This window comes from Oncorhynchus kisutch, linkage group LG25, assembly GCF_002021735.2.
Source record: "Oncorhynchus kisutch isolate 150728-3 linkage group LG25, Okis_V2, whole genome shotgun sequence".
Classification (NCBI taxonomy): Eukaryota; Metazoa; Chordata; class Actinopteri; order Salmoniformes; family Salmonidae; genus Oncorhynchus; species Oncorhynchus kisutch.
In genome coordinates this window covers 19912241-20182823 of record NC_034198.2, presented here as the reverse complement: position 1 = coordinate 20182823, position 270583 = coordinate 19912241, and the positions used below count along the sequence as shown (strand labels likewise).

The following is a 270583-nucleotide window of genomic DNA, read 5'->3' as shown; positions in this document are numbered from 1 at the left end:
ATTCAGAACATAAAGTACCTTTCTTCGCCACATTTTTTTGGTGTTTTACTTTAATGCCTTTTTGCAAACAGGATGCATGTTTTGGAATATTTTTTATTTTGTACAGACTTCTGTCTTTTCACTCTGACAATTAGGTTAGTATTGTGGAGCAACTACAATGTTGTTGATCCATCCCCAGCCCTCACCTATCAAAGCCATTAAACTATGTAACTTTCCTCTTCGGAAACTGAGTTAGGAAGGATGCCTGTATCTTTGTAGTGACTGGGTGTATTGATACACTGTCCAAAGTGTAATTGATAACTTCATCATGCTCAAAGGGATATTAACTGGCTGATTTTTATTTGTTTTCCCCATCTACTAATAGGTGCCCTTCTTTGCTAGGCATTGGAAAACCTCCCTGGTCTTTGTGGTTGAATCTGGGTTGGAGATGCACTGCTCGACTGAGGGACGTTACAGATCATTTTATGTGGGGTACAGAGATGAGATAGTCATAAAATAATGTTAAACACTATTATAGCACAGAGTGAGTCCATGCCATGTATTATGTGACTTGTTAAGCACATTTTTTCTCCTGAACTTATTTTGGCTTGGCAATACAAAGGGGTGGAATACTTATTGACTCAAGACATTTCCATTTTTAATTAATTTGTAAAAATGTAGAAAAACATAATTCCACTTTGACATTATGTGGGGTATTGTGTGTAGGCCAGTGAAACAAAATCTCAATTTAATCCATTTTAAATTAAGGCTGCAACACAACAAAATGTGGAAAAAGTCAAGGAGTGGGAATACTTTTTGAAGGCATTGTAGGCGACAAATATGCATAGCCGCGTGAAGTAGGGATCCTGAGGGTGCTGCAGAACCCCCCGATAAATCACACAAAAATATATATATATAAAAAATATTTGTAAAAGTATTATATATATATATATATATATATACATATACATATATATATACATATACATATACATATATATATACATATACATATACATATATATATACATATACATATATATATACATATACATATACATATATATATACATATACATATATATACATATACATATATATATACATATACATATACATATATATATACATATACATATACATATATATATACATATACATATACATATATATATACATATACATATATATATATACATATACATATACATATATATATACATATACATATATATATACATATACATAATACATATACTATACATATATATATATATATACATACACACACACAGTGGAGAACAAGTATTTGATACACTGCCGATTTTGCAGGTTTTCATACTTACAAAGCATGTAGAGGTCTGTAATTTTTATCATAGGTACACTTCAACTGTGAGAGACGGAATCTAAAACAAAAATCCAGAAAATCACATTGTATGATTTTTAAGTAATTAATTTTGCAAACTCAGTGCCTCTTTGTCTGGTTCATCCTTGGGAGCAATTTCCAAACGCCTGGAGGTACCACGTTCATCTGTACAAACAATAGTATGCAAGTATAAACACCATGGGACCACGCAGCCGTCATACCGCTCAGGAAGGAGACACGTTCTGTCTCCTAGAGATGAATGTACTTTGGTGCGAAAAGTGCGAATCAATCCCAGAACAACAGCAAAGGACCTTGTGAAGATGCTGGAGGAAACAGGTACAAAAGTATCTATAGCCACAGTAAAAAGAGTTCTATATCGAAATAACCTGAAAGGCCGCTCAGCATGGAAGAAGCCACTGCTCCAAAACCGCCATAAATAGCCAGACTACGGTTTGCAACTGCACATGGGGAAAAATGTCGTACTTTTTGGAGAAATGTCCTCTGGCCTGATGAAACAAAAATGGAACTGTTTGACCATAATGACCATCGTTATGTTTGGACAAAAAAAGCAGATGAATACCATCCCAACCATGAAGCACGGGGATATATATATGTATATCAGTTCTATATTTACCAAATCAGTGCACTAGGCCATTGTTACTCCTGTATGACTGGATAAAAAGACCACCCACCTGTCCACTGAACAATTTCCTCAGCATGTCCACCATCTTCCAGCAGCCATGCAAGTAGAGGATGGCTGACAGACAGGTTTGGAGAGTGAGAAAGAGCAAGGATGGAGGGATAGACAGAAACAACAAAGTAGTGATATTGGGAAGAAAGGATAAAGCAAACATCTGGAGGGTGAAATCCTTAGAAAAGAGCAGAGAGACAAAGTGTGTGTGTGTATGGGTGAGTACATGATTGTGTGCGCTTGCGTGTGTGTGATTAAATCCAGAGGTCGAACTCTGAAATCAGTGTTGCCATGTTCGTGTTTATTCTACTAATTGGGCTACTTCGCAAACGATGTAACGGGTGAAAATGCATTGATCGGGGGTGTCGGGATTTTTGAGCTACTTCTAAATTGCACCGCGGCCGCAATGGCATTTATCTTAAATATATATATTTCACTGTGACCTGGTGCTGGTGCAGTTGTTGGTAGGCTGTTTAGATTGTTCATTATGCAGACACCCTTTTCCATAAAACATATTAACGCGCTAGAACTGGAATAACGTCAACAAAGCATTGGAAAACGAATTTAGGCGCACTAGAGCTCTTTAGTAAAATTCGCGCAGAGGTGATTTAAAGTAAACTGCATTCTAATGTCAACTTTTCTTATGGATAACAGCATCGCGGGGGTTGGGGGTTGACTCGTGCTCAGTTCTAGGGTCTGGAGCACTGCGCGAGTGGACATTTGAAATTGAAGTTATGGAACTCCTTTATTAAGTGCTCGTGTCATGGGGGAAAAGTCCACAATGAAAATTACATTCAATGTGGAGAATAATAGGCTACATTGGCATCTGTTGGCCATCAAGTGTAGTGAACCATTTGATACAATACATATATTGAAATTATAATACCACTGGAGACATTGCAAATCAATTTGTGCCACTGGAGCTGGCAAACGGATTTAACAAAAAGCCTGTAACTGTTGTTGTAGCCTTGTGTTGTTATGAAAGTATTAAAGGCCATGTTTAGTTCATTCAATTGGAAGTTATCAATTGTGAACATGGTCATCTCTCTATCGCAAATGAATCATTCTCCACATTTAATGTCAGTTTCCTTGTGGACCTTTCCCTGAAATTAGATGTTGACATGTTGGCATATCAGGGCCTATAGGCTACCTGCATCTAGCTCAGCAAACCATGGCAAAGTTGAATTGCAATTATAAACCCAGATTTTAGTCAGTATCCTATGCCTATTGAAGTAACAAGTACATCTCGCAAATAGGCCATTTCTAAATGTTTGTAGCCTCAACATCTGGCACATAATAACAGCACATTCGTTTTTGGAAGTTCTTGCACAGAGATTTCGAGATCCTCTGTCCAACTTTCATCACTCAAACTCTCCTGTCGGATTTATCTATAGTTATGCACTTGCGCAAACACAACTTATTTAAAATGATAAACTGGGTGGTTCAAGCCCATAATGTTGATTATGAGGCCATATAACACGGGAATACACTCCGCATTGTTGTGCCTAAGAACAGCCCTTCGCCATGGTATATTGGCCATATACCCCACCCTTTGTGCCTTAATTCTTAAATACAAACGGGGTGGTTTGAGCCCTGAATGCTGATTGGTTGAAAGCCATGGTATATCAGACATGTACCACAGGAATGACAAATAGTTTTTACTGTTCTAATTATGTTGGTAACCAGTTTATAATAGCAATAAGGCACCTCAGGGGTGTGTGGTATATGGACAATTTCCCACGGCTAAGGGCTGTTATTTGTGGTATATCAAATCAAATCAAATTTTATTGGTCACATATACTTGGTTAGCAGATGTTATTGCGGGTGTAGTGAAATGCTTGTGTTTCTAGCTCTGACAGTGCAGTAATATCTAACACAGGCCTGGGCAACTCCAGTCCTCGGGGGCCTGATTGGTGTCACACTTTTGTCCCAGACCCAGCTAACACACCTGGCTCCAATAATCAACTAATCATGATCTTCAGTCAAAAATGCAATTCGTTTAAATCAGGTGTGTTTGCTGGGGATGGGGAAAAGTGTGACACCAATCAGGCTCCCGAGGACTGGAGTTTCCCAGACCTGATCTAACAAGTAATATCTAACAATTTCACAACATATACCCAATACACACAAATCTAAGTAAAGGAATGGAATTAAGAATATATAAATATATGGACGAGCAATGTCCGAGCGACATAGACTGATATACAGTAGAATAGAATACAGTATGTACAGTTGAAGTTGGAAGTTTACATACACCTTAGCCAAATACATTTCAACTCAGTTTTTCACAATTCCTGACATTTAATCCTAGTAAAAATTCCCTGTCTTAGGTCAGTTAGTTTATGGAGTGGTTGAAAAACTAGTTTTAATGACTCTAACCTAAGTGCATGTGAACTTCTGACTTCAACTGTACATATGAGAAGAGTAATGCAAAATATGTAAACATGATTAAAGTGCTTAGTGTTCCATTTATTAAAGTGGCCAGTGATTTCAATATAGGCAGCAGCCTCTAATGTGCTAGTGATGGCTGTTTAACAGTCTGATGGCCTTGAGATAGAAGCTGTTTTTTAGTCTCTTGTTCCATGCTTTGATGCACCTGTACTGACCTCGCCTTCTTGATGATAATGTGTTGAACAGGCAGTGGCTCGGGTGGTGGTTGTCCTTGACTATCTTTTTGGCCTCTGACATCGGGTGGTGTAGATGTCCTGGAGGGCAGGTAGTTTGCCCCCGGTGATGTGTTGGGCAGACCGCACCACCCTCTGGAGAGCCCTGCGGTTGTGGACGGTGCAGGTGCCGTACCAGGCGGTGATACAACCTGATAGGATGCACTCAATTGTGCATCTGTAAAAGTTTGTGCGGGTTTTCGGTGCCAAGCCAAATTTCTTCTGCCTCCTGAGCGTGAAGAGGCACTGTTGCGCCTTCGTCACTACACTGTCTGTGTGGGTGGACCATTTCAGTTTGTCAGTGATGTGTACGCCAAGGACCTTAAAGCTTCCCACCTTCCCCACAGTGGTCCCGTCGATTTTGGATAGGGAGGTGCTCCCTCTGCTGTTTCCTGAAGTCCACGATCATCTCCTTGGTTTTGTTGACATTGAGTGAGAGGTTATATTCCCAGAGCCCTCACCTCCTCCCTGTAGGCTGTCTCGTCATTGTTGGTAATCAAGCCTACTACTGTTGTGTCGTCTGCAAACTTGATGATTGAGTTGAAGGTGTGCGTGGCCACGCAGTCATGGATGAACAGGGAGTACAGGAGGGGCTGAGCACACACCCTTGTGGGTCCCCAGTGTTGAGAATCATCAAGGTGGAGGTGTTGTTTTCTATCTTCACTACCTGGGGGCGGCCCGTCAGGAAGTCCAGGACCCAGTTGCACAAGGCAGGGTTCAGACCCAGGGCTTTGAAGGTACTATGGTGTTGAATGCTGAGCTATAATCAATGAACAGCATTCTTACATAGGTATTCCTTTTGTCCAGATGGGATAGGGCAGTGTGCCGTGAGATGGCGATTGCATTGTCTGTGGATCGATTGGGGCGGTAAGCAAATTGAAGTGGGTCCAGGGTGACAGGTAAGGTAGAGGTGATACGATCCTTGACTAGTCTCTCAAAGTACTTCATGATGACAGAAGTGAGTGCTACGGGGCGAAAGTCATTTCGTTCAGTTACCTTTGCTTTCTTGGGTACAGGAACAATGGTGGCCAACTTGAAGCATGTGGGGACAGCAGACTGGGATAGGGAGATATTGAATATGTCTGTAAACACACCAGCCAGCTGGTCTGTGGATGCTCTGAGGATGCGGCGAGGAATGCTGTTTGGGCTGGCAGCCTTGCGAGGGTTAACACGCTTAAATGTCTTACTCACGTCGGCCACGGAGAAGGAGAGCCCACAGTCCTTGGTAGTGGGCCGTGTTGGTGGCACTGTGTTATCCTCAAAGCGGGCAAAGAAGGTGTTTAGCTTGTCCGGAAGCAAGACATCAGTGTCCGTGACGTGACTGGTTTTCCTTTTGTAGTCCGTGATTGTCTGTAGACCCTGCCACATACGTCTCGTGTCTGAGCCGTTGAATTTCGACTCCACTTTGTCTCTGTACTGACGTTTTGCCTGTTTGATTGCCTTACGGAGGGAATAAATACACTGTTTGTATTCTGCCATATTCCCAGTCACCTTGCCATGGTTAAATGCAGTGTTTCACGCTTTCAGTTTTGCGTGAATACTGCCATTTATCCACGGTTTCTGGTTAGGGTAGGTTTTAATAGGTTTTAATAGTCACAGTGGGTCCAAGAAATGGTCTGGAGAGTTTAATAGGAGTGATTTATCTTTTCTCTTGCGACATTCTTAAACTCGCAATAATTATTATTTTGATGGAAAACAGAATTGTGCTTCTTAGCCTACCTTTTTAAGAATGAAGTCGATATTCGTTCTTAATTTTCTCAATAAAGTTATGGAAAAAGGGTTTTTGGATAAATGTGGCAACTCTTCTCTTGCTGTGAAACATTTTTGGGGATAGTTTTGAGCCCTTGTGGGCGGATTTTCAGAGGTCATTGAGCTATACATTTTAGCTAGACCTGGCAAACCTGTCTGAAATCCTCCTTGTGTTTGGTTTGTTTCCAATTCTAACCTGTGCTGAGACCACAACGATACCCTCTGCCTGTCAGTCAAAACCACAGCAGCTGGAATCCAGCGACAAGAGCCTGGACGGCAGCTGATGCACTGGTGTTCCTCTCTGCATATTTGCACACACACTGACGCCAGCTCAGATTAGAACAATTTCTCCCCGTGTGGATTATAGAAAACCTAAATGGTTTGAAATTATAAACAGGTACAGATTGACAAGGGTTTTTGCTCTCCCTCAACCGTTGCTCTACTCTTCTTTACTCTCCTTTACTTTCCCTTTCACCATCCTCCCTTTCCTCTCCTTTCTCAACACTTTCACTTCCACCAAAGCAGTTCAGTGACTGTGTGTGTATGTTTACCTCTTCCTTTGAATGGTCTTTCTTGGTCAGAGAGAGATAAAGAGAGATAAAGAGAGAGAGAGAGAGAGAGAGAGAGAGAGAGAGAGAGAGAGAGAGAGAGAGGAGGGAATAGGGGACAACAGGGGTTGTATAGTAAGTACAACATGAGAGTGGGGGAGGAAAAGCAGGAGAAAATAGGACTGGAGACTTGAAAGTGAAAGAGAGAGAGATACTGGGCCAATGGGGAAAGCGAGAGAGAGAGGCAGCGGAATGACAGGGTTATGGAAGCAAGGGATTATGAACAAAGGAGAACAGAGGAATGAAGTTGTGAGGAAGACAGATAGGTGACAAGGGGAATGGAGTCACAGACAGGTTTGGAGGGAGAGAGAGAGAGAGAGAGAGAGGCAGCGGAATGACAGGGTTATGGAAGCAAGGGATTATGATCAAGGGAGAACAGAGGAATGAAGTTGTGGGGAAGACAGATAGGTGACAAGGGGGATGGAGTCACAGACAGGTTTGGAGGGAGAGAGAGAGAGAGAGAGAGAGAGAGACGACAAGGTAAGGATGGACGGATAGACAGATTACAGCAGGGGTTCCCAGACTTTTTCACTCTGGGCCCCATTTCCAGCATTGGAGAATTTCCAGCATTGGAGAATTATTTTATAGTATGAAGAATACAATTGAACATAGCTGAATAAAATAGAAAGGATATTTTCTGTGTTATGCGGTTAACAATGAAACAGGTACTCCTATATTCTTAATTTAGAGTTATTTATGTAACTTTAGTTGTAGTACACATTTTAGGCTATATGTTTTAATTTTTAATACATTCTAAGGCAGGCAACGATGTGACTCCAATGATTATTTTTTTAAAGTTGCACGATAGAAATGAGCTTTGCTTTGTTTTTTGCGCAGGCTGTTCACACTTTATCAGTCTCTCATTCACAATTTGACTAGCATTTCATAATGCCTCAAATTTCCCAGCTGCATCCCCTTTGTCTGGCCATAATGTCCCCTGAAAAAATCCATGTATTTTGCGTGGAAAGCTCCTTCTGTCCTCCTACAACCACTTCCTGTCCCATATTTATCTGGATTTTGTCACTGGGCTTCGTCAGATGGCAACACCACCATCTCCAAGGCCGCCCATTTCATCCCTCTTCCTAAGTTACTTTCAGCCAAGGAGACGGCCCAGCTTATGGTGCAGCACGTCTTCCATATCCATAGTCAGGTTTGTAGGCCTCCTTGCTCGCACACGCCTTTTCAGTTCTGCGCACACATTTGCTATAGGATTGAGGCCAGGGCTTTGTGATGGCCACTCCAATACCTTGACTTTGTTGTCCTTAAGCCATTTTGCCACAACTTTGGAAGTATGCTTGTGGTCATTGTCCATTTGGAAGACCCGTTTACGACAAAGCTTTAACTTCCTGACTGACTTCCTGCTTCAATATATCCACATAATTTTCTTTCCTCATGAACTAAAAACATTTCTCATAAGAAACTAGCTCCCTGGTACACAGAAAATACCCGAGCTCTGAAGGAAGCTTCCAGAAAATTGGAATGGAAATGGCGCCACACCAAACTGGAAGTCTTCCGACTAGCTTGGAAAGACAGTGCCGTGCAGTACCGAAGAGCCCTTACTGCTGCTCGATCATCCTATTTTTCTAACTTAATTGAGGAAAATAAGAACAATCCGAAATTCCTTTTTGATACTGTCGCAAAGCTAACTAAAAAGCAGCGTTCCCCAAGAGAGGATGACTTTCACTTTTGCAGTGATAAATTCATGAACTTCTTTGAGGAAAAGATTATGATTATTAGAAAGCAAATTACGGACTCCTCTTTAAATCTGCGTAGAAAAGGCTGTTGCGCAGCAACTTACTGCCTTCCTGAAGACAAACAATGTACACGAAATGCTTCAGTCTGGTTTTAGACCCCATCATAGCACTGAGACGGCACCTGTGAAGGTGTTAAATGACATTTTAATGGCATCGGACCGAGACTCTGCATCTGTCCTCGTGCTCCTAGACCTTAGTGCTGCTTTTGATACCATCGATCACCACATTCTTTTGGAGAGATTGGAAACCCAAATTGGTCTACACGGACAAGTTCCACTATTGTTTTCACTATATATTTTACCTCTTGGGGATGTTATTCGAAAACATAATGTTAACTTTCACTGCTATGCGGATGACACACAGCTGTACATTTCAATGAAACATGGTGAAGCCCCAAAATTGCCCTTGCTAGAAGCATGTGTTTCAGACATAAGGAAGTGGATGGCTGCAAACTTTCAACTTTTAAACTCGGACAAAACAGAGATGCTTGTTCTAGGTCCCAAGAAACAAAGAGTTCTTCTGTTGAATCTGACAATTAATCTTAATGGTTGTACAGTCGTCTCAAATAAAACTGTGAAGGACCTCGGCGTTACTCTGGACCCTGATCTCTGTTTTGAAGAACATATCAAGACCATTTCAAGGACAGCTTTTTTCCATCTACATAACATTGCAAAAATCTGAAACTTTCTGTCCAAAAATGATGCAGAAAAATTAATCCATGCTTTTGTCACTTCTAGGTTAGACTACTGCAATGCTCTACTTTCCGGCTACCCGGATAAAGCACTAAATAAACTTCAGTTAGTGCTAAATACGGCTGCTAGAATCCTGACTAGAACCCAAAAATTTGATCATATTACTCCGGGTGCTAGCCTCTCAACACTGGCTTCCTATCAAAGCAAGGGCTGCTTTCAAGGTTTTACTGCTAACCTACAAAGCATTACATGGGCTTGCTCCTACCTATCTCTCTGATTTGGTCCTGCCGTACATACCTACACGTACGCTACGGTCACAAGACGCAGGCCTCCTAATTGTCCCTAGAATTTCTAAGCAAACAGCTGGAGGCAGGGCTTTCTCCTATAGAGCTCCATTTTTATGGAACGGTCTGCCTACCCATGTCAGAGACGCAAACTCGGTCTCAACCTTTAAGTCTTTACTGAAGACTCATCTCTTCAGTGGGTCATATGGTTGAGTGTAGTCTGGCCCAGGAGTGGGAAGGTGAACGGAAAGGCTCTGGAGCAACGAACCGCCCTTGCTGTCTCTGCCTGGCCGGTTCCCCTCTTTGCACTGGGATTCTCTGCCTCTAACCCTATTACAGGGGCTGAGTCACTGGCTTACTGGGGCTCTCTCATGCTGTCCCTGGAAGGGGTGCGTCACCTGAGTGGGTTGATTCACTGATGTGGTCATCCTGTCTGGGTTGGCGCCCCCCCTTGGGTTGTGCCATGGCGGAGATCTTTGTGGGCTATACTCAGCCTTGTCTCAGGATGGTATGTTGGTGGTTGAAGATATCCCTCTAGTGGTGTGGGGGCTGTGCTTTGGCAAAGTGGGTGGGGTTATATCCTTCCTGTTTGGCCCTGTCCGGGGGTGTCCTCGGATGGGGCCACAGTGTCTCCTGACCCCTCCTGTCTCAGCCTCCAGTATTTATGCTGCAGTAGTTTATGTGTCGGGGGGCTAGGGTCAGTTTGTTATATCTGGAGTACTTCTCCTGTCCTATTCGGTGTCCTGTGTGAATCTAAGTGTGCGTTCTCTAATTCTCTCCTTCTCTCTTTCTTTCTCTCTCTCGAAGGACCTGAGCCCTAGGACCATGCCCCAGGACTACCTGACATGATGACTCCTTGCTGTCCCCAGTCCACCTGGCCGTGCTGCTGCTCCAGTTTCAACTGTTCTGCCTTATTATTATTCGACCATGCTGGTCATTTATGAACATTTGAACATCTTGGCCATGTTCTGTTATAATCTCCACCCGGCACAGCCAGAAGAGGACTGGCCACCCCACAAAGCCTGGTTCCTCTCTAGGTTTCTTCCTAGGTTTTGGCCTTTCTAGGGAGTTTTTCCTAGCCACCGTGCTTCTACACCTGCATTGCTTGCTGTTTGGGGTTTTAGGCTGGGTTTCTGTATAGCACTTTGAGATATCAGCTGATGTACGAAGGGCTATATAAATACATTTGATTTGATTTGATTTGATGATGCCATCTATTTTGTGAAGTGCACCAGTCCCTCCTGCAGCAAAGCACCCCCACAACATGATGCTGCCAACCCCATGTTTCACAGTTGGGATGTTGTTCTTTGTCTTGCAAGGCTCCCCCTTTTTCCTCCAAACATAACAATGGTCATTATGGCCAAACAGTTGTATTTTTGTTTTGTCAGACCAGAGGACATTTCTCCAAAAAGTGTCTGTCTGTAAACAATTGTTGGAAAAATTACTTGTGTCATGCACTGACTTGCCAAAACTATAGTTTGTTAACATGACATTTGTGGAGTGGTTGAAAAACAACCAACCTAAGTAACTTCCGACTCAACTGTATATATTTATTTTAATTGAGGGGGGACCCCCCCGCCGACCCCTCGCGCCCTCTACAGTTTGGGAACCACTGGATGACAGGAATAGGATTGAAGAAACATCAAAGTGACAGGAGGAAGCAAGAAAGAAGCAAACATCTGGAGGGTGAAACACTTAGAGAAGAGCAGAGAGACAAGGTGAGTGAGTGTGTGTCAGAGAGAGACAGAGATAATGAGCGTGTCTGTATGTGTGTGTGTCTGTGTGTGAAAGGAGGGGAGGGGGCTCTTGTAGTTGTTGTGAATTCTGAATAGTCCCATAGAATTAATGTTATGCTTGAACTAGATTCAGTAACAGAAATGCCAATGGAACGCACAAGCTGAATGCGCTCTCATCAGAATCCATGGCAAGGCTGTGAAGTGATGCTCCTGAATATTCTATCCTGTTTCTTATTCATAACCTAATGTCAATCTTTGAATATTCATTTTTTTGCTGCGTTTTCTTCTTAAGCATTTTGAAACAAAGATTGCATCCATTTTTTCCCTTTGTGTCTACCTCTGTCTGTCTTCTGTCTATCCTTTTATTTGTTCTATTTCACCTTATATCCCTCGTTCCTTTCTGTCATGATCCTTCTTTAGGACCCCCTCACCCGTCTTCTCATTCATGCTTAAAAGAGAACCTAGATACAAATAGTAGGAAAACGTGTCATCAGTTGCTAGGTCACCTACAAAGTTGGCGTAGTGTGAAATATTGTGTGTTCAGTAGGGTTAGAGAGGTATAATATACTCCACAAACCCAGATTAGGTTTAATATGAGAAAGGGAGCGAGGTCACAGTTTGATGAAAGAAGACAAGGCTATCGGAATGAGGTGGAAGAGGTGGAGAAGAACACAGTAATTCTCTCTATTATAATAGACATTCTGATGAGAGTTGGGGTGATACTGTCATATCATTATGAATAGGATCTATATGAATCAATATTTGATTAAACATAAATTACACCATAATATTCAAACAGTACTTTTCAGATCGCCTACATTACAGTACCTCCACCACTAGATTGTATTGTTGTACTAATCACATTGCAACTTACAACTTTTGCAAAGAGCTTAAACGTTCCTCTCTAGTACAGTATAGTAATACTCTGGGCAGGCTGGGGCAGGGTGGTTCAGTGTGGTGGGCTGTGATCATAGGATCACTCTTAATGCGTAGATTCAGGCTCTGCTTTGATGCACTGATGCTGCAAGTGGTTCTGGGAGACAATACATTACATTTGACCCCTCTGATATGGAGGTAAAGCCCAGTTCTCAAGTGCTACTTTTGGTCCCTTGTACTGCTGGCAGTAAACTGGTCCAGACGTTCATTGACAGTGGAGGACAGATAAGAGCAAACTCAGTAGTTTCCAGTTATGGGATTGTGTGTATGTGGCTGTAAGAAGCATAGATCGACTTTATTACAGTAATTTCTTTATTAATTTCTAGAATAACCACACAGACTTTCCTCAGAGGCGGCATCATACTTCGTTATTTCAACAAGCAGCCATAGGCCATTCTCAGACGTATGTGACTAGATGGCCATAGACATCACTGCTGCTAGCATGTCCTTAATGCTGTGAGTGAACACAACAAAGTCCTGGGAATGTGTTTATTTTCCTGTAAACCTGAAGGGATGGTAATTTCATGTACAGTCGTGGCCAAAAGTGTTGAAAATGACACAAATATTAATTTTCACAAAGTTTGCTGCTTCGGTGTCTTTAGATATTTTTGTCAGATGTTACTATGGAATAATGAAGTATAATTACAAGAATTTAAGTGTCAAATGCTTTTATTGACAATTACATGAAGTTGATGCAAAGAGTCAATATTTACAGTGTTGACCCTTCTTTTTCAAGACCTCTGCAATTCGCTCTGGCATGCTGTCAATTAACTTCTGGGCCACTGATGGCAGCATATTCTTGCATAGTCAATGCTTGGAGTTTGTCAGAATTTGTGGGTTTTTGTTTGTCCACCCGCCTCTTGAGGATTGACCACAAGTTCCCAATGGGATTAAAGGTCTGGGGAGTTTCCTGGCCATGAACCCAAAATATCTATGTTTTGTTCCCCAAGCCACTTAGTTATCCCTTTTGCCTTATGGCAAGGTGCTCCATCATGTTTGAAAAGGCATTGTTCGTCACCAAACTGTTCCTGGATGGTTGGAAGAAGTTGCTCTTGGAGGATGTGTTCATGGCTGTGTTCTTAGGCAAAATTATGAGTGAGCCCACTCTCTTGGCTGAGAAGCAACCCCACACATGAATGGCCTCAGGATGCTTTACTGTTGGCATGACAGGACTGATGGTATTGTTCACCTTGTCTTCTCCGGACAATCTTTTTTCCGGATGCCCCAAACAATCGGAAAGGGGATTCATCAGAGACGATGACTTTACCCCAGTCCTCAGCAGTCCAATCCCTGTACCTTTTGCAGAATATCAGTCTGTCCCTGATATTTTTCCTGGAGAGAAGTGGCTTCTTTGCTGCCCTTCTTGACACCAGGCCATCATCCAAAAGTCTTCACCTCACTGTGCGTGCAGATGCACTCACACCTGCCAGCTGCCATTCATGAGCAAGCTCTGTACTGGTGGTGCCCCGATCCTGCAGCAGAATCAACTTTAGGAGATGGTCCTGGCGCTTGCTGGACTTTCTTGGGCGCCCTGAAGCCTTCTTCACAACAATTGAACCGCTCTCCTTGACGTTCTTGATGATCCAATAAATGGTTGATTCAGGTTCAATCTTACTGGCAGCAATATCCTTGCCTGTGAAGCCCTTTTTGTGCAAAGCAATGATGATGGCACGTGTTTCCTTGCAGGTAACCATGGAAGAACAATGATTCCATGCACCACCCTCCTTTTGAAGCTTCCAGTCTGTTATTCGAACTCAATCAGCATGACAGAGTGATCTCCAGCCTTGTCCTCGTCAACACTCACACCTGTGTTAACGAAAGAATCACTGACATGATGTCCGCTGGTCCTTTTGTGGCAGGGCTGAAATGCAGTGGACATATTTTGGGGGGATTCAGTTCATTTGCATGGCAAAGAGGGACTTTGAAATTAATTGCAAATCATCTGATCACTCTTCATAACATTCTGGAGTATATGCAAATTGCCATCATACAAACTGAGGTAGTAGACATTGTGAAAATTAATATTTGTGTCATTCTCAAAACTTTTGGCCATGACTGTATCTGTAATAATATAGGTATGGTTCCCAGAATGTACACAGCCAAAATGTTATCCTGAGAGTTGGTCAATAAGGTGCCATGCTGTCTCGTAGTGATCACACACCACTGTTTGAAGCTTCAGGTCACAGCGTTATGAGGTCAAGTTCTTTGGGATCTACTCTCTCCCAGGAGAATCATGAGATCAAACCAAATCTAAGTGATCACATTGATCTCATCTAAGAGGGTGTGATGTCAACACAAATTTAGACCAAATACGAGATAATGGACCAATTAGGAGAGATTCCTGAAATGTGAAGGTCCAAGAATGAGAAATAGTTTCACTTCATTGCACTTAGATCTAAATGACTCACCAGCACTCACATTACATCCCTCCAAAAATGTGTCATTCATTTCAGTTCACAAATAAAAATGGTTCCAAACCAGATGTAGGATCTTCATTTGAGCCAGTTTTCTAAAGCAGAAAAATTATCCTCCAACAACAGGAAATGTGGAATTATTATGTGGATTATAATTAGGCTTGGGTGGTATACTGTATACCCTGTATTTGGGAAAAGCCTGGGGATGGTTTTTCAATAGTGTCAAAACTATTTATTTTACGTTTTTCAATAAATGGAATATTTGTGGCTACTTTTTAAGTTAGTACCCACAGTCAAATGAGATATTTCTGTATTTAATTTTCTATACATTTTCAAAAATGTCTAAACATGTTTTCACTTTCCCTTATGGGGTATTGTGTATGGATGGGTGAAAGAGAATGTCTAGTTTAATCCATTTTGAATTCAGGCTGTAACACAACAACATGTGGAATACCGCGATACTTTCAGAAGGCACTAAATTAGTGAACTTTGAGTCTTTAAACCTGTGAGGATAATCTCCGACAGTGACAGTGACAGACAAACACTACTGACACATCTGTTTGACTAACTGCAGTAAATAATGCAGCTGTTTTGACTGAGACATCAACAGAGATTTCACAGCACAGTTCTAGTATACGCAGAATTACGCAGAATTGATAGCAGATATATTACTCTGTTCTGTCTCTAACTTTCTTCTTCTCTGAATGTATCTTCTAAAGAGCTCTCAAGGTACGAATTTCACTGTACTGGTTTACACAAGCTTTGAAACTTGAACTGTTTATTTCATTTAACACTTGAATCCTTCTCTCTCATTCTCCCTCTCCGCCATCTCTGTCCTCTGTCCTTGCTTTCCGAACAGGAAACAAGTGCTAATGCACACATTGCAGTATTGATACAGGCAGTCATTCGTAATGTTTAAACCGGTGAAGCTTCTCTTCATCTCTATAGCCCTGTGTGTTAATGTGTGTTAATGTCAACCTATATAGTACAGTCAGGATGTCCCAATATACTGACCCTGCGTTGACCCAGCCTGTCACTCTGTCATCGATTATTGTTACCATAGAGATCCTATAGTTCAGTGAATCTCTATGGTTGTCACAGAGTAGTTGAGTGCCGTAGCGTCATAGGTGTATGGACTCAGAGGTCATATTCAGCACATGTATGGAGGGGAGGGAGAAGTAAGAGGAACGAGGGGAGGTAAGGACACAGAGAGGGAGAGAAAAAGGATGAGAGAGAGAGAGTCAAAGAGACAAAGAGAAGAACAGGGAGAAAGAAGGAGAGTGAGAAATCCTGATGGTGCGCAGTAAAGAGGTAGAGTGGAATGATTATGTGAAGGATTATTACCCAGCTATACCCGTTGCCTCTGCCCAATGTGATTAAAAGACACAAGTAGGATGATACACCGAATGAACACACCACCAAAACTCCTGCCCGCCATTAATTCACTGTGAATAGTAATCTTAAAGAGATTAAATAACGTTGCTAATATAATGATTTAATCTATTTTTCTAATGCAAATCAAGATCATGTGACAGAGGGAGGCAGATTTGTTTTAAAGGTGGAGGGTAGTACACAGTACATTAGGCCTAAAGGTGTTGTTGTTAATGTGGATATTACTTTGTCTTTTAAGTCTTTTTAATGAGGGTCATTCCAATTCATGACTTGGCAATTGGTTTGTGTTGGGGGAAACAATTAAAACCTTTCAGAGCCTCATTCGAGGATCAGAAGATACAAAGTGAAACGGAGATGAAACACTGACTTCCAAATGACACTCTATTTCCTCTAGTGCACTTCTGACCCCAGCCCGTACGCAAGGAACAGGGATAAATATCATCCCAGCTCCTGTATGGACCAGACCTTGGTTTGATTCTTGCAGTGTGTTTCAGTCCATTTTGTTGAGCTTGATGTCTCTTCTCTCTCACACAATGGGTTTACTCACTTCCTGGAGGATAATCCTGCTTCTCAGGACAGAACAACACACACCTGCTGACTGGCGGCAGAGAGAGAGAAAGAGAGAGAGAGAGGGAGGAGAGAGAGAGACAGAGAGAGAGAGAGGGAGGAGAGAGAGAGACAGAGAGAGAGAGGGAGGAGAGAGAGAGAGAGAGAGAGAGAGGGAGGAGAGAGAGAGAGAGAGAGAGAGAGAGAGAGAGAGAGAGAGGGGGAGGAGTGAGAGAGAGAGAGAGAGAGAGAGAGAGAGAGAGAGAGAGAGAGAGAGAGAGAGAGAGAGAGAGAGAGAGAGAGAGGGAGAGAGAGAGAGAGAGAGAGAGAGAGAGAGAGAGAGAGAGAGAGAGAGAGAGAGAGAGAGGGAGGAGTGAGAGAGACAGAGAGAGAGAGAGGGAGAGAGAGAGACAGAGAGAGAGAGAGAGAGAGGGAGGAGAGAGAGAGACAATGAGAGAGCGAGAAAGAGAGAGAAAAGGGAAGAGAGAGATGCACACACACACACAGAACCTGGCTGGTGGACGCACAGAGCCCCATTATGGAGGGAGAGAGAGATTAGGGGAGACGAACACGCAATATGGAGGAACAAAATTGTGATGCGATACAGCGAGAGAGGAGGAGAGGAACAAGACGAGATACAAACGGAGGAAAGGAGGACTCATTTAAAAAACAGTGTGACTGAAATATGTACAGACTAGTGGGAATAAAAGAAAGAGGGAGAGAAAACAGAATGCAAATATAGTAATAAAAACTACAAAGAAAGAAGAGAATGAGTCTGACAAAATAAGGAGCTGATTATCAAAGCAGTCAGTTTCTCCCCTGATTAGAAGAAAGACCCAAGATAGGCCTTCAGTGTGGCTAACACATACCACTAGGACTTACCACTAGGACTTACCACTAGGACTTACCACTAGAACTTACCACTAGGACTTACCACTAGGACTTACCACTAGGACTTACTACTAGAACTTACCACTAGGACTTACCACTAGGACTTACCACTAGGACTCACCACTAGGACTTACCACTAGGCAGAACAGGCAATTAGATCAGGCCTCACATAATCAAAGGGCTTCATGAGCTGGGCATAAAAAAATAATTGTAAAAAAAATATTCCGCTTCAGCCTCTTCAGTCTACACACAATAACCCATAATGACCAAGCAAAAAAGGTTTTTATACATTTTTGCAAGTGTATTATAAATACAAAACTGAAATATCACATTTACATAAATATTCAGACCCATTACTCAGTACTTTGTTGAAGCACCTTTTGGCAGTGATTACAGCCTAGAATCTTCTTGGGTATGACGCTACAAGCTTGGCACACCTGTATTTGTGGAGTTTCTCACATTCTTCTTTACAGATCCTCTCAAACTCTGTCAGGTTGGATGGGGAGTGTCGCTGCACAGCTATTTTCAGATCTCTCAAGAGATGTTAGATCGGGTTTGGGCTCTGACTGGGCCACTCAAGAACATTCAGAGACTTGTCCCGAAGCCACGCCTGCGTTGTCCTGGCTGTGTGTTTAGGGTCATGGTCCTGTTGGAAGGTGAACCTTCACCCCAGTCAGAGGTCCTGAGCGCTCTGGAGCAGGTTTTCATCAAGGATCTCACTGTACTTTGCTCCGTTCATCTTTCCTTCGATCCTGACTAGTCTCCCAGTCCCTGCTGCTGAAAAACATCCCCACAGCATGATGCTGCCACCACCATGCTTCACCGTAGGGATGGTGCCAGGTTTCCTCCAGACATGAAGCTTGGCATTCAGATCAAAGAGCACAATCTTGGTTTCATCTAACCAGAGAATCTTGTTTCTCATGGTCTGAGGGTCCTTTGGGTGCCTTTTGGCAAACTTCAAGCGGGCTGTCATGTGCCTTTTACTGAGGAGTGGCTTCCGTCTGGACACTCTACCATAAAGGCCTGATTGGTGGAGTGCTGCAGAGATGGTTGTCCTGACAGATTGACCATCGGGTTCTTGGTCACCTCTGGTATCGTTACCCAGTTCTTTCGTTCTCATGGCTTGGTTTTTGCTCTGACATATACTGTCAACTGTGGGACCTTATATAGATAAATGTGTGCCTTTCCAAATCATATCCAGTCAATTGAATTTGCCACATGTAGGCTCCAATCAAGTTGTAGAAACATCTCTAGGATGATCAATGGAAACAGGATGCACCTGAGCACAATTTCGAGTCTCAAAGCAAAGGGTCTGAAAAATAAACTAGCGTTCAAAAGTTTGGGGTCACTTAGAAATGTCCTTGTTTTTGAAAGAAAAGTATTTTTTTTGTACATTAAAATAACATCAAATTGATCAGAAACGCTGTGTACTACTACCTTCACAGAACAGCGCAAACTGGCTCTAACCAGAATAGAAAGAGTGGGAGGCCCTGGTGCACAACTGAGCAAGAGGACAAGTACATTAGTGTCTAGTTTGAGAAACAGACGCCTCACAAGTCCTCAACTGGCAACTTCATTAAATAGTACCCGCAAAACACCAGTCTCAACGTCAACAGTGAAGAGGTGATTCCGAGATGCTGGCCTTCTAGGCAGAGTTCCCCTGTACAGTGTCTGTGTTCTTTTGCCCCTCTTAATCTTCTCTTTTTATTGGACAGTCTGAGATATGGCTTTTCTTTGCAACTCTGCCTTTTTGGGGTCAAGTTTAAGGAGCTACTTTAGCACCTCTGACTCAGTGACTGCCTGCAGGGAGAAACTTTGTAGTGGGGCAAGGGAAAAAGTGATAAGCATCGAGGATAGTCACATTAGACGGGGTGGAGATGCGGAAATGTTGAACGGGCAAGGAGGCATGGCTGAGTCAAATAGGAATCCTGACTTAATGAAGTGGTGATTAAAGAGCTCAGTCATGTGCTTCTTGTCAGTAACAACCACATCATCAACATTAAGGGACATGGGCAGCTGTGAAGAGGAGGGTTTATTCTCCAGGTCTTTAACCATTTTCCAGAACTTCTTGGGGTTAGACTCACAGAGAGAGAACTGCTCCTTAATTAACCTCTGGGATATGTGGGACGCTAGCGTCCCACCTCGCCAACAGCCAGTGAAATTGCAGGGCGCCCAAATTCCAAACAACAGAAATCACATAATTAAAATTCCTCAAACATACAAGTATGTTACACCATTTTAAAGGTAAACTTGTTATAAATCCAGCCACAGTGTTTGATTTCAAAAAGGCTTTATGAAGAAAGCACACCAAACGATTATGTTAGGTCTGCACCTAGTCACAGAAAAACGCAGCCATTTTTCCAGGCAAAGAGAGGAGTCACAAAAAGCAGAAATAGAGATAAAATGAATCACTAAACTTTGATGATCTTCATCAGATGACACTCATAGGACTTCATGTTACACAATACATGTATGTTTTTTTCGATAAAGTTGAAATTTATATCCAAAAATCTGAGTTTACATTGGCGCGTTATGTTCAGTAGTTCCAAAACCTCCGGTGGTTGTGCAGAGAGCGACATCAATTTACAGAAATACTCATAATAAATATTGCTAAAAGATACAAGTGGAATTATAGATCCACTTCTCCTTAATGCAACCGCTGTGTCAGATTTTTTTAAAACTTTACGGAAAAAGCAAACCATGCAATAATCTGAGTATGGCGCTCAGACATAAAAACAAGCCATGCAGATACCCGCCATGTTGTGGAGTCAACAGAAGTCAGAAATAACATTATAAATATTCACTTACCTTTGATGATCTTCATCAGAATGCACTCCCAGGAGTCCCAGTTCCAAAATAAATGTTTGTTTTGTTCGATAAAGTTCATCATTTATGTCCAAATACCTCATTTTTGTTTGTGCGTTTAGTACACAAATCCAAACTCACGAGGCACGGGCAAGTCCAGGGGAAAGTTCAGACGAAAAGTCATATTAAAGTTCGTAGAAACATGTCAAACGAAGTATAGAATCAATCTTTAGGATGTTTTTTTCATAAATCTTCAATAATGTTTCAACCGGAGAATTCCTTTGTCTGTAGAAATGCAATGGAACGCAGCTAACTCTCACGGGAGCGTGCGAGACTGAGCTCATGGCACTCTGCCAGACACCTGACTCAATCAGCTCTCATCACCCCCTCCTTCACAGTAGAAGCCTCAAACAGGGTTCTAAAGACTGTTGACATCTAGTGGAAGCATTAGGAAGTGCAATATGACCCCATAGACACTGTATATTCGATAGGCAGTGACTTGAAAAACTACAAACCTCAGATTTCCAACTTCCTGGTTAGATTTTTTCTCAGGCTTTTACCTGCCATATGAGTTATGTTTTACCCACAGACATCATTCAAACAGTTTTAGAAACTTCAGAGAAAACACTCTGAAGTTTCTAAAACTGTTTGAATCGTGTCTGTGAGTATAACAGAACTTATGTAGCAGGCAAAACCCCGAGGACTAACCGTTCAGAGTTTTTTTTTTTTAGGTCTCTGTCTGTTCACTGAGTTCTCATTGGCAGACGATATTTCTTAGGAACTTGTTTTCAGTTCCTACCGCTTCCACTGGATGTCATCAGTCTTTGGAATTTGTTGAGGTTATTCATTTGTTCAATGAAGAAGTAGGGCTATCCTGGAAAAGGGTAACGCTGTTGAGATTTGGCCAAGACTTGAAAAGTAGCATTAGTTTCCTCTCGTTCTCTATTGAAAACAGATAGACCCGTCTTCAATTTGATCGATTATTAACGATTATTAATTCTTATTATTTTGGCAAAGTTTATTGGGAACTTTTGAAATATTTTGTAGTGACGTTGCGCATTTTGGAAGCTGTTTTTTTCTGGATCAAACGCGCCAAATAAATTGACATTTTGGATATATATGGACGGAATTAATCGAACAAAAGGACCAATTGAGATGTTTATGGGACATATTGGAGTGCCAACAAAAGAAGCTTGTCAAAGGTAAGGCATGTTTTATATTTTATTTCTGCGTTTTGTGTAGCGTCTGCAGGGTTGAAATATGCTACCCTCTTTGTTTACTGTTGTGCTGTCATCAGATAATAGCTTCTTATGCTTTCGCCGAAAAGCCTTTTTAAAATCTGACATGTTGGCTGGATTCACAACGAGTGTAGCTTTAATTGAGTATCTTACATGTGTGATTTAATGAAAGTTAGATTTTTACATCAATTTATTTGAATTTGCCGTGCTGCATTTTCCCAGGTTTTTGGCCAAGTGGGACGCAAGCGTCCCCTATACCATAAGAAGTTAATGGGCACACAAATGACATTTTCTGAAGTATCTATTGTCCGAATGTTGGTTGCACCCATGTAAATTCTCCTGATAAGAAAGGTTCTGAAAAACCCAATGTAAACCGGGTACGCAGAATAATGGAAATGTTTGACATTTTCTTAAATAAGTAGTCTGAAGTACAGGGAAAGAAAATATTTAATGGTGTTGAATGACCTTTGTCCTGACTTTCTGGTGAGGCCTGATCAACCTTACTAGAAAGGAAAGAGGCATTGGGTGAGATTTAAATATAATATGAAGAAGTGTATAGCTGTTATTGTTTTGATGCAAATCTCACCAGATTGGGTCTGCTCTATGGTCGGGATTTCTCCCTAAGGGTTAACTCTCTAACTCCCTGACCCTATAACTCTGCGATGAGGTCGATAGTATGATAAGGGAGTATAAGCCAATATGCAAAATGGTTTCAACATTGTGTTGTTATGCTCTGCGACATTTGTCTTAGAAATGTTAGGATTAAGACAATTTGGGAATGTAATAATTTGTCATATCGTGAATAGTTTGTCTGGATTTCCAGAATCAGAAATGTCTTAAACTGTTGTTTTGGCCTGTCCTCTCTCGAAGTTATGGCGATAGTGGCAACAGATGGTATCTAGATGCACGGAAGAAACAATTCGACCGAGAAAAGTGTGAGCTTCAGCCCCTCTAACCGGCTGAAGTAATGGCGACAAAGGCGTTCACTACAACCTTGTCTTTCACCACTTCTACTGAGACCTGAGTCCAAGACAGCAACCTGTGAACGAGAGACAGGAGTGTGGCATGGGTCCTGAGACTGTACATGGAGAGGGATCACGTTCAGACTCATCTCATGCTGCTGGTGCACTGGTGGGAAAATAGACAAGACAGAATGGATCATACAGAATGGTGGTGGAGGCTCAGTTGAGAGATTTGTTGCTTGGGAAAATCAGATTATTTTCCAGATTTTGAAATCGGGACATTATCAAGGGCCATCCATGCCATCCACTCAGGCATGAGTTACATGTGCCATTGTGAGGATGAACTGTAACGTTATCTGAAGAAGAAAATGCAGAGACGGCAGAAGAAGAGTGCCGGGGAGGAGGTGGGTGGTCAACTGTACCCGTAAATTGATTTAGGGTTGCCCTAAACTGTTTATTTGGGGTATCAGGTTGATTTTGGAGGTCTGCACACTGGGAAGTTTATTGTAATTTAGATTGAAATGCATTGAGATAGCGATCTATTGTTAATATGCCACTCGCAACAGTGTAAGACAGGGATAAACGAAGGCTATGAAGAGAACAGTTAATACTGGTAATAGAAGTATTACGTACTGTCTATATATTTTACCTGTCTGTAAATATACATTCAAACAGTGTTGGTGTGTGCTAAGTTGAGGGTCTTGAATTTGAGTGATCGACTCAATGTTATGCACTAAGGACTATTATTCTAAATGTGGGTTGTTTAAGTTATCTATAGTTCTAATGATGATTTGTAAAGAAGAGAGAGCGAGCACAAAGAGAGGGGATGGATGGTGCACTGCTTCAATCTATTGAGTCTAGGGAGGGTTTTCTTCTCAGGAAACCTTATCTTTTCGTGTGCTCCGGGAGGGAAGTTATTAAAGAACCCACTAGATGGTAGCTTGGGCTAACCATGATGGGTACATTGACATTGCATAACTTTACACATTATTAATACTTGTTATATTCTGTGTTTCTTTTTGCTTTTCAAGTCTTGTGCTAGCACCCTCTTAGGAACCCGAAGGAGGAAATGGAAAATGGAAAAAGCTCCAGCTGAAATGGAGGAAATCAAAAGTTCCAGCTGAAATGTCATTATCAGTTGTATGAGTGTGCATAGTGTGTTTATAGATCAGCATCGGAGGTGTAAATATCCAAATCAACTGTGAATGTTTATCATGTTTTATCTTTTGTTCATGTATAAGTCATTTCCAAGTTGATATTTATTTGGAACCAAATGAGGGATTGTTCCGATGGCATTGAGGAGTACACCACATCAGTCACTGGCTTTATCAATAAGTGCATCGAGGACGTCGTCCCCACAGTGACTGTACGTACATACCCTAATCAGAAGCCATGGATTACAGGAAACATTCGCACTGAGCTAAAGGGCAGAGCTGCCGCTTTCAAGATGCGGGACTCTAACCTGGAAGCTTACAAGAAATCCTGCTACACCTTCCGACGAACCATGAAACAGGCAAAGCGTCAATACAGGACTAAGATTGAATCATACTACACCAGCTCCGACGCTCGTCTTATATGGCAGGGCTTGCAAACTATTACAGACTACAAAGGGACTCACTCCAATTTGCATATTGCCCATACAGATCCACAGATGATGCAATCTCTAATGCACTCCACACTGCCCTTTCCCACCTGGACAAAAGGAACACTTATGTGAGAACGCTATTCATTGACTATAGCTCAGCGTTCAACACCATAGTACCCTCAAAGCTCATCACTAAGCTAAGGATCCTGGGACTAAACACCTCCATCTGCAACTGGATCCTGGACTTCCTGATGGGCCGCCCCCAGGTGGTGAGGGTAGGTAGCAACACATCTGCCACGCTGATCCTCAACACTGGAGCCCCCAAGGGGTGAGTTCTCACTCCCCTCCTGTACTCCCTGTTCACCCACGACTGCATGGCCAGGCACGACTCCAACACCGTCATTAAGTTTGCAGATGACACAACAGTGGTAGGCCTGATCACCGACAACGACGAGACAGCCTATAGGGAGGAGGTCAGAGACCTGGCCGGGTGGTGCCAGAATAACAACCTATCCCTCAACGTAACCAAGACTAAGGAGATGATTGTGGACTACAGGAAAAGGAGGACCGACTACGCCCACATTCTCATCGACGCGGCAGTAATCGAGCAGGTTGAGAGCTTCAAGTTCCTTGGTGTCCACATCACCAACAAACTATCATGGTCCAAATACACCAAGACAGTCGTGAAGAGGGCATGACAAAGCCTATTCCCCCTCAGGAAACTAAAAAGATTTGGCATGGGTCCTGATATCCTCAAAAGGTTCTACAGCTGCAACATCGAGAGCATCCTGGCAGGTTGCATCACTGCCTGGTACGGCAATTGCTCGGCCTCCGACCGCAAGGCACTACAGAAGGTTATGTGTACGGCCCAGTACATCACTGGGGCTAAGCTGCCTGCCATCCAGGACCTCAACACCAGGTGGTGTCAGAGGAAGGCCCTAAAAATTGTCAAAGACCCCAGCCACCCTAGTCATAGACTGTTCTCTCTACTATCGCATGGCAAGCGGTACCGGAGTGCCAAGTCTAGGCCATAAGCCATAAGACTCCTGAACAGGTAATCAAATGGCTACCTGGACTATTTGCATTGTGTGCCTCCCCCCACCCCTCTTTTACACTGCTGCTACTCTCTGTTTATCATATATGCACATTCACTTTAACTATACATTCATGTAGATATGTACATAATACCTCAATTGGCCCAACCAGCCAGTGCTCCCGCACATTGGCTAACCGGGCTATCTGCAGTGTGTCCTGCCACCATCCGCCAACCCCTCTTTACGTTACTGCTACTCTCTATTCATCATATATGCATAGTCACTTTAACCATACCTACATGTACATACTACCTCAATCAGCCTGACTAACCGGTGTCTGTATGTAGCCTCACTACTTTTATAGCCTCGCTACTGTATATAGCCTCGCTACTGTATATAGCCTCGCTACTGTATATAGCCTCGCTACTGTTATAGCCTCGCTACTGTATATAGCCTCGCTACTGTATATAACCTCGCTACTGTATATAGCCTCGCTACTGTATATAGCCTCGCTACTGTATATAGCCTCGCTACTGTTTTTCACTGTCTTTTTACTGTTGCTTTTATTTCTTTACATACCTATTGTCTACCTAATACCTTTTTGTACTATTGGTTAGAGCCTGTAAGTAAGCATTTCACTGTAAGGTCTACAGCTGTTCTATTCAGCGCACATGACAAATAAACTTTGATTTGATTTGATATATCATTTTCAACAGTATGGAGGTACTGTTCGAAGGGGGGGGGGACTGTTGGGTTCTAACATGAAATAACTTGAAATATCCTTATTCATGTTAACATATTAGCACTGGATGTATGGAAATACTGAGTGAGAAAGTGGAAAGCAGAACGTTTACATTCTGTCAGAACATGTTATTATTACATCATGTATCCTATGGAGAGGAGAAGGGCAACAGTCTGGTTTCAGTCACTGATAAAGTTTGGATAGCCGTGAGTTGGGGAGGAGTGAGGAATGCGGGCCGAGGTCAGGTCAGATGAAGTGAGAAGGAACAGTTGCCACGTTCCTGCCTCGCTACAGAGATGTATTGGCTGTCCAGATGTGCAAGGAGGACCATCCACCTAGAAAGAGGGTATAAATATATGTTTTTGTGTAAACATGCCTTTGTCTTATGCAGCTGTTTGACCCAGTGGGTGAATAACCTTGGTCTGAGCTTTTTCGTAGTTGTCCGTTTGAGTTTTTAGAACACTGTTTAATTAGCTTCTTGATATGCCACACCTGTCAGGTGGACGGATTATCTTGGCAAAGGAGAAATGCTCACTAACAGGGATGTCAACTAATTTGTGCACAAAATTTGAGAGAAATAATCTTTTTGTGCATATGGAAAATTTCTGGGTTCTTTTCTTTCAGCTCATGAAACATGGGACCAACACTTTACATTTATATTTTTATTCAGTATGCATGGTCTATATATAGTAAGATTGAAGGGTGCTGTTTCTCTCGATCAAATGTTTTCTCCGGTGAGATAGTTAGCAGGTGCACAGTGCACTGTTTGGATGCTGGGATTATTTTGGATGAACGTGTGGAGGTAACCTAATTTTAGAAGTGATTTGTTTGACAGTCAGATGAAAACATCATGACTGGTTGTGTTCATGGCACATTAAAATGTAATAATTAGGGCGGTGGCTGTCATGAAATTTTGTCAGCTGGTGATTGTCAAGCAAATAACTGCCGGGCTCACGGTAATTGACCATAACTTAACATAAACACATTTAGTGACTCCTGGCTTCCAAACATAGCTTACAAGCCACTGATGCAGACCTTTTGAACAACTACAATGTAGAAAGTCTAATAAATCCATGTAATATAGCCCACACTATCACAATAAATCCATTATTTATTTTAGACAGTTCTAAATATGAAGAAAAATATGAAGAAAATGTAGCCTAGAAGAAGAACAGAATAGAATACTCTGAGTTGTCCTTATGTTAGGCCCTGATCTGTCTATGCCATATGGCTGTGGGATACACTAGTTCATTAAGCAGACAAGGTTTCAAATCAAATCAAATGTATTTGTCACATACACATGGTTAGCAGATGTTAATGCAAGTGTAGTGAAATGCTTGTCCTTCTAGTTCCGACCATGCAGTAATATCTAACAAGTAATATAACCTGACAATTTCACAATAGCTACCTTATACACACAAGTGTAAAGGAATGAATACGAATATGTACATTAAAGTTACTAAATGAGTGATGGCTGAACGGCATAGGCAAGATGCAGTAGATGGTATCGAGTACAGTATATACATATGAGATGAGTAATGTAGGGTATGAAAACATTATATGAAGTGGCATTGTTTAAAGTGGCTAGTGATACATTACATCAAGATGGCAAGATGCAGTAGATTTGCTTATAATTCTGTGGCATTATTTTATATTATTTTATAGTATGAAGAATACAATTGAACATAGCTGAATAAAAGAGAAAATATGTTTTCTGAGGGAGTTTTGAGGGGTTAACAAAGAAACAGGTATTCCTGTTTGCTTCATTTAGAGTTATTGATGTAACTTTAGTTGTATATTAGGGCCATATGTTTTAGTGTTTAATGATGATTTGAAAAAAGTCTCATGAAAGGCATGAGCACTGCTTAGTTTTTTGGGCAGTACACACTTCATCAGTCTCTCATTCACAATTTTACAAGCACTTGATAATGCCTCAAATTTCCCAGCTGCATCCCTTTCTGAAGCCGTAATCCATGCCTTTTGCAGCCAGTGGCCATTGTGCCCTTGGGCTGAATATAATAATTATAATTCCCTTCTCCCGGCTGCATGCTGACGCACCTCTCACACATGGCTTTCTGTCATGTGATCAGGTCTTTCTCACAGGCTACAACTGAAGACAGACACATTGGGGATGCAACTGTGCACCTCCTTATCCAATTCCGAGGCGCATATTGACGATATTGGAATAACTGTCCACATTTACTTTTCATCAGTCAACAAGATGAGTAGGCTTAACAAACAGCAAAACCACTAGCCCCATAGTACAAACGTTGACCTATTCTATTCTGTGTGAGAAGTAAATATTCCAAACATAGTCTGGGACAGTTGTGGGATGCGATAGATCCTAAATTAGCACAACCACTAGCATCAAAAAAACAGTTTTTAGCAATGAGCCTGAAGCAACTGATGAAAACATTTAGCTTAAAATATTGATAAAGGATAAGGCTATTTCTTCACATTATGAGCGCAGCAATGCACACCCGGCAGTAGGCTATATGCGCAAATGTTCCATTAGCAGGAAAACGCCATTCTCAAAAGGGACCACAAATGCGATTATGCATGTAATGCTTTTATTATAAAGGTTCATTTTTACAGTGACAATGATCTTCCCCAATCTCTCGTGCTGCATATGTATGCCATTTAGGCTCGACGCTGTTGTAAACCAGATTAATTCATGTGCTTTATTTTAAGATGTTATATGGTCACTTTAGTTGTGATACAAACCTTATCAAAACACATAGGCCTTTGGGCTAGCTTACATGAGGTTTGTGACTATGATTTGGAAAAAAGTGGCAAAAAAAAGCATGTGCTACAGCTGGGCATCATTCACAAGTGATAATATATCATTCACAAGTGATAGGCTAATATTGTCACCCATCACACTATTCTTGATTTAATCTTGTCATTACATATACTAAATAATATATGTGTGAAATTTGTTTCGATTTAGAATGGAATATTATCATGCACCTGTCACGAAAAAGGGGCAGCGGAAAAAAATACGTGTTATCAATAAACGTAAATAACGAATGGAAGACGCTTTTACGATGGTTTATTTTCATGCCAGCCAGGTAGGCTTTACTCCTGTTATGAAGAGAAGCACTGTGCTTAATATTAGGAAAGTTGATAATTAAAAATAGTAGGTCTAGTCTAAAGAAAGCTGATGGGATACTCCTCTTTTTAATAGAGGCCATCATTCTGTTTTCTCACACAATTGCATAGCCGATAGAAATGTTGCTCAACATGAGCTCATGAGCTCTGATGAAGTGTTTGATTACATTTTCGATTACATTTCCATTGACGTCAGGGTTATTAGAGGGACAATAGAGTGCTGAGTACCAGGCAGTTAGCAGGTTTGGTAGGATACTAATGACCATCAGCAGCATCAGAGCTTGGAGAAGCTTAATTACCGTGACTCAACGGTCACGTGGAATTTGACTGCCATCATGACTCGTGACCGCCAGTGTGGCAGTAATATGGTCACCGTAACAGCCCTAGTAATAATACATTTTTACAGTTGAATTACATGTACACACACACATACACACACGTTACACTGCATGTCTGGTTCCTCTGTGGACCTCTTGTCAGACCTGACCTTTTGTAAATGAAAGATGCAAATAACCAGCTCATATTCTTCCATTTAACTGGACAGAATGATTTATAGAAGTGAATAAGCTTCACCAGGCTCCATTGAGAATACCTGTCACTCTCCTTAGCCGGGTTTGATTAGCAATTTATACAGCCGCCTTCCCCAATGCCTGAATCAACGGAACAGATACAAATCAACCATGACACTGTTCTTTTTTTTTTTTTTACTATTCAAATTTGGAAGAGATCCTGATGATAGATATGATGATTCTCCCTCCTCAATATCCCTTCCACCTCTCTCTCTCTCCCTCTTTCTCTCTCTCCCTCTCCCCCCTCTATCCTGTCTGTTAGGTGTGAAAACTGATGGGGGTTGGCTGGCCTCCAGCTGGGTAATGTTGTTTTAGGGATTGATCTGTAGCCTGGTGATTACATGGTGGTATAAAGGGACTGTGACCTACACTGTAGAACCTACAGCAGCCACAGTCACCATGGGATGGTTCAGACCAACAGGAGAGGGAAATGCATGCAGGGTCAAGGAATGATGCCTGACCTGAGCTAGGCTGGGCAGGACCCAACATAAACAAACATCAGATAAATGTTGGAGCTGTTAATGCTGACCTTTATGTGATGATTATGATGTTACGATATCAGGCTAAATCACATATTAAATAGTTGCATAGGACAAATCAAATCAAATTGTTAAATGCTTTGTAAACAACAGGTGTAGACTAACTGAAATGCGTACTTATGGGTCTCCTTTTCCAACAATACAAAGTTAAAGATACAAAATTAAAAGTAGAAATGGTGACATGAGAAATAAATACACAGTGAATAACACGAGTAAAAAATATGTATATACAGCTAGTACCAGTATCGAGGTGCAGGGTTACGAGGTAATTGAGTTAGCTACAGTGCCTTATGAAAGTATTCACACCCCTTGACCTTTTCCACATTTTGTTGTGTTACAGCCTATGATCTACACATATTTCCCCCCATGTCAAAGTGGTCGTTTTTTTATTTTTTTATCAACATCTTTGGTATGTCAAGCCTCTATATGTACATGAGTTAAAATGTGCTTAACAAGTCACATAATATGTTGCATGGACTCACTCTGTTTGCAATAATAGTGATTAACATGATTTTTGACTACCCCATCTCTGTACCACACACATACAATGATCTGTAAGCAGTGGCGTGTATTCATGCACGCCAAGCCAGGCTTCTCCCAAAAAATGTTCTCATCATTTTCCTTCATTTCGCATGAGGCTGAATGTATCTTACAGGAGAAAGCATCCGAGATAGTGAAACAGTGCCCCTCTGTCTCTCTACGTGTAGTCCATCTATCTGATGCTGTCTGTATGACATTGTTGCCGCCTGTAACATTGAAGTTAAGGGAAGCCAGCAAGCATCTGGCATCCCTTGACAAAAAAAGTGTAAACATTTTGCCAATCAGCGTTGAGCTAAACTGAGCGAGCTCAACTGTAAATGGTCCTAGCTAGCCAGCTAAAATGATCTCTTTCCCAAATTAAACATAGATGGAGATAGGGATTTGGTTTTACTTAATTCTCTGTACTGGCCATAACGATTATAACGCCTATTTTGATCCAAACATTAATTCATACATTGTTGTGCCCCTGGCCAGAGAGGATGGAAGTTCAATATGTAGCTAGATGTAAAGGCTAATGTTAACTAGCTAACGTTGCCCATGAATAGAAGTTAGGCTAGCGAAGAAGCATTTTAGCCAGGTAGTCTAGGACAACAAAAAATGTAAGCATGTACTGCATTACAGAGTGATAGACCGTTTCGTCAACATAAAAGAGAGGAGGATGGTATTGGCGTTTCTCTTCAAGTAGGCTAACATGCACACACACACACAGAAATCAGAACCATGGACAGCCATTTCATTAGCTTACGTTGATTGGACTAAAATGTTTTTGGTATCTTTTAGTTGTCACTATATTAGACTAAGCAGAGGGGATTTTATGATGTTGAACATTTGAAGTTGAAATGGTGCTGGAATAGTAGAGGCAGCTCCTGTTTTCTTTGCGACTTGCGGTAACTCTGTAACTCTCAGTTATTTAGTGGTCCAAAAAGGAGGGCTTGTAAACTTTCAAATATTTAATGGCTATGATTTGGCTCCCGAGTGGCGCAGCGGTCTAAAGCGCTGCACCTCAGTGCTTGAGACGTCACTCTAGACACCCTGGTTAGATTCCAGGCTGTATCACAACCGGCCGTGATTGGGAGTCCCATAGGACGGCGCACAATTGAGGACGGCGCACATCACTGAGTACCACTCTTCATATTTTCAAGCAAGGTGGTGGCTGCATCATGTTATGGGTATGCGTATTCAGACCTTTTGCTATGAGACTCTAAATTGAGCTCAGGTGCATCCTGTTTCCATTGATCATCCTTGAAATGTTTCTACAACTTGATTGGAGTACACCTGTGGTAAATTCAACTGATTGGACATGATTTGGAAAGGCACACACCTGTCTACATAACGGTCCCACGGCCAATCTGAGCAATCGGGGGAGAAGGGCCTTGGTCAGGGATGTGACCAAGAACCCAATAGTCACTCTGACAGAGCTCTAGAGTTCTTCTATGTATATGGGAGAACCTTCCAGAAGGACAACAATCTCTACAGCACTCCACCAATCAGTGGCATTATTTTATAGTATGAATACTACAAGTGAACATAGCTGAATAAAATAGAAAATATAATGGATTTGAGGGAGTACGCACATGCAGCTATTTTGTGTTGAGCAATTAACAAAGAAACAGGTATGCTTATATATTTCATTTAGAGTTATTTATGTAACTTTAGTTGTGATACAAATGTTGGGCTATATGTATTGATCATTAATAATCTCAGCAATAAAATAAATGTCCTCTTACTGTCAACTGCGTTTATTTTCAGCAAACTTAAAGTGTGTAAATATTTGTATGAACATAACAAGATTCAACAACTGAGACATAAACTTAACAAGTTCCACAGACATGTGACCAACAGAATTGGAATAATGTGTCCCTGAACAAAGGGGGGGGGGGTCAAAATCAAAAGTAACAGTCAGTATTCGGTGTGGCCACCAGCTGCATTTAGATCTGCAGTGGATCTCCTTCTCATGGACTGCACCAGATTTGCCAGTTCTTGCTGTGAGATGTTACCCCACTCTTCCACCAAGGCACCTGCAAGTTCCCGGACCTTTCTGGGGGAATGGCCCTAGCCCTCACCTTCCGATCCAACAGGTCCCAGACGTGCTCAATGGAATTGAGATCTGGGCTCTTCGCTGGCCATGGCAGAACACTGACATTCTTGTCTTGCAGGAAATCACGCACAGAATGAGCAGTATGGCTGGTGGCATTGTCATGCTGGAGGGTCATGTCAGGATGAGCCTGCAGGAAGGGTACCACATGAGGGAGGAGGATGTCTTTCCTGTAACGCACAGCGTGGAGATTGCCTGCAATGACAACAAGCTCAGTCCGATGATGCTGTGACACACCGCCCCAGACCATGATGGACCCTCCACCTCCAAAACGATCCCCCTCCGGAGTACAGGCCTCGGTGTAACGCTCATTCCTTTGACGATAAAAGCGAATCCGACCATCACCCCTGGTGAGACAAAACCGCAACTCGTCAGTGAAGAGCACTTTTTGCCAGTCCTGTCTGGTCCAGCAACAGTGGGTTTGTGCCCATAGGCAACGTTGTTGCCACTGATGTCTGATGAGGACCTGCCTTACAACAGGCCTACAAGCCCTCAGTCCAGCCTCTCAGCCTATTGCGGACAGTCTGAGCACTGCTGGAGGGATTGTGCGTTCCTGGTGTAACTCGGGCAGTTGTTGTTGCCATCCTGTACTTGTCCTGCAGGTGTGATGTTTGGATGTACCGATCCTGTGCAGGTGTTGTTACATGTGGTCTGCCAGTGCGAGGACAATCAGCTGTCCGTCCTGTCTCCCTGTAGCATTGTCTTAGGCGTCTCACAGTACGGACATTGCAATTTATTGCACTGGCCAAATCTGCAGTCCTCATGCCTCCTTGCAGCATGCCTAAGGCACATTCACACAGATGAGCAGGGACTCTGGGCATCTTTCTTTTGGTATTTTTCAGAGTCAGTAGAAAGTTTTCATAACTGTGACCTTAATTGCCTACCGACTGTAAGCTGTTAGTGTCTTAACAACCGTTCCACAGGTGCATGTGTAACGACCCTGGGTTTATAAGCGCGGAAATCGACCCTGCCACAACGAGCATGCTTTTGCGGCACAGTCGATAGCGCGCCGGAACTCGGGCTCTTAGGTTGAGGGTTCGAGACCTGCTCCCTGCTGTTTCATTACACATGTTCATTAATTGTTCATGGTTCATTGAACAAGCATGGGAGACAGTTCAGCAGAGTTCAAGTTAAGGTCAAGCAAATCATAGAGAAAGCAGACTGTATTGCAATGGGTGGATGGGTGGATGAATGTTCGTGGGCAAGGAATAATTAACTACATCATCTCCACCCCTCAACTAGTATTCTACAAGAGCACTGACACAAGGGACAACAGACACACCGGTCTCCACATTGCAGATAAGCTGAAGACAGTCATCAATGGCCTTGGACCACAGAAGGTATTTGCACTGGTGACAGACAATGCTGCGAACATGAAGGCTGCTTGGTCTAAAGTGGAGGACTCCAACCCTCACATCACACCCATTGGCTGTGCTGCTCATACATTGAATCTGCTCCTCAAGGACATCATGGCACTGAAAACAATGGATACACTCTACAAGAGAGCCAAGGAAACGGTTAGGTAGCTGAAGAGTCATCAAGTTATAGCAGCAATCTACCTCACCAAGCAGTGAGAAGAATAGGAGCACCACATTGAAGCTGCCCAGCAACACCTGTTGGGGTGTTGTCGTCATCATGTTTGACAGTTTCCTGAAGGGGAAGGAGTCTCCAAGAAATGGCCATATCACAGTCTGCCGATATGGACAGCCCCATCGAGAGGATCCTCCTGGATGACGTATTTTGGGAAAAAGTGGTAAGCAGCCTGAAACTCCTGAAACCTATAGCAGTAGCCATTGCACTGATTGAGGGAGACAATGCCACCCTGTCTGATGTTCAGACTGCTTGCAGATGTAAGAGAAGAAATCCGTACTGACCTGCCCACTTCACTGTTGCTCCAAGCAGAGGAAACTGCTGTTCTGAAATACATCAAAAAGCGTGAAGACTTCTGCCTGATGCCCATACATGCCACAGCGTACATGTTGGACACCAAGTATGCTGGCAAGAGCATCCTGTCTGGTGCACAGATCAACAAGGCCTATGGTGTCATCACTACCGTGTCTCGCCACCTTGGCCTGGATGAGGGCAAGGTTCTTGGCAGTCTGGTGAAGTACACATCCAAGCAAGGCTTTGGAATGGAGATGCAATATGGCAGCCGTGCCAACATATCTCATCAGCCACCTGGTGGAAGGGACTTTGTGGATCTGAGGCTCTTTCCCCTGTTGCCTCCATCATCCTCCAAATCCCACCAACATCAGCCGCCTCAGAGCGCAACTGGTCCTTGTTTGGGAACAGACACACCAAAGCACGCAACAGGCTGACCAATACAAGGGTTGAACAATTTGTGGCCATCTGGGCAAATTTTAGGCTTTTTGAGCATGACAACGAGCCATCCTCAACTAGGTTGGAAAGTGACAGTGAAGATGAGGCTTCATAGTCTGATGTTCAAGAGGTGGACATTGAGGAGATCCAGGGAGAAGACATGGAAGCCTGAGAGGAAGACAACCAAAGCTTTGGTTTCTAGACTATCATTTTACAGATGTATGTTGAATTTTTGGGGGGGAGATGCGATGGATCATTGGGGATCATTCAATATTCCCTTTCTTTTATTGTTCAGTGAAATCATCCCATGTGAAGTCAACTCATTTAATTAAATTTAAATTCGTAACTAAAAATATAATTATTTGTTATTATTTGTTATTATGTCTACTTATGGTAAGTTAAAAGGTTTATGTTTCTGTCTCCATATGATATGGTAAATATATCCAATGCAAAAAAACATCTACATTTAAATGGTATTAATATTAATTTGCATATATTTCCGTTAATTCCCATATATTCCTGTTAATTCCCACGGAAAATTTCCACCTCTGAATATTCCCTATTCCCCAAAATGTGCACCCATCACACTATTCTTGATTTAATCTTGTCTTTAAATATACTAAATAATATATGTGTGAAATTTGTTTTGATTTAGAATGGAATATTATCATGCACCTGTCACGAAAAAGGGGCAGCGGAAAAAAATCCATGTGCTTAATATTAGGAAAGTTGATAAATAAAAAGAGCAGGTCTAGTCTATAGAAAGCTGATGGGATACCCCTCTTTTTAATAGAGGCCATCACTCTGTTTTCTCACACAATTGCATAGCCGATAGAAATGTTGCTCAACATGAGCTCATGAGCTCTGAGGAAGTGTTTGATTCGAATTTCGATGACATTTACAATGTCAGAGTGATTAGAGGAACAATAGAGTGCTGAGTACCAGGCAGTTAGCAAGTATGGTAGGCTACTAATGACCATCAACAGCATCAGAGCTTGGAGAAGCCTAATTACCGTGACTCAACGGTCACGTGGAATTTGACTGCCATCATGACTCGTGACCGCCAGTGTGGCAGTAATATGGTCACCGTAACAGCCCTAGTAATAATACATTTTTACAGTTGAATTACATGTACACACACACATACACACACGTTACACTGCATGTCTGGTTCCTCTGTGGACCTCTTGTCAGACCTGACCTTTTGTAAATGAAAGAAGATGCAAATAACCAGCTCATATTCCTCCATTTAACTGGACAGAATGATTTATAGAAGTGAATAAGCTTCACCAGGCTCCATTGAGAATACCTGTCACTCTCCTTAGCCGGGTTTGATTAGCAATTTATACAGCCGCCTTCCCCAATGCCTGAATCAACGGAACAGATACAAATCAACCATGACACTGTTCTTTTTTTTTTTTACTATTCAAATTTGGAAGAGATCCTGATGATAGATATGATGATTCTCCCTCCTCAATATCCCTTCCACCTCTCTCTCTCTCTCACGCTTTCTCTCTCTCTCTCTCTCCTCCCCCCTCCCCCCTCTATCCTGTCCGTTAGATGTGAAAACCGATTTAGGGATTGAAAACCGATTCAGGGATTGTTTTAGGGATTGATCAGCCCACATCATTGTCACCATATTAGCTAAATTAACGTCATAGTCAGCATAACTAATAGAATTACTGCGTTGGTAAACCCACCACAATCATGCAGTAACGTTAGTGTACAGTCAGTAAGCAGTTGCACCGGCGGGCCCCAGTGTTGTGTTGGAAAGTCATAGCCAGCTTGCTAACATAGCATCCCTCTGTTTGAGCAGGGTGTTTAAATGGGCTAAACTAGATAGATGCATTTGATAGGTAAGTACTGTAAGTGAAAAATAATCTCTATTTCTCTCTGGCTTCTCCTTCATTTTGTAAGAAATTCATTTGTTCAAATCTGTTCAACTACTGTCTTTCTCTTTCTTCGAGTCAACTACTCAACACATTGTATACACTGCAGTGCTAGCTTGCAGTAGCTTGTGCTTTCAGTATTAGATTAATTCTCTGATCCTTTGATTTGGTGGACAACATGTCAGTTCATGCAGCAAGAGCTCTGATAAGCTGGAGGAAGTCTTCCGGAAGTTGTCATAATTACTGTATAAGTCTATGGAAAGGGGTGAGAACCATGAGCCTCCTTGGTTTTGTATTGAAGTCAATGTACCCAGAGGAGGACAGAAGCTAGCTGTACAACATGGTGCTACAACATTGTGATATTGAGGCTACTGTAGACCTTTGTAAAATAGTCTTTTAATCATTTATTTGGTGACATGTGGTTATATTTAGTATAGTTTTATCTAAAAAGTATAACTTTTTAAATGTTTTACGAAATTCACTAAGGAGGATGGTCCTCCCCTTACTCCTTTGACGAGCCTCCACTGTCATACCCAATGAAACTCAAGGCTGTAATCGCTGCCGAAGGTGCTTCAACAAAGTAGTGAGTAAAAAAAATCAGTTTTTGCTTTGTCATTATGGGTCATTGTGTGTAGATTGATGAGGGAAAAAAACGATTTAATCGTTTTTAGAATAAGGCTGTAATATAACACAATGTGGATAAAGTCAAGGGGTCTGAATACTTTCCGAATGCACTCCAGGTCCTCGTTCAGCCATGACTCTGAGGATACTACAGTTTTTCAGGTCCGGTTGATAGGATAGTCTTGAACTGAGCCCTTCCAGTTTGTTCTCCAGTGATTACACGTTCGCCAATAGAACAGAGGGCAATGGCGGTCTATTTGCTCGTGTCACGTCTGCTCCCGCTCTTCCCTCCCCCTGGCGCTTGAGGGTGCCAGATTACCCTGCATCAAGCACTCCTGCCATCCGTCACGCACACCTGCCTTCCCCCATCACTCGCATCAGCGTTATTGGACTCACCTGGACTCACTTATCACATGTTCTTTTCCTCCCCTATATTTGTCTGTTCCCTTGTTCTGTTCCCTTGCTCTGTTCCCTTGCTCTGTTCCCTTGTTCTGTTCCCTTGCTCTGTTCCCTTGCTCTGTTCCCTTGCTCTGTTCCCTTGTTCTGTTCCCTTGCTCTGTTCCCTTGCTCTGTTCCCTTGCTCTGTTCCCTTGCTCTGTTCCCTTGCTCTGTTCCCGTGCTCTGTTCCCTTGCTCTGTTCCCTTGCTCTGTTCGCTTGCTCTGTTCCCTTGTTCTGTTCCCTTGCTCTGTTCCCTTGCTCTGTTCCCTTGCTCTGTTCCCTTGCTCTGTTTCCGTGCTCTGTTCCCTTGCTCTGTTCCCTGCTGCTGCACTGATGGTTTTTTGTCTTAGTCTCTGTTCCCTTGTTCTGTTCCCTTGTTCTGTTCCCTTGCTCTGTTCCCTGCTGCTGCACTGATGGTTTTTTGTCTTAGTTTCTGTTTGCTGACGCTGTACTTGTCTCGTCTATGTCAGTTGTTTATTAAATGTTTACATCCCCGTACCTGCTTCGTCCCTCCAGCATCATTCCGCGGGACAGCTCGCCGACGTAGTCTTGTGAGGCTGCTGGCTCTCATGCCTATTTTTCACAGTGGCTTCCTCTTTCAAATCCCAGGGATTAGGGCCTGGTCCGGAGTAAGCAGAACCTCAAGTGCTGGCAACTCGTTGAAGTAGACATTTTTGTAAAACTTTGAGGTTAGTGATCGCTGTTCTGATGTCCAGAGGCTGTTTTCGGTCATAGGAAATGATGGAGGAGACATTATACACAAAAAAAGATAAGATAAGCTTAAAATAAAATCAAAATAGCAGAATTGGTCAGGAGCCCAGAAGACGTCTGCTATCCACTGCAGTGGAGTTTTATGTGTTCCAATAGCACTTTGAATAATGCAAATTAAATGTTTTTTTATTTGCATTACTTATCTGAATTGAGAAAGACTTAAAAATGGAAAATAATAATAAAATAAACATTGCAAGGCATAAAATCTATTTTAAATGAAGAGTGTATTTTCATGATATATTTCTTATTTTTTTCTTTCCGTTGCTCTTTGTCTTACTCTCCTTAACGTCTTTTCTACTTTCCTTTCCCCCTCCCCCTTTTTCTCTTTCACACCAGTGTTTGGAATGAAGTGTGACATTATTTTGTTGTTTGCGTCTAACTTTGTAACGATGAGAACTTGTTGGTAGTCTTTTTGACATTTGCCTAATGTGTGTGTGTGTGTCTGTCGCAGTCTCTCTGGTTCAAACGACTTCACACTACCACAGTTTGTTTATCCTGAGTGTGTGTGTGTGTGTGTGTGTTTGTGTGTGTGTGTAGCCTACTTATGTGTCTGTTTACTTGTCAGGTTCTTCCATCCTCTTCTCAGTTTCCTCACCGCTACTTAACCCATCTCTAAATAACCGGAATAAGCCTAAATCAAATCTTCCGTCCCTCTTCCTCCCCATTACATCCCTTCCCCCAAAATGAAATCCCTCCTTCCCCATCTAAAAATAATAAAGCCAGGCTTTTGTCTCAGTTGGTTTGATGTCCTAAGAATAATCAGAATAACAAGCATGAGATAGATAACTCAGCATGCAATACCACTTCAAATGTGGGCTGGGAGTAGATAGGAAATGGGAGTCATACTGCAATGAGAACACACAGAAAATCAGTGGTTACAACTCCACTGGCGAACACACACGCTCACTCTCACTCTCACTCTCTCTCACTCTCTCTCTCTCTCTCTCTCTCTGTCTCTGTCTCTGTCTCTGTCTCTGTCTCTCTGTCTCTCACACACTCTCTCTCTCTCACTCTCACTTTCTCTGTCTCTCTGCCTCTGTCTCGCTCTCTGTCTCTCTCACTCTCTCTCTCTCTCTCTCTCTCACTCTCTCTCCTCATTCCTCTTTTCTGCATCTGTTGCTTTAATACGCTTAGGTATAAAATTACACATCTACCACAACATGACATGCATAAGGTACAATTTCTATGAACTTCTCGAACTGTACCTCTAACTCACAAAATCAGTGTAGAGGATTTATACAGTTAAGTCATTGATGTCAAGCTTAACACTAATACGCACGCATACACACGCACGCACCACACACGCATATACCAGCGCACACACACACACACACACACACACACACACACACACACACACACATGGTGAGGAAGGCGGGGAGGCAGAAAAACAAGTGAGATGTTGAAAGGAGGAGATCATTCAGATACAGTATGAAGTCATTGACCACTAATGATTTGTGTGGGGTATTGACTCCTGCCTAAGCTGTACTGTTTAAGAGCTGTGTCATCATCAGAGAGGCTTTGTGTATTCAGGAGGTTTTACTCTAGAGATAGAGAGAGGCTTTGTGTATTCAGGAGGTTTTACTCTAGAGATAGAGAGAGGCTTTGTGAATTCAGGAGGTTTTACTCTAGAGGTAGAGAGAGGCTTTGTGTATTCAGGAGGTTTTACTCTAGAGGTAGAGAGAGGCTTTGTGTATTCAGGAGGTTTTACTCTAGAGGTAGAGAGAGGCTTTGTGAATTCAGGAGGTTTTACTCTAGAGATAGAGAGAGGCTTTGTGTATTCAGGAGGTTTTACTCTAGAGGTAGAGAGAGGCTTTGTGTATTCAGGAGGTTTTACTCTAGAGGTAGAGAGAAGCTTTGTGAATTCAGGAGGTTTTACTCTAGAGGTAGAGAGAGGCTTTGTGTATTCAGGAGGTTTTACTCTAGAGGTAGAGAGAGGCTTTGTGTATTCAGGAGGTTTTACTCTAGAGGTAGAGAGAGGCTTTGTGTATTCAGGAGGTTTTACTCTAGAGGTAGAGAGAAGCAAGAGCAGGGCACTGAGAGTGGTGATTGCGTTTGGTAGGAGACATTGTAGAAGACTGAATGTCATAATGAATTAGGAAGCTCTGTCTCTAGCTCTCTATGTCTTTAAAACACGCAAACAAATATGTTTAGTGTGTGTGTGTGTGTGTGTGTGTGTGTGTGCGCGCGTGTAAAGGTCAGTTGGTCTCTGGCAGTGTCAAGGCTTAATATGATATGTTTGGGTTGCTGTTTATCTTAGTTTGTGGCAAAAGTCACAGAGCAAATTATCAACACTGTGACTGCTGCTCTGTAAAGTGTACACTATAGTTTAGTTTATAAAGGGTTGAAAGTTGTTTAATGGTTAAATATTAGTTTAGGGCACTACTTTTGACCAAAGATACATTGTCTCCTGAATCTGCAATGGTAATCAGAAGTAGTAGACTGACAGTTGGACTGGTTGTTATTACTAGGGAGCATCTCTTTCCGTCAGTCCTGAAGCAATCCCTGTTTCCACAGATATAATCACTGTAAAAGAGTAGATTCCCACTGTCCTCTACTCAGGCTTCTCTAGGACCCCCTCTTCCTTTTCTTCATTTTCGCTCATCTTCCCACTCTATTTCCTTCTCTTTCTCCTGTCAATGATCTTCCATCTCTGAGGAACGCTGTTTGAATGTCATTAGCTGCTATTTTATGGTAATGCCCAATATCCATATCCCAAACCTCTCTGCTTACACGGTAACCATCTCTTTGTCTCTCTCAGGCTTTTGACGAGTGATGGTTAATGCGCAGTCTATAAAACACACATGCAGGCACGGAGACCTACACACACATACCAGTCTATAAAACACACATGCAGGCACGGAGACCTACACACAAATACACACACCAGTCTATAAAACACACATGCAGGCACGGAGACCTACACACACATACACACACCAGTCTATAAAACACAAATGCAGGCACGGAGACCTACATACACACACCAGTCTATAAAACACACATGCAGGCACGGAGACCTACATACACACACCAGTCTATAAAACACACATGCAGGCACGGAGACCTACACACACATACACACACCAGTCTATAAAACACACATGCAGGCACGGAGACCTACAGACACACACCAGTCTATAAAACACACATGCAGGCACGGAGACCTACACACACATACACACACCAGTCTATAAAACACACATGCAGGCACGGAGACCTACACACACACACCAGTCTATAAAACACACATGCAGGCACGGAGACCTACACACACATACACACACCAGTCTATAAAACACACATGCAGGCACGGAGACCTACACACACATACACACACCAGTCTATAAAACACACATGCAGGCACGGAGACCTACACACACATACACACACCAGTCTATAAAACACACATGCAGGCACGGAGACCTACATACACACACCAGTCTATAAAACACACATGCAGGCACGGAGACCTACACACACACACCAGTCTATAAAACACACATGCAGGCACGGAGACCTACACACACATACCAGTCTATAAAACACACATGCAGGCACGGAGACCTACACACACATACCAGTCTATAAAACACACATGCAGGCACGGAGACCTACACACACATACACACACCAGTCTATAAAACACACATGCAGGCACGGAGACCTACACACACATACACACACCAGTCTATAAAACACACATGCAGGCACGGAGACCTACATACACACACCAGTCTATAAAACACACATGCAGGCACGGAGACCTACATACACACACCAGTCTATAAAACACACATGCAGGCACAGAGACCTACACACACATACACACACCAGTCTATAAAACACACATGCAGGCACGGAGACCTACAGACACCAGTCTATAAAACACACATGCAGGCACGGAGACCTACACACACACACCAGTCTATAAAATACACATGCAGGCACGGAGACCTACACACACATACACACACCAGTCTATAAAACACACATGCAGGCACGGAGACCTACATACACACACCAGTCTATAAAACACACATGCAGGCACGGAGACCTACACACACATACACACACCAGTCTATAAAACACACATGCAGGCACGGAGACCTACACACACATACACACACCAGTCTATAAAACACACATGCAGGCACGGAGACCTACATACACACACCAGTCTACAAAACACACATGCAGGCACGGAGACCTACACACACACACCAGTCTATAAAACACACATGCAGGCACGGAGACCTACACACACATACCAGTCTATAAAACACACATGCAGGCACGGAGACCTACACACACATACCAGTCTATAAAACACACATGCAGGCACGGAGACCTACACACACATACACACACCAGTCTATAAAACACACATCCAGGCACGGAGACCTACACACACATACACACACCAGTCTATAAAACACACATGCATGCACGGAGACCCACACACACATACACACACCAGTCTATAAAACACACATGCAGGCACGGAGACCTACACACACATACACACACCGGGGTGACCGAGAAGCAAGGGATGATAGTCTGTGCCAGCAGGATGCCCTATCAGCACACACACACACACACACACACGCATGCACACACTCCTCTCTCCTCCCTCCCAGTTTAACATTGCACTGGAGTATGTGTGCCAGAATGAGCACTGAGCATTAGAACCCTTTTGACTGTCTCTCTCTCTCTCTCTCTCTCTCTCTCTCTCTCTCTCTCTCTCTCTGTCTCTGTCTCTGTCTCTATCACTCACTCACTCACTCACTCACTCACTCACTCACTCACTCACACACACAGGGAAAGTTAGTTTAATACCAGACAGCCACAGTGAGAGAAGGTAAACTCCGCTGATATGGGGATGAAGGTGCATAGAGAGAGAGAGAGAGAGAGAGAGAGAGAGAGAGAGAGAGAGAGAGACAGACAGAAATAGAGAAGAGGAGAGGTTGAACCCCTGCAGGAGCAGTAAGGACAGATGAAACCAGCAGGAGAACCTGGAGAAGAACACATCTATACTCATCTAAAGAGGACAGGAAGAAGAGCAGGAGGAGGAGGAGGAGGTGTAGGAGGAGAAGAGGACTAGGACAGGAAGAGGAGTAAGAGGAGAAGGAGGGGAGGAGGAGGGGAAGAGGAGGAGGCGGAGGATTAGGAGGAGAAGAAGAGTAGGACAGGAAGAGGAGTAGGAGGACCTGGAGAAGAACACCTCTATACTCATCTAAAGAGGACAGGAAGAGGAGGAGGGGAAGAGGAGAAGGGGAAGAGGAGAAGAATGGGAGGAGGAGTAGGGAGGGAAGAGTAGGAGGGGAAGAGGAGTAGGAGGGGAAAAGGAGTAGGGGGAGAAGAGGAGTAGGAGGGGAAGAGGAGTAGGAGGTGAAGTGGAGTAGGAGGAGAAGAGGAGTAGGAGGGGAAGACTAGGAGGGGAAGAGCAGTAGGTGGAGAAGAGGAGTAGGAGAGGAAGAGGAGTAGGAGGGGAAGACTAGGAGGGGAATAGAAGTAGAAGGGGAAGAGGAGTAGGAGGGGAAGAGGAGGAGGAGAAGAGGAGTAGGAGGGGAAGACTAGGAGGGGAATAGAAGTAGGAGGGGAAGAGGAGTAGGAGGAGAAGAGGAGTAGGAGGAGAAGAGGAGTAGGAGGGGAAGAGGAGTAGGAGGGGAAGAGGAGGAGGAGGAGAAGAGGAGAGGAGTAGGAGGGGAAGAGGAGAAGGGGAAGAGGACAAGGAGGGTAAGAGGAGTAGGAAGGGAAGAGTAGGAGGGGAAGAGGAGAAGGGGAAGAGGAGTAGGAAGGGAAGTGAAGTAGGAGGGAAAGAGGAGTAGGAGGTGAAGGGGAGTAGGACGAGAAGAGGAGTAGGAGGGGAAGACTAGGAGGAGAAGAGGAGTAGGAAGGGAAGACTGGGAAGACTAGGAGGGGAAGAGCAGTAGGAGGAGAAGAGGAGTAGGAGGGGAAGAGGAGTAGGAGGGGAAGACTAGGAGGGGAATAGGAGTAGGGGGGAAGAGGAGTAGGAGGAGAAGAGGAGTAGGAGGGGAAGAGGAGAAGGGGAAGTGGAGTAGGAAGGGAAGAGGAGAAGAGGAGAAGGAGGGGAAGAGGAGTAGGAAGGGAAGAGTACAAGGAGGAGAAGAGGAGTTGGAGGAGAAGAGGAGTAGGAGGGGAAGAGGAGAAGGGGAAGTGGAGTAGGAAGGGAAGAAGAGAAGGAGGGGAAGAGGAGGAGGAGGAGAAGAGGAGTAGGATGGGAAGAGTAGGATGGGAAGAGGAGTAGGAGGAGAAGAGGAGTAGGACGGGAAGAGGAGGAGGAGGAGAAGAGGAAGTGGAGTAGGAAGGGAAGAGGAGTCGGAGGAGAAGTAGAGAATGAAGGGAAGAGGAGGAGGAGGTGAAGAGGAGTAGGATGAGAAGACGAGTAGGAGGGGAAGACTAGGAGGGGAAGAGGAGTAGGAGGGGAAGACTAGGAGGAGAAGAGGAGTAGTAGGAGTAGAGGAGTAGGAGGGGAAGACTAGGAGGGGAAGAGCAGTAGGAGGAGAAGAGGAGAGGAGTAGGAGGAGAAGAGGATTAGGAGGGGAAGAGGAGAAGGGGAAGTGGAGTAGGCAGGGAAGACGAGAATGGGAGAAGGAGGGGAAGAGAGGTAGGAAGGGAAGAGTAGGAGGAGGAGAAGAGGAATAGGAGGGGAAGAGGAGAAGGAGGGGAAGAGGAGTAGGAGGAGAAGAGGAGTATGACGGGAAGAGGAATAGGAGGGGAAGAGGAGAAGGGGAAGTGGAGTAGGAAGGGAAGAGGAGAAGGAGGGGAAGAGGAGTAGGAAGGGAGGAGTAGGAGGGGAAGAGGAGTAGGAGGAGAAGAGGAGTGGGACGGGAAGAGGAGGAGGAGGGGAAGAGGAAGTGGAGTAGGAGGGGAAAAGGAGAAGGAGAAGGAGGGGAAGAGTAGTAGGAAGTGAAGAGTAGGAGGGGAAGAGGAGTAGGAGGGGAAGAGGAGTAGGAGGGGAAGAGGAGTAGGAGGAGAAGAGGAGTAGGAGGAGAAGAAGAGTAGGAGAGGAAGATGAGTAGGAGGAGAAGAGGAGTAGGAGGGGAAGAGGAGTAGGAGGGGAAGAGGAGTAGCAGGATAAGTGGAGTAGGAGGGGAAGACTAGGAGGAGAAGAAGAGTAGGAGGAGAAGAGGAGTAGGCGGGGAAGAGGGGGGGAAGAGGAGGAGGAGGAGGGGAAGAGGAGTAGGAGGAGAAGAGGAGAAGAGGAATAGCCCTGTAAGTACATCACCTTAAGTGTGCATTGGGAGTGGAGAGAGGAGCAAAGAAACATTATGTATGACCAAGAACATCATCTTAAGCTTCTCCCATCCAATCACCAACTCCCTCAGCCCCGCCAGACCTTAACATGCTTTGATAATGAGGACAATAACGAACGATCGCAGCTTTGAGAAAAACGTCAAAACCTTGGAGCAGAGGCAAAGCAAAGAAGAGACTCAGGGTTCGTGTTGTCTGTGCTGAAGTGGTGGGTGGTGATGGAGTTAGTTGTTAGTGGGGGATGGGAATTACTGTAACTATAGAGGAAAATACATTCACACATTCAGGTGTTGGAGATCAATGAATATGACCAGCAAAATGTAAAGACTCTGCCTCCTGCAGTCTTTACCCCCATGTGTGGTTTATTGGCAACAGTTCAACCCTACATATTGTTTAGCCACAGATTATTTCTCTCCTGGTTCAAGCCCATGGACATCGTTGTGATCCTGTAGGATCCCAATCAATTAATGGTTAGTAATTCCCATAATTGATTCACAAAATCTTCCCAATTACATCTCCACCTTGTCCCATTGTGTTAGGGTTGGAGCCCAGGAGCGTTATGCCAATGACACAAGAGTCAATTAACTGATATTAAAATCATGACACCTTCCTTCTTAACCCAACTCTCACCATGGCCTTTCTAAATGAAGATTCCAAATGATGCATTGATTCTAGATTAATTACCATGAGAGGGAATTACAATAATGAGAATTCACCGTAAGGGTGATACAATAATTTTGGGTTGTGGGTAGGGCTGTGTTTTGAATTGTGATTATGTAATTCGGTAATGAACGGATACTGCTTTTAACCCTAGCCTCGGCTTCCAGACGTTCTCGTTTGTTCTGAACCCTAACGCTAACTTCATGTCCACACCCCGGTTTAACCCTAACTTTAACCCTAACCCTAGTCATAACCCTAACTTTAACCCTAACCCTAGTCATAACCCTAACTTTAACCTTAACCCTAGTCATAACCCTAACTTTAACCCTAACCCTAGTCATAATCCTAACCCTAGTCATAACCCTAACTTTAACCCTAACCCTAGTCATAACCCTAACTTTAACCCTAACCCTAGTCATATTCCCTAACTTTAACCCTAACCCTAGTCATAACCCTAACTTGAACCCTAACCCTAGTCATAACCCTAACTTTAACCCTAAACCTAGTCATAACCCTAACTTTAACCCTAACCCTGGTCATAACCCTAACTTTAACCCTAACCCTAGTCATAACCCTAACTTGAACCCTAACCCTAGTCATAACCCTAACTTTAACCTTAACCCTAGTTATAACCCTAACTTTAACCCTAACTTTAACCCTAACCCTAGTCATAACCCTAACTTTAACCTTAACCCTAGTCATAACCCTAACTTTAACCTTAACCCTAGTTATAACCCTAACTTTAACCTTAACCCTAGTCATAACCCTAACTTTAACCTTAACCCTAGCCATAACCCTAACTTTAACCCTAACCCTAGTCATAACCCTAACTTTAACCTTAACCCTAGTCATAACCTTAACTTTACCCTAACCCTAGTCATAACCCTAACTTTAACCCTAACCCTAGTCATAACCCTAACTTTAACCCTAACCCTAGTCATAACCCTAACTTTAACCTTAACCCTAGTCATAACCCTAACTTTAACCTTAACCCTAGCCATAACCCTAACATTAACCCTAACCCTAGTCATAACCCTAACTTTAACCTTAACCCTAGTCATAACCCTAACTTTACCCTAACCCTAGTCATAACCCTAACTTTAACCCTAACCCTAGTCATAACCCTAACTTTAACCCTAACCCTAGTCATAACCCTAACTTTAACCCTAACCCTAGTCATATTCCCTAACTTTAACCCTAACCCTAGTCATAACCCTAACTTGAACCCTAACCCTAGTCATAACCCTAACTTTAACCCTAACCCTAGTCTTTAACTTTAACCCTAACCCTAGTCATAACCCTAACTTTAACCCTAACCCTAATCATAACCCTAACTTTAACCCTAACCCTAGTCATAACCCTAACCCTAGTCATAACCCTAACTTTAACCCTAACCCTAGTCATAACCCTAACTTTAACCCTAACCCTAGCTTCATGTCCACACCCGGATCAACCATAACCCTAGTCATAACCCTAACTCAGGTGACAGAGCAGCATACAGATAGATGTACACCAACAATGTGCAAACAGACAAAAACAGACAATTAACTGTGCAAGGGTGCCTATCTACCCTCTACATGTCTATACAGTATCGTAGACTATACCTAGCTGTCAGTCTATCTGCCGGTCAGTTTACTATCAGTCTCCCATATGCTCATGGATATTCATAGATGTACCATGGTGACGCTACAGTAGTGTAACTCTGCAGTCATTGTCAGCAGAATGCAACACACCACTCCCCTCTCATTCCATCACAGCAGCCCAGAATTACAATTTACCTCTGTGCGTATGTATGCGCAAGTGTCTCCTCACCCCCCTCACTCCCTCCCCACATTCTCTTCTCTCTCTCTCTCACACACACAGAGAACTAAATGAAAAGAATCTAAATCTGTCTTAAGTCAGAGCATTGCGTAACTCATACAGTTTAGCTGTCCAGAGGACACGTTGATAAAGACATACTTGCTTAACTGGTAATTTCTTGGCAGAGCCAACTCACTAAATTGACGACCGGGTTGGAGTACTTTTTGAACCTTTACAAACTCTGGTTTTAAGCTACACCATCCAAAACCTCAGTCAACACAGTGGAGGTGTTTGACGGATTAATCCTTTCAGGAAATGGATATCGTTTTTGTCATTACTAATCCATTCGATATGACACTAAAAGTACACCAATGCAGTATGTCCAAAATGCATAGCATTATATTAACTGCTGTGAATATGCAACTATCATACTGAATAAGATCATGAGAAAAATGTCAAGATTGGGCAGCCTGTGGGGAAGCCCCTGTCTATCTCCCTCCCCTTATTGTCAATTTTCAGCACATCCCAGGACTCAGGTGATTCAGACCAGACTCCCTGAGGCTTGATGAGCTAAAAAGCCCCAGGATCAAAACCCAGCGAGTGTGAGCTCAGAGGGAGGGGTGGTGTATGTTTTCAGGACTCAAAGCTGTCCCCTGAAACAGGGTTTCCCTAAGAGAGCGGAGAGCGTAAGTATGTGCAGAGGGAGAAATTGGGAGAATTCGTTGAAATTCAGCGATGTGGATAATACAGTATCTGCATGAAGTAATAGGGGGGTGGGGAAAATGTGTTCGTGTGTTGGGGAGGTGCTTAGACGTTGCTGACGCCTGACAGGCCTTACAACGCCTGGATAGGCATTTTAAGTATCAGCTAACCACGTTGGTCAGTCGATGACACACAACGCAACCATTGGTTGTTGTGTCACCTCTCTTTAGCTATGGAACCTACCCTTCATGTTTTAGCTATCGGACCAATTACATCCTGACCAGCTGATTCTGTTGCGGAGTAAAAGAAGTCTCTCTCTCAAGTGATTTAATATTTCTGGCAATTTGTCATGAATAAAATGCACATACAAAACAGATGGCTGATGGAATTTATCAGCAATGTTTGCACCATGTGTGTGTGTGTAGAAGAGGGTCTAGAATGCACGCTGAAACCCCATGATAAGCCCTGTAAAGGAGAAGAAAAAGGTTCAATGACAAAATGGTATGAGGTGCCCCCAAACTAACCGTCTGAAGAGATTAGAGGGAGATGTATTTAATTAGAAGCGAGTGAAGGACACTGGGTGAGACCTGGGCTGCATCTCAAATGGCACGAGGGTTGACAAATCCCGAGAATAAATCATTTTCCTCCCGGGTAACCCGGTATTCCCCGCCAAAGCCGTTAGTGTCATTCAAAAGCATTATACAGTATATCAATAGGCCTCAGTATGGATTTGAGTGCAGCTTTGATATGTACATATACAATGCATTAGCAAAGTATTCAGACCCCTTTTCCACTTTATGTTTCAGCTTTATTCTAAAATGGATGAAAATGTATTTAATACTAAAAACTGAAATATCACATTTACATAAGTATTCAGACCCTTTACTCAGTACTTTGTTGAAGCACCTTTGATAGCGTTTACAGCCTTGAATTTTCATCCAAACTGACATTACAAGCTTGGCAACCTTGTATTAGGGGAGTTTCTCCAATTCTTCTCAAGCTCTGTCAGGTTGGATAGGAAGCGTTGCTGCACAGCTATTTTAGGTTTCTCTAAAGATGTTCAATCGGGTTCAAGTCCGGGCTCTGGCTGGGACACTCAAGGACATTCAGACTTGTCCCGAAGCCACTCCTGCGTTATCTTGGCTGTGTGCTTAGGGTCATTGTACTGTTGAAAGGTGAACCTTTGCCCCAGTCTGAGATCCTGAGCAGGTATTCATCAAGGATCTCTCTGTACTTTGCTGAATCTTTCCCTTGATCCTGACTAGTCTCCCAGTCCCTGCTGCTGAAAAACATCCACACAGCATGATGCTGCCACCACCACGCTTCACCGTAGGGATGGTGCCAGGTTTCCTCCAGACATGGCGCTTGGCATTCCGGCCAAAGAGCTCAATCAAACCAAGGCCCTTCTCCGCCATTTGCTCAGTTTGGCCTGGCGACCAGCTCTAGGAAGAGTCTTGGTAGTTCCAAACTTCTTCCATTTAAGAATGATGGAGGCCACAGTCACGATCTGTGCCTCGACACATAACTGTCTCGGAGCTCTATGGGTATTCCTTCGATCTCATGGCTTGGTTTTGGCTCTGACATGCACTGTCAACTGTGGGACCATTATGTAGACAGGTGTGTGCCTTTCCAAATCATGTCCAATCAATTTAACTTACCACAGTTGGACACCAATCAAGTTGTAGAAACAGCTCAAGGATGATCAATTGAAATAAGGATGCAGCTGAGCTCAATTTCGTGTCTTGTAGAAAAAGGTCTGAATACTTCTGTAAATAAGGTATTTCAGTTTTTTTAAATTTGCTAACATTTCTAAAAACATGTTCGCTTTGTCATTATGGGGTATTGTGTGTAGATTGATGAGGACATTTATGTAATCCATTTTAGAATAAGGCTGTAATGTAACAAAATGTGGAAAAAGGGAAGGGGTCTGAATACTTTCCGAATGCTCTGTATAGGGCTATATATCAAACTAGAACAGTATTATCTATTTTGGATGCAGAGAGAAAGGCTGCAAGAGTGCTTGTGCACACACTGCTGTAAAGCAACGATATTAAAGTTACAGGCTGTTTTAAAACTCTGTACCTGAAAAAAAAAAACTTTACAACTAAAAGATACCAGGTTCAAATGATATTATATTACTGTAGCATAGACTATGCTGCAGCAAATGCAGGCCTACCCGTCACAAGAAAACAAATGATTAGATTAGTCTACATTGTGCATTGTGAACTGCGCTCCATACTGAGATGGGCTGTCGCCACCCTGAGCATTGATTGATCATGAAGAGAAGACAGATTTAGGCATTGTATATCATTTAAGTTCCATTTCACATCTTGCTGTGCTTAGAAATAATTTAGTTTTTTTTTATCCAGGGAAAGGGGAATGGTTTTGGGTGGTAAATCCTCATACATCTCAGTAACCAGGTTCCCACCATTTAAACCTAAAAGGCACCCTATTCCCTATATAGTGCATGACTTCTGACCTGGGCCTATTCGACTCTGGTCAATAGTGCACTGTATAGTGTTATGGAATATGTTAAGACTGCACACTACCACTTCCACTCAATTCACCCAGGGGGCAGCAGCAACCGTGTCCAAGTGCTGAGCCTGACTGATAGGCACACAAGAGCTGCCAATTAAGGTGATGGTCAGTCAGCTGATAAGCTGTGAGGCTGCTGGGTTAGTTTGGTGGCCATGATTTGCAATCTTGAGTTTAGGCCTGTTTGTAGTTTTCCTTTTTTTATCAGTTTGTTTCTGTCACCATCTGAACCTAATAATCAACTTGGGCTTGCCGACCCAATGTAATCAAGACAATACTGGACCTAAGGTAAGGTTGCCATCTCTCTGGGCACATCCAAAGCAGTCCTCAAATGCTGATTTCTCACATAAATGTACACATTAATTTAGGTTAAAGACCAGTTAACTTGGCCTAAAAACAAAAAGTGCAGTTGATCTGTGATGGGTACTCTCAAGCAGTATTTTGTCAATGATAATGTCGCCCTCCAGTGGCTATGTCCAGTGCCACAAAAACTGTACCAAGGTATAGACAGTCACCAAATCTGTGTGCATTTACAAAAGGTTATGTATTGTATAATAAAAACAACACACATATTTTCAAGTTTATTACATTTTTTATATATATTTTTTTCATATAAAATGACAAGGTCCAAGTTGTTTGGAAACCAAGCCATGACCACTTGATTTCCCACCTACAATTCTATGCAACTGGGAAGAAAAACATGGACAATCAATAATACCCCCCCCACATACAGAAATGCATAGTGGTCTAGCAAACACCTCCAGTAACTGCCTCCTCCAATGAGGTTCATTTCACCAATTGGGGTGCGTTCAATTCAGTACAACGTTTGCTACGTTGCGTGGCGGACACGCTTCCCCAAAATGGCATGTACCGTTCAACAGCCTTTGACGTACATTTGCTTCTGTTTGGATAGTGCAGCGAGGTGTGGTTGATCAATATTGGTGTAATCATTTGAAAATCGTATAAATTCGTGCAGCACGCACCATACACAACCTCCCTCTGGGCCACCATAATCAACCCGCTTTTCCACTGGTCGTTCAGTGCAGTGCAGTTTCCGTTGAGCTAAACATTAAATACCATTGTAAACGCTCCTCTGGTTTGCACTAATGAGGTTCGATTCATTATTTTCCACCAATGATGTTTGTTCATTACAGCTTTCCACCAATCAGTGCAGGCACCACTGACACTTTGGGTCTGCCCTCCACGTGTATTACCCTTTGTCACCATAAGGGTGTGTCATAGACCAAGCTCCACTAATGCAGTACCACCTCTCACCCACTGCCTCTGATCTAAAGTCAGTTTTGCTCTTCAGCCTGTCCAACTAGAGTGAATGCAGGGCAAGGCCCCCGGTCTCAGTGAATGTGGCTGGGCCATTGAACCTCCAGAGTGGTGGACCTGCTTATCGAGTAAGAGTGTTTGCGTGAGAGAGATAAGAGCGTGTACTCAGTATGCGTGAGCGTGTGTCTTTGTGTGTGAGTCTTTACCACTCCTCACTCCGTAGAAGCTACAAACAGGAGTCCCAGTGCAGAGTGAGGTCCGAGCTGTCCAGAAAGTCTACTGAGAACACACTGGGGAGCGTGTGGGGGCCCAGAGGGGCAAGACTCGTTCCCCCTCCACCTCCCATGGAGATGTCTAGCCAGTCCATGCTGTCCAGGGCTGGGTCCCCGAAGTCAAGCCCTGCTGGGTGGGGGGAGAAGCCCAGGTCACTGGTGTCCATGTCCATCGGGGAGGGGGGATGGTCCAGGATGCTGGAGGTGCTAAGCATTTGGCTGTGGAGGTCGTCAATCAAAGTCAGGCCACCGTCAGGCTCTACTCCCAGGAGGGGCGTGCCGGTGGTGCTCTCCAGGAAATCCTCCAGACGACTACTTCCTGGGCAGGGCAATGGCTGCTGGGAGGGCAGGGCGGGTAGGGAGGGCTCCGGAGGGGGTGTGGGGGGCGACAGGTGGAGAGGGGACGAGGGAGGGGTGGGGGGGTTGGAGTGGAGGAGGGCCAGGGAAGGGTCTGCTCGGAATCCAGAGATTTCTGGGTGGGGAAGAGAAAGAAAAAGCATAAATATTAACAATTATCAAACAAATGGGTTGGCGCTCATGTATTGGCAGTAACACCGTACCTAAACCGGCCACGCGCGGGTATCTGCTTCTATAAACCAAATGAGGAGATGGGAGAAGCAGGACTTGCACCGCGTTCAGCGTCACAAAGAGAACCGACTTCTATTTTAGGGCGAGCGGTGTGGTCAGCATGTAAGACATTATGAAGATATTTGTGTGAGTGTTGTGTGTACACTGCTCTGTTCGATTACCTCCACTCTTCAAGAGGATGTCAAACAGGTCGTCCATCTGTTGACTGCTCAGGCCGTTCTCCTGGGGGCAGAGAAGACATTTAGTACAGTTTAAAGTACTCATGGCTGTTTAACAACACCGGCAATCATGTACAGTACTATAAAAATCAACAACATACTGAGCAAATTTGAGATAAGACCAATGCTAACAGATGGACAGAGAAAATGAAAGATGGAAGAGAAAAATAATGAACAGGAAAGACATGGATAGACATGTGCAGAGGGACATGGCAGGAGTGAAGGACATGGATAGACATGTGCAGAGGGACATGGCAGGAGTGAAGGACATGGATAGACATGTGCAGAGGGACATGGCAGGAGTGAAGGACATGGATAGACATGTGCAGAGGGACATGGCAGGAGTGAAGGACATGGATAGACATGTGCAGAGGGACATGGCAGGAGTGAAGGACATGGATAGACATGTGCAGAGGGACATGGCAGGAGTGAAGGACATGGATAGACATGTGCAGAGGGACATGGCAGGAGTGAAGGACATGGATAGACATGTGCAGAGGGACATGGCAGGAGTGAAGGACATGGATAGACATGTGCAGAGGGACATGGCAGGAGTGAAGGACATACTTTGAGGCGTTGAGTGGAGGAGAAAGAGGTCTGTTTAGGAGAGGGAGGGGTGAACAATGTGTGCCGGTCAAAGGTCGCACACACTTCTCTCTGAAAGGGTGGAAGGAGAGAATAAGGAGAGGATGAGGGAAGGGGAAAGGAAATAGGCTACAAAGAAAGAATAAATGCAAGTAAAAAATATAGATGCAGATGAATGAAAAGCCAAATATGAGATGATAGTGGACATGCCATGAATGATCATTGCAGAATTGGTCTTACCTTGAGGAAGGGGGAAGCTGTGCTTGGGCTTTCAGACGAGTTGGACACCTCGTCAAAGAAAGGATGGAGATTGGGCGGAGCGGAGACAGACTGACTTGGCTCTGTTACTCCATTGGTCATGCCATTGGTCTCCAGATGTAGAACCGCCTTCTGTTCCTGAAGGAGAGAAAAAGGACAGTGATGATTTTAAGAGTATTGCCAGACAGTGATAGCTAAAATAGTGTGTGTGTGTGAGAGCAGACTTTGTATTTGCCTTGATTTGTTGTAATTCTCATACCTTTTTGATAGGCTGGTTGACAGGGCCTGGTTGTAACTGTTGTTTTGATTGAGTGTCAGAGCTGAGTATCTCAGCTGGGGATTGGCTGGGGAGTTTGCCTGGAGTTGACTGCAATCGCTAGAGGACAAAATGGGGAGATTGAATTCACCATTAAACATGGATGGATTCTGATTAAGCTGGCCCGGGTGAAAAATGATTGCATTTGTTTTGGACCGGGCTGGATCCCTGGTGTGAGTCCCGCTCTGGCCGACGTTGAAATCGGCAGAAAAAAACAAAGGTTAAGCATGTGGAGTAATGAGTAGGATTTCACATGCAAAAGTGATGGTTTTTGATAAAAACGCTTTCTGTGCCTTCCCAATGAAAAAAAAACATATTTTATGGAAAAGGGAAATGGTACGTTTTTGAACGATACATAAGGCTGCCTTGTTGACAATATGACTGGGAGAGTCAAAATCACGGAGTCAAAATCACGGAGTCAAAATCACAGAGTCAAAATCACAGAGTCAAAATCACAGAGTCAAAATCACAGAGTCAAAATAACAGAGTCAAAATAACAGAGTCAAAATAACAGAGTCAAAATAACAGAGTCAAAATGCAAGCAGAGATTAACCAATTAAAAATAGTTCTGTAGTAATGAGGTTTGTGCAGTAGGCTATAGGCCCAATACATTATCACTGCACATTGGCAATGCTTGAATTGCCCTTCCAATGTTGTTCTTCTCAGACCACTTTGAAATTATACCCCCCCCCCCAAAAAAAATGTTTTTGTATATGATCACACTGGTAATACAGTTGTGGCCAAAAATATTTGCACCCTTGCACCATTTCTTCCAGAAAACTGTTGAAAAAAATAAATAATAATGTAGGTATCCACATATGCATGTCTTTGGTTTACAGTTAAAAAACATATATATTTACTAAGAAATACTCAAATGTCACAGACAATATTATTGGCACCTTCTAGAAGTAGTTAGAAATAATTTGATTTCAAGCTGGTGACTCTCCTTTACTTTGCAGGTGCCTGCAATATAAAAGTCACTCATTCAACCAGTTTGAATAGAGAAAAGTACTAATTCTCCTGTTTTGTGTCACTGTGTGTACCGCAATGAGCATGGAGAAAAGAAAACCAGAGAATTATCTGAGGAGGTCAGACACAAGATTGTAGCCAAGCATGGACAATCTCAAGGCTACAAGTCCCATCTCCAGAGACGTTGATGTTCCTGTTTCCACCGTACATAATGTTATCAAGATGTTTAAAGGCCCATGCCACTGTAGCCAACCTCCCTGGACGTGGCTGCAAGACAAAACTTGATGGAAGATTGGTGCAGGAAGCTCATCGATGGCTATAGGAAGCGCTTTATTTCAGTTATTTTGACCAAAGTCTAGGTTGTCAATTTTGTTAATGCCATTTCTGTTAATTTTCTGATTTAAATGGATATATTGAGTTCTGAATCAAAAACAAAGGTTCTGTATTTGTTGAGTCTCTCTCTCTAGCCATGGTTTTCAAAGTTTTGAAATCTCACATGATCAACATTGCTGTGCGTACATAGCTTCTTTATTCAGTTTATGTTGCGAGGAAACCTAGGAGGACTATAGATGAGGAGGCCTATAGATGCACTTGATTTGCTCTCTGGGCCTGGTGGGTAGGCAGAGTTCTACCTTCAGACATGAAATGGTTCAAAATTGGAACACTTTGCCTTCCCGGCGCTAGGGCTGTTGAATCAAGTGCACTTTATCGTAGTTTTTTTTTTACAGAAATGTTTGGTGATCAACTACGAATGGCTTGGAGATTGACCAGTCAATCGAGTTGGTGACCACTGTACTAAGCTATTTGGAATTGTTTTAAGAAGGTCATTTAGCTATTTGATTTACTGCTATTAGCCCATACAAAAGCATCGAATAACGGATTCACTACATGGAACAACAGATAGTCCCCAAAACAAATCTAAAGGAAGTTTGTTCTGAAGTGTCAGTCCTATATCAGAGAGATAAACTATACATACAAAAGTATGTGGACACCCCTTCAAATGAGTGGATTTGGATATTTCAGCCACACTTGGTTGCTGAAAGGTGTATAAAATCGATGCAGAAGTGCAATTGGCGGATGTGGTGGATTGAGACGCATCTGATGCAAAAAAACATGTCTCTAGCTTAAACTGACAGAGTTTATTGTGGATTTTTGTATTATGCTAACTCGATTTCCACGAGGCCACAGACATCCAACCGAAGTGGTTTACTGCACTGTGCTACCATATTTCACAATAATTTTATCTCTTAAACTTCTTTGGGATAGGGGGCAGTACTTATCACGTCCGGATGAAAAGCGTGCCCAGAGTAAACTGCCTGCTACTCAGGCCCAGAAGCTAGGGTATGCATATTATTATTAGATTTGGATAGAAAACACTCTGAAGTTAACTGTTTGAATGATGTCTGTGAGTATAACATAACTCATTTGGCAGGCGAAAACCTGAGAAAAATCCAACCAGGAAGTGGAAAATCTGAGGTTTGTAGTTTTTCAAGTGATTGCCTATCCAATATACAGTGTAAATGGGGTCAGACTGCACTTCCTATGGCTTCCACTAGATGTCAACAGTCTTTAGAAAGTTGTTTCAGGCTTCTATTGTGAAAGGGGAGCGAATAAGACCACTCACAGTAGATGGCTCAGTTGAAAGCTATGAGTTGTTTATCACGCGCGGCCGTGAGCACAAGCTCCGTTCCCTTTCCTTTTTAATGACAAAGGAATTGTCCGGTTGGAATATTATTGAAGATTTAAGATAAAAACATCCTAAAGATTGATTATATACATCGTTTGACATGTTTCTACGAACTGTAATGGAACTTTTTTGACTTTTCGTCTGGACTTCGTGCCCGCCCCTTGTGCATTTGGGTTGGTGAACTAAGCGTGCGAACAAAAAGGAGGTATTTGGACATAAATATGGACTTTATCGAACAAAACCATAATTTATTGTGGAACTGGGATTCCTGGGAGTGCATTCCGATGAAGATCAAAGGTAAGTGAATATTTATAACGCTATTTCTGACTTCTGTTGACTCCACAACATGGCGGGTATCTGTATGGCTTGTTTGGGTGGCTCAGCACTGTCATCAGATAATTGCATGGTGTGCTTTCACCGTAAAGCTTTTTTGAAATCTGACACAGCGGTTGCATTAAGGAGAAGTTTATCTCGAAACCTATGTATAACACTTGTATCTTTCATCAACATTTATGATGAGTATTTCTGTAAATTGATGTGGCTCTCTGCAAAATCACCAGATGTTTTGGAAGCAAAACATTACTGAACATAACGCGCCAATGTAAACTGAGATTTTTGGATATAAATATGAACTTTATCGAACAAAACACACATGTATGGTGTAACATGAAGTCCTATGAGTGCCATCTGATGAAGATCAAAGGTTAGTGATTCATTCTCTCTCTATTTCTGCTTTTTGTGACTCCTCTCATTGGCTGGAAAATGGCTGTATGTTTTTTGTGACTAGGTGCTGTCCTCAGATAATCGCATGGTATGCTTTCACCGTGAAGCCTTTTTGATATCGGACACTGTGGTTGGATTAACAAGAAGTTGGTGTATAACAAAAAATGGTGTATAATAATTGTATGTTTGAGAAATTTTAATTATGAGATTTCTGTTATTTGAATTTGGCGCCCTGCACTTTCACTGAATGTTGGTCAGGTGGGACGGTAGCGTTACACCTAGCCTAGAGAGGTTTTAACATAGAAACCTGTAACACTTATTAGCAGATTTCCAGCGTAACTGTACCTGCAGTGTGATGCGTTGTGATCCACTAGTTTTGCCCAATGAGGTCATGCCGTTCTGGCCCTTTGCATTGTGATTGGTCAGTGCTATCAGGTAGTGGTTGCCGTTGCCGTCGGTGACAAGGGTGGGCGTGGTGCCCGACTTGAGGAGGTCCAATGAGAAGGTCTGGGCGGGGACCTGGGTGCCATTCTGTTGGCCGATGAAGACCGGAGTGACCTGGAGAGAATAGGAGTAGAGAACAGACATATTCAAACCAATGGCCCAACAGAGATGGGGAAGAGACAGACTTGGTTCCAAACCCAGGTCTTTGCCCGCTGAGGTCAAGAATAGTCTTCGGGTTTCAGACAAATGTATTAAATTAAAAATGCATGTATGGTTTCAGACAAGGTTTTTCTGTTAAATATTAAATATGTACCTGATGTGCGGTGACCGTCTGCAGTGTGTATACCTATACCGTAGATCTATAGACTGTACGATATAGATCTGTAATGACTGAATGTACCTGTTGTGTGGTGACGGTCTGACTCAGTTGTTTGTTCTGCTGCTGTCTCTGGGCTTGTCTTTGCTGCTTCCTCTGCTGGGCCTGCAGCTGTTTGTGCTGCAGCTGGAGCTGTTTCTGCTGGGTCTGCTGGATGATCAGCTGCTGCAGCTGCTGCTGTTGCTGGAGTAGCATCTGGGCTGATGTCTTCTGCTGCTGCATCTGCTGTGTCTGTTGTTGCTGTTTTTGTTGCTGGAGCTGTTGGGACTGCTGTTGTTGTGTCTGCTGTTGTTGTTGTTGTGTCTGAAGTAGTTGTTGTGTCTGTTGTTGAACCTGTATCCGGTGGATCTGCTGCAGTTTGAGCAGAGTCTGCTGGGAGCACTGTGTCGGCTGAGGCTGTCCCTTAGGCTGAGCTTCGTCCAACCCCTCCATCTCTTCTTGCGCCTCTACCTCCTTCTTGACCCTCACCATCTCTCCGTTGGTGAGAGTGGGATAGAGAATGGTTGAGGCTCTGATGGAGGTGGTTTTGGTTTGGGCCTCCTGGGCATAACCGTTTATCACCACACCCTGCATCTCTTTCAATCCTGTCTGTTTCCCGTGTTCCAGTTGCGAGCGCAGGGTCTCCACCAGCCTCTGTTTCTGCCTCAGCATGCGTGTCAGCTCCTCAATCTGCTTGTCCTTCTCCTGGAGCAAATGGTCCTTGTCCAAGGGGGAGGCCTCCATGGCTGCCCCAGGGGCTCCTGAGGGCTCCTGAGGTGGGGTGGCAGGCTGAGGCGCAGTGGGTGAAAGCCGAGACTGGGAGAGGCTGCAGGTGGGTAAGTGACCCTGGTTCTCCTCTTTGATGGAGGCTGGGGAAGGGTGCAGGCTGAGCTGGGTCAGGGGAGAGCTCACCATCTCCCCAAATAAGTCTCCATTACAGCTGGTCTCATCGGGGCTCATTACCGCCAGCGACCGTTCTGACGGGGTGGGAGACACAGGAGGGGAGGAGTTTGTACTCCCAAACCTCATAATACGGGCTGGAGCAGCACTCTGAGCCAATGAGAAAGCAGGTATCTTCCCGCCTGCCTCTCCTGATTGGTGGGTGAGGGTATTGGTCCCTGCATGGGGGGGGGCAGAGATGGTGAAGCCAGCAGGTTGGGTTGAGGCGTGCTGTGGGGTTGGTAGGCTGGGTTTAGGTGTTAGAGTCGCAGTAACACCAGCTCCACCTCCACCATTCTGCTCCTGGTAGTTCCTCAGCCTCTCGATAAGGTCCATCTTAGTGCCAGATACGGTCAGACTCCGCAGTTTCAGCTCCTGTTTCAGCTCAGCAACCTGCAGGGGAGAAGAAGAGTTATGATTCTGATTCCCCCTTGTTAAGTACACTATATATATATATATATATACAAAAGTATGTGCACACTCCATTCAAATTAGTGGACTTGGCTATTTCAGCAACACCCGTTAGTGACAGATGTATGAAATCGAGCACACAGCCATGCAATCTCCACAGAGAAACATTGACTGTAGAATGGCCGTACTGAAGAGCTCAGTGACTTTCAACGTGGCACCGTCATAAGATGCCACCTTTCCAAAAAGTCAGTTCGTCAAATTTCTGCCCTGCTAGAGCTGCCCTGGTCAACTGTAAGTGCTGTTATTGTGAAGTGGAAATGTCTAGGAGAGACAACGGCTCAGCCGCGAAGTGGTAGGTCACACAAGCTCACAGAACTGCACCGCTGAGTGCTGACTTTGTTTGCAACACTCACTACCAAGTTCCAAACTGCCTCTGGAAGCAAGGTCAGCACTAGAACTGCTCATTGGCAGCCACACGCAAGCCTAAGATCACAATGCGCAATGCCAAGCGCCCGTTTGAGTGGTGTAAAGCTTGCCGCCATTGGACTCTGGAGCAGTGGAAATGCATTCTCTCGAGTGATGAATCACGCTTCACCATCTGGCATCTACTCACTTTGAAGTCATCCAGGTTGGCTGGTAGCGTCAAAGGTTTGGCCCCTCCCACAGGGGTTTGGCTCTGACGACTTGGCCCATGCTGATTGGAAGGGGCCGGGGTCGTCGGGGGAACACTGCGTGAAGGGGAGGGGCCGGGGTTTGTTGAAGTTGGCTGCTCTGCAGGTGGTCTGAGGAGAAACAAGAAACAGAGAAGTGAGTCCACACGCACACAGGGAGGCACAGTCGCTTTAACACACAAAACCACATGCCATTAAACAGCATGGAGTGAATTTTGTGATGCCTCTTATTTTCAAACACACATGGCCAATTCCAATTCCAATCCCAACACACACACACACACCTTTCCCTCACACACTCACTTGGGTGGTGCTGGGAGGATGGTGTGGTAGTTGTAGTGCTGCTGCTGCTGTTGGTTGAGGATCTGCAGCTGGAGGAAGAGTTGCTGCTGGTGGAGGATCTTGGCGTAGGTGGAGTCCAGCTGAGGGGGTGGCTCCCGGTCAGCCTTCTGGTCTGGAGGGATGTACTGGTGGTACTTCAGCTTCTTCACCTTGGGCTTCACGTCTTTTGATTTCTTAGGCCTCTGGGAGAGGCGCTCCAAGCTGGGCTTGGACTGGAACAGAGTTACAGGGAGAGAGGGAGGGATCGATAGAGTGAGCGAGCGAGATCAAGGGAGGGAGGGTAAGAGTAAGTAAGATATGATTGTATACAGAAAGTATTACATTCCAACCTTCATAGCAAGATATTCAGACTAACAACAGGGGATGTCCCTCACCTTGGTTTGACCACTGACAGGGCGGGAAGCAACTGGCGTCACTGTCCCATTGGTCAGCTTCTGTCGTTGCAAGGAGTCATGGTCATTCAGCAACAGCGGAGGAGGGGGAGGAGGGACCTGGGTAAAGAACTAAGAAAACATCTAATTGGTCAGTTGAAGCGCCAATAATGGGACAACTCACGTGATTACTCGTCTATAATCTCCATTCTGTGGCTATAAGTAGTGTACAAAAATAAAAACGATTTTTAGAATGATCTGTACCTGTGAGGGGGACATGTCCCCGTTCTGAGTGAGCATGTCAGAGGGTGACAGCTGGGAGACAGCACCCAGTGGAGAGTCGTGATTGGCTAGAGTGTCCGGAGAAAACGCATCACTGCTGTCCTCGTCCAATGAGGACTCTCCTGCACCCTTTGGAGAATCTGTGTGTGGTAGAGAGTAGAGGTCGACCGATTAATCAGAATGGCCGATTTCAGGTTTTCATAACAATCGGAAATCGTTATTTTTGGGTGCAGAGTTGCCGATTTGGTAAAATATATTTTTTTTTATACCTTTATTTAACTAGGCAAGTCAGTTAAGAACACATTCTTATTTTCAATGACGGCCTAGGAACGGTGGGTTAACTGCCTTATTCAGGGGCAGAACGACATTCACCTTGTCAATCTTGCAACCTTACAGTTAACTAGTCCAACCCAATAACGACCTGTCTCTCTCTCGTTGCACTCCACAAGGAGACTGCCTGTTACGGGAATGCAGTAAGCCAAGGTAAATTGCTAGCTAGCATTAAACTTATCTTATAAAAAACAATCAATCATAATCACTAGTTAACTACACATGGTTGATGATATTACTAGATATTATCTAGCGTGTCCTGCGTTGCATAAAATCTGACTGAGCATACAAGCATACAAGTATCTAAGTATCTGATTGAGTGGTGGTAGGCAGAAGCAGGCGCGTAAACATTCATTCAAACAGCACTTTTGTGCGTTTTGCCAGCAGCTCTTCGTTGTGCGTCAACTATTGTGCTGTTTATGATTTCAAGCCTATCAACTCCCGAGATGAGGCTGGTGTAACCGATGTGAAATGGCTAGCTAGTTAGAGCGCGCTAATAGCGTTTCAAACGGCACTCGCTCTGCGCCTTCTAGTAGTTGTTCCCCTTGCTCTGCATGGGTAACGCTGCTTCAATGGTGGCTGTTGTCGTTGTGTTGCTGGTTCGAGCCCAGGTAGGAGCGAGGAGAGGGACGGAAGCTATACTGTTACACTGGCAATACTAAAGTGCCTATAAGAACATCCAATAGTCAAAGGTTAATGAAATACAAATGGTATAGAGGGAAATAGTCCTATAATTCCTATAATAACTACAACCTAAAACTTCTTACCTGGGTATGTTGAAGACTCATGTTAAAAGGAACCACCAGCTTTCACATGTTCTCATTTTCTGAGCAAGGAACTGAAACGTTAGCTTTTCTGACAGAGCACATATTGCACTTTTACTTTCATCTCCAACACTTTGTTTTTGCATTATTTAAACCAACAAATAAACATGTTTCATTATTTACTTGAGGCTAAATTGATTTGATTGATGTACTATATTAAGTGTTCATTCAGTATTGTTGTAATTGTCATTATTACAAATTAATTAATTAATAAAAAAATCGGCCGATTAATCGGCATCAGCGGTTTTGACCCCCCCCAATAATCGGTATCGGCGTTGAAAAATCATAAATCGGTCGACCTCTAGTAGAGAGATTAATTAAACCTATATTTCACCGTTCTTCTCACCAAACAAATGATGTTCTACAAAAACTAGTTGGTAAGTTGTAAGGTTCAGTATCACTACAACAAACATCTGTATTTCAAACTGTGAGATTAGTAATTGGCAATACACCAAGAGGAGATTGCCAAACCAGAATGACTAATGATGGTCTCACAGTCTCCACCATGAGGATTTTGCAATAACAATGTCCTGACACCAGTTCAGTACTGTGATATTGTAATGATAACATTTTGAGGAACATTTGAACTGTGTGTGTATTGCAGTAGACAGTGCGTGTCCATACCCAGTAGTGAGTGTTGCAGAGGACCGTCCAGGTCTACAGGCAGGATGTTCTTGTGGATGAGCTCTATAGGACCAGGTCTGTGGGAGATCTTATCATTGAGGTCATCAGCCAGCCTGGCCCTCTTCAGCTGCAGCTGCTTGGCCTGCAGAGACGGCTCTGCTGACGTCTCTGTGTGAAGAGAAAAACACATGTGGTTTCACAAGGATGTACAGACACCACTCAATTAGGTACACAAAATCCACAAACAAGTGCATAACAAAACATACTTATGTATATAGAGCAGCACAAACAGACGTGGTATAGTTGGCTCAATGTAACCATGTCGAGAAGTAGCGTGTGACGGTGTAGTTCTGTGGTGATCAGAGAGGGGGCGCTGTGACTCACCCTCCAGTATGTGCATCCTGACCAGCTCTGAGCGCTCAGGACGACTCCTGATCTTCCTCTTCAGATAGTCCTCAGTCTGGAAGGGAGGAGAGGGGGGTGGGAGAAGAGATGCGAAGGGAGAGATGAAATAAGTATGGGAGAGGAGAAGGGTAGAAAAGGAGAGAGAGAGAGAGAGAGAGAGAGAGAGAGAGAGAGAGAGAGAGAGAGAGAGAGATGAGTGTTGTCTCAGAGAGAGGACGCAGTTCAACAAAGAGTGCACATATTGAACTACAGAAAGAAAGACCGACGTGGAGAGACTCACCCTGGCTCTCTCCAGACTCCTCCGCTGCTCGTGGAAGGCTGCCGGACTCTTCAGTGCTGTGGACAGTGAGGGAAAGAGGGAGAAACGACGAAGGAAGACAGAATGAACGAAGGAGCACAGACTATGCTGTGAGCTCTTCACCACCAATGGAGATTGACAGTGTGAGAACACACACTCAAAGCAGAACTCTATATGAAAAGGTCAGAGGAGTTATAACCACCAAACAGTAAGAGAAAATAGAACAGTGTGTTTTTGTATTGACTGGTGCCTGACCTGTTTCAGCAGAACAGTGAAGGAGGAACAGCCTGCTATAGTATGAGAGAGGTGTACGTCTGAGAACAATCAATAAAGATCTGAATAACAGACCAGACAGGATCTTTAAGGAGGGGCGGACAGATGAGAGAGAGGAGTGATGGAAAGTCTTTCTGAGAGGGGGACTTTCTACATCCATCACTCTTCAACTGTATTGGTCCTCAGCATGTCCCTGTCTGTGTTTGTCTGTGTGTGTCACTAAGCATCTCACCCCAGCAGCCCCCGTCAAAACACAAATGTGGACATATACGTAAGCACACAAACATACACACCAAAACAAGTACAAGACACACACAGTGGAAAGTTGAAGAGGATGATGGAGGGACACTGGAGATTTCATCATCACATCACCTGTGTGTGTGTGTGTGTGTGTGTGTGTGTGTCCGTCCATTGTGGGACGTAGTGCTGGCTTACAGGAAGGGGTCAAGCCAGAGGTTAGGAGGTCAACCGGGGGGATGGGGTCACAGACTAGCAGGCCTAAATATTGGCCTAACCACTCATATCAAGTCAACATTTGTCTCCAAATACATGCAAATGGATCATGGAGGATCCTGTCTACTCTGTAATTCACTCTTTATATATCCAACTGTACCTTGACTGTAAATCCATGACATGAGCACTACCGTCAACAGACAACGGTTTTACCGTCAAGGCCCTGTATTCTGCTATAGCCTTGGGCCTTAGTCATAACAAGTGACTTATAAAGGTTGGGTTGTAATGCCTCCCCCACAGGAAGACAACCTGATCCTCAGTAATCTGGACTAATCTGGAATAAAGTCCTGTATGTATGTCTGTCTCTCTGTGCAGGGTAACTGTGTAGATACACAGTAGATACACAGTTCCCCTGACCTGTTGTTGTTGTGTAATAAGAGTGGGAGCACAGAGGAGAGGCCCATCTTAGGGCCAGGTTAGCCACTTTGTGACCCATCGTAACTAGCCTAGCACAACCATCCGGAGCTCTCGCAAGCTTACATACATACTGTTGAAGTGAAGCGAAACAAGAGTGACGCGGTCAGGATGGTCTTGGATCAGGCTAGGTCATAACAGAAGCAAATCCTGAATTGAAAATCGAACAGACCCCAACCGGGGTGCAGACTGAGTGCACTTGTCAAGGAGAGTCAGTGACAACGCTGTCACTGACAGTGACAATTGTGGCCTTGTTAGGGTCCTTCTGAAGGGTGCAGGTTAGGGAGTTAGTCAGCTTCTCTCTCCAGTAAGAACCGAGAGATAGCCCATGCACTTCCTCCTTCCTACAGCTGAACACTGAGTCTCTTCAGCTAATGAACAGAGAACAGAACAGGAAGTGGACACAGAAGGGGAAGCTGGCTGGCCCACTTGATAACACAACATCGCAAAACACAAGACAACACAATGCAAATGACAACGCTAACACAACACAACAGGAATGTCTGTCCAATGGAACCGGAACAGAAACTGTGCTGGTCAAGCATGCAGAGTGATATTCTATTATATTTGCTGCTCTAGACAATAGAGATAAGGATAAAGAGTTTGGGCACTACTTACGTGGCATGATCCCTTGGCTGACCAGTTCCTCCCGGGTGCGTCTCTGCTGTAGTTTGAGCTGGAGGACTGCATGAGGACAGTGAGAGAGAGGTAGAGGAGAGTCAGCAACTGCCAGCATGGAAACAACAACAACCTCTTCAAAACAAGAGTTTCAGGTCCAGACTGCCATCCTACACTGAAGAATCCATCTGCAGGGCAGAGAGGGTATCCTTATGTCAACAAACACACGAGCAGACGGATAGAGCAGGACTCAATGGACAGAACCCTCACTTTTTTTTACTTCCTCCCTCACTCTTTTTTTTGCTGTTGCAAAGGAGGGCGGAGTACAGTGACATTATTACACACTTCCTGTTTCTAAACTCAAAGTGCGCTTATAAAAACACAGAAGAATGTGTGTTTGAGACAGACTCCTTGTTGCATGTACGCCTGACACATCGTTATTTCAAAACAGGAAACATCTCTTACATAACCACTCAGAGATACAGTCAGTAATACAATCACACAGTCAGTCTTGTCTGTCAGCAGACTTTTCTCACTGTTTAACCACTTAGCATGACCTATTAATTCATTCCTCACAGTAGCCTGTATTATCAAGTCAGCTATGGTATACTTCCTTTAATTGTTGAAAGATTTGCAGTACAAACTATTATGTACTGAAAATCTTGCAACAATTAAAGGAAGTAAGTAGACCCTTATCAGTCTTCCAATCAGAACAACTGACCACCTAAATGACTGTGTTTATGAGTCACACTGGTGGCAGGTAGCTTAACAGTTAGAGCTTTGAGCCAGTAACCTAAAGGTCAGAATCCCCAAGCCGACAAAGTGAAAAATCTGTCAACGTGCCCTTGAGCAAGCCACTTAACCCTTTTCTCCAGGGTCGCCGTTGATAATGGCTGACCCTGGCCATGACCCCACTCTCTGAGGGTGTCTCTGTGGAGTTGGGATTAGCAAAAAGCACATTTCCAATTCATATAGGCCAAATATAAGCACCCACCTATTTATTATTATAATAGATTCACATCTCTCTGTCCTGCTACTGTGTCAGTAACTTGTTGTGACCTTTTTGTTAACCAGGCTTTCTGGGAAACTCACCCCTGGTTTAATTATTGTATGCACTCAGGAGAGTCCCAAGCCACTGCTGCATTTCTAGAAGTGGACTATTTCTTGGTCATCAGTTTCCGTCTCTATGTAGTAGGCTAGTCTCTGTGGAGCGGCCACATGCAGAGCGTATATATATATATGTGTGTGTGTGTGTCTTTCTCTCTCGCCAGGTCCTTTAAGGGCAGGAGAACCTGTTAGGGAGGGCTGATACCATGACATCATCAGAAGTGCCAGGCAGTCTGAGTCTAGTCAGCTGTTCTTTTTATTTTATTCCTTTTATTTCACCTTTATTTAACCAGGTAGGCCAGTTGAGGACAAGTTCTCATTTGCAACTGCGACCTGGCCAAGATAAAGCAAAGCAGTGCGACAAAAACAACAGAGTTACACATAAACAAACATATCGTCAATAACACAATATAAAAAAATCTATATACAGTGTGTGCAAATGTAGAATCGGGAGGAATGGCAATAAATAGGCCATAGAGGCGAAATAATTACAATTTAGCATTAACACTGGAGTGCTAGACGTGCAGATGATTTTAGAAAGAAAGGGTCCAGATTGTCTAGCCCAACGGATATGTGGGATCCAGATTTTGCAGCTCTTCCAGAACATCAGCTGTCCGGATTTTGGTGAAGGAGAAGCGAGGGGGGGGGGGGGGGGGGCTTGGGCAAGTTGCTGCAAGTGGTTGTTGGCCCGGGGTAGGGGTAGCCAGGTGAAATGATCGATTATCGTAGATTTATCGGTGGTGACAGTGTTTCCTAGCCTCAGTGCAGTGGGCAGCTGGGAGGATGTGCTCTTATTCTCCATGGACTTTACAGTGTCCCAAAACTTTTTAGAATTAAGTGTTTGAAAAAGCTAGCCTTAGCTTTCCTAAATGACTGAGTATATTGGTTCCGGACTTCCCTGAAAAGTTGCATATCGTGGGGGATATTTGATGCTAATGCAGAACGCCATAGGATGTTTTTGTGCTGGTCAAGGGCAGTCAAGTCTGGGGTGAACCAAGGGCTAGATCTGTTCTTAGTTCTACATTTTTTGAACGGGGCATGCTTATTTAAGATGGTGAGGAAAGCACTTTTAAAGAGCAACCAGGCATCCTCTACTGACGGGATGAGGTCAATATCCTTCCAGCATACCCGGGCCAGGTCGATTAGAAAGGCCTGGTTGCTGAAGTGTTTTATGGAGCGTTTGACAGTGATGAGGGGGTGGTCATTTGACCGCGGACCCATTACACATGCAGGCAATGAGGCAGTGATCGCTGAGATCCTGGTTGAAGACAGCAGAGGTGTCTTTAGAGGGCAAGTTGGTCAGGATGATATCTAAGTGGGTGCCCATGGTTACGGATTTAGGGTTGTACCTGGTAGGTTTCTTGATAATTTGTGTGAGATTGAGGGCATCTAGCTTAGATTGTAGGATGGCCGGGGTGTTAAGCATGTCCCAGTTTAGGTCACCTAACAGTACGAACTCTGAAGATAGATGGGGGGCAACCAATTCACATATGGTGTCCAGGGCACAGCTGGGGGCTGAATGGGAGCTGTAACAAGTGGCAACGGTGAGAGATTTGTTTCTGGAAAGGTGAATTTTTAAAAGTAGAAGCTCGAATTGTTTGGGCACAGACCTGTTCTGAGTCTGGTCTTCAATTCTCACAGCATATCAGGGATTCTGAGTCCCTGCTGTAAGCAACGGAATTCATTTCTCTCTCTGCTCTTGCTGACACACACACAAACGCACTCGAGACTCACGTGTATGTAACATAAACACACTGTTACACACATACACTTGACTCACGTGACTATGCAGGCAGACAAGCACACATACACAGACAATAACACAAACATGTGGAACGTGCCAGCCCAGGGCATGCCACCCCACTTGGCACCCACGGGAAGTAAAGAGAAGAGAAGGATCTATTCTGGGAGAGAGAATCCCCATCACTTCCTCACATCTCTCCCCCTTTACCCTCTCTCCTAAACTTGCTTCTTTCTTTCTTTCTTTCACAGGCTCCCTGAGGCAGGTCATTCTCAATTATTTCTCTCTTCCTCTTTCCCTGGGGAACTTCACATTTAGTATCTCACTATAACCTTACCTCATTCTCTCTCTCTCACTCGTCATTGCCTTGCCACCCACTCCAAGCCTCCCCCTGCACTATTTCTATCCACAGAACAAGAGATCAGAAACACTATCTGACTGATACCTCACACATCTTGATACTCACTGACAGTATTGGTGTTAAGATGACACTGTAAAACGACCCTTGTTTATGGTAAATGTACCTATAAAGCCCATGTGCCTATTAAGTCCACTTCCGTCTGGATTCAAACACAAAATAAATAAATGTAATGTTGCAACCAGTGAATCTGGTTGTTATATCCATAACAGTTTTTATTCTAAGCCAATCAAATGTTTTTATTATTCAGTTGACAGTTGTGTAAGTTCAAAGCTGCAAAAAAAAACATTGGTGTTGAGGCGACCCTCAGATCAACACATTTTCAATATTTTTAGTACCTTCTCAGATAAGTGATCATGCTTTATGTAAAATGACGAGACTAATGTGCTGATATATGCACACGATAGCATATTACTATTTCTTGCCATTTTAAAAATATGGATTTTTCATGCTAGCACTCATGCCTGCTTGTCACAGTCAAACAGTAGCAACATAACTTGGTGAACAACAAGATAGATAACAGGCATTCACAGCTTACATTTTTTTATTTCTTATTTTACTGTTAAATGAGCCTTGCATTGTTTTAGATAAGTCAAATTGATAAAAATGGCATTTTTGTTCCTGTTTCCAAGAAAGCTAACGTAACTGAGCTAAACGACTATCATCCCGTAGCACTCACTTCCATCATCATGAAGTGCTTTGAGAGACTAGTCAAGGACCATATCACCTCCACCCTACCTGACACCCTAGACCCACTCCAATTTGCTTACCACCCCAATAGGTCCACAGACGATGCAATCACAAGCACACTGCCCTATCCCTTCTGGACAAGAGGAATACCTATGTAAGAAGGTTGTTCATCGATTACAGCTCAGCATTTAACACCATAGTACCCTCCAAACTCGTCATTAAGCCCTGGGGTCTCGACCCTGCCCTGTGCAACTGGGTCCTGGACTTTGACGGGACGCCCCCAGGTGGTGAGGGTAGGAAACAACATCTCCACCCCGCTCATCCTCAACACCGGGGCCCCACAAGGATGCATTCTTCGCCCTCTCCTGTACTCCCTGTTCACCCATGACTGCGTGGCCATTCACGCCTCCAACTCAATCATCAAGTTGGCAGACGACACTACAGTGTGGTAGGCTTGATTACCAACAACGACGAGACGGCCTATAGGGAGGAGGTGAGGGCCCTCGAAGTGTGGTGTCAGGAAAATAACTTCACACTCAACGTCAACAAAACAAAGGAGATGATCGTGGACTTCAGGAAACAGCAGAGGGAGCACCTCCCTATCCACATTGATGGGACAGTCTTGGAGCAGGTGGAGAGATTTAAGTTCCTCTGCGTACACCTCACGGACAAGCTGAAATGGTCCACCCACACAGACAGCGTGGTGAAGGGGCAACAGCGCCTCTTCAACCTCAGGAAGCTGAATCTTCAACCTCAGGAAGCTGAAGAAATTTGGCTTGTCACCAAAAACACACAAACTTTTACAGATGCACAATCGAGAGCATCCTGTTGGGCTGTATCACCGCCTGGTACGGCAACTGCTCCGCCCACAACCGTAAGGCTCTCCAGAGGGTAGTGAGGTCTGCACAACGCATCAGTGGGGGCAAACTGCCTGCCCTCCAGGACACCTACACCACCCGATGTCACAGGAAGGCCAAAAAGATCATCAAGGACAACAACCACCCGAGCCACTGCCTGTTCACCCCGCTATCATCCAGAAGGCAAGGTCAGTACAGGTGCATCAAAGCTGGGACCGAGAGACAGAAGCTGTTTTTCAATCTCAAGGCCATCAGACTGTTAAACAGCCACCACTAACATTGAGTGGCTGCTGCCAACATACGGACTCATCTCTAGCCACATTAGTTATAAAAAAAATGTATGTAATAAATGTATGACTAGTAATTTTAAACAATGCCACTTTATATAATGTTAACATACCCTACATTACTCATCTCATATGTATATACTGTATTCTATACCATCTACTGCATCTTGCCTATGCAGTTCGGCCATCGCTCATCCATATATTTATATGTACATATTCTTATTCATTCCTTTACACTTGTGTGTAAGGTAGTTGTGAAATTGTTAGATTACTTGTTAGATATTACTGCATGGTCGGAACTAGAAGCACAAGCATTTCACTCGCATTAACATCTGCTAACCATGTGTATGTGACCAATAACATTTGATTTATCTCAGGTGGGCTTATAGGGTGAAGTAGCACAAAAAGCACTCCCTCTATATAGAATGGAATTGGAAATAAATAAAGTGGTCAATATGATTAATACTAACTTTGTATCTTTTTGAGTCTATAGTGAATATTTATACCCCAAAACCATTGGTTTCCAAATATTGTATGAGTAGATTTTGCTAGTTGGTCCATTTCAACATAAATCACTGTTGTTCCAATTCAGCCCAGTATGCTTTGAAACACATGGGATAGTGAGTTGATATCCCCAATAGTCAATGAACATGAGGAACTAATTAACAAATTAAGAAGAATAGCAGTACAGTGAATGTGAATCAGCTTTCAGATAATTGGTTCAAAGTTGTGTTATGTTATTTGTGCAAGGCTTCATATCAACAGAATGGCTGCAGTCGTTTTGTTCTTACCCAGCAACAACACACCTGATTCAACTAATCATGTCTTGATTGAAGTGTGATTCGTTGAAATAAAAGGTGTGTACTGGTTGACAAGAACAAAAGCCTAAGTCCACAGTGATCTCTGTAGATATGATTGGACCCCCCCCCCCCCCTCCCCGATTGTTATGAGTGCTACTTTCACGATGAATAGTAATTATCATTTTATGTTAATAACTTTGGGGGATATTAATATAATTTTACATAACAAAATGTCAGTTTGTACGTTTTGAAATTCATTCAAATGTATTATTTAATGTATTATTATTTGGAACACCCATGGGCTTAAAAAGGTACCCATTAAGCCCAGTCCGGAAACATTTGATCAAATATTGTTATGCCTTATTAATAAATGCTGTAAATAAAGTCATACAACTTCACAAGATTAAGCTTTCATTTTATCTCTACTCTTCTTACAAAAATTTGGGCAGTATATGTTAGAAAAGTCTAAACTTAGATTTGTGACAAACTGGCATAGATAACAGTACCCTTCAGTTCAGACCTACACCGATCCAAATACTAGCCCACATCTTTCCATGTCTTCATGACCACTGAAAGCAACAGACACAGTTACAACTTCCACCATGTAACCTTCACCAACAAGATCCCTCTGGATCTGCAGCGGTCATATAGGAAGTAGGGCTATTTGTTAGAATATTGGGACAAAGCCCAACTCTGGAGAGCGAGAGAAAAACAGAGTGCAGAGAGAAGATAGAACGCAGAGAGAGAAAAGAAGCGGGAGGTAGGCCAACTGCTGGCCAACTTGGGCTAATCCCAGTGTGCTCATGTGTCATTAGGTCTAATAAATATGTCTGCTGACTGCCACTGTCCCCAAAGGGCCCCAGACCTGGCACAGTACCGCCCACACCTGCTGTGCACACACACACACGTCAACCTACAAGTCTCCCTTATAAACTCGCAGGCGCACACAGCAGCCTAACACTTGGCATGGCCTTTGGAACACGTCTATTTGCAAAGCACGCGGTAATGATCCAGTGAGCTCATCATTTGGACGTTAGCTTAACCATTACATAATGCAACCAGGGAGTTTCAGACGAACAGACATGAGGAATGACCAATGAACAGCTTATTACAGTTCATCAAATGCATCAATAAGAAAGGAGCAGGAAGAGGACGTATCAAAAGCTTGACAGAAGTCCTGTCACCATACAGAATCAAACCCAAAGCTGGCTAGACCATAAACTAGTGAATTATAAAATCGAGGGCTAGGCTCCATCTAAAAAACAAATCAGATCAGTTTTTCCTCTCCCCACTGGGTGTCTTCTAACCCCACCCACCTTCTTTGAGGCTGTGATAGGCATGTCTCTCATAATCCATCAAGTCCTGCTTGTCCAGCTCTTCCCCCATTGGAGGAGAGTCCAAGGGGGCGAGATCAAAGGACAGGAAGTGGTTGGTGTCCAGCATGATCATTTAGACTTGCTATTAATTTTCTTTGTAAAAAAATATATTTTCATATAGAGGTGTCGTCGTTCAAGTCTTGAATAGATGCTGATATAGCGGTGGCCAAAGCTATGGAGTGGGAGGCAGTCGATGGGTCTCTAAAAAGAGGTCTCGCCTGCAATAGACGACATCCAAGAACGTATTGGTTTTCCTCTCACTAAGGTCGAGGCAGGGAGAAGATGTTAGTCTTATTCATTGCGTGTCCAGATGACTTCTGACTGTGCTTGTCAAAGGTTGATTAAGAAAAAGTAGCTTGAAATTCCTTTCAAAAGAGGGGATGTGATTTGACTCAAGAAAACTTGCCGTCTTCTGTCTTCCTGGTCAGAAAATTTATTTTCTTCTCTTTCTCTCTGTCCTTCCCTCGTTTTCTCTTGTCGTGACAGTCAGATAGGAACGATAGAGCTGCTCTACTAAGGTGTCCAATGAGACGGTGGAAATCCACAGGGTAAAGCCAAAGATGAAAAAGAGAGAGGGAGGAGAGAAAAAGGAGGGCAGCAGCAGGGACGAGAGCCCAGAGAGAGTGAGAGACTGCTCTGGTTGGAGCTCCACACACACACACACACACACACACACACGGTGGGGTTGGTGATAGAGTTCTCCTGCTCAGCTGTTGCCATTCATTCATGTCTCTGCCCACATACCTTCCCCCTCCACAGCTCAACCTACAGACCCAGCCTCCCCCCAGAGAAAAGGGATTTGTTGATAAACAACAACAAAAACATTTAACTCCACACATGTTATACTGATGACATACTTGAGACACATTTAAAGAAAACATTGGTAATTGTGTCAAAGGTTTTGATAAGTCATCATTCATGGTTAAATGCAAGAAATGTTAATCAGTGACGGCAATAACAATGACCTCGAAGTACAACAGGTTTTAGATTTCTCTCAGTACTGTACTTGTTATTCTTTGATGGAACATATTGATACACTGAGTATCTATGGCCCTTCAGGAGATTTGCAAACTTTATCTAGTAGAACAACTGCAATGGAATACATCATGCAACTCTAGTGAGCAGCGGCAGGCAACTCCTCTAGTGAGCAGTGGGCAGGCAACTCCTCTAGTGAGCAGCGGGCAGGCAACTCCTCTAGTGAGCAGCGGGCAGGCAACTCCTCTAGTGAGCAGCGGGCAGGCAACTCCTCTAGTGAGCAGCGGGCAGGCAACTCCTCTAGTGAGCAGCGGGCAGGCAACTCCTCTAGTGAGCAGCGGGCAGGCAACTCCTCTAGTGAGCAGCGGGCAGGCAACTCCTCTAGTGAGCAGCGGGCAGGCAACTCCTCTAGTGAGCAGCGGGCAGGCAACTCCTCTAGTGAGCAGCGGGCAGGCAACTCCTCTAGTGAGCAGCGGGCAGGCAACTCCTCTAGTGAGCAGCGGGCAGGCAACTCCTCTAGTGAGCAGTGGCAGGCAACTCCTCTAGTGAGCAGCGGGCAGGCAACCCCTCTAGTGAGCTGCGGGCAGGCAACCCCTCTAGTGAGCTGCGGCAGGCAACCCCTCTAGTGAGCTGCGGCAGGCAACCCCTCTAGTGAGCTGCGGCAGGCAACCCCTCTAGTGAGCTGCGGCAGGCAACTCCTCTAGTGAGCTGCGGCAGGCAACTCCTCTAGTGAGCTGCGGCAGGCAACTCCTCTAGTGAGCTGCGGCAGGCAACTCCTCTAGTGAGCTGCGGCAGGCAACCCCTACATCACATGCTGTAACACAGTGACAAAGATTATCGCAGAATCTACCTTTCAATCTTGACAATGCAGGTTACAGTCAAAGCTACTGCATTTGGGGCGACACGTTCTGTTCACAACCTGAACGCATGCAAAGCTTTTCTGTCCTGTCTGTGGCTGCTCCAGAATGTTGCCGAGGTCTCCCCAACACCCCCCCCCCCCCCCCCCGCTCTCTGTGTTTTAAATAGTAGGGACAGCTGGCCATAGGGGGCTATATTCAGCTCAGTATCACCTGTGTGGCTGCTGGGTAGAGTTACTTACAGACACCCACACACTAACACACAATCAATTCCAACTTTCACGGCCGGTGGGTTTATCCAGCGTGTAGCCATAGGTTCGCCCCTCGCTGACTAACAGTTCTCATTGAAATACATGGACAGACTTGGATTCATTTTTAGGCTGCTGACGTCTTTGTGTGTAGGTCTTATGATCAGGCCACGGTGGACAGACTGTCCATAGAGAACAGAGCTCCACCTTGACCAAACACACTTCACAGGAAGCAGTGTGAAAAACGGGACCAAAGTCAACCTAGCTTTAGCCTACAACTTCACAGTATGGAAGAGAAGAATTTTTTTTTTTTATAAATTATATATATATATATATAAATAATATATTTATTTAACCAGGCAAGTCATAAGAACAAATTTGTATTTACAATGATGGCCTACCTTCGAGAGATAGGACTGACAGACTCCTCCAAAGACACTGAGTAATACATGATCTGTCCTGACTATCGTTATCACCATTATCACTGTACTGTTATTATCACAGCTATCTCCTCAGAGACGAAAGGTAGTGTTGTAGTAAAGGTTTATGGTTTTAGGAGCAGCCCAGCCAAATGTGTGGGTGGTGACAGCAGGGCTGTTGCCCAAGGTTTTATGGTACCTGGGTTTGAGGGTTATGTTAGATTTTTAGGGTTAGATTGTCTGAGGCTTTCACAGTCATTCTACCATCAACTTCCATTCAGTTCATTAGAAGCCAACTGAGGTATAGTCTTGAGAGTCGTAGTTTGAAGCCTCACACTAGGGCCGATTGAAGAGATTCCATAAGGCCTAGTGTTTCCCACCTTCCCCTATCATAATATTAGGCAGGGCGGGGACCCCCGCTAAGCCAATGTATGTATGTATGTATGTATGTATATATATATATATATTAGCCATTAAGAATGTGATCTTATCCAGTGCATTCAACTAAGGCAGGCACATAACACCATCATCGCAAGTGAAACCCTTTTCCGTGTTGTTACAGCAGGATACAGTATTCTTATGGAGTTCTAATTCAATGCTCAGAGACATCCAGGGTAAGGCGGTCTACCCAGGCACTGACTCCTCCACACGAAGGTCACCTTGTTGGGTCTCCCTGCCCCAGTCCTGGAGAGAAGGCTGTAACGCCTGGGTAGACACACAGCCAGACTGATAACCTCCCACAACCCAGCCTCCTTTCCCTCCTTACACTTCTGTGTGTGTGTGTGTGTGTGTGTGTGTGTGTGTGTGTGTGTGTGTGTGTGTGTGTGTGTGTGTGTGTGTGTGTGTGTGTGTGTGTGTGTGTGTGTGTGTGTGTGTGTGTGTGTCAGCTCTAGTATGGGTGGGACTGTTAGAACCATGTCAGGCGGTACAGGCAAGTTAGCTGAAAACAAACTATAGGTCTCTCTGTTCACTCCCTCAGTCAGTCAGTCTCTTTATCCTTCACTAAACGGACTGGATCTCAAAAACCCTGTGGCTGAAGCACTGGAGACGATATCTACCAGGTGTATAGTAAAAATCCAGTCCCATGTGAGCAACAACAACACACATCTTAAATTGGGGTAGTAAACCAACCACAGAACGGCCCAAGTACAGAGGCACGCCCAGTCCCATTGATTTCAGTCCTAACAGATGAGGGGGATTGTATGTGGTTAGGCAGGCCTGACAGACTCAAACAAAGACCCTGGCTGTGGGTTCATTCCCTGTTAAGGGTGTAAGGTGGTATTATATCTGAGGAAGTCTGTTCACCCGAGTGGTAACAGAAACAGTGGGCTATTTCACAAGGTAGGCAAAGTATGTAAATAGAAGGGTTTGATTGTGTGATAGTAAGCAGACATTAAAAAAGTGTCAACACTGTTTACTCCTCAACACAACACGCCTCACTATTCAGCAGCGGGGTAGACAGACACACAGACACTCAGGCAGTGGGGTAGACAGACAGAGACAAACACTGAGGGGTAGACAAAGAAAGTCAGCAGGAAAAAAAAGAGGGAGAAGGACATTTTATTTAACGTTTATTGAACTAGGCAAGTCAGTTAAGAACAAATTCTTATTTACAATGACGGCCTACCCCGGCCAAACCCTAACGACGCTGGGCAAATTGTGCGCCGCCCTTTGGCACTCCCAATCCCGGCAGGATGTGATACAGCCTGGAATCGAACCAGGGTCTGTAGTGATGCCTCTAGCACTGAGATGCAGGGCATTAGACCGCTGCGCCACTCGGGAGCCCCCTAAACAGCTACAGGAGGTAAGGTTACCCAATTCAGGGCTGCTGTTAGCATTTGTTAATATGGTGCAGCAGAGCCCAAGGGAGGGAGGGAGGGGAGGCAAGAGAGAAAGAAAGGGAGAGTAGAGTGAGAGGGAGGGAGGGAGCGAAAGAAAGAAAGGAAAAGGGAGAGAGCGAGGGAGTTCCTTTTCCAGGCACTACATTTCTGGATGAACATCTGAGATGACTTTACTCTGCACCCCATAACTCCCTAGTTCACTTCACAGAAAACAGATTCCATATCCTTCCCCTCACGGAAACAGTCCACCCCCTAAAGCACCAGCAGGCGTGCAGTCTGGAACATGGAACTTGTTACATGTGGCGTAGAAGAGACAAGAATAGTTTGATTCATTCAGAAAGAAAAGGAGGATTCGTGTGAAAAGAAAATTGCTGTATCAAACAGAGAACAGCAAAGTGAGATTCATTTTGTGGTGGTTACTTAAAAATTTTGGATCAAATTACTCAACCGCAAGAGTTATTTATGTCTCTTTTAAGTCACGTCTTCCTCAAAATATGCCCATCCCCTCTGTGGTTAAACAGATGGATTCTTCCTCACCTCCTTTCCTTGTAGCAGAGGACCCTCTGTGTTGGTCCAGCAACAATGGGAAGACTTTACACACTGTGATTGATGTCAGTGGAGGCTGCTGAGGGAAGGATGGCTCATAATAATGGCTGAAACAGAGCGAACGGAATGGCATCCAACACAAGCCCGTTCTCCCCAACATATAAAGCTAAATTGACCTTAACCTATCAGTGCGATGGGGAAACAATCTAACTGATATACAGGAGACCTAACCTCATTCCTCCAATGTGTTCAGTGCCCCCAGACAAGGCAAAGTACCAACCTTACAGGCTCACTAACAATAGATCCCACTAACTATATAACAAGCTAACTAGAAAACACAACACATAAGAGCCTACAATAATAAACCAGTAAGTTAAACTTGTGGCAAAGGCCAAGTTATCATAAAGGTCTGTATCCAGTTACATCATCAGAACCAACCTGAAGTGCAAACAGGCGTGTCAGTCAGTTTTTAATGGTGAGAGATTGTGCACATTGATCATGTGAAAGCAGTGACAGACTAACTGATAAGATACAACTACTTTTTAGTAGAATGAAAGTCTACAGAGGACAGCCCTAGCCTGGTACGGTTTACACCTCTCGGTTATCAGCACAATTCATTTCCTTCAGGATGACTCATAATAACAAACCAATGTCCACAATGACCTCTTAGTCAGAGATTAATAAACTAGAACGTTTAGGACAGTGTTTACTATGAATCACTAGGTAAAGTCTATTCTATACAGACAGACACATCATTTGTGTAAAGATAATAGGAGCGAGAGAAATCAAAGAGTTTCCAAGTGAAAATAGACACTGCATTGTATGTGTGATATGTTTATAAATGTGTGAATATTTATGAATGTGTATGCTGAAAGTTGATCTACAGTACCAGTCAATGTGGGAAGTCCTTCAAGACTGTTGTAAAATCATTCCAGGTGAAGTTGGTTGAGAGAATGCCAACAGTTTTCAAAGCTGTCATCAAGGCAAAAGGTGGCTACTTTGAAGAATCAAGTATAAAATATTTTGATTTGTTTAACACTTTCTTGGTTACTACATGATTCCATGTGTTATCTTCACTATTATTCCACAATGTAGAAAATAGTAAAAATAAAGAAAACGCCTGGAATGAGTACTGTATGTATGTGTACATTGTAATGTGTGTGTTTGTGCATCTTTCCACTGTATTCATAGCAGCTGTTGCAAAGAGCATTGGCCTCCATTCTTAAATGGAAGAAGTTTGGAACCCCTAAGACTCTTCCTAGAGCTGGCCGCCCGGCCAAACTGAGCAATCGGGGGAGAAGGGCCTTGGTTAGGGAGGTGACTAAGAACCAGATGGTCACTCTGACAGAGTTCTAGAGGTCCTCTGTGGATATGGGCGAATCTTCCAGAAGGACAACCATCTCTGCAGCACTCCACCAATCAGGCCTTTATGGTAGAGTGGCCAGACCGAAGCAACTCCTCAGGAAAAGGCACATGACAGCCTGCTTGGAATTTACCAAAAGGCACCTAAAGGAATCTCAGAACATGAGAAACAAGATTCTCTGGTCTGATGAAACCAAGATTGAACTCGTTGGCCTGAATGGCAAGCGTCCCATCTGGAGGAAACCTGGCACCATCCCTACGGCGAAGCATGATGGTGGTAGGATCATGCTGTGAGGATTTTTCAGAGGCCGGATGAAGTCCTGAGGACTCTGGAGCAGGTTTTCAGACTTTGGTGAAGGTTCACACAGCCAAGACAACGCATTAGTGGCTTCGGGACAAGTCTCTGAATGTCCTTGAGTGGCCCAGCCAGAGCCCGGACTCTCTGGAGGAGAGACTTGAAAATAGATGTGCAGCGACACTCACCATCCAACCTGACAGAGCTTCAGAGGATCTGCAGAGAAGAATGGGAGAAACTCCCCAAATACAGTTGTGCCAAGATTGTAGCGTCATACCCAAGAAGACTAGAGGCTGTAATCACTGCCAAAGGAGCTTCAACAAAGTACTGAGTAAAGGGTCTGAATACATTTTTTCTCCCTTTTTCCTCCCCTAAAAACCTGTTTTTGCTTTGTCATTATGGGTTATTGTGTGTAGATTGATGAGGGGAAAAAACGATTTAATCCATTTTAGAATAAGGCTGTAACATAACGAAATGTGGAAAAAGGGAAGGGGTCTGAATACTTCCCGAATGCATTGTATATGTGTTTTGACTGCATTGTATTTATGTAAATGAGCCAGTAACAGAGCCAAAAATACAATCGCTACAAGGACGGAGAGATCGAGACAGAGGGAAAAGAGGGGGGCAAATAGAAGTGTGTGTGCTGCTGTAACTGAGTGAATGTCACAGACAGCTGTGTGTCTCGCCCACATTAGCTAAGCAGGGACAGGGAGGCCCCTTTAGCCCCTTTTTCCTCTCCCCCTTCCTCAACCTTTTCCTGCTCTCCTGTCCCCGTTTTGTTCCTCTCTCTCTCTTTCCTCCTTTCCCCTCTCCCTCTGCTCAGGGCCAGTGAGAGCGTGCTGGAGCCTCTACAGTATGTTGGGCTGGCTGGCTGCTGGCACTCTTCCCTCCCTGTTACATAAACTCAACCACACAGCTCCTCTACAGCCTACCACTGCTGCTAGAAAGCGCCACAGCTTACAGGCCGCCTCCGCTCACACTGTACCCACACTAAGGGCAGCAGGAGAGGGGGACAGAATATGGGAGTGGGACATCTAGGGTATTTTCCAAGTTTCCATACAATGTGTGGTTTTGTGTACATTTACGTAATTATTTATGTAGCCGGAATGCTACTAATGAAAACTTAACTTTTTCCCATGTAAAGGAATATTCTAAATCGGCAGGCAGGCTAAGGATCTATATTCTTCAAATGAATGTTGTACCTCTAACCATGAAAAATCACTAGGTTTGTACTGCATGTGGAGAAGAGGTGTTGATTTGACAGAATGTATTCCCGAAAGAACACATGACTATTTCCCCCATTGGCTCCAGGCTCTCCGTCATTGCTCTAGTAGTCTAGTTTAGACGAATCAGAGCCACACCTTTAGCCATGCATTAACATACCCCACCTTGCTTTGTTGCCAGGTGTGGGGGTTGGTGGTGGTCTGGGAAGTAGCAGAGGTGAACAGTCTCAAGTCTCTCCTATTCCTTACTGACAGACAGATAGACATGACTGATGACCAGCCCTGCCAACACTGGAGCCAGCCTGTTTAACATGACAAGCACTCAGCTGGGCTGGGCTCCACAACACAACACCCAGGACAATCACAGCGAGTCAAACAACCTCTCTGGGGGTTGGAGGTCTAGCGCTGTGCTTTGCTACAAACAGCTGATCTGAGAGCAACTCTTCCAATCCCCCCAAAAAGCTGAGAAAACAGGACAGTGTCCCAAATCTCTCCTGATGGAGTGGGAGTCATAACAGCCAAGCCAGCTGCTTTCAATGAGGCGCTGTCGTCTCAGAGAGAACAGTCAAAGTCATCACCCCCACCGACCTTCCACCCTCCAGCCCAGCTCACCCCACCCCAGCCTTCCCTGTTAGCAGGAATAACCTCCAGGGCACCCCAGCCTTCCCATATCTGCCACTGAGTCAAGAATTTAAAAAATACAAAAAAGAGCCACTACTTTTACAGCGTGATCTTTCAACGGAGGGAGACAGTTGTTAGGTAACTTGCAGGCACACATGACAGAGTTTCATTAATTTATTCACAGCCCTTTCATTCCCACAGAAACAGAAATAAATGTAATGAATATACATCATAATAATCGTATAATAGCTTCAGAATATGTTTTAAAACCATGCTAATGCTGGCGGGCTGGGAATGACAGAATGATTAGTTCTTTTTTTTGTTCAATTGGCATTGAGATTAAAGAGCGGCTGTGAAACTTGAACACAGAGCAATAAGTACTTCACAAGGCGGAGAGCCTGGCCATTGAACAATAACACTCTTTTAAAGTTACACTGCCGCTATGACATTACACACACACACGCACACTTGACCTACTGGTACAGATATACTGACAGCTGAGCGACAACACCCACAGCTGAAATAAACAAATACTCCGCAAAAAGACACTTTACCTGAGTGTATGGCCATATCCCAATTCACTAGAAGGATAAAGTACAACCTTCCTCCAAGTTTAGCGATCCATACTCATAAGAGAACAGCAGGAGAGGCTACTGGCAGAGTTGCATTTCCAAGACCCAAAAAGTTTTCCACGGCAGTCCCGGCACCCCTTCCTGTAGAATCAATTCTCCACGAGAACTACAAACAACACGGCGTGTTTGTGTGTGTAGCCCACTTCTTCTAACACTGGCTGCAGCCAATCCCTGCCTGTTGTACCTGTCTGCGAGTGTGTGCACACCCTGACAGAAAGGGTGTGTGTTTGAGGCAGTCAGTTTTTCTTCTTCCTCATTGCTCCTTGGATTCCATCCAAGTCCAGGCCCAAGTTCCTAACCTCTCTGGGGCGACAGCTACTTTTTCCCCACTAGGTGCCATTTTTTTTCTCTTTAGAAAGGCAGGCAAGCTGCAGGCAGAATGTCACTGCTGTTGTTGCTCGGGCAGAATAAGTAAAAATCCAGGAGAAAACATGGGGGAAACACTGGTGCCTGCTGATCTGCATTCCAGATCACCTTTTGGCCTCAAATATTATCACTACTGCCCTGCATTCTCTCGCTCTTCCTGTTTTCCTCTGTCTGCATCGTTCCTTCCTTCTCTATATCCTACAGAATTATGCAATTCCGTCTTTCGGATGACTCCCCCCTTTTCATCCCCCACTCTCTTCCTCCAATATTTCTACATCCCCCTCTCTTGAAAACCGCCTTACACCTCCAAGTTGTAAATGACCTCAAAAGGCATTATTGCACCATGTTCTCATACTCTCTCCACAAAGTTCTAGTGGATTAGAAAACGTCGCTATCGCCCTTCTGACTCAGGGCCACGTTATCATAAAGAAAAGGGCTAATGTTAATCAACATCTTTCCTCCTTTCTCTGACAAATAGGCCTGCCTACACACACACACACACGTTGATCGCTGACCCCCGACTCAACCCTGACATGAAAGCCTGTAAATATTCACTTGAAAAACCTTCAGCAGCCCTCCTCTCTAAAGCAAGGTACTGTGGAATGAGAGATTGCATAACTCTACCCTGGAAGAAGACAGATAGAGAGAGAGTACCAACCTATTTCCCATTTAGTGCACTGCTTGGGCTACTTATCGGTCCTAGTCAAAAAAAGAGTGCACTGTGAATATAGTGCCATTTGGGACACAACCCATAGCTACCATGCAGAGGCCATTAAGATGGTTGTAGACTAGATAGATGTAATGGACTGATAGCCTTGCTAACATTCCTGTGTCTCGCTTACACCATGTTGTGTCAGATAAGAGACTGGGAAGGTCCTGCTACAACATGTCTGCTACTGGCAGCCAGCCTGTATGAAGCGTTAGTAGCCATGGTAGGCAGTGTTTAAAACGAGGAGTGGTGCCCTTGGGCTGGGGGAGTGAGTGGGGAGTGGGGGTTAAACACTAAAACTCAACCTTTTATCCTTGTAATTCCCTTTGCAGGGAGGGTCTATTCATCCTGGCCTTGACTGAGACTCCCATCTGGCTCTTAAGCAAATCTTGTTAAGGAAACTCGCTGCACCTTCAGTTTCACTCTCCGTACATTAAGCCGATCATGTCTTATTGAGATACAATCTAGGCATATTTTAGAAGAAGACCTGTTCAAGATAACAGCAGTTCCACATAAATACATCAACTCCATTATCATGAACAGTATTACTGTCTCAGCATCAGCAATGATCCTTCACTCCCCCCTCCTCTATGACATTCTACATCTCCTTCACCCTCATCTGACCCCCTAATCGCCATCTCTCTGAACCCTCTCCTGTGGAGACAAACTGGCCACTGTATATGGCTGGGAGAGCTGTACAGAACTCATACCGAACTCCTGCTTTTCATGCTAGTGATGCACCGATATGACATTTTTGGTTGATATCTGATATTTTCCTTGCCAAAAAAAGACGATACCGATATTTACAATTTGAGCAGCCCTTTAAGCATTCTAGTACAGTTAAATAGTTAACACACACACACGGACACAGCGGTCTAAGGCACTGCATCTCAGTGTAAGAGGCATAACAACAGTCCCTGGTTCGAATCCAGGCTGTATCACATCCAGCCGTGATTGGGAGTCCCATAGGGCGGCGTACAATTGGCCCAGGGTCGTCCAGGCCGTCATTGTAAATAAGAATTTGTTCTTAACTGACTTCCCTAGTTAAAGAAAAGGTTACCCACACCACAATGACCAAAAAGTTATTTTGTTGGCATTTACGCATGTCCCCATTACCAGTAAAGCATCATCAAAACCTATTTCTTTTACTAACTTGCTGTGCTGTTTCGTTGTTCATTTGTTCAGTCGTTTCATTCTCAACCAGGATTTCTATGGAATGCCATTTGTGTCTTCGCGTGTCAAAAAACCCCACTATTTGACGTGTTAAATAAGCTTGTTGACCAATCAGGAATGCTACTAATGAAAACTTAACTTTTTCCCATGTAAAGGAATATTCTAAATCGGCAGGCAGGCTAAGGATCTATATTCTTCAAATGAATGTTGTACCTCTAACCATGAAAAATCACTAGGTTTGTACTGCATGTGGAGAAGAGGTGTTGATTTGACAGAATGTATTCCCGAAAGAACACATGACTATTTCCCCCATTGGCTCCAGGCTCTCCGTCATTGCTCTAGTAGTCTAGTTTAGACGAATCAGAGCCACACCTTTAGCCATGCATTAACATACCCCACCTTGCTTTGTTGCCAGGTGTGGGGGTTGGTGGTGGTCTGGGAAGTAGCAGAGGTGAACAGTCTCAAGTCTCTCCTATTCCTTACTGACAGACAGATAGACATGACTGATGACCAGCCCTGCCAACACTGGATTGTTGACCAATCAGGACCTGCATATAACTGCACGTCACATAATAATTTAACGCGTTTCATAACTTTTTTACATAGTTATTACACATTGATTACACTATCACTCGTATTTCCTATGTCACAATGATTCATCGATAAGTATGCTATGATGCTGGTAAAGTTGTCTCGCGCACCTTCAGTGCTGGTCATAAATGGATGCAAACAATGTTCTTCCCCAAAAACGCAGCAAAACAACAATCTGTTTCAGTAGCTATAGTTAGCTAGCTAACTATACAGCTAGGTGTCATCTAAAATAACCCTATTTTATATGACAGTTCTTATTTGATTAATGGTGGTCGGGCCCATCTATGCGAAGCTAGCCACAATAAGGATTCGCCACAATAGTAGAATGCATCACTGTCAATGACATACTTTTATTTTGAAGGCAAACCGCAAATTCAACTATTATGCTAATCCTTATTGTGGCTAGCTTCACAACACATAACCCGGTCCGGTCAAGCCTCACTAGCCAGATGAAGCTAGCTGGCTGCTTATAACGTTAGCTTTGGGCAACAGGATATTAAGTAGCTGGCTAGCTATTTATTTTCATGAAGTTCAATTTCAATATGTGAACAACAAGTGGCTACCTAGCTAATACCTACTCACAAGGACTCCTAAATCATTGCTAAGAATAATGAAAATGACGGCAGTCCCTACTGGTCATTGTTTTCAGGCTGGTTGTATTGGCGCTAGCTAGGTACCAAGCTAAAGCTAGCTACCCCAGAAGTTGTGGTCTAAGAAATAATGCTTTATTACCAACGCGGTATTGTAAACACATCGTGTCCGGGGTTTGCTTGTTTGCAGACTTTTTTCTACAGCTTTGACAGAGCTACTGTATCTTTTTTGACACGCAAAGACCCAAACGACGTTCCATAGTATGTATGTCATGATGCTAATAGCAGTGAAGCAATCACTGTGTAACTCCGGTAGGGCAACATTTGAAAAATAGCGCACTTGGTAGTATGTACCAGTGCTCGACCAGTCGGTGAAAGCCAACATCACCCACGACAGAGAACGGTTGATTGTCAAGGGCAATGAATTTCATTATCTTGGCTTTAATGGATTTCGCCTTTGAGTTGTCTCGCTGAAATTCTCTTACCCTTTCAAATGACTGCTCGACTTGACTGCTCGAGCCACACAGCAGACATTGTGTGGGCTAGGTTAGAATGCTGTGTTGCACATGTAGCGCAAAATTTTACGTGGCATCATTACATCATGTACCTACTTTATATAGGTATGCACGGTAGCTTTGACATCGGTTTTGCACATCGCCGTTAAACTAGACATCGGCCGATACTGATGTTGGCATTTTTATCTAATATCGTCTGATTCCGATATGTTCACCGATATATCGTGCATCCCTAATTTCAGCATTTTAAAAAATATAATTGGATTTGCAAACATTTCTAAAAACCTGTTTTTGCTTTGTCATTATAGATTGATGAGGGAAAAAAACAACTTAATCCATTTTAGAATAGTCCAACGCTCTACCCACTAGGCTACCCTGCCGCCCCGGCAACAATCATGCATGTTAGTTCAGTGCACACAGCGTAACAGAAAATACAATATTCAAGATGTAATTTATTTGACCTTGATACGGTATGGTATGGCTGATAGTTGATGAAAGAGGAGGATCATACGGGGGATCCTCGACACCAACTCACCGTTCTTCCTGTCTCGCACAGGCATGTCGTTGGAGATGGGCTGCAGAGTTAACTCCTGAAGCTCATTGGTCACTGCTTCGCTCTGTGGGCTGGAGGCGGAGCCGGGTGCCACGGCAACCACCATGATGCCAGGACTTAGCTCCGCCCCACCCTGTGGCTCCAGCGTCGCCAGGGTGACAGAGATACCTGTGAGGTATACCATTATTTTAAAAAAGAAAAGAAAAACAATGTCAGTCTGGTTTGCAAATTGTCACATGCAGAAAATATGGTTTCAACAGGGGTGGGGAACTCCGGTCCAAGAGAAATGGTGCATAGGCTTTTAATCCACCCCTGCAATAACACACTTGATTCTAGGCTTGGGCAGTATACCGGGGTATTTGGAAATTGCCACGGAATGGTTTTTCAATACAGTCAATACCATTGAAACTATTTCTTTGAAGTTTTAAAATACATTTTTATATTTGTAGCTACTTTTACAGAAAACACCTGCAGTCAACTTGCGCAGTTAGTAGGTAAAGAAGAACGCGTTCTTCATTTTACCTGTCACAACTTTCATTATGAAGCTTAATGATAGTTCCCAGTCACATTGTGTTTGTTTACAAGCACACAACTACGAGACCGTAGCCTTGTGAGTCACTCACTGTTGTGCAGCACCCACCAGGTGATCTACTTACAGTATAGAATTCACAACTAAATATTTGCCAGCTAGGTATCTTATAACTATTATGTTAAATTTGCATTTGTTTAGCTAATTTAGTAGCTAGTTAGCTATCTAGCAAAGTGGTTAGCTTTTCCAAAATCAAGCTTTGCTTGATAAAAGCAGTGAATCCCCGCCTGGATCAAGAGCCTTGCTGTCTAATATCTGTTTTGTGCCAAACGGAGTAGCATTTTTGAGTAACTTGGATGACTTTATGAACTAGGATATCCTTCTTGCAGATAGTTTAGGTCAGAGATTGTATAAAATGTTCGCAATGCACTCATTAGCATTTAGTTAGCATTCTCTATGGGATTTGACATGTACTTGTTAACATTGCTATCTTTCGGATTACAAAGGCTGGGTGGGGTTTTGTGATCAGTGCCGGTATCTCAAATATCCCGGTATGGCACAAGGTCGGTATTAAGGTATGACAATCTGGATGCCGCCCAAGCCTACTGGATTAAGTTTATCAGCTAATAATGGATTTCAATATAAACCACTTAGTTTAAATCAGGTGTGTATTACAGCGGGGCTAGAACAAAACTCAGTGGCTGTCCAAGACAAATGTTGCACACACTCCTTTATCGTGACCCAGTCTATAGAAACTTGCAACCAGAACCGTGACTCAATATCTGAAGTCGTCCTTCAACTGACAGCTCTGCATAAACTAAACACTCAATTCCCCTGAGGCCTGTTCTTTGCTAACCACTGACGCAGACACAGTGGCAGAGTGTTAGGGTAGATAGATGTAGACTACTCTCCCTCTCGGTTGCTCAGGGCTGGGAGGTAGAACTTGGAACAGGCTGGAACACGCTAATGGAACACTGAGCATCTCTTGTGAAACTATGGAATTCAGACGCAGAAAGAACACAATTTAGGAATGCACATCTCCAGGCTAAGGATTTTAGTGTCAACTATCTGGAGGAATAGTAATTTTGGTAATTAACAGAAAATCTATGGCAATGCATAATAACTTTAGTCATTTATACCTGAATATTTTTTTTATATTGTTAAACAGTGTTAATTGTTTTGTGTCCATGAGTTTCTAGTATATGGAACATATGGTTGAAGACAAAATAGCCTAATTAACTCTGCAACCCTATCTAACTATTGACATTTTTCACAACTGCCACCAGTTTTACGGCAAAACACTGACAAAAAATAAATACTGACGTAGTAAAATAAAGAAGTGGTAAAAGTCTGACATTATATTGCAGAAAGCCTTATATTAAACCACCAACGCTATTCACTAAATTGACGGTCTGTATTTAGGATACAGTTTTACAGATGTAATTTTATTTTCTATTTTCAAATCATCTTATTGAACTATTTCATATATTTTACATGTGATAAAGGCCACACAGAGGGACAGAGATAATTAAAGACAAAATTTAGACAAAAGCTCCCAAAAAGGGCCACGAGATGTCTTGAGAGAGTAAAGAACAGTAAAGAACTAATTGTAAATGTACAATGACGGCCTACCGGGGAACAGTGGGTTACCTGCCTTGTTCAGGGTAGACCGAGAGCTTTTTACCTTGTCAGCTTGGGGATTTGATCCAGAAACATTTTCGGTTAATGGCCCAACGCACTAACCACTAGGCTACCTGCCCCGATGTCAACACGGCAGACTTAATTAGGAGTTCAAAGGTGTGAAGCAGCTGAAGTCCTACTGTATTTGTTCCAGATCATTATTATGGTTCTTTTTCTGCCATTTTGGTGAAAAAAAATGCTAATTCCCCTGAGATTATAAGACCCCGGATTGTGCAATTTAGCATGGTAAAGGCCCAAGGGCCACATCCGCTCAAGCAATACCATGCCAATTGGCCACATGGTTGCGCTAAAACAAGCGATTGAACATGCTAACTTTGTAAGGTCATCCCCCGCACCCCGTGTGACACAAAGTCATGAACCCCGGACATGCTGCTTGCAGCTTTAATTCTGTTTGTTTTCATGAGCGTTTTCTCTACCCATGGAGTGCAGCAGGAAATGCCATTACAACAGAGCAGGCCAACAATAAGGCTGTGTTGTCTAAGGATCTCTCCCAATCTCATTCATGCCCTCACACTATTCATTTCACTATCGGTCTCTCCATTTCTGTGTTTACCTCAGGCTATTGCTGATATGTTTTTGGTCTGTCTCACTACCTAGCCTACATCTCAACCTACTATCTGTCTGTCTCCCATACCTAGCCGTCTCCCTCTATCCATCTCTCTCCATGACTGTCTAGGTGTGGCAGCTCTCTGGTTCTCAGTTAAGTGTTGATGTGACCGTCAGGAGCGATTCCCTGGCACTGGCTCTAGAAAAAACATAATACTCATGTGGGCAGAGAGGATTTCTGTGGTTCTGAGTGTTCCAGCAGCCAGAGGATGTCCAGTCTCCTCTCGGACGACACACCCCAACTGAAAAACCTGGACCGAAAAACATAGTCTGATCAATCTCAACAGGGTTTCTACAGAGAAACACTCAGTTTCATCCTCCAGATCCATAAAGGTCGATTACAAAATGTAATCGACCTTTATTATGATTTATTACAGCACATTAAGTCTGATCTAATCATCCAATCTCCTGTTGCATAACTGTAGACCCCTACCCTCATCTTATCACGACATCAGCGGCAGCCTCACCCTGTCGTTTCCCCACTGATCTAATTGAGGCTATCATGAAGGAGACCTCTGACAGGCAGAAACAGCTTCAAAAAGTCAGTGAAACAGGTCAACTTAGGAGAGAATTAAGTTATGTGGGAGAACAAGACAGGTCATTGAAAGATTCATTGTAGGCCACGCTTTAGTGCAGGTGGTGATGTCACAATACAGTAGAGTGTGAGTCATAATTCAGTAGTATAACCCAACTAGGCTAACATGGTGTGTGTCACAAAGCTATTCATCACAATGTAAACAATGTAAATTAATATATATATATATATATTTGACTGGTACTGTATATGGAAAAATAAGTTACAAAATTTAAACCAATCAAATAACAGACGACTTTCGGTCAACCAAGATTTTTTTTTGTTTTTGTCGGGGACAGCCCTAGAATAAATGGTTAATAAGTGATAAGCAGTGAATGGGCAATCACTACCATCGTGGGACTTTTTAAAATTCTGTATTGTTACAGCATTCAACCCACATAATGCATAGTGCATTTAAATGTTAAATAAAAATATGGAAAACCGTTACTATTTTTTTAATAATTTAAACGACATCCAAAAGCACTAAACGGTCAGAAAGGTCAGAAACGAGATAGCGGTGCTCCTATTTGACCCATATTCATCACTGAAAAAGAGAAACTGTGGAATTATTATTTCAAAGCTTACAAACATGGTTGTGAAAGTATTCTGATTTATTAATTTATTTAAAAAAATTCACAAATGTTATAGCTTAGAACCTATTTTACATAATCTGAGGTGTTTGTTTTTTTACTAATGCTAAGGACTTTTTGTTTGGCGACTTTGGGTCTTGAGCATCATAACGCTGTATAGGCCACCAAAGCACTGCCCCACTTCATTTACTGATTTCTCTGAACTATTGTCCATTGTCCTTGAGAACTATACTGAACAAAACCATAAAACGCAACATTCACCAATAAAGACTTTGCTCAGTTACAATTCAAAGACAGAAATCAATAGAATAATTCTATAAATTCATTGGGCCCTAATCTTTGGATTTCACATGACTGGAGAAAGGCCCAGCCAATCAGAATGTGTTTTTCCCCCACAAAAGGGCTTTATTAGACAGAAATACTCCTTAGAACCCCCCAGACGTAACTGTCAAATTCTCTAAAATGACATTGGAGGCAGCATATGCAGAGAAATGAACATTCAGTTACGTTGGACATTCCTGCCAATTGCATGCTCCCTTAAAACTTGAGACATCTGTGGCATTGTGTTGTGACAATACTGCACATTTTAGTGGCCTTTAATTGTCCCCAGCACAAGGTGCACCTGTGTTAATAACCATGCTGTTTAATCAGCTTCTTGATATGCCACACCTGTCAGGTAGATGGATTTTGGATGGATGGATGACAGGTGGATGGATGACCCGCCAAACCACACTCCTTAACACCAATGATAATAAATGTAAAAAATTACAACTAAAAACAAGAATAATACCTAGGTGTTAGTTTGAATTCTGAACTTGAATAACACATTAGGAATGTGCCCAACATAGCTTTTTACTACCTGAGGAATATTGTCAAGGTGCGGCCGTTTTTCTCTCAGGCAGATACAGAGACTCCACCTAGGAAAGCCATTGGTCAACTGCAAAACATACAGAATGCAGCAGCACAGGTACTGACCAAGACCAGATGGAGAGCACCAGTTAAGGTCTTTGCTCTGGCTGCCTGTGAGTTTAAGAATTCGCTTTAAGATTCTTCACTTGGTTTTTAAATCAATCCACAATTGTGCACCTCAATACATGTCAGACATGGTTTAAAGTGATGTACCCAGTAGGTCCCTCAGATCTTCTGGCACTGGCCTTTAACTATCCCAAAGCCTGGGACCAAGAGGCATGGAGAGGCAGCCTTTAGTTATTATGCCCCCAGCCTCTGGAATAGCCTGCCAGAGAACCTGAGGGGGGCCAAAACTGTGGACATATTTAAAATAAATCTTAAAAACACACCTTTTTAGCTTTGCTTTTCCTTTGGGTGCTTTTTAGTCGTTCAGTTTTTGTTATTTATCCCCTGTTTGTTGTGTAGTAAATACTTCAGTTTTTAATTTGTTTTTTTCCTGTGAAGCACATTGTGTTGCATTCCATGTCTGAAATGTGCTGTATAAATAAAGCTTGATTTGTGCCCATCATCGGTTGAGACGTCGCATACTCTTGAATACAGGGTAGGCGTCACTTCAATCATAGAAATAGAACTTATAGAATGGATAAATCCCTTCAGAACACTGCAATTAAGCTGCTAAACCAATTAAATGTACTTTTAATTAACTTCAACTTCCAGAAAGATGGCCGCTTGTCCACCCACTGTCAAATGTCAACTTGAATGGGAATGTATGTTGTAACGGCAGGGTTGTGGGTTCGATCCCCACAAGGGACCAGTACAAGAAAACAAGAAAATGTATGCACTGGATAAGAGCGTCTGCTAAATGACTCAAATGTAAATATGATCTGTATATTTCTATGATTTCAATACTTTTCCTACGGAGGATAAATTGTTTCATTTATAACAATGAATATGGAGTTGTCATAATAACAACGCATTATTAGAACAGTCACATTTTGGAGGTGAAGGCAATGTCACGATGTAGTTGATGACAATCCTTGAGCAGCCAAGTTATTCCTTCCCAGCACCTCTCCTGTATGAGGGTGTTGAAACATGTAGTGCATTGTGCTAACATAATAGCATGGGGAGGGACAGTGAGTTCACTGGCATTCCTCCCACTGCACGTCTACACTAGTCTGTGCAGATGTGCTCTGAACACGTTCACAAAGCAACACAGCAGGCAACACAGAAGGCAACCTCCCACCTGGCTGTAATGTGGGTTTTGCATCTTAGAAGTGAAAAACAGCTACACTTGATTGTTAGCAACACCACTCATCTGTCATCAGCTTGTCACAGAGGACAAATGCACAGTGATGACGTATGACATGATAAATCTATAAGTTACAATCATCAATGGAAGGTAAATGGAGATCTAGCTAAGCTATATTGTGACAACAAGAGATGAGTGATGGACTGGATGTTGTAACGAGAAATGTGAACTTAACCGTTCCGCTAAATCCTTGAAAACAAATGGGATGGTTTTTCCATTTCAGCACACAGCTAGGAAAAGTGCTGAAAGAGAAGAAGGGAAAGAGATTGTCATTAGTCCAAGCACATTGCTACAAATAGGCCTAGCAACTATTCATCAATCATTGTATGCAAACTCACCACGGCATGATGCAGATCATTCATGACATGAATACAAACTAGCTAACTATTTAGGTAGCTATGTATGTAGCTGTATGGTGCAACATGATGAAGAGATACTCTCGTTTGGCCCAATAGCTGTTAACATGTCGATATCAAGGGCAATGTGTATGATTAGATAGCATAATAGCCAACTGTGGATTTGGCTAGCCACAGATGTCACGACAGCTGTCATTGGCTCATATCGTTGATAGCTAACAGCTTATGTTACACAATACCCTTTGACATCAATACAATATCTAGCAAACATGACCCCGTGTGAGTATTTGGTAGACACGGGCTAACCCACAACAAGCCCAACATGGCTTTCCCACACCAGTCCAACACAGGTTAGCCCACACCAAGCCCAGCTTCTTCATAAATGTAGAGGTGGGGGCTCATTAGAATAGTTAGTGGTGTGGTTTGCAAATATGTTAAAGTGAAGGAAAAAAAATATTGCAGACACCATTCAAACCAATGAGTGTTTGGAACTTTAAAGACAATTATCTAGGAATATTTTTTTTCCAGATAGAACCTTATAGCTCTATAGTTCTTTTTGTGCAATCTTACTAGTGAATTTAAAAAGAAAAAAAGACCTTGTACATTGTCAATGACAAAGACTGTAAAAAAAAGAAGTTAAATAAGTGCATGAGATATGACAACTAAGTTTCTCTGATATATATATATATATATATGATAACAACATTGTTGTCTTTCTGATACAATGTAACAGGCAGCCGATCAAAGAGGATGGGCTCGTTTCAGGAAAAGTGAGGGCTGCCCTTGGGGCCAATGTGGACCTATGAGCAAAGGCGCATCAGCTCAATGTGGGCAGCCTACATGGGTTTAACCCGCATTGGGACCACATCCTGCCAACGTGGGCACATTTTCAAGGCAAAGTGAGGGCTACCCTCACCCCCACACTGACCCAATGTCTTTGGGGCAAATGTGGAGCCGATGAGCGAAGGCACATCGGCCCAATGTGGAAAGCCTACATGTGGCCAATATTTTAGCCCGCATTGGGCCCATATTGTCATTGTGCCAATGTGGACATATTGGCTCGGTATCTAGGCTAGTTAACTACGCAGTGGGCGCTCACCTGAAAATTGTCCAACGCAGAACTATTGAATAACGAAATCCAATACCTCCACAACAGCAAGAGAAAAGTGGTTTAAGCGAATCTATCAACAGTAAAACTAGACAAGTCTACCTCCCGGCTCCAGACAGCTAATGTTAGCTACAAGAAATAGCTAGCTTAGCATCTGATGCTAGCAGCTACCTGTCAGTCTAGTCACGCGGTGGTAATATCGAGGTATCTTGCTCTTTGTCGTGATGTTAAAGATTTAATTAATGCGTTTTCTCATTAGCTACTCATCACTGTCGCTATTATTGTTTTAAACGAGGTTAAAATCCTTTGGCTTTAGTGGTGCACCACTTCCGACTCACAACGGAAACTTTGACCGGAAAACCCTCCTCTCAGCTAAAAAGGCAAATCGTTACTTCCATATAGCAACAACTTGATGACCAGTATCAAATATATACTCACATCTAACCACACAATAGCAACAACTTGATGACCAGTTATCAAATATATACTCACATCTAACCACACGACTGAATGAGATGTCAACTGCTTTGGGAATAATGTAGCTATGGCATAGATGTTTTTCCAGTCTTGCCTTGCATTGAAGAGAAGTTGTATCATGGCAATAAACTCTTTCTGTGTTGTGGGCTTGTGGAGTGAAATGCATGGTCTGTGGCGCCACCTACTGGTTATTTCTGATTCCTTTCCAATACTCAGGCCTGCCAGTCATCTGAGTAGATTAGATGATGGGTGAGTTTTAGCAAGCATATGGAGTTGCATAACAATCACTTATGAAGATCTGACTTTTGAGAAAGTGCTCATCATTATGATCAGATTATTTTACAAGTCTTATATGATCTTTCACTGTTCAAAACTCTGGCCGAACAATAATACAAGTATGTTAAACGGTCTAATAAACATTCTGCAGTGAAGTGCATGATACGCACACACTGCATAATACATTAATATGAAACTGTGATCTGATTGCACTGACATGGCCCTGTTTGAATTATTTGTTAACCAACCGTGCTATTTTGTTTGTTTTCTCGCATTGTTTGTAACTTATTTTGTACATAATGTTGCTGCTACCATGTCTTATAACCGAAAAGAGCTTCTGGACATCAGAACAGCGATTACTCACCTTGAATTGGACAAATAATTTTTCATTAATGAGTCGGACGGGAGGGATTTATTCCAGACACCCGAACAAGCCCTCATCCCCGTCATTCACAGGAGAAAGAGACTGAGATTTCACGGAAGGAGATTGGGGTGCCTTGGGAGGACCAGGCGACGAGTGGCTAACCTGCCTTTTCCATCCATACTGTTAGGCAATGTACAATCACTGGAAAATAAATGGGACGAACTAAAAGCACAAACTATATGCTACCAACAGGACATTAAAAACTGTAATATCTTATGTTTCACAGAGTAGTAGCTGAACAACGACATTAATAACATACAGCTGGCAGGTTATACACTGTATCGGCAGGATAGAACAGCAGCCTCTGATAAGACAAGGGGTGGCGGTCTATGTATATTTGTAAACAACAGCTGGTGCATGATATCTAAAGAAGTCTCAAGGTTTTTCTCGCCTGAGGTAGTGTGGTCTACAGCTTATCAAACATCTCCAATCTAAAATCAAATCTAGAGTCGGCTTTCTATTCCGCAACAAAGCCTCCTTCACTCACGCCGCCAAACTTACCCTAGTAATACTGACTATCCTACCGATCCTCGACTTCGGCGATGTCATCTACAAAATAGCTTCCAACACTCTACTCAGCAAACTGGATGCAGTTTATCACAGTGCCATCCGTTTTGTTACTAAAGCACCTTATACCACCCACCACTGCGACCTGTATGCTCTAGTCGGCTGGCCCTCGCTACATATTCGTTGCCAGACCCACTGGCTCCAGGTCATCTACAAGTCCATGCTAGGTAAAGCTCCGCCTTATCTCAGTTCACTGGTCACGATGGCAACACCCACCCGTAGCACGCGCTCCAGCAGGTGTATCTCACTGATCATCCCTAAAGCCAACACCTCATTTGGCCGCATTTCGTTCCAGTTCTCTGCTGCCTGTGACTGGAACGAATTGCAAAAATCGCTGAAGTTGGAGACTTTTATCTCCCTCACCAACTTCAAACATCTTCTATCTGAGCAGCTAATCGATCTCTGCAGCTGTACATAGTCTATCGGTAAATAGCCCACCCAATTTTACCTACCTCTTCCCCATACTGTTTATATTTATTTACTTTTCTGCTCTTTTGCACACCAATATCTCTACCTGTACATGACCATCTGATCATTTATCACTCCAGTGTTAATCTGCTAAATTGTAATTATTCGCCTACCTCCTCATGCCTTTTGCACACAATGTATATAGACTCTCTTTTTTCTACTGTGTTATTGACTTGTTAATTGTTTACTCCATGTGTAACTCTGTGTTGTTGTCTGTTCACACTGCTATGCTTTATCTTGGCCAGGTCGCAGTTGCAAATGAGAACTTGTTCTCAACTAGCCTACCTGGTTAAATAAAGGTGAAATAAATAAATACAAAAATTCTCTGCCTCTAACCCTATTACAGGGGCTGAGTCACTGGCTTACTGGTGCTCTTTCATGCCGTCCCTAGGAGGGGTGTGTCACTTGAGTGTGTTGAGTCACTGACGTGATCTTCCTGTCCGGGTTGGCGCCGCCCCTTGGGTTGTGCTGTGGCGGAGATCTTTGTGGGCTATACTCGGACTTGTCTCAGGATGGTAAGTTGGTGGTTAAAGATATCCCTCTAGTGGTGTGGGGGCTGTGCTTTGGCAAAGTGAGTGGGGTTATATCCTTCCTGTTTGGCCCTGTCCGGGGGTATCATCAGATGGGGCCACAGTGTCTCCTGACCCCTCCTGTCTCAGCCTCCAGTATTTATGCTGCAGTAGTTTGTGTCAGGGGGCAAGGGTCAGTTTGTTATATCTGGAGTACTCTTCCTGTCTTATCCGGTGTCCTGTGTGAATTTAAGTATGCTCTCTCTAATTCTCTCTTTCTTTCTCTCTCTCGTAGGACCTGAGCCATAGGACCATGCCTCAGGACTACCTGGCATGATGACTCCTTGCTGTCCCCAGTCCACCTGGTCGTGCTGCTGCTCCAGTTTCAACTGTTCTGCCTGCGGTTATGGAACCCTGACCTGTTCACCGGACGTGCTACCTGTCCCAGACCTGCTGTTTTCAACTCTCTAGAGACAGCAGGAGCGGTAGAGATACTCTCAATGATCGGCTATAAAAAGCCAACTGACATTTACTCCTGAGGTGCTGACTTGCTGCACCCTCGGCAACTACTGTGATTATTATTATTTGACCATGCTGGTCATTTATGAACATTTGAATATCTTGGCCATGTTCTGTTATAATCTCCACCCGGCACAGCCAGAAGAGGACTGGCCACCCCTCATAGCCTGGTTCCTCTCTAGGTTTCTTCCTAGGTTCTGGCCTTTCTAGGGAGTTTTTACTAGCCACCGTGCTTCTACACCTGCATTGCTTGCTGTTTAGGGTTTTAGGCTGGGTTACTGTACAGCACTTTGAGATATCAGCTGATGTAAGAAGGGCTATATAAATACATTTGATTTGATATTTGCATACCGCCCCAACAGATCCACAGATGATGCAATCTCTATTGCACTCCACACTGCCCTTTCACACCTGGACAAAAGGAGCACCTATGTAAAAATGCTATTAATTGACTACAGCTCAGCGTTCAACACCATAGTGCCCTCAAAGCTCATCACTAAGCTAAGGACCTTGGGACTAAACACCTCCCTCTGCAACTGGCTCCTGGACTTCCTGACGGGCCGCCCCCAGGTGGTAAGGGTAGGTAACAACACATCCGCCACGCTGATCCTTAACACGGGGTCCCCTCAGGTGTGTGTGCTCCTGTATTCCACGTTCACTCATGACTGCACCGCCAGGCACGACTCCAACACCATCATTAAATTTGCCGATGACACAATAGAGGTAGGCCTGATCACCGACAAGACAGCCTATAGGGAGGAGGTCAGAGACCTGGACGTGTGGTGCAAGGACAACAACCTCTCCCTCAACGTGATCAAGACAAAGGAGATGATTGTGGACTGCAGGAGAAGGACTGAGCAGGTTGAAAGCTTCAAATTCCTTGGCGTCCACATCACCAACAAACTATCATGGTCCAAGCACACCAAGACAGTAGAAGAGGGCAAAGAGGGCACGACAAAACCTATTCCCCCTAAGCAGACTGAAAAGCTTTGGCATGGGTCCTCAAATCGTCAAAAGGTTCTATAGCTGCACCATTGAGAGCATCCTGATGGGTTGCATCACTGCCTGGTATGGCAACTGCTCGGCCTTCGACCACAAGGTACTACAGAGGGTAGTGCGCACGGCCCAGTACATCACCGGGGCCAAGCTTCCTGCCATCCAGCCCCTCTATACCAGTGTCAGAGGAAGGCCCTAAAAATAGTCAAAGACTCCAGCCACCCTAGTCATAGCCTGTTTCCTTGGTACCGCACGGCATGCGGTACCGGAGCGCCAAGTCTTGGTCCAAGAGGCTTCTAAACAGCTTCTACCCCCAAGTCATAAGACTCCTGAACATCTAATCAAATGCCTACCCAGATGATTTGCATTGACCCCCCCACAGGCTGCTGCTACTCTCTGTTATTGTCCATGCATAATCACTTTAATAACCGGTCCCCCCACACATTGACTCTGTACCGGTACCCCCTGCTGCTACTCTCTGTTATTGTCCATGCATAATCACTTTAATAACCGGTTCCCCCACACATTGACTCTGTACCGGTACCCCCTGCTGCTACTCTCTGTTATTGTCCATGCATAATCACTTTAATAACCGGTTCCCCCACACATTGACTCTGTACCGGTACCCCCTGCTGCTACTCTCTGTTATTGTCCATGCATAATCACTTTAATAACCGGTCCCCCCACACATTGACTCTGTACCGGTACCCCCTGCTGCTACTCTCTGTTATTGTCCATGCATAATCACTTTAATAACCGGTTCCCCCACACATTGACTCTGTACCGGTACCCCCTGCTGCTACTCTCTGTTATTGTCCATGCATAATCACTTTAATAACCGGTCCCCCCACACATTGACTCTGTACCGGTACCCCCTGCTGCTACTCTCTGTTATTGTCCATGCATAATCACTTTAATAACCGGTCCCCCCACACATTGGCTCTGTACCGGTACCCCCTGCTGCTACTCTCTGTTATTGTCCATGCATAATCACTTTAATAACCGGTCCCCCCACACATTGGCTCTGTACCGGTACCCCCTGCTGCTACTCTCTGTTATTGTCCATGCATAATCACTTTAATAACCGGTCCCCCCACACATTGGCTCTGTACCGGTACCCCCTGCTGCTACTCTCTGTTATTGTCCATGCATAATCACTTTAATAACCGGTCCCCCCACACATTGGCTCTGTACCGGTACCCCCTGCTGCTACTCTCTGTTATTGTCCATGCATAATCACTTTAATAACCGGTCCCCCCACACATTGGCTCTGTACCGGTACCCCCTGCTGCTACTCTCTGTTATTGTCCATGCATAATCACTTTAATAACCGGTCCCCCCACACATTGGCTCTGTACCGGTACCCCCTGTATATTGTTATTGTCACTATTGTTATTTTACTGCTGCTCTTTTATTATTTGTTACTTTTGTTTCTGACTTTTTTTGGTATTTTCTTAACTGCATTGTTGGTTAAGGGCTTGTAAGTAAGCATTTCACTGTAAGGTCTGTTGTATTCGGCGCATGTGACAAATAACATTTGATTTGATTGACCGGTTGGAGACCACTGCTCAAGAGCAACAAGTTAAACAATTTAAAGGCAATGCTACCAAATACTAATTAAGTGTATGTAAACTTCTGACCCACTGGCAATGTGATGAAAGAAATTAAAACTGAAATAAATCATTCTCTCTCTTATTATTCTGACATTTCACATCCTTAAACTAGTGGTGATACTAACTGACCTAAGACAGGGAATTTTTTACGAGGATTAAATGTCAGGAATTGTGAAAAACTGTGTTTAAATGTATTTGACTAAGGTGTATGTAAACTTCTGACTTCAACTGTAGATGTGACCCAGCCATGGCAAGCTGCAGGTTGGGCAGCCATGATCATGGATCTCTTATTTAGAGCGATTCACTGGAAGCCATTTGCGACAAATTTAAATACCACAAAATAATGTTCCAGATACAGACTTATTTCTTAGCAGTAAGCATTCTAACTAATAAATTATGGAATTGTCAACAATGCCCTTGAGTGGACTCCTCTTTGAAATGACTATGTAGCACCACAAGATGGCAGTAAAGTAAAGGTCTTTGTCATGGCTATTGTAGTTTCACCACTAGTCACCAGTCTATGCAACAGACATGTTTTATAGTTCACCTGAATTACCAAGGTTTTCTAACTCGTAATTAGGGCTGTCAAGAGTTAAAATCAAATTGTTTTTGGCATATGGGCCGAATACAACAGGTGGTAGACCTTACCATGAAGTGCTTACTTTACAAGCCCTTAACCAACAATGCAGTTCAAGAAAGAGTTAAGAAAATATTTACTAAATTAACTAAAGTTTAAAAAAGTAACGAGACTGTATACAATAACAAGGCTATATACAGGGGGTACCGGTACCGAGTCATCTCTGTGTACCCGTCGCAAGACCCACCGGTTGATGCTTATTTATAAAACCCTCTTCGGCCTCATTCCCCCAATCTGAGATATCTACTGCAGCCCTCATTCTCCACAACCCTCTTAGGCCTCACTCCCCCCATCTGAGATATCTACTGCAGCCCTCATCCTCCACATACAACATCCGTTCTGCCAGTCACATTCTCCCCAGAGCACACACATCCCTGGGTCGCTCGTCTTTTCAGTTCGCTGCAGCTAGTGACTGGAACGAGCTGCAACAAACACTCAAACTGGACAGTTTTTTATCTCAATCTCTTCATTCAAAGACTCAATCATGGACACTCTTACTGACAGTTGTGGCTGCTTTCCCTGATGTATTGTTGTCTCTACCTTCTTGCTGCTGTCTGTTCCCAATAAATGTTTGTACCATGTTTTGTGCTGCTGCCATGTTGTGTTGCTACCATGTTGCTGTCATGTTGTGTTGTTACCATGCTGTGTTGTCTTAGGTCTCTCTTTATGTAGTGTTGTCTCTCTTGTTGTGATGTGTTTTGTCCTATACATTTTTTTTTTTTTTATTATCCCAGCAGGAGGCCTTTTGGTAGGCCGTCATTGTAAATAATAATTTGTTCTTAACTTGCCTAGTCAAATAAAGGTTACATTTAAAAAATGTGCAGGTGTACAGGTTATTTGAGGTAATTTGTACATGTTGGTAGGGGTAAAGTGACTGCTTAGATAATAAACAGAGAGTAGCAGCAGTGTAAAAACAAATGGGGGGGGGGACAGGCAATGACTTGGGTGACTGGAGTCTTTGACAATTTTTTGGGTCTTCCTCCGACCCCGCCTAGTATATAGGTCCTGGATGGCAGGAAGCTTGACCCCAGTGATGTACTGGACCGTACGCACTACCATCTGTAGCGCCTTATGGTCGGATGCTGAGCAGTTGCCATACCAGGTGGTGATGCAACCAAACTTTTTGAGGATCTGGGGACCCATGCCGAATCTTTTCAGTCTCCTGCAAATGTGTTGTCGTACCCTCTTCACAACTGTCTTGATGTGTTTGGACCATGATAGTTAGTTGGTGATGTGGACACCAAGGAACTTGAAACTCTCAACCTGCTCCACTACAGCCCCGTCAATGGTAATGGGGTCTGTTCGGCCCTCCTTTTCATATAGTCCACGATCAGCTCCTTTGTCTTGCTCACATTGAGGGAAAGGTTGTTTTTCCTGGCACCACACTGCCTGGTCTCTGACCTCCTCCCTATAGGCTGTCTCGTTGTTGTCGGTGATCAGGACTACCACTGTTGTGTCGTCAGGAAACTTAATGATGATGTTGGAGTCGTGTTCGGCCATGCAGTCGTTGGTGAACAGGGAGTACAGGAGGGGACTAAGTACACACCCCTGAGGGGCCACAGTGTTGAGGATTAGCGTGGCATATGGGTTGTTGCCTACCCTTACCACCTTGGGGCGCCCCATCAGGAAGTCCAGGATTCAGTTGCAGTGTTTAGTCCCAGGTTCCTTAGCTTAGTGATGAGCTTTGAGGAAACTATGGTGTTGAACACTGAGCTGTAGTCAATTTTAGTGCACTCATTTGTTTTAATCATATTGTCTGAAAGCATACATAAGCGATGAAAACAACAATGCGATGTCAAAACAAGTTGATATTTGGACGTGTGTGCTTTATCAATTTAGACTTCAATATTCTTGTAATGCTTTTTGTATAAAAAAAATCTTAATTTACAGTTCAATTTGAGAAAATGAATTGTAACTTTTGCATATTGTTTGACAGCCCTACTCCTAATACATTGTTCTGTGTAGTGTAGAGATAATTAGGAGCTGACGTTTAATCAAAAAGATTTGGCAGCGGTGGGATTCGAACCCACGCCATCGAAATGACTGGAGCCTAAATCCAGCGCCTTAGACCACTCGGCCACGCTACCTTACGAAGACTTTCAGCGTACACAAACGTATTTGAATATATACAATATTTCATAGGGAGTTCCAAAAGCAGTAACATTTTAGTTTTGACCTTACCATGCCAATACAACAGACGGAGACGTCCATAACGCCAGTGGTGGTAGGTTTACTTCGCTGGAAGATTGCTAACTTGTTGCCGCCAGGGACCCACCCTTTCATGGGGCTAACTACTGTAGCTAGACTTGGGCTAGAAAGTTTAGCTGCAGAATCATGGATTGCAGTCTTTTGAAATGTAGATAACCTTAGAGAAGAGAACTTCAGGTAAATATTGCGATAACAACCCCTTTCATTTGTGGCTACTTACTTGAGATCCACTTTTAACACTAACAGTTGTTTTTAATTTTGACTTTCACCACGTGGCTCACTAATGCTGCGTTCATAACCAAGATGGAAGGTGGTAATTTACCTGGATAACAGAATTTACGGAAGTTAAATCAGAATCACCTTTATTCGCCAGATACATGTGCATGTAAAGCAATTTGACTGTGAAATGGTGCTGCCACAATAAAAAAGAACATGCCCACAATAAACAGAATATAGAGACAGGATATATAGACTCAGAATTTACACAAACCACATACAGTATGTACACAATGAACACCAAGCAAAAAACTAGACTACACTATAAGATACAATATGAATTGTGCATGTATAGATTTACTAATAAAGACATTTACAGGATGATGTGCAAATTGTTCACCTAATACCTTTTTTGCATTATTGGTTAGGGGCTTGTAAGTAAGCATTTCGCTGTTGTAGGTCTACTACACCTGTTGTATTCAGCACACATGACAAACTTTGATTTGATTTGAAATTGCAATAATCTGTGTGTGTGTGTGTGTGTGTGGGTGACCTTGTGTGTAAGAGATGGGTGCCTTTTTAGAAGTGTAACTTGGTCCTAAAAAACACTTGATTTCGTCTAATTTTAACATTCTGTCAAAAAGAGCACATTCCACTTCATAAAAAACATGTTTACCCGTCTCAAGAGATTAAATCAAATTTAAAAAATACTATAGTAAGTGCCTGTTACGTGCCAAATAAAGTCACAGGGTTGAACGTAACAGGGTTGATGATTTCATCTTAAATCAGCCATGAATCCGCTGGTGACGTGGGAATGGAAGCTTGTTATGTGCAACAGGGAGGGGCAATTGAATGCAAGCGTCACAAAAAAATAAAGACACATTATATCATTTCTAGCCTGTCTATGGATAAGATGGTCGACTTGTTATGCTTGACCCGCTCAGTTTCCCTCCACAAAACACCAGAAAATGGCCAAATAGAGTAGAACCAGCTGACCCGATATAAAGAATGATAGTAAAAAGCTTTGGAGTACCTTAAATAAAATGTTGGGCAAAAAGGCAAACTCAGCTCCATCATTCATTGAATCAGATGGCTTATTCATCACAAAACCAACTGATATTGACAACTACTTTAATGATTTTTTCATCGGCAAGATTAGCAAACTTAGGCATGACATGCCAGCAACAAATGCTGACATTACCCATCCAAGACTTGCCTAGTTAAATAAAAGTTCAATTAAAATTTAAGAAGTATAACTGACCAAATTATGAAAGACAAGCATTGTAATTTTGGATTCTGAAAAGTGTGTGTGGAAGAGGTGAACAAATGATTGATCCAATACATGTTAGCTGTTGTCTACCAACAATGACAAGCCACCTGGGTCTGGCAACTTGGATGGAAAAATACTGAGGATAATAGTGGACAATATTGCCACTCCTATTTGCCATATCTTCAATCTAAGCCTACAAGAAAGTGTGTGCCCTCAGGCCTGGAGGGAAGAAAAACGAATTCCCCTACTCAAGAATGGTAAAGCCCCCTTTACTGGCTCAAATAGCCGACTAATCAGCCTGCTACCAACTTAGTAAACTTTTGAAAAAAAATGTGTGTGACCAATGCTATTTTCAGGAAACAAACTGACATCAGACTTTCAGCACTCTTATAGGAATGGACATTAAACATGCACGGCACTTACACAAATGACGGATGATTGGCTGAGAGAAATTTATGATAAAAAGATTGTGGGAGCTGTTTTGTTAGACTTCAGTGCGGCTTTTGACATTATTGGTCATATTCTACTGCTGGAAAAACGTATGTGTTGTGGCTTTACACACTCTGCTATATTGTGGATAAAGAGTTACCTCTCTAACAGAACACAGAGGGTGCATCTCCAACATAATCCAGATAGAATCAGGAATTCCCCAGGGCAGCTGTCTAGACCCCTTACTTTATTCAGTCTTTACTAATTAATGGCATGCCACTGGCTTTCAGTAAAGCCAGTGTGTCTATGTACAGTATGCGGATGACTCAACACATTACAGATCAGCTACTACAGAGAGTTAAATTACTGCAACACTTAAAGAGCAGGAGTTAGTTTCAGAATGGGTGGCAAGAAATAAGTTAGTCATAAATATTTCAAAAACTAAAAGCATTGTATTTGGGACTAATCATTCACTAAACCCTAAACCTCAACTAAATCTTGAAATGAATGATGTGGAAATCGAGCAAGTTGAGGTGACTAAACTGCTTGGAGTAACTCAGGATTGTAAACTGTCATGGTCAAAACATGTTGATGCAACAGTAACAAAGATGGGGAGAAGTCTGTCCATAATAAAGCGCAGCTCTGCCTTCTTAACAGCACTATCAACAAGTCAGGTCCGACAGGCCCTAGTTTTGTCACACCTGGACTATTGTTCAGTCATGCGGTCAGGTGCCACAAAGAGGGTTTAGGAAAATTGCAATTGGCTCAGAACAGGTCAGCACGGCTGGCCCTTAAATGTACACTGAGCGCTAACATTAATAATATGCATGTAAATCTCTCATGGCTCAAAGTAGACGAGAGATTGACTTCATCAGTACTTGTTTTTGTAAGAAGTATTGCTTTACAATTCTGGCGAAAACTTGGACAAATGTTGGGATTAAGTGAGTTAAAATCTTCCTAGAAGTCACAGAGGGTACATTGAGGGATGTCAAAATGCTGAATCTTGGCACTTTAGCAAGTATAATTCATATTTAATTCTCCATGTGTTCTATATTAAAGGACACTTCGTTTCATAAAAGAGGCTTTAAATTCAATATTGGTAGGCAATTTCTACTTCAAATATCAAAGGGGCAAAAGGCACTCTTCATGGAATGACCCTTGTGCAGTTGAATGAGTATATAAATAGAACAGCAGTGTCGATTGTGTGTTTATGTAAGTGCGCGCGTGTGTGTGTGTGTGTGTGTGTGTGTGTGTGTGTGTGTGTGTGTGTGTGTGTGTGTGTGTGTGTGTGTGTGTGTGTGTGTGTGTGTGTGTGTGTGTGTGTGTGTGTGTGTGTGTGTGTGTGTAAGAGAGATGGATGTGTGGAGAGTCAGTGCAAATAGTCTCTAAGGTGCAGGTCTGAGCTGATAGACAGCTAGGGTTAGGTGTTCAACAGTCTGATGTCTGATCGCCTTGTGGTAGAAGCTGCCTCGGGGGCTGTTGGTCCGAGACCCGATACTCCAATACCGTTCGCCAGATGGTAACAGAGTGGTGATAAATATACTTGTGTATTGTGTACAGTACTTATGGTTTCTACTGGCTCGCTGCCAGCTGCACAAGAAGGGGTGTGGCCAAATTCTATTTGATGTGACTATTGGCCAGAAATACTTTGTGGTTGTCAATGACGGTAAGTAATACGTGCAGGGAGTGCATGTTTCCATGGTGGACGGGTGGACCACAGGCGTGTTTAGCAGGACACAAAGTTTTAAAACATTCGTGAAATTTCACATATTAAGGAAATTACTTTGATAGCAGAATTTTCGGCAGTTAAATCAGATTCACCTTTATTCACTAAATACATATGCATGAAAAGACATTTGACTCAGTAAAATAGTGCTGCCACAATAAACAGAATAAACGGACAAGACAAGTATTCAGACCCCTTGACTTTCCACATTTTGTTACGTTGCAGCCTTATTCTAAAATGGATTAACATTTTTTTTTATTTCTTATCAATCTACACACAATACCCCATAATGACAAAGAAAAAACATTTAAAACTGAAATATCACATTTACATAAGTATTCAGAACCTTTACTCAGTACTTTGTTGAAGCACCTTTGGCAGCGATTACAGCCTCGAGTCTTCATGGGTATGACACTACAAGCTTGGCAAACCTGTATTTGGGGAGTTTCTCCCATTCTTCTCTGCAGGTCCTCTCAAGCTCAGTCAGGTTGGATGAGGAGTGTCGCTGCACAGCTATTTTCAGGTCTCTACAAAGATGTTCAATCGGTTTCAAGTCCGGGCTCTGGCTTGGCCACTCAAGGACATTCAGAGATTTCTCCCAAAGCCACTCCTGTATTGTCTTGGCTGTGTGCTTAGGGTCATTGTCCTGTTGGAAGGCGAACCTTTTCCTTCTATCCTGACTAGTCTTCCAGTCCCTGCCACTGAAACACATCCCCACAGCATGATGCTGCCACCACCATTCTTCACAGTAGGGATGGTGCCAGGTTTCCTCCAGATGTGACACTTGGTATTCAGGCCACAGAGTTCAACCTTGGTTTCATCAGACCAGATAATCTTTTTTCTCATGGTCTGAGAGTCTTCAGGTGCCTTTTGGCAAACTCCAAGTGGCCTGTCATGTGCCTTTTACTGAGAAGTAGCTTCCGTCTGGCCACTCTACCATAAAGGCTTGATTGGTGTACTGCTGCAGAGATTAACTCTGTCAGAGTGACTATCGGGTTCTTGGTCACTACCCTGACCAAGGTCCTTATCCCTCGATTGCGCAGTTTGGTCGGGAGGCCAGCTCTAGGAAGAGTCTTGGTGGTTCCAAACTTCTTCCATTTAAGAATGATGGAGGCCAATGTGTTCTTGGGGACCTTCAATGATGCAGAAATATTTTGGTACCCTTCCCCAGATCTGTGCCTCGACACAATCCTGTCTCTCGACACAATCTTGTCTCGGAGCTCTACAGACAATTCCTTTGACCCCATGGCTTGGTTTTTGCTCTGACATGCACTGTCAACTGTGGGACCTTATATCGATGGGTGTGTGCCTTTCCAAATCATGTCCAATCAATTGAATTGGCCACAGGTGGACTCCAATCAAGTTGTAGAAACATCTAAAGGATGATCAATGGAAACAGGATGCACCCGAGCCCAAAGTTGAGTCTCATAACAAAGGATCTAAATACTTATGCAAATAAGGTATTTCTGTTTTTGCTTTGTCAATATGAGGTATTGTGTGTAGATTAATGAGATATTTTAAAATTTAATCCATTTTAGAGTAAGGCTGTAACAGAACAAAATGTGGAAAAAGGGAAGGGATCTGAATGGTGCCACAGGGTTCAATTCTTGGGTCGACTCTTTTCTCTGTATACATCAATGATGTCGCTCTTGCTGCTGGTGATTCTCTGGTCCACCTCTACGCAGACGACACCATTCTGTATACTTCTGGCCCTTCTTTGGACACTGTGTTAACTAACCTCCAGACAAGCTTCAATGCTCTTAAATGCAAGTAAAACTAAATGTATGCTCTTCAACCGATCGCTGCTCGCACCTGCCCGCCCATCCAGCATCACTACTCTGGACGGTTCTGACTTAGCATATGTGGACAACTACAAATACCTGGTTAGATTGTAAACCCTGCGATCAAACCGACATAAAAAATAAAATGATACGCAGGCTAACGCGGTCAGAAATCTCTACTAGCAAGCAAGTTGCAGCAATGAATAATTGAGGGCGTTCATGTGAAGGGGGCAGGGGGAGAATTCTGGCAGGTGGGAGCTTTTCGGCACAACACCGGCCCAATTGCAAGGATAGTTGGTTAGCTAGCATGTCACCACTTTGAAAAATCTGACTACACAAACAGTGAGCTAATGTTAACTAGCTAATTAGCTAGATATCACCTGGTGGGATGGCTAGTAAAGGCACTTTGATTGGCTAGTTTGCTACATTGGCTAAGGTTGGCTAGCTAGCTCACAAAGGATTTGTGGGCTCAATGTTTTCCCCATACAAAACACAGAAACTGTTTTGTTCCACGAGTGCATCTGTTGTACATGACTAATCAAATGACCTGTGAAGTCAGTTATAAATGTCAGCAGCAATGGAAATTAAGCTTGCCCGAGGCTAATACTTTTCAGACTGGGCTAGTAGAAAATGTGCCAAACTAGCCTGACACAGCAGGGAAATTTTGCCTTTACAAACATCACATTCCACAGTTGTAGGACCAGAATGTTACCCGGGCTAATACAAATTGTGGTCTGCTGGGCATTGCCCAAAATCCTTGTGTTCCATCTCTGCATGTCAGTCCCTTTCAGAATATCCCCCTACCACTGTTGGTCCTCCTCAGTGACCTTACGGCTGAGGGTTTAACTTTCCTCTTGAGAATTAGAATCATAAGTACAGCCATATAGCTCATTGCAATACTTTACCTCTTCCGGCAAAAGGTACCCTAGACTGTCCTGATCGTCTAGTTGAGCATTCCAGATAATTCCTCCATCCCAGCAGAAATGTCCCATCCACATAGTAGTATTTTAGATATGCAGATAGACCAAAGCCCAGTCTATTTTAAAATGACTATAGTCAAGTCTGTTGATTATAGTATTTAAAAACGGATGTTATCATTTTAGTAATCAACCTAGCTAGCTAGTAAAATGTACTTTTTTTGTCTTTCAGATGGGCGGACTGGAAGCCCAATGACAACAGTCTGGGTCTGCAGCTGCTATTTTCCGTTGGGAAAGAGAAATGGCCCTATTTTTACCAGAAAAGGTAGCTCATCCACCATGGCAGAAGAGGAAGATCCAGACTGTTGATTGGGAAACAAGAACAAACTTTGAGGCATGTTGAGGGACCACTTGCCACGTTGTCCGAGGTGGGTTTGTGTTATGATAAACAATGCATTTTCTGTCCAGATAAAGATGATGATACAGCATTGAAAAATACCTACAAGTGCATTCCTCAGACCATCCGGTGCATGGGGCGGCAGCGTAGCCTAGTGGTTAGAGCGTTGGACTAGTAACCGGAAGGTTGCGAGTTCAAACCCCCGAGCTGACAAGGTACAAATCTGTCGTTCTGCCCCTGAACAGGCAGTTAACCCACTGTTCCCAGGCCGTCATTGAAAATAAGAATGTGTTCTTAACTGACTTGCCTGGTTAAATAAAGGTAAAATAAAATAAAATAAAATGGATATCCTGTGCCAGTGTGATGACATCAGTATGATCTGAGCGCAAGCAGCCAGTTGTAGAGACTACAGCAGATTGAGCCTGTGGACAGACAGGTCAGTAACTCATCAAATGTGATACAACAATTCATGTGTATATTTATCTGCAGAGTATGTTTGTGTATGGTTCCAATGATTTAAGATTGGGTGTTGAGGGACCACTTGTCACATTGTCCAAGCTCTGTTTGTGTTATGATAAACAATGCGTTTTCTGTCCAGATAAAGATGATGATACAGCATTGAAAAAGACCTACCACTGACCAAATGTCTCTTTGTTTTCCAGTCTAACAGGAGTGCATCCTTCAGACCATCCGGTACATGGACATCTTAGGCCAGTGTGAATCGAGCATCCAGTTATACCAGGCGGTGTCGGAGGAAGGCCCAAAAATTGTCAAAGGCTCCAGTCATCCAAGTCATAGACTGTTCCCTTTGCTAACGGACGGCAAGCGGTACCAGATTGCCAAGTCAAGGTCCAAAAGGCTCTTACCCCCAAGCCATAATACTGCTGAACAATTCATCAAATGGCCACCCGGCGTATTTTTTTATTTATTTTTTTTAACTTTATTTTACTAGGCAAGTCAGTTAAGAACAAATTCTTATTTTCAATGACGGCCTAGGAACAGTGGGTTAACTGCCTGTTCAGGGGCAGAACGACAGATTTGTACCTTGTCAGCTCAGGGATTTGAACTTGCAACCTTTCGGTTACTAGTCCAACGCTCTAACCACTAGGCTATTCTGCCGCCCAGCCGCCCAAAGCCCAGTCTATTTTAAAATGACAAACATAATTTGATTCGATTTTTGATTTGATTTGGAGACTACAGCACATCGAGCCTGTGGACGGACAGGTCAGTAACTCATCAGATATGATACAATATTGTGTAAAACATTGAATTTGTAGATGCAACAAAATGTTGACTTTATGTTCCCCTTTCCCCATGTTTTAGACATGAGGCATGACATACGGAACATCAGGCTCACCCCACGAGAAGCCGTGCATGATCAACGACACCCTCAGCGGGGAGATCTGCTGGCGGTGATGTACTGTACTCTCTCACTCTGGTGATAAGACATAATTTAAACATCTCAGATATAAATTCCCACTGTACCCATGATAAAATACAATGTGAATTCAGACCAGCCTTTGTGATTGAATCTACATGAACTAAATTACTTTAGTTGGCTGCTTTGAGCAAAACTCGAATGTAATATAACTTATTCTAGGAGCCTATTGTTTGTATGATCTTTATTCCTTGTTCACTTGTTTTTCAACAATGTCATGTACAGGCAGGGATGACTGGGGCCTTCAGCAAGTAAGACACAGGGGTAAGATATAATTTGAACCTCACAGATTTAAATTCCCACTGTGCCCATGATAAAGTTAACTACATTACTTTAGTTGGCTACTTTGAGCAAAACTTGTATGCAGTGGTGATTTTAGGATGTAAATCTTGGTGGGGCAAGCTCACACTGGTCTAAGATGTCCATGCACTGGACAGTCTGAAGGATGCACTCCTGTTAGACTGGAAAACAAAGAGACATTTGGTCAGTGGTAGGTCTTTTTTTATATGCATGCCAGCAAAGCCATTACACAACACAACACAAAACAATCCATCAATTGGACTATAACGGTGACAAACAGTGCCCACAAACTGTGATGGCCTACATAAAGCTGTCCCAACAGCAGTCCCAAAACCTTACAACCACTACACATGGCTGTCAGCGGAGCCTTGTCTGGCAGCAGAACAGTTAACTCAGCCTCATTTACTGCCTTTAAAAAAAACATAGCTGACATGGCTGACTTGCTTAAAAATGTTTTGGTTTCTACTGACAATTGAGATGTACAAACTATGGCATAGGGGGACGACAAGCGGATAAGAGGCAATCCGTAATTTCGATTAAGACAATGAGCGAGCTCGGACGGACGTAGTCAATGTAACTATTTGTTCAGCACTTTTGAAATGTACAGCTGACAGAATTCAGAACATGGGTCGTTCTTACAGTATTCTCCCTGTACACCAAGTCAGAACCGTAGGATAAATAAAGGGGGCATATAAGCAGACAATGAAATGTCACGACTTCTACCGAAGTCGAAGCCTCTCCTTGTTCCGGCGGTGTTCGGCGGTCGACGTCACCGGTCTTCTAGCCATCATTGATAAATTTTTCATTTTCCATTGGTTTTGTCTTGTCTTCCTACACACCTGGTTTCAATCCCATTCATTACCTGTTGTGTATTTAACCCTCTGTTTCCCCTCATGTCTTTGTCAGAGATGGTTCGTTATTCAGTGTTGTTTTTGTATTGGTGCTTGACGGGTCCTCGTACCCACTTTGGTTATTGTTACATTTAGTGTTTGGAGTATGTTTCATTTATTGTTATTTAATAACTCCATTACACTCAGTTTGATTCTCCTAAGCCTGACTTCCCTGCCACCTATACACACGACTCTGACAGAATCTCTGACCAAAAAATGAAGTCAGCAGGAGAAGGTACCCCGGCCATGGAGGTGGAGGAATGCGTCATGGAACACACGGAGATGATTGACAATCTGAGCACTGCTATGGATCGCGTTGTCCAGAATATGGACCACTGGGAGAGACAGAGTTTTTCCAGCACCTCCACCAGCACAACCGGGGTTTCCCCTGAGCCCATTCCCTGCCTGAACCCAGCAGGATCCAATTATCCCTGCCTAAGGGGTACGACGGAGATACTGCCGGCTGCCAGGGTTTTCTCCTCAAACTAAGCTTGTATCCGGCCACGGTCCACCCAGCTCCATCGGACCGTGAGAAGAGTTACGCCCTCGTCTCGTGCCTCACCGGGAAAGCCCTGGAGTGGGGCAGCGCTGTGTGTGGAGAAGAGGGATGCGGCGTTGGACCATTTTGAGGAGTTCACTCTCCATTTCAGGACAGTATTCGACCACCCACCCAAAGGTAGAGCGGCGGGTGAGCGCCTCCACCATCTGAGGCAGGAGACGAGGAGCGCACAGGAGTTTGCTCTGGAGTTTAGGACCCTGGCTGCCGGCGCTGTATGGAGCGACAGGGCCCTGATCGACCATTACCGCTGTAGTCTACGCGAGGACGTCCGTCAGGAGCTGGCCTGTAGAGACACCACCCTCACCTTGTCCATCAGGCTGGACAACATGCTGGCTACTCGTGGACGTCTAGATCGGCGTCTGGTTGTTCCATCCCCGCACCCTCTCTCCTGTACCCATGGAGTTGGGAGGGATGGTGTGCAGGGAGACCGGAGGGGGTTCCCGCTCGAGCACCATATGTGGTCGCAGAGGTCACACTGCTGGTCGGTGCCGGGTTGGTTCCTCTGGGAATCAAGGCAGCAGGCAGGGCACTCTGGCGTCACCCCAGGCGAGTAGGCACCATTCTCATCCAGAGCCCTCTGTTGCACAAATGTTTGTCTCTGTCACTTTTCCTGAATATTCCCCGCGTTCCCAGTATAAGGCGCTAGTAGATTCAGGCGCGGCTGGGAATTTCATTGATAAAAGTTTAGCTCATAGTTTAGGGATCCCCATTGTTCCTGTGCCTTAGATAGTCGACCATTAGGGTCAGGGTTTATCAGGGAGGCCACTTCTCCTTTGTGTATGGTAACGCAGGGGGGTCACAAGGAAAAGATTAGTATTTTCCTTATTGATTCTCCTGCGTATTCTGTGGTGCTAGGCCTACCCTGGTTAGCTTGTCATAACCCCACTGTTTCTTGGCCACAGAGGGCTCTCGCGGGGTGTTCACGAGAGTGCTCAGGTAGGTGTTTAGGGGTTTCCGTTGGTGCTACTACGGTGGAAAGTCCTGACCAGGTCTCCACCGTGTGCATTCCCCCAGAATATGCCGATTTGGCTCAATTACCACCCCATCGACGGGGGGATTGTGCGATAGATCTCCTGGTAGATGCTGCATTTCCCAGGAGTCACGTGTATCCCCTTTGTCAAGCGGAGACGGTGGCTATGGAGACATACAGTATGTCTCCGAATCCCTGCTTCAGGGGTACATTCAGCCCTCCATTTCACCCGTCTCCTCGAGTTTCTTTTTTGTGAAGAAGAAGGATGGCGGTTTGCGCCCGTGCATTGATTATCGAGGTCTCGATCAAATCACGGTGAGATAGTTACCCGTTAGACCTTATCACTACAGCGATTGAGTCAATGCACGGGGCGCACTTCTTCACTCAACTGGATCTCAGGAGTGCGTACAATCTGGTGCGTTTTCGGAAGGGAGACGAGTGGAAGACGGCATTTAGCACCACCTCAGGTCATTATGAGTACCTCGTCATGCCATATGGGTTGATGAGTTGATGAATGCTCCATCAGTCTTCCAATCATTTGTAGACTAGATTTTCAGAGACCTGCACGGGCAGGGTGTAGTGGTGTATATCGATGATATCCTGATATACTACGCTACACGTGCCGAGCATGTGTCCCTTGTGCGCAAAGTGCAGAAATGCTTGTTCTTCCAACAATCTGTCTCCTTCCTATGGCATCGGATTTCCACGTCAGGAGTGGAGATGGAGAGCTACCGCATTGCATCCGTGAGTAAAATGGCCGACTCCCACCATGGTAAAGTAGGTGCAGCGATTCTTAGGGTTTGCCAACTACTACCGGAGGTTAATCCTGGGTTTTGGTCAGGTTGCTGATCCCATTACCTCACTGCTAAAGGGGGCCCCGGTGCGCTTGCAGTGGTCGGCTGAGGTGAATAGGACTTTTAGGCACCTGAATGCTCTGTTTACCGTGGTTCCTGTGTTGGCTCATCCGGATCCCTCTTTGCCATTCATAGTGGAGGTGGACGCATTCAAAGCTGGGATAGGAGCAGTGCTCTCTCAGCGCTCAGGTACGCCACTGAAGCCCCGCCCCTGTGCCTTCTTTTTGAAGAAGCTCAGCCTGGCGGAGCGAAACTATGATGTGGGGGACCGGGAGCTGTTGACTGTCGTAAAAGCCTCGAAGGCGTGGAGACATTGGCTTGAGGGGGCTAAACACCCTTTTCTCATCTGGACTAGCCATCGCAATCTGGAGAACATCCGGGAAGCGAGGAGACTGAATCCTCGTCAGGCAAGGTGGGCCATGTTTTTCACTCATTTTGTGTTTACCCTCTCTTACAGACCAGTGTCCCCAGAACGTTATGACACAGAGGAGCGTTCCATGGATCCCACTCCCATACTCCCAGCTTCTTGTTTGGTGGTGCCGGTAGTGTGGGAGCTGGACGCGGACATTGAGCTGACGTCACGTGCAGAGCCCTCTCCCCCTCAGTGTCCAGCTGGGCGTCTGTACGTTCCATCTGCTGTCCGCGACCGACTGATCTATTGGGCCCACACGTCACCCTCCTCTGGTCATCCTGGGATAGGTCGGACAGTACGCTGTCTTGATGAGAGGTACTGGTGGCCCACTTTAGCTAAGGACGTGAGGATTTACGTTTCCTCCTGCTCAGTGTGCGCCCAATGCAAGGCTCCTAGACACCTGCACAGAGGTAAATTACAACCCTTACCCGTTCCACAACAGCCGTGGTCGCACCAGTTGGTGCATTTTTTAAAACTGATCTTCCACCTTCACAGGGTAACACCACGACCCTGGTCGGTGTGGATCGATTTTCTAAGTCCTGTCGTCTCCTCCCTTTGCCCGGTCTCCCTACGGCCTTACAAACTGCGGAGGTCCTGTTTACACATGTTTTCCGGCACTATGGGGTGCCTGAGTATATAGTGTCTTATCGGGGTCCCCAGTTCACATCAAGGGTCTGGAAGGCGTTCATGGAACGTCTGGGGTTCTCGGTCAGCCTCCACTAACCTTTATCCCTTTCAATGTGTTTTTTTTGGCATCAAAGTCAGACCGAGGCTCCTGCGGTGGACAATTGGTTACGGCGCGTGGAGGAAACCTGGGAGGCCGCCCACGTCAACCTTCAGCGCACCATACTGCGCCAGAAAGTTGGCTCAGACAGTCACCGCAGTGAGGCCCCGGTGTTTGCACCAGGGGACAGGGTCTGGCTCTCGACCTGAAACCTGCCCCTCCGCCTGCCCTGCCGGAAGCTGGGTCTGTGGTTTGTGGCGCCGTTTAAAGTCCCAAGGAGAGTGAACGAGGTATGTTATAGGTTACAGATACCCACTAATTACCGTATTAACGGTCGTGTTTTACTGCTAGGTTTTATGGATATTATGACACATTTCCCCCCCAAAGAGTTGTGGATTTTTGTCAACCCTCCCGATTCAGGATATATCATTAACATAGTAATTGCACGCTTTGTGTAAGACCTATTGAAGATTGATATGTATTTATTACTATGGTGTGGATCGTTCTCCATTGTTCAGAATATACTGTACCATCTTCAGTCATATGCTTGGGTCAATAGCTTTTGACGAGAGAAAACCAAATATCCACCGAATATCAAATATAAAACACATTTTATCTTAGTAAATAACCTTGTTTATTTGTGTACAGTACTTGCAGTTTATATTGGCTCACTGCCAGCTGCACAAGAAAGGGTGTAGCCAGAAATACTTTGTGGCTGTCCTAGACTGCAAAGATACGTGCAGGGAGTACAAGTCGCAGTGGCGGACGGGTGGACCAAGGGCGCCTTCAACAAAAAAAAAACGTTTTGGAATGTTCAGATAGAGATGTCATGAATAGATGCAACATGATTCCTTGGTCTTGTTCTTCTATATATTTATATCTGAAACGTTCGACAACGTTTGGTAACTGAACGTGGCCCAGGGAACAGACAAAACGGAGAAGCGCGACTCGCCCTGGATCCTCAGGCCAGAATCCACCACAGTCCAGCAGTGTACGTATTAACCCCTCGTTCCATGTGTCTCTCCTCAGGCTTTTGGTAGCTGGCCCGCTCCATGAGGCTGAAGTGCGTGATGTTACTCCGCCCCCTCTGGACATCGAGGGGTCCCGATGTACTCCGTTCGATCCATCTTGGATTCGAGATGTCGGGCGAGGGGCCTTCAGTACCTCGTGGACTGGGAGGGGTGCGGTCCGGAGGAGAGATGCTGGGTTCCGGTTGAGGATGTATTAGATCCTTCCATGCTGCAAGAATTCCACCGTCTCCATCCGGATCGCCCTGCAGCTCACCCTCCAGGTTGTCCCCGAGGCCGGTGTCGACAGCTGGAGCCGCGCTTCAGGGCGGGTACTGTCACGACTTCTGCCGAAGTCGAAGCCTTGCCTTGTTCGGGCGGTGCTCGGCGGTTGACGTCACCGGTCCTCTAGCCATCATTGATCCATTTTTCATTGGTTTTGTCTTGTCTTCCCACACACCTGGTTTCAATCCCATTCATTACATGTTGTGTATTTAACCCTCTGTTTCTGTTTCCCCTCATGTCTTGTCAGAGATGGTTCGTTATTCAGTGTTGTGTTGTTTTTGTATTGGTGTGCGAAGGGTCTTCGTACCCACTTTGTTTATTGTTACATTTAGTGTTTGGAGTATGTTTTGTTTATTGTTATTTAATAACTCCATTACACTCAGTTTGATTCTCCTGCACCTTACTTCCCTACCACCTAAACACACGACTCTGACATGAAAGCTCTTACAATATTCGACGATGACATTTCTCTAAAACAGGCTATAGGCTACATGTGCACCACCAAGTCAGAACAGTAGGCTAAATTATGAAGCGAAAAGGGACCAAATTAATAGGGTGAGGCACATGGGCTACTAACAGCTTACTACACAACATACACTTAGTATTAATGTCTTAGCTACAGTATACATATCTCCCTGGCATATTACCTCATTTATGCAGCAGCATACACATTTTGGATTCACCTTGTTGTTCTCACTTGAACAGGAAGGTGGCACGGCGGTCCTTCGTGGGCAAATTTTGTCATCAAACTTTGTCATTCTCTGGATTTATGGTGCTTTCAATACAACTGGAAACTCATGACGTTAGTGATCTTCAGGTTGGAGCTCTAGAAAGAGGCCTGAGTTCCCGACTTGGAATTCTGAGCTTGTTGTCATTGCAGGCAATCTCAACGCTGTGTGTTACAGGGAATGGCAAGAGTGTGCAAAGCTGTCATCAAGGAAAAGGGTGGCTACTGAAGAATCTCAAATATAAAATATATATTGATTGTTTAACTTTTTTTGGTTACTACATGATTCCATATGTGTTATTTCATAGTTTTGATGTTTTCACTATTATTCTACAATGTAGAAAATAGTAAAATAAAGAAAAACCCTTGAATGAGTAGGTGTATACAATCTTTTGACTGGTACTATATATATATATATATAGCTAAACAGGTGGGGCTCAAAATGATGGGTCGCCCCTGCTTGTAATATAACCTATTGGGTCGCCCCTGCTTGTATGTAATATAACCTATTCTGGGAGCCTAGTGAGTGTGTGTGTGTGTGTACGAAATATTTGAAGTGTTTGTAAAAATTCACGATGTCAAAAATGAATGGCGGAAAAACGATTGTAACGATTTCCGTGTTTTACTGCTAGGTTTTATGGATATTATGACACATTTCCCCCCCAAAGAGTTGTGGATTTTTGTCAACCCTCCCGATTCAGGATATATCATTAACATAGTAATTGCACGCTTTGTGTAAGACCTATTGAAGATTGATATGTATTTATTACTATGGTGTGGATCGTTCTCCATTGTTCAGAATATACTGTACCATCTTCAGTCATATGCTTGGGTCAATAGCTTTTGACGAGAGAAAACCAAATATCCACCGAATATCAAATATAAAACACATTTTATCTTAGTAAATAACCTTGTTTATTTGTGTACAGTACTTGCAGTTTATATTGGCTCACTGCCAGCTGCACAAGAAAGGGTGTAGCCAGAAATACTTTGTGGCTGTCCTAGACTGCAAAGATACGTGCAGGGAGTACAAGTCGCAGTGGCGGACGGGTGGACCAAGGGCGCCTTCAACAAAAAAAAAACGTTTTGGAATGTTCAGATAGAGATGTCATGAATAGATGCAACATGATTCCTTGGTCTTGTTCTTCTATATATTTATATCTGAAACGTTCGACAACGTTTGGTAACTGAACGTGGCCCAGGGAACAGACAAAACGGAGAAGCGCGACTCGCCCTGGATCCTCAGGCCAGAATCCACCACAGTCCAGCAGTGGTCCTCTGATTTGGCATGCACCTGGAGTAACAGCTGTCAAGCTAGCAACTACCCGAAAACTGCAAATACCGCCAGACAGACAAACCGCAGGAGACGAAGAGGAAGTTGGTGGAGGATTGTCAGGGCATGCATATTTTCATCAAGTAGTCTCTGTCCACCGTTATTCAGATTAGGTAAGCAATAGCAGTACTGTCTGCAGTACTGCAGCAAATGTTTTTATAAACCCAGGTCTTTACAATAATATTGTTAACAGGTGAATTGGCGACAAGGGTCTAGTATCAGCGTACAGCAGACTGGGGGTGTGTCGTGTGGGGATTTGTGTCGTGACGATCGCCTGCACACCAATACGTGCCACGCGAGAGTTGGGTTGGCTACACTAGCATGCTAACGTTACTTCTCACGCCATAACGTTATCAGAACTACGGGAAAGCAGTGCTCGACATGCGGGGGCGAATGACACTGTACCGATGTTGTGAAAAACGGACTTTCCGTCCAGGCTGCTATGCTACTTTAAAAAACTTGGAGGAAAATATTTGGCCACGTTAACTACTGCCGGCGTTGTGCCGAAAATCTCCACCTGCCAAAATCCCCCCCCCCCCCCTTCGCGTGAACGCGCACTCTAAATTCTTCCATGCTTCGACTTGCTTGCTATTTGAGATTTCTGTTCCTCCCTCCCTTGTCAGTTTAGCCTACATTTCACTGATCTTAGTAGCAGAAAGCATTTTTATTTTATTTGTGTCCCTTCAAGGCAGCTGTCAATGATCACGTTAGGCGGCATTTCATTATATTTTTTCTGGCGGTTTGATCGCAGGGGAGGCACTAGTAAAGTGCAGTTTTCGGTTTGTTTCTAGTGTATTAGTCTATAAATACATGTCTTTGCCAAAATTCGTCATCTCTCCCACGTCTTATTCGATTAGTAGTTGTTCTTAACTGTTTATTGCCTGCCTACATTTTACTCCCTCTGTTTAATATAACACACATACATTCATTTCGGTTGTCTATCTTAACGTTTGTTCCATAGAAAGTATTTGACTCTAGTGACCAAATTAAGGAAATTAGAAGGTAGGTGGGTGGGTCGGCAGGCAAGAAAATGGCTTCCCCCCCCCCCCCCACGCGATAAACATTTCAGAACACCTACTTATTCGAATAAGGCATGGGAGAGATTATGAATTTTGGCAGATCTATTTATAAACTAATACACTTGAAACAAATAACTAAACCGAAAACTGCAAACATTGCTTGTGCCTCCCCTGCGATCAAACCTCAATTTAAAAAAAACGCAGCCTAACGTGATCATTAACAGCTGCCTTGAAGGACACAATTGTTTTTTTAAAGGCTTTCTACTACTAAGATCGGTGAAATGTAGGCTAAACTGACAACGGAGTGAAGAGCAGAAATCTCAACTAGTAAGCAAGTCGCAGCAATGAAGAACGCGAATGGGGGGAGAATTCTGGCAGGGGGGGGGGGGGGGGGGCACAACACTGGCACAACACTGGCACAACACTGGCACGGTGGTACAGCTTCCCAGTGGGAAACAGGCACCTTGATACAAGGGTTAGCCAGAACTGTTCCGATCTGAGATTCAGGCAGGCAGTAAATACATTTTAACCTTTCAGGTTGGAATGTACAGCTGCCTGGCCTGTGCCCGAGCCCCTTTGCCCTCCTATAAATAAGTGCCCTCGCAGCTCATGGATTTTTAAATATTTTTTATGAATAACTTTTTGAGTTAAATGTTTTGTTTATTTTCAATGTTTTAATTTGAAATGTATGGAGTTTCAAATCAAATTAGCTAATTTCGTAAACTCTTGAACCAATTAATATTCCCCGCCTCATGTCCCCTGTATTATCTGGGGGGTTCGAGCCTTGAATGCTGATTAGCTGACAGCCATATACCACAGGTATGACAAAACATTTATTTGTACTGCTCTAACTAGTTGGTAACCAGTTTATAATAGCAATAAGGCACCTCAGGGGTTTGTGGTATATGGCCAATTTTCCACAGCTAAGGGCTATGGCGTTGCGTAACACCCCGTCAGGCCTTATTGCTAAAGTGGCCATTTGCCTACATTTCAGATGTATCTTTCATGTTTATCTCTCACTTATGGACAGAGAAGAGGGCAGATATACTTTTTTTTAAAGAGGCAGTTGTCAGCAGCCGAACAAACAGCATAACTGGCTAGCAGGTAGACCTCATCATTCACTATCAGCTGATGGCCTCTCTTTTCCTGAAGTCAATTGTCTCCAGTAGTCAAGTTAAAAGGCCTAGCTGGCAATTGCTTGCTAAGAATGTCAGGAGTGAGTGTGTTGCAGAAAATGAGTAGGCCTGTAAATGTTGACATTTTGGCTACAGAGGTGGTTGGTGTGTATTTAGAGTTATGTATTATGGTGATGCCGTTTTTTTTTCTGAAGCGGCTCGGGATATTTTGGGGAAAACATACCTCAATCTAAAGATGGAAGATGTTGCTGTACCCCTAGTTATACCATTATCCAAAATAATTTAAATGTGGGCGTGGCATGTAGTGAAATGCTAATGAACGTTTCGTGTGGAGTTGTACCTTGTAGGAACTGCAGTCCGTATATAGACATGGAATTTACGGGTGTGATTGAGTGAACCCTGACCGAGCGTTCCTACAGTCCTGCTGCATTTAAAAAAAAATGGTAATGCCTGTAGTAATAATTATATCTTAGTTATAAAATAGTTGTAATATAGTTATTTTAAAAATTGTTCCTGTATGCAAAGTAATACTATCATCCACATGGGACAATTTCATTGTTGGATTTGTGATTGATTGAACACAGTTAAACACACTTAGCTAGATTGTCATTGACTCAAAAGCAGCCATCTGTCGGTTTGTCTCTCTGTGTACATTAATATTCACATCTTTGTGTGTATTTTTTTCTTGTGTTAACCCATCCCAGTACTCATCACACAGACCCCTACCAGTCAACATGGAGGATGAACTGATATTCAGTATGGATGAGGTGGGCAGTGCCCAACGTAACCCACTGCAACAGAGGACCCCTGATCAACGGGCCCCAGCTCTTAGCAACGCTTACGATAGCGACGAGGACGACTACTACATCTGTCCAATCACAGATGACCCTGTCAGCCAGGCCGAAGACATCTGTGGCTATTTAAAGAATCTCGTCCACAGCAAGCAGCTGTCTAACTCCCCCAAAAACTCCTTCTCCTACAAGGTGAGCAGGAGTAGTGTAGGTGCAATATTCACACAGTTCAGTACATTCTGAAAGTGCCATGGTGTGCTGGGCAAAAGCTGACAGGACAAGAGCTGACTTGTTGCTTTGTACTGTTGCTCTATTGTCAGTATGCAAAATGGTGCCCCTGCTCTCACTGCTAGAGATGTGGTCAGAACAACTCTGCCTTAGAGAGAGGGCTTTCTCCTTATCTTTCTCTGCATGTCTGTGTATGTGTGCATCTGCTGTGGCTGAGAGCAGCAGCTCAGCTGCCTCTTGTCTGTGTGCTCTTTCTCTCTCTCAGAACAGTAAGTACCCAAAGAGCGTATCTCCCTTCACATAATGATGTGATATGTAAACATCCCTCTCACAGTGCGACCCTTGGCCTTCTGATCCAGTAGGCCAGCCTGTAGAGTGGGCTTGATGTGAAGGAATTAATAGCCCTTCCTCATCAGCGTTATAGTTATACATACAGAGTTGGGAAGACTGTTAGAGATGTAGAATTTATGGGTCGCAAGGTTGGAACCAAGTTCCAAAACACATTCTACTGTCAATAAGGCCAAGAATTCCGTTTTCATGGAATGTTCAACAACATAGTCAACTAAACTCAATAAGTATTTTTCTCTGCTGCTCATGTATGGTTAAGTTGCTGATATAAAACAGTTAATTTCTCTACTCCACATAGAATGAAACGGAGAAAGAAACTCCACAACAGTCTGTCGGGTTTGGGGCGTTTTCTGACAATGCACGGGTACGTTAATCATCATGTTTCATTTACCCCTCCTTTTGCATCAGTGACTGCCTCCTTCCTCTTCACCTTCCTAATATTAATTTACTCTTTAAATAATTTATTCCTTCCTCCTTTCTTTTTCCATTGTACCTGCATGATTGTTTCCCTACCCAAGAAATGTGTTTTTTCCTTTAGTTATTAAACAAAAATCTAGATCCTTAATCCACCTAACTGTCATGTTTAATCTCCCCTAACCCATGCAGCAGTCCTCAGGAATCTTATGAAGAGTTAGGCTAATGTAAATGTAATAAGCAGCAAGTAAGCACATTATGATAATGGTTGAAACAAACGGTATTGTTTCTCTTATTCTAAATGTAATTTTCAGCTCCAGTGCAGTAGAAAAGCAGCAACCAGGCATGCTGTTTATACAGTACCATAGTTTACCACTACTATATCTTATGTCTGGTGGTCCGGTTTTGTGAGGAGATGGTGTCTCTCATCACAAGGGTACAACTGCACCAGAGACACAGTATATACCATCAACTGGGACGTGTGAAGGGACACGCAAACTTCAAGTGACCAGGGGCTGACGTGCAATATCTGGTGTATGTTTCTCACCAACCAGCAGTGGCCTTCAGCCTGTTAAAAACATGACCTTCATGTATCAATGTAAATAGTTCAGGCTAAATATACACCAGCCTAAAATGCCACATGTTTGTGAGTAGGAGGGTGCTACTGTAGGGGAGGTTCAGGTTACTAACAGGTTTACGTTAATAGCTAATGCCACTTGGACCACTGTTAGTTCTGAGAAAGTGGAGTGCAACAGTCCAGAGTTTTTGGTTGGGAAAACCCCTGGCCCCAAGTGCTGGCTGTGGTTATTAGCTGGTTATTGTGCAATGTAGGGCTCATGGGTGACAGCTAGTGTGACACTTCTTAATCTTCCAGTAGGTCGTTTGTGGTCAGAAAATACTTTTGGCCCTGTGTCATATAATCCTGTCCTGATTGAAGCAACCTTCTCATGATCCTCTGTTGATGTGTGTGTGTGTCTGTTTGCCATATCTCTCGCTGTATTGTGTTTTCCTCTATCAATTCAAAAGAGTGATTTGCATGTTCCTCAACACTTCCACAGAACCGGAAAGATTAGCAATCCACCTGTCAGGACACTTAAAGATGGAATCCGCAGTAGGGCAGTAGCCTTACTGTCTGCCCCACCACCAGCGTGGTTGTATTTGTTTTGTTGATGAACCGGATGTGAGAAGCGTTACGCAATGTGGTAAATAAAAATGGCAGCACATATTCTGCTGTTCTATTGCGTGTGAAATGATGTCGGAGGGGGAAAAAAACTGTTTGTTGTTTGCAGTAACGTCTTTGTTTTTGTAATATTGCAAACTGCCGTGGCAGTTTCACCATTAAGGAGTCCAGCTTTAATCCTGCTATCTGGGTTTGTGTGTAGACAATGTATCTGTCTGTTTCATGTATATATCCCCAGTGTCTGACGCTTCCCTTAACATAAGCTGTATTACACAGTGAGTGTGATGGTTACCTAAAATATATGTCATGTTTCCCCATTGTTCCAGGCGGTGTGGAAAAGAGCCATAGAGAAGGCCAAGGCCATGCCTGACCCATGGGCTGAGTTTCACCTGGAAGAAGTCAAGACAGAGCCATGCATACGATACAGGTACATATTCCTGTGTTTGTGTGTCAGTGGGCTTGATCCCTACCCTGTGCTAGAGTTTAGAGGTTGACCGATTAATTAGGGCCGATTTCAAGTTTTCATAACAATCGGTAATCTGCATTTTTGGACACCGATCATAGCCGATTATATTGCACTCCACGAGGAGACTGCGTGGTAGCAAGGAGCCAAGTTAAGGTGCTAGCTAGCATTAAACTTATCTTATAAAAAACAATCAATCTTAACATAATCACTAGTTAACTAGACATGGTTGATGATATTACTAGTTTATCTCGCTTGTCCTGCGTTGCATATAATCCATGCAGTGCCTGTTGATTTATCATTGAATGACAGCCTACTTCGCCAAACAGGTGATTTAACAAGCGCATTTGCGAGAAAAAAAAGCGCTTTCGTTGCACCAATGTGTACCTAACCATAAACATCAATGCCTTTTTTAAGCTGCATATTTAGTTAATATTGCCTGCTAACATGAATATATTTCAACTAGGAAAATTGTGTCACTTCTCTTGCGTTCTGTGCAAGCAGTCAGGGTATATGCAGCAGTTTGGGCCGCCTGGCTCGTTGCGAACTGTGTGAAGACCATTTCTTCCTAACAAAGATCGTAATTAATTTGCCAGAATTATACATAATTATGACATAACAGTGAAGGTTGTGCAATGTAACAGCAATATTTAGACTTAGGGATGCCACCCGTTAGATAAAATACGGAACGGTTCCTTATTCACTGAAAGAATAAACGTTTTGTTTTCGAAATTATAGTTTCCCGGATTTGACCATATTAATGACCTAAGGCTCGTATTTTTGTGTGTTATTATGTTATAATTAAGTCTATGATTTGATAGAGCAGTCTGACTGAGCGGTGTAGGCAGCAGCAGGCTCGTAAACATTAATTCAAACAGCACTTTCCTGCATTTGCCAGCAGCTCTTCGCTGTGCTTCAAGCATTGCGCTGTTTATGACTTCAAGCCTATCAACTCCCGAGATTAGGCTGGCAATACTAAAGTACCTATTAGAACATCCAATAGTCAAAGGTATATGACATACAAATGGTATAGAGAGAAATAGTCCTATAATAACTACAACCTAAAACTTCTTACCTGGGAATATTAAAGATTCATGTTAAAAGGAACCTCCAGCTTTCACATGTTCTGAGCAAGGACCTTAAACGTTAGCTTTTTTACATGGCACATATTGCACTTTTACTTTCTTCTCCAACACGTTGTTTTTGCATTATTTAAACCAAATTGAACATGTTTCATTATTTATTTGAGACTAAATAGATTTTTATTTATGTATTATATTAAGTTAAAATAAGTGTTCATTCAGTATTATTGTAATTGTCATTTTTACAAATGTGTGTGTGTGTATATATATATATATATATATATATATATATATATATATATATATATATATATATTTATAAATCGTCCGATTAATCGGTATCGGCTTTTTTTGGTCCTCCAATTATCGGTATTGGCGTTGAAAAATCATAATCGGTCAACCTCTACTAGAGTTGTTGACAAATACACACCATCCCCCACCCCTGCCCTTTCTGAAGGTACAGTACATGATATCACTCCATTTCCAATGGCCCTTCCAAGTTTTCTTGGCCAGTGCACAAAGTTCCCTCGTGGCAGATATCAGGGCTGCCTGCCCACACCAAAACGCTTCGTTTGAAGCCAATAGGTGCATTCCGGGGTCAGTCTTTCCAGTATCGCTGCACATCTAAGAATAATGCTATATCGTTGTTCCTGAGACGTTGAACATTTCTCCAGGCATTGAGATTACATAGAACTCGCCCAAATTCTCCAGGCAGTGCAGCCACGAGAACAACTAGAGGGATGCCCCCCCCCTTTAGATAATAGGGGTTAGACTTCTGCATTCTCTAACGTGTTTGTTTGTATTACTAATCACCTCTTACTGTATGACAAAGCCCATAGGGGAGAGGTGTGTCTGGGTTGATTTTTAACCCGTTTGTAACCTTACTCTTCCTAAGCCTCTCTGGTCTCTTAGCTATTGGCTTTGTGCCATCTTCCTGTTCCATGCCTCCAATATGACAAACATGGTACACAGAGTTCTGGGCCGAGAAATACGCATGGAACGGCAGGACAGACTGTGTAAATATTAGCCTTAGCCTCTGGGTCTGCTGTGTGTCTTCTTATCTGTGTATGGCTGACCCAGTCTCAGACAAACCAAGCTTTCAATATCAGTGTGCGTGTTTGAAATGTTCCCCTAATTTATTGTGACATGTAACATCAATATCATATTGGTGATAATGGCATTCCAACAGAACAGGTACAAACAGGCATATTTGTTGAGTTTGTTGTTGGTAAACACACAATCAATTGGTTGACAAGAATTACATGCTATTACCACGGATCTGAGGATAAGCAGCTCAGGTCCTGGTCAGAACAAATCCATGTACTCTGTTTGTTTCTATTTTCTGTCCTAATCCTGACCCCTTCAGTGTACATAGATCATTGTGGTCGAGGTTACACTTTCTAGTCATCACCATGTTGGTTACACAAGTCCAGAATTCTGGCCCATATAGAATGGAATAATAATGTTTGATTAATGTTTGGTGAATGTTATTTGCTTTATCTTTCCTCAGGTACAATGCAATCACGGCGGCATGGTCTCAAGACACAGTGCACATCAAGGTTTCTGGCCAGGTATGCCTCCGCTCCTAAATCATCAGTAATCTAAAATTGTATTATTGATCAGAACATATGTATGTGGAATATACAGTGAACAAAAATAGAAATGCAACATGTAACGTTTTGGTTTCATGAGCTGAAATAAAAGATCCCAGAAATGTTCCATACACACACATTTTATTTCTCTCAAATGTTGTGCACAAATTTGTTTACATCCCTTTTAGTGAGCATTTCTCCTTTGCCAAGATAATCCTTCCACTTGACAGGTGTGGCATATCAAGATACTGATTAAACAGCATGACCATTACATAGGTGTACCTTGTGCTGGGGACAATAAAAGGCCACTCTAAAATGTGCAGTTTTGTCACACAACACAATGCCACAGATGTCTCAAGTTGAGGGAGTGTGCAATTGGCATGCTGACTGCTGGAATGTCCACCAGAGCTGTTGCCAGAGAATTGATTGTTCAATTTTCTACCATAAGCCGTCTCCAACGTTGTTTTAGAGAATTTGACAGTACGTCCAACCACCCTCACAACCGCAGACCACGTGTAACCATGCCAGCCCAGGACCTCCACATCCAGGTTTTTCACCTGCAGGATCGTATGCGACCAGCCACCCAGGACAGCTGATGAAACTGGGTTTGCACAACCGAAGGATTTCTCCACAAACTGTCAGAAACCGTCTCAGAGAAACTCCTCGGCATGCTCGGTGTCCTCACCAGGGTCTTGACCTGTCTGCAGTTTGGCATTGTAACCGACTTCAGTGGGCAAATGCCCACCTTCGATGGCAACTGGCACGCTGGAGAAGTGTGCTCTTCACGCCTGAATCCCGGTTTCAACTGTACAGGGCAGATGGCAGACAGTATGGCGTTGTGTGGGCGAGTGGTTTGCTGATGTCAATGTTGTGAACAGAGTGCCCCATGGTGGCAGTGTGGTTATGGTATGGTCTAGCATAAGCTATGGACAACAAACACAATTGCATTTTATCAATGGCGATTTGAATGCTCCGAGATGCCGTGATGAGATTCTGAGGCCCATTGTCGTGCCATTCGTCTGCCACCATCACCTCATGTTCAGCATGATAATGCACGGCCCCATGTCACAAGGATCTGTACACAATTCCATGAAGCTGAAAATGTCCCAGTTCTTTCATGGCCTGTATACTCACTAGATATGTCACCCATTGAGCATGTTTGGGATGCTCTGGATCAACGTGTATGACAGCGTTTTCAAGTTCCGGCCAATATACAGCAACTTCACACAGCCATTGAAGAGGAGTCGGACAACATTCCACAGGCCACAATCAACAACCTGATCAACTCTATGCGAATGAGATGTCGCACTACATGAGGCAAAAGGGTGGTCACACCAGATACTGACTGGTTTTCTGTTCCATGCTCAGTTTTTTTTTTTGAGGTATCTGTGACCAACTGATTCAAATCTGTATTTCCAGTCATGTGAAACCAATAGATTAGGGCCTAATACATTTATTTTAATCTGATTTCCTTATGAACTGTAACTCTTAGAAATGGTTGCGTTTTTAAATATTTTTGTTCAGTGTAGTGACACTGTTTACTTGAATGTGAACATTTACAAAAGCTTGGTGAATTGATTGACTTTGTCATATGATTGATTTGTAATTTTTGTTTCTCACAGCCTTTTGGACGCGGGGCCATGAGGGAATGCTTCAGAACGTAAGTTTCACTCATTATCTAACCTGTACCCCCGCACATTGACTCGGTACTGGTACCCCCCTGTATATAGCCTCGTTATTATTTGTATTATATTTTTTACTTTATTTAGTAAATATATTTTCTTAATTCTATTTCTTGAGCTGCATTGTTGGTTCAGGGCTTGTAAGTAAGCATTTCACGTTAAGGTCTACTACACCTGTTGTATTCGGCAAAGGTGACAAATACAATTTGATTTGGATTTAATTTGATTATCGTTCAGAATCGTTCAGAATAATTAGTCATGTTTGCCATACAGTCTGAAAAGACGGCACAAGATGCACAGGTCCCCAATTCACGTTCCACAAGTATCGCTCTTAGACCCATTTAGTCCAGCTTAGAGCAATACATAGATATCCAAATGGAACCAAACATTCCATAACTACAACATTCTAATTCACATTTTTTGATGGAATGTGATCACCATTAAACTTGTCATGGCACCCAGTAGAGTTCTCTATCTCAAACTGACTTTGCTGAACTCTGGTCGAGCCTGACTTTTGCAGCTATAGGCAGCGGGAATATTATTAATATTATGACCTTATTATGATTTGACCTCTTTCTGTGGGAACAGAGTACGGGAGGCAATGAGGCATCCGTCATGTCTAGATCAGACCACTGGCAGTCCATGCCTTCCACAGAAGAACATCCCTCTCACAAACACACAGAGGAAATAAGCCCTTGCCCTCTAACAAGCCCAAACACTGTTTCTAACCACAAAAAAAACATGTTTATGGTTTATCATCAAAAATACACAATGCCCAAGAGATACACAATTTCAAAACCTTGGGAATATTGTAGGATTTAGTTGGGTAATACCATCTTAGTTTGTTGTCAGTCTGATACACAACTAACATTCTTCAGGGTTTACTTTTTTTAAACGTTCCTTTCATTTTAGTACAGTGCCGTTCTTGTCTTTCAATGCCTCTTTTTCCATATTTCCTTTCCTTCTTCTACAGGAAGAAGCTGTCTAACTTCTCCCATAGTAGTAACTGGAAGTGTGCGTGTAACTATGTGACGAAGCGCTACATGGAGCCTGTGGACAGGGATGTGTACTTTGAGGATGTCAGGCTGCAGATGGAGGCCAAACTCTGGGGAGAAGAGTACAACCGCCACAGGCCACCCAAACAGGTATGGATGGAACATTTTAATTAACCAATGAGTCATCCTGTTGATTGATTGATTGATTGGATTGTGGATTTTCCACATTTTAAGTTAAACTAACCACTCCTCCCTCTCTCTCCCCCCCCCAGGTGGACATCATGCAGATGTGTGTGATTGAGATGATGGAGCGTCCAGGTAAACCTCTGTACCACCTGGAACACTACATAGAAGGGAAGTACATCAAATACAACTCCAACTCTGGCTTCGTCAAGGATGACAACATCAGGCTCACTCCACAGGTACAATCTACTACTGTAGATTTATTGTATAACTCCTGAGCTGCAGAAACCGAAGATGCATCTTCATCTTTCTGTTATCAATTGCTAGATTTTTCAATATAATAGATGTGGTAGAGAGGTCAATAGAACTTGATTATGTACGTTAATCCTGCTGCTCTGATTGGATAGAGTGTTGCTGTATTTCTCTGTTTCGGTCTGATCATTCAGACTGCTGCTGCCTCCTACTATTTGACCTTTTATTGAACTAGGCAAGTCGGTTAAGAACAAATTCTTATTTTCAATGGCGGCCTACCCCGGCCAAACCCGGACGACACTGGGCCAATTGTGCGCCGCCCTATGGGACTCTCAGTCACGGCCGGTTGTGATACAGCCCAGGATCGAACCAGGGTCTGTAGTGACGCCTCTAGCACTGAGATGCAGGGCCTTAGACCGCTGTGCCACTCGGGAGCCCATAAATGAAATGGTAAAGACGTTGAGGACAGACACGTGTCAGACATGCACACCCCTCCGCTGAGTTTAACCTGCAGCTTGTTTGGTCTATAAACGTGCATGGAGATGGGTATTTTCTACTTGGGCATATTAAAACATTTAGTTTTTTTTTTTATCACGAGTATCATTCAATCCGACTATAAACTGTCAATTTATGGATATGAGTATGGCCATGTCAGCACACCCCTAGCTTGTATGGATGTCAACCCCAATACATGTTTATCATCGTCACCAATCAACTGCATTGTTGTTAAAAAAGACTAAACGACCAACGCCAATTTCTGTATGTTAGCTATGCTACCAGCTAATAGGAACGGGAGTTAGCATTTAGCAGTCACTTCTTCTAAACCTGAAAATGAACAACTTCTAATGTTATGCAGCAAAAACAGCGTCCTTCTTTCCCTCATGGTCTGTGTTCCATTGACCTCTTTACCAAATCTATGCTTTTTCCCCCCTTTGTTCTGTGAACCTGCAACCTTTCCAAATATCTGTAAGCCGCCATCTTTTTGTCGTCTGCCAGTAACCCTAGTATTTTTCTTTCTGCCTGTAACCCTAGTATTTTTCGTTCTGCCTGTAACCCTAGTATTTTTCGTTTTGCCTGCAACCCTAGTATTTTTCGTTCTGCCTGCAACCCTAGTATTTTTCGTTCTGCCTGCAACCCTAGTATTTTTCGTTCTGCCTGCAACCCTAGTATTTTTCGTTCTGCCTGCAACCCTAGTATTTTTCGTTCTGCCTGCAACCCTAGTATTTTTCGTTCTGCCTGCAACCCTAGTATTTTTCGTTCTGCCTGCAACCCTAGTATTTTTCCTTCTGCCTGTAATCCTAGTATTTTTCCTTCTGCCTGCAGGCATTCAGTCACTTCTCGTTTGAACGTTCGGCCCACCAGCTGATCGTGGTGGACATCCAGGGGGTGGGGGACCTCTACACGGACCCTCAGATCCACACAGAGAGGGGGACAGACTTCGGAGACGGAAACCTGGGTACGGCTTTCTCTCACACAGTCAGTGTTAGCAACACAATGAGGTAGACTGACATTTTGAATTGTGACCCACCTTAGCGAAATACTTTTTCAAATAGATTACAACATACGTGTGTGTGTTACAGGTGTGCGGGGCATGGCACTGTTCTTCCACTCCCACCTGTGTAATAAGATATGTAAGAGTATGGGGCTCACACCCTTTGACCTCTCCACTGCAGAGAAAAGCCATCTAGACTGCACCAACACACTGCTGGTGAGACCATAGAAATACAGTGCATTCGGAAAGTATTCAGGCCCCTTCCCTTTTTCAACATTTTGTTATGTTACAACCTTATTCTAAAATGTATGAAATAAATAGTTTTCCTCATTGACACACAATACCCTTAACCTTATTAATAACCTTATTTACATAAGTATACAGACCCATGGCTATGAGTCTCGAAATTGAGATGAGGTGCATCCTGTTTCCATTGATCATCCTTGAGATGTTTCCACAACTTGATTGGAGTGCAACTGTGCGAAAGGCACACACCTGTCTATATAAGGTTCCACAGTTGACAGTCCATGTCAGAGCAAAAACCAAACCATGAGGCCAAAGGAATTGTCCGTAGAGCTCAGAGACAGGATTGTGTCGAGGCACAGGTCTGGGGAAGGGTACCAAAACATTTATGCACATTGAACTTCCAGAAGGACAACCATCTCTGCAGCACTCCACTAATCAGGCCTTTATGGTAGAGTGTCCAGATGGAAGCCACTCCTCAGTAAAAGGCACATGACAGCCCTCTTGGAGAATGCCAAAAGGCACCTAAAGGACTCTGACCATGAGAAACAAGATTCTCTGGTCTGATGAAACCAAGATTGAACTCTTTGGCCTGAATGCCAAGCATCATGTCTGGAGGAAACCTGGCACCATCCCTACGGTGAAGCATGGTGGTGGCAGCATCATGCTGTGTGGATATTTTTCAGCTGCAGGGACTGGGAGACTAGTCAGGATTGAGGGAAAGATGAATGTCAAAAAGGTCTCTGAATGTCCTTGAGTGACCCAGCCAGAGCCCGGACTTGAACCCAATCGAACATCTCTGGAGAGACCTGAAAATAGTTTCAATTTTCTATTTTTAATAAATTTGCAAACATTTCTAAAAAACTGTTTTTGCTTTGTCATTGAATAAATGTATTCAAAAACAATTTAATACATTTTTGGAACAAACCTGTAACATAACAAAATGTGGAAAAACTCAAGGGGTCTGAATACTTTCCAAATGCACTGTATAATCATCTTGAAGTAGAATCAAAGGGCATGTGGCTGACACACAGCATCACATATCATCTAGGTATAGCCACAGTCGTCATATTACCACAGAAATTATATCAGTACATTAGACAGAATACTACCTCACCACAGGCTAAGACCTCGGTCACTGTTTGCAGCTTTTATGCAGCTATTTAGAATGGTAATTTTAGTAATCTTTTAACAATATTTTCAACTCTCTACTCCAATCAGAAGTCGGCCCAGACGGTACTAAGGGGTAGTGAGGAACAGTGTGGTTTCACTCGTTTTCGTACTATATCAGGGGGCCGTGTGCCCCCACTTCTCTCCCACCTGTCGGAGACCTCGTCTGGGGATGACTCTATGAGTGACATAAGTGACTCCATCCCCTGCTCGCCCCTCGCCTTCCCCGGCTCTCCACTAGGACAGCACTTCTCTATGGGCTCCATGGGCAGGTCTCCTCTGGGTAAGAACAGTTTTTAGAGGTTATAGTTCACCCAAATTACAAATGTATAAAATATTTTGAAGATCTAGAAGGTAATCTGTGGGCCTGTAAAGTCAATGACCCACCATATGGGTTTGTTTTCTTATTTTCAGCTCAGCATTAACATTATGTTCCAAATAGCATGCCTAAATCCCCATAAAACTGACTTCAAAACAGTTTTATTTGGTACCCGAGGCTAGAGTGCTCTGTTTGAGATATAGTTGAACTACTTCAACTTGATTTAAAAAAGATAATAATTATCAGCCATTAAACATTTTAATCTAACGTCTGGTTTCTCACCCTCAGGTTGGTCTTTCATAAATGAGATGGATGAACGGGAGAAACACAACCGCAGCCACAGCCCAGAACACAAGGTCAGTCAAGGCTTTGTTGAAATGACTCTGGTGATTCTGATCACAAGAATGACATTAGTTATGGTTGGTTGGCATGTACTGAGGGCTGTGTTTTTTTTTATTTTTCTTCTTCTTCCTGTAGGACTCAGAGAATGGAGGAGACAGTGGTTGTCCAAGTGAGAGGAGGAGTGAAGGGGACCCAACCGACCATGCAGATGGGGTACATCTTCTCCACACCAACACTTGGTCTTAGTGAGCCTGTCCATCATAAATGCTTTATGGAAACTATCAACTGCTGTTATTGTTCATGTTTGCTCACCATGACATGGATTCTTTCTTGACTCACCAGCATTTAAAGCTGTTCAACTATTACCCTTTGTATAGCTATGTTAGTGTGAACCTGGCCCTCTCTTTAGCTCTGTTTATGCTCTGGTTTTATACTGTATGATGTCACCATGTAGGCCCGCCCCCACCGCTACAACAGATACTACTCTGAGTCGGACGAGGACAGTGTGAGACGGGTAAACAAAAATAACGATGTCTAATCTTCCATCACCACCATAATCAACAAAGCCAACATCGCCATAATCAAATAATCCTGTCCTCATCCCTCTGTCACCCACTATCCCCTTGCTCATTAGTGTAGTGTTCCTGCTATCTAATCTTTGCCTTCATCCATGAGCTAACTGAGTTCTTGCTGCTGTCTGTCTCCTTACTAGAGAAAGGTTCCCAGCAGATCTTCCCCTAACCCAAACTTAAACTCTCCTGCCATAAACACCCCCAACAGCCAACCGGTGATTCCCTGCCCTCTGCATGAAGGCCTCTAACACAGGCCTCTCCCTCTAGTGTGGAGCAGCTGTTGATTTGAAACTTGCTTGTTTTCTAATGACACATGCTTAGTATTGGCAAAAGTTTGAGTGCACCCAAAAAACTGAATGCAAACTTGTTGAAACACAACAGAGAAATCACCAGCAGCCCTGTGTTTTAGTCTAATTCCTTGTTTGGCCTGTCCATGTCAACATGTCTACCTGCCCCAATACTTATCAAATCACCTAACCAATCAATCAGTCTAACTGCCTGTTCACCAGAATCATGTTCCGCCTCTTAGTGCATGCCTGGAGTGTGAAATATGATTTGCATTAGTGCTTGAGTTGTTGTTACTTTGAACAAGCAATACTATAGATACAGTGCTTCATTGTCAATTTCCTAAGCTCTGTGTGTCTGTCCAGCTGACAGATGATAAATGGAGTGTCTACCACTCGTCTCGTTCTCACGTCCACCGGCCATCCTGTGTTGCTGTGGAGATGGAAAGACTTGACTCGCTGATCCTGGAGAGGAAGATTGGCAAGTCCATCCTGGGGAAGGTGAGTGGCGCGTACGCACGTGCACACACACCCGCTCACCCACCCACACACTAAAAACACACACTATATCTCCTCTGGACTCTTCCCCCAGGTGCACCTGGCGATGGTGCATTACCACGAGGCTGGTCGGTTCTGTGACAAGGAGGAGCAGTGGGACCAGGACTCAGCCATGTACCACCTGGAGAGAGCCGCCATGTGTGGGGAACTAGCGGCTATCGTTGCCCTGGGACAGTGTTACCTACAGCTGCCACACCATATACTGTCAGAGATGGAGCTAGAGGTATTTAATCTAATCAAATTGTATTAGTCACATGCGCCGAATACAACAGGTGTAGTAGACCTTACAGTGAAATGCTTACTTATGAGCACCTAACCCAACAATTCAGTTTTAAAAAATTCAGATAAGAATAACAGATAAAAGTAACAAGTAATTAAAGAGCAGCAGTGAAATAACAATAACGAGACTCTATACAGGGGGGTACTGATACAATGCGCAGGGGCACCGGTTATTTCAGGTAGTATGTACATGTAGGTAGAGTTATTAAAGTGATTATGCATAGATGACAACAGAGAGTAGCAGTGTTGGGGAGGGGGCACTGAAAATAGTCTGGGTAGCCAATTGACTAGATGTTCAGGAGTCTAATGGCTTGGGGGTAGAAGCTGTTTAGAAGCCTCTTGGACCTAGACTTGGTGCTCTGGTACCGCTTGCCGTGTGGTAGCAGAGGGAACAGTCTATGACTAGGGTGGCTGGAGTCTTTGACTATTTTTATGGCCTTCTGTTGACACCGCCTGGTAGAGAGGTGCTGGATAGCAAGAAGCTTGGCCCCGGTGATGTACTGGGCCGTTCGCACTACCCTCTGTAGTGCCTTGCGGTCGGAGGCCGAGCAGTTGCCATACCAGACAGTGATGCAACCAGTTAGGATGCTCTCGATGGTGCAGCAGTAGAAACTCTGAAGACCCATGCCAAATCTTTTCAGTCTCCTGAGGGGGAATAGGTTTTGTGGTTCTCTCTTCACAACTGTCTTGGTGTGTTTGGACCATTCTAGTTTGTTGGTGACGTGGACACCAAGGAACTTGAAGCTCTCAACCTGCTGCACTGTAGCCCAGTCGATGAGAATGGGGGCGTGCTCGGTCCTCTTTTTCCTGTAGTCCACAATCATCTCCTTTGTCTTGATTACTTTGAGGGAGAGGTTGTTGTCCTGGCAACACACGGCCAGGTCTCTGACCTCCTCCCTATAGGCTGTCTCGTTGTTGTCGTTGATCAGGCCTACCACTGTTGTCATCTGCAAATTTAATGATGGTGTTGGAGTCGTGCCTCGCCATGCAGTCATGAGTGAACAGGGAGTACAGGAGGGGAGTGAGCACGCACCCCTGAGGGGCCCCTGTGTTGAGGATCAGCGTAGCGGATGTGTTGTTACCTACCCTTACCACCTGGGGGCAGCCCGTTATGAAGTCCAGGATCCAGTTGCAGAGGGAGGTGTTTAGTCCCAGGTCCTTAGCTTATTGATGAGCTTTGAGGGCAGTATGGTATTGAACGCTGAGCTGTAGTCAATGAGTAGCATTCTCACGTAGGTGTTCCTTTTGTCCAGGTGGGAAGTGTTGAGTGCAATGGAGATTGCATCATCTGTGGATCTTTTGGGGCGGTATGCAAATTGGAGTGGGTCTAGGGTTTCTGGGATGATGGTGTTGATGTGAGCCATGACCAGCCTTTCAAAGCACTTCATGGCTACAGACGTGAGTGCTACGGGTCAGTAGTCGTTTAAGCAGGTTACCTTGGTGTTCTTAGGCACAGGGACTATGGTGGTCTGCTTAAAACATGTTGGTATTACAGACTCAGACAGGGATAGGTTGAAAATGTCAGTGAAGACACTTGCCAGTTGGTCAGCGCATGCTCGCAGTACACGTCCTGGTAATCTGTCTGGCCCTGTCTGGCCCTTGTGAATGTTGACCTGTTTAAAGGTCTTACTCACATCGGCTTTGGAGAGCGTGCTCACACGGTCTTCCGGAACAGCTGGTGATCTCTTGCATGTTTCAGTGTTATTTGAGTCTAAGCGAGCTAGAAGTAGTTTAGCTCGTCTGGTAGGCTTGTGTCACTGGGCAGCTCTTGGCTGTACTTCCCTTTGTAGTCTAATAGTTTGCAAGCCCTGCCACATCCGATGAGCATCAGAGCCGGTGTAGTACGATTCGATCTTAGTCCTGTATTGACGCTTTGCCCGCTCAGTGCGGATGCTGTCTGGTTGGGGTATGTACGTACGGTCACTGTGGGGACGACGTCATAAATGCACTTATTGATGAAGCCAATGACTAATACTCCTCAATGCCATCGGAGGAATCCCTGAACATATTCAAGTCTGTGCTAGCAAAACAGTCCTGTAGCTTCTTAGCATCTGCTTCATCTGACCACTTTTTTTATTGATATAGTCACCGGTGCTTCCTGCTTTAATTTTTGCTTGTAAGCAGGAATCAAGAGGATATAATTATGGTCAGATTTGCCAAATGGCGTGCGAGGGAGAGCTTTGTATGCATCTCTGTGTGTGGAGTGAAGGTGGTCCAGAGTTATTTATCCCTCTGGTTGCACATTTAACATGCTGATAGAAATTTGGTAAAACGGATTTAAGTTTCCCTGCATTAAAGTCCCCAGCTACTAGGAGTGCCGCCCCTGGGTGAACGTTTTCATGTTTGCTTATGGGGGAATACAGCTCATTCAATGCTGTCTTAGTGCCAGCCTCTGACTGTGGCAGTATGTAAACAGCTACAAAGAATAAAGATGAAAACTCTCTCGTTAGGTAGTGTGGTCTACAGCTTATCATGAGAAACTCTACCTCAGGTAGAACAATGGCTTGAGACTTAGATATCGTGTACCAGCTGTTGTTTACAAAAATACATAGACCTCCGCCCCTTGTCTTACCAGGTGTCACTGTTCTAGCCTGCCGGTACATTGTATAACCAGCCAGCTGTAGGTTGATGTTGTCGTCGTTCAGCCACGACTCCGTGAAGCATAAGATCTTTTTTTTTTACAGTGCATTTGGAAAGGATTCAGACCCCTTGACTTTAAAAAAATATATATACATTACAGCCTTATTCTAAAATGTATTAGATTGTTTTTTCCCCCATCAAACTACACACAATACCCCATAATAACACATTTATAAAAAACTGATCGATTGGGTTCAAGTCCGGGCTCTGACTGGGCCACTCAAGGACATTCAGAGACTTGTCCCGAAGCTAGTCCTGCGTTGTCTTGGCTGTGTGCTTAGGGTCGTTGTCCTGTTGGAAGGTGAATCTTCAGCCCAGTCTGAGGTCCTTAGCGCTCTGGAGCAGGTTTTCATCTCTCTGTACTTTGCTGTTTCTTTCCCTCGATCCTGACGAGTCTCCCAGTCCCTTCTGCTGAAAAACATCCCCACAGCGTGATGCTACCACCATGCTTCACCATAGGGATGGTACCAGATTTCCTCCAGGCGTGACACTTGGCATTTAGCCCAAAGAGTTCAATCTTGGTTTCGTCAGACCAGAGAATTTTGTTTCCAAGCGGGTCTTCATGTGCCTTTTTTACTGAGGAGGAGTGGCTTCCATCGGGCCACACTACCATAAAGGCCTAATTGGTGGAGTGTTGCAGAGATGGTTGTTCTTCTGGAAGGTTCTTACATCTCCACAGAAGAACTCTGAAGCTCTGCCAGTGTGACCAAGGCCCTTCTTCCCCAATTGCTCAGTTTGGCCGAGCGGCCAGCTCTAGGAAGTGTCTTGGTGGTTCCAAACTTATTCCATTTAACAATGATGTAGGCCACTGTGTTCTTGAACCTTCAATGCTGCAGAAATGTGCCTCGACACAATCCAATCTCATTATGGACAATCATTTACGAGCTCATGGCTTGTTTTTTGCTCTGACATGCACTGTCAACTGTGGGACCTTATATAGACATGTGTGTGCCTTTCCAAATCATATACAATCAATTGAAATTACCACAGGTGGGCTCAAATCAAGTTGTATATGACTTTGTCATTATGGGGTATTGTGTGTGTAGATTGAGGATTTGTATTTTTTTTTTAATCCATTTTCGAACAAGGCAATAACATAACAATGTGTATTGGAGAGGTGTCTTTTGAATCTCTCTCTGTTATTACATGGCTATATGTTGCTGTCTTGTCATCAGGACAACTCAGGGAGCCGTATGAAGGGCTTTAAGTTCCTACTGCAGGCTGCTGAGGCAGGACACAGATCCTGCATGATCCTGGTGGCCAGGGCCTTCGACACCGGCATCAACCTCTCACCAGACAGGTCAGAGACTGGTGGAACATATCAGATACAGTATCAACTTGTGATGGGCTGTGTCTAAAATGGCACCATATTTATTGATTAGCCTACATGGTGATATCTACCTAGAGATCTGAGAAAGATTAGAATTGATCAGGACTGTGAAATGGATATTATAAAAACGATTATAAGCCTTCTCTGTGGTTCTCAGGTCCCAGGACTGGAAGGAGGCGGTGAGATGGTACAACTGTGCCCTGAACATGACAGACTATGATGAGGGGGGCGAGTTTGACGGCATGCAGGACGAGCCTTGCTACCAGCTGCTGGCCAGAGAGGCTGAGATGTACCAGGAGGGGGGCCACAGCCTGGACCCAGACCCACAGAGAGCAGGTAAGATACAGCAGAGAGAACCACACCTGAGCTTAGAACCTAGAACTATTAGCCAACAGTCCTAACTCGAGCCTTCAGTGTGATAACCTTTGTTGTACTTAAGTAACGAACCAAAGACTCACTTTCTCTCTCTCTCTCCTGTGCAGGTGATCTGTTCACAGAGGCAGCAGACTCAGCCATGGAGGCGATGAAGGGCCGACTGGCCAACCAGTACTATATGAAAGCAGAGGAGGCCTGGGGCATGATGGAGGAAGAGGAGTAGGAGGCTGGCACTCTGCAAGGCCAAAGGAATCGGCTAAAGCAGAAACAAGCTGGCACCCAGGATAATGTTGTGATGGATTTTCCTCCCTAATGGTTTAAAGTTTACAGACACATTTACTGTGTGATTTCCAAAATGCTGTGTGATTGTTTGATCTGTATATGACCTTTTATGCAGCCATCCTCTAGCCTAGCTATCTTTCTTGGTGCTTCAGAGGGAATTATGTCTGGTCCTTGCCTTGTACATTTTTCCCCTTTTCTATTCCTGTCCCCCATTGCCCTTTGGACTAATGAATATGGTTGCATTTCAGAGGCAATTTACCTAACTAAAAATAAGCCATTTCAAACTAGAAAAGTACACTTCCTAAAAAATAATGTGCTTGCTAGCTTAAAGGGATATTTTAGGATTTTTTCAATGAGGCCCTTCATCTACTTCCCCAGAGTCAGATGCACTTGTGGATACCAATTTTATGTCTTTGTGTCCAGTAAGAAGGATGTTGGAGGTAGGTTTGTGTGCCAATGCTACCTAGCATTAGCACAATGACAAAGACTATGGGTATCTGCTAGCATGCTAGTAGATACCCATAGACTTAGTCATTGTGTTAAAGTTAGCCGTGTTAATATTTGTAGCTGAAATTGTTACAGATAATTAGCATTGTAAGTGTCTACCATTGTGTTCTTACGGTTGGCATTGAATTCATGATAGTTTATACAAATGAATTGAAGTTGGGATAGCCTAAATATTTTGAATTTGGTATTGTAGTTTATTCCATAGATCTCATTCAAACCCATGTTAATATATGGTAATGTGAAATGGTTATAGTATAAAAAAAATCTGAATGCAAGCACGCTAAGTTGATTTCAAAGTCTGGTTGGAGTTGATAGCTAAGCATCCCGACACTGTACAGCATCCCTTTCTTAAGGCGTGCTTCAGTTCGGCTGGCCCTTAGCCAAACTCGGCTAGCCAAACTGAACTAGTGTGCTCACATACACCCTTAAAACACATTCGCTCGAAAAACAGAACGAATAGCGCCAATAGTACTGTTTGTCCATTTTGAGATGAAGTAGCAAGTTTACACTTCTTCAGAATAGTCAGAAATAATCTAAAATAACTCAAATGTAATTCATTTTGATGTTTTTGCCTAGGAGATCTTAGACCCGCAATTTTACATCTAACTAGGATGTTTGGTGCAGTATTATTTTACGAAAACGAGTCATCTCTCGTTGAATGACAAACATTATGGAAGAATCCCTACTGTTGACCTACAGTAGACTTCGTTCGGCTCCAAACTTCGGCTTGCCTCCAGAAAGAAATGTGTGCCCGAACAGCCGGGAAAAAACCGAATCGAAGACCGAAACGTCACAAAATGTCGTCATAATATATGCACGAACTCTACCAAACTGTTTCGACTGGAAAGTGTGCAGATGCCTTTTAAAAATACGGTGACAATTTCAGAAATGAAACTGTTACTGCAAGTTCAGGTGAACACAAAACAACTCAAATATATGAAAATGTCTATACATTTCAGCTATTTCAAAAACATAGCTCTGCTATTAGTATTTTTACTGTATAAATGTTGGGCTCAACGAGAAAATTCTGCTTACACTGCCCTGCTTAGAGGTTGGCAACGGTCGGCCGAGTGTCGTGTGCGACCTCCGGAGGTAGAGTTCGAGACGTGAGAAATGTGCAAGTTTACATTACGATTATGTCTCTCGAGAATCCCTCAATTCTCCTTAATACTCTTCAATGAGAATAGACCCTTAAAAGGTTCAAGAGGAGATGCGTTTTTGACTTTTAACTAAAAGGGCCATTAACTAAAAGGTAATGGTCCTTTTATTGCCATTAAATGCATTGGAGATAGTGTAAAAAAAAAAATGTAGTTCAAAAAGTATAAATGCTCTAAAATGAATACATTCTCAAGCAATCTAAGTTTGGGCTGGTTGTATGTTTTTAAAGTTTTGAGTTCATAACTTAAATCGTTTAAGCTCTAGAGCGGGTGGAAGATATCCAATAATAAGAATGCATATTACATTTTAAGAAATCTAGAGTGGTCGTGCCTTCAGCAAGCACATTAATTCATGTTTGATTCATGAAATAAACATTTCTTGAACAAATGTTGTTTACTTTGTGTTGGTTTTGCCTAACACTTTTGTAATAGAGGGCACTTGTTGATTGTTTGCATACTTGTGTATATGAATGCATGGAAGTAGCTATATGTAAATGTCTTGACTTTGGAATAAATATGACTTTATTGCATTTTAATGTTTTTTTAAATTTATATATATATATATATATAGTGCCTTGCGAAAGTATTCGGCCCCCTTGAACTTTGCGACCTTTTGCCACATTTCAGGCATAAAGATATAAAACTGTATTTTTTTGTGAAGAATCAACAAGTGGAACGACATTTATTGGATATTTCAAACTTTTTTAACAAATCAAAAACTGAAAAATCGGGCGTGCAAAATTATTCAGCCCCCTTAAGTTAATACTTTGTTGCGCCACCTTTTGCTGCGATTACAGCTGTAAGTCGCTTGGGGTATGTCTCTATCAGTTTTGCACATCGAGAGACCGAAATGTTTTCCCATTCCTCCTTGCAAAACAGCTCGAGCTCAGTGAGGTTGGATGGAGAGCATTTGTGAACAGCAGTTTTCAGTTCTTTCCACAGATTCTCGATTGGATTCAGGTCTGGACTTTGACTTGGCCATTCTTACACCTGGATATGTTTATTTTTGAACCATTCCATTGTAGATTTTGCTTTATGTTTTGGATCATTGTCTTGTTGGAAGACAAATCTCCGTCCCAGTCTCAGGTCTTTTGCAGACTCCATCAGGTTTTCTTCCAGAATGGTCCTGTATTTGGCTCCATCCATCTTCCCATCAATTTTAACCATCTTCCCTGTCCCTGCTGAAGAAAAGCAGGCCCAAACCATGATGCTGCCACCACCATGTTTGACAGTGGGGATGGTGAGTTCAGGGTGATGAGCTGTGTTGCTTTTACGCCAAACATAACGTTTTGCATTGTTGCCAAAAAGTTCAATTTTGGTTTCATCTGACCAGAGCACCTTCTTCCACATGTTTGGTGTGTCTCCCAGGTGGCTTGTGGCAAACTTTAAACAACACTTTTATGGATATCTTTAAGAAATGGCTTTCTTCTTGCCACTCTTCCATAACGGCCAGATTTGTGCAATATACGACTGATTGTTGTCCTATGGACAGAGTCTCCCACCTCAGCTGTAGATCTCTGCAGTTCCTCCAGAGTGATCATGGGCCTCTTGGCTGCATCTCTGATCAGTCTTCTCCTTGTATGAGCTGAAAGTTTAGAGGGACGGCCAGGTCTTGGTAGATTTGCAGTTGTCTGATACTCCTTCCATTTCAATAGTATCGCTTGCACAGTGCTCCTTGGGATGTTTAAAGCTTGGGAAATCTTTTTGTATCCAAATCCGGCTTTAAACTTCTTCACAACAGTATCTCGGACCTGCCTGGTGTGTTCCTTGTTCTTCATGATGCTCTCTGCGCTTTTAACGGACCTCTGAGACTATCACAGTGCAGGTGCATTTATACGGAGACTTGATTACACACAGGTGGATTGTATTTATCATCATTAGTCATTTAGGTCAACATTGGATCATTCAGAGATCCTCACTGAACATCTGGAGAGAGTTTGCTGCACTGAAAGTAAAGGGGCTGAATAATTTTGCACACCCAATTTTTCAGTTTTTGATTTGTTAAAAAAGGTTGAAATATCCATTAAATGTCGTTCCACTTCATGATTGTGTCCCACTTGGTGTTGATTCTTCCCCAAAAAATACAGTTTTATATCTTTGTTTGAAGCCTGAAATGTGGCAAAAGGTCGCAAAGTTCAAGGGGGCCGAATACTTTCGCAAGGCACTGTATACACACAGTGCCTTCGGCGAGTATTCCGACCCCATCACCTTTTCCAAATTTTGTTAGGTTACAGCCTTATTCTAAAATTCATTAAATGTTAATTTTCCCCCAATCTACACACAATACCCTGTCATGACGTGGCCCTCTTTGGGTATAGCGAGTACCCTCCCCCTCTATCTCACCACCTCTCTCTTTCCCCTACACCCAGGCTCTGTTATCTCAGGTCGTAAATTCCTAGAGAAGACTCTCCTGAGGGCCAGGCAGTATAGCGAGAGAGGGTTTCACAGTAGAACAAAGGAACTTCTTCTACATCACAGAACTTGAGAACTGAACAATATCCATGTTTTGGAGGATGTGTAAACAGTCGGTGGAGAAGCCAGCTATGACCGGTCTGTTTTGTTTAATGTTTGTGACCTCACGAGAGACAATACAACCACATTACCATAACTCTGTTTATACAAGAGCCTCCGTTATGAGGTTTGAGTCTAATTAATGGATTAAATGAATGAGTAAAGATGAAACTATTTGTGAAATTAAGTAATGTGATTTTAAACTGTTTAATGAAAGGGAATCCAATTCCCTTTAAAGTTGAACTAAGTCATTGGCCCGCCCCATGAGTACAGACATTGATCTGGCTCATGGGACAGCCCATTTTACTGTTCCGAATAAAAAACCCACCTGGAGATATCCTCTTCAGACCATGCCTACCTCGGTCAGCTGAGGGAGCTAAGGTTGAGTAGAGACCACAAGAATATCAGTATAAGCTAAGGTTGTAATGGTTGTTGAAACACTGAGACTATCGATTCCGACAGAAAAAGAGCAACTCTTCGATACTAATTACTAGTCTGCAGCTAGGAATTATGTACCATTGAATGCGAAGACCGACAACCGCCGAAACATCTATCCTATAAGAACATTTCTGAATTGGACTCTGAAGTATCCATTCTAACTACGAAAGACTCCTTGGAAGCAGATGGAGAGACAAGCAGATGAACTTTCCAACAGAAAGACGGACGATTCCAACAGAGATCACGACGACACACTGAGCGTAAATATATACACTGCTCAAAAAAATAAAGGGAACACTTAAACAACACATTGTAACTCCAAATCAATCACACTTCTGTGAAATCAAACTGTCCACTTAGGAAGCAACACTGATTGACAATACATTTCACATGCTGTTGTGCAAATGGAATAGACAACAGGTGGAAATTACAGGCAATTAGCAAGACACCCCCAATAAAGGAGTGGTTCTGCAGGTGGTGACCACAGACCACTTCTCAGTTCCTATGCTTCCTGGCTGATGTTTTGGTCACTTTTGAATGCTGGCGGTGCTTTCACTCTAGTGGTAGCATGAGACGGAGTCTACAACCCACACAAGTGGCTCAGGTAGTGCAGCTCATCCAAGATGGCACATCAATGTGAGCTGTGGCAAGAAGGTTTGCTGTGTCTGTCAGCGTCGTGTCCAGAGCATGGAGGCACTACCAGGAGACAGGCCAGTACATCAGGAGACGTGGAGGAGGCCGTAGGAGGGCAACAACCCAGCAGCAGGACTGCTACCTCCACCTTTGTGCAAGGAGGAGCAGGAGGAGCACTGCCAGAGCCCTGCAAAATGACCTCCAGCAGGCCACAAATGTGCATGTGTCTGCTCAAACGGACAGAAACAGACTCTATGAGGGCCCGACGTCCACAGGTGGGGGTTGTGCTTACAGCCCAACACCGTGCAGGACGTTTGGCATTTGCCAGAGAACACCAAGATTGGCAAATTCGCCACTGGCGCCCTGTGATCTTCACAGATGAAAGCAGGTTCACACTGAGCACATGTGACAGACATGACAGAGTCTGGAGACGCCATGGAGAATGTTCTGCTGCCTGCAACATCCTCCAGCATGACCGGTTTGGCGGTGGGTCAGTCATGGTGTGGGGTGGCATTTCTTTGGGGGGCCACACAGCCCTCCATGTGCTCGCCAGAGGTAGCCTGACTGCCATTAGGTACCGAGATGAGATCTTCAGACCCCTTGTGAGACCATATGCTGGTGCGGTTGGCCCTGGGTTCCTTCTAATGCAAGACAATGCTAGACCTCATGTGGCTGGAGTGTGTCAGCAGTTCCTGCAAGAGGAAGGCATTGATGCTATGGACTGGCCCTCCCGTTCCCCAGACCTGAATCCAATTGAGCACATCTGGGACATCATGTCTCACTCCATCCACCAACACCACGTTGCACCACAGACTGTCCAGGAGTTGGGTGATGCTTTAGTCCAGGTCTGGGAGGAGATCCCTCAGGAGACCATCCGCCACATCATCAGGAGCATGCCCAGGCGTTGTAGGGAGGTCATACAGGCACGTGGAGGCCACACACACTACTAAGCCTCATTTTGACTTGTTTTAAGACATTACATCAAAGTTGGATCAGCCTGTAGTGTGGTTTTCCACTTTAATTTTGAGTGTGACTCCAAATCCAGACCTCCATGGGTTGCTAAATTTGATTTCCATTGATAATTTTTGTGTGATTTTGTTGTCAGCACATTCAACTATGTAAAGAAAAAAGTATTTAATAAGAATATTTCATTCATTCAGATCTAGGATGTGTTCTTTTAGTGTTCCCTTTATTTTTTTGAGCAGTGTATATTGATTGCAATTATTCCAGAATGAGTGAGCGTTCACGTGCAAAGGATTAGCATTTCAATCAATATAATTATCAACTGTGTAGTGACTTTTGTCTTTTGCGCCCTTCTCAGTCCACACCCACTTATTTTTGTCTACCAAGTCGTCATATCGGCTTAGCCCACTAGGGAAACTCCCCTATCATTTCATTGTAACCATATCTACTGTGTTGTTTGTTATGCATTTCTGTGATTATTTAGCTAGTCAATAAATGATTAAGACAATTGATGTATGGATGATTCATAATGAAGGCTGGGTTCGTGCAGATAACCAACAACTTATGTAATTTAGAATGAGACTAACGTGAGGTAAAGAATAATTAATTAATTAGAAGACTAATTGATCAGATATTAAAATATCAGAAAAGTTATATTAGGAAAATTATAACTTTGTAAACTGAAGGTTTTCCTTGGTGCCCCAACTTCATAGTTAATTACATTTACATGATTAGTTTAATCACGTAATAATAATTACAGAGAATTGATTTGATAAAATAACAGTCTTCAATTTAATGATGCCAAAGACACGACAACCCCATAATGACAAAGAAAAGACAGATTTAGACATTTTTGCAAATGTATTAATAATAAACTGAAATATTACATTTACATAAGTATTCAGACCCTTTACTCAGTACTTTGCTGGAGCACCTTTGGCGGCAATTATAGACTTGAGTCTTCTTGGGTCTGACGCTACAAGCTTGGCGCACCTGTATTTGAGGAGTTTCTTCCATTCTTCTCTGCAGATCCTCTCAAGCGCTGTCAGGTTGGATGGGGAGCATCACTGCACAGCTATTTTCAGGTCTCCAGAGATTTTTAATCGGGTTCAAGTCCAGGTTCTGGCTGGTCCACTCAAGGACATTCAGTGACTTGTCCCAAAGTCACTCCTTTGCTGTGTGCTTAGGGTTGGAAGGTTCTCCCATCTCCACAGAGGAACTCTGGAGCTATGTCAGAGTGACCATCAGGTTCTTGGTCACCTCCCTGCCCAAGGCCCTTCTCCCCCGATTGCTTAGTTTGGCCGGGCAGCCAGCTCTAGGAAGAGTTGGTGGTTCCAAACTTCTTCAATTTAACAATGATGGAGGTCACTGTGTTCTTGGGGACCTTCAATGCTGCAGAAGTCTTTTGGTAACCTTCCACAGATCTATGCCTCGACACAATCCTGTCTCGGAGTTCTACGGACAATTCCTTCAACCTCATGGCTTTGTTTTTGCTCTGACATGCATTGTCAACTGTGGGACCTTATATAGACTGGTATGTGCGTTTCCAAATCATGTCCAATCAATTGAATTTACCATGGGTGGACTCCAATCAAGTTGTAGAAACATCTCAAGGATGATAAATGGAAACAGGATACACCTGAGCTCAATTTCGAATCTCAAAGCAAAGGGTCTGAATACTTATGTAAATAAGTTGCAGTCTGTTTTGGAATGGGTGGTCAGTCTCTCTTGGCTAAGAGTTGAGGAGAGACTGACTGCATCACTTCTTCTTCTTTTTATAAGAAACATTAATGTGTTGAAAATCCCAAATGGTTTGCATAGTCAACTTACACACAGCTCTGACACACACACTTATCCCACCAGACATGCCACCAGGGGTCTTTTCAGTCCCCAAATCAAGAACAAATTCAAGAAAGCATACAGTATTATATAGAGCCCTAATTGCATAGAACTTGCTCAAATAAACAGCAAAAAAAAACAGATAATGCAACACCTCACGGCACAACGCCTCTCCCCTATTTGACCTAGATAGTTTGTGTGTATGCATTGATATGTAGGCTATGTGTGTCTTTAAAGAAAATGTATGTAGTTCTGTCCTTGAGCAGTTCTTGTCTAATGATGTTCTGTATCATGTAATTCTGTTTTGTATGGACCCCAGGAAGAGTAGCTGCTGCTTATGCAACAGCTAATGGGGATCCTAATTAAATACCAAAAATACCAAATATTCATGATAAAGATCATTTCTTTGCCACATTTTTTTCAGTTTTACTTTAGTGCCTTATTGCAAAAATATATATATATTTTTTATTCTGTAAAGGCTTCCTTTTTTCACTCTGTCATTTAGGTTAGTATTGTGGAGTAACTACAATTTTGTTGATCCATCCTCACTTTTCTCCTATTAAACTTTTTTTATTTGTATTTATTTATATCATTATTATTATTATTATTTTAAATCTTCCCAATTGGTAGTTACAGTCTTGTCCCATCGCTGCAACTCCACTACGGACTCGGGAGAGGCGAAGGTCGAGAGCCATGCATCCTCCCTGCCAAGCTGCACTGCTTCTTGACTCACTGCTCACTTAACCCAAAAGCCAGCCACAACAATGTGTCGGAGGAAACACCGTCCAGACGGTGACTGAAGTCAGCTTGCAGGAGCCGGGCCCGACACAAGGCCAAACCCTCCCCTAACCCGGACAATGCTGGGCCAATTATGCGCTGCCTCATGGGTTTCCTGGTCACGACCGACTGTGACACAGCCTGGAATCGAACCCAGGTATGTAGTGACGCCTTATACCCCTGTGCTACTCGGGAGGCCAACTCTGTAACTGTTTTAAAGTCACCATTGGCCTCATGGTGAAATCCCAGAGTGGTTTCCTTCCTTTCTGGCAACTGAAATTAGAAGGACGTCTGTATATTTGTCGTGATTGTGTGTATTTATACACCATCCAAAGTGTAATTAATAACTACCCTATGCTCAAAGGGACATTCAATGTCTGTTGTTTTTTACCCATCTACCAATAGGTGCCCTTCTTTTTGAGGCATTGGAAAACCTCCCTGGTCTTTGTGGTTGAATCTGTGTTTGAAATTCACTGAGGGACCTTAGAGATAATTGTATGTGTGGGGTACAGAGATGAGGTAGTCATTCAAAAATCATGTTAAACACTATTATTGCACACAGAGTGAGTCCATGCAACTTATGTGAGATGTTTTCTCCTGAACTTATTTAGGCTTGCCATAACAAAAGGGTTGAATACTTATTGACTCAAGACATTTCAGCTTTTCATTTTTTATTAATTTGTAAATATTTCCAGAAACATAATTCCACTTTGATTTTAAAAGGTATTCTGTTTAGGTCAGTGACACAACATCTCAATTTAACCCATTTGAAATTCAGGCTGTAACACAACAAAATGTGGAACAAGTCCAGGATACTTTCTGAAGGCATTGTATGTGTGCGTCTGTTGTCGTGTCAGTGTAAGTATGTGCGGGTAGAGTCCAGTGTGTGTGCATAGAGTCAGTGCAAGAGTCTTAGTGCAAAAAAGGGTCAATGCAGGTAGTCCGGGTAGCCATTTGATTAGTTATTTAGCAGTCTTGTTTAGAAGTCTTGTGGCTTGCGAGTAGGAGCTGTTCAGAGTCCTGTTGGTTTCAGACTTGGTGTATTGGCACTGCTTGACGTGTGGTAGCAGAGGGAACCGTCTGTGGCTTGGGTAGCTGGAGTCTTTGAAACATTTTTGGGCTTCCTCTGACATCACCTGGTATAGAGGTCCTGGATGGCAGGGAGCTCAGCCCCAGTGATGTACTGGGTCGTACGCACTACCCTCTGCAGCGCCTTGCGGTCGAATGCCAAGCCGTTGTCATACCAAGCATTGATGCAGTCAGTCAAGATACTCCTGATGGTGCAGCTGTATAACGTTTTGAGGATCTGAGGGCCCATGAGGAACTTGAAGCTCTCGACCCTCTCCACTACATCCCCTTTGATGTGAATGGTGGCGTGCTGTGTGCAGAGTTGACAGCTCAACTGCATCGCTCACAGAAAGAAAAGACAACCTGTCGCTCCAAATTCGCTTCATTCATTAAAATCCCCATTTAACAAACACACATCTATTTTTGTGACTACCTGGACCTACCATTTGGTTTTGAAGTATTGAAACCAAACCATATGATTTAAATAAAAATTATTTTAATAAACAACATGAAAAACAGACTGTAAGAAGCACTCATCATTTCAAATAGTCTACATCTCGTATTAAACATCATGTAAACACTCTAAATAGATCCGGTGCCAGACAGGGAGCAAAAGAAGGAACTAAACTGAATCATTTAGGCTATATTATTAGCCTGTTATTTCAATTAATTCAAGGCTCTAGCCTACAAATAAATACATTGTGAAGCATATGCAAGTGCAACAGACTCGGCTGGCAGGAACATTATGTGCTCAGCATTTAAACAACATTTCGTTGTAGTAAATCATTTTAGTCTATAAATGTGAATTACTGTGACTTAGAATTAAATGAAAATTGCTTTATTCGGCTCAGTCTGCAGTGCCTTGGAATTCACTTTTAGAAACACGAGTTTGTCCAGGGTCTGTGGCTTCAGGTTCATGCAATGGTGCCTGGAGAGCAGGCCGGCAGTGGAGAATACCGTCTCTGTATGGAACCATACTATGAATGCTAAACACCCTTCGGGCCACTCTTGCCAGGCTGGGCAGGGATGCAGACTTGTTTTTGGCAACAAAACAAAAAGATTTAGGCTAAATAACCCTATCAAAACGGATAGCTCCTTGAAAGAGGTCATGTCAGGCTTATCGGGACAAAATCAATGATAGCCTATTGTATTGATAATATAACGAAAATGAATTAAACGTTTAAGAGATTTGATTATTTGTTTATAAATACTTTGCTATAGTGACAGACACACTTAGATAGCTATCCACCTCGTTCCATTCTGTTAGCATGTGCACTTAGTACATCATTATGTTTCTTTATGAAAATATTTAGCAAACTCCATGACTGTAGCTAAAGCAAAAATCAAATGTATTTATAAAGCCCTTCTTACATCAGCTGATATTTCAAAGTGCTGTACAGAAACCCAGCCTAAAACCCAAAACAGCAAGCAATGCAGGTGTAGAAGCACCGCGGCTAGGAAAACCCCCCTAGAAAGGCCAGAACCTAGGAACAAACCTAGAGAAGAAAGCAAGTGGCTATTGTAGCACACAATTAGCCTACAAATGCATGCTGGGCCGGGCATGCCATGAGCTTGTAAAGTGATGGCTTTTAATAGTACTGGAGCGAAATTGGAGAGGGCAAGAAAGCCAATGCTCCAGTATTTGGGAAACTCGCTCTGCGCTCGATTCAAATTGGGCACGCTCTCCAGCTCGGCTCCGCTGTGCTCCGGTATGGTCACTGTGGGGAGGAGTTGTCAAAGCACGTAAATGAAGCCGGTGACTGATGATTTGGTAAAATCCTCAATGCCATCTGAGGAATCACCAAACATATTCCAGTCTGTGCTATAACAGACCATATACCACGGGTATGACGAAACAGTTATTTGTACTGCTCTAATTTACATTGGTACCCGTTTATAATGGCAACGAGGCACCTCTGGGGCTTGTGGTACATGGCCAATATACCAAGGCTAAAGGGCTGTATCCAGGCACTGTACCACAACCCCTCGGCCCTTACTGTTTAGTTATCAATATTTAGCGTAAATGCTGACTGTTTGTAAACAATTAAAGAGAACAATATCTGTGTATTAATTGTGTTATTTTCCACGCTTATGTTATGTGATAGCGTGGCCGAGCGGTCTAAGGCGCTGGATTAAGGCTCCAGTCTCTTCGGGGGCGTGGGTTCGAATCCCACCGCTGTCAATGTATTTTTTTAAATTTTTATCCCGGGTGATGTACTCAGACAGTGCAAGCGGTAACTCGCGAACAGGGAAGACTATAATTATGTATACACTGTATTAACAAAACGTAGCAATGCTACTCAATTTCACACACGGTATTATGACATCAAGTACATGATCTTATTTTAAGAGCTTTTGCGACATCTGCAGGCAAAAAAAAGTTTACGTTTTTATCGCTTTGCATTGTGGGAACAGAAATAGCAGCTCCTCCCCACGTGTGGCCATGTCTGTGTGAAGCTCTACAAGCCAAGCAACATGGCATCATTCGCAGACAGCCACCTCACCTAAAGTGAACGTGAATGAAATAAACGGAGAGGAACGGTCAAATGGGCAGGTGAGATTTAGTCATCAGTTTAATTGATATACCAGTGAAAATGTATTTTAAAACAATCGAGGCCTGGCAAATAACTTTCAATTATTTTGATTGCTCGGTACATTAATAGCTAACGTTACAGATATAACGTTAGCTAGCCACAATTAGTTTGCTGTTTTGGACCGCGTTACTCTTGTTAATTCACGAATTCGTTTTGTTTAATGATTCGTTTTGACTCACTGGGTTTGGTCGAATGACTAGCTCGCTAACACAGATATGCTAGCTAGTTAGCTATTAACGTTAGCCGCCTTAAGCAGGTGACTTGTCATGATGTGTCAATGTAAATAAGCTATGTACGCTAACGGTAGCAAATTCCACGAACGGATGTTATTTTACTGCGATAACTACACACGATGATAAAGGTATTTAGCTACGTTCTTACACCTTTAACTTAGCTACATGGCTAGTTGTTGGCTAGTTAGCTATGTTGCTTATAGTGATAATGTGTGTCTGTAGCTAACGTTAGCTAGCTCGATGGTAGTCTAATTAATCAGTCTGTAACACACTTTGGTAACATTGGTAACGTTATAGTTAGTCTGCTAAATAGGGGAAATGTTCCTTACCAGCCAGAATGTTGAGTACAATTACATTTACTCGACCAGTTGTCTGTGGGTTTTGTCCTTAAGCTTGTTGTTTACCTAATTAAATGTTATTTGTCACATTGCCAAAACACAACAGGTGTGTAGACTTGACTGTGAACTGCTAACTTATTGACCAACAATGCAGAGTTTTTAAAAGTAATGAATAACAAGGCTATATACAAGAAGGTACGAGGTAGTTGAGGTTGGTGCGGCAGGGTAGCCTAGTGGTTGGAGCGTTGGACTAGTAACCGGAAGGTTGCAAATTCAAATCCCCGAGCTGACAAGTTACAAATCTTGTTCTGCTCCTGAACAGGCAGTTAACCCACTGTTTCTAGGCCATCATTGAAAATAACAATTTGTTCTTAACTGACTTGCCTAGTTAAATAAAGGTAAAAAAAATATGTGGGTAGGGGTAAAAGTGACTAGGCAAACAGGATCGATAATAAACAGAGTAGTAGCAGCTTTTATGGAGAGTGTGAAAGCGGTTGTTGTGTCTGACATCCTCCCTGTAGTCTAATCATCGTCTCAGCAAACTTGATGATGGTGTTGGAGTCTTTCATGGCGAAACAGTCGTGGGTGAACATGGAGTACAGGAGGGGACTAAGCACGCACCCCTGAGGACCCCAGTGTTGAGGGTTAGAGGGCAGATGTTGTTACCTACCCTCACCACTTGAGGGTGGCCCATCAAAGTCCAGAATCAAGTTGCAGAGGGAGGTGTTAAGTTCCAGGGTCCCGAGCTTGGATGGACTACGGTATTGAACGCTCAACTGTAGTCAATGAACAGCATTCTCACATAGGTATTCCTCTTGTCCAGGTGGGAGAGAGCAGTGCAATAGGGATTGAGTTGTCTGTGGATCTGTTGGGGCGTTATGCGAATTGGAGTGGATCCAGGGTTTTCATGGTTCCAGATTTGAGTCCCATGGTACAATAGTCATTTAGGCAGGTTACCTTTGAGTTCTTAGGAACAGGGACTACGGGGGTGTGCTTGAAACATGTTGGGATCACAGACTGTGATAATGAGAACTGTATCTGCACGTGTAGTTTACATGATGAGATTATTATGGACAAAATAGCAAAATTATTTTTGTCAACCGGAAGCCAAGCATCGATCTTGTAACCAGAATAAGACCCTTGATATATTTATTGGAAAGTAGCCTCTGTTAGTCTGAGTGTCTCAGTCACTCAGCATTTCTTTCATCCTAGGTTGGGTCCCCAGAGGTCTGCTGCTCTTCTTTGACATCTCCCCCAGACCTCTCCCCTCACTATGGCCAGTGAGGAGGACGATGACCCCATCATACAAGAGGTGAGTGACTAGTTTCCCCAGTTCCCCATTTACCAGTATGTTTCTGCCCAAGCCTAGGTTTGATTTTCTTGGCAAGGCGATGATGAGTGATGAAAAGAATATGAACCCAAGCCTTCTCTTTCTGTCTTCAGATTGATGTATACCTAGCTAACAGCCTTGCGGACAAGCTATATCTGTTCCAGGTAAATCTACATCTATTCGGCATCAAGCTGTGTCGATTTGATATGTTTGTCGTTAACCTTTATCTTGATTTTTTTCTCCTTTTATAGTATCCAGTTCGCCCTTCCTCTATGACCTATGATGATGTCACTCATCTATCTGCCAAGATCAAGCCCAAGCAGCAGAAGGTGTGACAGGGCTCCCTTGTTAAAGAGATTTCCATCTCCCATTGATACCTAAATGACAACTTATGATCTATCTTGGATCAGCCTGTTAATTATAAAACATATCAGCCTGTTAATTATAAAACATTCTTAGATTACAATTTGTCTCCCTGTAGGTGGAGTTGGAGATGGCCATTAACACTCTGAGTCCTAACTACTGTCGAAGTAAAGGAGAGCAGATCGCCCTCAACGTGGACGGAACCACCTCAGAGGACTCCAACACCTACTCTGTGTGAGTGCAATAGTTAGTAAACGTTGTGCTGGTTCACTTCTTAGTACTCTGTCAGTCCTTACGTCTCAGTTGTGTATGTGGCATGCTGGGAATTGACACTGACCATTGATCAATCTCCTTGCAGGAAGATGATGGACAAACAGACGTTCACATCCATCCAGTCCACAACCAACACCTCCAGATACGCTGCTGCTGTCTTCAGGAAAGGTAGCTGTGTTTCTGTACATTCATATCCAATCAGCCCTCATCAGCACTGTCATTGCTCTTTATGTTAGTGTCAATATCTAAATGTTTGTCACTGACCTGTGTTGTCACCAGGGGAGCTCCACATCACACCGCTGCAGGGTATCCTTCAGATGCGACCCAGCTTCTCCTATCTGGATAAGGCTGACGGCAAACACAGAGAGCGGGAGGCCGCTAACGAAGGGGGAGACTCTTCTCAGGATGAGGTGGAGGAAGACGTCAAGGCCGTCACTGTAAGGAAACACACAGTTACAATCACAGTTCTCGCACAATGATCCTCTTAAAACAATTGTTGAGCTCCGTTTCTTCGCTCTAGGTGAGGTTTTCCCGTCCTGAGTCGGACCAGGCTCGTCAGCGGCGTATCCAGTCGTACGACTTCCTTCAGAAGAAACAGGCAGAGGAGCCCTGGGTCTACCTGCACTACCACGGCCTCAACGTAATGAGGCGTTCTCATGCACTCTTTTCTGACCTCTGTGAATCCAAGTCACTGCCAGTACCAATTCAACACCTACCTTGTGTGTGTGTGTGTTTAGGATGGCCGTTCGGACCACGAGAGGCAATACCTGTACTGCCAGGCCATGGGAGGCTCTGAGAACACAGAACTGGTAAAAACACCAAAGTGAGTACTAACACGTAGTGTCCCTATTTAAGTGTCTGCTTTTGCTTTATTTTTGTGCTGCTTTTGTGTGACCTCCCTTATGTCTCTTTCCTCCCACTCCCTTTATTCATCTCTCTCTTCTCTCAGGGAGTACCTGGCAATGCTCATGCCCCCTATCACAGAGGAGAAGATGTAAGTAACACTTACATGAAGTGTGTAATGTACTACTCCATGTTGTAACATTTCAGGTATGAAACCGATGTCCTGTGTGTGTATCAGTGTGAGGCCCGTAGGTCCCAGTAACATGCTGTCCATGGCCCAGCTCCGGACCCTGCCGCTAGGTGACCAGGTCAAAACCCTGTTGAAGAACGGTACGCTCACTAACTACTAACCTTAATGGAAATTGAAGTATTTGTACATGCTTTTCTCCATCTTATTCTTTCCATTTCTCTCCTCACCTCTAGTCAAAGTGATACCGTTTGCCAACCTGATGGGTTTGTTGACCCCTGGGACAGACTCCACTGCGGTGCTGCGCTGCATCCAGCAGGTGGCGCTACTGGTGCAGGGCAACTGGGTGGTCAAGAGGTGAGACCAGCAGAGCAGGACTGGAGGCACTAGGCCCTAGGGACTAGGTTCACAGATCAAAATCAAATCGATCCAAAATGTAGTTCTAATTCTGGTTTAGTTTTTCAATAACTAGATATGTGATTTCATGAACAGAGATTATGCTTGAATACTAAAAATATATTTATATTGTCCCAGAAATATTTCAGGTCATGTTCCTGAAACCAATTGAACAGTTTTTTTTCTTCACTCAGTGATGTGCTGTATCCTAAGAACAGCTGTAGTCCCCACAGTGGTGTGCCTGCTGAGGTGCTGTGTCGAGGAAGAGACTTTGTGGTGGGTCACACTGTGTATATCCCTACCATATCTCATAGCACATCTTCCTGCACAGGTCCACAGTCAAATGTACCACACGACACAGATTCAAATTTCAAGAGACTTCATGGTGAAATGTTTTAAAAAATTTGTCTTTTGAATCCTGTTAATTATCTGTTTCTCTTTTCAGATGTGGAGATTCACTCAGGAGCGCTCAGTGATGAGGAAGGAGGTCACAGCCATCATCAAGGTAATCAGCTGTTTAAACAGTTGATACTACTAGTGATACATAGACCTATAGTCTCTCACCTGGCCAAAGATGGATATACACAATTAAAGTACAACTTTATTTAAAGTACATGGTGTAACACACTCACTAACAGTTAGCCCTAGAGGGTGTTACTACATGTCTGTTCACACCTATTATTTTCAGCTCCTGCCGGAGGATGTGAAGGACTTCTTGGAACACATGGCGGTGCCTCGTATAAACCGTGGCTGGGAGTTCCTGTTGCCAAGCGACAGTGACTTCATCAAAAAGCACCCTGACGTGGCCCAGCGGCAGCACATGCTGTGGATTGGGATACAGAGCAAGTAAGATACGATATTTGCGAACACACACTATCAAAGAGACTGTGGGTTGATTTTATTGTTCATGGTGGTTTTGTGTTTGCAGATTGGAGAAGGTCTTCAACTTCTCTAAGGAGGACCTGGTATCCAAAAAGGACCCACAAACAGGTGTGTACTGATTGTGTGCTCATGAGGAAAGTCCCTCTGGCATAAGGTATTTATGTGTCTCTAGCTGAAAACTGTGTGCCTCTCTGTTAAAGAAGCTATGCACGTGAGTGGCGAGCAGCGTCTGAAGGCAGCCCATGAGCGTGCACGACAGAACCAGCCCTCTCTTCAGAAGGACCTGAGCGCTCGTCGACAGGGAAAGGGTGGAGCCGGACCGAGCAGTGGAGCCGCGGTCAGAGTCAAAGAGGAACCTGTCAGCGACGGTGAAGACGAACCCATGGACACATCCTCCTCCGCTCTCCCTAACGGGTTGGTAAACGGTTACCCATCCGCCGCCACTTCCGCTGCCTTGAATCCTCATAACGGGCACGGCAGGACTCCCATGCCCTCACCGTCACCTGAGCTGAGGGACTTTGTGTGGAACATGTTCAGGAAGCAGCATGTGCTGACGCTGAGCGAAGTCAAGAGGCTGTTCAACCTCCACCTGGCCTCCCTGCCTCCCGGAGACAGCCTGTTCCACTCCATCTCAGACCGCCTGCTACAGGATACTATACTGATGAGCCACTGCAAACAGATACTGGTGCCTGTGAGTATTAGATCCCTAACCCTGCTACAGGATTAGTATCCGATGAGGTTTGGTCTTGGTTTAAGATTGTGAAAAGGACATAAGGCTGGGGATGGGGTTAGTTCCACTAGAAAGCGTTAACTGACAACCCACTGTGGTACTGAAGGATTTCAGTTAGACAGGCCTATTCTTCCACCCGATGAGTAAGCCTGGATATTCAAAGAAACAAATCCTCTCCCTGAACTAAAGAGATCGGCGTTAGGCTCCCAGCCAGATGAAACTTAGCCTCCCTGGGCTCTCTGCTACTCCTGAATGGTGGTCTCTTGCTTGCCTCCGGAGTGCGGCTATCACCTTTCTTAAACAGAATAACAAACTAACGGTGGTTTTGGTATGTGACCTATCCCTGTAGCAGCACACCAACTTTGCTCCTGAGGGTAGTAAGTAGGTAGTAGAGAGCAGTGATGCACTGGAGGGTTGGCCTTCTCAGGTTAAGCTCTGAATAGAGCCTGATGGCTGTGGGATTGTAGAATCTAGCTGTTCAATTGAACTACAACCCACTGGCCTGCACTGTACCTTAGGTGAAGCCTACATTTTCCTGTGAGGTGTGGCTCTTCAAACTTTGCTCTCATTGTTGTGTCCTATGGAATTAAGACATATCAGAGAAACAGTTGAATGAACATTGTTCGCATTAATACCAAGACCCCTACAGTGCCTTGCGAAAGTATTCGGCCCCCTTGAACTTTGCAACCTTTTGCCACATTTCAGGCTTCAAACATAAAGATATAAAACTGTATTTTTTTGTGAAGAATCAACAAGTGGGACACAATCATGAAGTGGAACAACATTTATTGGATATTTCAAACTTTTTTAACAAATCAAAAACTGAAATTGGGTGTGCAAAATTATTCAGCCCCTTTTACTTTCAGTGCAGCAAACTCTCTCCATAAGTTCAGTGAGGATCTCTGAATGATCCAATGTTGACCTAAATGACTAGTGATGATAAATACAATCCACCTGTGTGTAATCAAGTCTCCGTATAAATGCACCTGCACTGTGATAGTCTCAGAGGTCTGTTAAAAGCAACACAGCTCATCACCCTGAACACACCATCCCCACTGTCAAACATGGTGGTGGCAGCATCATGGTTTGGGCCTGCTTTTCTTCAGCAGGGACAGGGCAGATGGTTAAAATTGATGGGAAGATGGATGGAGCCAAATACAGGACCATTCTGGAAGAACCTGATGGAGTCTGCAAAAGACCTGAGACTGGGACGGAGATTTGTCTTCCAACAAGACAATGATCCAAAACATAAAGCAAAATCTACAATGGAATGGTTCAAAAATAAACATATCCAGGTGTTAGAATGGCCAAGTCAAAGTCCAGACCTGAATCCAATCGAGAATCTGTGGAAAGAACTGAAAACTGCTGTTCACAAATGCTCTCCATCCAACCTCACTGAGCTCGAGCTGTTTTGCAAGGAGGAATGGGAAAATATTTCAGTCTCTCGATGTGCAAAACAGATAGAGACATACCCCAAGCGACTTACAGCTGTAATCGCAGCAAAAGGTGGAGCTCATCTTCTCCCTCCTATCCGATCCCCTTTCAACCTGGCTTAGGTTCTTATCCTCTCTCTCCTCAGGGGGTGGTAGGGTTTTAGACCCTGGAGGGGTGGAGGAAACCAGCCCACTGTTAAATAGCTTCTGTTATTGGCTGAGAGGACAAAGCTTATTACTGGTTAGAAATTAGCCATAATCACAGATCTAGGATCAGATTAACCGTAAACATTAGGCAGACGGAGGGCAACTTCATCCTATCCCAGCAGGGGTTAATGCCTACAGGGAGTGGAGAGGGTTAATTTAGTGATTGGTTTATTTGTTTTGGTCATTTACAGATGCTCTTACCAAGAGCAACTTAGTCATCTTATGAACACAGCATGCCTGTCTGTAGATGTGCATTGCCTCAGTGTTTTTTGGGGATTGGGAATAATCCGAAGTGTTGTATAAATAAAAAAAAGGTCTTCAGTCTGTAAATCTAAGTGAAATGAGATTGTGAGGTTCACTGCAGCGGTTTCTTTCCTGTCCCCTTAGTTTCTTCAGTTGTCATTCTCTTCAATAGTTGTTTCCTTCCTCTTTTCTTCCCTGTAGTTTCCAGCCCAGAGCACAGCAGCTGCTGATGAACAGAAGGTGTTTGCAGTGTGGGAGACAGGAGAGACCTTCGACAAGGTAACAACAACAGGGGCCCGGGTGGGGTTCTTTTAATCAAGTCTGTACAAATGTTTTTTTTCCCCTTTTTGTTCCACATTCCTACTGCACCCACAGAATCACTCTGAGTATGTGTATGTCCTGTATTATGGTTTGTAGTCATGCAGAAATACATTGATCATGTCTTAAGCCGTTTGCCTTCTCTGACTTGATCAGGATGTGTTTAAAGGACCCATTTCTACTGTCAACATTTCAAGATCTTGTATGTCCTGCCCCTCAGCATCGTCAGGTCCTGTATGAGATCTTCATGAAGAACTACCGGGTGAGGAGGAACGTGATCCAGACCAGGCTGACGCAGGAGATGGGAGACCAGGTTACCAAGGATGATGTGGACCGCCTGCTTAAGGTACGACTGGTCTCCGAACATAGTTATAGAACAGACTGTTGAACAGCGTCTCAAACTGGCTTTAGAAACAGGCTCTAGAATGGGCTGTTAGAACCAACTTTATAATAGGCTCTGGAACCAGCTTTAGAATGGGTTCTAGAACCAACTTTATAATAAGCTCTGGAACCAGCTTTAGAATGGGTTCTAGAACCAACTTATAATAGAGTTGCCATTGAGTAACTGAGTGTGTACAGAGTTGACACAGTTGCAAAGCTCTAGGAACCCCTTCAGAACTGTCTCAAGAACCAGCTGTGTTTCTAACCTATGTTCTCTGGTCCTTTCTTATTAGGAGTGCTGTGTGAGCTTTGGAGGGATGTGGTACCTCAAGGGTACCCTACAGTCCTGACAGGGTTGAGGACACGCCCCTGTGGCCACCATCAACCAACCAAACCCACTCCCCCAGAGCCTAGTGGGAGGGCTCTGTACGGGGAGGCGGGACAGCCAGACACACAAACCAATTGTAGCCCTCCTGCCCCCAGCTCTCCGGACTGGGATTGGAGGAATGATATGTCCGTCATCTGCTCCGGTCAGAACATGACACTTGTTGTTAATTAATGCAGCTAAAGAAGTCACTTCTAAGCTTGGCCCAAACGTAGCCGATCTATTGGACAGAAGACCTTCCATATTCATGCTAAGGGCTGGAGCAGGAGCAGAGGAGATGTATATGACTGAGACAATACAGAACCGTTACACTTGATCCAACTAATGTAGGTGGGCTGGTTCAGGGTCTGAGCACAAATGTGCAGTCCTGGAGGTACTCGAGGAATGGATCGGGGAACACTGTACCAAAAGTTTTGAATGACACACATATTCATTTTCACAAAGTCTGCTGCCTCATTTTGTATCATGGCAATTTGCATATATTCCAGAATGTTATGAAAAGTGATCAGATGAATTGCAATTAATTGCAAAGTCCCTCTTTGCCATGCAAATGAACTGAATCCCCCCAAAACATTGCCACTGCATTTCAGCCCTGCCACAAAAGGACCAGCTGACATCATGTCAGGGATTCTCTCGTTAACACAGGTGTGAGTGTTGACGAGGACAAGGCTGGAGATCACTCTTGTCATGCTGATTGAGTTTGAATAAGCACCACCCTCCTTCTAAAGCTTCCAGTCTGTTCTTCCTCTGTCAACCATGGTTACCTGCAAGGAAACATGTGCCACCATCATTGCATTGCACAAAAGGGCTTCACAGGCAAGGATATTACTGCCAGTAAGATTGCACCTAAATCAACCATTTATCGGATCATCAAGAACTTCAAGGAGAGCGGTTCAATTGCGCTTCAATTGGCTTCAGGGAGCCCAAGAAAGTCCAGCAAGCGCCAGGACCATCTCCTAAAGTTGATTCAGGTGCGGGACTGGGCCACCACCAGTACAGAGCTTGCTCAGGAATGGCAGCAGGCAGGTGTGAGTGCATCTGCACGCACAGTGAGGCGAAGACTTTTGGAGGATGGCCTGGTGTCAAGAAGGGCAGCAAAGAAGCCACTTCTCTCCAGGAAAAACATCAGGGATAGACAGATATTCTGCAAAAGGTATAGGGATTGGACTGCTGAGGACTGGGGTAAAGTCACAGTTTCTGATGAATCCCCTTTCCGATTGTTTGGGGCATCCGGAAAAAAGATGGCCCGGAGAAGACCAGGTGAGCGCTACCATCAGTCCTGTGTCATGCCAACAGTAAAGCATCCTGAGGCCATTCATGTGTGGGGTTGCTTCTCAGCCAAGGAAGTGGGCTCTCACAATTTTGCCTAAGAACTAAGTGGCTCGGGGAACAAAACATCAATATTTTGGGTCCATGGCCAGGAAACTCCCCAGACCTTAATCCCATTGAGAACTTGAGGTCAATCCTCAAGAGGCGGGTGGACAAACAAACAAAAAACAAAATCTGACAAACTCCAAGCATTGATTATGTAAGAATGGACTGCCATCAGTCAGGATGTGGCCCAGAAGTTAATTGACAGCATGACAGGGCGGATTGCAGAGGTCTTGAAAACAAAGGGTCAACACTGCAAATATTGACTCTTTGCATCAACTTGATGTAATTGTCAATAAAGGCCTTAGACACTTGTGAAATGCCTGTAATTATACTTCATTATTCCATAGTAACATCTGACAAAAATATCTAAAGACACTGAAGCAGCAAACGTTGTGGAAATTAATATTTGTGTCATTCTCAACTTTTGGCCACGACTGTACTATGCCATTGAGAAATTAGACAATTTTGATAGTGATCCTTAATTATTTTGTTTTTGAATTATTAAGCAAATCAAATTGTATTTGTCACATGCTTCAAATACAACAACACCTTACAGTGAAATGCTTACTTACAAGCCCTTAACCAACAATGTCGTTAAGAAAATTACCTAAAAAATGTAATTAAGAAATTAAATAGAAGTATTTTAGTAGACGGAGGGTGGTGTCTGCTAAGGAAACAAGTGAATGCAGTTCATAGTCCAATTGATTTTATTTTTTTTCTCCACAATTTCGATCTTGTCTCATCGCTGCAACTCTCCAGCGGGCTTGGGAGGTGAAGGTCGAGTCATGCGTCCTCCGAAACATGACCTGCCAAACTGCGCTTCTTAAATTACAGGTCGTAGAAACATGTCAAACTAAGTATAGAATCAATCTTTAGGATGTTTTTATCATAAATCTTCAATAAGGTTCCAACCGGAGAATTCCATTGTCTGTAGAAAAGCACTGGAACGCAGGTCGCTCTCATGTGAAATGCGTGTGACCAGGACATGGCGCTCTGCCAGACCACTGACTCAAAGAGCTCTCACCCGGCCCCACATCACAGTAGAAGCCTCATTCAAGTTTCTAAAGACGGTTGACATCTGTTGGAAGCCTTGGGAAGTGCAACATAACCATTATCCCACTGTGTATTCAATAGGGGCTGGGTTGAAAATCGACCAACCTCAGATTTCCCACTTCCTGTTTGGATTTTTTTCTCTGGTTTTTGCCTGCCATATGAGTTCTGTTATACTCACAGACATCATTCAAACCGTTTTAGAAACTTCAGAGTGTTTTCTATCCAATAATAATATGCATATATTAGCAACTGGGACTGAGGAGCAGGCCGTCTACTCTGGGCACCTCTGGGCACCTTTCATCCAAGCTACTCAATACTGCCCCTGCAGCCATAAGAAGTTAACACCCGCCCGCTTAACCCAGAAACCAGCTGCACCACTGTGTCGGTGGAAAACACAGTTCAACTGACGACAGAGGTCAGCCTGCAGGCGCCCGGCCCGCCATAAGTAGTCGCTAGAGCACGATAAGCCGACCGAATCCTCCCCTAACCTGGACTACGCTGGGCCAATTGTGCACGCCCTATGGGACTCCCTATCCCGGCCGGTTGTGATACAGCCCAGGCATGAACCCGGGTCTATAGTGACACCTTTAGCACTGCGATACAGTGCCTTGTACCGCTGTGTCACTCGGGAGGCCCAGTCCAATGATTTTAACCTGATAGTGGCCTTTAAAATATAAAAAATAACAAACATTTGTCATTTTACTATTCACCTCCCCCGGCTGACATCGCGAAAATGATGCGCGCATCGATGTGGCTGGAAGGCGTAAGTTGTTATGATTGTGAATGGTCAGATAGCTAGCAACAATGACAAGTTGCAGTGTGGGTGGCTCGTTTCAGCTTGATGCATACAATCACTTATTGGTGATCAATATTGAGTGGTCCCTGCAGCGTACGATCTCAAATACGTGATTGGAACAGTAGCAACATAACGTATGACGCAACAAACGTCTAAACACCATTGTTGTCTGAACAGCATCTAAATATTTTTTTGTACTGATGGAAAGTAAAGGTCTTAAAAGGTCAAATGGAGGAATAAAGTTTATTGTAAAAGATAAAAGCGAACTTCATCACACGGAACACATCCACAGCTCAAACTGATTCAATAAACCAGTCTAACACAAGTTGGCGACCTAACAGGCAGACTAGTTCACAATATACCACATCTCTGGCGAGCACAAAAGACGAATGTCATGTTTAGAAAATAAATGCGTGTCAGCTAAGCTAAAAGCAGCTACATTCTTTATGATGGCAGCCATGTTTTTTTTTACATTTTGCGAGAACTCCCTAATCCCAGAAGGCGACTTCACTATAATGCCGCATTCAAAACTGGGAAATTGGAAATCTCCGACTTCAGTGTATTGAAAACCACTGGGAACTCTGAAAAATAATGAGCTCCGACTGGTGAAAATTAAATTTGAACGCCGTACAACTCGGTGCCTCTTTCTAAAGCTCTCACTTTCCGACGTGAAGGTCATGATTTTACCTTGTATTTTTCCGAGTTCCAAGTTGTTTTGAACGCGGCATAAGACGCAAATAAACAAAGTCAAAGATGGTTGCACCCATTGCCCAGAAAATATCATGTTAGTTTGGCCACTTTTCAGCACATTACAAATCTGCATGAGCTTGTTACCAGAGAACATGACAAGTTTACAGTTTTTGACCAATCACAAAGCCCCCCAAAAATGTTATCGCCTCATAGATTATCACCCAAATACAAGCCTATTGCCTAGCCGTAGCACGAATAGGGCTGACCGATTTGGTTGAAACCATTTTAGTGGAGTTTGAGTGGCATTCATTTAATTTGTGGGGGGGTTTCAGTGCATGGGGGAAGGTATCGTGGGGGAATAGGATGGCGGAAATATTACTATGATGGGATCTATCAATACATGGGGGGCAAACACAGAAGTTTATAAACTATAAATATACTGTGTACTTAGTTTATATAAATGTAACCAAGTTTTGGAAGGAGAATGATAACTGACCCACAACATTCATCCCCTTAGATGGCACCAAAGCTTAATCCTGTCATGCTCCACAGTTTACGATAACCCATTATATCTACATCCTCGCTTCATCATGCCACGTTCTCTGCATACAACATAGTTGATTAGACTTACGCCCCATTCAATCTGATCGCCTGCACAAACTACCTCACTTTGTTGCTTACATGACTTTGTCCACCACCCTGTTCTCATTCTCCTCGACCAGGCTAAAACCTATCCAAGCCATAATACTCCTCAGCGCATTTGAGAAATATCTTCCTCGCTTGGTGACGAGGCAGGCCTCTGTAGGCTACATGTCCAGTGGTGATATACATTGACATGGTGATGAAATGTAGCCACCGCTAAAGCCTAGTTTTTCCAGGGGAGAATAAATGTGTCATTTTTTAAAATGAAGAGAAAGTATTTAGGATGCCAGCCTTTCCCGGCCTTAGACATGTTCGGCATATGTGCTATATATGCTCATACTACGCTCACTTGTTGTATGCCACTATTGCATCAAATACACCGGATTTAGGGTGGGAAACCTGAGGCACTATCTCACACGCAGCCCAGCATACAGGCTAATACCAAAGCCTTTTTCAGATAATAATACATGTAATATACATAATATAATTATAATACTATAGATACTCACTGCTACTATTATAGGAATAACGTTTTATAAAGCCTCATATGAAGCAGACATTGCAGTATTGATACAATGCAGGGTGTAGAGAATAGCGACAAAATGCAACAATCAAATTCTCCCAACAGCAGGATAGAATTCTGGTACCGCATGCTAAAAACTCCCTCTGTAAGGCCCGTGTATTAATATTTAGAACTTACGCGTCAAAAGGTTAATGATACCATGTCGTGTTTTGACTGATGTAATTTCTATGCTATTATGGCAAAAATTCACAAGCTAGCTAACCAACAACTCTAATGATGTATTTGAGGAGACAAGTGCTCATTGTGCAAATGTATGTTTTCAATAAACATTTGGAGAATATAATTGACATGTCAACAGTCTAAGGGCTAACCCCGCCCCCCCCCCCCCCCCCCCCCCCCCAATCTATTTTCCCCCATAGTTGCACACGTGTTGGTTTTGTTCCTAAACAATTAGTCTATAAAACTGATTGTTGTACAGCAATCAATTAATAGTTGGATCAACATGAGTAGATAGACACATTAAACTACTGTTGTGAGTCAACTAAAAGAGAGGAGTGTGCCGAGGACTGAGGTGAATTATAATACAGAAGTGAATTGGTGTTGAAGTTATTGCAATTTACAACCAAATACTGTCTGAATAAAACTTACTTTTTTATTTAACCTTTTATTTAACTAGGCAAGTCAGTTAAGAACAAATTCTTATTTACAATGACAGCCTACCCCGGCCAAACCCCTTCGAGGCTGGGCCAATTGTGCACCGCCCTATGGGACTTCCATTCGCAGCTGGATGTGACGCAGCCTGGTAGCAAATCCTTTAAACTGTGGAGGTGAGTGTTACTTTGAAAGAAACTTAAACAAATTCATTTTATATTCGATAGACATATTTCAAAACTAGACAGTTATGCACGTGGTAGTGGATCCTCGTGGAAAATGTGAATAAAAACAATTGAATGTCGATTGGTTTGCTATTATTTAACGGTTAGAGTTTTGAGAAGAAAAGAGGATTGGCGATGTCTGGGAGATGAGTGGATTTAATTGTTGGCGCATTCAAAGGAAGCTAACAGAGTACATGTTAAAATATCTGCCAGCATTGTTTGGACCTGGTTTGATTTGGTTAAGATATGCTTACTGCTGTGTTGCTCCTTGCTCCCATCTTAGGTCTCTATAAAAGTGCCTCTGCAGACATTCAGGACAAAATAAGTAATCACTGATATTAATATAAGAGGTCAAATTAGACAAAGTTGTATGTTTTTCTGACTGTAGATGCTTTTGTTGATGTTGAAAAAAGCTATCTGGCATTTCATGAAGACTTGCACAATCAGTGCAACCGTCTGAAGCATTCCACAACATTCTGTCCATGCAATATTCAGGTTTTTCAGGTGTATTAATTTGATCAATGATCTCAATAGGCTGCTGGTTATTTTTCCATTGGTATGTTTTTTTGCTCAATAAAAATTGCAATAATGGAAAGCCTATTGTCTGATGTTCATATCCTTGAGATAAGCTGTCACACACAGGAGTGTATTGCCTGATAGGTCAGTATTACATGCCCGTTGATGTACAGGTCTTGATGTGATTTAATGAGAAACAGCAGACACAAATGACAGAGGGAAACAGGATCTTTTAGTGGTGATAAGTGATTCACTGAATTGTAATGGAGAGAACACAGCCCCTTTCATCTGTCATTCAGTCTACTCTGGCCAGTTAGTTACAATGGCCAGTTCCATTTTTAAACCTGTAGAATTAAAGACCTTTGAGTTGGATGACTCAGATCTAAGGTACATTTTGTGGTGAGGTCTAAGGTGAGTCAGAGGAACAGGAGAGGTGCAGGGACTGACCCCAGTTTAGCCCCTCCCACCAGCCTCCACTGTTACAAGCCTTATCAACATGTCTGCCAAGAACACTGTAGTTGACATTTACAGTAACTGTAAAATACATCTGTTAACAGTCACTCAGATTAAAGGAGTGATGTGTGGACTCAATGGTAATCTATTTTATTCCTTGATTACTATCAACAGCATCATAGGACAGTTAATGTTACATACACAAACATTTAGCAGATGCCAATTACATACAACATTACCATATAAACAGCAGTGAATGAAGTGTAGTACATGTGTCCCACACAAGGACTCATCTCCCGTGGGCAGATTCTGCATGTACACAAGATTTTACTTCTGGGTTACCCGATTATACAAGGTCATGTTTTATGTGAAGAAAAAATATGTGCAAATGTATGGCACGTTTGTGTTTGAACCGGAGCTTGACGACTCAGGACACCCACAGAGTGCTGTTCTCCGTCTTACAGGGACACCGAAGAGCCTTCACAAACTCCAAACCCTGGATAGAGGGGCTCAGTGAATTTGGTGTGGTGGTTCAGTGCGTCAGAGGAGACTGTGAAAGGACAGAGTGCCACCAGACCAGTCCAGATACATAGAAAGGTAACCAGATACACACTTATTCTGCAAGAGTGGGAGGAGGGGACTTGTTAGGTAGTCTTTTCATTATTGTTCCAGGCAATGTAGTTGCCATCAGGACATGCCATTGCAACCGAGCCAGGTACAGTTGAAGTCGGAGGTTTACATGCACTTAGGTTGGAGCCATTAAAACTTGTTTTTCAACCACTCCACAAATTTCTTGTTAATAAACTATAGTTTTTGCAAGTCGGTTAGGACATCTACATTGTGCATGACACAAGTAATTTTTCCAACAATTGTTTACAGGCAGGTTATTTCACTTATAATTCACTGTATCACAATTCCAGTGGGTCAGAAGTTTACATACACTAAGTTATGCCTTTAAACAGCTTGGAAAATTCCAGAAAATGGCTTTAGAAGCTTCTGATAGGCTAACTGACATAATTTGAGGCAATTGGAGGTGCACCTGTGGATGTATTTCAAGGTCTATCTTCAAACTCAGTGCCTCTTTGCTTGACATCATTGGAAAATCAAAAGAAATCAGCCAAGACCTCAGAAAAAAATGTGTAGACCTCCACAAGTCTGGTTCATCCTTGAGAGCAATTTCCAAATGCCTGAAGGTACCACGTTCATCTGTACAAACAATAGTACGCAAGTATAAACACCATGGGACCACTGTCATGAGAATTTTTATCCCAATGGTTGAACTCAACTATCACTATAGCTTTGACCAATTCCCAGAGGTTGTAAGGCCCCGGTTAATGAAGAATTAGACGAAGTCCCAGTCTGCAATAGATCAATACTTTATTCAGAGAGCGCTCTGACTTCAAAATGAGAACACAATCTTTTTATCTCTCTCACGCACGCACGCAATATCACATCAGTAGAAACTCCACCTCCCTTTAGATGGGCTGTATTTTTCCACAATACTAACACATAGTTTCTCATTATCTTCTGCAGGCCTATCCATTTCTAACAGTTACTACCCTACCTAGGTTGGGGAGGCCTCTTTTCTGTTATTGGTTTCAGAGTTATCACAAGTTCAGTTGGCCTTGAATGTCTCAACTATACCCAGCTCATATTGCGAAATAGTAACACAATGGCCTAGTCACACACATTATTGAATAATGACTCATTAACACATTTCATACAATTATATGGTTTCAGGGTGGAATACTTTAGTCATTATCTTAAACATACAAATTATTCTATCAATCCATCCTTTGACTAAATATTACATCTCGATACAACATTTGTTTATTTAAAAAATCACATTATCACACACATAAATGTATTTACAACATCTTTCACCTCACCTGGGGATATTTCTACTTCCAGTTATAACTCTTCCTTTTGAGATTTTCACTATAACCTTCACACGTTAGAACTAAGAAAAGTTTGATCTAATTGTAAATTATCGGCGTTGAAGGGATCATCAGTGTCCACCATGCGTCCTTTGCTGGTACAAGCCCACCATACATCAGTTATAGGTGCAGTTAGGTTAAGAATTTTCTCCTGTGCTTCTAAACCTAAGTCAGTCACATTAACAATCAGACTTACATCCATTAAAATTTCATAAATTCCTGGTGCCATTCTTGTGTCTATAACACTGGTACTCACCAGGAGTTAAAGTGAACCGAGGTGGGTTGGCCGAGTACCTCAATCTGGCCAACCCAATCCCTGTACAGTTGTCTGCTTTCCTAGGGAATTGTTTGTTTACCTTAAATCCTACATCTTGACCTTCTTTGACTCCTATTCTGTAAGTCATTCGTCCTTGATGGTCAGTGTGTTATATAGTTTGTCTTTTACTTCTTATCAATGACAATGGCGTCGTATAATTAGTACCGGAAGGTGGTATGTAGACTATTAAATACAAATAAATAAATGCAATTTAACAGCACTCTTACCCAGAGCAACTTACATGTTCGTACGGGTTCCCCAAGAGAATCAACCCCACAACCCTGCTGTTGCATACATGTATACAGTAGAAAACAGCAGCTTAGAGTCCCACCGTGCTCTGCCCTCCATCCTGTCCCTTCTGCAAAGTGAGAGTTGTTTCACTGTCGTGTGATGATGTCCCTCTGTGTATAAACTGGTTTGTTAAAATTGCATGGGTGATGATAGCACCTTGACAAACCACGTAATAACTGACCAATGGACACACAGAATCCTCTTAGAGTTTGCATTTATCAAAGATGACGCATATATTTGACAATATTTTGGTATCTAATACAGTGAACAGGGACTACTAATAGCACTTGTTATACAGTGGCAAGCTACATAGTGTCAGAAAAGAACAACGATCCCTGTGCAAATCTTAAGTGCATCTCAATACAATGTGATTTTACAGTGATGTCCACTAAGGATGTGGCTATCATGAACAATTAGGATAGCATGAGTTTAAAAAACAACATTTGATTAACCAGACAGTTTCTGACAAAGAATCGGAACAGCACTTATGAAATGTCTACATTGTCTGTCATTGTATTCGTAAAGCACATCAATATCATAGCACCGTACAGTATATAGCTGAGTTTTGGTATAGCCTCAGTAGATTATCACTAGCTACTACATTATTCATTAACAACTCATTCTTCATACCCAATTACTTTCGTTTTTAAACTTCAGGATCGGGCAAAACACTTTGAAGACATACAGTACAATTGAGAAAGATAGAGTTCCGGAAATTATAGTGCAACTTGAACCTTACATGAGCACCAAAAACCATCAGGTGTTTTTTCTGGTAAAATATTCAGAAACTTTTAATAATGACAAAGATCTAGTCCAAACATTTCATAGCTACAGCTGTTCATAGCTGTAGCTGTAGTTGATGTTTATTGTATAGCTGCACTGAACAAAAGCGATAACAAGCTCTCCCTTTTTAAAATTCACAGATTGCCTTCACACCTTGCCTTGCAACTCATTACCAAGAGTAGGAAACAGTGGCATTTCTAGGCACACAAAGATGGTAAAAAGTTCCCGTTTTGACCATCAGGCTCAGACAAGTCACTTTAAAAGGATGTGCAACTTTTGATTTAACAGTGCATAGAGGTACCATTGAAAAGAGATAGTCCACAGAAATAGTTTCCAGAGGTCCTTGGTTTCTCAGTGTACAGTAAAGTTGCCCTTAGATGCTAAGCAACTGGCTCAGGTATACCTGGGAGATTGAGGCAGAATTATGTACAATAGACTGAACGTTAGGCACTGTTGTTTCCATGCATAAGAGCTGGTGTATCTTGCCTTTCTTTAGCTGTGCCAACGTCCATAGATAACGATGAGCCCTTTGAGAAGGTTATCAATTCATCTTCACTTCTACCAGATTTAACACGTAAGTTCCCAGGCACACTTAAAGTCTTTCAAATAGTTTAGAGTAAGGTGTTTTGCTTGCTTAGTAGCTTGCACATACAGTATGTCCCAGCTCCAATTCGGGAGAAAAATAGCTTATTCAGCACAAACCCATTTTTCTACGTTTATTTGCAAAAGTAATGCTACTCCAGCTGCCAAGACTTTCCCCTGTTCTCACTCAGATCCTCTTTGGTTTTCTGGATGCAGGTAAAGATCTCCTTGAACAGGGCCTTGTACTCAGGCTGGTGAAGTTCATCCTCCTGGCCCTGGCGGAGGGAGGCTGGGCTTCGTGGGCGGACCAAGGGGGCTCCGCTGGGCTTTTGGACCTCCTTTTGGCTGTGCTGCTGGCTTGGGTCCGGCTCCCCCTGGTGGCAGCGCCGCAGCAGCGCGTCATATTTGACCTGCAGGGCGCTGTACTGAGCGTCAACCTCGTTGAGAAGGGAGATCCCACGCTGCTTCACCACTTCCGAATGGCGGACGCACGAACGCTCGTGGTCATGACTCTCGTATACGTCTGACCCCTCACCCCGCAGTGACCTAAGCTGATTCTCGCTGTTGCAGTGCTTTAGGACATCACAACCTTTCACCTTGGAACGGTAGCTGACCTCCATCAGGTCTCCCTCACTCTCTCCATCCTCCCCCATCCCCCTCTCCTGGTTCAGGGGGAAGAAGAGGGCATTGGGCAGCATGCCCAGGCTGACCCTTGACCTCAAAGCTTTGTTGCCGTAGTCGGCTCTCCACAGCTGACGAAGCTCCTCAGCCTCACACTCCAGCTCCACTAGTCTGGCCTGGACAGAGAGAGAGAGAGAGGGCAGATAGGAGGGATAGAGAGAGAAGGCAGAAGAGAGCAAGAGACTGGATTCAGTAATGTCACATGGAACTCGACTTTTCCATTTCCCTACAAACGATTTGAATTTGAAGCATGCATCTGCTTCCAAATATTCTGTGTGTGTTGCTTCTCTTCCTCACCTGGCACCCCTCCATCATTCCCAGGCGCTGCTCTAGTGCCACATTCTCATTGGCAAGGTGGTCTGCATCTCGCTCTGCCCCCTCCCTCCGAGCACGTTCATTGGCCAACTGTGTCTGTAGGGAGCGGAGCGATCTCCGTAGCGACTCCTGCTCCTCCTCCCGCCACGAGACGTCAGAGGGAGACCAGGGGTCATCCGAATGGCCTCCAGAGTAGACACTTGAGTACCATGGAGGGGTCAGAGAGAATCCAACCAATCAAACTTTAAAAAGGATGGGAAACAGCTTTTGTTCCAATCCAGACCAGCACTTACACCTAATTAGTGTAATAAAGTCACTGATAAGCTGCCAATAAGACTAATCAGGGAGTGATGTTTAGTGAAGGGAGAGATGAGTGGCCTTACGGGTGGAAAATTATCTTAAATCAAATCAAAAATCAAATCCTGTGGGCGACAACTGTGACCAGTGCTCAGTGAGGTCAGTAGGGAGAGAGTACTATAATCTGCTTGGCATGTGTGTTTATCAGTGACCTATGAGTTTAGGCCTGGATTAAAGGAGAGGAGCCCATCCCTAACTCAATAACACGGTCTGAACTGCTATGGCATCAGAGGACAGGAATAGGGCTAGAGTACTAGCAGCAGCACTAGTCCCCTTCAACAGCTGCAGTGTACTGCAAGAGAGAGGTAAGAGAGCGAGAGAGAGAGCCAAACCGCAATGCTAGGGCAGGGCCAAGAGACTTGTTGAAACATAGTGGTATTGAATGAACGCAATCTAAAGTGGGGCTCAGGGCCTTGGGCCATCAAGAATAGAACAAACTAATGGCAACTTCAGTGGTGCTACGTCTTATCACAAAACAATTTCTACCTGCAGCATAAAAACAATTATTAACGCACAAGCTATTCAGCTGTAAATATCTCAAATGTTAATACATTCAGGTCCTTTAGCCATTTTGCCGCAACTTTGGAAGTATGGCTTTTTTATTGCGGTTTTGGAGCAGTGGCTTCTTCCTTGCTGAGCGGACTTTCAGGTTATGTCAATATAGGACTCGTTTTACTGTGGATATAGATACTTTTGTACCCGTTTCCTCCAGCATCTTCACCAGGTCCTTTGCTGTTGTTCTGGGATTGATTTGCACTTTTCGCACCAAAGTATGTTCATCTCTAGGAGACAGAACGCGTCTCCTTCCTGAGCGGTATGACGGCTGCATGGTCCCATGGTGTTTATACTTGCATACTATTGTTTGTACAGATGAATGTGGTACATTTGGAAATTGCTCCCAAGGATGAACCAGACTTGTGGAGGTCGACAATTGTTTTTCTGTCTTGGCTGATTTCTTTTGATTTTCCCATGATGTCAAGCAAAGAGGTACTGAGTTTGAATGTAGTCCATTAAATACATCCACAGATACACCTCCAATTAGCCTATCAGAAGCTTCTAAAGCCATGACATCATTTTCTGGAATTTTCCAAGCTGTTTGAAGGCAGTCAACTTAGTGTGTGAACTTCTGACCCACTGGAATTGTGATACAGTGAATTATAAGTGAAATAATCTGTCTGTAAACAATTGTTGGAAAAATTACTTGTGTCATGCACAAAGTAGATGTCCTAACCGACTTGCCAAAACTATAGTTTGTTAACAAGAAATGTGTGGAGTGGTTGAAAAACTAGTTTAATGACTCCAACCTAAGTGTATGTAAACTTCTGACTTCAACTGTATATACACAACAGTATGTGGACACCCCTTTAAATGAGAGGATTTGGCTATTTCAGCCACACCCGTTGCTGACAGGTGTATAAATTCGAGCACACAGCCATGCAATCTCCATAGACAAACATTGGCAGTAGAATGGCCCATACTGAAGAGCTCAGTGACTTTCAACATGGCAGTCATAGGATGCCACCTTTCCAACAAGTCAGTTTGTCAAATTTCTGCCCTGCTAGAGCTGCCCCGGTCAACTGTAACTGCTGTTATTGTGAAGTGGAAATGTCTAGGAGCAACAACGGCTCAGCTGCGAAGTGGTAGGCCACACAAGCTCAAAGATTGGGAACGCCGAGTGTGTGTATTTCATGTATGAGTGTTGTGATCTCACCTGTGTGTGCGTTGCAACTCATTCAGGCAGGACACACTCTGCACCCCGTAGGGCCGCCATGATTCTGCAAGGGGTTTCCTATGGGGATTAGCAGGGGCGGTCTTCAGATCCTCTACCTGACGTTGCAGATCCTCCACCTGGGTCTGCAGAGCCTCGATCATCTCTGTGAGCCTGGAGAGAGACTGACTAATCAAGTTGCTTTTGCCCTCACACATTTAGCTCTCCTCTCACCAACTCAAGTCGTTCACCATTTCATCTGTATTCTCTGCAGAAAGACTCAGGCTGTGTCCCGATTCTCCACCCCGTCATTGATTTAGATGCATAGGATTGGTATAAGCATTGGCTGAAGGGAGTTTCCACCACTGTTAAGATTAATTTGAGAAATTGTGCGAGAAGGGTGAAGAATTGGGACGCAGCCTCAGGTTTCAACCCACCCCTGGATCTTGTGCTGGGCGGTCCTGTTGTCCTGTACCAGGCGGGTGTTGCTCTGCTCCTGTTCTCTGGAGGACTGATCTAACTGCTCGTACACCTTAGCATGCTGATCATTCACCTGTCTCAGGAGGTCCACCTGCTTAGTCAGGTACTGGAGGGAGGGAGGGAGGAGAGAACCAGGACTCAGTATCATCACATAACCGGCCACCTTCAAATTCACAATTAATTTCTACTTTGAATCCAGATGACATATTGGTGTAAAGTACTTAAGTAGAAATACTTTAAAGTACTATGTAGTAGTTTTTGGGAGTGTCTGTACTTTACTATTTCAATTTTTGACAACTCATACTCCACTACAGCACTTGGCTGTCCGTAAAAAAAAAGGTGTGCCGTGTCTTGTTGGCTTTAATATAAGGAACTTCATGTATAGCATTTGCTTTTATTCAATTATGACAATTTAGTACTTTTTACACCACCGTACATTTTTAGCTACACTGAACAAAAATATAAAATGCAACATGAAACAATTTCAAAGATTTTACTGAGTTAATTTAAGGAAATCAGTCATTTGAAATAAATTAATTAGGCCCTAATCTATGGATTTCACATGACTGGGAATACAGATATGTATCTGTTGGTCACAGATACCTTAAAAAAAATGTAGGGGTGTGGATCAGAAAACCTGTCAGTATCTGGTGTGACCACCATTTTCCTCATGCAGTGCAACACATCTCCTTTGTATACAGTTGATCAGGCTGTTACTGTGGCCTGTTGTCCCACTCCTCTTCAATGGCTGTGAGAATTTGCTGAATATTGGTGTACACATCGATCCAGAGGGTGACATTTCTGGTGAGTATGCAGGCCATGGAAGAACTGGGACATGTTCAGCTCCAGGAATTGTGTACAGATCCTTGCACCATTTGTTTTTACCCTTAATTTTACCAGGTAAGTTGACTGAGAACACACTAGGGGAATAGTTGCAGGGGAGAGGAAGGGGGATGAATCAGCCAATTGTAAGCTGGGGATGATTAGGTGACATGATGGTATGAGAGCCAGACTGGGGATTTAGCCAGGACACCAGGGTTAAAACCCCTACTCTTACAATAAGTGCCATGGGATATTTTAGTGACCACAGAGTCAGGACACCAATTTAACATCCCATCCAAAAGACACCCTACAGGGCATTGTGATAGTTTTTTTTAGACCAGAGGAATGGGTGCCTCCTACACCACTTCCAACAGCATCTGATCTCCCATCCAGGGACCAACCCTGCTTAGCTTCAGACGCAAGCCAGCAGTGGGAAGCAGGGTGGTATGCTGCTAGCATGGGACTGTGCAGGTAATGGCGGCGGATGAATGGCATGACAATGGGCCTCACGATCTCGTCACTGTACCTCTGTGCATTCAAATTGCCGTCGATAAAATGCAATTGTGTTCATTGTCCACAGTTTATGCCTGCCCATACCTGAACCCCACCGCCACCATGGGGCACTCTGTTCACAACGTTGACATCAGCAAACCACTCGCCCACACAGCGCCATACACATGGTCTGCGGTTGCGAGGCCGGTTGGACATACTACCAACTTCTCTAAAACAACGTTTGGGGCGGCTTATGGTAGAGAACTTATCATTAAATACTTTGGCAACAGCTCTGGTGGACATTCCTGCAGTCAGCATGCCAACTACACACTCACTTAAAACATCTGTGGCATTGTGTTGTGTGACAAAACTGCACATTTTAGAGTGACCTTTTATTGTACCCAGCACAAGGTGCACCTGTGTAATGATCATGCTGTTTAATATGCCACACCTGTCAGGTGGATGGATTATCTTGTCAAAGGAGAAATGCTCACTAACAGGGATGTAAACAAATTTGTGCACAAAATTAGAGAAATAAAATTGTTTTTGTGCGTATGGAACATTTGACACATTTTTATTTCAGCTCATGCAACCAACACTTTACATGTTGCGTTTATAGTTTGTTCAGTGTAGATACTTTTAGACGTTTTAGTCAAGTAGTATTTTACTGGGGGAATTTCACTTGAGTCCTTTTCTATTAAGGCATATTTACTTCTACTCAAGTATGACAAGTGAGTACTTTTTCTACCACTGAGATTACATCATTGTACTTGTTCACGTCAATACGATTGGTTTTAAGCCACTACATACAAGGCATACACATTATTTAATTTGGCTGCTTGTTCAGCCATGAATGAGATCAATCAAACTTGGCAGAATCAATGACCACTACCTCCTGGCTGGGCGACTATCATTGCTTTGATAGCAGCATGTCTGTAATGGCGTTTGAGTGGTCTGAAGGAGTGTCTGTAATGGCGTTTGAGTGGTCTGAAGGAGTGTCTGTAATGGCGTTTGAGTGGTCTGAAGGAGTGTCTGTAATGGCGTTTGAGTGGTCTGAAGGAGTGTCTGTAATGGCGTTTGAGTGGTCTGAAGGAGTGTCTGTAATGGTGTTTGAGTGGTCTGAAGGAGTGTCTGTAGGAGCGTTTGAGTGGTCTGTGAGTGTCTGTAGGAGCGTAACAATTCTGGCGAGAGGCTGACTCCTGAGGAATGTAGAAAGGCACCAGCACAAGGTTAAGGTCAGGCTCTTATTAACACAGGTTGATTCAGACTGAAGAGCTAAATACACTAACAATGGTGCTGGGATAACATAACACTATCTCTCCTCACACATCCTTTCTCTGCTTCTCTCTATACCCTTCGTCTTCTGTTTTTCTCTATACATCTCTCTCTCTCTTTTCCTTTGAGAACAGTTTATCTAATCAGGGTAAAACAGGGAGAATGCCATAGATAATAACAGTTCAATATCTATGGAGAACGCTGTGAACCTTTAGTCAGCTCATGAAGTAAGATCAGCCACAAAACACCTACTAAAAACTAAAATCCTGGCAATAAAACAAATACTGCTACAGTAGATAGGAGCTGTAAATTATCTTGCCACGCAATTCACTTAGATAACTTAGTATTTTGTATTCTGCATGTTAATATCATGAAAAATTGTGGTGATGATCTATTGTGTAACATAACATTATAGGCAAGGTAACAATTCACAGCATCAGCTTTCTCCTGTACCGTTTCTACATGCAGTCAGGTCATGAAATGGATGGCACCTTCAGAGAGATTAATTCTGTCAGTTAGCCGTTTCAGAGACGGGGGAGGATTTAGGAGTCGCACATCCAGAGCTGACCCTGCTCAGGGAAATTAAATCCAGAGCTCATCTGGAAATTAGTGGCGGTTGCTGACCATACAATATAGATTCAGTATTGATACAAGAGAGAAAAAAACAAATATCACTGAATGTGATATTTAAAAACAAACTCAATAATTGGCTTAATAGATTCTATAGCATGGAAAGGCTATTTAATCTAACATTATTTTGAGTCACAACAAAACAATGGCGGCAATGTTGGTTCAAAGGTTTGTCCCAAAAAATTTAAGAGGACAACTGATATGGGCAGTCTATCTTTCCTAGTCAAATCAAATGTATTTATATAGCCCTTCTTACATCAGCTGATAATATCAAAGTGCTGTACAGAAACCCAGCCTAAAACCCCAAACAGCAAGCAATGCAGGTGTAGAAGCACCTGAAACTTCACTAAACAAGGTGAAAAGCATTGAGGTATGCTGTTTTCAAAGGAGTAAGAGATCCCAATCGGTGCACTACCGTTTGATAATGGTTTTGTAAACACTTATCACCTGGAAATTTCTAGTATAGAAAAAGAAAGACAAGGATTGGAATATAGATTTTGTAGCCTTGTCTTGACAAAACCATTTCAGATGAAAAGTCTGCATTATATTCTGTTCCCTTTGTGTTTCTAGAGTCCTACCCTACATGGACCCATGGTAAACAACAGGTGCAACCGAGAGATGAAGTAATCAGTCCATCAGGGTCCAACCCTCTCATTTCAGCTTCAAAGGGAGTTAATGGTAGCCTGCCTTTTGATTAAGGAATTAAAGGAGCACAAATCTGAGGAGAGATCCTTTTGTTTTCAACATCTCTTGTTTTCAACTGGAACAGATTGTAGCCTAACGGACAGGCCTCAGGTGTGTCAACTAGTGCTCGATTACTTAGATAATGTGTGCTTGTGCTGGGATGGGGGAAAAAAAACCTGCACACACTACGGGAAATGCCTATAGCTATAGTTTGGGACTGTGTGTCTGCTGACTCCTGATTGGTCAAACCCAGTTACCTCTACCCTCGTAGCTACAACCTGATTGGTTAAACCCTTACCTCTATCTCCTGTAGCTGTTCCTGATTGGTGGAGTACATCTGCTGCAGACCCTGCTCCAGCTCTCTGTTCCTGTCCAGCAGGGTCTTCCCCAGCTCAGCAGCTAGGTGCAGGTCTACATGGCAGAAAAGAGAGATCAGAGAATAGGATCGATAAATGATCACTGTGTGTCACCAACGAAATAATGGCTTGGGCAAAGACGCGGCCATTAGTGAGACAAGAGGTTGCAGAGGGCACCTATGGCTGTGTCTGTGCCTCAATGCTCAAGGTCAGGTACATGCATCTATCTTGCAGACATGGGTTGGTGTCAAATACACATTACTTGTGCTGTCCATGATTTACAATAGTTTGCCAACAATTGCCTACAATGGAACTGATGGAATATAGACCCCAAAAAGGGATAAATCAAACACACATTAAATATATTGGAGATATGTAGGCTATTTGACCAATGTCAGGGAATTTACAATCAGAAAGGTAAGAAATATATACATCTACCTTCATCACTCTGGCCTAATTCAAGCGTTGTGAGACCGTCTCATGTACAGGATTTGTGATGGAGTGAGTTTATGAGCATGAAAACTGAATAGATGTTTCTAGAGCCATTTCCGTTTCCTTATTTCTATTCCAGCATTCATCAATAGCCAATGATAGATATTGAACAACGCACATTCGTGGAATAAAACCTTAATATGCAGAGAAGTACATTTAAAAATGTGTAGAAAATCTAAGACAAAGGATTCATTTTTTCAAATGGTTGCCTACTAAATCCATGGCAATGGAATGATAGCCTCGGGGTGATGGAAATTCTGCTTGAGACTACCTTGAAATATTTGTCCGAAGTCCGACAGTGTGTTCTGCCGCAGTAGGCTAACAAATGTGTCTCGTAACATGTAGGCTACTACATTTGCTAGTGACATGACACCTGCTATATGAAAGTGCCGGTGCACCAGGCGCTCATTGTTTCAGCGCCTGCTTGAAAATCATTTTGTTTTACGCTGTGTCAAATTGTGGCCAATGCCTGGTTTATTGCTGCCGGCCACTTATACGCACAGCACAGGTCGACCCGCGCTTTCCCATTCTCGGTCATTATTATAGATATAATAATATTTACCATGTTCAAGGTCCTGCTTGTCATACCAAGGTTCATCCTCCTGGATTTCGAATTCTTCCACCTCAATCATATCTGTAAGCATATTCGGCCACAATGAATCCCCGACTGATCAATGGGCTTTCATTGGAATAGGTAGGATACTAATTTCGCAGCCAATGCAACATGCCTTTGAGATATATTGATCCACCAAATGCGTTTCCCCTCATCAGCTGTCTAAAGCGTATGTCTATTCACCGGCTACAACCACAGTATGATGAAACTGCCTAAGCATCGCACTCCACACACATATCCCCCTCCAGCAGCAACGTAGTTTACCACGTCAGTTAACGCGCACTGGTCTATTCTTCTTCTCCTTCTTTGATATCATGGCGTTCGCACATTTTGTTTGTGCATGCTGCCACCTACTGTGCGGTAGTGTGTGGTCTATCACGTTACATTACATGCTAAAAAAAAAGAAAGGGGGAATATCTCTACGCCTCCATACCACTATTTAAAAAAAAAAAGTATAACACCATCCCATTCCACTACTTTGACCTTAATTGATCATACACCATAACAACAGACTCTTTCGTTCAACACACCATGTAACTATTCTGCAGCAAAGCCTTGTGCACCAGTGGAGGCTGCTGAGGGGAGGACAGCTCATAATATCGTCTGGAATGGAGTGAATGGTATGGTATCAAACACATGGTTTTTATGTGTTTGATACCATTCCATTCACTCCATTCATAACACTTTATTTTAGACATCATTATGAGCCGTCCTCCCCTCAGCATCCTCCACTGTCGTACACCGAAGTACTTCTCTGCAGCTGCCATCACATCTATTTTCTGTGACTTACAGTGCCTTGCGAAAGTATTCGGCCCCCTTGAACTTTGCGACCTTTTGCCACATTTCAGGCTTCAAACATAAAGATATAAAACTGTATTTTTTTGTGAAGAATCAACAACAAGTGGGACACAATCATGAAGTGGAACGACATTTATTGGATATTTCAAACTTTTTTAACAAATCAAAAACTGAAAAATTGGGCGTGCAAAATTATTCAGCCCCTTTACTTTCAGTGCAGCAAACTCTCTCCAGAAGTTCAGTGAGGATCTCTGAATGATCCAATGTTGACCTAATGATGATAAATACAATCCACCTGTGTGTAATCAAGTCTCCGTATAAATGCACCTGCACTGTGATAGTCTCAGAGGTCCGTTAAAAGCGCAGAGAGCATCATGAAGAACAAGGAACACACCAGGCAGGTCCGAGATACTGTTGTGAAGAAGTTTAAAGCCGGATTTGGATACAAAAAGATTTCCCAAACTTTAAACATCCCAAGGAGCACTGTGCAAGCGATACTATTGAAATGGAAGGAGTATCAGACAACTGCAAATCTACCAAGACCTGGCCGTCCCTCTAAACTTTCAGCTCATACAAGGAGAAGACTGATCAGAGATGCAGCCAAGAGGCCCATGATCACTCTGGATGAACTGCAGAGATCTACAGCTGAGGTGGGAGACTCTGTCCATAGGACAACAATCAGTCGTATATTGCACAAATCTGGCCTTTATGGAAGAGTGGCAAGAAGAAAGCCATTTCTTAAAGATATCCATAAAAAGTGTTGTTTAAAGTTTGCCACAAGCCACCTGGGAGACACACCAAACATGTGGAAGAAGGTGCTCTGGTCAGATGAAACCAAAATTGAACTTTTTGGCAACAATGCAAAATGTTATGTTTGGCGTAAAAGCAACACAGCTGAACACACCATCCCCACTGTCAAACATGGTGGTGGCAGCATCATGGTTTGGGCCTGCTTTTCTTCAGCAGGGACAGGGAAGATGGTTCAAATTGATGGGAAGATGGATGGAGCCAAATACAGGACCATTCTGGAAGAAAACCTGATGGAGTCTGCAAAAGACCTGAGACTGGGACGGAGATTTGTCTTCCAACAAGACAATGATCCAAAACATAAAGCAAAATCTACAATGGAATGGTTCAAAAATAAACATATCCAGGTGTTAGAATTGCCAAGTCAAAGTCCAGACCTGAATCCAATCGAGAATCTGTGGAAAGAACTGAAAACTGCTGTTCACAAATGCTCTCCATCCAACCTCACTGAGCTCGAGCTGTTTTGCAAGGAGGAATGGGAAAAAATGTCAGTCTCTCGATGTGCAAAACTGATAGAGACATACCCCAAGTGACTTACAGCTGTAATCGCAGCAAAAGGTGGCGCTACAAAGTATTAACTGAATAATTTTGAATAATTTTGCACGCCCAATTTTTCAGTTTTTGATTTGTTAAAAAAGTTTGAAATATCCAATAAATGTCGTTCCACTTCATGATTGTGTCCCACTTGTTGTTGATTCTTCACAAAAAAATGTGAAAAAAAATGTGGCAAAAGGTCGCAAAGTTCAAGGGGGCCGAATACTTTCGCAAGGCACTGTACATTACATTTATGCGGTACAATTGAAAACCAGGGCAATAAATGCTAAAAAGCCAACCTCACTGAAGCACAAATTCATATCACTCTGTATTGGCCTAGGCTTAATCCTCACCTTTGACCCCTCATCCTCTACTCTCTTCACTGCCTCAGTATACGACACCTTCTGTTCAACTCTGACCCTGGCAACCTTAACCTGTCTCTCTCACACTGGGCACTTCTGACATATCCTAACATGACTTTGTCAGGTAAAAACTCTTGCTTCAAAACACAAAAGAACAGAGAGTGTCTTCTCAGTTTCCCCACTGGGTCAATTTCAGTTGCTCCACCTCAACACTTAATACCACCCAAGCCATCACTCCTTTCAAAGGCACCCTGCTCTGGAGAGCAAAGCAAGTCCCAGGTCTTCTCAAGGCGTGTGAAACACAGAAAATCATCACTTTGAGCTACCTTCAGCAATTTAACAGTACCCAATTTATTTTGTATTTATTATGGATCCCCATTAGCTGCACTCTTCCTGGGGTCTGGTAAAATTAGTGCAGTTATACAACTTTAAAAACATTACAATATATTCATTACAGAATTCACAACACTCTGTGTGCCCTCAGGCCCATACTCCACTACCACATATCTGCAAGGCAAAATCCATGTGTACGTGTGTGTATAGTGCGTATGTTATCATGTGTTTGTATGCATGTGTCTGTGCCTATGTTTGTGTTACTTCTACCCAGCCTGAGACATGTGGGTCAGCCAAAAGGAAAGGATCATCCTTTGCATGACCATCGGGGTGAGGCTCGGACTCTGAGATCTTCATCACTCTTGGTCAGGTAAAATTTCTGAGCCATGGTTTGTATTCTTCCTCAACACACAATCTTCCCTCTGCACTCAGCTTTTCTCCTTCTTCCTCGCTGTCCATAACCACATCTACCCTGTCACAATGCTCATGCCGCGCCTTCATCCGCTGTTCCGTTCACCACCCCCATTCTGCTCCTTCATCCACTGTATTGTTTGCAGAACATGCACTGATGGCCTTTCTCCAATACCCAACTTCTGTTCCTTAAGCCCAATTTACTAGTCTTGGCAACATACTGTACTGTTATTTTCTATCAGTTACTATTGCACTGCACACTTCCCTTTGCTGATAAGTTGAAATGACGTAGGCATCCTAAGTGTGTGCCATTGGATGACTTGTACTATCGAGTATGAATAGTCTTGTCTTCCTTTACAGGCCTACTAAGCTATGTGCATTTTGTAGGGTCTGGGAAAACGTGTGCACATAATTCGTTCATCGATGTCTACTCCAGCCAACCTTAATAGCCTACCTCTGAAAATACCTATTAAAGACAGTTATCACAGACCATAAAATACATAATAAATACACTAACTATTGAAATCATTATTTCAAAAATATTTTGTATTCACAATCATTCAATACATTTGATTTGTACTTGAAACAACAAAGCTAAGCCCTGTGCATGAGAACAGGCCCAGGGGACTCATAGGCAGCGTTTAGACAGGCAGCCCAATTCTGATCTTTTTTCCCACAATTTTTTTTTTATTTTTTATTTTTTAAATCAATCATATCAGATATTTTTCTGAGCTGATCTGATTGGTCAAAAGAACAATTAGTCAATAAAATATCAGAATTGCCCATCTAAAATCAGCCATAGGGGCCATTATTAAAACTGAAACATTATTGGGTATGATTGGCAGAAAACCCCTTCCACTGTAGAATGCACTACAGCATACATAGACTAGTCTAGTATCTATCTGACAGTATGAAAATGTTAGCCTTATCTTAGAAAACCCCTGAACATCTTGAACTTTGAGCTCCACCTCTGTGTTGTGATGCTGCTGATCATCACCATTCATAAACAGATGCTGCCCTCATGTTTTTTGTCCAATTTTGTAACATACAAAACTGAAAATATACATTTCACCATACATTTCAGAAAGCACAACTTATGTTGACTGACAAAAACAATGTACATTCCAGAAGCATGGCCCTATCTACTTTTTTTCAGAGTGAAGTGTGAATGGATGCTTGAGAAAGATGAACAACTCCCTCTAGCGGCGAGTACAGATCTGCACCAAAATACACATGGTTTTATTTGAATGAGGATAGATAAAAAGCCGTTGACTAAACAACTATCCAATCTATTGCATCAGTGTTAATAGCTTGCATTATTTCCAACTCTTGTCCCTAAAAGCATCTCAGGGATACATATTCCCAGACAGGTCATGTTTCTTAGATCCTTAATTTTTAAGACAACATTTCAGAAAAGATCCAGAATAAGTTCACAACATAGAGGGACAAAACGTTTCATTACTAACATCTATACAGAAGAAGAAAAAAAAATACAAAGAAACAAAATAAAATTATCCCTGGACTTGAACTTGTTCAGTGTTCTTTCCTGTCATGTGCTTTCAACAGGTCTGCCCGACTGAAAGCTTTCTCACATTTCAAACATTTGTGGGGCTTCTCTCCAGTGTGAATCATCATGTGCCTTTTCCGTTTCCTAGAGTCATCAAACTTTCTTCCACAGACAGAACAAGGATATGGCTTCTCCCCTGTATGAGTTCGCATGTGTTGAGTGAGATAACAGTTTTGAGTAAAACCCTTCCCACAGACTTTACACTTGAATGGCCGCTCCCCAGTATGGTATCTCATGTGTACCTTCACTTCAGATTTTGATTTGAAACTTTTGCCGCACTCCAATTCGGTGCATTTAAAAGGCCTCTCCTGAGTGTGAATCAGGTCATGCCTTGTCAATGAGGACATGTTCAGAAACAGCTTACCGCAGTATGCGCACGGGAAACGCACCCCAGCATGATGTCTCGCCACATGGACTTGTAACGTCCTTTGTAATGCGTAAGATTTGTCACACTGGGAGCAGGAGAAGTGTTTATCTTCAGGTTTTCTGTGAACACACAGCATGTGCATTTTCAGTTTTGCATTGCTGATAAATCCCTTTCCACACTCCCAGCAAAGGCATCGTTTCTCTCCGGTATGTATTCTCTCGTGTTCGACAAGAACCGCTGATAAGTTAAACTTCCGTGGACAGTGGGAGCACTGGTATGGGAGATCTCCGGTGTGAGTCCTCTCGTGTCTGATGAGAGCTGCTAAATCAGTGTAGCTTTTATCACAGGAGGTGCAGAGGAATGGCCCGCTGAATTTATGGGCATCCAGATAGTGTTTCTTAAGGGGCTTGACCCCATTGAAGCTGTTTTCACACATGGTGCATTTCAAAGGCTTGTGCGACAGCTTGTGTCGGTCTAGCTTTACTGGGTCTGCAAACATCCTACTGCACTCAGTGCAGTGGAGGGGGCTGTGGGTGAGTGCATGTACCTGGGCCTGGGCCTCTTCAGGATCAGCTCGCAGCACCTTGCACACAGTCTTTACAATGTGCTTCCTCATATCATAGATGTTCTTGAACGTCTGCCCACAATGAGGACATTTGTGAGGGCGCAGATCTGAGTGGGACCTCATGTGAACTTTCATGCTGTAAGATTTTGGCAAACGTTTTTTGCAAATGCAGCACACTTTTGACTGTTTGTGTTTTTCGGTCTTGCTAGGTTCGCCAGATGGGTCGTAAGATGGGTCCTGGGGAGTACTGGTGGAGGATGAGTCACTGTCCTCGGGTGTTGCCTCAAGAGTAATACCACTAGACTGCTCCGTGTCTCCTCCCTCAGGTTTCTGGATTGTGTCCTCATCACTAGCTGGAGATCTGCTACGCCTTTTCTTGGAGTCTTTTTCACATTTTAGTCTCGGTTTCTCCAAGCTTTGTGGGTCCTTGTAACTCATATCACACATATTCGACCTGCCTTTGAGCTGCTTGGATGTTTCACCTTTAGGTTCTGACACAACTACTTTACACACATTTTGCCGATGTCTCCTCAGATCAAAATGGTACAGGAAGCGTTTCTTACACTGGAGACACTGAAATGGGCGCTCACCTGTGTGGATTTTCTGGTGTCGCTTCATGTCAGCACCTCGACTGAAAGTCTTCCCACAAATTGGGCATTTTTTGAATGCATTTTCTTCTGAAAGTTCTGTTTTGGTTTGTTGCCGTTCTCGTGCTAGCAATGTCTTCATCTTACGCCCCCTGTTTTGTCTAACTGGTCTAGATGGTAATATCAGGTTAGTAGTATCAATTCTTTGTAGCTCCACTGAAGGCTTGTGAAGCATTGAGGATATGATCTTATCAGATACATCTATGCTTTTCATTTGTTCTCCATGACTTCCACTGTCTTTATGAGTCTTTATTTGGGGCTTTCTGACGCTTGAATCTTCATAAGGCTGTGCCACCCCATCTTCCCCGATAACCATCACTGTTCTGTACCTGGGGTTCACTTCTTCAACAATACCTTCCATCTCATCTTGTACTGGTCCAATCCCCAGAACATTCTCTTCTTCATTACCGTCATGAACCTCCATGTCCTCATGTTCCACAGGGTCCATAAACTCTATAGATTGTTTGTTGTTTTTCTCACATTCCACCCTCTTCTCGCTTTTTATTACATCCATACTTGTCCCGGGTTCCATCTCTGTGTACTGTATCAGTGTTGCAGAGTCTACCTCCAACTCTTTGGTAAATGTATCCATGAAGACATTCAAGGATAAGGTCTGTGTTTCTGACTCTGTCTGTTCAGTTGCAATCACCACCCTTTCTACTGGAGGGAGACAGAGAGCTGAGAGAATGCAGTCCCCATCGGAAGAAGACAGAGTATCTAGAAAGGGAAGCGAGAAATTAAAGACAATGGTTAAGAAGTTAATAAATGTCAACGTCCCCTACAGAAGATTGGCCAATATCTACATGCGTCCTATGATAGATGTCTACCATGGTTGTCCAGCTGGCTGAGGTCTCTGTGGTACTGAAGCAGGGTTTTCAGCTGCTGAGGGTGAGACACAGACTGAACACATTCCTCCAGAACAGAGGGGACATCGCTGAGCAGGGACGCAGCCTGACACAGAAGGAAAATGGATACGATTTAGGGGTGATTCAAAATATATTCTCTGAATCAACCTTTGTGAATAGTGATCCTTCACTGAATTGATGAAGGTACTCATCTAATTTCAGTACCTGTTGAAAGTTTGATACTGGAAGTAGCTTCTCAAGTCTTGAAAGAAACTGACACATTAGTTTCTCGATTGCTGCATCATACTTGGGACCAAATTCCACAGGAAAAACATCCTGAGAATAAGAAATTAGTATAAAATAAATAATATCTGATATAAGAACATTTGGCACCTGCAACTCACATGGACACATACAGCTGTAATCAGAATAAAAGGAGGCCTTAAAAAAAAGGTCAACATTGTTTATAAATAACAAAGACTACGGGTGTGCACTTCTGGGTAGTAGTATACCTACACAGCTAATCCAAAGCCACACTGACCTGGAAGAAGTGTTCCATCTCATTTGGGTCGTTCAGCAGGGTTTGAATCAGCCCCAGAAAGTTAGATTCAGATAAATCTTCATCATCAGTCTGCAAGAAAGAAAACACTTTTGTTATAATGATCATTATCAAATCAGTTGTGTGGGACTGACTGACTGGTTGATGTAAACCTTTGCTGAGTCTCTGACCTTAAGAGCTCACCTGTGTCCCCCAGAGAGGTGTGAGGGTCTGTATCCTGTCCAGGTGTGGCTGAATGGTCTGGAGGTCTGTGATCGGCTTCGAGCGACACAACTCCAGGACCAGCTGAAAGCAGAGCAAACCTGTCAGGAGACTTATTTGAGACCATAAACATGACTAATTATGATCATATCTCCCCCTTAATGATGAGCACTAGCTCCACCCCTCTCTCACCCGTGCTCGAAGACCCAGAATAAGTTGGGCCCTCTGTCGGATGTTCAGAAGCTCTGGAACCATCTCTGTGACCATGGTAACAAACTCCTCCAGCATCCCATAATCCATCACGTGTCTCTGCTGGATCGTTTGCCAGATGGCTGCTGAGACCAGCCGCAGTGGCGGGACCATGAGGCGCAGAGAGGGGAGAGGAAGAGGGGGACCTGAAACAGAGAATTTGACATGGGTGCTTGATTTGTGAACAACCTATTATTGCACGGCACATCAAACTTTAGCGTGTGGAACTACTATGTGTGTCATTGTCAAGAATGTTGTGTGAGTGAGAAGACCTTGTCCATCCAGAAACAACCCCTAGCCCTTCCCTTGGAGTCACAGAGTGTTCCTTTTGATTAGCTTTGGGGAGTTGATCAAAGCGTGGATCTAAAATAATGGGGACAGGTTGCAGGGTTGTTTCTGGAAGGGCCTAGAGAAGCAGTGAAACGACTGCAAAGCAGCAAATAAATTAGCTTGTTAGCTAGCAAGCTAAAACGTCAAGGAAGTTTAATTATTCTACTGCATTATTCAATAAAAGGCCGGGCATGAAATCAGAGAGGTTTAGAAATGCTGCACAACTTCAATAATTCCAAATAAAAGACCCGCAAAACATATTATAGACGTTCTGGAACGAGTCCAGTTCCCGCACAAAACAGTAGGAAGTTAGCCATACTTAGCTAGCTAGCTAGCTAGCTAAGTATGGCTAACTATGCCCTAGCTCTAGTATCGTATACATAGCTAGCTATACATGTTACCTTTCCCCCCAGACATTTGTTTTTGCATGTCTCTCCACTGCAGTCACACTAGACACACGAAAATGCCAATCGTTTTTGCCAATGTGTGCCACCCAATGACTGCATATAAGAAGGCGTCACCAGCGAGGAAGAGGCGAAGCGAGAGGGTTTACGCCGCCCAAAATCAGTCCACGAAAATAAAGGCCAGGAAGTGAGGCACTTTGTATGGAGGTCAAAGTGGATAACAGAAAATGTAATTGCTAATTTGCTACGTCAGGCTTATTTGGTTGAATAGACGTTTCGTAATGGTTAGGTTGTTACGAATGCACCGATATAAGGCAACGCACGCGGCATTTCTGCAACTTTGATAACAGTTACTTTATATCGGAGTAGTGTATGCGCTTCACACGCGTATCTGCATTCTCATTGGCTAGAATGGTCCCGTCTGATCTCGCCTCCTCCCACCTGCCGTCCATTTTTGAGGATATGCAGTTCCACTGTTGGAGTGGTCACTTGATAATCTTGTCAATATATGAAATAATCTTCGGTGCCACTGTGTGTGAGTACTGCGGGGACCTATTTAAATGAAACACACGAGGTACCGGTAAACGTGTAAACGGGCTTGTTTGACATTGCGGCCGACTGACTGATCTACAAACCATCATAAATAACAACTCGTTATTATTTGTAGATCAGTCAGTCACCATTTACCCACAATGCATCCAACACGACCAGTTATAACTAAAGCGCCTCTGTGGCATAACCAGTTGGGTACAATCATTCCAAACACTTAAAAGACACACCCTCAAATTAAGTCGACACTTCTGATGAGTATACACTTGCAGGGGGGAAGGATTTTTTTTTATTAAATTTTTATTTTATTTATTTATTAATTATTTTTGGGGGGTGGGGGGGGTCCACAGGACTCTTCCTCTTTCTTATTGGACAACACACTTCCAACACGCTTAGAACATGTTTCATGTACAAACAGGAACATTTAAACAAAGCAAGGGAACGTCAGGGAGAACCGTTAATAAACCAGGACTAAGGTATTATCCTAGGAGAACCAACTGTGGAAGAGGAAGGCACAGAAACACACAACTCACTATGGGGCGAGTCGCACTTTGCTTCCTACACGATCATGAAATGCTGTTTAATTAAAACAAGATTTTAGTGTGTTCATCTTGCCTGCAGACACTTTGTTGATATGACCACTGCAGATCTGCATCATATTATTCAGCTTGACTTTGTGCTAAAAATCTGTACGGACAGTAGATAGTATACTTATAAAATCACTACTAAAAATATTCCACTGTTAACAATACGCCTTGGAGGGGGACCACGAACACTGGGGCAGGCTGGGGGGAAGGGTTGGGGACGGAGGTTAGGGGTCAGGGGTTGGCAGTGTTGCTACTCAGACTAGCTTCCTCCTTCTCCACCCCCTCCATCTGGTTGGACTTGGCACCTCCGTTCTCAGAGTGGTTCTCCTCAGCGGCCTCTGCGTGCAGCGGCCCTTCTTAGTTTTCTTCTCCTTGTCGTTCACAGCCTTCTCTTTCTTTGCTGGTTTCTCCTTCTTGGCCTTGGGTTCAGTCTTGGCTGGGGCAGGTTTTGCTGATAACCGGGCGGATCTCCTCGGGGGCTCCTCCTTGGCGTCCCCAGCAGCTCCTTGCTTTCTCTTGGGCATGTTGGACTCTTGGCGATTCTCTTTCAGATGGAACTATAAAGTGTTTAGCTAGCTAACTGTTGTGAGTTGGGTGCATGTGAAGCCAAGTGTCTGCTGTTGCCTGGTCCGTCTGAACAAATTCTTTTTAAATGGACAGCCTATGCCCGGAAATTTGTCAGTTGTTCATCCCGCGATGATTGTGTTTTCAGCCACCGGTAGCTTGTGGGTGTTTATATGTGCTACAGTCAATTATGATTGCATGTCTACTTATATTAACTATTTAATTATAAAAATATGCCTATTTTATGATAGCTAGCAAATTAATTAGCTAACTAACGTAGGCCTGTAGGCCATCATTTTTTTAATAAGAATTTGTTCTTAACTGACTTGAAAAAATGAAGGAAAATGTTTGATTTCTACAATTTCCAAAAGCTAACCAAACAAAACCATAATTACTTTTACGAGTCGTGTTTTTGCCATCATGTGCATTAGTAGCACAATTTCTAACCTTTTTACATTAGTTTTTACTTACATTTGTTTGTTGACATATCCATATTGACATTGAGGTTTTAAGTTTCGACTGACTTTTCTTAGCGGATGTACAATCATCGCAAATTGAATTATGGGGTGTTTCAGGCCCCGAGGTGAACATAATTTACAATAAAATGTAATTTTATTTGATTGTACACTCACAAACTCGATCGAAAACGAGGGCTGAGGGGCTTACGTTGCAAACTTCCCTTGTTTGGCTAATCGTTTGGACCGACGTCCAAGATGGGGAAGAAGATTCCCCCAAGGGCATAAGGTGAGGATATGTGGACGAGGGTGGGTCTTTAATGAGTTTGAAACACAGCCTTGGTGTTGTCGTAGAAATAGTTGCTCAATAATATTTGTCAGATACCGGAACTTGTGAATTCAAATAGACTTTATTACAAAGTAACAAGCTGAGCTGGTCCATGGATCAACTGACTTTCCAGCAACGCACACACTCTTTATACAGTTTTCATCCTTAAGTCACACAGATAGTCACTCCTCTTCATGTTAATTATTCATCCCCTTGGGTATTTAGCCAACATTATCTTTTTTTGCCTTATCACTTATTTCTGCTTGGTTTACATTTATTGGCACAGACCTTAGGGCATAGATTCTACTTGTGGCGTAACCATAGCGATGATACAAAAATAAACAAACATGCACACTCCTAATGTAGGTGCATGTCTAATGGTGATTTTAGTAATATACAACCCTATGCTCCTAATGCACGTCTAATGAACCTTACGGTACTAGGTAATGGCTTCCCTTAGCCTAACAACCTATTGATTAATTGTTTCCCTTAGCCTAATGACCCAGACACATATGGCTTCCCGAAACCTAATGACCTATTGATTAATGGCTTCAGAGTCCACATCTAATGGCCCAGACACATATGGCTTGTATTGATTCTGCTTACTACTCTAAGAGGTATAATGTGCACATACTGGAAAATTCCCCCAAAATCCCTCCTTTGGGACTTACTGTGTCCCAAATCATAAAATTTGTTCCAGTACAAGTGAGAAGGGAAGCACCTTCTATGTTGCTCTCACCTTATCAACCATTGCTTCACTTTCTCATTCATACTGGGGAGGCAGGACCAAACATCTCCTTTCACATATAGCTAGAAAGAAGTCAAAGAGGGCCTCCCGGGTGGCGCAGTGGTCTAAGGCACTGCATCGCAGTGTTAGGTGTGCCACCAGAGACTCCGGGTTCGAGCCCAGGCTCTGTTGCAGCCAGCCGCAACTGGGAGGTCCATGGGGCAACGCACAATTGGCCTAGCATCGGGAGGGCCTGGCCGGTAGGGATATCCTTGTCTCATTGCGCACTAGTGACTCCTGTGGTGGGCTGGGCACAGTGCATGCTGGCCATGTGTACAGTGTTTCCTCTGACACATTGGTGTGTCTGGCTTCTGGGTTGGATGCGTTGGGTTGTGTTTCAGAGGACGCATGGCTTTTGACCTCCGGGAGCTGTAGCGATGAGACAAAAACCTCTTATCACAAAAAATGGGGTAGGTGAATTTCTTTTTTAAAAGAAGTAAATTGTCCTCAATTGTCCCTTAACATAGTGTAAAAGCATGTGCATTTCTTTGCCTTGCCCGAGATCATCTCAGTTATGTAGAATACAAGAAAAATAATAAAGACAATAAACTAGAACCTTATAAATCCTTATAACATCAATATGCCACCTAAACACATGGCCCTCCCTCACAGACACCTCTCTAACAATTGTTTTGTCATAAGTGAAAAACCTGTTAGATGATTAAGGGCATGGTCTGTGGACACTTGTAACCGGAATACCCTCTATGTTACATATTAATATGTCTCGGGGGAACAAATATTCAGAAGGTCGAACATCATTTATCCTTTAGCAACTGTTATATTGAGTACATGGTTATATACTTATACTCTGTGTACATGATTATATTATTTCATGCTATGTGAATCCATTAAACACATTACTTATCCCAAAATAAGGGGCAGTCACCCGTTTGACATATAGCACAGAAAATTGGGTTCGCATTATGAAAATGTCCAAGTCTCTGATCATCTAGTTTACACTATTTGCACAACCCTCTTTTTGGGCATGGTTTGTGTACACGAGGAGGTAAATCATCACCACCATAGTCCGGGACTGGGTATAGGTCAGGAAGATCCCTGTCCAGTCCATTTCCCAGCAACCTTTGTTGATCCTGATAGTCATGGCAAGCCCACCCCCCTCCTGGTCTTACTCCATATAGATATTCTGGATTCCCAAAAGGACAGTCCAATGGTCCTCCTTTAGCATTGCATGGTCTATCCGTATATTGTCCAGGAGCATCAGGCACAGGATTCACTAAAACAGGTGGGTCACAAACACTCATTCCCACAGCCATTTGTTTTAATGCAGTTTGTACCAGGAGAGACTTTATCAATGGTAAGACACAAAAAAAAACTATTCCATGACCACCAGTGCAACACCTATCATGATAGCAATTTTTGTAAGCATTCCTCCCCATTTTCCCAAAGTTAAATCCAACCAGTTCCAAGCGTGGATATCAAATCCAGCATTGGCCTTTGCTTCTTGCCGTTATCCTTTTAGTTTGGTCATAGCTTCCGTAAATGATCCATCTGGGCCGTGTTGTTGGGAATGAAGGTGCAACATTCTTCTCCGAATGTTAAACAAACTCCACCTTTCTCTGCTAAGAGCCCATTCAAAGCCTGCCTGTTCTGCCATGTCCTTTTGCTAGTGGCCTGTACTTGTTCTTCCGAAGCTGTCAATGCAGAGTCGGTATAGTTAATGAATCTTTGTTGGTTATAGTAAATGTAATTTATCCATTCTAGGTTTTTGTTAGGTGATATCCAAAGAAATATTGATTCAAATCCTTAACCTCATCTCTTGCTTTGTATTCTTTGGGGATTCCTCTAGGTTGTCCTATTGCATCTGAATAGACATTGGGGACTTATATTCTCTCCGTATTACTAGGATTCCTTTCAGTAACATTTATCTGTTGAATCAACCTAACTCTTGCACTAAGGCCTGTCCATCCTTTTGGTAATGTTTCCCTTAATATTTTCCCTCCACATATCCAGAAGAAATCTGCCACTACCACAGTCTGTTCTTCATATGGTGCAATTTATGGTAGTGCTAGAGTTTGCTTTTGACAACTATCGTGAGTAATTACTTTTCCCACCTAACTTCCAGCTGCTTGATACGTAGCCCTTTTTGGTGTGTCTGCATTCCAATTGGTGTCATTAGTTAAGTGCCGTGTTGTCTCACATGTGCCTCTAAACTACCCCAACTACCCCATGTTAAAACATTCATACGGTTGGTTATAATCTATTCTATATTTATATGGGGTCTCTAACTTCTGTGCTTCCACCCGTACATCCATTTTTTATTAAAGTCAGCACAAGCCCTATAATCATAAGGATTAGGTCCTACCATTCATTATTTCAGTGGAAAGGGCGCACACAATAAGCAATTTGTCGGTCTAAATTTGGATGCTGTATATTGAGCCCATTCATACCATTCATTTTTTGCTACTTTCTTCAAAGATGTGTCCTTGTATAGTTCTGGGGTTGAATCATCAATTGGGGTTACAGTCTCCTTTTCTTGACTTAAACTACTGGGATTGGTTAGAAGGTTCCAAATGTTTTGGAGGAACCCAACTGATTCTGATGTTTCTGGCTTTTTTGTAATGGTAGTGGACGGTAGCTGGGTTGATACTGCTGTTGTTTTTTCTGCAGTCGTTACTGCTGTTGTTTTTTCTGCAGTCGTTACTGCTGTTGTTTTTTCTGCAGTCGTTACTGCTGTTGTTTTTTCTTCAGTCGTTACTGCTGTTGTTTTTTCTGCAGACGTTACTGCTGTTGTTTTTTCTTCAGTCGTTACTGCTGTTGTTTTTTCTTCAGTCGTTACTGCTGTTGTTTTTTCTTCAGACGTTACTGCTGTTGTTTTTTCTGCAGTCGTTACTGCTGTTGTTTTTTTCTGCAGACGTTACTGCTGTTGTTTTTTCTGCAGTCGTTACTGCTGTTGTTTTTTCTGCAGACGTTACTAGCTGTTGTTTTTTCTGCAGTCGTTACTGCTGTTGTTTTTTCTGCAGACGTTACTGCTGTTGTTTTTTCTGCAGACGTTACTGCTGTTGTTTTTTCTGCAGTCGTATCCCTTCAGACCATTTAGAGCTAACTATTTCTATTATATATTCTTCACCTTCATTTTGGTCATGCTTTTCCATGGTAATCAGCCAATTAGCTTCTCCTTTGTTTATTCTTAAGTTGCATCCTTTTAAGTCCCAGATGGCTTCTCCCCTCATCTGATGATGTGACCATCCACAGAGTCGTATTTCTGGTAGAGGTCTGGTTCTCTTAAATTGAGAGGGACCTCTGAACTTCTGCTTTCATTATTGTTTGGGATGGAATGGGGATGCTGATCCTATTTTTTTCTAAATAAGATTTCGTAGAAACTTGTTTTCTTACCCTACTTTTGGCATACTTTATGGTTTTAGGTGGGTTTGTTACCATGTTTCCTAGGTTTGCTGCTGTTGCTGTCAAGGCTATTTCACCACTCTTCAGATGTTTTGGTTTCCAATGTCTGTCAGGGAGACCATGTGAGGGCAGAGAAGTCGATGGTAGAGAAGTCTCCTTCCCATTCTCCTGTCGTTGTTTCCCCATTCCCTTGGACAGCGCCTCCGTCAGGGGTATCTGCCAGAGTAGATAGGTCATCAGGAGCAACAGGCATGTCCCTCCTCCCCATCCCTGGACTCTCTGGATCTTCAGGTGAGTGTATCTGTTGACTATTGGGGGTTGCACCTTAGACCTCTTCTCCTTCTGTTTCCCCCAGGCTCATGCCTGGTTTATTAGCATCCTCTCCTTCCGTTCCCTCCGGACTCCTGCCTGAGGTATCAGCATCCTCTCCTTCTGTTCCCTCTGGGCTCAATGGTCGCTCGATCACCCTCGGAGCTTTGGTGCAGTGGTTTAGATGGCACCATGTGGTGCTTCCTTCCACCTGGATGGCTGTTCGTGTAGCTCAGACCACCTCGTAGGGACCCTCTCGCCTTGGCTCGTTGCACTTCCTCTGGAACACTCGGAGGTAGATCCGATCTCCTGGTATGATCCTGGTTCAGGTTCTTGCCCTTTTTCCTGGAGATAGATAACTTTGTGTATGGCAGCTAGTTGTCTCATACAGTGGGGCAAAAAAGTATTTAGTCAGCCACCAATTGTGCAAGTTCTCCCACTTAAAAAGATGAGAGAGGCCTGTAAATTTCATCATAGGTACACTTCCACTATGACAGACAAAACAAGGGGAAAAAATGGATCGACCAACTCTCAATCTCCTCCCAGGTTGTTACCCATTCATCCTTCTCCTGGGTCCATTTCTCCATTAAGCGCTGTTCCTCCCAATCACACTGCTTGGTCCTTTTAAGGTGGGTTATTCTGTCACGTTCGTTGTACGGAGGAGACCAAGGTGCAGCGTGATATGAATACATACTTTTAATGAAGATGAGGAACACTTAACAAACTATACAAAACAACAAACCGAACGTGAAGCTATGATAATACTAGTGCAGACTCTAGTAAAATATAGTGCAGACACAGGCAACTAACATAGACATAGACAATAACCCAGGAAATACACAAAGAAGATGGCTGCCTAAATATGGTTCCCAATCAGAGACAACAATAAACACCTGCCTCTAATTGAGAACCAATCTAGGCAACCATAGACATATATAAACACCTAGATAATAAACAATCCCACAAACCTACAAAACCCCTAGACAGTACAAAAACACATACATCACCCATGTCACACCCTGACCTAACCAAAACAATAAAGAAAACAAAGAAGAATACTCAGGTCAGGGCGTGACAACCCAAGGGTAGCGCATGTTCAATTAAGTACATATAACCATTGAGGAAGTTTAAAACTAAGGATTGGAGGGAGTACAATGGAATTATCATTATTATTAGGTTTTGTTTGTAGTCAACGTTTGGGTTTCTGAATCGGTGTAGTATAATGAAATGCTGACCAAGTGGTTGTGTTTTTTTTCTGGGAAAAGGAGTGCTTCAATGTCTCTCTTTGGAAATGTTTTCTGGGGGCAGGAATCTTGAAGGGAGCGTGTGAGATAGAGGCATATTTCTACCAAATTGAAAAGGCCTGGAAATGTTTTGTTTGTTTAGAACCTGGGGGTTGCCTTTGGGTTTGAGGTGATTTCCATTTTTCGTAGAGACAAGATATCTTAAAGGGGAATTTTAGAAGTTTTATTTTCTGAGTTTTAATTAAACACATAAATTCTTTAGATAAGGGAATGTTCTGGGAACCTGGGATACAACATGCAGAAAATGTTTGATGTTTTTTCTTTAATTTGTCTAATATAGTAAGAATTACTCATCAAAGGTTAGTGATTCATTTGATCTCAATTTCTGCTTTTTGTGTCTCCTCTCTTTGGCTGGAAAAAATGGCTGTGTTTTTCTGTGTCTTGGTGGTGACTTAACATAATCGTTTGTGGTGCTTTCGCTGTAAATCCTTTTTGATTAATGAGACTTTTATCTTTAAAATGGTGTAAAATACTTGTATGCTTGAGGAATTTTAATTATGAGATTTTTGTTGTTTTGAATTTGGCGCCCTGCACTTTCACTGGCTGTTGCAGAGCGGAACCCCAGTCCTAGACAGGTTAACATAAAACCTCAATAATGTTCCAACCGGAGAATTCCTTTGTCTTCAGAAAAGCACTGGAGCGAGAGGTAACTCTGTCGGGAGCGCGAGTCATGAGACCCAGGCACTCTGCCAGACCACTGACTCAAAGAGGTCTCAAAGGATTCTCCTTTATAGTAGAATCCTCATTCAAGTTTCTAAAGACGGTTGACATCTAGTGGAAGCCGTAGGAAGTGCAACTTTATCCATATCTCGGTAGGCCAAGCTTTGATAAACTACAAACCTCAGATGTCCCACTTTCTGGTTGGATTTTTCTCAGGTTTTCACCTGGCATATGAGTTCTGTTATACTCACAGTCATTATTCAAACAGTTTTAGAAACTTCAGAGTGTTTTTTTATCCAATACTACTAATAATATGCATATATTAGCATCTGGGACTGAGTAGGAGGCAGTTCACTCTGGGAACGCTATTCGTCCAAAAGTGAAAATGCTGCCCCCTATCCCAATTAAGTTAATTATGTTAAGTATTTAGGACATATTCTGAGCCAACAGGACAGGGACATATGACATCTGTGGTGATCCATGATCATTGAGAGCATCGAGATAACCTTAATCAAACTATGTAATAACCTTAGAGATTACTACCATAGACATGTTGATTTTTCAAAAGAAATCCATGAGTGCAGACAGGGTGACAGTGAGACATTTAGTCAATATTTGAAAACAACCTATATTTGATACTGACGGTTATAAGAAAGAGCGGCAGACAGATAGTAGAAAAGGCAGATGGAGAAGGGCTCCCCCGCCCTATGCGGAGGCCTAAGGTGACCTTGATGGTTTGGGAGTATTACGAGGGGGGGGGGGGGGCAGGAAGTGAGCAGGATAGAGAGAGAGCAGAAGGAATTTGAGGAGAATGAGAGGGAGAGACTGGGAGTGAGGAGCGTTACGAAGGTTAGAATCTCATAATAAGCCAGGATTTGAGAGAAGATATGTGTGTATGTATTGGGGACTGTCTGTCACAGTCCCCAATTTACCATAAGGTGTATTTTTATCAGTTTTTTAAATCTAATTTTACTGGTTGCAATTTGTTACTTGATGTGTAATAGAGTTCCATGTAGTCTTGGCTCTATGTAGTACTGTGTGCCTTCCATAGTCTGTTCTGGACCTGGGGACTGTGAAGAGACTTCTGTCGGCATGTCTTGTGGGGTATGCATTGGTGTCCGAGTGCCAGTAGTTCAAACAGACAGCTCGGTGCATTCAACATGTCAATAACCGCTCAGAAATACAAGTAGCGATGAAGTCAATTTCTCCTCTTTGATCCAGGAGAGATTGACATGCATATTATTAACATTAGCTCTCTGTGTACATCCAAGGGCCAGCCGTGCTGCCCTGTTCTGAGCCAATTGCAATTCCCTCTATGTGGCACCTGACCACACGACCACAAAACAAGGGCTTGTAGGACCTGCCTTGTTGATAGTGCCATTAAGGCAGAGCAATGCTTTATTATGGACAGATTTCTACCCATCTTAACTACTGTTGTAGCAATACGTTTTGACGATGACAGTTTACAATCCAGGATTACTCCAAGCAGTTTAGTCACCTCAACTTGCTCAATTTCCACATTATTCATTACAAGATGTAGTTGAGGTTTAGTAAATGATTCGTCCCAAATACAATGCTTTAAGTTTATGAAATATTGAGGACTAATTTATTCCCTGCCACTCATTCTGAAACTAACTGCAGCTCTTTTTTATGTGTTGCAGTCATTTCAGTCAATGAAGTAGCTGACTTGTATAGTGTTGAGTCATCCTCATACATAGACACACTGGCTTTACTCAAAGCCAGTGGCATGTCGTTAGTAAAGATTGAAAAAAGAAGGGGCCTAGACAGCTGCCCTGGGGAATTCCTGATTCTACCTGGATTATGTTGGAGAGGCTTCCATTAAAGAACAACCTCTTTGTTATGTTAGACAGGTAACTCTTTATCCACAATATAGCAGGTGGTGTAAAACCCTAAAACATACATTTGTTATAGTAGCAGACTATGATCGATAATGTCAAAAGCTGCACTGAAGTCTAACTAAACAGCCCCCACAATCTTTTTGTCATCAATTTCTCTCAGCCAATCATCAGCCAATTATGTAAGCACTGTGCTTGTTGTATGTCCTTCCCTATAAGCATGCTGAAAGTAGCAGTGTATCTGGTCAACAACAACAAAAATCCCAAAAGTTTAGTAAGAGTTGGTAACAGGCTGATTGGTTGGCTGTTCGAGCCAGTAAAGGGGCATTACTACTCTCAGGTAGAAGGATAACTTTTGCTTCCCTCCAAGCCTGAGGGCACACACTTTCTAGTAGGCTTACATTGAAGATATGGCAAATAGGAGTTGCAATATCATCTGCTATTATCCTCAGTAATTTTCCATATCACTGTGCAAATTGTCTGTTCTTTGTTGAAGTATATTGCTTTAAATGTATTGTCTTATTCTGGGTTGATACTTAATATCTCCAGCAATAACACATTGGGAAACTGTACATATAAATAGTTGGATCTCCATTGATTCAGTCAAACACTTTCTACCTGTTGTATTTTCAACTGGGCAGTATCGTTCTGTTACAATGACACTGGTATCTGGATTGATTATTGATAGCAATACGAGACCTTATCAGTGAATACCTCCAAACTGAAGTATTATGGGCAGCAAAACTCGTTAACGTTAAATAATGTGCCACTCACTGTGTATTTTACTTCAAAAATAATATCCCCTCAACAACAAATAAATTTATTTTTTCTGCGACATGTCATTCTTGATCTTCATATTCAATAGTAAACTTTTGTATCTTTTAGAAAGCGCAATAGACGTTTGAGATGACGTGTAAATGTAGTATCAGATTAGGATATTTGATGTGTGTCATGTACAATGTGCATTTGACTGACTGGTGATTATTTCACTTTCATATGATTATCTTCTGCAAAGTTGTTGTTTATTCCACTGACAAATTCTCAAATTAGTCTGTGGGTTAGTTTTTATAAATATAGTAGTTGAAAATATAAAATATTTGATCACGGGCGTGTCCAACCTCTCATTAGGCGAACGTAGATTTTTTCCCGGCTTGCATTGGGCGCGACTATCCTTGGCCACGTCTCCGGGCCACGTCGCGCATTACTCGCCATTTTCCCATCCAGACCGTGGAAAACGTCGATTTAGGTGCCTGACAGACCCTATTGTAAGGTTTTAAACCTGCAAGTAACGGAGGCTTGAAGGTCGTATTTGATTTGACCCGCATAGGTTCGTTCTAGCGAAGGCACAGCCGCCTGCAGCACCCAGCAGAATCATGAACATTTTCAGACTCACTGGTGATCTCTCACATTTAGCAGCCATCATCATCCTGCTGCTAAAAATATGGAAAACTAGGTCCTGTGCTGGTGAGTAAGATTCCCATTTGGACTATTTGCAAGCTGCATACATCTCCAATTACCATCTCAATTCCAATGCAATGTACCTAGCTATTAAACTAGCAACGTTTCTTTGTAGTGGATTTTTGTTGACAAGCTAACTGCTACTAGGCAACTAACGTTAGTTTGAGGCTTCATCAAATCAGATTGTTAGCATTGATGCTAGCACGGCCTAGTAAACAGGACAGTGTTAGGAAAGGACAAAGTCCAGCAAATCAAATACACCCAAATGAAATGCATGCAATGTCCGTTGCTAAGTAACGTTAGTTGACTTGTGTTGAGTACCCCACTCATTTATTAGCTAGCGATATCAGGTCAACATCTGCGCACGTCAGTTTACAGGGCCCACTAAACGCTTTTCAGTGTGTGTGGTATGTCATGCCTCATCATCCCTGTTGTAGTACAGAAACCTTTGATCTTAGTCCGCTAATCCCCCCCCAGCGTCGCTACCCTGGTCTGTCCTTTGACGTGGTAGCGCTGTCACTTAACGCGGATAATATGGTTAAAAAATATATAATTGCTGTCAAATGCACAGCTGATACAGGACTTTGTTACTTTAACTTATACAGAATTAAAGTAGTCCATTTCCAATGTCCCCTGGGAATTACAAGGCTTGTTGCAGTCTGTTGTGTAAGGCCACAAGACTTCTAAACAAGACTGCTAATCAAATGGCTACCTGGACTACCTGCATTGACCTTTTTTTGCACTGACTCTACCCACACACCCAGACATACTTACACTGACACCCCAACACACATGCGTACAAACACACTATCACACTCACCACATATGCTGCTGCTGGTGTTTTATCTAGCCTGTTGCCTAGTCACTTTACCCCTACTTATATATACAGTACATAGGTACCTCAATTAACTCGTACCCCTCCCTGCACATGAACTCGGTACTGGTACTCCCTGTATATAGCCATGATATTTTCTACTCCCTATATATAGCCATGTTTTATTTGTTATTCACTGTGTATTTATTCCTTGTGTCATTACTTACATTTATTAAATCTTTAACTGCATTTTTGGAAATAGACCTGTAAGTAAGCATTTAACTGTTAGTCTACACCTGTTGTTTATTAACCATGTGAAAAATACAATTGGATTTGAAACAGGTTTGGGGTTGAAGGTTAGGTTTAAGATGATCTGACTTGTCAAAGGAGGCACTGATACCTGTCACGATCAACAACTTCAGTAGGCAGGTAGCTTCTCACACAAGAGATTGGATTTGACACATTCCAGCCAGGCAAAAATCAGTTTGTGCTCAGGTACTGGGCCTGTCATTAGAAACATAATCTCATCACTGCAAGCACCGAAGTTTAATTCAGTTTTTAATATACTCTTATCTAGCAATGTTATTCATGTATTTTGAGCTTCTTGACTACAAGAGGGTGCTACCACTTGCCAGTGTTTGCAGGTTGGCCTTCTGAGGCGGAGCAGCTGTAAGTCTATCTATGTCTCTGTTTAAAATTCTTTGGATTTTTATCAAATGCTTTGGATTTTTATCACAGTTGTCTCTACCTGGCCATGCTAGAGAGGAAAGAAGCTCTCAAAACATAACTGAGATTGTAGCCACTGACCATAGCCATACAATATCTTTGTGTATTGTTCAGGCATAGGAAGGTTGAGGGATGGATCTTCTTTCAGCACAGTCTGAAATAGTAGGTGTTTTGCCATGGCAAGCCCAGGATTGTACATCAGGTGGTCTAAGCTTTTGTATGTGATAATGCTGTACTAAGCCTACTTCTTATCAGACACTCAGTTGGTTGTGTGTTTGCAATTCACCTGTATGGAGTCCGACTAGCTTTTACCTCATCAAAGATGCTAAGTGGATTTGATCTGTCATGTTTTCATTCCTGTAGTTAGAATCAGAAATTAATGTACGCAAGCATCACAAACAAAGGTCACCTTATATTAATTTGATGTTGCTGCTTGTGGAATAAGTCACAGCCATAATGCCTGTAATGTCAGGAATTGCCATAGCAGTACCTTCAAGTTGATGACATTGACAAGTGTAAGATGGAACACAAAACATTGTAGTTGAGTCTGCAGGTCCTAACTGGGTTAGCCAGTGAAATGGGACAAAATTAGCTTTCCGGGGTTCGATTTCTACCAAGGGGCCACCAAAGTCCTTGTTCAAAAACACTTCTTTCCTTTCTGCCTCCCTGAGAATTAACACTGATCTGACCTGACTGGATAGGTGAAAACAAGGATTTAACTTCATAGCATCAAACCAACCCTGTCCAGTGAGATCAGTGGTTACTCTAAGGAAGGATGCAAGGTTAACATCTCAATTCTTTCACAATTCAGATTAAGTTAATGAGACCGAATGAGAAGAAGCCACTTAAGGCTTTTGAGATGTACTCATGGTGGGCTGTTGTGAGTTTAGAAGAGAGACAGACATCTGACATCTCATACACTTGGTTGGTGTTTTGTCTCTCTTGACAGGTATCTCTGGGAAGAGTCAGATCTTGTTCGCCTTGGTGTTCACCAGTCGCTACCTGGACCTGCTCACCTCCTTCATCTCCCTCTACAACACTACCATGAAGGTGAGACAAACACAAACATTGGACCTTGTGAGGGTGACAGGCTAATCCTCTTAGATCTTTTTTCAAGCAACACACCCTGCCCATTCTCTATAGTAGTGAGATCTACTCACGAGTCAATATTGAAGTACTGTTAAGTTGACACACCCTTGTATACCCAAGGTTCATTGGTGTATGAGTGGGTGCATCAAGAGTGTGTACCTCTAATTATGGAAACCACTAGTATGTTGAAAACACAAGCAGCTAATTTACTTACTTTTCTAATCGGTTTCTGAGGTTGCCGTGTGCTTAACCTAATTGGATGTATACACACATCTTCCAAATAACAGTGAAAGGGATCAAGTTAGTGATTGGTGTATTGTATCGTTTAAGGTAATCTACATTGGCTGTGCGTACGCCACCGTGTACCTGATCTACGCTAAGTTCAAGGCCACCTATGATGGTAACCACGACACCTTCAGAGTGGAGTTCCTGGTCGTCCCCGTAGGAGGGCTGGCGTTCCTTGTCAACCACGACTTCTCTCCCCTCGAGGTAAGGACACACACCCTCTTGTCTCTCATTAAGATGAATGGATACTGCATTATACAGCAACCGATATAGAGGCATTTTTTGGGGTTAAAAGCAAACGTCACATTCGAGTGATGCGTGCGCATTCTCGCAACAAAACGCCCTGTCGCAGTTAGCATACACTGTCGGAACCTTCAAACTTAGCAGTGAGTGATGACCATGAAAACACAGACTGACTATAGCTATGCTCAACAAGTATATTGTTCTTCTATCTCCATTTGTGATATTTTACCATGCCTCGCTGGCTTGCTAAGTAATCAATGCTCTGACATTTGCGATGTCATGACGATAAGTCGGATGTGATCGTATTTACTTTCATGTAAACAAACCGCTTTCTGATTCGGAACTGAGCACGCAACTTTTCACGACATAGCCGGGAAATGGGTCTACACAGCCACACACTTCACCTCTCACTATCTCCTCTCCCTCTAGATCTTGTGGACGTTCTCTATCTACCTGGAGTCTGTGGCCATCTTACCCCAGCTCTTCATGATCAGTAAGACGGGCGAGGCGGAGACCATCACCACCCACTACCTGTTCTTCCTGGGCCTGTACCGGGCTCTCTACCTCATCAACTGGATCTGGCGCTTCTACTTCGAGGGATTCTTCGACATGATCGCCATCGTGGCCGGTGTTGTTCAGACAATCCTGTATTGCGACTTCTTCTATCTGTATGTGACAAAAGGTGAGTCAAGCTGCAGTCTTCGGCCTTATTTTCTAAGTAAGTTTGTTTCCGCAGCAGTCATTTAACTGTTGTGCTGCGCCACAGCAAAATTGCCACCACTCCAAAAAAAACATGGAAACATATTTTGGTCGGCATAATTTGAAGGTGTTAGAACGATCTCCATTTACTTTTCCTCTGCAAACAAAACAAGTAATTAATAGAAAAAACAGACAACCTCGTAGTATAATATTTTATCTACCTAGTTGGCTTGTGTGTTCTATACAAGATAAATATTCCTCTCCAGGTGCATTCAAGTTGCCGTGGTGCAGCACACATCCCAATATTGTTTTTATTTATTTTGCTGCTCTTTTGCACACCAATATCACTACTTACACACCATCATCTGCTCATCTAGCACTCGTGTTAATCTGCAAAATTGTAATTACTTTGCTACTATGGCCTATTTATTGCCTTACCTCATGCCATTTGCACACACTGTAGACTTTCTTTTCCCCCCCTATTGTGTTATTGACACTACGCTTGTTTATTCCATGTAACTGTGTTTCTGTCGCAATGCTTTGCTTTATCTTGGTCAGGTCGCAGTTGTAAATGAGAACTTGTTCTCAACTAGCTTACCTGGTTAAATAAACATTTTATTCTGACAAGCAGTCAATGCACAACTATTCTTGCAATCGCAAGGAAAACAGCAGCTTTAATGGCCTTTGTTAAGAGGGCGATCCCAGCTTTCCATTCCTACTTTATTTATTTCTCAACTCACAAATGTGTGGACTGAACCATTTTTAAACCAAGTTTTTAGCAGGGTCATGGTTAAACATGCTCTGCAATTCACTGAGTGAATAGTGAGGCTAAACCTAACACTGGTCAATTGTAGGGTAACTAGGGGTAAAATGCCACCCTACACCATTTTTTTGAGTGACTTAAAAAAAAGTTGTGCAATAAGTGCCAACCAGGGAAAGTGTTGAGGGAATAGTGACATGAAGTGGGAGGTACAGGCATGGTCATGTTATGCTGGGTGCCAGGTTACCCCCCGCCAATAACGGCACATTTTCAGTTTTCCCCTCTCCACTCAGACCATTCCCAGACAGTCCTTGAGAAATTGCATTTTGTGAAGCTGTTTTTTAATTGAAAACAATCCCAGTAAGGTACATGTTATCCCAAAATGGTTTAATATTGAGATAGAAATGGCTGCATTGGACCTTTAAACTTCAGTATATACACTGTAAACACTCAGTAAAAAAAGATGGTGGCCAGTATGTTGCAATAAACCTTAGTGAACTATTAACAGAAAATATTTACAAAATAGCTACATATAGGAGCAGATCATCATTGTACATGAGAACGCACAACTGCAACGCATTTAGAATTCTTGTGCACCATTATGCACGATGCTTGAATGTATTCTTATTATCTGTTAATAGTTCACTAAAGTTTATTGCAACGTAATGGCCGCCTTCTTTCTCAAGTTCATTCTTGAATATACCTGCCCACATCGCCACTGTAAAACACTCACCGGGAACTTCTGGTATTTGTCACAATGTGCTAAGGTCATCTGTTTAACCGGTGCGTTGAACCTAAAAAATCTCTCCTCTGTTTCAGTACTGAAAGGAAAGAAGCTGAGTCTGCCAGCCTAAGTGCCAAAGATCACCGATTTGGCAGACTCGCTGGGGGGGTGGCACATGACAGTTGCCCCCCTCCCATCCCCCCGCCAGTGTAAGATGCCTGAGACAGAGCGAGCCGCTTAGTTTGTCCTGTTTTTTGACCACTATCAGCAACACCTGTTCAGGAGGGTGCAAAGGTCAGAGCGCTCAGATAGAAATGTATTGTATAGAGCTAGGGAATTTTCAGTTCTATTAATTATATTTCCATCTGCACCGCTTCACCTTGTTGAATGCAACCCAGAACAAACCCGAAAAGGCCATCCTGAAGCCTTCGGACTTCTGTTTGATGCATCTTGCCTGACCTTTTTTTATTACTCTGTATAAAGGAAGAAAAGTTTTCTAAATAAAAATGTGTACTCTGATTTGACACATTAGTGAATGAGCTGAAAACATAAATTGCCTGTGATTTGGCACTGTAAAATATTGGAGCGGACTTCGTGGTGGGATAGTATTGACAAACCGTTTAAGAGTATTTGCAACCTCAAATGTACTTTTTTTTTTCTCCAGAAAGAGGGGAAGTGTAATGGATTGTTATTCCCTTGGCTTTGGTTGGCAAACTTTTTTTTGCTTTCTGACCCAGTGTACATTCCTGTATAAAGACAGCCAGTTTCTGTTCATTCATGCCCTGGTCAATACTTAATATCCCCCAAAAAGATTAAACTAATCAATTTATAGTTTGAATTGACCTGTAACTGTCACCTGCTATTTGAAACCTCACTTACACCCCCAAAGAGTTACTGAAATACAGTATCGATAAACTGCCTTATCTTCATTGCTGTAAATGGCTTTCTTCATTTAAATTTACACCAAATCACCTGTATCTATATTTTACTACCTGAGTATCATTTCAAAATGAGTCCATTCATTGGCAATATATAGGCTACCAACTCAGACATCCGCTCCTGAAACCGGTCATGTTTTATGCAGATTCATGTTTCTTAATGTCCATAGATTAGTCTACATGATGTGCATATTGTTGAGCTCACTTTAGATCTTTGACACATGTTTATGGGCATTGAATTGTAACCAGACATCTGCCTTTACTTATTTGGCCTCACATGCAGATCATTCCTATTTTATTTTTACTGAGTTCTTTTGCATGCTGTTGCCACCACAAATAAAGATTTTACGGAAAACACGACTGAATGAGAAGAGGTGGGTGTTGATTGTACTTTATTAATCCCAGAAGGAGAAAGTAGTCATTACAACCATAGCAACAAACAAAACGTGCATGGTAAGGTTGCTAGGCATGGTGAGTTTAGGCTGTCATTTGTTACTGGCTACATAAGCAGTTAATTTACAATTGCAAAACACAAATCTGCATTTATAGAACATAGAGAACAAAGGATCTTTAACTAAAAAGCTGGGTGGCATTTATCTTGATGAGTCCGCAAACGGTCTCTACGATTGAAAGCTTTCCCACAATCCGTACATTGGTAAGGCTTCTCTCCTGTGTGCGTTTTCATGTGTCTGCTCAACTGATGGGAGGTGCTGAAGGACTTGTTGCAGGTGAGACACGAATACGGTTTCTCCCCGGTATGACTTCGCCGGTGTATAGTGAGATAATGGGCTTGAACAAAACCCTTCCCACAGTCCTTGCACTTGAATGGCCGGTCTCCAGTATGGTATCTCATGTGTATCCTCAGTTCAGATGCAGATTTGAAAACTCTGGTACATTCCTTATATGTGCAGGAATAAGGATTCTCCCCTGTGTGAATCAATACGTGTCTCGCCAATGGGGCAGGGCTATAGAATCCCTTACCGCAGTAGGAGCACGGGTAACGCACCCCTTTGTGATATACATTCTCATGCATCTTCATTTGACCTTTGTCCCTGAAAGCTTTGTTACACTGGGAACAAGGGAAACGTTTCACCTGAGGAGTGTGAACACGATTCATGTGTGTTTTCAGAATCCCCTTGGATTGGAAGCTTTTTCCACACTCCCAGCAAAGGCACGGTTTCTCTCCTGTGTGCGTTCTCTGGTGTGTCACAAGAGCAGTTTCAAAATGGAACTTCTTGGGACAGTGGGAGCACTTATATGGAAGATCCCCGGTGTGTGTCCTCTCGTGTCGGACGAAGACAGATAACTCGGCATAGCTTCTCTCACAGTAGGTGCAGCGGAACGGCCCGCTGAACTGATGGTCATCCACGTAGTGTCTGGAGAGGTATCTTATCACATTGAAGCTCTTCTCACACATGGTGCATTGAACCGGTTTGTGCTCTACCTTGTGAATTGCAAGCGTTTCTTGGTCTGGGAACATCCTTCGGCAATAGGCGCAGCGGAGCGGGTTGTGGATGCGTTTGTGTGCTGTCAGTGTGGATTTTAGCCCGAATTCCTTTCCACATTCATTACACTTGTGGATTTTCTTTTCCCCTAATTCAACAGGTTCACCCTTCCTCACCTTGCAGAACAGTCTCATGTGCCTCCTCAATACAAAGTCGAACTTGTATTTCGACCCACAACGGGGGCAAGCGTGTGGGCGCTCATCTGAGTGAGAGAGAATGTGATATCTCAGGTATCCCGATATAAATTTATGGCAAATAGGACACCTTGCACAGCGTTTGGATGATCCTATAGGTGTGTTTGGTTCCGGGGTGGAAGATGGGTGTTTGGTTGCATTGGTGGAGGACGACTCACTGTCCTCAGGTGTTTCCTCAATAGGAAAGACACATCTTTCAATATGTTCCTGGAAGCTCCTCAAGGTCTTGTAAATCTTCTTACATGTGGGACATCGATAGGGCCAGTCACCAGTGTGGGTCACCATGTGTTTCCTCAGAACTGCAGGACGCTGTACAACCTTACCGCACACCTTGCATGTCCTACGCTCCAGAGACCTTTTTGCTCTCGCTGATGACCCCTCCACAGAATGCATGTAGGTGAAGGCAGAATTCTGTTTGCTCAGAGTTGCAGAGAGTTGTATGATTCCTGCTTCACATGTCATGCTCTGCTGGTGTGTACTGCCTGATGGCCCTGGGTCTGTCTGCCCCGTAGCTGGAGGACCACGGGTCTCTCCAAGCACCCCTTGTTGACGACTCAGAAAAAGACAAGCCTCTTCATGAGCCTTCACACTGTAATCGTGCTTGAAGGTCCTCTCACAGTTACTACATTGATGGATTCCTTTTTTCGGATGGGACTCCATGTGGATCTTCAGTTCGGAAGAGTTAGGGAAGATGTGTTTGCACACTCTGCACTTTTTGGGCTCAGTGTGGATAATCTGATGCCGCTTCATGCTTGAACCCGTTGCAAAAGTCTTCCCACAAACAGGACATGTCTTGCAGACAATGCGTTTGAGGTTTTTTTCATTTGGGCCTGCTTTTTGTCCTTGCGGACGTGGTAAAATTTTCTTCAACATCAGACCCTTGTATTGCATCACTGATATGGATGACTCACTGTCCTCAGGTGTTTCCTCAATAGGAAAGACACATCTTTCAGTATGTTCTTGGAAGCTTCCCAAGGCCTTGTAAATCTTCTTACAGGTAGGACATTGATGGGGCCAGTCACCAGTGTGAGTCAACATGTGTTTCCTCAAGACTGCAGGACGCTGTACGACCTTACCGCACAACTTGCATGTCCTACGCTCCAAGGACCTTTTGGCTCTTGGGACCTGTTGATTTGATTTGGGGGTATGTGTCATGTTAGCAATGACAATCCCTTGTAGGTCCACCGAGGGTTTTTGTATCATGGAGAATCTGATTTCTTTAGACATGCCTATGTTTCTCTTTTGTTCAGGTTTGGGCTTTTTTCTGAATTTTTCATAATGGGTTTCTTCTTGTGTTTTGATTAGTTTAAAAGGCTTCTCTATACCATCTTCCCCTATACCCATCACTGTTTCGTACTCTGGTTCCACCTTGTCTGTCTCTGGGTCAGCAAACTCTGCATCATCCTCCACCTCCTCATCATCATCACTAACAGAGGATGTTTTGTATTTCTCACATTCCCCTGATCTGCTATCCACCCCTTCTCTTTCTTTTACATCCATACGTGTTCCTTCTTTTTTCACCTCTGTTGTAATTACCACCCTTTCCACAGGAGGAAGACAGAGAGCTGAGAGAATGCAGTCCCCATCGGTGGAAGATGGAGGGTCTGAAAAAGGGAACCAAAATGCAACACAGACTTAAATTTGCAATGGGGGGTCCAAAACAAATCCATGATATAGCATGAAAATGATGGGTGCGAGATGCCTACCATGGTTGTCCAGCTGGCAGAGATCTCTGTGGTATTGAAGCAGGGTTTTCAGCTGCTGAGGGTGAGATATGGACTCAACACATTCCTCCAGAACAGAGGGGACGTCACTGAGCATCAAGGCAGCCTGACACAATAAGGAATAGAGTTAGAAGGAATATACAGTACCAGTCAAAAGTTTGGACACACCTACTCATTCAAGGGTTTTTCTTTCTTTTTACTATTTTCTACATTGTAGAATAATAGTGAAGACATCAAAACTATGAAATAACACATGGAATCATGTAGTAACCTAAAAAAGTGTTAAACAAATCAAAATATATTTTATATTTCAGATTCTTCAAAGTAGCCACCCTTTGCCTTGACAGCTTCGCACACTCTTGCCATTCTCTCAATCAGCTTCATGAGGTAGTCACCTGGAATGCATTTCAATTTAACTGTTGTGCTTTTTTTAAAGTTAATTTGTGGAATTTCTTTCCTTAATGCATTTGAGCCAATCTGTTGTGACATGGTAGTGGTGGTATACAGAAGTCCAGATCCTCTCTGGCTGGGCCACTCAAAGAGTTCAGAGACTTGTCCAGAAGCCACTCCTGCATAGTCTTGGATGTGGCCTCTGCTCCATTCATCCTTCCCTCGATCCTGACTTGTCTCCCAGTCCCTGCAGCTGAAAAACATCCCCACAGCATGATGCTGCCACCACCATGCTTCACCGTAGGGATGGTGCCAGGTTTCTTTCAGACATGAGACTTGGCATTCAGGCCAAAGAGTTCAATCTAGGTTTCATCAGACCAAAGAATCTGGTTTCTCATGGTCTGAGAGTCTTTAGGTGCCTTTTGGCATTCTCCAAGCGGGCTGTCATGTGCCTTTTACTGAGGAGTGGCTTCCGTCTGGCAATTCTACCATAGGGCGTACAATTGGCCCAGCGTTGTCCAGGTTAGGGGAGGGTTTGGCCAGGGTAGGCCTTCATTGTAAATAAGAATATGTTCTTAACTAACTTGCCTAGTTAAATAGGAGGTTAAATAAAAAATAAAAAGTTGTAGAAACATCTCAAGGATGATCAATAGAAACAAGATGCACCTGAGCTCAATTTGAGTGTCATAGGAAAAAGGGTCTGAATACCTTTACAAATAAGGTATCGTTTTTTAAATATTTTTAATACATTTGCAAAAAAAAATATTGAAAAACCTGTTTTCGCTTTGTCATTATGGGGTAGTGTGTGTAGATTGCTAAGGAAAATATTGAAAAAGTCAAGGGGTCTGAATACCTTCCGAAGGTACTGTATATACTTGTATTTCTACTAGTACCTGTTGGAAGTTTGACACAGGAAGTAGCTTCTCCAGTCTCGATAGGAATTGCCACATGAGTTTCTGTATGCCTACGTCATAACTTGGACCAAATTCTACAGGAAAAACATCCTAAAACAGAGTAAAGGAATATAAGCTATGAAAACATCTTAGAAGAGTATTATTGAATTTCTGCAAATACACATAATGGAAGTGACCATAGCCAAATCAATTCCATAGCCAAATACTTACTGACCTGGAAGAAATGTTCCCTCTCGCCTGGGTCTTTCAGAAGGGTTTGAACCAGCCCCAGGAAATTGGATTCAGATAACCCTACCTCTGCATCAGCCTTAAACACAGAATATTATTATTTTTGGTTTTTAAACAACTAATTGACCATCCTCGGTTCAATTATTTGAATTCATTTTGTTCTTTTTTCCCCTTCTGTGAGCTCAATGAACACATTGCACAGTTTCTCTAGAAAAATGTAATCTAGACAGAACTGTGCGATGTAGTAGGGAGTTGTAGATTCCAACAGGCCAATATTCTGCATAGTTTAACACAAACAAACATAGTAGTTAACTACAATGACCATAATTCATTGCGCATCTACTTGTCCAGTCTGTGTATCTTTTATGCCTGCTACGAAGAGAGAAGAATGCGTGACCTTGAGGTGATATAGAGAGCAGCTGTTGCTTCGTGAGGTATTGCTACCTGAAAATACATGATCTAAGTGATGGATAGTTGGTATTCAGCCTCATGTATTTCGAAAAATAGTGATTTTAATGTGAATAAATTATGGTTAAAACTTCTTAAGGTATAAGGGGCAGCATTTTCACTTTTGGATAAATAGCGTGCCCAATTTCAACTTCCTGCTACTCATGCCAAGAATATAAGATATGCATATTATTAGTAGATTTGGATAGAAAACACTCTGAAGTTTCTAAAACGGTTTGAATCATGTCTGTGAGTATAACAGAACTTATGTAGCAGGCAAAACCCCGGGGACTAACCATTCCAAAAAAATTGTTTTTTGAAGTCTCTGTCTGTTCAGTGAGTTCTCATTGACAAACGATACTTCTTAGGAACTTGTTTTCAGTTCCTACCGCTTCCACTGGATGTCACCAGTCTTTGAAATTTGGTTGAGGTTATTCATTTGTGCAATGAAGAAGTATGGCCATCTAGGAACTGCGTAACACTGTTGAGAGTTACGCAAGACTTAAAGTAGCTTGGTTTGTTGTCTTCCTGTATTGAACACAGATAGACCAGACTTCAATTTGATCGATTATTAACGTTTAAAAATACCTAAAGTTGTATTACAAAAGTAGTTTGAAATATTTTGGCAAAGTTTATAGGCAACTTTTGAAATATTTTGTAGTGACGTTGCTTATTTTGGAAGCTGTTTTTTTCTGGATCAAACGTGCCAATAAATGGACATTTTGGATATATATGGACGGAATTAATCGAACAAAAGGACCAATTGTGATGTTTAAGGGACATATTGGAGTGCCAACAAAAGAAGCTCGTCAAAGGCAAGGCACATTTTATATTTTATTTCAGCGTTTTGTGTAGCGCCTGCAGGGTTGAAATATGCTACTCTTTGTTTACTGTTGTGCTATCATCAGAAAATAGCTTCTTATGCTTTCGCCGAAAAGCCTTTTTAAAATCTGACATGTTGGCTGGATTCACAACGAGTGTAGCTGTAATTGAGTATCTTATATTTGTGATTTAATGAAAGTTTGATTTGTATATCTTTTTTTTTTTTAATTTGCCGCGCTGCATTTTCCCAGGCTTTTGGCCAAGTGGGACGCAAGCATCCCCTATACCATAAGAAGTTAATAAGTGATAAGCATTAATGAGCAGTCACTACCATCATGGGACTTTTATTAATAGTTTTTCTGCGTTGTTACAGCATTCAACCCACATAATGTAAAAATATACACTGCTCAAAAAAATAAAGGGAACATTAAAATAACACATCCTAGATCTGAATGAATGAAATATTCTTATTAAATACTTTTTTCTTTACATAGTTGAATGTGCTGACAACAAAATCACACAAAAATGATCAATGGAAATCAAATTTATCAACCCATGGAGGTTTGGATTTAGAGTCGCATTCAAAATTAAAGTGGAAAACCACACTACAGGCTGATCCAACGCTGATGTAATGTCCTTAAAACAAGTCAAAATGAGGCTCGGTAGTGTGTGTGGCCTCCACGTGCCTGTATGACCTCCCTACAACGCCTGGGCATGCTCCTGCTGAGGTGGCGGATTGTCTCCTGAGGGATCTCCTCCCAGACCTGGACTAAAGCATCCTCCAACTCCTGGACAGTCTGTGGTGCATGGAGCGAGACATGATGTCCCAGATGTGCTCAATTGGATTCAGGTCTGGGGAACGGGCGGGCCCGTCCATAGCATCAATGCCTTCCTCTTGCAGGAACTGCTGACACACTCCAGCCACATGAGGTCTAGCATTGTCTTGCATTAGGAGGAACCCAGGGCCAACCGCACCAGCATATGGTCTCACAAGGGATCTGAGGATCTCATCTCGGTACCTAAAAGGCAGTCAGGCTACCTCTGGCGAGCACATGGAGGGCTGTGCGGCCCCCCAAAGAAATGCCACCCCACACCATGACTGACCCACCGCCAAACCGGTCATGCTGGAGGATGTTGCAGGCAGCAGAACGTTCTCCACGGCGTCTCCAGACTCTGTCACGTCTGTCACATGTGCTCAGTGTGAACCTGCTTTCATCTGTGAAGAGCACAGGGCGCCAGTGGCAAATTTGCCAATCTTGGTGTTCTCTGGCAAATGCCAAATGTCCTGCACGGTGTTGGGCTGTAAGCACAACCCCCACCTGTGGACGTCGGGCCCTCATACCACCCTCATGGAGTCTGTTTCTGACCGTTTGAGCAGACACATGCACATTTGTGGCCTGCTGGAGGTTGCCCTCCTCCACGTCTCCTGATGTACTGGCCTGTCTCCTGGTAGCGCCTCCATGCTCTGGACACTATGCTGACAGACACAGCAAACCTTCTTGCCACAGCTCGCATTGATGTTCCATCCTGGATGAGCTGCACTACCTGAGCCACTTGTGTGGGTTGTAGACTCCGTCTCATGCTACCACTAGAGTGAAAGCACCGCCAGCATTCAAAAGTAACCAAAACATCAGCCAGGAAGCATAGTAACTGAGAAGTGGTCTGTGGTCACCACCTGCAGAACCACTCCTTTATTGGGGGTGTCTTGCTAATTGGCTATCATTTCCACCTGTTGTCTATTCCATTTGCACAACAGCATGTGAAATGTATTGTCAATCAGAGTTGCTTCCTAAGTGGACAGTTTGATTTCACAGAAGTGTGATTGACTTGGAGTTACATTGTGTTGTTTAAGTGTTCTCTTTATTTTTTTGAGCAGTGTATATAATACTCAAAACTGAAAACTGTGATTATTTCTGTAATAATCTAACAAACTACATAAAAACAGCAACCGCTCAGCACTACACTTAGTCTGCATATGTTTTTTCCATGTCATATCAGACATACATGAATATCTATCACTGACCGGTTTAGACATTAGCTGAGGCTCTGCCTTAAGGAGCTCACCTGTGTCCTCCAGAAAGGTGTAAGGGTCTGTATCCTGTCCAGGTGTGGCTGAATGGTCTGGAGGTCTGTAATCGGCTTCGAGCGACACAACTCCAGGACCAGCTGAAAGCAGAGCAAACCAATCCAGGACACGTATGAGACAATAAACACTACTAAATATGATCATATCCCAACTTAACCATCATAATGAGCACTAGCTCCACCTCTAACTCTCTCACCCGTGCTCGAAGACCCAGAATAAGTTGGGCCCTCTGACTGTCATTCAGAAGCTCTGGAACAATCTCTGTAACCATGGTAACAAACTCCTCCAGCATCCCATAATCCATCACGTGTCTCTGCTGGATCGTTTGCCAGATGGCTGCTGAGACCAGCCGCAGTGGAGGAATCATAAGCCGCAGAGAGGGGAGAGGAAGAGAGGGACCTGAAACACAGAAATTTACCAAATGATAAAACAATAATAAAGAAGTTTGAATGATGAGCAACAAGTAGTGAATTAATGGGTACTGACTAGTGAGTGATGAGTTAAACACTCACTACCAGTCAAAAGTCTGGACACACCTACTCATTCAAGAGTTTCTTTATTTGTACTATTTTCTACATTGTAGAATAATAGTGAAGACATCAAAACTATGGAATCATGTAGTAACCAAACAAATCAAAATATATATGTTATATTTCAGATTCTTCAAATAGCCACCCTTTACCTTGATGACAGCTTTGCACAATCTTGGCATTCCCTCAACCAGCTTCATGAGGTAGTCACCTGGAATGTATTTCAATTAACAGGTGTGCCTTCTTAAAAGTTCATTTGTGGAATTTCTTTCCTTCTTAATGCGTTTGAGCCAATCTGTTGTGTTGTGACAAGGTAGGGGGGTATATAGTAGATGGCCCTATTTGGTATAAGACCAAGTCCATATTATGGCAAGAACAGCTCAAATAAGCAAAGCGAAACGACAGTCCATCATTACTTTAAGAGATGAAGGTCAGTCAATACAGAAAATGAAGAACTTTGAATGATCAAGCTCTATGATGAAACTGGCTCTCATGAGCACCGCCACAGGGATGGAAGACCCAGAGTTACCTCTGCTGCAGAGGATACGTTTATTAGAGTTACCAGCCTCAGAAATTGCAGCCCAAATAAATGCTTCAGAGTTCAGGTAACAGACATCTCAACATCAACTGTTCAGAGGACACCGTGTGAATCAGGCCTTTATGGTTGAATTGCTGTAAAGAAACCACTACTAAAGGACACCAATTATAAAAAGAGACTTGCTTGGGCCAAGAAACACAAGCAATGGACATTAGACCGGTGGAAATGTGTCCTTTGGTCTGGAGTCAAAATTGTAGACTTTTGGTTCCAACCGCCGTGTCTTTGGGAGACGCTGTGTGGGTGAACGGATGATCGCCGCATGTGTATTTCCCACTGTAAAGCATGGAGGAGGAGGTGTTATGCTGTGGGGGTGCTTTGCTGGTGACACTGTCTGTGATTTATTTAGAATTCTAGCCACACTTAACCAGCATGGCTACCACAGCATTCTGCAGCGATACGCCATCCCATCTGGTTTGCACTTAGTGGGACAATCATTCGTTTTTCAACAGGACAAAGACCCAACACACCTTCAGGCTGTGTAAGGGCTATTTGACCAAGAAGAAGAGTGATGGTGTGCTGCATCAGATGACCTGGCCTCCACAATCCCCCGACCTCAACCAAATTGAGATGGTTTGGGATGAGTCGGACCACAGAGTGAAGGAAAAACAGCCAACAAGTGCTCAGCATGTGTGGGAATTCCTTCAAGACTGTTGGAAAAGCATTCCAGGTGAAGCTGGTTGAGAGAATGCCAAGAGTGTGCAAAGCTATCATCATGGCAAAGAGTGGCTATTTGAAGAACCTCAAATATAATATATTTTGATTTGTTTAGCACACTTTTGGTTACTACATGATTCCTTGTGTTATTTCATAGTTTTGATGTCTTCACTATTATTCTACAATGTAGAAAATAGTAAAAATAAAGAAAAAACATTGAATAAGTAGATGTTCTAAAACTTTTGACCGTACATCAATTAGTTAAAAATAATGTAATCATATGGACAAGGATCACATCAAATAGGTAAAAAAAAACACTAGTGAAAATTATATAAAAGAGATATTAGCTTGCTAGCTAGCTAGGTCTAACAACGTTATCTGAAAAAAGAAAGAGGCCATTGAGTATCTTTGTTTAGTAATTACCTTATTGCTACAGAATTGGACCACGATCAGACTTCACATTTTTTTGGTTATCATCGATTAGGGCGTTTCCACGTCAGCATGACACGAAAATAGTTTGGGTATCATAAGATTGTTTTGGCAATTCTCACATAGAAACTTAATTGGGAGGAAGAATGTTTAATTTGCTTTTTGTATTTCTATAACAAACATTTTTTTTTTTAAATCATGATGTAAGTGGTCATTTTAAGTTCCTTTTAGTCCCGACACAGGGGTTAAAGCAAAAAATGTCCAATGACAAACTTACGTCGATCTCAGATCGATAGTCTGGGGCCAAGTTAACCTCCCCTTTCATGTAAGAAGGTTTGACCAATTCCAGTCCCCTTGCTGAGGAGGTCCGGGGAGAATTTAGTGGGGCAAAAAAGTATTTAATCAGCCACCAATTGTGCATGTTCTCCCACTTAAAAAGATGAGAGGCCTGTAATTTTCATCATAGGTACACTTCAACTATGACAGACAAAATAAGAAAACAAATCCAGAAAATCACATTGTAGGATTTTTAATGAATTTATTTGCAAATTATGGTGGAAAATAAGTATTTGGTCAATAACAAAAGTTTCTCAATACTTTGTTATATACCCTTTGTTGGCAATGACAGAGGTCAAACGTTTTCTGTAAGTCTTCACAAGGTTTTCACACACCGTTGCTGGTATTTTGGCCCATTCCTCCATGCAGATCTCCTCTAGAGCAGTGATGTTTTGGGGCTGTTGCTGGGCAACACGGACTTTCAACTCCCTCAATATTTTCTATGGGGTTGAGATCTGGAGACTGGCTAGGCCACTCCAGGACCTTGAAATGCTTCTTACGAAGCCACTCCTTCGTTGCCCGGGCGGTGTGTTTGGGATCATTGTCATGCTGAAAGACCCAGCCACGTTTCATCTTCAATGCCCTTGCTGATGGAAGGAGGTTTTCACTCAAAATCTCACGATACATGGCCCCATTCATTCTTTCCTTTACACGGATCAGTCGTCATGGTCCCTTTGCAGAAAAACAGCCCCAAAGCATGTTGTTTCCACCCCCATGCTGCTTCACAGTAAGTATGGTGTTCTTTGGATGCAACTCAGCATTCTTTGTCCTCCAAACACCACGAGTTGAGTTTTTACCAAAAAGTTATATTTTGGTTTCATCTGACCATATGACATTCTCCCAATCTTCTTCTGGATCCTCCAAATACTTTCTAGCAAACTTCAGACGGGCCTGGACATGTACTGGCTTAAGCAGGGGGACACGTCTGGCACTGCAGGATTTGAGTCCCTGGCGGCGTAGTGTGTTACTGATGGTAGGCTTTGTTACTTTGGTCCAAGCTCTCTGCAGGTCATTCACTAGGTCCCCCCGTGTGGTTCTGGGATTTTTGCTCACTGTTCTTGTGATCATTTTGACCCCACGGGGTGAGATCTTGCGTGGAGCCCCAGATCGAGGGAGATTATCAGTGGTCTTGTATGTCTTCCATTTCCTAATAATTGCTCCCACAGTTGATTTCTTCAAACCAAGCTGCTTACCTATTGCAGATTAGGACATCTACTGTGTGCACGACAAGTAACTTTTCCAACAATTGTTTACAGACAGATTATTTCACTTATAATTCACTGTATCACAATTCCAGTGGGTCAGAAGTTTACATACACTAAGTTGACTGTGCCCTTAAACAGCTAGGAAAATTCCAGAAAATTATGGCATGTCTTTAAAAGCTTCTGATAAGCTAATTGGCATCATTTGAGTCAATTGCAGGTGTATCTGTGGATGTATTTCAAGGCATACCTTCAAAATCAGTGCCGCCTCAGAAGAATAATTGTAGACCTCCACAAGCCTGGTTCATCCTTGGGATCAATTTCCAAATGCCTGAAGGTACCACATTCATCTCTACAAACAATAGTACACAAGTATAAACACCATGGGACCACGCAGCCGTCATACCGCTCAGGAAGGAGACGTGTTCTGTCTCCTAGAGATGAACGTACTTCAATACCAGAACAACAGCAAAGGACCTTGTGAAGATGCTGGAGGAAACAGGTACAAAAGTATCTATATCCACAGTAAAACGAGTCCTATATCGACATAACCTGAAAGGCCACTCAGCAAGGAAGAAGCCACTGCTCCAAAACCGCCATAAAAAAGCCAGACTACAGTTTGCAACTGCACATGGGGACAAAGATCGTACTTTTTGGATAAATGTCCTCTGGTCTGATGAAACAAAAATATAACACTTTGGCCATAATGACCATTGTTGTGTTTGGAGGAAAAAGGGGGAGGCTTGCAAGCCAAAGAACACCATCACAACCGTGAAGCACGGGGGTGGCAGCATCATGTTGTGGGGGTGCGTTGCTGCAGGAGGGACTGGTGCACTTCACAAAATAGATGGCATCATGACAAGGAAAATTATGTGGATATATTTAAGCAACATCAGTCAGGAAATTAAAGTCCGGTCGTAAATGGGTCTTCCAAATGGACAATGACCCCAAGCATACTTCCAAAGTTGTGGCAAAATGGCTTAAGGACAACAGTTAAGGTATTGGAGTGGCCATCAAAGCCATGACCTCAGTCCTATAAAAAAATCTGTGGGCAGAACTGAAAAAGTGTGTGCGAGCAAGGAGGCCTACAAACCTGACTCCGTTACACCAGCTCTGTCAGGAGGAATGGGCCAAAATTCACCCAACTTATTGTGGGAAGCTTGTGGAAGGCTACCCGAAACATTTGACCCAAGTTAAACAATTTAAAGGCAATGCTACCAAATACTAATTGAGTGCATGTAAACTTCTGACCCACTGGGAATGTGTTATTATTCTGACATTTCACATTCTTAAAATAAAGTGGTGATACTAACTGACCTAAGACAGGACATTTTTACTAGGATTAAATGTCAGGAAATGTGAAAAACTGAGTTGAAATGTATTTGGCTAAGGTGTATGTAAACTATTGACTTCAACTACATTTGCCAACTGCTTTCAAAAGTTTTTTTTTTGCACTAAGAATTGTTGTGCATTTGACAGCTTGTCAGAATATATGTTTCCCCTCCTATGGCTCTCGCAACTGGAATGTGCCTCGAGAGGAATATTTATCTCTCATAGAACACACAACAAGCCAACTAGGTAAAACTATTCTACTATAGGGTTGTCCGATTTTGTTTTAATAACATTACATGGCAAAAATAGCAACACTGGAAAGTTACATCCTGAGTGAAAGTATATAGGCTTTGAATTACTTTGCCAGCAGTTGAGCAGTGCATTATAGACTATTTAGTTCCCTAGATGTTAACATCAGAGTTTCATAAACAATCATGCATGTCAGTTCAGTGCACAGAGCAGATATTTTTGGGGGGAGAATACATTTATTTGGGAATATATTTCATAGCCTAATACAGACAGAAGCATGTCTGTTCTATGTCATCTCCAAACCAGCCCCCCTGGAGATTTTTATTGCGGATCTACACGGATCACAAAAACGACCTCTCTAGAATCCATATGATGGAAATCCGTTGCAGTAACCGGGAACATTAGCCTCTGCCTATACATGCCTCCTGTAAGACCCTACGATCTGTGAAACGTACATGATACAGACATCATCTTGGTGTCATTATACTCCTTATAATGTGCTCTAAAATATGTATGTCTACATTCTGAAAATGTGTTAAACATAAAAAAATATCAAAAGTACCTTTTTGATTTGGTTCAATTTTAGACATACTGTTTAAAACACTACACTCTATAAGTAGATAACATTTCCAGAGTGAGCTCACTGCTACGTTTTAAGTAATGATCAAATATATGAGCAACGCCAACACAGTGAATGGGAAATGGATTCAAAGGGCACTCCCTCTGCTGGTGATGTGCTGAATGTGCAATCTAAAGGAGGTCTGATTTTTATACATAAAAATGTAACCATGGGTAATATTTTCAAAAGTACCAGATAGTACACTTTGGAAATTTGACGAATTTGAAGAGTATATTGTACTTTTGAGATATGCATATTAATATGTTGGATAAGTTCTTAGTAAACAATTATTTCAGAATCTAGACTTACTCCATATTGGGACCACACTATAATGAGTATAATGATACCAAGATATCTGTATCATGTAGTTACTGTTCACGGATCATAGGATCTTACAGGAGGTATGTATAAGTCAAAAATGGCCTATAATGTCCACTTTCTTCACAATTTGCAAGGACAAATTTTGTCCTACAAATGTAAAAAATAATCTAAAACATTCTTCCTCCCTATTGAAGTCTGTGACAACTGCCGGGTCGTCTATTACAACGTTTACCTCGACATAGAACCTACCTTGTGACAAATATGTTTTTGTTCCTATTCATCAACATTCGGTTTCAGGAAGTTAGCCACTTAGCTAGCTAGCTCGCCATGTTTTTGGTTACTGGAGGTCTATCCACTATAGCTATATACCTTCCTTAGATAAGTATGTTTTTACCTTTTGCTCCACGGATGTGTCTTTCCATCTTGAGTGTTCCTTGCAGTTACATCCGAAAACGTTTGGTATGATAATGAGGTTAATAATATCCACGTTTACTCCAAGTTTGCAAAATACGAAATGTCTCGCTTTTACATCCGTGTGGAAGCTATTTCGACAGTGTAATAGTTCCGACAAGTTCGCTGGAGCGGAAAACTTGAGCTACGGAATCATTTTAGAGTAGGACTGCAACCAGGGTTTTCATTACTAATAATACGGTTAGTGCTACCCGGGATCCTTGGGACGTCCCTAACCTTAAAAGCCAATTTATGCTTGAAATGAAAATGTGTTCGGAGGCTCCGTATGCATACAGATGCCAAATTGAGCTCCGTACCGCATCGCTGTGCGTCTCATAAATGTTGTAGGAATTTGACTTGAGGTGGGCGGGAGGTACTGTATAAACACCAACTCACTTCCTTGAAAACAGCTCTGCTCAACAGCTCTGCGCTGCAATGGCGACCCGATTGGGAAAGGCCCCACCTGTTCTGAGTCCCACCCATTTGGCTAAAAAATTATAATTAAAGTTGCTAATGTTCTCTAGTTGCTCAGTGTTCTTTCACACATTGGGACACTACATCACAGCAAAATCTACAGGGAGAGCTTGAAATTTCAAGCCATAGATTTACATTAGAAGTGCCCATCAAGGTAATTTGCCACAGATAAAAATGTCAAATTGCTTTGATTGGACTGATCGTGTCAACATTATACTTTCAAAATCTTAGCTAGCACCAAGACAAGCGGTCATCATCAGTAATCAAGTTGACAATCTACTGGCAAATCCTTGGACATAAACATTACACAACAATTTGGAAATCGCAAATTCATCAATGAGTGGTTTGGAAGGAATCATTGGCTAACTGCAAGCGTTGCAAAGCAATCACTAGCCTGCTAGTCTGTTAGCCAGCCTGCCAGCATAGCGGAGTCTGCCACTAGCATAGTCAGTGTAGTCAGCTCAGCTATCACCATTGAGACAGTGTCTGTGCCTCGACCTGGGTTGGGAAAAACTAAACATGGCGGTGTTCGCCTTAGCAATCTCACTAGGATAAAGACCACCTCCATTCCTGTCAGTATTGAAAGAGATCATGATACCTCACATCTCAAAATAGGGCTACTTAATGTTAGATCCCTTACTTCGAAGGCAATTATAGTCAATGAACTAATCACTGATCATAATCTTGATGTGGTTGGCCTGACTGAAACATGGCTTAAACCTGATGAATTTACTGTGTTAAATGAGGCCTCACCTCCTGGCTACACTAGTGACCATATCCCCCGTGCATCCCGCAAAGGCGGAGGTGTTGCTAACATTTACGATAGCAAATTTAAATTTACAACCCCCAAAAAATGACGTTTTCGTCTTTTGAGCTTCTAGTCATGAAATCTATGCAGCCTGCTCAATCACTTTTTATAACTACTGTTTACAGGCCTCCTGGGCCATATACAGCGTTCCTCACTGAATTCCCTGAATTCCTATCGGACCTTGTAGTCATAGCAGATACTATTCTAATCTTTTGTGACTTTAATATTCACATGGAAAAGTCCACAGACCCACTACAAAAGGCTTTCGGAGCCATCATCGACTCAGTGGGTTTTGTCCAACATGTCTCTGGACCCACTCACTGTCACAGTCATACGCTGGACCTAGTTTTGTCCCATGGAATAAATGTTGTGGATCTTAATGTTTTTCCTCATAATCCTGGACTATCGGACCACCATTTTATTACGTTTGCAATTGCAACAAATAATCTGCTCAGGAAGGAACATCAAAAGTCGTGCTATAAATTCACAGACTACACAAAGATTCCTTGATGTCCTTCCAGATTCCCTCTGTCTACCCAAGGACGCCAGAGGACAAAAATCAGTTAACCACCTAACTGAGGAACTCAATTTAACCTTGCGCAATACCCTAGATGCAGTTGCACCCCTAAAAACTAAAAACATTTCTCATAAGAAACTAGCTCCCTGGTACACAGAAAATACCCGAGCTCTGAAGCAAGCTTCCAGAAAATTGGAACGGAAATGGCACCACACCAAACTGGAAGTCTTCCGACTAGCTTGGAAAGACAGTACCGTGCAGTACCAAAGAGCCCTTACTGCTGCTCGATCATCCTATTTTTTAAACTTAATTGAGGAAAATAAGAACAACCCGAAATTCCTTTTTGATACTGTTGCAAAGCTAACTAAAAAGCAGCATTCCCCAAGAGAGGATGACTTTCACTTTAGCAGTGATAAATTCATGAACTTCTTTGAGGAAAAGATTATGATTATTAGAAAGCAAATTACGGACTCCTCTTTAAATCTGCGTATTCCTTCAAAGCTCAGTTGTCCTGAGTCTGCACAACTCTCCCAGGACCTAGGATCAAGAGAGACGCTCAAGTGTTTTAGTAATATATCTCTTGACACAATGATGAAAATAATCATGGCCTCTAAACCTTCAAGCTGCATACTGGACCCTATTCCAACTAAACTACTGAAAGAGCTGCTTCCTGTGCTTGGCCCTCCTATGTTGAACATAATAAACGGCTCTCTATCCACCGGATGTGTACCAAACTCACTAAAAGTGGCAGTAATAAAGCCTCTCTTGAAAAAGCCAAACCTTGATCCAGAAAATATAAAAAACTATCGGCCTATATCGAATCTTCCATTCCTCTTAAACATTTTAGAAAAGGCTGTTGCGCAGCAACTTACTGCCTTCCTGAAGACAAACAATGTATACGAAATGCTTCAGTCTGGTTTTAGACCCCATCATAGCACTGAGACGGCACTTGTGAAGGTGGTAAATGACATTTTAATGGCATCGGACCGAGGCTCTGCATCTGTCCTCGTGCTCCTAGACCTTAGTGCTGCTTTTGATACCATCGATCACCACATTCTTTTGGAGAGATTGGAAACCCAAATTGGTCTACACGGACAAGTTCTGGCCTGGTTTAGATCTGATCTGTCGGAAAGATATCAGTTTGTCTCTGTGAATGGTTTGTCCTCTGACAAATCAACTGTAAATGTCGGTGTTCCTCAAGGTTCCGTTTTAGGACCACTATTGTTTTCACTATATATTTTTGGGGGATGTTATTCGAAAACATAATGTTAACTTTCACTGCTATGCGGATGACACACAGCTGTACATTTCAATGAAACATGGTGAAGCCCCAAAATTGCCCTTGCTAGAAGCATGTGTTTCAGACATAAGGAAGTGGATGGCTGCAAACTTTCTACTTTTAAACTCGGACAAAACAGAGATGCTTGTTCTAGGTCCCAAGAAACAAAGAGATCTTCTGTTGAATCTGACAATTAATCTTAATGATTGTACAGTCGTCTCAAATAAAACTGTGAAGGACCTCGGCATTACTCTGGACCCTGATCTCTCTTTTGAAGAACATATCAAGACCATTTCAAGGACAGCTTTTTTCCATCTACGTAACATTGCAAAAATCAGAAACTTTCTGTCCAAAAATGATGCAGAAAAATTAATCCATGCTTTTGTCACTTCTAGGTTAGACTACTGCAATGCTCTACTTTCTGGCTACCCGGATTAAACACTAAATAAACTTCAGTTGGTGCTAAATACGGCTGCTAGAATCCTGACTAGAACCAAAAAATTTGATCATATTACTCCAGTGCTAGCCTCTCTACACTGGCTTCCTGTCAAAGCAAGGGCTGATTTCAAGGTTTTACTGCTAACCTACAAAGCATTACATGGGCTTGCTCCTACCATTCTCTCTGATTTGGTCCTGCCGTACATACCTACACGTATGCTGCGGTCACAAGACGCAGGCCTCCTAATTGTCCCTAGAATTTCTAAGCAAACAGCTGGAGGCAGGGCTTTCTCCTACAGAGCTCCATTTTTATGGAACGGTCTGCCTACCCATGTCAGAGACGCAAACTCGGTCTCAACCTTTAAGTCTTTACTGAAGACTCATCTCTTCAGTGGGTCATATGATTGAGTGTAGTCTGGCCCAGGAGTGGGAAGGTGAACGGAAAGGCTCTGGAGAAACGAACCGCCCTTGCTGTCTCTGCCTGGCCGGTTCCCCTCTTTCCACTGGGATTCTCTGCCTCTAACCCTATTACAGGGGCTGAGTCACTGGCTTACTGGGGCCCTCTCATGCCGTCCCTGGAAGGGGTGCGTCACCTGAGTGGGTTGATTCACTGATGTGGTCATCCTGTCTGGGTTGGCGCCCCCCCTTGGGTTGTGCCATGGCGGAGATCTTTGTGGGCTATACTCGGCCCTGTCTCAGGATGGTAAGTTGGTGGTTGAAGATATCCCTCTAGTGGTGTGGGGGCTGTGCTTTGGCAAAGTGGGTGGGGTTATATCCTTCCTGTTTGGCCCTGTCCGGGGGTGTCCTCGGATGGGTCCACAGTGTCTCCTGACCCCTCCTGTCTCAGCCTCCAGTATTTATGCTGCAGTAGTTTATGTGTCAGGGGGCTAGGGTCAGTTTGTTATATCTGGAGTACTTCTCCTGTCCTATTCGGTGTCCTATGTGAATCTAAGTGTGCGTTCTCTAATTCTCTCCTTCTCTCTCTCGGAGGACCTGAGCCCTAGGACCAAGCCCCAGGATTACCTGACATGATGACTCCTTGCTGTCCCCAGTCCACCTGGCCGTGCTGCTGCTCCAGTTTCAACTGTTCTGCCTTCTTATTATTCAAACATGCTGATCATTTATGAACATTTTAACATCTTGGCCATGTTCTGTTTTAATCTCCACCCGGCACAGCCAGAAGAGGACTGGCCACCCCACATATGCTCTCTCTAATTCTCTCTTTTTTTCTCTCTCTCTCGGAGGACCTGAGCCCTAGGACCATGCCCCAGGACTACCTGACATGATGACTCCTTGCTGTCCCCAGTCCATCTGACTGTGCTGCTGCTCCAGTTTCAACTGTTCTGCCTTATTATTATACGACCATGCTGGTCATTTATGAACATTTGAACATCTTGGCCATGTTCTGTTATAATCTCCACCCGGCACAGCCAGAAGAGGACTGGCCACCCCACATAGCCTGGTTCCTCTCTAGGTTTCTTCCTAGGTTTTGGCCTTTCTAGGGAGTTTTTCCTAGCCACCGTGCTTCTACACCTGCATTGCTTGCTGTTTGGGGTTTTAGGCTGGGTTTCTGTACAGCACTTTGAGATATCGGCTGATGTACGAAGGGCTATATAAAAATTTAAAAAATGGATTTTTATTTTTATTTGATTTGATTTGATTTAGTCAGTGGAGTGGGTGCCTGGTCCAAGTCTGGGTTTAAGGGTCTCTTTTCCAAGCTTAAAAGGATAAACATTCACATGCCATGGGTCAGAAAAGTTTGACAACCATGCTGTCAATCCAGCATGACTTCTACCGCATTCAAAACAACTAGAAACTCTGAACTGGGAAACCTCAGACTTCAGTGAGCTCAAGACAACTGGGAACTCTGAAAAAAACGAGCTCTGACTGTTATAATACTGTTATAACACGTTAACTATCATCCAACTCAGAATTCCAAGTCAGAAACTCTGGCCTCTTTCTAGACCTCCAACCGGAGATCACTGACTTCATGAGGCAACCTTGTTTTTTTTCTGAGTTCCCAGTTAATCCATAGAATGCCAGGCTTTGATGACAAAGTTTGATGACAAATTTGCCCACAAGAAGGACCGCCGCGCCACCTTCCTTTTCAAGTGAGCACAGCACAACAAGTATTGTATGCTGCTACATAAATTATGTAATATTCCAGGGAGATATGTATAGTGTAGCTAAGAAAGTAACACTAACTGTATGTTGTGAGTAAGCTGTTAGTAGCCCATGTGCCTCACCCTAATAATTTGGTCCCTTTCCCCCTCATAACTTAGCATACTGTTCTGACTTGGTGGTGCACATGTAACCTATAGCCTGTTTTAGAGAAATGCCATCATCGAATATTGTAAGTGCTTTGTTGTCTGCTCATCCTACAGTTCTGACTTGGTGTACAGGGAGAATACTGTAAGAACGGCCAATGTTCTGAATTCTGTCACTGTACATTTCAAAAGTGCTGAACAAATAGTTACATTGAGAAACCACATTTGTTTAAACAAGTCAGTCATATCAGCTATGTTTTTATTTTAAAGGCAGTAAATGAGGCTGAATGAACTGTTTCGCTGTAAGACAAGGCTCTGCTGATAGCCAGGTGTAACGGTGGTAACGATCCACTCCATAGCGCTGAAAAGAAAGCTCTGCTGTTGGGACAGCTTCATGTAGGTCCTAACAGTTGTGGGTGTCACAGATGACTAGGAGTGGAAGGTTGGAATCAGGTGCAGAGGTTTCACGGAAAAATGCACTTTATTCCGGCACAAAATGGTCATGCCCAAAACACAGGGCGGAAAACACTGACCAACCCAAAACACAGGGTAACATGGTCCGGAGCACAATAACACCTCCGATCCAAAACGCGAACACAAAATAATCCCGCACAAACAAGGGCGGGCTTCACAAGCATTTAAAAGGTAAGCAAATTAAGAAAACACAAATAGGAACAGGTGCAACTCATAAGACTAAACTAACAGAAAAGGGAAAAGGGATCGGTGGCGGCTAGTAGGCTGGTGACGACAACCGCCGAGCACTGCCCGAAACGGCAGGGGAGCCAACTTCGACGGGAGTCGTGACAGTGGGCACCGTTTGTTACCGTTATAGTGCAGTTAATGTATTGTTTAGTGTTGTGTGGTGGCTTTGCTGGCATGCACCCCCAAAATATTATGGGAGTTTGCCTCACCAAGATTTACATGCTGAAATCGCCACTGCTGCAATGTTCCGCGAAGCAGACGTATGAATGCCTTGACTTCTGCAGAGGCCGTATCACCATCAGTGCTGCACGGCCAATGCAGAGGACAAAAGGTACTATAAATGTATAGCTCAATGAGCTCTACCAGGGCGTTGGCTAAACGGGCTACAGTTTATGTCAAAGTGATGTCACACTCTCGCTCTGAACTCTGGGTTTCCTTGTTTGGGCAAAAATCCATCATCCATCCTCTCACCTGATGCTGACTAGGAGGGATGCAGCTATGACCGAAAGTGACATTTTCGTAGTAGGTTAGGAGAACCTACTCAGCAGGTTACTGTTAGGAAAAGGGTAGCTAAAATACTTTCACGGTCATCATAAACAGGAGACCAAGGCGCAGCGTGGTAAGCGAACATAACTCTTTAATTAAAGAGAGAACACTGAACAGAACTAAAACAAAACGTGAAGCAATGTGGCTAGTGCAGAACAGGCAACTAAACATAGAATAACAACCCACAAAATATCCAAGGAATATGGCTACCTAAATATGGTCCCCAATCAGAGACGATAAACAGCTGCCTCTGATTGAGAACCAATCTAGGCAACCATAGACATATAAACACCTAGACTAGAAAAACCCTAGACATACAAAAACCCATAGACAATACAAAAATGAAACAAAACACCCTTGTCACACCCTGACCTAACCAAAATAATAAAGAAAACAAAGCTAAATTATATAATGAATGATAGTAAAAAGCTTAAATAAAATTTTGGGCAAAAAGGCAAACTCGGTTCCATCATTCATTGAATCAGATGGCTCATTCGTCACAAAACCCACTGATATTGCCAACTTCTTGAATTATTTTATCATTGGCAAGATTAGCAAACATATGCATGACATGCTAACAACAAATTCTGAACCTACACATCGATGTATAACTGACCAAATTATGAAAGAAGCATTGTAAAAAAAAGTATCATTGTCTATCAACAATGACAAGACACCTGGGTCTGACAACTTGAATGGAAAATGACTAAGGATGATAGCAGATGATATTGCCACATCTTCAATATAAGCCTACAGGAAAATGTGTCCTTAGGTCTGGAGTGAAGCAAAAGTCATTCCATTACCCAAGAATAGCAAAGCACCCTTTACTGGCTCAAACTGTCGACCAATCAGCCTGTTGGGATGGCGCACCACAAATCAGTGAATTCCAAAAAGGGATGTAAAGAAACGTGTACAGGGTTGCGTTCTCAGCAGCAGCACCAACTGTCAGAAAAGGTACCTAAAATTGAAATGGGGTGGAATACCATCAAATCATTTGATAAAGAAGAGGTAATTTATGAGAAACTAGGAGCCCGACCAAGGGGCCAAACACAACCAGAACCGCTTGAGCTGCCGATTGAACCACCAGATACAGCCATAAAAAGACCAGCCGACTGAAGGAGCAGTTGGGGGACCATAACTACACCCAATCATGGTAGCCCTTTTCCAACAACTTCTCATCTGCCTGGAGAGGAGGGACGAAGACCTCAAGCAGGAGTTCCGGGGCCTATGACAATCTATCCTCACAGCTCCTCACCAAGCGGATCTCGTCAGTGAGAGCACAAGATTGGGTCTGCCAACACCAGGACGTCAGAGGATGGACACAGCAGGGATTTCAACTCCACAGCAGGGTCTCCAAGCAGTGATGAGGCCAGCCCCAGCACCAGGAGATCAGTCCAGCAGCACTAACGTCCACCCCCCAGCATTCCTGGGGAAGAAGCCGAAGATGCCTGCATACCAGCAGGGGGAGGACATTGAAAACTACCGGCTGAGGTTTGAGCGAATGGCCAAGACGTGGCAGTGTCCAGAGGTAGAGTGGGCCTGCATGCTCGTCCCATTGCTCACGGGCAAGACCTTTAGAGGCTTACACAGCAATGGATGAGGGGTTGTCAAACGTCTACAAGGACCTGAAGAAAATGCTGCTGGTGAAGTTCCACATCTCCCTGGAGACCTACCGTCAATGCTTCATAGCTGCATCGACACCATCGGGTGAGTCGCTGAAGGAGACGTACCACAGTCTCAGGGGCCTCTACCGACAATGGGTTTGACCGTAGGAGAAGAACCAGACTAGAGATTGGTGAGGTTGTCATCCTCGAGAGACTTCTACAAGTTCTCCCACTCAACACTCAAACCTGGGTCCGAGAGCACAAGCCCAATGATGGGCTTATGGCGGACAAGCTGGCACTGCAGTACCTTAATGCACGTGAAAGGGGCCCACCATGAGTGGCAGCATCCGCTCCAAGGAGTTTCAGAGACACAATGGACATCAAAGATGGTGGAGGTAACTCTGGGGGGTATGTGTCTGGGAGGAGGGAGGTAAGGGATCATGCAGTTCGCTCTGATGGGAGGGGCCTAACCTGTTTTTACTGCCAGCAGCAATGGCACAAAACTTCAATGTGTCTACTTCATAAATCCAAGCTCTCAGGTTACAGTTATGTTCCCAGAGAGGGGGATGGTTTTCAGGATAGGCAGAGTGGGGAAGGGTCAGTCTTGGTACCTGTAAAAGTGAATGGTAAAAGTCTTACTGCAATGATTGACATCGCATTTCCCTGTCTTTGATCAGAAAATGCCATGTACCTGGTTATGGCATTGATTATGGTCACCAGACACTCATCCAGTGCATCCACGGTGACCAATATGGGGGGTCAGTTAAATGAGCAGCCCACAGCTGAGCTCACAGGGCCAGAAGTACCTCCTCAAAGTGGAGGTAATGGAGAAGCTACCTTTTGAGATGATTAATGGGAGGGATGTGCCTGTATGGAAATATGGGGGGTCAGTTAAATGAGCAGTCGGTTTGCCAGTCTGATGTTCATGTGTCATGCTCAGTTGTCACTTGTTCCCAGGCCAAAGCTAATTTACAACCTCTGCTTGACTTGTGTGATAGTCTGTGCGAGGGGGGAACCAAAGGGCCCAGAAAGTAACGCCACCATCGGCGTCTTGAGAAGTATGTGGGGACTCCTGTGCCTGTCAGTGATGTGTCTGGGTTAGAGGTGCAATGGGATGTTCCATAAATTTTTTCTACACTTCAGAAGTCTGATGCAACCTTAAAACGTTTGTTTGACAAGGCCTTAGCTGGGGACAGCCAATCTTCATGTGGGGGGATTTACACAGTAGACAACCACATACTCTACCTTGGATCAGAAGCAGATGCAGGAAGTTAGTGGTGCCGTCCTCAAGGCCTAGGAAGCGAGGGAGGAACACTCCAAGGGGACATCCTTCTTGGTCCGCAGAGTAGAAGAAGAGGCGGATTCGGAGAGGGTAACAGAGGCATGCAAGGGACGAGCAGAGGTCATACTGGCTCACCACGGGCTGTGGTCTATCTTATGTTAGTTCGTCACAACTGTTACGGAGTCTAGTTGATAGGTAATCGACTAGCCGGACTGTTCCCCGGGACTCCAGTTGTAGGGATTTGTACAATGCACAAACAAGGCTATTGAACCTGACATTGGTGTCTGTCTTTATTCCTTTATCTAACATATCATACTGAAACATGGTATCAGAAGTGGCTCAGAAAACACACGTTTGTTATTTTTGTAGCTAAGTACAGTATAGGCGCAATTCACCACGAACGGTGAACACTGAGAGCCCCGTAGCATGTAAATACTGTGGGAATACGCACACACGTGGCAAAGAGCACTGCCCTGCCTACGGAAAACCATGCAGAGCTTGTGGAACTAATAATCATTTTGCAAAAGTGTGTCTCAAAAGCAAAAGAAGGGTGAGTGAGGGCAAGATTCACTGTGTTGATGATGTCACTCAATGTTCAGAGCTGAAAAGTGAAAGTGACATTTACATGCATGAATCCATTGGGGCTGTACACTCAAGAGGGAAGAAATGGTTTGTGACACTACGATTACACAACAAGCAACAACAATGTCAACTGGATTCTGGTGCTACATGCAACGTAATGCGCTACAAAGACAAAATCAATCTGGCACCTGACACACATCTATTGCCCAGCGATACTAGACTAAAGCTGTACTCAGGAGAGCTAATGAGCTCTATGGGCACCTTTGAGACCGAATGTGTTATTCAGGGACGCAAACACAAGCTGGAGTTTGAGATTGTAAAAACCAGTCAACATCCTCTCCTCTCAGGCTCTACATGCGAACGCCTGGGACTGATGCAGTTCATTGTACAAAATGACCTGCACATTGTGGATCATGTCCAGCATGGACCCCTGTCCAAACAACAACTACTCAGCAGATATAACGATGTATTCAACATGCCCGTTGAATCTGTGCCTGGGGAGGTACACTTTGAAGTGGATGAGAGCATCACTCCAGTCCAGTGTGCTCCTCGCAATGTGCCCATTGCAATGAAAGTGGCTGTGAAGGCCCAGCTGGACAAATATGAGGCCGATGGCCACATGACATCTGTGACTGAACCAACTAACTGGATCAGCAATATGGTCATAGTGAAAAAACCAGAGAAGCTGAGGGTCTACATCGACCCAAAGCATCTGAACCAAGCACTGAAACGATCCCACTACATCATGCCGACACTGGAGGATGTCCTCTATAAGCTTCCCAAGGCCAGGATTTTCAACTTGGTGGATGCCCGAGATGCATTCCTTCAATGCAAGCTGGATGAAGAAAGCAGCCTCATGACTACCTTCTGGACCCCCTGGGGTCGGAAACGCTGGCTCAAGCTCCCGTTTGGTGTCTCAGTGGCGCCTGAGATATACCAACGTAAGCAGCACGAGTTACTGGCTTAGCTCAAGGGCATTGAACCCATCACCGATGATGTCCTGATCGTAGGCTGTGGTGACACAGACGAAGAAGCAGAACGCGACCATGATGTGAAGCTCCTGGCACTGATGGAGCGCTGCCGATCAGTTAAGCTTCGCCTTGGCCTGAAAAGCTGCAGTTCAAGGTGAAAGATGTCCACTTCCATGGCCACATTCTCTCGGCAAAGGCCTGAAGCTGGACCCAGACAAGGTCAGAGCGATCCTCGACATGCCAAACCCGTATGATGCAAAAGGAGTACAGCGTCTCATCGGCTTTGCAAACTATCTTGCAAAGTTCATGCCACACCTATCAGCAGTCTGTGAGCCTCTGCGCCGGTTGCTGGACAAAGACACACCATGGCACTGGCTACCCAAGCACGAGTCCGCAGTGCAGGAGATGAAATCTCTGGCTTCATCCATGCCAGTGGATGTCACAATCCTGTCAATCCAAGCCTGTCACAATCCAGAGCGACTCCAGCCAAAGGGGACTTGGATGCTGCCTTATGCAGGAAGGCCAGCCTGTTGCGTTTGCCTCGAGAGCGCTCACCCCCACCGAACAAAACTATGCACAAATTGAGAAAGAGGGCCTCAGCATCGTCTTCTCCTGCCAGTGATTCCATCACTACTTATATGGGCGAGACCTGGTCATCGCTGAAACTGACCACAAACCACTCATTGCCATATTCAGTAAACCTCTCCTCAACGCGCCCAAGAGGCTTCAAAGCATGCTCCTGACTCTGCAAAACTACAGCCTGAAGGTCATTTACAAGCCAGGACCAGAGATGTACATCAGCGACACACTAAGCAGGGCAACAACACAATGTACAGGCAGAGGCACTGTCTATCAGCGGCAGGCCATCTGTTCGCTACAGCAGGAACAACAAGATGTTCAACAGATCAATCAGGCAGACTACTTAAACGTCACAGATCACTGCCTAGCCCAGCTAAGGCAACACACTGACAAGGACGAACACCTACAGTCACTGAAGTCCATGGCTCTCGCAGGTTGGCCATACCTGAAAGAGGAGACACCTTTCACAGTGAGAGAATACTGGACCTTTCGAGATGAGATCAGCGTGCAAAATGGCGTCTTGTTCAGAGGTCAGAAGGTCATTATTCCCAAATCACTACGTCCAGAGATGCTTACCCGCATACACTCCAGTCACGTTGGAGGTGATGCATGCTACCGCCAGGCTCGTGAAACATTATACTGGCCAAACATGCAATCAGAAATTAAAGACTTTGTCAGCAACTGTACCACATGCAACGAGTATGCTCATGAACAGCAAAAGGAAACCATGATGTCACACGAACTGCCCACAAGGGCCTGGCAAATTGTCAGCATGGACTTATTCAGCCACAGACAAAAGGACTATCTTCTCATCGTTGATCACTACTCTGACTTTTGGGAAATTGAACTGCTCCCTGACTTGTCTGCAGAGACGGTCATAAAGCGCTGCAAGGCGCAGTTTGCAAGGCAAGGTCAGCCTGACAAGGTAATCACGGACAATGGCCCACAATTCACTGCACAGTTCAAGCGTTTCGCCTCAGAATGGGAGTTTGACCACGTGACCTCCTCTCCATGACACCCAAAAGCAAATGGCAAGGCAGAATCAGCTGTCAAGATTGCAAAAAACCTGTTAAGCAGGGCCTTGCGCGACAGCAACGACCCATGGAAAGCGATCTTACAGTGGAGGAACACACCCACCGAAAACATGGACAGCAGCCCAGCACAACGCCTTCTGTCCAGACATCTGAAGACTACCATCCCCGTAGCTAATAAGCTACTTGAGCCCTGCGTCAGGGTTGGCGTCACGGACAAACTGCGTCACAGAAAGCAGCTCGCTAGGTGCTTCTACGACCGGACTGCTCGGGACCTACAAGAGCTGGTGATGGGTGAAACGATAAGGATGAAACCGCTGCCGGGAGACCACACAGGACTTTGGAGGCTGGGCACATGCCTGCAGAGAGTTGCACCACGTTCTTACCTGGTGGATGTTGGTGGCTCCCTCTATCGTCGCAATCGGGTGGATCTGCGTGTAGCAGAGCAGACAAACCAGAACACGCCATACACTCACCTAGATGAGCTGGATCAGGCCTAAGGGTAAGGGGCGCAGAATTGAGACATGGGCCAACTGAAGGTGAGGCTTCTACCTCACCAAGCTCTCCAGCTTGTGCCCCTAATCCTACCCCTGTCAGAGCCAATACTTACTCACGGGTTGGTCGGCTGTGCAAGCCACCGGACAGGCTTACTCTGTAAGCAAGGGACTGTTAACTTGCACTCGGTTAATTAAAATCTATATTTTTTCTTAAATAATTAAATTTAAATTTAAAAAGGAAGATGACAACTGAAGTAAAAAAGAAAATGTAATGATTTTTCTATTGTTATGACCTGACTGTTAAGAACTTAATGTTGTGCCTTTATGTTTGCACTTTCTATTGAAAAGGATGATGTTACGGAGTCTAGCCGGACTGTTCCCCGGGACTCCAGTTGTAGGGATTTGTACAATGCACCACAAACAAGGCTATTGAACCTGACATTGGTGTCTGTCTTTATTCCTTTATCTAACATATCATACTGAAACAACAACCGTCTCTCCTCCGTGATCCAGAAACCTGTAAGTGGTGATAAGTGGTCGAGGAGTGTGTCTATTTGTTAGTAGGCAAATGGAAGACGGTCCTCCTCTCCTCAATAGCGTCCTTTTGGCTAGGATACACTTGTGCTTCCTATCTAAATCCTTTGCAGAAGAGTTTTGAAATCTGTCAGGTTGCTTTGAATCAGCTATTGTTTTCTCAAAGGAGAAAAGCATGGAAACATTTAAAAACGATATGCTACTTATCCTTTTATCTATAAAAATATATCTTGCACAACTGAAATGGAAGTGAATGAAGGCGAGTTAAGTGAAGGTGTGGTGAAGAGCTCAGAACCTGAGCCTGGCATCAATGGACATGATTTAAGAAAAATCTGGTCCAGTAGGATTTTTGGACAAATTGTATCTTTGCCTTTTGGCGGATACATTTGTGGTTTCAGCGTGGGTGGGAAAGGACTTGGGTGCAGATTAATCAGTGAAGGTAACCTGTTATGATACTGCATTTGTTTTGTGTTTCTTCTGACCAGAGGGAGCAGGTGCTCCGTAACTTGGGTTAATATCTGTTTCTTGCTTTGCTCTTAGGAACAGTGAACCATTAAAATGAGTGATTTCTGGGGTAGTGTTGCCTGCCGTTTGGTGCGATGCAGACTCGGTGTTGAGTGTGGTGAAACAGAGTAGTCACTAACAGTCCTTTTGAGTTTTGAGTCAGAGTCTTTACCAGACAAAGTCATGTTAGGATATATCATCCTGTTAGAGCTTTTGTGCAAAATCCACTGCACTGTTTCAGGTGCAACATTTATGGCCATGCGGCAGCAGTTTGTACAGCCTGGAAGCCCAGCCAATCAGAATGAGTTTTTCCCCACAAAAGGGTTTTATTACAGACAGAAATATACGCAGTCTGCGGTTGTGAGGCCAGTTGGACGTACTGCCAAGTTCTCTAAAACGATGTTGGAGGCAGCTAATGGTAGAGAAATTAACATTCAAAGATCTGGCAACAGCTCTGGTAGACATTCCTGCAGTCAGCATGCCAATTGCACACTCCCTCAAAACTTGAGACATCTTTATTTATTTTACCTTTATTTCACTAGGCAAGTCAGTTAAGAACAAATTCTTATTTACAATGATGGCCTAACAAAATGTAAAAGCTCTCCTGCGGGAATGGGGGCTGGGATTAAAAATACAAATAAATGAAATAAAAATATAGGACAAAACATACAACAGTACATAATGAGAGACCTAAGACAACAACATAGCATGGCAGCAACACATGACAACACAGCATGGTAGCAACACAACAAGACAACATGGTAGCAACACAAAACAGGGGTACAAACGTTATTGGGCACAGACATCTGTGTCATTGTGTTGCACATTTTAGAGTGGCCTTTTTGTCCCCAGCCACAAGGTGTACCTGTGTAATGATCACGCTCTTTAAATCGGCTTCTTGGTGGATGGATTATTTTGGCAAAGGAGAAATGCTCACTAACACATTTGAGCATAGAATGAGAGAAAATACGCTTTTTGTGCGTATGGAAAATGTCTGGGATATTATATTTCAGCTCATGAAACCAACACTTTACATGTTACGTTTGTATTTTTGTTTAGTATACAGTATACCGAATGATTCGGAACATTTCGAAGTCCCAATTTTGGCAGGCAAGTTTCAAACTCTCGCGGGAATTTGACATCACTTCGACATAAATTGTATCCCTTCTAGCAACGACCCGCTTCCAAGGAGGAAGAGGAAAATATTTGGCGCTTCACATTCAAGAACTTTGATAAACCTTACAACGTCACCCCCAGTTCCTAAGTATAGACGTGACTGCAGCTTGGACCGCACGATGAGAAGACACGTTTCAGTAAAAAATGGTAAAATGCAGTACGATTTGTAATCATTCTAATCCTAGCTAGTTAGTACAGACAAGCTAACGTTAGCTTTAGTAGCTATTTAGCTAACGTTATCAGTTAAGTTCACTTCCTTTTCTATTTGCTAAGTTTAGGGAACAGTGCTGGTCAAATGGCTTTTTTTTTTATCAGTGTATTCTCTTACCAAATAAATACAGCTAGCTAGTCATGTATTGGCAATAATATACTATTGGCTGAACTAGACTGTTCCGACCTGATTTAGGCAGCAAATACATCTGAACCTCAGAGTTAGGCCGCGATCCATTGCCAGGCGTTGCGGACGTATGCCAGATCTTACAACGCCCGTAATGGTATTTTACTTATCAGCTAACCATTATGTTATAGCAATCTGTTGCCTGACTGCGCAGTCGATGACGTTGCATGCTACCATTGGTTGACGCATGTAATGCCTGAACAGGGAAACATACCTTTTTTAAATGTTATTTATTTAACCTTGGCTATGAACGCAGGTTTAAAGTTCAAGTGAAGTGGGAAGGAGGTATTTGACACAAACAGGGAAAAATCCACCTGAACCCCCTCGAGCTGGTAATTACTACTAATTATCATTCCTGAGCTCTGACTTCTCCCACATGGTGTCCTTTGACTTCACCTATTAAGGAAATTACCTTACATTTTCAGCAGTTAAATGCAACAACAAAACATAAATAAATATCTATGTTTTTGAACACTATAATTTGTTTACCAAGATGATAGCAGTACTTTTAGTTTATGGTTGACGCAGCTTGTTGGTCATTAGCCAGATAGTGTTTCTCAATGAGTTCCAAGCACTTTCATTTATTAATTTTATTTAACTAGGTAAGTCAGTTAAGAACAGATTTTTATTTACAATGACTGCCTACCCCAGCCAAACCCTCACCGGGACGACACTGGGCCAATTATGGGACCCCGAATCACTGCCTGTTGTGATAAAGCCTGGTCTGTAGTGAAGCCTCTTGCACTGAGATGCAGTGCCTTAGACTGCTGTGCCACTCGGGTGCCCTGCAACTGACTGGTATTTAGGACTTTCCACTTGGTTATGAACAGCAGTATTAATCTTTATTTTTGTTATTTATTTCCCTTTAGAAATGCATGTAATAGGCCTCTGATTAGGTTTGCAGAACAATTTTCTGGAGATGTTGCAAAAATGCAACAAAAAAATGTGTGTTAAGAACCTGAAATACTATTAAAATCACATACAAATGGATCCAAAGCATTTACATGTGATGGAAATGGTAATGGTATTTATATCTGAAATCAAGTTACATTTGGTCTGATAGCCAAATTGATCAACTTGACCAATCCCAATTTTTGTATTCCAAAAAAAAAAAAATCAAATGAGAAACGAATTTGTATTTTGCAATCAAACATATTTTTTGAAAGGATCAACTATTTTGTGAATTTTCTATTTATGGAGGACACCTAACTTACATCTAGTAATATTTGGGTTGTCTTTTCTGGCTTAATTTGGAGACAACCTTCGATCTTACCACCTCAACATGAAAGTGGTGAAGTTAGGTTGTCGATGGCAGTACTCTGAGCTCATAAGCCACTCATTTTGTTAAAAAAATATATACTTATGTTTTTTGATATGTATGTAGCGGGGGCATCAACGTTGCTGTAAGTGTTTGCTTGTCCATATTTGTAGAATTTGGAATCGACACAATCTAACTTGCCTATAAATATATGAATGTGGCCCTGTCTGTTTTACATCCCTTTAATACCAATGTTGTGTTTTTGCAACACCTACAAACTACCTCTAGCTTAGAATGTTTGTTCTTCAATATATATTTTTCTATATAATCATTACATCTTCAAGAAGAAAGGAAACATATTTAACATGTACTTGGCATGGATGTTCAACAACCTATGCTTGTATAGGGGACCAGTGATGTCAGACGAGTGGTAGGGATGTGCATCTTTCCCTTTCAAGATGTTTTGATAATTATCTAGTCGTGATGCGCGTGCTGGAATTGATCATTCTAAGATTTTTCTTTCATTCTTTTTAGTCTATCTGACATTAGTGAGTAAGCGTTAGGGCTTATCTGTAAGCGCCAAATAGCCTACAAGCCAAATGCTTTTGGGAATGGGCATAAAAAGTTAGTTGATCCTCAGAGGCTAAAAGGACATGTCAGCGTTTCTTCCCTGAGACGGTTTCTGACAGTTTGTGCAGAAATTCTTCAGTTGTGCAAACCCACAGCTGTACAGGTGGCTGATTTTGGATTATCCCACAGGTGAAGAAGGCGGATGTGGAGGTTCTGGGCTGGTGTTGTCTGCAGTTGTGAGGCCAGCTGGAGGTACTGCCAAATTCTGTACGACGATGTCGGAGGTGGCTTATGGTAGAGAAATTAACATGACATTTTCTGGCAATAGCTCTGGTGGACATTCCTGCAGTCAGCATGCCAATTGCACGCTCCCTCAAAACATGAGATGTCTGTGGTGTTGTGTGACAAAACTGCACATTTTAGTGGCCTTTTATTGTCCCCAGCACAAGGTGCACCTGTGTAATGATCATGCTGTTTAATCAGCTTTATATGGCACTTCTGTCAGGTGGATGGATTATCTTGGCAAAGGAGAAATGCTCACTAACAGGGATTTAAACAAGTTTGTGCACTACATTTGAGAAATAACCTTTGCATGGAAAATGTCTGGGCTATTTTATTTCGGCTCATGAAACATGGGACCAACGCTTGGTACCATGCGTTTTTATATTTTTGTTCAGTGTACATTTTCACTGGAACAGGAGTGGAGTGTTCTTTCCGCATATTGAGAGAATGCGAATTAGCAGTCGGTACCTCTACCGACGGTCCCTATCTTTATCAGCGTTGAACTAATATGATAAGCTGATATTTAATATTTATCAGAAACATGTTGGGTCATTTTCACAGATTTCTATTTCCTTACAACGGGTCAAACTGATGTCATTTTGGAAATACTTTTTATTTTTTGTATTGCGTTCTCTCCCGGCGCCTAAACATCTTTGCTCTGCGAAAGAAGCTGAGATGACAACTTTACCGACGTCAACTAGATTGACACATTCGTTCTATAGATTTAAAACATTATACCTGGTGAGCAAGGATTTATGGCAACCTGTAATGACAGAAGAGAAGCTGCATGTATCTAATTATAGACAGTTGACTAACAAATTGAGAGCTTGGAACAAAGGTTATATCTGCAAAAAGATGATTGAGATAATTGGCTTTCATGTTCTGAACTCTGTTTTCAGCAATTTGTCTTATTTTTTTGAATGTATTAACATGACTTGGGGGTAGCCTTGTTTTGTTCAATGGTCTGTCAATAACTCAATTGTTGAAATTCTAAGCAGAAATGTATCTAAATTAGGCAAAAGAAAAATCACTGATTGTTCCAGCTCTGGCTGTAGCCTACAGCGCATTTCCTATATTTGTGGGTTAGGGTTTGGTGGGGGCCTCAGTTTTTCACTTACCTATATAGATGGGCTATTAGCAATTGGGTGCGGGTTAACAAAAAGCTGATTCGTGCAGTGAACCGCATCGATTTGTTCTAACATTTGTTGCATGAACACACTCATTTTCCATTTATAGTTTTACAATCTGCTACTGGTGGAGCTCATGAGCTGGGCCTCTGTGCTGGATCTATCTGAGCTTGACTTCTGTGTAGGGCTGGGCGATTTTTATATATATTTTTCATTAGATAACGATAATCATCACGATATTAATCAAATGTTTAAAAGGTAAACCCTTAAGTCATGAGCACGAAAAAAATAAAAAATAGTGCAATTCAATATGCATTAAAACTGTTAGACTAATGGCACATCACAGTTTGTTGGGGTAGTTGTCTTATAAGCAAGAATGACAAGTCTGTCTACTGTCTCTAGCTTTATTGATAATTATCACAATTTTAATCAAATGTTTAAAAGGTTAATTTCTGCTAAAGACTACAGCCTGCCTGAATAAACCGAAGGCTTTCATGTTTCTTATTCATTGTCAGAAGTAGAACTCACAAATAACATTAACTCCACTTTTTTTTAAAAGCTATAAAGCCTTACAAGTTATGAACAATAAATAAAATAATAGTGCAAGTCAATATGCATTATAACTAATGGCACATCACAGCTGAAGTTGGGGTAGTTTTCTTACAAGCAAGAAAGACAAGTCTGTCTACGGTCTCTGGCTTTAAAGCTGCCCTATGGCAGGTCACCATGATGCCACCTGTGCTAAAAACACTGAGGACGAGCTGGTTGCAGGAATGCACAGGTAGCGCTTTGCCAGGTGGCTGACTTTGGGAAAGTTTTTTTTGGTGGATCTTCCACCAGTCCAGTGGATTGGTTTCACGGTCAGCATCAGTAGACTGAAGGTAGCAGCTGAGTTTTCAGTAAGACCTGTGGTGGTGTAGCAGCATGGCTTTTGGAAAAATCTGCCCGGTGACTCTTTTTAGCTGGCAGTTGAGGTGAAGCAGCAGCAACGTCTCCCTGTGCTGGGCTTGGGTTTTCATGTCCCTCATTGACTATCTCTGAGACCGCTTTGCTTTTATGTGGCCCACCACCTTTGATGTAATGTGTTTTAAACCGAGGGTCGACCAACAAGCCTTTGTCCAGGAGGTCATCTGTGGCTAGATCATCATATTTCTCTTGCAGATAGTCCATGACCAACGTTTGGGTGAGCTCTGTTTCACCATCATCAGGTTTGACTGAGTCCCCAGGAGGCGAGAGCGTCAATGAGCTCCTCCTGCTATAGCTTCACCCGTGTGGTTGTCAGGAAAGTGTGATGTTTGAAGGCATTTATTTCGAAGATTCCACTCTTTGTCAATATAGTGTATAGTAAGGATAATATAAGGCTCTGATGTGCGACTAGACCACAGATTGGTAGTAGTAGCAAAATACATCACCTGTCTTGAGCTTTTCCTTAACTATTTCTCTACACTATTTGAGTTTAGGCAGTGCAGTGTGAGGGAAATGTTTACGGCCAGGGAGCATGTACCCGGGGTCAATTAAATTGATGAACCTCTTGAAACCTTTGACTGCTAATTGGTAGCATGTCCTTAGCAATGCATAATAGCATTTGTGATGTCTTTTCAATGTTTGCTCGTAAGGCATAAACGCTGTCTGCGTTGACTGCTTCGGGGGAACATCCCTAGATTGGCTGGTGCTTGGTTTTATCAATACCGTGGCTCAAACTTTCTGCATGTTATGAAGAGAGATTTTGCTTCAGATTGTGGAAAAGGTTTGTTGTATTACCAGACTTGGTAGCCACCTGTCTACGGCACAATTTGCACACAACATTGCTCTGCTCTTTGTCGGACTTCAAAAAGCCAAACCACTTCCAAATAACTGAAACAGTTGAACCCTTTTTATCAATTTCTTTGTTGGAAGCTGCTCCTTCTCTATGGCTCAGTGCCGCTGTTTTTGCCTACATCATTCATTTTTCGTGCTTAAGTGGCTACTCCATCACTCAAGGTGCTAAGTGGTTTTTAGTGGGCGTATACCTTTCCACGTGCATGTTATCACTTCTCTGCACGTTCCTGCTGATTGAGGTGAAATGGACTGCTGTACCTAATTATTCTATATCAACATTATCAAATTAATATTAATGTTTTTATATTGTTATTGAGGGAAGTAATTCCCTCATTATTGATTTATCTAACCTCTGGGATATGTGGGACACTTGCGTCCCATCCCACCTGGCCAAAAGCCTGGGAAAATGCAGAGCGCCAAATTCAAATAAATTACTATAAAAATTAAACTTTCATTAAATCACACATGCAAGATAGCAAATTAAAGCTACACTTGTTGTGAATCCAGCCAACATGTCAGATTTCAAAAAGGCTTTTCGGCGAAAGCAAACAATGCTATTATCTGAGGATAGCACCTCCGTAAACAAAAGAGAGAAAGCATATTTTAACCCTGCAGGTGCGACACAACGCAGAAATAAAAATATAATTCATGCCTTACCGTTGACGAGCTGCTTTTGTTGGCACTCCAATATGTCCCATAAACATCACAAATGGTCCTTTTGTTCGATTAATTCTGTCTATATATCCAAAATGTCCATTTATTTGGCGCATTTGATTGATCCAGAAAAACACCGGTTCCAACTTGAGCAACGTGACTACAAAATATCTCAAGTTACTTGTAAACTTTGCCAAAACATTTCAAACTACTTTTGTAATAAAACTTTAGGTATTTTTTAACGTAAATAATCGATTAAATTGAAGACTGGATGATCTGTGTTCAATACAGGAAGAAAACAAACTGAAGCATGCTTTCTGGTCACGCGCCTCTATCTAACAGTACACTTCAAGTGACCCTCGTTCAAGATGGCCGTACTTCATTACACAAAGGAATAACCTTAACCAATTTCTAGACTGACATCCAGTGGAAGCGATAGGAACTGCAAGAAGGTCCCTTAGAAATCTGGATTCTCAATGAAAACTCATTGAAAAGAGTGACTTCAATAAACAAAACAAAAATCTGAATGGTTTGTCCTCTGGTTTTTTTTCTGCTAAATAAGTTCTGTTATACTCAGACATGATTCAAACAGTTTTAGAAACTTCAGAGTGTTTTCTATCCAAATCTACGAATATGCATATCTTATATTCTGGGGATGGGTAGCAGGCAGTTGAATTTGGGCATGCATTTAATCTGGATGTGAAAATACTGCCCCCTGTCACCAAAAAGTTTTAAATTATTTTTAATTTTTTTACATTTGTAAACTTCTATTAGATACACCACCCCGTTCACGAAAATGGTTAGTTCCTATAGACAGCGAGTCATTTATAAAGCATGCAGACAGGCATTCAGTTACTGTTCGGTGGAATGTTAGAATGGGCTAAATGAATGACCTAGGCATACTATGTAGGCAGTTTATCAGAGCCGTAAAGGAGATTAGGCATCTACCACTCCAATACCACTGTCAGATTAGGGGGGCAATATAGCCTGTGTTATTTTTTATATTTTTTTAATATTTTTTCTCTCCCTTCACTTTGGTTCTGAAATCACCATCACCCACTAATTGACTTGGCACTTTTGCAGATATTTATCCTATACAAATTAGCTATGATATAGCTAAACGTTAGGGACACCATCCTAATATTGAGTTGCACCCCCATTTGCCCACAAAACGGCCTCAATTGGGGGTGGCAGGTAACCTACTGGTTAGAGCGTTGGGCCAGTAACTGAAAGGTTGCTAGATTGAATCCCCGAGCTAACCAGGTAAAAATCTCTCTGTCTGCCGCTGAACAAGGCAGTTAACCCACTGTTCCTAGGCCGTCATTGTAAATAAGAATTAGCTCTTAACTGACTTGCCTAGTTAAATAAATTGTTGGCATGGATTCTACAAGGTGTCAAGTGTTACACAGGGATGCTAGTACCTGTTGACTATATGCTTTCCACAGTTGTCAAGTTGGCTGGATGCCTTTGGGTCGTGGACCATTCTTCATACACAGGAAACTGAGTGTGGAAAGACCCCACAGCATTGCAGTTCTTGACGCACTTAAACCGGTGCGCATGGCACCTACTACCATACTTTGTTCAAAGGCATTTAAATATTTTTAAGCCCATTCACCCTCTGAATGGCACACATGCACAATCCATGTCTCAAGGCTTAAAAATCCTTATTTAACCTGTCCTCCCCTTCATATACACTGCTTTGAAGTGGATCATAGCTTTCACCTGGTTAGTCTGTCATGAAACGAGCGGACTCAACACAGCGGTGCAGATCACTTCAAGATAAAAACGTAACATTCAAACTCTGACTAAATATTAGCACTTCACTCCACATACTCATGGGTAATAACCTTCAATCTGGATAACAAATAAGGCTATAGAAATGTATCTACCAAAATAAACCAACCAAACATGTCTGAGAAGCATGGAGAACCAATCCCCAAAAGAACACGAGACTCCTCAACGGACAGACGATTTATGCTTTTTCACCACCCGGAATGCTAAGGGTGGAAACCGATCTGATGATAAACTGGTCATACTTGAATGAGTCATTCAAGCTATAAAGAAGTTGAAGGCGAGCCTCCAAGATGAGTGACACAAGCTGTGACGAAGGAAACGGACAAGCTAAAAGGTACATTCAATAAGATGGAAACGGACATTTAATGAACTTCAAAAAGGAGAACATCTTTGAGAGAAGCCTTGACATACAGACAAGATCTGTGAGCGAGAATCTGTTACTTACTGGTATCAAAGAAAAAGGTGCAAATCGTGGTGAAAGGAATCTTTCTTAGTGCTGCAGATCCCAGACTATGTTGTAGACAAGATCCAACTCTGAACGTGTACACCGTTTAGGACTGGGATATGAGCACCCAATCATTGCCAATGTTTTTATTTATTTTATTTATAAATAACTGATTAAAAGCCTGGGTAAAAGACACACTGGCATGAATGATCAGTTCCTGAAAGAAGGTGCAGAACGGTGCAAAGTTCTGCACCCACTCTTCAAGGAGAATAGATTAATAGGGAAATGTGTAGCTCTCATAGTCGATAAACTGTATATTGATAACATAATGTTCACACACCCATACTACTCCATGGCTATTCTAAATATTTAAGTTCCCATGGAGCAGGGCTTGTTTATTAAAATTTTTTATTTGACCTTTATTTAACTAGGCATGTCAGTTAAGAACAAATTCTTATTTTCAATGATGCCCTAGGAACAGTGGGTTAACTGCCTGTTCAGGGGTAGAATGACAGATTTGTACCTTGTCAGCTCGGGGATATGAACTTGCAACCTTTCGGTTACTAGTCCAACGGTTAGTAACCGAAACGGTTACGGTTACTAGTCTAACTGCTAGGCTACCCTGTGAGAGCTCTTTCAATTTTGTGTAGATATGAGTTATACATTTTAAAATGTAGTTTAGTTATTGTCCTATCATGACGGAACAGTCCCTAACCTTATACCCTAGACACCCACCTGAGTGACCCATACACTAAGGAGAAGTCCTTCTGTTTTATGGGCCTACTGTAAGTAGCCTTAACACAGCCAAAACAAAGAAATTCAGAGACCCACTAAAGCACCACCCCCTCAAGATTGAGTCTGCCTGGCAGTGTTGGTCCTACAAAGCCAAAGGGTGAGAAACTCCCTTAAGGACTCGTGAGAGGCGACGGTCAAGAGCAACGCATCCTCCGAAACACACAACCCAACCAAGCCGCACTGCTTCTTGACACAATGCCCACTTAACCCGGAAGCCAGCTGCACCAATGTGTTGGAAGAAATACCGTACACCTGGTGACCATGTCAGCATGCACTGCGCCCGGCCTGTCACTAGAGTCGCTAGTGCGCGATGGGACAAGAACATCCCTGCCGGCCAAACCCTCCCCTCTAACCCAGACGATGCTGAGCCATTTGTGCGCCGCCCCATGGGTCTCCCTGTCGCGACCAGCTGCGTCAGAGCCTGGACTCGAGCCCAGAATCTCTAGTGGCACAGCTAGCACTACAATGCAGTCAGTGCCTTAGAACACTGTGTCACTCGGGAGGCCCGACCCCAAAGCAACTCTAAAGTATAATACATCCTGTGTGATTTCAACAGATTTGTTAAATTAACATTCGTCTTTGGATAATTTCTATCTAACATTCCAACCTCGTTTAGCATGATCTATTAAATGATGGCGTTCTACTATTTGTATTAATTTGCACCACTGTCAATTACAGACTTTTTTATTTTGAAGTCTAATTGCAAAATCCACTATTGTGGCTAGCTTCACAGATGGGTCCGACCACCATTAATCAAATAAGAACTCTTATGAATTTGGGTTATTTTAGATGACACCTAGCTATATAGTTAGCTAGCTAACTATAGCTACTGAAACAGATGTCGTTTTGCTATGTTTTTGGGGAAGAACATTGTTTTTCATCCATGAGCTAGCTAGTTTTTATTTTATGACCAGCACTGTATATGTGGATATATTGAAGCAACATCTCAAGACATAAGTTAAAGCTCGGTTGCAAATGGGTCTTCCAAGTGGATAATGACCCCAAGCATACTTCCAAAGGTGACCTCAATCCCATAAATTTGTGGGCAGAACTGAAAAAGTGTGTGCGAGCAAGGAGGCCTACAAACCTGACTCAGTTACACCAGCTCTGTCATGAGGAATGGGCCACAATTCACCCAATTTATTGTGGGAAGCTTGTGGAAGGTTACCTGAACTGTTTGACCCAAGTTAAACAATTTTAAAGGCAATTCGACCAAATAATAATTGAGTGTATGTACATTTCTGACTCACTGGGAAGGAGATGAAAAAATTAAAAGCTGAAATCATTCTCTCCTATTATTCTGACATTTCACATTCTTAAAAGGAAGTTTTGATCCTAACTGAACTAAGACGGGGAATTTTTACTTGGATTAAATTTCAGGAATTGTGAAACTGAGTTCAAATGTATTTGACTAAGGTGTATGTAAACTTCCGACTTCAACTGTATCTAGGCAAGTCAGTTATGAACAAATTCTTATTTACAATGATTGCCTACCCCGGCTAAAGTTTACTAAGGGTTGGTAACCGGCTGATTGGTCGGTTATTTGAGCCAATAAAGGGGGCTTTACTATTCTTGGGTAGCGAAATGACTTTAGCTTCCCTCTAGGCCTGAGGGCACACGCTCTCTAGTAGGAATACATTGAAGATGTGGCAAATAGGAGTGGCAATATTGTCTGCTTTTATCCTCAGTAATTTTACATCTAGATGGCCAGACCCTGGTGGCTTGTCCTTCTTGATAGACAACAATTTTTTTCACCTCTTCCACACTAACTTTACGGAATTCAAAATTACAATTCTTGTCTTTTCATAATTTGGTCCGATATACTTGGATGTTTAGTGTCAGCGTTTTTGTTGCTGGCATGTCATCCCTATGTTTGCTTATCTTGCCAATGAAAAAGTAATTAAAGTAGTTTGCAATATTAGTGGGCTTTGATGAATGAGCCATCTGATTCAATAAACTGGGGTGGAAGAAAAAGTAGGTGGGCGTGGGTTCCCCAGTAGCTTATGTAGGTTTGCTACTTGCTTGCTAAGAGTAGCTACTTCGCTCCTGTCGTCCTCTGCAAGGAGTTGCTACATTGAAAGTCAACGCAGGCTACATTGTCTTGGAACAAAACAAAGTAAACGCAGCTCCTGCAACGTTGGAAACGTTCCATAGTGGCCACCGTTTGAGACAGCCGAGCCAGCTATGCTAGCTGGGCTTTCACGCCTCTCCCCCTATATGGAATCTGGCAGGATCCCGGGACCGATAGCAGCGCTCACAGCAATTTAGCCCAACAGACGCAGGATTCAAAATAAAAGTATATAAAAACACTTCCAGCTTTTAAACCGAGGTCTTTTAGTTCAGGTTTCAGCGTTCAACAACAAACATACGTCTAGTAACCCTAGGTGTAAAATAGTAATTAATGGCTACTTAAAGTATTAAACTTTCAAGAGGAGCAAAACAAGTTTGTTCACTATCAGCATATCTATTTAGTATGTCCATCAATGTTGATATTAATTGTTGGTTCTGATTTTAATAGCTAAGGGCTTAAAAACAAAGGTCATTGTATGCTGATTCATGCTTTCTTTTAAATCCACAATTTGGATCCCTCCACAACTCTCTAATAGAGGATCTAGATACTTTTTACAACCAAATTATGATATGCATCGGATCACCAAAAAATAAAATGTTTACATTACTGTGTAGTTAATCAGACCATTTTATTGGTATTCTACATATCCTGAAAGAAATGATCTTACAACAAACAGGTCAGATTTTGATACCATGAAAAGGAAAATACCTGTATTTGTGGAAAAATCACCCTGATTTACTCTATAGTCATATCCCAGTTGAGCTATTTGCTTATGGTCTTGCCTACATATAACGACTTGTTTTTAAATTATTTTATGAGCAAAGAATACTCACTTATTTGGAACGGCAGGCCAGACAATTTCAACTGGGCATTTTATATAATTAATGTGAATTCGGTGGGCACAAATGATTAAATATTAAAGCATTAGACCTTTCACTGAAGTTTTCAGTCATACAAAAGTCATTCTTAAATCCGAACTGGTTCTCCTAGCAAATTAGGGTGAGACATTACTATGTTCAAGAATGGCCTTTTTCCTTTTATTCAGATTACAACCTCTCACTTTCAGTTATTTGAAAAGGAAATAATCTTTCAAAATATCTCTCTTTAAAACAAGCCATAGAAAGTTTGTTGCAATTTCAGTTTAATCAGAAAAGACAGAACAAATAATACAACAAATATTGTGGTTAAACTCAAATATACTCATTAAATGTTTTTCCCAAAAAAATGTCCTTTGTAAGGGATATCATAAATAGGACTGGTGGCGTTGTCACACATGCAGCGAATAAAAAAAATATATGGACATGTTTCCAAAATTACAACCAACTAATTGCAGCATTCCCGTAAGTAGAAGGGGGAGAAAGTAAAGAAGTTGTCTGTCGGCCCTGCATTAAAGACAAATTGGTTTCTATTTTTTTTGTTTTTATAAAGTATACCGGCTTCATTTAAGGACCAAAACATTGGCAGCTGTGCCATATAAATGGCAAAATAGGAAAGGATAAGTTCATTAGAAATGATGGAAATGATGCAATTACATTGATGGAAGCTACAATCTATCTGTGCTATTTAAGCTGATTTGACCCCCCCCCCCCCCCCCCCATAAATAAATGTTTAGTACAACTTTGGATTTCACCTCCCCATCTTGGAATCAAATGGAAGTTTGGAAGTTGAGCTTCTTTTCACCTCCCGCTTTGGCCATGCAGTGTGCCTTGAAAAAGTGATTCCTCGTCATGAAATTATCAACTTTACCCTGTTTATCTAAAAATGACCATATACACTTTGTATAAAGCTAAACTTGTCAATGGTGAACCTGAACAGTCTAAATCAAATCTATTGTAAGCTCGTTTTCAGCAGGTAGGATATGTCTCTGGTAAAACACGATTTTCGAAAGCACCAAGATAACAATTGCAGCTTTCAAAACAACAACTCTGGGGGGGAATAGCTCCGACTGGGGAGAAATTGTTGGTCATTCAACTCGAAATTCCAAGTCAACTCTGGTATATTTCTAGAGATCGGACATTCCGACCGGAAGATTACCAACATGATTTGACCCTGTATTTTTCCCGAGTTGCCATTTGTCTTGAAAGCACCCCAAAATCTAGAAAATTACATGGGTCAGTCAACTAATAAAACCGAATATAATGCAAGCCATTGTCACATTTGAGTGCTGAAGGTGCCATGCAGATGATCAGGCTGCCTGCATTGCGTTGGGCATAGTGCGCAGTTTGACTATGTTACTGATATTCCCTAGGGTTGTTCGGCATGCAAAATTATATGTAGATCACTGAGTATCAACACCGTTATATGCTGAGTCTGACACAGAAGGAAAGGATGCATGCGTTGTCACAAAATATTTATTATTTTTGGTAGGTAGTTAGGAAACTTACGTCAGCAAAACATTTGAGTGAATTGGTGATTTGCAACGCTATAATATTTTTTTTTTGACTGACTCATGCTAAATTTGGATCGGTTTGGGGTCCGTGGACCGACGCAGTACTCTCAAACATTTGCATCGGGGACTGATGTGTATTGTTAAAGCTGTAACGATTCACCGAGTGGACATGTTTCTAATGTTTGAGGCTATTGATGCCACATATACTGACACACAACAAATACTATTAATGGATACACCTGGGTCTAAGGAGATACACTATGTAATGTTTGACTTTTGTTGTTTTGTTTAGGGCCTATACAGGATGCAATTTAGGAAACTTGTTTTTACAATGTTGGGTCTCAGGGTTAAGGTGGACAGTGCAGGGTGGGATATGGCAGGGAAAACTTACCTCAGTCCAGAGATGGAAGATGTCGCTGTCCTTCTAATTATCCTAAATTGAAGATTGAAATACTGCTAGTTTGTAATTAAACTGCCTTTTTCATCCTCATGCTAGGTAGCAAAGGCCATTTTGGGATAGCCCATATAACTTTGTGCTGAACAACAAAGGAGCCTGATTGTCTGACTATCCTTTGTTGCTCAACGCAACGTGCCATTCTAAAATAGCTGCTGTGGCTTCTGCTACCTAGCATGAGGACAAAGGCAGTTTGAAATACTGTTAGTTTATAATCTTCTTGATGTCATTTTGGATAATCTCTGGATGAGGTACGTTTTCTCAGCCATATCCTGCGCCGGCTCCACACTTCCCTAATTTTGGCAGCCGTGCGTTCTGACCTGAGTTTTTGTATTTACTGCCTGAATCTCAGATCAGAACGATCTGGCTAGTATTGGCTCAAACACATTTTATTTTTACCACTACCACCCATTTTTGCATTGTTCAACCCTGACTGTAACTGAATCAATTGTAACAAAAGGTATTGCTGTCCTCATTAAAACCTCTATTTCAGTTCCCCCTCTTCCTCTCCCCGCTCTGCGCCTCATGGTACCACCACTGCGCCTGGTCTCAGCAGCCATCTGGCAAACGATCCAGCAGAGTCACGTGATGGATTATGGGATGCTGGAGGAGTTTGTTACCATGGTCACAGATGTGGTTCCAGAGCTTCTGAATGACAGTCAGAGGGCCCAACTTATTCTGGGTCTTCGAGCACGGGTGAGCGGGAGGGACGGAACTAGTGCTCTTGTGCGGAAAGATGAGATTAACATATTTAGTCATGCATGTCTTCCCCTCTACATTTTCTGACTTGGATGCTCTGCTTTCAGCTGGTCCTGGAGTTGTGTCGCTCGAAGCCATTCACAGACCTCCAGACCATTCAGCCACACCTGGACAGGATAAAGACCCTTACACCTCTCTGGGGGACACAGGTGAGCTCCTCACGGGCAGAGAATCCGCTAATGTCTGTCTGTCATAAATATTTCTGATATGACTGATTCATTAGGTCAAACATATGCAGCATAATTGAAAAGCTATCATTTAGGATGTCCTGATTTAAGGCAACATTTATATTCTGTGTTTAAGGCTGATGCAGAGGTGGGATTATCTGAATCCAGCTTCCTGGGGCTGGTTCAAACCCTTCTGAAAGACCCAGATGAGAGGGAACATTTCTTCCAGGTCAGTGGGTATGGAATAGTTGTCAGTTCCATGTGACTGCTGTATGTTTCCACAAATGAAAAATCCCAGGAGATTATTTAATAGATGGCTAATATTCCTTTACTCATAGGAATATGAGTAAAAATATCATCCTGACCAACCTGCCTTCAACCAGGATCTCAGCGATCACTGCCTCATTGCCTGCGTCCGTAATGGGTCCGCGGTCAAACGACCACCCCTCATCACTGTCAAATGCTCCCTAAAACACTTCAGCGAGCAGGCCTTTCTAATCAACTTGGCCCGGGTATCCTGGAAGGATATTGACCTCATCCAGTCAGTAGAGGATGCCTGGTTATTCTTTTAAAAGTGCTTTCCTCATCTTAAATAAGCATGCCCCATTCAAAAAAAAAAAGAACAGATATAGTCCTTGCTCTATAGTCCTTGCTCTTGACCAGCACAAAAACATCCTGTGGCATACTGCATTAGCATCAAATAGCCACCGCGATATGCAACTTTTCAGGGAAGTTAGGAACCAATATACACAGGCAGTTAGGAAAGCAAAGGCTAGTTTTTTCAAACAGAAATTTGCATCCTGTAGCACAAACTCCAAAAAGTTCTCGGACACTGTAAAGTCCATTGAGAATAAGAGCACCTCCTCCCAGCTTCCCACTGCACTGAGGCTAGGAAACACAGCCACCACTGATAAATCTACGATAATCGAGAATTTCAATAAGCATTTTTCTACGGCTGGCCATGCTTTCCACCTGCCCCCCCCCATTTCACCTTCACCCAGATCCAGATAGCTGATGTTCTGAAAGAGCTGCTAAATCTGTACTCCTACAAATCAGCTGGGCTAGACAATCTGGACCTTCTCTTTCTAAAATTATCCGCTGCAATTGTTGCAACCCCTATTACTAGCCTGTTCAACCTCTATTTCGTATCGTCTGAGATCCCTAAAGATTGGAAAGCTGCCACGGTCATCCCCCTCTTCAAAGGGGGAGACACTCTTGACCCAAACTGTTAGCCCTATATCCATCCTGCCCTGCCTTAAGTCTTCAAAAGCCAAGTTAACAAACAGATCACCAACCATTTCGAATCCCACCGTACCTTCTCCGCTATTCAATCTGGTTGCCGAACTGGTTATGGGTGCTGCTCAACCATGCTCAAGGTCCTAATCGATATCATAACCGCCATCGATAAGAGACAATATTGTGCAGCCGTATTCATCGACCTGACCAAGGCTTTCGACTCTGTCACTCACCGCATTCTTATCGGCAGACTCAACAGCCTTGGTTTCTCAAATGACTGCCTCGCCTGGTTCACCAACTACTTCTCAGATAGAGTTCAGTGTGTCAAATCGGAGGGCCTGTTGTCCGGACCTCTGGCAGTCTCTATGGGGGTGCCACAGGGTTCAATTCTTGGGCCGACTCTTTTCTCTGTATACATCAATGATGTCGCTCTTACTGCTGGTGATTCTCTGTTCCACCTCTACGCAGACGACACCATTCTGTATACTTCTGGCCCTTCTTTGGACACTGTGTTAACTAACTTCCAGATGAGCTTGAATGCCATACAACTCTCCTTCCGTAGCTTCCAACTGCTTTTAAATGCAAGTAAAACTAAATGCATGCTCTTCAACCGATAGCTACTCGCCCGTCTAGCATCACTACACTGGATGGTTCTGACTTAGAATATGTGGACAACTACAAATACCTAGGTGTCTTGTTAGACTGTAAATTCTCCTTCCAGACTTGCATTAAGCATCTCCAATCCAAAATGTAATCTAGAATCGGCTTCCTATTTCACAACAAAGCATCCTTCACTCATGCTGCCAAACATACTGACTGTCCTGTCCAAACTGACTGTCCTACCGATCCTTGACTTTGGTGATGTCATTTACAAAATCCAAATCTTTACTCAGACTACATCGAATTTGCTATCACAGTGCCATCCGTTTTGTCACCAAAGCCCCATATACTACCCACCACTGCGACCTATGCTCTCGTTGGCTGGCCCTCGCTTCATATTCGTCGCCAAACCCACTGGCTCCAGGTCATCTATAAGTCTTTGCAAGGTAAAGCCCTGCCTTATCTCAGCTCACTGGTCACCATAGCAGCACACGCTCCAGCAGGTATATTTCACTGGTCATCCCCAAAGCCAACTTCTCCTTTGGCCACCTTTATTTCCAGTTCTCTGCTGCCAATTGCAAAAATCACGGAAGCTGGAGACCCATATCTCCCTCACTAATTTTAAGCATCAGCTGTCAGTGCAGCGTACCGATCATTGCACCTTGTACACAGCCAATCTGTAAAGAGCCCACCCAACTACCCCATCCCCATGTTATTTATTTTTTGCTCCTTTGCACCCTAGTATCTCTACTTGCACATCTATCACTCCACCCTACATTATTCATCTCATATGTATACGTATATACTGTACTCTATATCATCTACTGCATCCTTATGTAATACATGTATCACTAGCCAATTTAACTATGCCACTTTGTTTACATACTCATCTCATATGTATATACTGTACTCGATACCATCTACTGTATCTTGCCTAAGCTGCTCTGTACCATCACTCATTCATATATCTTTATGTACATATTCTTTATCCCCTTACACTGTGTATAAGACAGCAGTTTTTTTTTTGAATTGTTAGTTAGATTATTTGTTGGATTATTACTGCATTGTCAGAACTAGAAGCACAAGCATTTCGCAACACTCGCATTAACATCTGCTAACCACGTGTATGTGACATAAAATTTGATTTGAGTGTTTAATTGCTCAATTGTAATTATTTCTATGGCCTATTTATTGCCTGTATATATACTTTTCTATTGTGTTATTGACAGTACGTTTGTTTATCCCATGTGTTACTCTGTTCTTTTTGCTGCACTGCTTTGCTTTATCTTGACCAGGTCGAAGTTGTAAATGAGAACTTGTTCTCAACTGGCCTACCTGGTGAAATAATAATACAATTTTAAAAACTCTGTTTTAGGATGTTTTTCCTGTAGAATTTGGTTCCAGTTATGATGCAGCCATACAGAAACTCATGTGGCAATTCCTTTCGAGACTGGAGAAGCTACTTCCTGTGTCAAACTTCCAACAGGTACTAGTAGAAATACAATTATATAGAGGAACCATGGGCTTGACACTTACGCAATTGTGAATTCTACCTATATTCCTTCTAACTCTGTATTCCTCATTGTGTCAGGCTGCCTTGCTGCTCAGCGACTCCCCCTCTCTTCTTGAGGAATGTGTTCAGTCAGTGTCTCACCCTCAGCAGCTGAAAACCCTGCTTCAGTACCACAGAGACCTTGGCCAGCTGGACAACCATGGTAGGCAATTTCACAGGACCCATATAGATGTTTGCTTTTCTTCTGTAGGGACAAAAACATTTTCACTATACAAAGTTTCTTTCATTTATCCTCTTCCCTTTCTAGATACTCTGTCTTCTTCCGATGGGGACTGCATTCTCTCAGCTCTCTGTCTCCCTCCAGTAGAAAGGGTGGTGATTGCAACTGAACAGACAGATTCAGAAACACACGTATCATCCTTGAACGTCTTTATGGATACATTCACCAAAGAGTTGGAGGTGGACTCTGCAACACTGGCAAAGTACACAGAGATGGAACCCGGGACAAATATGGATGTAATAGCGGAGGATAGGGTGGAATGTAAGAGAAAGGAAAAAGCATCCTCAGTTATTAATGACGAGGAAGAGGATAATTCAGAGTTTGCAGAGACTGAAGAGGTGGAACCAGCGTATGAAACAGTGTTGGTTTTAGGGGAAGATGGGAAGATGGCACCTTTAGTCAAAACCAATAAATTCAAAGGGCTCAAAAGAGACAGAAATGACACCAGTGGCATGCCTGATGGAAAAAAACACCGAACACCTAGCCCTCCACAAATGAAAAGCATAGACTTGTCTGATACGATCATATCGTCCATGCTTCACAAGCCCTCAGTGGAGCTACAAAGGATTGACACTGCTAACCTGACATTGCCCTTAGAACCAGTGAGAAGAAACAGGGGTCGTAAGATGAAGACATTGCTAGCACGAGAATTGAAGCAAACCAAAACTGAATTTTCAGAACAGAAAAAACGTGTCTGCAAGAGAGTTAAAACACCCCAAAACCCCAATATGTGCACAGTGTGTGGACGTGTCTTATCCCGCTTTTCAGACATGAAAAAGCACATGCAAACCCATAAGAACGGTCGCACCTATCAGTGTCGCAATTGTCAGAAGACTTTCAAGCACTTGTACACTTTGCAAACTCACAGAAAGTCATGTCTGTTTGGAACTGGGCAACAAGAGGAGATTCCCTCTGTAGAGGGCAGTAGTGTTCCGTTTACTATGTGTGAGGCAGAATTCGCACAATCCTCAATAGACCGTAGAACATGCAAGGTGTGCGGCAAGATTGTGCATCGCATTGGATACTTGAGTACCCACATGAAGATTCACTCTGCGAATCGTCACTATTCACTCGGAGAAGCGAAAGCAGTCCAGAAAGCATCACCTGAGGGAGAAGACACCGAGCCGTCCAGTGGTGTTACTATTGAGGCAACACCTGAGGACAGTGACTCATCCTCCACCAGTACTCCCCAGGACCCATCTTACGACCCAGAACTCAGCCAGATCAAAAGACCAAAGTGCTCCAGCACAGCAAAGAAGTCAAACCGAAAAACCTTCCAAAAACCAAAACATATGTGCCGTATTTGTGGTAAATACGTGACTGCTGGAGCCTTTGAGTATCACATGAGAACTCACTCAGGCGAGCGCCCTTTCTCCTGCCCTCATCCTCAGTGTGGGATGAAGTTCATACACAGCGGAGGTTTGCGGGTCCATCTCAGACGCTATTGCAAGGTTCGGACAGTTGACGCTGCTGAGCTCGACAGCTTCAACATACGTTTTGAATGTGACAAATGTGAGAAGACATTCACGATCCAATCAAAACTGAGGAAACACAAACTTATCCACGGCCCGCTCTACTGCACAGGGTGCAGGAAGGTATTGCCTGACTTAGAAACTTTAACCAGACACAAGCTTTGGCACAGGCCCGTTCAGTGCAGCATGTGTGAGGAGAGCTTCATGCTCACAAACCTCAGAACACACTATCTGGATGTCCATAAGTTCAGCGGACCGTTCGTCTGCACCCACTGTCCGAAAAGCTACAAGAAGTTCCATTCCCTCATCAAACACGAGATGGTTCACACCGGGAACCTCCCCTTACAGTGCTCCCAGTGTCCAAAGAGATTCATCTACAATTACGACCTAGTTGAACACGAGAAAAGGCACTCTGACGACAGGCCTTGTCTCTGCTGGGAGTGTGGCAAGGCCTTCTGTACCAACATTGACCTGAAACAACACATGCAGAATAGCCACGGTGAAAAATCCACAGAGTGTCGTTTCCCATGTCGCCATTGTGGGAAACCCTTCAGGCTTAGTAATTCCCGTGCGAACCATGAGAAGACTAAGCATGGTGGGGTGCGCTACCCGTGTACGTACTGTGGCAAGCAGTTTGTTTGTGCAAATGCATTGAAAAGGCATGATCTGATTCACACGGGGGAGAGACCTTTTAAATGCAACCATAAGAGTTGTGATAAGGCTTTCAGGTCGAGAGCTGAACTGAGGATACACACGAGATACCATACTGGAGAGCGGCCGTTCAAGTGCAACGTCTGTGGAAAGGGCTTTGTTCAAGCCAATTATCTCACTACGCACTACCGGACTCATACAGGGGAAAAGCCGTATTCATGTTCCGTCTGTGACAAAAGCTTTAACTACCATGACTCCCTGAAGAGACACATGTCTACACACTCAAACGAGAAGCCTTATAAATGCTTGGACTGTGGAAAAGCTTTCGAACGTAAAACTCTGTTGAATGTACATAAACGATCATGTACATCATTATTGAAATGTTAATCCCTCCTTCCCCCCCAATTGTGTTTTAATGTAACAAGATGTACATTTGATAAGATTGTGGCCTGAGTGCATTTCCCACTTTATTTTTGTAATTTTTTGTTGTGGCCAGTCAATGTTTCCCCTTTTCAAATAACTACAGTTATGCGAGAAAAGTATAAGTGAAACTAAATAAAAGTAGAATAAAATACTTGGTTATGGTTTTGTGTATGTATTACACTGTTCTTTCAGTTCCTCTCCTTGTCTCAACCTGGTTAGCCATTTCACATTGGCTACTGTTGCCGAAAGGCTGGCAAATGGCGATATTGAGTTGTTTCATCTTACCGTCCAAAAGGAATCTATGCAGGTAGATTCGTAATGAAAGTATGCATACTTTCTATTTTTTTTCACCTTCTCGCCATTAGATCGAGTAAATGAGGAAATCCATACCTTTGCAGCCTGAATGGAGAATGTTTTATGTACAAACCAGCCCACAGGATATGAGTGTACCGGCTGCATAAATTCCCTTTGGATGATAAGATAAAACTACTCAAAATCGCTATCTGCTGGCCTTTGGACTATAGATTGTTTTCGTGATGATGTTAGCTAAACCATGTGCGTGCTTCCATGGTGCAGAAGTCAGCGTGTTGTGATTCTGGATGGATTGCAAGAATGACAAACTGCCATGTGGGGTGGGGTATCGTAAGTGGCTCGTTCCATCTTGTTATTGATACCATGTCTTATTTTGACTGATTTCATATCAATGCTAATGTGGCTAAATTTAGCTAGCTAGCTAATCAACAACTGTAGTGATATGAGAGAAGTGCTTATTGTTGCAAGTGCTTTCAATAAACATTGGAGATGAAATGTAGATTACATGTCAACATTATAAGCCAACCCCGTCTGTTTTTCACAATAGTTGCTCACGAGTTGGTCTTGTTGCTAAACAAATTCCGTCTATGGCTACATATGCGCACACATCCCTGTCTAGGTTTGTAGTAATCACATGTATGGTGTCAAATCCAATTCAAAAGTTGAACGTGCACAAATTGGAGCGTGAGCAAGATGAAACCTCATTTCCCTACCATCAAGAGAGAAGAAATATGATCAAGCGAGCAGAGGTGTCCTGTGAGTTGTTAGGGTTGCGTCAATTCGAATCTGGTATCAGGATAAATATGACATTGAGTCACCGATTGTATACTATGTATTTTTATTAGCTAAGCAATAAGTGGTAAATGCAATTTTCATATATACGGGCTCTCTGTTCCACCTCGCAGGGCAAACAGAACTGACTTGTTCCTGACAAAGATATTATAAATATACTCTGACAGAGGTAGTTCCTGCTTCCGTGCAGTGTGGCTGAGCGAGCAGAACATTGTCACAGATCAACAACAAAAAAGTACAATTCCATCTAAAACAATGACATGAGCACTGTCCCAATTAATCTTTGCTCAACTCCTCACTACTCACATCCTCCTCAACTCATTGGAGGAGATCTGAGGCGAGGAACTTAGGGTCGTCTCCAATGGGGTTTTAGAAGGAAACGCAATGGTCAGTCCTTGTATCCATAGCTCTGTCTATGAATTTGAGTGGTTACATTTCTCCAACCCCATCCCTCAGATCCAGTGAAGATCTCCAGGTTCTTCAAGTGGGGCATCCGCATAATCTATAGAGGTCAGAACAATACAGGAGATGGAATTAGATTTAATATGGAGTTGAAATCCAAATTTAGAGTACTTGTACAATCCATAGATCTTGGTCAACAAAAGTAGGGCACTGGAGTTTTAGGAAGGTGGAGCAATACATGCAGTATGCTGAGTTGTGTAAGGCATAAGATGAGTTGGTGACTCACTGGTCCAAACTTGGTGTTCTCTGCCTCATTGGTGTTGTGGTCCAGGGTGATGAAGTAGAAGCCTGACTCCACCTTGTCAAGCATTGTTTTCAGGAGACCGGTCATTGTGTTGAGAGAACAACTGGAGTGAGCGGGAGGAAAACAAAATGTCAGGAAATGTCAGAGTTCAATTGGAGTTTACATGTTTTAACACCTTAATGTGCATTCAAGGTAACAGTCCAAGACCGCTATGGATAATAATTTAGTCAAATAAATGATTACTCACGATGTGGGACTGGATTGAGCTGAGCTTCAGGGCAATTCCATGATAACAGAGATGCTGATGCTCATTTTTTTTCTTTAAAATCTGTCAAACAACCCACACCCCCCTCCCCTGTATCTCTCACAATAAATACTTTTCATGATCTCTGCTCTGATACAAAGTAAAACAACCGAGGAAGAGGCTTTTGGCATGAATGCATCGGCCATCACTGGAGAGTGAGCTGCACATTTGAGTCAGTGAAACAAGCATTTTTAGGATTATAATTTCCTCATTGTATCCTACAATGCGTGTTCCCACACAGCAAGGCCTAGGCTATTGATGGAGTCAAGTCAAGGTTGTTTTTAATTGAGCTCAGATTCTGTGTCAAAGTAGCCTGTGAGGTACTGCACTGACACAAATGACTGACTTGGTTGAAAAATGGATAATAAAAAGATTGTGGGAGCTGCACTGTTAGATTTCAGTGCACCCTTTTGATATTATTGACCATAACCTTGTTGAGAAAACGTATACTACCGTTCAAAAGTTTGGGGTCATTGAGAAATGTCCTTGTTTTTGAAAAAGTGAAGGCTATTCCATGTGAGAAATGGCCAAGAAACTGAAGATCTTGTACAACGCGGTGTACTACTCCCTTCAGAACAGCGCAAACGGTCTCTAACCAGAATAGAAAGAGGAGTGTCTAGTTTGAGAAACAGACACCTCACAAGTACTCATTAAATAGTACCCGCAAAACACCAGTCTCAACGTCAACAGTTTAGAAGTGACTCTGAGATGCTGGCCGTCATTCACAGGAGAAAAAGACGGAGATATCGAGGACAAAGGTTGGGATGCCTTGTCAGGATCTGGCAGCGAGTGGATAATTTTCCTTTACCATTGGTCCTAATTGTCACACCCTGATCTATTTCACTTGTCTTGTGCACTCTGTACGTTCTGGATTCTGACCTGGTTTATGAACTTCTGCCTGTCCTTGACCTGCCCTCTTGCTCGCACTTAGTTTTTCAATAAATAGCAGAGGCTCGAACCATCTGCCTCCGTTGTCTGCATCTGTCTCTCGCTCTGTGTCGTTATACTATTAGCCAACGTGCAATAATTGGACAATAAAATAGACGAACTACAAGCACGTATATCCTACCAACGGGACATTAGCTGAAGTATCTTATGTTTCACCGAGTCATAGCTGAAAAACGACTTGAATAACATACAACTGGTGGGTTATACACTGTATCGGCAGGATAGAACAAGGCGTGGCGGTCTATGTATATTTGTAAACAACAGCTGGTGCACGATATCTAAGGAAGTCTTGAGGTTTTGCTCGCCTGAGGTAGAGTATCTCATAAGTTGTAGACCAAATATTTACCAAGAGTTTTCATCTATACTCTTCGTAGCTGTCTATTTCCCACCACTAATCGATGCTGGTATTAAGACCACACTCAATGACTTGTATACGGCCGTAAGCAAACAGGAAAACGCTCATCCAGAGGTGTTTTACCTCATTTCTACCAGCATGTTAAATGTGCAACCAGAGGGGGTGAAAAAAACTCTACCACCTTTACTCTACACACAGAGACTCATACAAAGCTCTCCGGTGGCATTGAGGAGTACACCACATCAGTCACTGACTTCATCAAAAAGTCCATCGATGACATCGTCCCACAGTGACCGTACGTACATACCTCAACCAGAAGCCATGGATTACAGGCAACATCTGCACTGAGCTAAAGGCTAGAGCTGCCGCTTTCAAGGAGTGGGACTCTAACCTGGAGGCTTAAAAGAAATCTCGCTATTCCCTCCGACGAACCATCTAACAGGCAAAGCGTCAATACAGGACTAAGATCAAATTGTACTACACCAACTCTGACGCTCGTTGGATGTGACAGGGCATGCAAACTATTATAGACCACAAATGGAAGCACAGCCATGAGCTGCCTGGTGACATGAGCCTACCAGACGAGCTAAATTACTTCTATGTTTGCTTTGAGGACAGTAACACTGAAAAATGCATGAGAGCATCAGCTGTTCTGGATGACTGTGATCACGCTCTCCGCAGTCGATGTAAGATCTTCAAACAGGTCAACATTCACAAGGCCACAGGGCCAGACGGATTACCAGGATGTGTATTCTGAGCATGCATTGACCAACTGGCAAGTGTCTTCACTGACATTTTCAACCTCTCCCTGTCCCAGTGTGTAATACCAACATGTTTCAAGCAGACCACCATAGTGTTCTTGGGCACAGGGACTAAGGTATCCTGCCTAAATGACTACTGCCCTGTAGCACTCACTTCTGTAGCCATGAAGTGCTTTATCCAAGAAACCCTAGACCCACTCCAATTTGCATAATGCCCCAACAGATACACAGATGGTACAATCTCTATTGCACTACACACCGCCCTTTCCTACCTGGACAAAAGGAACACCAAATGTGAGAATGCTGTTCATTGACTACAACTTAGCGTTCGACACCATATTGCCCCCCAAAGCTCATCACTAAGCTAAGGACCCTGGGACAAAACACCTCCCTCTGTAACTGGATCCTGGACTTCCTGATGGGCCGCCCTCAGGTGGTAAGGTAGGTAACACATCCGCCATTCTAATCCTCAACACGAGGGCACCTCAGGGGTGCGTGCTCAGTCCCCTCCTGTACTCCCTGTTCACTCATGACTGCATGGCTGCATGACTCCAACACCATCATTAAATTTGCCGATGACTCAACAGTGGTAGGCCTGATCACCGACAACGATGAGACCGCCTATAGGGAGGAGGTCCGAGACCTGGCCGTGTGGTCCCAGGACAACAACCTCTCCCTCAACGTGATCAAGACAAAAGAGATGATTGTGGATTACAGGAAAAGGAGGGCCTGTATCATCGGCGGGGCTGTAGTGGAGCAGGTCGAGAGCTTCAAGTTCCTCATGGGCCCTCAGATCCTCAAAGTTCTACAACTGCACCACCGATTGCATCACTGCCTGGTATGGTAACTGCTTGGCCTCCGACCGCAAAGCACTACAGAGGGTAATGTGTACGGCCCAGTACGTCACTGGGGCCAAGCTTCCTGCCATCCACCTTTATTTAACCAGGTAGGTTAGTTGAGAACAAGTTCTCATTTACAACTGCGACCTGGCCAAGATAAAGCATAGCAGTGTGAACAGACAACAACACAGAGTTACACATACAATAAACAAGTCAATAACACAGTAGAAAACAAAGGGGGGGTCTATATACATTGTGTGCAAAAGTTCATGAGGAGGTAGGCGAATAATTACAATTAAGCAGATTAACACTGGAGTGATAAATGATCAGATGGTAATGTGCAGGTAGAGATACTGGTGTGCAAAAGAGCAGAAAAGTAAATAAATAAAAACCGTATGGGGATGAGGTAGGTAAATTGGGTGGGCTATATACCGATGGACTATGTACAGCTGCAGCGATCGGTTAGCTGCTCAGTTAGCAGATGTTTGAAGTTGGTGAGGGAGATGAAAGTCTCCGATTTTTTTTTTTTATATATATTTTTTTACAATTCGTTCCAGTCACAGGCAGCAGAGAACTGGAAGGAAAGGCGGCCAAATGAGGTGTTGGCTTTAGGAATGATCAGTGAGACACCTGCTGGAGCGCGTGCTACGGGTGGATGTTGCCATCGTGACCAGTGAACTGAGATAAGGCGGAGCTTTACCTAGCATGGACTTGTAGATGACCTGGAGCCAGTGGGTCTGGCGACGAATATGTAGCGACGGCCAGCCGATTAGAGCATACAGGTCGCAGTGGTGGGTGGTATATGGGGCTTTGGTGACAAAACGGATGGCATTGTGATCAACTGCATCCAGTTTACTGAGTAGAGTATTGGAAGCTATTTTGTAGATGACATCGCCGAAGTCGAGAATCGGTAGGATAGTCAGTTTTACTAGGGTAAGTTTGGCGGCATGAGTGAAGGAGGCTTTGTTGCGGAATAGAAACCAGACTCTAGATTTGATTTTAGATTGGAGATGTTTGATATGAGTCTGGAAGGAGAGTTTACAGTCTAGCCAGACACCTAGGTACTTATAGATGCCCACATATTCATCCAGGGGGGTGATGCTAGTCGGGCGTGTGGGTGCAGGCAGCGAACAGTTGAAGCATGCATTTGGTTTTACTAGCGTTTAAGAGCAGTTGGCGGCCACGGAAGGAGTGTTGTATGGCATTGAAGCTCGTTTGGTTAGATAGCACAGTGTCCAAGGAAGGGCCAGAAGTATACAGAATGGTGTCGTCTGCGTAGAGGTGGATCAGGGAATCGCCCGCAGCAAGAGCAACATCATTGATATATACAGAGAAAAGAGTTGGCCCGAGAATTGAACCCTGTGGCACCCCCATAGACTGCCAGAGGACCGGACAACATGCCCTCTGATTTGACACACTGAACTCTGTCTGCAAAGTAGTTGGTGAACCAGGCAAGGCAGTCATTAGAAAAACCGAGGCTACTGAGTCTGCCGATAAGAATATGGTGATTGACAGAGTCGAAAGCCTTGGCCAGGTCGATGAAGACGGCTGCACAGTACTGTCTTTTATCGATGGCGGTTATGATATTGTTTAGTACCTTGAGCGTGGCTGAGGTGCACCCGTGACCGGCTCGGAAACCAGATTGCACAGCGGAGAAGGTATGGTGGGATTCGAGATGGTCAGTGATCTGTTTGTTGACTTGGCTTTCGAAGACCTTAGATAGGCAGGGCAGGATGGATATAGGTCTGTAACAGTTTGGGTCCAGGGTGTCTCCCCCTTTGAAGAGGGGGATGACTGTGGCAGCTTTCCAATCCTTGGGGATCTCAGACGATATAAAAGAGGTTGAACAGGCTGGTAATAGGGGATGCGACAATGGCGGCGGATAGTTTCAGAAATAGAGGGTCCAGATTGTCAAGCCCAGCTGATTTGTACGGGTCCAGGTTTTGCAGCTCTTTCAGAACATCTGCTATCTGGATTTGGGTAGAGGAGAATCTGGGACGCTTGGGCGAGTAGCTGTTGGGGGGGGGGGGGGGGAGCTGTTGGCCGAGGTTGGAGTAGCCAGGAGGAAGGCATGGCCAGCCGTTGAGGAATGCTTATTGAAGTTTTCGATTATCATGGATTCACCGGTGGTGACCGTGTTACCTGTCCTCAGTGCAGTGGGTAGCTGGGAGGAGGTGCTCTTGTTCTCCATGGACTTTACAGTGTCCCTGAACTTTTTGGAGTTAGAGCTACAGGATGCAAATTTCTGCTTGAAAAAGCTGGCCTTTGCTTTCCTGACTGACTGTGTGTATTGGTTCCTGACTTCCCTGAACAGTTGCATATTGCGGGGACTATTCGATGCTATTGCAGTCCGCCACAGGAAGTTTTTGTGCTGGTCGAGGGCAGTCAGGTCTGGAGTGAACCAAGGGCTAGATTCTTAGTTCTGCATTTTTTTAACGGAGCATGCTTATCTAAGATGTGAGGAAGTTACTTTTAAAGAATGACCAGGCATGCTCAAATGACGAGATGAGGTCAATATCCTTCCAGGATACCCGTACCAGGTCGATTAGAAAGGCCTGCTCGCAGAAGTGTTTTAGGGAGCGTTTGACAGTGATGAGTGGTGGTCGTTTGACTGCGGACCCATAGCGGATACAGGCAATGAGGCAATATACCAGGCGGTGTCAGAGGAAGGCCCTAAAAATTGTCAAGACTCCAGCCACCCTAGTCATAGATCACTGACCCCCCTTTCCTGTCTGTTCTCACCCTCTTCTGCCACTCAGTCATGCTGGTCTTCAAAGTCCTACTCCTTTACTAAACCCTGGCATCCTTGACTTCACTACAATGTTCTTAGTTAAACCAGAGATCGTATAGAAAACAAAACCACATTGGCTTTGGTTAAACATTAGCTAACTAACTAAAGTTCGTTTCAAAGACAGTACAAAAACTCTGTGGTTAGTTAGCTTGCTAACGTTAGCTTTCTAGTGAGCTGATATTAACCTATATTGCCCCATCAATAGCGGCTTTAATAGCAGAAGTTCAAATAACTACCTATTTTAATATTGAAATCAGTTGATTAGCTAGCTAGTTGGTAAGCTAGTTTCTCTACTGAAAAACTATCAAACTTAGGCTGACTTCTTTATTATCAGCCATTGTTCACCTTTCACTGTACTCTTTCATCTCTCTGGTAAAAAATCTGGTTAGAGAGCAGTGAAGCTGTGATTTGTCCAAAAACCTAGCCAATTGTGTTATAGTAGACTGCTACAGGCCATGTTCTTTGGCTAGAATTTCCCCTATTATAAAATTAGAGTAAGCGGTTGCGAGAGCAAATGGATTTTGGAGACCAAACTGGTTAATTGGTGTGAGAGGGAGCAAAGACATCAGTGTGTGCATGGAGTTTTTAAATTTGCAGTCATTTCTGAGTCTTGACATGTAAGTATTTCTTTAGGAAAACAAAAATCTCTGTTTTCATTAATTTACTGCATGTGGCAATGCAGTTCTGCTCACACAAAGTCACACAGATTCTCTCCCTGTGCATTGGCTCCAACAATAAGTACCTTTTATCTTGTCTTGATTTAGCTGGAGGAAGTTGTGAGCAATCCAAGTATTTAAATCACTAATACAGTCTTTATATGTGGAGATAAAATCCTCTGGTGACACAGAAATGAAAAGTTGTGTATTGTCTACATAGCAGTGAAAATCAATGCTGGGCTTTCTGATAACGCTGCCAAGGGGTAACATGTATAAACTGAACAGTATCGGACCAAAAATCTTA

The 270583-nt window shown here is 43.2% G+C and overlaps 8 protein-coding genes, 1 long non-coding RNA gene, 2 other non-coding genes and 1 pseudogene across 23 annotated transcripts; 6 read left to right on the top strand and 6 right to left on the bottom strand.

Moving 5' to 3' along the window:
* Window positions 1-52507: 52507 nt before the first annotated feature.
* On the bottom strand, window positions 52508-96016 carry LOC109870349 (myocardin-related transcription factor A-like). 7 transcript variants are annotated; one of them, XM_020460830.2, is made up of 18 exons: window positions 95910-96016; window positions 94129-94195; window positions 87718-87903; window positions 66944-67009; window positions 65108-65163; window positions 64807-64882; window positions 64423-64590; window positions 62627-62784; window positions 62366-62494; window positions 61953-62203; window positions 61592-61760; window positions 59674-60960; window positions 59175-59387; window positions 55394-55510; window positions 55117-55272; window positions 54859-54948; window positions 54235-54295; window positions 52508-53957 (listed from the first exon to the last, which is right to left on the bottom strand). In XM_020460830.2, the coding sequence occupies exons 3-18, from the start codon at window positions 87839-87841 to the stop codon at window positions 53440-53442; spliced, it is 3639 nt and encodes a 1212-aa protein (XP_020316419.2). In that variant the 5' UTR covers window positions 87842-87903; window positions 94129-94195; window positions 95910-96016; the 3' UTR covers window positions 52508-53439. The 7 variants fall into 7 exon arrangements, with proteins under 7 accessions (XP_020316419.2, XP_020316418.2, XP_031660530.1 ...); XM_020460829.2 differs by lacking the exon at window positions 95910-96016 and adding an exon at window positions 95409-95762; XM_031804670.1 differs by lacking the exon at window positions 54859-54948 and having other exon boundaries at window positions 95910-96015.
* Window positions 96017-103908: 7892 nt separating this feature from the next.
* trnal-uag (transfer RNA leucine (anticodon UAG)) lies at window positions 103909-103990 on the bottom strand. Its single transcript has one exon. It is a non-coding gene; the product is annotated as a tRNA-Leu (tRNA).
* A 7903-nt stretch (window positions 103991-111893) lies between these two features.
* On the top strand, window positions 111894-119387 carry LOC109870489 (uncharacterized). Its single transcript, XR_004205523.1, has 5 exons — window positions 111894-112071; window positions 112171-112285; window positions 112511-112549; window positions 116316-117284; window positions 118024-119387. It is a non-coding gene; the product is annotated as an uncharacterized LOC109870489 (long non-coding RNA).
* A 631-nt stretch (window positions 119388-120018) lies between these two features.
* Window positions 120019-143797, top strand: LOC109870599 (eukaryotic elongation factor 2 kinase). 4 transcript variants are annotated; one of them, XM_031804819.1, is made up of 19 exons: window positions 120019-120459; window positions 123206-123484; window positions 124167-124232; window positions 125789-125889; window positions 128518-128578; window positions 130222-130259; window positions 131255-131426; window positions 131549-131698; window positions 133035-133167; window positions 133292-133419; window positions 134668-134899; window positions 135224-135291; window positions 135413-135490; window positions 135732-135791; window positions 136500-136634; window positions 136726-136914; window positions 140786-140910; window positions 141098-141276; window positions 141423-143797. In XM_031804819.1, exons 2-19 carry the CDS (start codon window positions 123236-123238, stop codon window positions 141536-141538), a joined length of 2280 nt encoding a protein of 759 aa, XP_031660679.1. In that variant the 5' UTR covers window positions 120019-120459; window positions 123206-123235; the 3' UTR covers window positions 141539-143797. The 4 variants fall into 4 exon arrangements, with proteins under 4 accessions (XP_031660679.1, XP_031660681.1, XP_031660680.1 ...); XM_031804821.1 differs by lacking the exon at window positions 124167-124232; XM_031804820.1 differs by lacking the exon at window positions 135732-135791.
* Window positions 143798-153590: 9793 nt separating this feature from the next.
* On the top strand, window positions 153591-153672 carry trnal-aag (transfer RNA leucine (anticodon AAG)). The gene has a single exon. It is a non-coding gene; the product is annotated as a tRNA-Leu (tRNA).
* A 231-nt stretch (window positions 153673-153903) lies between these two features.
* LOC109870432 (DNA-directed RNA polymerase III subunit RPC5-like) lies at window positions 153904-169177 on the top strand. Of its 2 annotated transcripts, none has more exons than XM_020460943.2 (20): window positions 153904-154044; window positions 155868-155967; window positions 156099-156149; window positions 156237-156314; window positions 156467-156582; window positions 156707-156789; window positions 156901-157058; window positions 157142-157261; window positions 157359-157444; window positions 157571-157615; window positions 157703-157794; window positions 157888-158008; window positions 158242-158323; window positions 158493-158552; window positions 158736-158893; window positions 158976-159037; window positions 159130-159620; window positions 161744-161821; window positions 162081-162206; window positions 162535-169177. In XM_020460943.2, the coding sequence occupies exons 2-20, from the start codon at window positions 155929-155931 to the stop codon at window positions 162589-162591; spliced, it is 2103 nt and encodes a 700-aa protein (XP_020316532.1). In that variant the 5' UTR covers window positions 153904-154044; window positions 155868-155928; the 3' UTR covers window positions 162592-169177. The 2 variants fall into 2 exon arrangements, with proteins under 2 accessions (XP_020316532.1, XP_020316533.1); XM_020460944.2 differs by having other exon boundaries at window positions 153920-154044; window positions 159133-159620.
* Window positions 169178-172289: 3112 nt separating this feature from the next.
* LOC109870527 (cerebellar degeneration-related protein 2-like) lies at window positions 172290-182666 on the bottom strand. Its single transcript, XM_020461059.2, has 6 exons — window positions 182312-182666; window positions 181200-181312; window positions 176956-177104; window positions 176522-176692; window positions 174436-174652; window positions 172290-174254 (listed from the first exon to the last, which is right to left on the bottom strand). Exons 1-6 carry the CDS (start codon window positions 182391-182393, stop codon window positions 173610-173612), a joined length of 1377 nt encoding a protein of 458 aa, XP_020316648.1. The 5' UTR covers window positions 182394-182666; the 3' UTR covers window positions 172290-173609.
* Window positions 182667-186131: 3465 nt separating this feature from the next.
* LOC109870357 (zinc finger protein 888-like) lies at window positions 186132-191494 on the bottom strand. The gene is made up of 7 exons (XM_020460844.2): window positions 191339-191494; window positions 190551-190753; window positions 190341-190442; window positions 190140-190229; window positions 189824-189934; window positions 189581-189704; window positions 186132-189470 (listed from the first exon to the last, which is right to left on the bottom strand). Exons 1-7 carry the CDS (start codon window positions 191364-191366, stop codon window positions 187141-187143), a joined length of 2988 nt encoding a protein of 995 aa, XP_020316433.1. The 5' UTR covers window positions 191367-191494; the 3' UTR covers window positions 186132-187140.
* Window positions 191495-192708: 1214 nt separating this feature from the next.
* On the bottom strand, window positions 192709-193016 carry LOC109870005 (non-histone chromosomal protein HMG-14A pseudogene; annotated as a pseudogene).
* Window positions 193017-203226: 10210 nt separating this feature from the next.
* Window positions 203227-210210, top strand: LOC109870368 (ER lumen protein-retaining receptor 2). The gene is made up of 5 exons (XM_020460855.2): window positions 203227-203567; window positions 206051-206151; window positions 206521-206679; window positions 207148-207400; window positions 208997-210210. The coding sequence occupies exons 1-5, from the start codon at window positions 203477-203479 to the stop codon at window positions 209029-209031; spliced, it is 639 nt and encodes a 212-aa protein (XP_020316444.1). The 5' UTR covers window positions 203227-203476; the 3' UTR covers window positions 209032-210210.
* Window positions 210211-210214: 4 nt separating this feature from the next.
* LOC109870367 (zinc finger protein 700-like) lies at window positions 210215-225238 on the bottom strand. 2 transcript variants are annotated; one of them, XM_020460854.2, is made up of 7 exons: window positions 224814-225238; window positions 218346-218548; window positions 218128-218229; window positions 214781-214873; window positions 214546-214656; window positions 213245-213368; window positions 210215-213142 (listed from the first exon to the last, which is right to left on the bottom strand). In XM_020460854.2, exons 1-7 carry the CDS (start codon window positions 224839-224841, stop codon window positions 210414-210416), a joined length of 3390 nt encoding a protein of 1129 aa, XP_020316443.1. In that variant the 5' UTR covers window positions 224842-225238; the 3' UTR covers window positions 210215-210413. The 2 variants fall into 2 exon arrangements, with proteins under 2 accessions (XP_020316443.1, XP_031660579.1); XM_031804719.1 differs by having other exon boundaries at window positions 214777-214873; window positions 224814-225236.
* Window positions 225239-240632: 15394 nt separating this feature from the next.
* LOC109870203 (zinc finger protein 420-like) lies at window positions 240633-262086 on the top strand. Of its 2 annotated transcripts, XM_031804945.1 has the most exons (8): window positions 240633-240807; window positions 243075-243137; window positions 255208-255410; window positions 255521-255622; window positions 255777-255869; window positions 258852-258962; window positions 259068-259191; window positions 259297-262086. In XM_031804945.1, the coding sequence occupies exons 1-8, from the start codon at window positions 240780-240782 to the stop codon at window positions 261777-261779; spliced, it is 3207 nt and encodes a 1068-aa protein (XP_031660805.1). In that variant the 5' UTR covers window positions 240633-240779; the 3' UTR covers window positions 261780-262086. The 2 variants fall into 2 exon arrangements, with proteins under 2 accessions (XP_031660805.1, XP_020316199.1); XM_020460610.2 differs by lacking the exon at window positions 243075-243137 and having other exon boundaries at window positions 240634-240807.
* Window positions 262087-270583: the final 8497 nt, after the last annotated feature.

Bases quoted from the DNA above. Each gene is read 5' to 3' on its own strand.
- LOC109870349 (XM_020460828.2), bottom strand. From the start codon at position 74,292: ATGATCATGCTGGACACCAACCACTTCCTGTCCTTTGATCTCGCCCCC. The intron at 65,164-66,943 runs GTAAGTAGTGCC...CACTGTCCACAG, and splicing joins CAGCCAAGGGATCATGCCAC to CACTGAAGAGTCCGGCAGCC. The intron at 55,273-55,393 runs GTATGAGAATTA...TCTCTCCTTCAG, and splicing joins TCAACCAGCCTATCAAAAAG to GAACAGAAGGCGGTTCTACA.
- LOC109870599 (XM_031804819.1), top strand. From the start codon at position 123,236: ATGGAGGATGAACTGATATTCAGTATGGATGAGGTGGGCAGTGCCCAA. The intron at 130,260-131,254 runs GTAAGTTTCACT...CTTCTTCTACAG, and splicing joins ATGAGGGAATGCTTCAGAAC to GAAGAAGCTGTCTAACTTCT. The intron at 135,292-135,412 runs GTCAGTCAAGGC...TTCTTCCTGTAG, and splicing joins GCCACAGCCCAGAACACAAG to GACTCAGAGAATGGAGGAGA.
- LOC109870432 (XM_020460943.2), top strand. From the start codon at position 155,929: ATGGCCAGTGAGGAGGACGATGACCCCATCATACAAGAG. The intron at 157,445-157,570 runs GTGAGTACTAAC...CTCTTCTCTCAG, and splicing joins GAACTGGTAAAAACACCAAA to GGAGTACCTGGCAATGCTCA. The intron at 159,038-159,129 runs GTGTGTACTGAT...TCTCTGTTAAAG, and splicing joins CAAAAAGGACCCACAAACAG to AAGCTATGCACGTGAGTGGC.
- LOC109870527 (XM_020461059.2), bottom strand. From the start codon at position 182,393: ATGCTTACAGATATGATTGAGGTGGAAGAATTCGAAATCCAGGAGGAT. The intron at 177,105-181,199 runs GTAAGGGTTTAA...CCCTCCCTCCAG, and splicing joins AACAGCTACAGGAGATAGAG to TACCTGACTAAGCAGGTGGA. The intron at 176,693-176,955 runs GTGGGTTGAAAC...GTCTCTCTCCAG, and splicing joins GCCCAGCACAAGATCCAGGG to GCTCACAGAGATGATCGAGG.
- LOC109870357 (XM_020460844.2), bottom strand. From the start codon at position 191,366: ATGCAAAAACAAATGTCTGGGGGGAAAG. The intron at 190,230-190,340 runs GTGAGCTCTTAA...TCTTTCTTGCAG, and splicing joins CACCTCTCTGGGGGACACAG to ACTGATGATGAAGATTTATC. The intron at 189,935-190,139 runs GTCAGTGTGGCT...TCTTATTCTCAG, and splicing joins AGATGGAACACTTCTTCCAG to GATGTTTTTCCTGTGGAATT.
- LOC109870368 (XM_020460855.2), top strand. From the start codon at position 203,477: ATGAACATTTTCAGACTCACTGGTGATCTCTCACATTTAGCAGCCATC. The intron at 203,568-206,050 runs GTGAGTAAGATT...CTCTCTTGACAG, and splicing joins GAAAACTAGGTCCTGTGCTG to GTATCTCTGGGAAGAGTCAG. The intron at 207,401-208,996 runs GTGAGTCAAGCT...CCTCTGTTTCAG, and splicing joins CTATCTGTATGTGACAAAAG to TACTGAAAGGAAAGAAGCTG.
- LOC109870367 (XM_020460854.2), bottom strand. From the start codon at position 224,841: ATGGAAAGACACATCCGTGGAGCAAAAG. The intron at 218,549-224,813 runs GTAAAAACATAC...TCTGTGTTTCAG, and splicing joins ACACATCCGTGGAGCAAAAG to GTCCCTCTCTTCCTCTCCCC. The intron at 213,143-213,244 runs GTAGGCATCTCG...TCCCTTTTTCAG, and splicing joins CTGCCAGCTGGACAACCATG to ACCCTCCATCTTCCACCGAT.
- LOC109870203 (XM_031804945.1), top strand. From the start codon at position 240,780: ATGAGAAGACACGTTTCAGTAAAAAATG. The intron at 255,870-258,851 runs GTCAGTGGGTAT...ACTCTGTTTTAG, and splicing joins AGAGGGAACATTTCTTCCAG to GATGTTTTTCCTGTAGAATT. The intron at 259,192-259,296 runs GTAGGCAATTTC...TTCCCTTTCTAG, and splicing joins TGGCCAGCTGGACAACCATG to ATACTCTGTCTTCTTCCGAT.